At 29.1% G+C, this 241,443-nt stretch overlaps 69 protein-coding genes across 69 annotated transcripts; 39 read left to right on the top strand and 30 right to left on the bottom strand.

The window, feature by feature from the left end:
* Nucleotides 1-3,346: 3,346 nt before the first annotated feature.
* Nucleotides 3,347-5,218, bottom strand: GO595_002945 (uncharacterized protein; the record flags this gene model as incomplete). Its single annotated transcript, XM_067915910.1, has 1 exon — nucleotides 3,347-5,218. The coding sequence occupies one exon, from the start codon at nucleotides 5,216-5,218 to the stop codon at nucleotides 3,347-3,349; it is 1,872 nt and encodes a 623-aa protein (XP_067776746.1).
* A 617-nt stretch (nucleotides 5,219-5,835) lies between these two features.
* Nucleotides 5,836-6,654, top strand: GO595_002944 (uncharacterized protein; the record flags this gene model as incomplete). The annotated part of the gene is made up of 1 exon (XM_067915909.1): nucleotides 5,836-6,654. One exon carries the CDS (start codon nucleotides 5,836-5,838, stop codon nucleotides 6,652-6,654), a length of 819 nt encoding a protein of 272 aa, XP_067776745.1.
* Nucleotides 6,655-14,598: 7,944 nt separating this feature from the next.
* On the top strand, nucleotides 14,599-16,395 carry GO595_002943 (STE family protein kinase; the record flags this gene model as incomplete). Its single annotated transcript, XM_067915908.1, has 1 exon — nucleotides 14,599-16,395. The coding sequence occupies one exon, from the start codon at nucleotides 14,599-14,601 to the stop codon at nucleotides 16,393-16,395; it is 1,797 nt and encodes a 598-aa protein (XP_067776744.1).
* A 459-nt stretch (nucleotides 16,396-16,854) lies between these two features.
* Nucleotides 16,855-18,387, bottom strand: GO595_002942 (mini-chromosome maintenance complex-binding protein; the record flags this gene model as incomplete). Its single annotated transcript, XM_067915907.1, has 1 exon — nucleotides 16,855-18,387. The coding sequence occupies one exon, from the start codon at nucleotides 18,385-18,387 to the stop codon at nucleotides 16,855-16,857; it is 1,533 nt and encodes a 510-aa protein (XP_067776743.1).
* Nucleotides 18,388-18,451: 64 nt separating this feature from the next.
* GO595_002941 (putative 60S ribosomal protein L5) lies at nucleotides 18,452-19,294 on the bottom strand (the record flags this gene model as incomplete). The annotated part of the gene is made up of 1 exon (XM_067915906.1): nucleotides 18,452-19,294. One exon carries the CDS (start codon nucleotides 19,292-19,294, stop codon nucleotides 18,452-18,454), a length of 843 nt encoding a protein of 280 aa, XP_067776742.1.
* Nucleotides 19,295-25,682: 6,388 nt separating this feature from the next.
* GO595_002940 (E3 ubiquitin-protein ligase listerin) lies at nucleotides 25,683-26,975 on the bottom strand (the record flags this gene model as incomplete). Its single annotated transcript, XM_067915905.1, has 1 exon — nucleotides 25,683-26,975. The coding sequence occupies one exon, from the start codon at nucleotides 26,973-26,975 to the stop codon at nucleotides 25,683-25,685; it is 1,293 nt and encodes a 430-aa protein (XP_067776741.1).
* A 3,476-nt stretch (nucleotides 26,976-30,451) lies between these two features.
* Nucleotides 30,452-31,639, top strand: GO595_002939 (NAD(P)-dependent oxidoreductase; the record flags this gene model as incomplete). The annotated part of the gene is made up of 1 exon (XM_067915904.1): nucleotides 30,452-31,639. One exon carries the CDS (start codon nucleotides 30,452-30,454, stop codon nucleotides 31,637-31,639), a length of 1,188 nt encoding a protein of 395 aa, XP_067776740.1.
* Nucleotides 31,640-32,831: 1,192 nt separating this feature from the next.
* GO595_002938 (uncharacterized protein) lies at nucleotides 32,832-33,416 on the bottom strand (the record flags this gene model as incomplete). The annotated part of the gene is made up of 1 exon (XM_067915903.1): nucleotides 32,832-33,416. One exon carries the CDS (start codon nucleotides 33,414-33,416, stop codon nucleotides 32,832-32,834), a length of 585 nt encoding a protein of 194 aa, XP_067776739.1.
* Nucleotides 33,417-35,607: 2,191 nt separating this feature from the next.
* Nucleotides 35,608-36,198, top strand: GO595_002937 (flavodoxin family protein; the record flags this gene model as incomplete). Its single annotated transcript, XM_067915902.1, has 1 exon — nucleotides 35,608-36,198. One exon carries the CDS (start codon nucleotides 35,608-35,610, stop codon nucleotides 36,196-36,198), a length of 591 nt encoding a protein of 196 aa, XP_067776738.1.
* A 347-nt stretch (nucleotides 36,199-36,545) lies between these two features.
* Nucleotides 36,546-36,896, bottom strand: GO595_002936 (Multiprotein-bridging factor 1; the record flags this gene model as incomplete). Its single annotated transcript, XM_067915901.1, has 1 exon — nucleotides 36,546-36,896. The coding sequence occupies one exon, from the start codon at nucleotides 36,894-36,896 to the stop codon at nucleotides 36,546-36,548; it is 351 nt and encodes a 116-aa protein (XP_067776737.1).
* Nucleotides 36,897-40,309: 3,413 nt separating this feature from the next.
* GO595_002935 (uncharacterized protein) lies at nucleotides 40,310-40,672 on the top strand (the record flags this gene model as incomplete). The annotated part of the gene is made up of 1 exon (XM_067915899.1): nucleotides 40,310-40,672. The coding sequence occupies one exon, from the start codon at nucleotides 40,310-40,312 to the stop codon at nucleotides 40,670-40,672; it is 363 nt and encodes a 120-aa protein (XP_067776736.1).
* Nucleotides 40,673-40,787: 115 nt separating this feature from the next.
* On the bottom strand, nucleotides 40,788-41,942 carry GO595_002934 (Kelch motif family protein; the record flags this gene model as incomplete). Its single annotated transcript, XM_067915898.1, has 1 exon — nucleotides 40,788-41,942. One exon carries the CDS (start codon nucleotides 41,940-41,942, stop codon nucleotides 40,788-40,790), a length of 1,155 nt encoding a protein of 384 aa, XP_067776735.1.
* Nucleotides 41,943-42,055: 113 nt separating this feature from the next.
* On the top strand, nucleotides 42,056-43,117 carry GO595_002933 (putative serine/threonine-protein kinase WNK11; the record flags this gene model as incomplete). The annotated part of the gene is made up of 1 exon (XM_067915897.1): nucleotides 42,056-43,117. The coding sequence occupies one exon, from the start codon at nucleotides 42,056-42,058 to the stop codon at nucleotides 43,115-43,117; it is 1,062 nt and encodes a 353-aa protein (XP_067776734.1).
* Nucleotides 43,118-43,168: 51 nt separating this feature from the next.
* GO595_002932 (putative vacuolar ATP synthase subunit G (VMA-10)) lies at nucleotides 43,169-43,489 on the bottom strand (the record flags this gene model as incomplete). The annotated part of the gene is made up of 1 exon (XM_067915896.1): nucleotides 43,169-43,489. The coding sequence occupies one exon, from the start codon at nucleotides 43,487-43,489 to the stop codon at nucleotides 43,169-43,171; it is 321 nt and encodes a 106-aa protein (XP_067776733.1).
* Nucleotides 43,490-43,604: 115 nt separating this feature from the next.
* Nucleotides 43,605-43,985, top strand: GO595_002931 (uncharacterized protein; the record flags this gene model as incomplete). The annotated part of the gene is made up of 1 exon (XM_067915895.1): nucleotides 43,605-43,985. One exon carries the CDS (start codon nucleotides 43,605-43,607, stop codon nucleotides 43,983-43,985), a length of 381 nt encoding a protein of 126 aa, XP_067776732.1.
* Nucleotides 43,986-45,043: 1,058 nt separating this feature from the next.
* Nucleotides 45,044-45,628, bottom strand: GO595_002930 (ras-related protein R-Ras2; the record flags this gene model as incomplete). Its single annotated transcript, XM_067915894.1, has 1 exon — nucleotides 45,044-45,628. The coding sequence occupies one exon, from the start codon at nucleotides 45,626-45,628 to the stop codon at nucleotides 45,044-45,046; it is 585 nt and encodes a 194-aa protein (XP_067776731.1).
* An 8,148-nt stretch (nucleotides 45,629-53,776) lies between these two features.
* On the top strand, nucleotides 53,777-55,081 carry GO595_002929 (cytoplasmic dynein 1 intermediate chain; the record flags this gene model as incomplete). The annotated part of the gene is made up of 1 exon (XM_067915893.1): nucleotides 53,777-55,081. The coding sequence occupies one exon, from the start codon at nucleotides 53,777-53,779 to the stop codon at nucleotides 55,079-55,081; it is 1,305 nt and encodes a 434-aa protein (XP_067776730.1).
* A 5,051-nt stretch (nucleotides 55,082-60,132) lies between these two features.
* On the top strand, nucleotides 60,133-61,659 carry GO595_002928 (uncharacterized protein; the record flags this gene model as incomplete). Its single annotated transcript, XM_067915892.1, has 2 exons — nucleotides 60,133-60,241; nucleotides 60,344-61,659. 2 exons carry the CDS (start codon nucleotides 60,133-60,135, stop codon nucleotides 61,657-61,659), a joined length of 1,425 nt encoding a protein of 474 aa, XP_067776729.1.
* A 3,126-nt stretch (nucleotides 61,660-64,785) lies between these two features.
* On the top strand, nucleotides 64,786-65,166 carry GO595_002927 (Mob1/phocein family protein; the record flags this gene model as incomplete). Its single annotated transcript, XM_067915891.1, has 1 exon — nucleotides 64,786-65,166. The coding sequence occupies one exon, from the start codon at nucleotides 64,786-64,788 to the stop codon at nucleotides 65,164-65,166; it is 381 nt and encodes a 126-aa protein (XP_067776728.1).
* A 104-nt stretch (nucleotides 65,167-65,270) lies between these two features.
* Nucleotides 65,271-65,744, top strand: GO595_002926 (uncharacterized protein; the record flags this gene model as incomplete). The annotated part of the gene is made up of 1 exon (XM_067915890.1): nucleotides 65,271-65,744. The coding sequence occupies one exon, from the start codon at nucleotides 65,271-65,273 to the stop codon at nucleotides 65,742-65,744; it is 474 nt and encodes a 157-aa protein (XP_067776727.1).
* Nucleotides 65,745-65,968: 224 nt separating this feature from the next.
* On the top strand, nucleotides 65,969-68,383 carry GO595_002925 (uncharacterized protein; the record flags this gene model as incomplete). Its single annotated transcript, XM_067915888.1, has 1 exon — nucleotides 65,969-68,383. One exon carries the CDS (start codon nucleotides 65,969-65,971, stop codon nucleotides 68,381-68,383), a length of 2,415 nt encoding a protein of 804 aa, XP_067776726.1.
* Nucleotides 68,384-73,587: 5,204 nt separating this feature from the next.
* Nucleotides 73,588-74,370, top strand: GO595_002924 (Myb-like DNA-binding domain containing protein; the record flags this gene model as incomplete). The annotated part of the gene is made up of 1 exon (XM_067915887.1): nucleotides 73,588-74,370. The coding sequence occupies one exon, from the start codon at nucleotides 73,588-73,590 to the stop codon at nucleotides 74,368-74,370; it is 783 nt and encodes a 260-aa protein (XP_067776725.1).
* An 11,715-nt stretch (nucleotides 74,371-86,085) lies between these two features.
* On the top strand, nucleotides 86,086-86,805 carry GO595_002923 (60S ribosomal protein L7-2; the record flags this gene model as incomplete). The annotated part of the gene is made up of 1 exon (XM_067915886.1): nucleotides 86,086-86,805. The coding sequence occupies one exon, from the start codon at nucleotides 86,086-86,088 to the stop codon at nucleotides 86,803-86,805; it is 720 nt and encodes a 239-aa protein (XP_067776724.1).
* Nucleotides 86,806-87,278: 473 nt separating this feature from the next.
* GO595_002922 (V-type proton ATPase 16 kDa proteolipid subunit 2) lies at nucleotides 87,279-87,776 on the bottom strand (the record flags this gene model as incomplete). Its single annotated transcript, XM_067915885.1, has 1 exon — nucleotides 87,279-87,776. The coding sequence occupies one exon, from the start codon at nucleotides 87,774-87,776 to the stop codon at nucleotides 87,279-87,281; it is 498 nt and encodes a 165-aa protein (XP_067776723.1).
* A 297-nt stretch (nucleotides 87,777-88,073) lies between these two features.
* GO595_002921 (uncharacterized protein) lies at nucleotides 88,074-88,709 on the bottom strand (the record flags this gene model as incomplete). Its single annotated transcript, XM_067915884.1, has 1 exon — nucleotides 88,074-88,709. The coding sequence occupies one exon, from the start codon at nucleotides 88,707-88,709 to the stop codon at nucleotides 88,074-88,076; it is 636 nt and encodes a 211-aa protein (XP_067776722.1).
* Nucleotides 88,710-90,021: 1,312 nt separating this feature from the next.
* GO595_002920 (cytoplasmic heat shock protein 70) lies at nucleotides 90,022-91,965 on the bottom strand (the record flags this gene model as incomplete). Its single annotated transcript, XM_067915883.1, has 1 exon — nucleotides 90,022-91,965. The coding sequence occupies one exon, from the start codon at nucleotides 91,963-91,965 to the stop codon at nucleotides 90,022-90,024; it is 1,944 nt and encodes a 647-aa protein (XP_067776721.1).
* A 746-nt stretch (nucleotides 91,966-92,711) lies between these two features.
* On the top strand, nucleotides 92,712-94,652 carry GO595_002919 (luminal-binding protein; the record flags this gene model as incomplete). Its single annotated transcript, XM_067915882.1, has 1 exon — nucleotides 92,712-94,652. The coding sequence occupies one exon, from the start codon at nucleotides 92,712-92,714 to the stop codon at nucleotides 94,650-94,652; it is 1,941 nt and encodes a 646-aa protein (XP_067776720.1).
* A 1,952-nt stretch (nucleotides 94,653-96,604) lies between these two features.
* On the top strand, nucleotides 96,605-97,696 carry GO595_002918 (DENN domain-containing protein; the record flags this gene model as incomplete). The annotated part of the gene is made up of 1 exon (XM_067915881.1): nucleotides 96,605-97,696. The coding sequence occupies one exon, from the start codon at nucleotides 96,605-96,607 to the stop codon at nucleotides 97,694-97,696; it is 1,092 nt and encodes a 363-aa protein (XP_067776719.1).
* Nucleotides 97,697-97,894: 198 nt separating this feature from the next.
* Nucleotides 97,895-98,383, top strand: GO595_002917 (uncharacterized protein; the record flags this gene model as incomplete). Its single annotated transcript, XM_067915880.1, has 1 exon — nucleotides 97,895-98,383. The coding sequence occupies one exon, from the start codon at nucleotides 97,895-97,897 to the stop codon at nucleotides 98,381-98,383; it is 489 nt and encodes a 162-aa protein (XP_067776718.1).
* A 36-nt stretch (nucleotides 98,384-98,419) lies between these two features.
* GO595_002916 (40S ribosomal protein S12) lies at nucleotides 98,420-98,806 on the bottom strand (the record flags this gene model as incomplete). The annotated part of the gene is made up of 1 exon (XM_067915879.1): nucleotides 98,420-98,806. One exon carries the CDS (start codon nucleotides 98,804-98,806, stop codon nucleotides 98,420-98,422), a length of 387 nt encoding a protein of 128 aa, XP_067776717.1.
* Nucleotides 98,807-98,950: 144 nt separating this feature from the next.
* Nucleotides 98,951-99,541, top strand: GO595_002915 (uncharacterized protein; the record flags this gene model as incomplete). The annotated part of the gene is made up of 1 exon (XM_067915877.1): nucleotides 98,951-99,541. One exon carries the CDS (start codon nucleotides 98,951-98,953, stop codon nucleotides 99,539-99,541), a length of 591 nt encoding a protein of 196 aa, XP_067776716.1.
* A 478-nt stretch (nucleotides 99,542-100,019) lies between these two features.
* Nucleotides 100,020-100,523, top strand: GO595_002914 (uncharacterized protein; the record flags this gene model as incomplete). Its single annotated transcript, XM_067915876.1, has 1 exon — nucleotides 100,020-100,523. One exon carries the CDS (start codon nucleotides 100,020-100,022, stop codon nucleotides 100,521-100,523), a length of 504 nt encoding a protein of 167 aa, XP_067776715.1.
* Nucleotides 100,524-101,195: 672 nt separating this feature from the next.
* Nucleotides 101,196-102,749, bottom strand: GO595_002913 (NAD(P)-dependent oxidoreductase; the record flags this gene model as incomplete). The annotated part of the gene is made up of 1 exon (XM_067915875.1): nucleotides 101,196-102,749. The coding sequence occupies one exon, from the start codon at nucleotides 102,747-102,749 to the stop codon at nucleotides 101,196-101,198; it is 1,554 nt and encodes a 517-aa protein (XP_067776714.1).
* An 879-nt stretch (nucleotides 102,750-103,628) lies between these two features.
* GO595_002912 (CMGC family protein kinase) lies at nucleotides 103,629-104,729 on the bottom strand (the record flags this gene model as incomplete). Its single annotated transcript, XM_067915874.1, has 1 exon — nucleotides 103,629-104,729. One exon carries the CDS (start codon nucleotides 104,727-104,729, stop codon nucleotides 103,629-103,631), a length of 1,101 nt encoding a protein of 366 aa, XP_067776713.1.
* Nucleotides 104,730-108,198: 3,469 nt separating this feature from the next.
* On the top strand, nucleotides 108,199-108,771 carry GO595_002911 (ADP-ribosylation factor-like protein 5; the record flags this gene model as incomplete). The annotated part of the gene is made up of 1 exon (XM_067915873.1): nucleotides 108,199-108,771. One exon carries the CDS (start codon nucleotides 108,199-108,201, stop codon nucleotides 108,769-108,771), a length of 573 nt encoding a protein of 190 aa, XP_067776712.1.
* A 6,940-nt stretch (nucleotides 108,772-115,711) lies between these two features.
* GO595_002910 (uncharacterized protein) lies at nucleotides 115,712-116,119 on the top strand (the record flags this gene model as incomplete). Its single annotated transcript, XM_067915872.1, has 1 exon — nucleotides 115,712-116,119. The coding sequence occupies one exon, from the start codon at nucleotides 115,712-115,714 to the stop codon at nucleotides 116,117-116,119; it is 408 nt and encodes a 135-aa protein (XP_067776711.1).
* Nucleotides 116,120-116,259: 140 nt separating this feature from the next.
* GO595_002909 (uncharacterized protein) lies at nucleotides 116,260-119,365 on the bottom strand (the record flags this gene model as incomplete). Its single annotated transcript, XM_067915871.1, has 2 exons — nucleotides 116,260-117,858; nucleotides 118,571-119,365. The coding sequence occupies 2 exons, from the start codon at nucleotides 119,363-119,365 to the stop codon at nucleotides 116,260-116,262; spliced, it is 2,394 nt and encodes a 797-aa protein (XP_067776710.1).
* A 713-nt stretch (nucleotides 119,366-120,078) lies between these two features.
* Nucleotides 120,079-121,581, top strand: GO595_002908 (Endonuclease/Exonuclease/phosphatase family protein; the record flags this gene model as incomplete). The annotated part of the gene is made up of 1 exon (XM_067915870.1): nucleotides 120,079-121,581. The coding sequence occupies one exon, from the start codon at nucleotides 120,079-120,081 to the stop codon at nucleotides 121,579-121,581; it is 1,503 nt and encodes a 500-aa protein (XP_067776709.1).
* Nucleotides 121,582-126,064: 4,483 nt separating this feature from the next.
* On the top strand, nucleotides 126,065-126,748 carry GO595_002907 (haloacid dehalogenase-like hydrolase family protein; the record flags this gene model as incomplete). Its single annotated transcript, XM_067915869.1, has 1 exon — nucleotides 126,065-126,748. The coding sequence occupies one exon, from the start codon at nucleotides 126,065-126,067 to the stop codon at nucleotides 126,746-126,748; it is 684 nt and encodes a 227-aa protein (XP_067776708.1).
* Nucleotides 126,749-126,966: 218 nt separating this feature from the next.
* GO595_002906 (40S ribosomal protein S28) lies at nucleotides 126,967-127,167 on the top strand (the record flags this gene model as incomplete). The annotated part of the gene is made up of 1 exon (XM_067915868.1): nucleotides 126,967-127,167. One exon carries the CDS (start codon nucleotides 126,967-126,969, stop codon nucleotides 127,165-127,167), a length of 201 nt encoding a protein of 66 aa, XP_067776707.1.
* A 426-nt stretch (nucleotides 127,168-127,593) lies between these two features.
* On the top strand, nucleotides 127,594-127,899 carry GO595_002905 (histone H4-3; the record flags this gene model as incomplete). The annotated part of the gene is made up of 1 exon (XM_067915866.1): nucleotides 127,594-127,899. One exon carries the CDS (start codon nucleotides 127,594-127,596, stop codon nucleotides 127,897-127,899), a length of 306 nt encoding a protein of 101 aa, XP_067776706.1.
* A 5,615-nt stretch (nucleotides 127,900-133,514) lies between these two features.
* On the top strand, nucleotides 133,515-134,348 carry GO595_002904 (putative never in mitosis A-related kinase; the record flags this gene model as incomplete). The annotated part of the gene is made up of 1 exon (XM_067915865.1): nucleotides 133,515-134,348. One exon carries the CDS (start codon nucleotides 133,515-133,517, stop codon nucleotides 134,346-134,348), a length of 834 nt encoding a protein of 277 aa, XP_067776705.1.
* A 3,485-nt stretch (nucleotides 134,349-137,833) lies between these two features.
* Nucleotides 137,834-141,103, bottom strand: GO595_002903 (TPR-like protein; the record flags this gene model as incomplete). The annotated part of the gene is made up of 1 exon (XM_067915864.1): nucleotides 137,834-141,103. One exon carries the CDS (start codon nucleotides 141,101-141,103, stop codon nucleotides 137,834-137,836), a length of 3,270 nt encoding a protein of 1,089 aa, XP_067776704.1.
* Nucleotides 141,104-141,167: 64 nt separating this feature from the next.
* On the top strand, nucleotides 141,168-142,292 carry GO595_002902 (endoplasmic reticulum-Golgi intermediate compartment protein 3-like; the record flags this gene model as incomplete). The annotated part of the gene is made up of 1 exon (XM_067915863.1): nucleotides 141,168-142,292. One exon carries the CDS (start codon nucleotides 141,168-141,170, stop codon nucleotides 142,290-142,292), a length of 1,125 nt encoding a protein of 374 aa, XP_067776703.1.
* A 181-nt stretch (nucleotides 142,293-142,473) lies between these two features.
* On the bottom strand, nucleotides 142,474-142,965 carry GO595_002901 (uncharacterized protein; the record flags this gene model as incomplete). Its single annotated transcript, XM_067915862.1, has 1 exon — nucleotides 142,474-142,965. The coding sequence occupies one exon, from the start codon at nucleotides 142,963-142,965 to the stop codon at nucleotides 142,474-142,476; it is 492 nt and encodes a 163-aa protein (XP_067776702.1).
* Nucleotides 142,966-143,433: 468 nt separating this feature from the next.
* On the bottom strand, nucleotides 143,434-144,633 carry GO595_002900 (uncharacterized protein; the record flags this gene model as incomplete). The annotated part of the gene is made up of 1 exon (XM_067915861.1): nucleotides 143,434-144,633. The coding sequence occupies one exon, from the start codon at nucleotides 144,631-144,633 to the stop codon at nucleotides 143,434-143,436; it is 1,200 nt and encodes a 399-aa protein (XP_067776701.1).
* Nucleotides 144,634-144,900: 267 nt separating this feature from the next.
* Nucleotides 144,901-146,148, bottom strand: GO595_002899 (uncharacterized protein; the record flags this gene model as incomplete). The annotated part of the gene is made up of 1 exon (XM_067915860.1): nucleotides 144,901-146,148. The coding sequence occupies one exon, from the start codon at nucleotides 146,146-146,148 to the stop codon at nucleotides 144,901-144,903; it is 1,248 nt and encodes a 415-aa protein (XP_067776700.1).
* An 8,832-nt stretch (nucleotides 146,149-154,980) lies between these two features.
* Nucleotides 154,981-155,391, top strand: GO595_002898 (bifunctional bis(5'-adenosyl)-triphosphatase/adenylylsulfatase FHIT-like; the record flags this gene model as incomplete). Its single annotated transcript, XM_067915859.1, has 1 exon — nucleotides 154,981-155,391. One exon carries the CDS (start codon nucleotides 154,981-154,983, stop codon nucleotides 155,389-155,391), a length of 411 nt encoding a protein of 136 aa, XP_067776699.1.
* A 3,475-nt stretch (nucleotides 155,392-158,866) lies between these two features.
* On the bottom strand, nucleotides 158,867-160,150 carry GO595_002897 (tRNA (guanine(10)-N2)-methyltransferase-like; the record flags this gene model as incomplete). The annotated part of the gene is made up of 1 exon (XM_067915858.1): nucleotides 158,867-160,150. The coding sequence occupies one exon, from the start codon at nucleotides 160,148-160,150 to the stop codon at nucleotides 158,867-158,869; it is 1,284 nt and encodes a 427-aa protein (XP_067776698.1).
* Nucleotides 160,151-160,328: 178 nt separating this feature from the next.
* GO595_002896 (origin recognition complex subunit 2) lies at nucleotides 160,329-161,294 on the bottom strand (the record flags this gene model as incomplete). Its single annotated transcript, XM_067915857.1, has 1 exon — nucleotides 160,329-161,294. One exon carries the CDS (start codon nucleotides 161,292-161,294, stop codon nucleotides 160,329-160,331), a length of 966 nt encoding a protein of 321 aa, XP_067776697.1.
* Nucleotides 161,295-161,470: 176 nt separating this feature from the next.
* Nucleotides 161,471-162,874, top strand: GO595_002895 (leucine-rich repeat protein; the record flags this gene model as incomplete). Its single annotated transcript, XM_067915854.1, has 1 exon — nucleotides 161,471-162,874. The coding sequence occupies one exon, from the start codon at nucleotides 161,471-161,473 to the stop codon at nucleotides 162,872-162,874; it is 1,404 nt and encodes a 467-aa protein (XP_067776696.1).
* A 1,020-nt stretch (nucleotides 162,875-163,894) lies between these two features.
* GO595_002894 (S-layer protein) lies at nucleotides 163,895-167,989 on the top strand (the record flags this gene model as incomplete). Its single annotated transcript, XM_067915853.1, has 1 exon — nucleotides 163,895-167,989. The coding sequence occupies one exon, from the start codon at nucleotides 163,895-163,897 to the stop codon at nucleotides 167,987-167,989; it is 4,095 nt and encodes a 1,364-aa protein (XP_067776695.1).
* Nucleotides 167,990-168,328: 339 nt separating this feature from the next.
* GO595_002893 (calcium-translocating P-type ATPase, PMCA-type family protein) lies at nucleotides 168,329-173,336 on the top strand (the record flags this gene model as incomplete). Its single annotated transcript, XM_067915852.1, has 2 exons — nucleotides 168,329-169,813; nucleotides 170,514-173,336. The coding sequence occupies 2 exons, from the start codon at nucleotides 168,329-168,331 to the stop codon at nucleotides 173,334-173,336; spliced, it is 4,308 nt and encodes a 1,435-aa protein (XP_067776694.1).
* Nucleotides 173,337-177,255: 3,919 nt separating this feature from the next.
* GO595_002892 (uncharacterized protein) lies at nucleotides 177,256-177,927 on the bottom strand (the record flags this gene model as incomplete). Its single annotated transcript, XM_067915851.1, has 1 exon — nucleotides 177,256-177,927. One exon carries the CDS (start codon nucleotides 177,925-177,927, stop codon nucleotides 177,256-177,258), a length of 672 nt encoding a protein of 223 aa, XP_067776693.1.
* An 811-nt stretch (nucleotides 177,928-178,738) lies between these two features.
* GO595_002891 (uncharacterized protein) lies at nucleotides 178,739-179,584 on the bottom strand (the record flags this gene model as incomplete). The annotated part of the gene is made up of 1 exon (XM_067915850.1): nucleotides 178,739-179,584. One exon carries the CDS (start codon nucleotides 179,582-179,584, stop codon nucleotides 178,739-178,741), a length of 846 nt encoding a protein of 281 aa, XP_067776692.1.
* Nucleotides 179,585-180,754: 1,170 nt separating this feature from the next.
* GO595_002890 (STE family protein kinase) lies at nucleotides 180,755-182,011 on the top strand (the record flags this gene model as incomplete). Its single annotated transcript, XM_067915849.1, has 1 exon — nucleotides 180,755-182,011. The coding sequence occupies one exon, from the start codon at nucleotides 180,755-180,757 to the stop codon at nucleotides 182,009-182,011; it is 1,257 nt and encodes a 418-aa protein (XP_067776691.1).
* Nucleotides 182,012-182,240: 229 nt separating this feature from the next.
* On the bottom strand, nucleotides 182,241-183,155 carry GO595_002889 (Phosphatidylinositol transfer protein; the record flags this gene model as incomplete). The annotated part of the gene is made up of 1 exon (XM_067915848.1): nucleotides 182,241-183,155. One exon carries the CDS (start codon nucleotides 183,153-183,155, stop codon nucleotides 182,241-182,243), a length of 915 nt encoding a protein of 304 aa, XP_067776690.1.
* A 3,958-nt stretch (nucleotides 183,156-187,113) lies between these two features.
* On the top strand, nucleotides 187,114-189,228 carry GO595_002888 (uncharacterized protein; the record flags this gene model as incomplete). The annotated part of the gene is made up of 1 exon (XM_067915847.1): nucleotides 187,114-189,228. One exon carries the CDS (start codon nucleotides 187,114-187,116, stop codon nucleotides 189,226-189,228), a length of 2,115 nt encoding a protein of 704 aa, XP_067776689.1.
* Nucleotides 189,229-191,870: 2,642 nt separating this feature from the next.
* On the top strand, nucleotides 191,871-193,498 carry GO595_002887 (HEAT repeat-containing protein 1; the record flags this gene model as incomplete). Its single annotated transcript, XM_067915846.1, has 2 exons — nucleotides 191,871-193,337; nucleotides 193,475-193,498. The coding sequence occupies 2 exons, from the start codon at nucleotides 191,871-191,873 to the stop codon at nucleotides 193,496-193,498; spliced, it is 1,491 nt and encodes a 496-aa protein (XP_067776688.1).
* Nucleotides 193,499-195,857: 2,359 nt separating this feature from the next.
* GO595_002886 (HEAT repeat-containing protein 1) lies at nucleotides 195,858-196,847 on the top strand (the record flags this gene model as incomplete). The annotated part of the gene is made up of 1 exon (XM_067915845.1): nucleotides 195,858-196,847. One exon carries the CDS (start codon nucleotides 195,858-195,860, stop codon nucleotides 196,845-196,847), a length of 990 nt encoding a protein of 329 aa, XP_067776687.1.
* A 264-nt stretch (nucleotides 196,848-197,111) lies between these two features.
* GO595_002885 (60S ribosomal protein L19) lies at nucleotides 197,112-197,648 on the top strand (the record flags this gene model as incomplete). The annotated part of the gene is made up of 1 exon (XM_067915843.1): nucleotides 197,112-197,648. One exon carries the CDS (start codon nucleotides 197,112-197,114, stop codon nucleotides 197,646-197,648), a length of 537 nt encoding a protein of 178 aa, XP_067776686.1.
* Nucleotides 197,649-197,883: 235 nt separating this feature from the next.
* Nucleotides 197,884-198,192, bottom strand: GO595_002884 (dynein light chain roadblock-type 2; the record flags this gene model as incomplete). The annotated part of the gene is made up of 1 exon (XM_067915842.1): nucleotides 197,884-198,192. One exon carries the CDS (start codon nucleotides 198,190-198,192, stop codon nucleotides 197,884-197,886), a length of 309 nt encoding a protein of 102 aa, XP_067776685.1.
* A 108-nt stretch (nucleotides 198,193-198,300) lies between these two features.
* Nucleotides 198,301-199,845, top strand: GO595_002883 (cytoplasmic heat shock protein 70; the record flags this gene model as incomplete). Its single annotated transcript, XM_067915841.1, has 1 exon — nucleotides 198,301-199,845. One exon carries the CDS (start codon nucleotides 198,301-198,303, stop codon nucleotides 199,843-199,845), a length of 1,545 nt encoding a protein of 514 aa, XP_067776684.1.
* A 693-nt stretch (nucleotides 199,846-200,538) lies between these two features.
* Nucleotides 200,539-205,845, bottom strand: GO595_002882 (ankyrin repeat protein; the record flags this gene model as incomplete). The annotated part of the gene is made up of 2 exons (XM_067915840.1): nucleotides 200,539-203,187; nucleotides 204,712-205,845. The coding sequence occupies 2 exons, from the start codon at nucleotides 205,843-205,845 to the stop codon at nucleotides 200,539-200,541; spliced, it is 3,783 nt and encodes a 1,260-aa protein (XP_067776683.1).
* A 1,417-nt stretch (nucleotides 205,846-207,262) lies between these two features.
* Nucleotides 207,263-212,575, top strand: GO595_002881 (Kelch motif family protein; the record flags this gene model as incomplete). Its single annotated transcript, XM_067915839.1, has 2 exons — nucleotides 207,263-208,287; nucleotides 209,353-212,575. 2 exons carry the CDS (start codon nucleotides 207,263-207,265, stop codon nucleotides 212,573-212,575), a joined length of 4,248 nt encoding a protein of 1,415 aa, XP_067776682.1.
* Nucleotides 212,576-213,651: 1,076 nt separating this feature from the next.
* GO595_002880 (phosphate translocator protein) lies at nucleotides 213,652-214,221 on the bottom strand (the record flags this gene model as incomplete). Its single annotated transcript, XM_067915838.1, has 1 exon — nucleotides 213,652-214,221. One exon carries the CDS (start codon nucleotides 214,219-214,221, stop codon nucleotides 213,652-213,654), a length of 570 nt encoding a protein of 189 aa, XP_067776681.1.
* Nucleotides 214,222-217,116: 2,895 nt separating this feature from the next.
* Nucleotides 217,117-217,995, top strand: GO595_002879 (clusterin associated protein; the record flags this gene model as incomplete). The annotated part of the gene is made up of 1 exon (XM_067915837.1): nucleotides 217,117-217,995. One exon carries the CDS (start codon nucleotides 217,117-217,119, stop codon nucleotides 217,993-217,995), a length of 879 nt encoding a protein of 292 aa, XP_067776680.1.
* Nucleotides 217,996-218,038: 43 nt separating this feature from the next.
* On the bottom strand, nucleotides 218,039-218,455 carry GO595_002878 (uncharacterized protein; the record flags this gene model as incomplete). The annotated part of the gene is made up of 1 exon (XM_067915836.1): nucleotides 218,039-218,455. The coding sequence occupies one exon, from the start codon at nucleotides 218,453-218,455 to the stop codon at nucleotides 218,039-218,041; it is 417 nt and encodes a 138-aa protein (XP_067776679.1).
* A 6,213-nt stretch (nucleotides 218,456-224,668) lies between these two features.
* On the bottom strand, nucleotides 224,669-226,357 carry GO595_002877 (uncharacterized protein; the record flags this gene model as incomplete). The annotated part of the gene is made up of 1 exon (XM_067915835.1): nucleotides 224,669-226,357. One exon carries the CDS (start codon nucleotides 226,355-226,357, stop codon nucleotides 224,669-224,671), a length of 1,689 nt encoding a protein of 562 aa, XP_067776678.1.
* Nucleotides 226,358-241,443: the final 15,086 nt, after the last annotated feature.

Genomic DNA, 241,443 nt, shown 5'->3' with positions numbered 1-241,443 from the left:
TTAGATCGAGTAGACTTGTAGATTTGAGTTTTGCTCCTAGTGCTACTATATCATTTGCGGCTGAGGTGTGCAACAGTTTACCGTTGGATACTGTTGCTGCATCGGAATAAATTGTGGATATTGTTGATGCATTGGATATTGCATGTTCAGCATATTGTTATAAGTGTAATACGGTATCATTACTGGACATGGAATACGAATTAGGTAAATGGGTCCCGTGTTGGGATATTCAAAATCGGAAGCTGCTCCACTCGGTGAAGCTTGTGCGTCAGGTGATGGCGGCTTTTGATCTTTGTCTTGATTAGAATTTGTTTGCGGTATAGTCTCATCTTTTGTATCTGCTGCTGGTATTTGTGGTTTTTGGTCTTTGTCTTCACTTGAACTCGTTGTATGTGATGGTAATTTAGTGTCATCTTTTTTATCAGTTGTTGGACTTGGTTAAGAAGTTGATTTATCTTTGCCTTGGTTTGAACTTTGTGGGTTTGGTGGTTTTCCGTTATTCTCTTTGTTGTGCGTTTCATTTGCATTCTATGGAGGAGGTGCAGCTTTGATTGAATTCATAGATGAAACTCCGGATCCTGATTGAAATGAGTTATTAGGTGGGTTTGGTATGGGCTTTGTAGGAACAGCTATGTTAGGTGAATTGTTTGTGTGTCCACTGGACTTATTAGGACTGTTTCCCCAAGTGGGCTTGGATTTGAAACGTTCCAGGTGGGGCCAGCAGAAGATGTCCATTCTACACCAGGCCCATGAGAGTTATCAGATGAATTCCACTTGGAAGAACGATATGAGGATGTGTTTTCCCAGTTATTCATTTGAAGCGTGTTATTCTTATTCTGCTTATCTTGGCACAAATGAAAAATTTACCAAAAATGAATGACAGTTAGGACTTCATTGAATTTATTTTTGATCTACATTAAATTACACAACCATTATGCTTAATAAAAATTTGTCTTAGAAATAAAAATTATTTTTTTTTTCAAAATACTGATTTTAGTAGATAGATTCTAATATTTTCGCCCATAAAAGCTTAGCTTCAAGTTTTGCACCCAAATTTTCATTATTCTAGAAATGTTAATAGAGGAATTATATTTTTACATATAATTTCTATTGACATAAAAAGAATACCTATTTTGATGTAGAACTGCAGCTCTCTGAGTAATCATATTAGCAATTTCTTCGTATCCATTTTCACGTGCATAATCAAGAGCTGTTTTACATAATTTAAATAAATTCCCAAAATTTTTTTAAAAAACATTATCATATAAATAAACATTTAATATAACAAATGAATATCTAAAACATTAATATTAATATCATTTCTACCAAGAAGTAACTCAACTATTTCAGTAAGACCATTTTTAGCTGCAAAAATAAGTGCTGTTTTAAATTATTTAATAAAATTCCAAATAATAATTTGAATTATAAAATTAATAAATTATATTTCAAAGAAAACAAGCAAATATTTACTGCTAGCCAATGATCTTTACTTCTTGTAAAAAATTTAAAAGAATATAAAATATTATTAAGAAAATTCATATTTTTGAAATAAATATCAAGAAATATCAATAAATATTTTGAAAATTCACATTAATTCCTTTTATTTGAAGAAGGAATTTAGCTACATCAGTATGACCTTGATTAGTAGCAATCATAAGCGCTGAATTTAATAATCAAAAGAAACATTAATTATTATTTTAATACACCATATAATTTAAGCAAACATCATGTAAAATAAAGAATTGTCGCGATAATTAATATCAACATCAGTAAGTTCTAAAATTGTTTTAACAATTTCTATGTTTCCACCAGAGACTGCAAACATAAAAAGACTCCGAAATTATTTGAATGAATTTTCTAAATTTTAAATAAAATAAAAATTTTTAATATATACATAGAAAACGTACAAAAAACATCTATCTCTTTAATATCAAAATCTTGATCAATAAGTATTTTAAACAAATCAAGATGACCATTTTGACATACATTCATAAGAGGATTTATAAACAATACAAAAAAATTTGGAAAATTATGATGAAACATTTAAATATCTAATGAGTATAAAACAAAATATAGAAACCACCTCGAACATTTATATCTATTCCCTTATGTTCGCATAAATAGTTAAACAATTCAATATTTATAGATGCATTTTTTGAATAGAAGAAAAATCTTGAAAATTTTTCAATATCATGTCTAGAAATTTCATTTTCGTAAAGATAACGAAAAATATCATTTCGATAAAACTCAAAAGCTGTTTCATTTGCTCCAAGAAAACTTGAATTATTTTGTATACATAAATGAATAATTTCTTCATTTCCACCAACAACTGCAAATTTACCAGTATAATATAATGTTGCATTATTCATAAGTAAATATTTAAAACATTTAATTGATCCAAAAAATGCTGCATAATCAATTAATGAAACATTTTTTTGGTTAATAAATGAACATCTTTCATAAAATGATGGTTCAATTGTTTGATTAAAATTAAAGTTTGATTGTGATGATATTTCTTGAAGTTTTTCTAAATCATCATTTCGAATTATTTTTGCAATTTTTGATTGATTAATTCCTTCTTTTAAATATTTTTTATGAAGTTCCCAATCATTCTTTTTGAGCTCATCATAATTATCATTGAAATATTTATGTGATATAATATACCAGTCATTTCTTAAACTATCAAAAAATTTACTATCTAAAATACGATGTGCAAAATAATATGTTCTCTTCTTTTGGATTAAATCTGATAAGATATAATTTAAATCTATTAATTTCTCAAGAAGAAAATAAGTTTCTTGTGTATCTATTCCAAGAATAAAATGTGAAAATACTTTAATCAATTCATGATTAGCGCTTTTTTGCTCCGCATTTTCAATTTCTTCTATAAAATGAATATAAATATTAAAATCTTTCATTTGTGATAAAAATGCCGAATATACTATACGACTAAGAGCTGCATTAAAAAAATTTGAATAACTACTATCATAAATTTTCATCGCGGATTTAACAGATTCAATGACATTTTCTTCATTTAAATTCATTATAATTTTTTCAAGTGATAGTATTAAATTCGTCCACTCATTTTGTACTGGATGAGCATATTTTACTAACACCTCTGTGCGTGTTGGTGTTGGAGTTGGTTTGCTATTCCTGTTTCCCATCCAAAATTATGAAAACGATAGAAAAACGATGTTCACTTTTGAATATAAAATACATGACATAAAAATTTCAAATAATACAAATGACCGATATTAATTTAGAAGAATTTTTCAAATTTAAACAATTTTTAATGTATTAGATTTACAAAAATATGCATAATATCGATAACAAAAAGGTATTTTTATTAATTTTGTATAATTTTTACATCGTTTATCATATTTCCAATTTTTTCCAATGTTAAATTTCGTGGGTCCACTCTTACAATTAGCATTGGAGCCATTTCTCTTATACATGTCAACAATTTCAATTTTTCCTCTTTATTTTTACTATTACTGACAATTTCGTTTGCGATTTTTATTATTTCGTCCCATTTCCTCAAATACGCGGGACATCCGCCGTAATCGCTCAGCTTTAATCTCAATGGCTCATCATTCTCATCAACGAATATATCGAATTCGAACTCATCACTATGTCCATTTAGCTCAGTATCGACAACAGATACAAACTCAGTACCTTCGAACAAATCGATATCATCGAAAGTCGAAGCCTCAATCACATCGAATAACTTATCCTCATTTTTACACGCGATGATAAAACTCTCAGAATTCAACATAAACTTCATATGATCAGATAACGTTACATATGCTGATGAATTACCTACAAATGGTTCTTGTGGTGGGATATCAACATCACTTAAATCGAAATGATCAATCAAAAACAAAACACGTTCAAACCCAAAAGAATTAGATATTAACTTAGGTAACATTAAGACATTCGTAAGCCATATGGATAATGGAAAATGTTGTTTGATACAATTGTACAAATTCTCAGAAACCGTTTTGAGTTGTTGTGATGTTTTTCGGAAATCTTCCGATAAACTGAAGTTCTTTTGTAGAATTGGGAAATGTTGGACAGTCGGAAGTTGTTGGAAATACTGTATAAGGGTCTCGCAGAATGGTTTGAAGATGATTCGTTGCGATGTGATGCGTTCGAAGATCATTCGAACAAATCGCTTATACAATAAAATGGGATGCTGAATGACATCGCTTAGCTCAGCTATGTCAAAGCGCATGATAAAAGTGGTCTTATATTGACCGGTGGAAATTAAATATGATATCATTTTGTTGGACAAAAGTTGATGGAAAACTGATTTCCCACTTTCTGGTGGACCTACAATTGCAAGACGTGGAGAGGAATAGCAACCAGTTGAGGTAGTAAAGGTGGAAGATTTAATGATGTCAATCGCTTTTTGATCAAGCTCATTGGAGTGCGGTGGAATTTTTGTGTTTAGAATATGCTTGCTGGAAAGAAGTTTGGCTTCTTGCTGGGTTTGGAGAGATTGATATGAATATTCAAATTCAGTAACAAGAGGTGAAAAGTTCTCGCTGATGGCTTTCTGGATGGACTCAGAGGTCCTCATTGGTTCTGGTAAGTTCTTAACGAGGTTTTGAATATTTTCAAGATGGATTTTGTGTTGTTCCATTTTATAATTTTCTTCAGCTTCATTTTTTTGATCTTCTACTTCATTGTGAGATGAACTAGATTCATGATTTTGATGTTCATCTTCTTGATCTGCTATTGGATTTTTGATGATTTGAAGCTCATTACCTTCTGAAATGAATGACTGTATTGATTCATTTCGGCTAGTTTTTTGTGATGGTTGAGTAGGCTTTTCCTCTTCTGGAATAGGTTCAACTATTTGATGGTCACTTTCACTTTCTTCTTCATGTTGAAGTAGTTGTTGTAAATCATCGTCGTCATCAGCATCTTGGTTATTTGATGATAGATCTTTTTGTGAAATTGAAACAAAATCATCTTTAGGATCTTGAGAAGATGCATAAATAGTGCTTCCTGGGATTACCTCATTAATTGACGTGATTGGTTTACCATTTTCATTATAAATTACACGTAGAGGATGTGATTCTGAAAAGATAAGAAGTCGTGAAATCGTGTTCTTTAAAGATGCCATAGTTTTCGGTATTAGTGCTTTTTTACTTGGAGCATGAGGTTTATCTTTGTTTTTAACAATAACAAAGTTTTGAACTTGCGATTTCATTTTTGGCGTCAAAAGTAAACGTTTTTATTTTGTTGAATGTAATCAAAAGTGCCATATAATATCGGTTATGCGATAAATTTTGTTGCAGCTAAAATTAGCAGTTATAAGGATATAATAAAATAACTTTATTATGTTTGCACTCATGGCGATTCGCTATGAATAAGTGTAGTATCTGTTCTGAATCGCTTGACAGCGGTTCGCTCGGTACGTGCCGGGCGCCCTGTTCAAACGAATTTATTATTTCATCATTCAAGCACCGCTTGATGATGGTTGTTACCCTCCTTCTTGCACACCCAAGGAGTGGTGACGCATTTTAATTAATTTTCTGCTTATTGTTGAATGATTTCCTTTCTTAAAGAAATTCTTTCCTTACAACTAAATGGACACAGCATAATAAATGGCTGAATTTCATCATGAAGTGCTTTAAAATGGTGTAACCTTCAAATGATTGCATTATTAATTTAATCTCAATAGTGTCATGAAATACCTGTGTTTCATAGAATTGGTTTAGCATCAAGAAAATTCTAATAAAATACCACATTTTTTTAAACAGCAAATAGTTGGATCCAAAATAATTTTATTTTTTTGCCCTTTGGAAATTGTCCAAAAGTGCTAAAATGAATCTTCAACAGTATCAAGAACTTATAAAACAATCAATCGATGATAATCAAGCTATTGCTTCAAAAGCAGAAAAGCAACTCGACGATGTTAGGATTCGCACTCCTCAATTATATATCACTCTTATCATGCAAAACTTCAAAACAAACCCATTCCATGAAACTACTGCTTCATCATTCCTTCAGCTTAAGGCACTTTCAGAGAAAGTTGTTTTTGATATATCTAAAATAGGTGATAGTGCTTTTAAGAAAATGGTTCAAGACACATTATTTGAAACACTTCAAAGGCGTGATATCAACGAGAATGATTTATCTGTCCTTGCTTCAGTTATACCAGGTGTAGCTTCCAAATACCTATTTCGTGGTGAATGGAATGATTATGTACCAAAATTGATCAGCGCAGGTCGTGCTGCTGTGAACTTTGGCGCTCTCGTTGTTCTTGCCGGTAGCATTAGCCTCCGAATCATCCGTTTTGAGAATTATGCAGATGATATTTTATTTATCATGACAAGAGGATTCGAGAAGAAAGAGTTCCAACCACATGCCCTTGGCCTCCTTTTAGCTCTCGTCAACAATGTAGACAAGCCAGATAGTCTCAAACAATTTGCACCAAAAGTCAGTGAAGTCCTCAAGGAAACGCCTGTTTCGGACCTAAACTTGATGCTGAGCCGCATTAGTGAGTTTGTTAGTAAGAACAAAGGGTTCTTCTCCGAAACTAAGGGTCAACTCATCGACGCAATCGACTACGTCAACTCAAAACCAGGCGTTTTAGCTAGAGTCAAACGCATGGGAAATAACATAAAGGATATGCTCAAGTGAAACTGTTTTTTGCATAGATTGTTAATTTTGGTTTTATGAATCATTAATTAAAAAATCTATTTTCCATTTTATAGAAAAATTTCATTTTACAAAATTAAGTATTGGAATTTTTGTTAAAAAATAAATACCATGGAATGATATGAATCAGCTTATCTTAAATTTTCACCAAAAATACAAAACATTTTTTAATCATCAAATCTTCAAAAGAAATTTTGGACATCGGATTTCATAATATTATTTTTTATCAGTAGCAATATGATGGATGTAAAGATTGGAAATTATGCATTTTATGGATGTTCTATGACTGAAATTGATATTAAAGGAGTTGAATACATAGGGAAATTAGTATTTGATAATTGCACATAATAAACAACTATTAATATTGGTAGATAATTAACATATGAATTTTTTAGTTTTTATTTGTTTAATATGACTTTTTATCTGAACTTATTTTGATTAAATCGTATGAAAAAATCATTTTGGTTTTAATCTTATGTAACGAAATAGATTTTTGCGTAATAATGGAGTTGCAATAACAACTGCCTATGAAATAAAAAAAAATATCAATAAAATGTTATGATAAAATATGCATATATGTAATTTTTTATTTACTTACTTGGAACATCAAAGCTTGCACCTTTCTCAAGGAGTAGTTTGACTATTTCATCATAACCACTTCTTGCTGCTTTTTTAATTGCAGTGTCAAATAATTTTAATAAACTTCAAAAAAATTTTATAAATATAAAACAGATAATATAAACTTTAGTTAAATGAAATTAATATCTTTAGTATTGATATCAATTCCCTTTGTGTTAAGAAGTAATTTTACTATATCAATTGAACCTTGATTAGATGCAACCATAAGTGGTGTATAAAATATTTTGTTCAATTCCCAATTATTAATTTGAAAGACGAAATTATTGAATTATACACATAAAAACTCAATTAAATATCTGTAATATTTACATTAATTCCCTTTTTTGCAAGAAGTAATTCAACAATATCTGTATGATATTCAAATGTTGCATTGTAAAGTGCTGATTTAAATATTTTGAATAATTTTCAAATGTTATCTTGAAACATAAAAAATAAAAAAGCAAATAAAAAATTGAATTATCGAATATCATTCACATTGGGATTAATGTCTTTACGCTTAAGAAGTAATTCCACTACTTCTGTATAACCTTTTTTAGATGCGATTAATAATGCTTTTTCAAACAATTTAAATAATTTAGATCATACTTAATTTTTTTCTGTTCAAGGAGTAACGTAGCTATTTCTCTATAACCTTTTTCACATGCAATTATAAGTTCTTTTGCAAATGTTTTGATTAAATTACAAATAATTTTTTTAAGCTCCAAAATGAAGGAACAAATTCTTTTAAATGAATTTATTGAATATTTTTGTTATATAGATGAAGTTTCTTTTGTTCAAGAAGTAATTTCACTATTTCCTTATGACCATGCTCTACTGCAAATGTAATTGCTGACTCATATATTTGTAATAATCATGATGATATTCTTTAAAACATCAATTAATTGAAACAAAAATATTATAATTTAAAAAAATATTTTTAGTATTGATATCAATTCCTTTTTGTTCAAGAAGCAATTTAACTATTTCTGTTTCACCATTTTTGGATGCTATCATAAGAGCTGTATAATTTATATGGATTAATTTTTAAATATTATCTTTAAGCATAAAATTATTAAAATAAATATTAAATAAAACAAATAAATATTTTTAGCATTGATATCAATTCCTTTTTGCTCAAGAAGCAATTTAACTATTTCTATTTTACCATTTTTAGATGCTGTCATAAGAGCTGTTTTATATAATATTATGAAACTCCAAATATTATCCAATAATATCGAATAAAAATTCAAAACATTTTTGAAATTGATATCAATTCCTCCTTGTTCAAGCACATATTTAACAAGTTCAAGATTTCCTGATTTTGAACAAAAAATTAATAAATTTTTTGGAATTTTGTTGCTTGCAAGAAAATCCTTAACTAGGAATAAATTTCCTGTTTTTGCAGAATTATTAATAACATCATTATCAATATCTTTTCTTTTTTCTTCTAAATACAACAAAAGTTCAAAATTATCACTATGTATACATCTTATTATTAAATCATCAAGAAATTTTTTGGTAATAATAGGAGTTTCATCAGAATTCTCAGAATTATTTTTATTATATGTTAATTTCATAAAGATATTTAAAGACATCATTTTGATGAAATTTAATTGCTGCTTCATATGCACCTTCAAATGATGAATGATTTTGTTCTCATAAATGAATAATTTCTTCATTTCCACCTGCAACTGCGTGTTTTCCTGTATTATTTATATTTGCTCCATTCATAAGTAAATATTTAAAACATTTAACAGATCCAAAAAATGCTGCATAATCAATTAATGTAACATTTTTCTGATTAATAAAATCACATCTTTCATAAAGTGATGGTTTGATAGTCTGATTAAAATCAAAATCATTTTGTGATGATATTTCTTGAAGTTTTTCTATTTCATCGTTTCTAATTATTTTTGATATTTCATTTGGATTATGTCCTTCTTTAATATATTTTTTATGAAGTTCCCAAACATTTTTTACATGTTTTTCATAATTTTTCATAAAAGTTTCTTCGCTTTGATAATTTTTACTGAGCCCATTAATTTTATATCTTATATCAGTTTTAACATTATTTTTATAATAAGCAAAATGCTTAAATCTAGGAGGGTTAGTAATGTTTATATCTATTAAATTTTTTTCAATCATTTTCGCAATTAGATAATATGCTTCATGTGTTTGAATTTCAGAAATGTAGCTAATAAAAATATCGACAATTTCGGGATGTGTTTTATTTATTTCTTCTTCTTTTGTTTGAATTGCCTCTAAATATTTTAAGTAAATATCAAATAAATTATTTTGTGTAAAAAATGCATTGTAAATTAAATTACATATAATAAAATTAAATGAATATGGAAAATTAGGATCGTATACTTGTATTGTTTGGTGAACACATGAATCAAAATTATCAATAGTGAGATTAAATATTATTTGCTTAAGATTATTTAATAAATTCATGTTTTCATTTTTATTTTTGAGGCTTTTACATGTTATATTTAATGAATTTTTATTTTTTATTATGTTGATATTCTTCGTTTTTAATCAAATCAAGTTAAGTTAATGAAAACACAATGTACTCAAAGTTTGAACCTTAAAAGATTCGTGTAAGCGAAAAATTCCACAATGGGATTTTTATATAACTCGAAAATGTTAATAAATGTAGAGAATAAACCATATATCAAATATCTTTAAGTGAATTCATTCATCTATTTTTTGGATATTTTTGTTTTATGATTCCGAATATTTTTTACAAAAAGTTGTTACATAAAAAGTCGACTCAATCCCCTCATCACCACAAAGAAACATGTTGCTCCAACCTTTTGTCCATTTATATTGATATAACATAATTGTTTAAAGTGTAAATTATTCAACATATGCTTCTAAATTGAAGTTGCTGATGCAATAACATTAGATTCAATTTTTTTTTATGTTTTTATCATTACATTTCTTTATTGAAATGCATTATTTTAATGAATGACTTTATTCAATGATACTTCTGATTTTTATTGTGAAAAGTATATATTAATTTCATTTAAACTTTTTTCTTGTTTTTAAATTTTTTCAGTTCACATGTCACATTACCACATTGAAATTTGTTGTTGGTTAAATGGAAAATTTCTCTAATATGTATGAAAGAATTTTGATAAAACCTATATAAATACAAAATATTAATTATATTATATTTAATGGTACTTCAAATTTTAAAATTCCATTCTGGATTTTTTTGTAACAAATAGTTCAGTATGAAAAAAAGTAAATCATGATGTAAAATTTTATATGGAAACAATTCCGTTTTAACTTTAGTGTTATTTGATAGTAGATAAACCAAAATATTCAATAATAAAAATATTTCAATATTTTTTCGAAAAAATCAATAAATTATCAATTATAAATAAAACACAAAATGATAATTATTAAGGTGCCTCTATAACATAGAAAAAATTTGGCTTGATTGTATTAAGGATAAGGTATTTTTGGGAGGATTTTTGCAGCCCACTTTTTCAAGTACCCAAAATCAGTTGCTTTTGATCGTTTTACAACGAGGGCAATTAAACGTTTTTGATGGATCAAGAGTGCGGAATTACTTATCTGTACACTGATCCATGCGGCGCGTGCCTCGTTTTTAATAGACCCAATGGCCTTGATAAGACGTACGTTGTTTGGTTTGACAAAGTTCATGGATTTCCAATTTTTAATGGAATTAATGGATTTGATGTTTTTGAATCAGAAGAGGATGCTATTAAATTTATTCAGTCATCGAATGAGATCGTTCAAACATCTAAAGCAAAATATCTCATAGGTTCTTGTATTATTGGAAATAGGTGCATTATCCTATTAATTACGAATTGTGTTATTGCTGGAACAATATTAGGAAAACACAATATTTATACGGTTACAGATGGAACACGATTAAGTTTTACTCTTGAAGAATATAATTACTATCATTCAACAGATGTAGTCATAGATATATTTTCAAACTTCAAAATTATGCGCCGGCATTTCTTTTGTCCTACGTTTGATATTTCTTCATCTATTGGATTACCATTGAATTCAAACATGATTTGGAATAGATACCTTTCAATGCCATATAACAATTTTATTGTACCAAATTTTTGTGTGAGTCTTCTCCAAGGAGCAGTTAGCTCGTATCAATTTCAAACATTTTCACTATTTACAGTTGTTCGTCGAAGATGTACTGGAACTGGAATTCGATCACGAACGTCAGGTATAAGTTCCAATGGTGACATTGGTAACGAGACAGAAATCGAAATTATTGGCCAAATTGAAACCGACAAAGGATATGAAATTGCATCACACACAATGATTCGTGGAACCACTCCCACAAATTGTAATAATCTCCAACTTGCCACAGTTAAAAAATCGATTCCTGTATTCTGTGGCAGGCTTTTCAGTCAGCATCGCTTGGAATCGATAAATTTTTTCGACTTTTCGAACAAAGCCTCTGAAAAAACCGTCTACGATACACTCAAAGAATCTCTTGAAAACATATCACCATTTTTTGATGATCGTGTTAAGCTTGTTCAAATTGATTGGGTCTACTTAATGAAGTCCAGTGCAACCGATGCAATTTCCACACTATTTCAAGAATCGGAACCATTTATTAATAATTATGGATTAAATTTAATCTTTTACCGAAATGACAAAATCCAACTCCGAAAGTCAATGCAAACAGGGATGTGTTTATTTACATGTTCCACAGGTTGTGACAATAGTAATGTTGGAACTTTTTTCTATTCGCTTAAAGTTGTACAAAAAATATTACAAATGTTTCAACTTTTAGAAGCGGATCGAAAAATTCTTAAAGCAGAAGACATTCTAATCATACCGCAAGCGATTGTTGAATTTCTCTCCAAATCATTTTATTATTCAGGGAACATAATTTCCAAAATATATTGTCTAACCAAAAGTAATCAAAGTGAACAAATCATTAACTTCATATCGAGTGTTAATGGTGTCTTAAAGATGCGCAATACAGCTCTTAATTACAAACCCTCCAAAGATAACAAAGAAAAAGAAAAACGCTTTAGTAAATCACTTTCATATTTTTTAGGGGTTCGTCAATTACTTATTGACAAAACGTATAATTCATCCAAAGGTATAATGTTATTATCATATTTGCCGCACATTACAATTATATCGCCGAACACTTTAAACCCGTACATCTTCTCAACAACGCAAACAATATCTTCGTTAAACATCAACGATCAGCCAATTATAATATCGCTTTCAAGGCCATCGAAAATCACCGAAATTGTAATACGTTCGTTTCCTATTAATAGTAATAACTCACAGCCGTCAACACTATCGATATATGGCGGAATGTATCTAAATCGAATGTTTCCGATAATCGAAGACATTGCAATTGTTCGAACTTATCAAAACTCTTTACTTCGATTTCCCATTAATGAAGATTTATTATATTCACATGAAATCGAGCCAAATATATATGAAAACGTTCGATATTTATCTTTTACTTTCACAGCAATTAAGTCGCAGTTCTTTATTTCGAACATTTTCGTGTATGGAATACCGTCAAATAAATTAATAACTTTAAATGTTTCAAACAATATAAAAGCAAATGTAAAGAACCCAAAATATAACGAAAACGTTAACGACTTAAGTAACGTGTGTAAATGGGAATTAAGAAGACTTTCATCGTTCCAAACTTATACCGATTTTAAGATAGAAATGATTCGAAACGGTATAAACCCTTCGTTGGTGTCCGTTAACTCAGTTATAAACTTAACAAAAAATCAAATTAATGATCAAAACCACACGTGCACTTTTTGTGGGAAAAATAAGGCGGTTTTGAAATGCGGACTTTGTATGAAACCGTTCTGTCAAAAATGCGCCGATAGAAACGGTTTGTACGTTGTCCCTCAAATTAATAATTTGTTGTGTAAAAGTTGTTTCAGAATTAGAAATGAATTAATGACAAAAAGAAGTGACTTCAGAGAATTAAAAAATGCAATGATAAAATATTATTATCCATTTTTAGGAGTTGGACAAATCGAAGATTTCGGAAATATTTTCGCACCAAATAAAATCCTTTATCGGTTTTTATATGAATTACCAATTGGTAAAAATAGTGTCAGAGCAGAAGCTATGTTCAATCCATCAGACGATGTTTGGTGCCCTTCCGAAACATTTGTTCCTGTTTCAATTATATTCAAACAGTTCACAAACGTTTTTTCAATAGAAATTTCTTGCGAAAAGCCGTTGACGATAGAACTTAACGGGCGTTTTTATTCGTTCAAACCGCCTAAGACGATACAAACGGTTAATCTAAGCGGATCAAAACTTGATTTTACGATATGCGCTGAATCAATTCAAATCAAGGAGATTAACTTCTCTGGGAAAACATCTTACCCACCATCTAAAATCCCACCAATTGAGACCAATAATAACCTTCAATTGAAAGAAATCTTTTCAACTTCAAAAGAATATACATCATTAATATGCCATGAAATTTTGTTGCACAATACAACAGAGGTGTGTGGACTGATCTTGTTCTCCCTCGAAAAAGGATACTCGGTGATCATCGAATTGATGTCATCAGGTAAACAAAGTAAAATTTGGCCAATGCGACTCCCGCACCTTCAAGGCACTTGCCACCTGCTACTTCCAGAGGCGTGCAAGTGCAACAAGGTGAGAGTGTGGTACCAGACAAATGGCGATCGTTCATTTCAACTGCCAAAATCGGTTCAAGTTCTTTCATGCGTTTGATCTTATGCGGATATTTTGTTAATAAATAATTTTTTTTTATTCATTTTATTATAATTTTTCTTCGAATTCAAATATCGTTATCTGTTTTATAGGAGAACATTTTAAATGATATAAAATATTATATTTACAGTACACTTTACATCGCATATATCTGTTTAGAATTTGCAATAAAATATTTTTTTCTTTTTATGCATTATCAAAAAACTTGTTGAATTAATCTTTTCTATAAAAAATTTTAGAAATTACAAATGTTAGATTCAGTCTCATGAAAATAAATATTTAAAATTTCTATCAATTGAACATGAGTTAATTTGACTTTTCAATATAAAATACATTGGACTTTTTGGTGAAATTATTTCCTGAATATCAATGCCATATAAAAAAAATTAGCACTTTTCCACTATTTTTTGATAAATTACCCACAATTTTCAAGCACGTTAAGTTTTTTTATTCTTATCGTAAATTTTTGAATGAACAAAATTCAAAATTTAAGTGAATGTAAAATCCACAAAAAAAAATTGGGAGAACAATCGATAGGCCCAAAAGCCACATATTTAGTCAAAAATGAGAAAAAAAAGATCCACACATACGCCAAAAACTTCAGAATCAACCGAAATCAAACAGCATACTCATACCAGCAAAGAACTGAATTGGTCATTTGATGAAACTGTGGATCCTCAAACAATTTTTTCCAAAGTTAAATTGGTTGGAAAAGGTGGCTTCGGTATAGTTTCCAAAATCATTCATACCCCTTCTGGTAAGATTCTTGCTGGGAAACTTATTAATCCAGCTCTTGTTAATGAAAAATTCAAAACTGAAATCCAAAATATAATCAAACTCATCAAGAAAATAAATTCTCCTTACATAATGCATTACTATGGGTGCGTTTTATACGAAGGGTCTCTTATGATTTTGATGGAATATTGTGATAAGGGTTCATTTCGAGATATTCTTGACGCAAAAAAGCAAGTATTAAACGAAGACCAAATTTCTATTGTAATGCATGATTTGCTCAAAGGTCTCCAAATTATCCATAAAAAATGCCAGATTGTCCATCGAGATATCAAATCTGCAAACTTACTGTTAGCATCCTCCGGGAAAATATGTATCGCAGACTTTGGTCTTTCTAGTAGGTTTGAAACAACTGGAGCATGTGATACAAAAACAATTGTTGGAACACCATATTGGCTTGCACCAGAAGTCATTAGTGACACATCATATAGTTATTCTTCTGATATTTGGAGTGTTGGTATCACAGCTGTAGAGCTTGCTGAAGGTTCACCTCCATATGTCGAATTTTCACCAGAAAAGGCGATGATAGAAATAACTCTCAATGGCTTCCCAGGGTATCGTTTTCCTAATTTACACTCCCCAGAATTCTGTGATTTCGTTTCTCATTGTGTTCAATCAAATCCAAATGACAGATGGAACATCTCAGCACTACTCAACCATCCATTTATCAAACGGGCTAAGCGTCTCAATCGTATTAATACTCTTTCTGATATTCTTTCATTGCAAATTCCACAAAAAGAAATTAACGAAGAAATTGCTTTCGATGACACTTTCTCGGTAAACGTTTCAAATGAAAACGAAGAAATTATTAATGAAAACACATTTCTTAGTGATACATTTATTAGCCTAAGCTCAGATGATAACTCTGATGCTTCTAATCGGACTAATCTTTCAACTGCCAAATCATTTACATATGAAGATCATTTCAACAGTGATACCTTTGAAAGCGCCATTTTACATATGAGTAAGACATTCAACAGAAACACGTATGATTCTCTTGGTCCAATTAACTCGCCTTTTTCACAGATCTCCAAAAGCAGTGAAAATAGTACAGGGTCATACGGATTTATTAGCTCAGCTTCCGACACACCTATGTACGCTCCAAGCAATAGTTCCAACTCTGATAGTTTCCAATTTTATCAATCAGCTGATTCAACAAATGATTCATTTGGCCAATTTGAATCCATTTCTAACTTTGACACATCATTGTCTCCTTCAGTGATGCCACCTGCGCTTGATACAATCCAGTTAGACAACATTCCAAAAGTTCCTGATGAGATTGTTTCCAAAGTATCACGTGTAATGAGTTCAAAAATTCCATTTGTTCCACTTCGGTTCGGTACGAATAATACTGCAGAGACTACAGAGTTATATAAACATAAAGAAGCAACAAATGTGAATATAAATGCGCCGCAAAAGTCAAAAGTTTCGGTCCCGCTAATGTCTGTTATACTGATACTGTTTGTTTTTTTGGTGTTTAAGGAAAAAGGAGTGGCTGTGATTGCGTTATATAGTGTTATAGCGCATTTACTTCTGACATATGTTATGCAAAAGGAAAAAAAGAAATGATAGAATAACACAGACAACTATTTTTATTTGTAAAAACTATTTGAATTTTATTTTTAAAATAATTATTAGGAAAACATCACAAAAACTTGAAATTTTTAATGATTTTATTATTGACAAGAATGCGCATTCTTTGCTTTGTTTTGCTGCCCAAACTAAAAGAAATTGAGATGTTGTTCCAAAATTATTAAAAGGTTAGAGTTGAATATAAAAATGTCGGGGGTTGGGAAATTAGTTTATTTGGTTTTTAAAAACATTAGATCGAGTAAAATGTGGTACATATATTTTTAATTTTGAATAATGAATTAATATCAATCCAGCATACATAGGAAATACCATTAAATTGCATATTGATATGATTACAGACAAGAAATCACATTTAGTACCGATTTCAGTATTTAAAAAACAAGAAAAAAAATATTTACTTTATTATATATTAAAACAAATTTCTTTGTTATATTTTCAATTCGCTTTGAATTCCATTATTTTCATAAACAATTGCGCTGTTCTTTCCCAAACTTGCGGATTAAAATCGTTCACACCAATTGACATACTGTTTAACCTATTGATATTCATCAACAAATTGAGTTCGTCTTGAGTGACTTTAGCATTTGAACTCAACAACAATTGCATTTGCGATTTCACAAAATTTTCAGCTTCTTCCGATTTAATTCCGAACTCATTAAATCGAACATTTTCTATGTACGACCGAATTATATCCATTTCTACTTTATTAAGTTCGAATGAAAATGTTTTAATTTCTCCAATAGGTATTGAAATGTTTGTCTTTAGCAAAGATTTATGTGTTGAAAGTACCAATGTTGGAAATGAGACTTCTATTGTTTGTGTATATACTTCGAATAACATTGGGATATGTTGAAAATTAATCAGATCTTGAAGTATTTGAATATTACTTAAACCATTTTGATTCAAGTTCCCATCACTCATTTGTGTTTCGTCAATGATTAATCTTGTTTCGGTTACAGCTGAAAGTTGTGTTGTGTTGTATTCACTTCCATTCGCACCGGGACTTAACGGTTTCTGGTTAAGTGATTGACGGTTAATGTGAATGATGTTGATTGATGTGCAAACAAATGAAAGTAGTTGCGTAATTGCTGCCGCCGCCGCAGGGCTTACTCCAAACAGATTTAATGAGAATAGGCCAATTGGTTGTTGTGATTGAGGATCACGTGAGGAGACTCGACCAATGAGATAAAGTAAGAGTAATTCTGAAACAAAAGGTTCAAATATATTATTGAAAATTGAAATGATACGTGATCGAATATCAAGAAGCGTTGGACCTGGTGATGGTAAAGGTGGTGAAAAAAGTGATTTGACTGGGAATGCCGCAAATGCAACAAACGATGGAATGCTACTAATAAAGGCATCAGCACTTGTAGCACGCATTTCAGCGGCAAGGGGAAAGACATCATGCATTACGGCTATAAGATCAAATGGTATAGATGGCTTTTCGGGAATTTCAAATGCAAAACTAACAATTGCTTGAAAAGATTCTTCAAAAAGATCATCTGTTGAAACAACTTGATTCGAATCAATTGTGCAATGTGAAGAAGGTGATATTGGATCAGGTGATTCAATATCTCGAAGCCAATGTGTAAGACATGGAATTGAAGAAACTAAAATTTTTAATCGTTGGATCATATTACGTTCATCTCCAAGATCTGTTCCAGCCGGAAATTCGCCTGAAAATGTCCAAGGAGTATAATATTTGTTATTAAAGAATACTCTAAGAGGTAAATACTCTTCGTCATGATACATTAAAAACGAACATCTAAGTCTTATTAATGTGTTTGGTGGATATAGTTGTAGATGTCCTAATGTTGAAACTAATGGTATTTTTTCTAATAAACTTGGATCATTTGCTACTGCTTCGTTAATTGCATTATTTAAACCAAAATCAGGTTTTATATCAGATACATTTGCAAGATTCGATATGAAATCAATTGGATTCGTTATAAAAGAGTTTAAATCCATAAATTTAATAATAAACGGTAACAAAATGTAAACATTTGAAAAAGTAGTCAAAATGTAACTTTATTTAGTTACGTGGTGGAAGACCAGCAGCAGCAAGGCGCTCATTAAGGAGTCTCTTACGTTCTTCTGGTGAGAGTCTCTTTGCGTGTGGTTTCTTGAGTTGGTAATGTGTTGTTGCCTTTGGAGCTGGATCTGGGTTAGCGCGGATAGCTTTGTGAGCTTCTGTGTAGATCTTTTCAAGGTTTTCTGGTGCAATGCCTTCTTTGATGTAGCGAGAGAATTGTCTCTTGTAGGCATCTTCGTTTTCGGATTTAAGCTTCTTCATGTAATCAGCGATGTGACCACCGAGGATGAAGTACCTTTGCTTCTTTTCCTTTTCACCACCAGCAATACGTGTGTCGCTATGTGGAACAAATAATCCACCATCAACAGCACCTTTCATAACACCGAAAACACGTGCACCTGTGGTTGTACGACGAAGACCAACATCAAGGAGAACTTTGAATGGGCGGCGAGCATCTTCATCTTCTTCTTCTGGATTAACAGCTGTCTTGAAGATTTCATCAAGGCCAAGCTTCTTAAGAAGTCTACGAGCAACAAGTAAGCCTGTGCAATAGGCTGCTGGATAGTTAGCAAGACCAAGCTTGATTCCATACTTAACAAGTTCAGTTGATTGGGCTTGGGCCATTGTTACATCATGATCGAGTTCTGCATAAACAATTTGAGCGATGACCTTTGTGTTTGTGATACGAGCAACAAGACGATATTTCTTTGCGCCATACTTTGTCTTGTCTTGTTGGATCAAAGATGAACGTTGAACGTAATCAGTCTTGCATTCACGCCTCCTGCGGAATGGGGTTTGGTAACGTGAAAAGTAAGATGAGTTCTTGATGATCTTAGCAGACATTGGTCGAAAAGGTCGACCAAGCCGTAAATTCCTCTGAATTATTTTGATAAATATCAATAATGCCAAATAAAATGATTCAATTTATTAAGTCACATAATAATTTAAAAATCAGATTTATTCCTCAAAAATAAAAATGAATTCCAAAATGCTTGAATTGTGTACTTTCATATTATGATAGAAATTATGCTAGAAATTATGCTAGAAAATAACACAAAACAATTTTCTTATCATTCAGCAGATATTAAGTAATTATCTAATTTAATAACAATTTTTTTTTAAACATACAATTTTACTATATTGGCATCATATAAAAAAATTCATTTAGACAAAATGATGGCAAATTACAAAAAAAAAAAAAAAATCATATGAAATTATTCATGGTACTTTCTATGTTGCAAATTTCAATAAAAATCATCGACCTTAGCTGATTGATCTTTTACTAAATACAAAAAAAAAAACTTTTAAGCCAACTTGGCCACAGAGAAATTTTATAACCGCCTTTGTGAGTACGATGGTTTCTTTTCATTTCTGTTGGTACCAACACACAAAACCTCTGAAAATTGTGTGGTGAATTTTTTTGTTCACAGAATTCGTTTTACTTTTCAGAAAACTTTTCGCAACATGTCACTTTTGGGGAATGCGAACGAGCTACAAAACAATCCTTGATTCCCCGCCAGTTATACATAAGCTAAAGTTTCTAAGTCAGCCTTCAGAGAGTGAGTACGAGCCTACACAGGAAGAGATTGAAGAAATTAAAAATTATGTAAGCAACTCAATTTTTTCTGCTGATAAAAGAAACGAAGTATTATTCCAACAATCGATCCAAAGCATCATAAAAGCAATCGAGGATACTGATTCAAGAATTATACCATTTGTTTATACAAATGATTATGGAACATTTCTTATTAATTGTCTTCAAAATCTTAACGATCCTCTTTGTATTGCTTGTACATTAGATCTTATATTGAAGTTTTCTCTTTTTTTACCTGATATCTACAATTTTTTTTCACATAATGGAATGTTTCAAGCAGCACTTCATTTTATAACTTCTGGTGATTTCAACATTACCCTTTATTGTATCCAAGTTATAAACTGTTTTATGGAAACTGTTACATCATTACCTTTTGATCTTCATTCACTCATAAATTCATATCGTCAAATAGTCATGCTTTCACCAAAACATGAGCTGTATGTTTCTGAATCTATAGTCATGATCATCACATATATCGATTTCACTCATTATCTTCATCCTCTTCTCGATCTTCTCTATCAAATTTTGGATTCGCATCCAACGGAACAAACCGTCAAATATTCAATCACCTCATTGAATCTTTTGATGGGCTGTAACGACCGTTACTACGATGACATTTTATATCGCGGTTTGGATGATCCAATCAAAAAACTCGTTGGCCGTGAAGATCTCAATCATACCAACTCGGAGTTTATTGAGCCCTTGTTATCCTTTATTTCTAAAGTAGTCTTTTTAATCGATGGCCCAAAATCAGATATATTAATTAAAAAAATCGGGTATTTCGATGCCTTATATGCTTTGTTTCATAACCACAACATAGAAAAGGCCCGATCTCTTGTACTTGACATATTTATCCAAGTTATAGAGAAAGAATTAGATACCATCTATTTCAAAATATGTTATCGTTTAATTGAATATCTTGTTGAGAAAAACTTTATTTTGGAACTTTTTTCGATTTTTGAAGACTCAAATTTTGATATTAAGGTTAATATAATTAGATTCTTTAAAGTTATAATGAGTTCTAAACTACATAAAATGTACCAAAAGATGGTCGAAGAAGACCATTTGAATTATTTTGACGTTTGTGGATCATTTTGTGTATCTTGCATGGATCCTGAAATATTTAAATGGTTTCTGGAAACAATGATTAACATATGGGAAGTTGCTGAGCAACTCGATGAGGTTGGAATAATCAGTGAAAAGTCGGAGGAATTAAACGAACAAATTGCGGAATTCGTTCATAATAATAAAGAAGAAGAATTGATGAAACTGGCCGAAATGTACTTCAACCAAATTTCGAAAGATGAGGAGGAGGAAGCCGAATGATAGATAAATAAAAATAGACTAGAATCGTGTAAGTTATTTTTGCTGAAATACAATAATGTGTCAATTTCTAATATTTTTACGCGAATTGTTTACAATTCTTTTTAATGTAATGATGATTTCATATCATTTTTTTCTCATTTAAATTTTTCCAAAAGTTTAGGAAATTATTTTATGTGATAATTCAAAAGGAAATTATATCAAAAAAATATATACAGTCACTTTTATGTAATCGATTCAACTTTGCAGAATATTTTGGAGCATTTCATGTTTCTTCAAAAAATAATTAAAACAGCAAAAGGAAGTCATATAATTAAGAAAAATCATTTATTTTTAATTTTAATTGTGAATTTTTTTATAGTTTCAATTAATGCAAACGAAATCAACCTCAATGTTAAATATGAAAATAATCATGTTTTATTGAATTGGACAGGATTTCATTCAAGTCAAGATTTGATATATTCAGTTTCTTCGCAAAGAAATGGTTCGGATTGGAAATAAAACGTTTGATTTCAACACAACAAAAAGTATTAAAGTGCTTAATGTATATCCAAATACAGGCACTAAAGTCAATTTTGTGTATCATTCACAACCAACAGTAAGTGTTACACTTCCACTTTCTGCTATTCTTAAAGTTTGGGTTGAAGGAGGTTATTATATATATAATGGAACAAATTATAGTTTTGAAAGTTTTGGAATGAATTTTGATACGCAAGAAGAAATTATAAATGTTACAGCAATCTCAAATAGTGATTTTGAATCAATGAGTTTAGAAAGTATGATTAATTATGATATTATTGTTATTGGTATTATGGACAGTAATGGCGGACCTTATTGCCAACCGTATAATGAAATAGTTCAACGTGTTTCGCAATATATTGATCTTGGTTATGGTGTTTTGTTTGGTCATGATGTTGTTGGTTATTTTTATGGGAACACTTTTGGCTATGGAAAAATTGCAGACAAATTTGGAATTAAACTTGGAACAGAGCCATGTTCTGTTTCTGGTTATTGCTCTCCAGGCACATTTAGTTCAAGTTGGAGTCATTATTCTTATGAAATCAAAGTCACAAATCGTGGTTTAGTTACTAATTATCCGTACAACATTCCAAGTGGCGTTTTACCAATAAATTTAACATGCACAAATTCAAATGCAGCATTTGGTGATGTTTGGGCTGAACTCGGCGAATTTGCTATTGGATCTGATGGAAATTTTACAGAAGTTGAATCATATTCATGGGAACTTGACGGATATTCAGAGTTAAGATATGGAAATCCACATTATTATTTGACAACATATAAAAACACAGCGATGATTCAAACAGGACATATATTAGCAAGTGCAACATTATATGAGCGACAACTTCTTGTGAATACTATTTATTATTTATATCAACGAACGCCACTTCAATATTCATATGATAATTCATTAGAACCGCATAAACTAAATCCACCAAATATAACAAGAATCGAAGGTGAACGATCAGTTGAAATCAATACAGATAATAATTATGTAACAGAAATTATTAATTATAAAGTTAATGGTAAAACAATAAATGAAAATGCATCTTATACTTCACAAATAGTTCAATTTAATCTTACTACATATGTCAAAGAATATTATTATATTATTGATGAAAATGAAAGCACAAATATTACGAAAGATAGCACGAACGCTTACAAAACAACAAATGTAACAATATCAAATATTAAGGATGGCGATCTTTATGTCCATGTTGCATCAATCGATAACTATGGTACATTGAGTAATACATCGCATTTCTTTCTATCAAAGGAGCCATCAACACAAACATTCACTAAATCAAATTCATTTACAGAATCATATTCATTTAGTAAATCAGATACATTTAGAAAATCGAATACATTTAGTCAGTCAATGACATTGATAAATATAATAACGAATTCATTTCCATTATTTACATCATTATCGCATTCATTTATTGTTACATATACGAATTCATTTACGCAAACGATATTAACGAAAAGTTTTATAATAAATTCAATGATATTAACAAAAATTGAATCTACACATATTTATGCTAATACATTTTTAATTCATTATGAATATACGATTATTTTTTATTCGACATATATTAAATTTTATTCTGAATTTTATACTATTATTCAATATAAAGAAAAAGATAACCAACAAAATAATGAAACGAATATTATTGTTATAATTGTTATTTGTGTTGTTATTTTCATTCTTATAATTATAACAATTATTATAATTTTAATTCATAATATTCACAAAAATCGAAATAATAAATCTCTCGAAAAAGAAACAGATGATGTAATACAAACAGATGTTTTACAAGTTAATAATTTTTCAGTTGGATTGACTGCAGCTAATGCGGAAGAAGATCCATTTGCTAAAGATTTTGAAGATGATAAATATTTTAATCACATTTAATATTTGAAACTAATAAATAAATATGTACATACATATACATTTAATTATTCGTCAAAACAAAGAATCAACATAAGGTTTTGCAATATAACCAAATGCAATATGCGTTTATGAATATGATAAATAAACATTGGTTTAGTTTAAATATTTTATACATCTTCTTCAATATATTTTATAATGTGTCGTGTTATCCATCATATTAATATATATTATCAAAGTTCTGATTGGATTACATATTCAAAAGTGTTCTCATCCAAAAATAAATGTTTAATTTCAAGAAGGATAAAATTTATGTACCTATTTATATTATGTTTTGAAAATATGGAAATCAAATTTTAAATGAAGAAAAAACCATCAATTAAATACAAATGATATCATTCATCCATAACTAGTAAATCTATAAACATTTATAACCAGTAAATCAATATACATGTATAAATAGTAAATCAATATACATTTATAACCAGTAAATCAATATACATGTATAAATAGTAAATCAATATACATTTATAACTAGTAAATCAATATACATGTATAAATAGTAAATCAATATACATTTATAACCAGTAAATCAATATACATGTATAAATAGTAAATCAATATACATTTATAACCAGTAAATCAATATACATGTATAAATAGTAAATCAATATACATTTATAACCAGTAAATCAATATACATGTATAAATAGTAAATCAATATACATTTATAACTAGTAAATCAATATACATTTATAACCAGTAAATCAGTATACATGTATAAATAGTAAATCAATATACATTTATAACCAGTAAATCAATATACATTTATAACTAGTAAATCAATATACATGTATAAATAGTAAATCAATATACATTTATAACCAGTAAATCAATATACATGTATAAATAGTAAATCAATATACATTTATAACTAGTAAATCAATATACATTTATAACCAGTAAATCAGTATACATGTATAAATAGTAAATCAATATACATGTATAAATAGTAAATCAATATACATTTATAACCAGTAAATCAATATACATGTATAAATAGTAAATCAATATACATTTATAACCAGTAAATCAATATACATGTATAAATAGTAAATCAATATACATTTATAACTAGTAAATCAATATTCATGTATAAATAGTAAATCAATATACATTTATAACCAGTAAATCAATATACATGTATAAATAGTAAATCAATATACATTTATAACCAGTAAATCAATATACATGTATAAATAGTAAATCAATATACATTTATAACCAGTAAATCAATATACATGTATAAATAGTAAATCAATATACATTTATAACCAGTAAATCAATATACATTTATAACTAGTAAATCAATATACATGTATAAATAGTAAATCAATATACATTTATAACCAGTAAATCAATATACATGTATAAATAGTAAATCAATATACATTTATAACCAGTAAATCAATATACATGTATAAATAGTAAATCAATATACATTTATAACTAGTAAATCAATATACATGTATAAATAGTAAATCAATATACATTTATAACCAGTAAATCAATATACATGTATAAATAGTAAATCAATATACATTTATAACTAGTAAATCAATATACATGTATAAATAGTAAATCAATATACATTTATAACCAGTAAATCAATATACATGTATAAATAGTAAATCAATATACATTTATAACTAGTAAATCAATATACATGTATAAATAGTAAATTAAAAAACATTTATAACTAGTAAATCAATATTCATGTATAAATAGTAAATTAAAAAACATTTATAACCTGTAAAACTGATTATGGGCACAAATTCACTTCAGCTTAAAATGCAACGAATTCCATTTCACCGATCACAAAAGAAAAATTGAATAAAAAATTTTTACTTATTTCTCTTCTTCTCGTCCCAAGGCGACGCGCAGTAAGGGCACGTTGGCTTCATGCACTTCGAGAACCACTTCTGGAGACACTTTCCGTGGAACTTGTTTCCGCACGTTGGGCACGCGATGTTTGGCTTCTTCATTTCCTCGCTGAGGTACGAGTAGCATATTGTGCACGGCTCCGCGTCGCATAGTCTCTTTGTCACGAAGTTGTGCCACGTGATGATTCCTGCTTCGATTGTTTGGTGCTGAATAATCGCAATCGAAACGTTGTGTTCGCAATTCGAACTTTCGTCTCCGAATTCGCAATCCACTTTCACGTGACAAAACGGATAACGCTTTGGGAAACTAATCGCAAGCTTGACTGGTATCGATGCAGGCCCTTCATTATAAACGGCAGATATTGTTCGATTATTATTATCGATATTAATTGTCGTGTTTTCTAATTTCAAATTTCGAAGTGATTCGGATATGGAATGAAAAACTTTAAATGACTCAGACTTCTCCATTAATGAAAATAATGGTAATGTCTTAGAATTCGGTAACTTGGTACTCCATTTCATCGCAGTGGTGGGGAAGGCGGTTATCAAGTTCAAAAAGTCATCGCTCTCTATCGGCAATGACGATAGAAGCGGTTTGAGATCGATCGAAAAATCGTCAATGGCTTTTAAGCGTTTTTGATAAGGCATCGCCAAAAGCGCGCTCGTGATGAAGTACCACGACTTGACGTTGCTTAAGTTCAGCTTGTGGTCGAAACATGAGTCAACGATGGACCAAGCATTGAAGAATGAGATTAATGAGATGTATAAACGACTTAAAACAGGTGAGATTTCAGTTGTGAAATAATTAACAATTGAAATTGAGAATTCCATAAATTGATCAATAGTCATATACTTACCAATGTTAAATGCACCAATTAATTCTTTCTCAATAATTGGTGGAATTTCTTGGATATTATTTATTTGTTGTACTATTTTTAGTAAGATTTCATTTGATTGAAATGGAATATTTAATTCTGAAATCAATGAAAGTATTCGAATACAATAAAAGAAATACAAGACATTACTTGTTTCAATGTTGTTTTTAACTACATCAATAAACTCAGTAATATCATTAATTGTTGGTAAATAATGTTGTAAATAAACAATTGACTGTCGTAAAACAATTGACTGGTTATTTTCAATACTGAATGACGGCTTGACCGGAACTTTATGGTTCCATTCAAATTGGATCACTTTTGAAAGGTCGTCTTTTTCAATGCCGTCCGGCGGTTCTTTGTCAGACAATGCGAACATCACTTCACCATCGATTTTATCTTTGAAGTAATTAAAATTGATATTATTTGCAGCTAATAAACAAGATAATATTAACAATAATTTTTCCTTATGTGCCACATCAATTAATTCTTTATGTTTTGTCAAATAATTCCATAAATCTTTTGAAACAAAATTCCAATTAATATCATGTAAATATAAATAAACCAACAAAAATTTGCATTTCTTTTCGAGATAACAATTTAACATTTTACATAAATTTATCGGTTCCATATTATCGAAACCAATAATTTTCCAATATTCATAACAAAACAATGGCGAATCATTAAAAGATGTCTTAATTTCCATTGGATCTAATTCCGTAACTTCAACAAATTTTGCTGCTGAAGTTGCAAGTGATTTTGGGTCAGAACTATTTATAAGTTCTTCAATTCTTTTCGTTATATACGGAATTATATATTTATCTTCAGGATATAATATTGAAATTGCGTCGGAGAATATAATTGTATCTAATAATTTCTCGGAAGGTTTAATATATTCGAATAAAGAAGGATCGAATTGTCCATCTTCATTTAAATGTTTAATAATTAATTCATCAATCATTTGTAATAATTCGTTGTTATTATTCGGAAATATTTTAATGAAAATTGGTATCAATTGCATATTATCATTAAGTAATTCTTCAGTAATATTTAATAACTCGGGACATTGGAAACATTTATAATCGGAATTCCATTTGGTTAAAAGTAATGGAATACATTCAGGATATGTTTCGATGACATATATAACTTCATCAGAATGTATAAATAATAATAAAAATTCAACAAGTTTCGGAATCATTGTGACTTTTAATGGTATATTCGATAATGTTTTCCACGTTTGACGTATTGGTATACATCCTTGTTTATTTATAAGTTTAATAAGTGTTTCAGGCATTATACTTTGAAGTGACTTTAACCAAACGATTGTATGTTTATCATCAATTAAATTTAAGTATTCAATTACACGTAATTCATTTCCTTCTTTTAATATTTCATCAATGTTTTCATTATCTTTTAATGTTATATAATATTCAAGATTACATTGCGAATAGAAATGTGATGGCGGCGTTAATGAAATAGAATTCTTTAATAATTCGATTAAGAAATTTGTCGATATATTTGGCTCTGATTTAAAAATACAATCAAATAATTTGGAGGCAGTATTTAAATCTTTAAATAACGCAACTTTCGTTAATGATTTTTCGATAAATTCATTATCTTTAATTAAGATAAGTAATGAATTTAAATTGATTGTTTCGGGATCATAATATAATTCATATGATTTTAATAACGCATTTTGAATATCTTTGACTTCTATAAGCTTCTTTTGTATTAAAATCTTTGTTAAACTTATAAGTTTCGTTTGTGAAATGGGAGACGTATCGGCCGAAATAAACTGCACAATTTCGCGGGAGCCGTTTAGTTGGATCAAATCGCATTGAACACCAAAGCCGATAAGTGCATAAGCGGCGTTTCGCATTATTGGTGTTACCCTTGGTTCGAAGTGTCCATCCTTTAGTTTCATCCATTGAATCAATGGGATTTCACCAAAAGATGTATAGACATCTTTCGAGAAATGACAGGCAGCAAGTACATTCGTGGCTAAAACTAATGCGGCAGTACAAACACGTCCCCAATTATCATTTTTGTCTTTCTCAGAGAGTGACCATTCAGGCTTCTTTAATTCGTTGAATATGGATTTAAGTCGAAGCGAAATTTCTCGGCGCATTTTTGAGATAACCGAATTTCGCTTTTCTGTTGTGGGGAAAAATCCAACAAAAATGTCTTTGGCAAATTTAGAAACTTCAGTATCAGTGTCACATGAAAGAATTAAAAGTGGTGGGAAAACTAATGTCGACATTGAAACTAATGTGTCATTTGAATTTTCGATTTTTTTGATTCGAGTAAATACTTCATTAACTAATTTTAGAGAAAGAAGTCGGGTTTCTTGATAAAAATCAGTGACTTCTTGATCGAAAATCGAGCAAATTGGTTTTATCATTAAATAAAAAATGTGCTGATCTGATGTTTTTTGTACGGCTTTTATCATTCCAAGAAATGCATTTTTTCGTGTCGATAAATTATTATTAATGCTTAAATTTACAATCATTGACCGAATTGATTGATCTGGAATATTTAAAGCTAGAGCTGAAGCAGGTGGTAAAACATTTGTTTGATATGAAAACATATCAAATGCAGCTAGAGGGACATTTTTTGGTCTGAAAATTTTTGCTGCTTTGGATTTCATCAAAAAAGTGGATCGAAATTTTGCTCAGAATTGACATTGTCTGGCCATGTTTCCTTTCAAAATAACCGAAATTTATTATATTGAAAACCTTGACGAATAAACTATTGATTGTTTCACTCAAAATTTTGGTGAAATGAAAGGAAAATAAGCCTTTATTTAATGGCAAAAATGCAATCATTACTAAGCTTGACTTGCGATAAACAAACTAGGCATTTTATTTCTATCGTATTTTTTTCTTCAAATAAAAAATAACTGGTAATCAATTTTACTTATTTCTAATAACTTGTAAAATTTTTATCGACTCATAATTCTTTCATGTCACTTGGATATACACTTCAATTTCCCGAAGGTATAGTCTTTAATAATTAATTATAACAATTTTTTCAACGAAATATACCACCACATGAATATAAATGAAAAGTATTGTTTTACCATTCATTCTTTGCTCTAATTGAAATGTTCTTTTTAAAATTTAAAGCGACAAAAATAATTGGTGTATTAAAAATATTTTATTAGCTTCATGATACCTCAAATATACGAAAAACGTTTGAAAATTTTTATATCTTTTTTGAAAGGGAAAATGAGATTACATAATAAAGAATGAAAGATAATGGATTTGCTCCAAATGCATAAAGGAAATTAAATTGCATAGTTAAAATCTTTAGTAAAAATTGAAAATTTTGAATATTAATTTTATTTGTATGAATATTGTTTATAATAGTTATTAATATTTCATATCTTATTGTTAGTATATTGGTCTATCAATCTTCTTAATATAATAATATAATTAATTGAACTATTTTTTGTATTTGCATTATAAGTGTATATTTGTTAAATTTCCTAATAATTTTATTTGAAAATATATAATATAAATGTTTCTTTCATATCCTTTCATATTTATTTAGATTTAATTTTTGAAAAAGAAATTGATGTAGAAAAAAAAAACACTGTTTACAGTGTCTCACCGGTGATATACAATTTTCAGTCAATCGGTCTTCATATATCTGAAGGATTTCAGAGCATATCGTCAGCGCAGGGTGCACCGGTTGTTTTTCGATTGAAATTTGAAATAAAATTCTTGTTTTTCAGAACGTCTGAAACCTTAACCCCTTTCAAATAACCAATTTTGATATTCAGTTAATTTTTCCTTCATTTTATACAAAGTCATGCCAAGTAAAAAGGTATTTATATCTGGAGCTTCTGGTGTAATGGGTCATGCTTCCTTCGTCGAAATATATAACAAGAGAAAGGATTTTGATATAGTTTTATTGCTTCGTGACAAATTTAGAAATCATAATTTATTTTCATCATATGCAAATGATCCAAGAGTAACAATTATTTGGGGAGATTTAAAAAATTACAATGATGTTAAAAAAGCCATTGATGGTTGTAATTATATTTTACATATTGGAGGATTAGTTTCACCACGTGCTGATTTTCTTCCCAAAGAAACATTTTCAACGAATGTAACAGCAGCAGAAAATATAATTAAAGCAGTTAAAGAACAGCCTAATCCTGATGATATTAAAGTTGTTTATATCGGAACAGTTGCACAAACAGGAGATCGTAATGATCCAATTCATTGGGGAAGATGTGGTGATCCGATTAATATCTCTATTTATGATCATTATGGTGTATCTAAAGTTCAAGCAGAACAAATTTTTGCAGAATCAGGTTTAAAACATTGGGTTTCATTACGTCAATCAGGTATTTTACATCCCGGTCTTCTATATAATATTGGACCTATTGTTTTTCATATTGTTTTACGTGGTGTTCTTGAATGGGCAACTCTTGAAGATAGTGCAACACTTATGTGTAATGTTCTTGATGATTCAGTCCCAGAAACATTTTGGAGACGTTTTTATAATATTGGATCAGGAAAAGAATATAGAATGACGAATTATGAATTTGAAGAAAAAATTCTTTATTCACTTGGAATGGGTCATGATGCACCAAAGAAAATATTTGAACCAAATTGGTTTATAACACGTAATTTTCATGGTCAATGGTATTTAGATAGTGATGAATTAGAAAACATTTTACATTTTAGACATAATATTCCAATTAAAGAATTTTTTAATGATATCAAAAGAAAATCGCCATTATTATTTAGATTATCATTTCTTTTTGGAAACTTTATTGGAAAAGAATTTATGCGATTTATTGCAAATGATAAACGATTTGGAACACTTTCATGGATTAAAAATAAAGATGAAAAACGAATCAGTGCATTCTTTGGATCATATAAAGAATGGGAATCATTACCTAAAACATGGGATAAAACAGATCTTAGTCGACCATCAGAGAAAGCGATTGTTTTAAATCATGGTTATGATGAAACAAAACCAATTGATGAATTAAATATAAATGATATGAAAGAAGCAGCAAAAATTTAGAGGTGGTGAATGTTTATCAAATGAAATGAAATTAGGCGATTTATTTACAAAATTAAAATGGAAGTGTGCCTTTGGTCATATATTTGATATGACACCAAATATAATATTAAAAGGTGGTCATTGGTGCCCTGAATGTGATCCAATTCCATGGAACTATGATGAAATTGCTAAAGTTAATCCATTTTTTTTTTTTTTTTGGAATCCACTTCATAACAAAGAAGAAAATAATTATTATGATATGAATATTTATAAAGATTATGATGAGTTCAAACAAAAAAAGATATCAAATTCATTTCTTATTTTGATTGGAATCGTAATTTTCTTTTCTTTGACAATGCTATATTTTGTCTTAGCAAAAATTAAATAAATTTAATGAATAAAATTATCTATCCAAAAATATTTTGATTTAAAATTAATTTTAGTAATATGAAAATTTACAATTTTATTTTATCATAATATAAATGTTTTCTAAAATTCCTTTGGTGTTAATGTTTACTATAATAACCACATTTTAAATATAAAATGATTAAAAATTGAATTAGAAAAGGATAAACATTAAATCTGATCAATAATTTAATTATGTTTCATAGAATTTGATTAAATTCCTACTATATAGATTGGATAAAAATTTTGAATTTTTCCTTAAAAAAATCATTAATATTCTGGTTTAATTTGAATTAATTTTTTTTTATAAACACTTGTTTTTTGAAATTTTATCAACTTCTTTTTACAGTAATATGACATTTTTTTGGTCTCCGACAGTTAAAAGTGGATAATTTTTAATGACCGGTGGATAAAAATTAATGTCCTGGCAGAAAACGTTTAAAAAACGTTAAAAAGTGGTCAATTTTTAGCTTCCAATAGTCAAATTTTTGTGGCCGGCACTGTAACATGTTTGCTGGAACAGCTCTCGAAGTCCATCAATTGAATAATATTAAATTATTTATGAGATTCATTTGAAAAAATTATTCTTTTCACATTAAGCTGCTTCATTGTTAATTTTCTCTTTTGGAATAATTTAAAAAGTAAAAAATAATTTGTTTTGAACCTAAGAACGTTAAATATAAACTATTCAAATCAGTTAACCGATATTTAAAAATAATCAAAAGTTATAAGTACTTTATAATTATACGTTTTGCAACATTAAAATCAATATTTTTGGCAATTATTTTTTTTATTTGATTATTGGAAATCACCAGGATTCTTCATCAAATTCTTGAAAATCTGATTGATCTTGTTGGTCCTGTTGCTGATCTTGTTGGTGCTCCTGGTCCTGTTGATATTCTTCAACAACCGTGTTATTCTTTTGTACATTTAAACCATAATTTTCATGGTTGATATTAAGAAATTGCTCTATCTGAGAAATGCCAAAACTTTCTCCTTCAATACCTTCAAAAATCACATCATTGTTAGGTGGTGAGTTTAATGTGACATTATTTGAAAAAGAAAAGCCAGTTGTTGCTGAACTCCTTTCTTCATCAGCTTCATTTTGTGGTAGATTTAAGTTTTCTGTCTGCTTTTTGCTATCATTTGTTGATAGATGAAATGGTGTTGATATATCATACTTAGGCATTCCATCAATTTTGGGTGGAATTGAATTCAAATTGCAATCATTAAAATCTCTAGGTTCAAACTCAATCTGAGGAAGTGGATCAGGCTCTAAAGGATTTCGTTGAATATTGTTCGACTGTATCATAAGTCGACATTTTCTAACATTTTTGGAATAACCATCACTAAAGAAAAAATAACATGACCTCCCATCAGGGAAATTATACATAAACCAATGACGGGGGGAATAGTTCCTTTTATGTCTTCCCATTGGAACAAAAAATTTAGTGAAGTCAATCTTCAAAAGATTTATTCAAAATTGAATAAATCATTCATAACCGTATATAACTTTTCAAAATTGTATGATGGTTCTTTAACAACATCAAATAAGATTACTTTCATACTTTCTAAACTTCTGATTTTATATTTCGAGATATGAATTAAACAGAGGAAATAATCTGTAAATATATGATGTAATTCTTTTATCTTTGTTATTGATGATAGTATTTCAATTTTTTCTAATTATTTGTTTCGACGGTTAATTTACATCAACTTCACAAAATAACTATAGAAATTTTGTTTGCTTTTTGACAATTGGATTTTCAATGCCTATGTTAACATAAAATGTGCTTTTACCTCAATTTTCTGACTTATCTGAGTGCAGCCCTTTTTTTATTGTGTATGTTTCATCTCTTTATTCAAAATTTTTATGGAATTTATGGTGAATTAATTCCAGGAGCAAATTTGTTCCTCATGATATGGTGAATGACTTTAACACATCCAACCTCACCATAAACGGTCACCATAATAATAAAAACAAATTTATCTGATAATCGAAAAATTTATAAATGAATAAATTATGTTTAATTTCATTTATAACAAGAGGAAAATAAAATACTAAAATTATTTTAATTGAACACATTTTATTTATTGTTTGTTTATTCATGCATCGAATCTTAAGAACAAGGCTAGAAAACAATAGCACAGGAAATATTCCGTTGTACTTATGAGGCTATGATCTTAAATTGTTTGATGATAAAATGCCTTCTAATGTATTGTAGAAAAATAATAAAGTTTTTATAATTTTTTTTTTAAATTTAAATCCATCTTGTGCTTACAATATTTCAGAATTGCTAACCAAAGCAAGAAACATTCATTAGGATCAAATATTTTTATAAAAAAATTGAATTAGAAAAAATCTTTATTCCGATTTCGAATCTGCAAAAAATTCAAATAGCATTAATCGACTCCGAATCTATCAATTTTTACAGCAACCAGAACTGCTTTTTTTGTTTGGTATAATTTGATTTTGTGGAGCTGGATTATTGAATCTTTCCAAATAATGCGAAACAACATTTTCAAAAAGAGCATCAATACCATCCCCGTTGAGCGCACTCGTCTCATAATAACTCATACCTAATGAGGGATCTATATTCATCTGTTCCTGCAGTATCCCATAACGTTATGTTGATAGTTTGATCATCAATAATCATTTTTTTAGTAAAAATATCAGTAACAATAGTAGACTGAAACTGACCAAATTTCCCTTCAGTAAAGCGATATGTGATAGCGGTTTTACCGACTTTGGTATTGCCAATTAGAACAATTTTTGGATCCTCCACGATTAATTTTTTTGATCATTTAAAGCTCAGAAAATATTGAATTGAAAGTGATTTTCTGTAGTTTATGGATCTTTTGACATGATGATAAAATAATCGATTTCGATATTGATAAAAGAAGTTATGGTGTGAAAAAATTCTTTTGCAATATTAATTTTTTAACAGATTTTAATAGTTTTTGTTTTGATCACATAGTACTGTGTGATAACATTTGCATTTAATGAAAATTATGTATTTAAAAATTATTTCATTACAAAGATGTGGCATGCTAAAAATCAAATTATTGTTATACGAATTGGTAATTAAATTTTTAAATATAAACCTATTTCTATCATTATTATGACATCATTTTTAATTAGAATTTCTTATATCAAAATATTATAAAAATCCCTTCGCATAGGATTTTAGTTAAGAAAAGTCGTTAAGTAACTGTAAATATTTTACTACTTTTGAAACAAAAGTATGAAATGTGAAACATGATTTGAGAGAACAACGAGAAAACAAAATACATCGTATTCGCAGCTGACTTAGAATCAATATTTATCAAACTGTTTAATTAATTTGGTTTATAATACATAACATATTTTTTTGGGAAAACTTCCAATTATAATTATCGCACTAACTTCACCTTTGGTTTTTGTGTGGTTTACATAGTATTTTTTCAATAGATTACCACGACATTGAAAATTTGCGATCATGTGAACTTGTGATCATTCATCAAAAATGCTTTCTTCAGCATGCTCTCCCAGGTTTGCATCAAAAGTAATGTTGTTCAACACATCTGCACGAAATAGAAACACAATGAAATTGCTTGAAGCTGTGAAAAAAGGTGCTGAATCAAAAGGCGCAAATGTTGAAATGGTTGATCTTTTTAATTTGGGATTTAAAGGATGCGGTTCTTGCTTGCAGTGCAAGAAAATTGGAGCACCAGCTAAGTGCTACCAAAAAGATAATTTATCACCATATCTAGAAAAAATTCATGAATGCGATGGATTTGCCATCGGAACACCTGTGTATATGGGAAACTTCTCGTCCACGTTTTATGCTTTTCTTGAAAGACTAATATATAGTAATACTAGATATGAAATTGGTGAACGCCATTTGAAACTTAGTAAGAGAATTCCAACAGGGCTTCTTATTTCCCTTGGTGCCGATTTGGAAACATATAAAAATGTGTACACAAAAACACTTGGCCATAACGCAGATTTACTATCAAACGTTTTTGGTCCTTGCACAACTGTCGCTAACGTTAGTCAGGCTCTTGTTCCAGATGCAAAGCCATATGAAATGGGAATGTTCAATATGGATAAAATCCATAAGTGGGTAAAAGACCATGATCCAATAGTTCTTAAACAAGCATTTGATCTTGGCGTCAAGTTAGCAACAAAGTAAACAAGAAATAAAATTTTTAAAATCGTATGATAACCGTATGTTTTGAGTAGCCTTTATCACCTGATAAGGAAAAAGTGAGTACAAGAAATATATTGAACTATGGTGCCTAAAAAACTTGGAATCATTAAGTTTCCCCTAACATGTGAAATTTATTCATTATTCCATAAACTACACAAACTGATAAATTCTGTACGTATCGTATTTATCGTTTCTGCAAAGCATCTGTTGCGTTATGCAAATGAAGCAACATCCAATTTATAAAAAAACTTCAAAAACAAAAACAAAAATTTTTGCTTAATTGATGTTTTATTCGGCATTAAGATAAATTAAAAATTATCTTAAAAAATTCAACGGAGTTTTTCACCAAGGACTTGCTCAAACCTTTTGATCATCCTATTATCTGGAATAGCTGTGCCGTTTTCATAATCACGAACAACATCAATTTTTACACTCGCACGTAAGGCCAGATCTTTTTGTGTCCATCCCTTTTGGGTACGGAGGGTTTTCATTTTGTTAGCAAACTCAAATCCGACTGTTTTAACTTCGAAACATTCTGTGTTATTATCGATTTCATTCATTGCTCTAGCCTTAGCATTTGGGCGTGATATTTTTTGGCCAGCAGCCTTCTTTGCAGCAACAGAACCAGGAGCTGGGGCTGTCTTTTTGAAAGTTCTTGGGTCATAAAATTGGTCAGACATTAAAAAAAAGTGAATCGACAAAAAACAGTTTTTTGAGTCAAAAATTGTCCGAACAAAGCCTGTCAAACCTATGGTAAATTGAATGAAAATCTTGATGATTTGAATTGAAAGTGTTTTTACATAACCGTTTTATTCGCCCACCCTAAAAACAGATCACCAGGACTTAAAATGCAGGAATTGGATATGCTTTTGTCAATTAAGCAAATAATTTTCAGTTTGAATAAAGGAAATATTCCTCAAATAGCAAATTTAATAATAAACAAATTTGATGATAATTATCCATTATCATTTAATACAATTGTCAGCCATATTATGTTTACATTTTTTGTTTTAAAAATAGATTTTGATTGTGAAATATATATAAAATTTCTGAAAGAAATCAAATCTTTAGAAGAAAACAATTAAATATTTAATGCATTTGTAAATCTTCTTAGAAAGAATGGAAAAGAAGAATCAAATTTCATTCTTCAACACATGATTGAAAATGATTTACTTGATTCAAAAATTGTTCAATATTTAGATTTTCCATATTTTGTTCATTATATTCCAGAAGATGAATTAAAAAGAACCATATATGATGTTAGATATTATTTCTCTTATGATTATGATAAATTTTCAGCAAATAATTGGGAACTACATAAGAAATATATTAAAGAAGGACATAATCCAAATGAAATTGCAAAAATAATTCGAAATGATGATATCGAAAAACTTCAAGAAATATCATCACAAACAAATTTTGATTTTAATCAATACATTGAACCATCACTTTATGAAAGATGTTCATTTGTTAATAATAGTGCTGCATTAATCTATAACTCAAAAAATGTTACATTAATTGATTATGCAGCATTTTTTGGATCTGTAAAATGTTTTAAATATTTACTTATGAATGGTTCAGAATTAGAAAACACGGGTAAATATGCAATTGCAGGTGGAAATGAAGAAATCATTCATTTATGTGAACAAAATAATTCATCTTTTGAAGGTGCATATAAAGCAGCTATTAAATTCCATAAAAATGATCTCTTTAAATATATTTATGAAAATAAATTGGAAGAATTATATGAAAATTATCAAAATATAACATTTTATAATTTAAATGTTTGTACTTTGGTAGAGTTAGGAAAAATATGTATTTTATATGATAATTATGAAATTTTTTCATATTTACAAGATATAGGTATGAAAATTGATAAATTTTTGATTAACGTAACAGTAAAAATTGGAAATTTATATCTTGTGAAATATCTTCTTAAGAAAATGCAAATTCCAAAAAATATATTAATATTTGTAGTAGAATCTAAAAATATTGAAATTGTTAAATATGTTTTAGATCAAGAAGGAATTGATATTAATGCTAAAAATATTTATTTGTTTTATTTGATATCTATTTTAATAATTTTATATTTCAAAATAATATTTGGAAATTATTTAAAATATTTCAAACAGCACTTATTTTGGCATCTGAAAATGGATATACAGAAATAGTTAAATTACTTCTTGAACAAGAAGGAATTGATATTAATGCTAAAGATATTTATTTGTATTATTTAATATTTATTTTAATAATTTTATATTTCAAATTAATATTTGGAAATTATTTAAAATATTTCAAACAGCACTTATGTATGCATCTGAAAATGGATATACAGAAATAGTTAAATTACTTCTTGAGCAAGAAGGAATTGATATCAACACTAAAAATATTTTTTTTATTTTATTTAATGATTGTTTTAATGTTTTTTTTTGTTTGAATTTATTATTTGGGAATTATATAAAACACTTTATACTGCACTTATTTTAGCAATTTCTAATAGTAAATTAGAAATAGTTAAATTACTTATTGAACAAGAAGGAATTGATACTAATGGTTTTGATATTTATTTATTTCATTTAATATTTGTTTTGGTGGTTTTATATTACAAAATAATTTAGGGAAATTATAAAAATTATTTAAAACTATACTTATATTTTCATCTGAAAAAGGATATTTCGAAATCGCTAAATTGATCCTTAAAGAAAAAAGGTTTGATATTAATGCTAAAGATAATTCAATGCTTTTATTAAAATTTATTCTAATAATTTGATATTTCTAAATAATATTTGGAAATTATATAATACATATTATACAGCACTTATGTATGCATCTAATTGTGGTCATGCGGAAATAGTTAAATTACTTCTTGAATAAGAAGAAATTGATGTAAATGCGAAAGATATTTATTTGTTTTATTTAATTTTAATTTTAGTAATACGAAATTTTCTAATAAAATTTGGAATATGTTCAAAATATTTTCTACGGCACTTATGAATGCATCTGTAAATGGTTACATTGATATCGTAAAACTACTTCTAGAAAAAAAGAAATTGATATTAATGCCACAGATATTTCTTTAGTTAATATGATTTTTATTTTAATATCTTTATGTTTCATAATAAAACCTGAAAATTATGCAACTTATTTTGTACGGCAACTATGTATGCATCCTTCAAAGGTCATACAGAAATTGAACAATTACTTCACTCATTCGAAAAAAATAGGAATTTATTTAAAATCGATTAATAATAAACAAAATGTTTCTATAGAAACGCACTCATTTTATAAATATAATATAAACAAAATATATTTTAAGATGTAATTCACATTATTTTATGAAATATCCCATTCTTTATCTATCATTTATTCGATTGGGTTAAACTCGAAATGGTATAACAAAAAATTATTTAAGAACATTTTAATTTGCACAAACATTTTTTAGTCCGATTCTTCGATAACATCAATACTATCTTATCCACCCCACAAACGCCATTTAAATTACGAATGTTTCTCACTTCCATTGATCATAGATTCTTGCATAACGTAGATATGTCATTAAATCGAGACACAGAAGATACGAACAGTTTATACTGCAGTATTCATTTAAAGAGAGAACAAAATTGTTATACAACATCTTCGTTCTCTGATATATAAAGTTGGAAATTTCTTTTTAATGATCCAAATATGTATTTTGATGAGTTAGAACATTTAGTTTGTAAAAAAGTCGAACTAATTGACAATTATTGACTTCTTAGATATGTAAGGAAATTGAGAAGATGTTTATCGATGTTATGCAATCAGAGAATGAATCTATTCATCCATTATTATTAAAGAACATTAATGCACTTAAAGAAGATGTTGATGAATTTAAGAAATTATTCGAACAATATCGTAATGATCCTAATAATAAAGACGTTGTTGATAAACTTGAAAAAATTACTCAACGAATTCAACAAGAACAAGAATCATTTAAGAAAGGACTCGAATTTATACCACCGGAAGAAATCAAATCTTCATCATTATTAACTATGTTTGATAAACTTAAGCAATATAATATAATGAAGAAAAGGCTAAAGAAACGCCACAAATATTAATGAATTTAGCACAATATATTAATGAGAATTATAAAGATCCAGTTAAATCAATGTTATCTAATCTTGTTGGAGATATCTCAATGTTAATGAAATCAAATCCAACATTAGCACATTCACAATTAGAAACATTAATTAGTGCTATTAATGGTAATCCAGAAGAAATCTCATTACAAAAATTAGAAAAACTTAAAGATACATTAAAGAAGAATCCAAATAATAAAGAAGAAGTTCATGACTTATTACAACAAGCATTATTTGCGAACTTAGTACAAAAATTAATATCAGGTCAATCGAATCCATTAGATGATCCTGATTCAGAACAATCTAAATTACATAAATATGAATCAATCGAAAGATGGTAATGGTGAAGAAGTTAATGGCGATTTTGATTTAGCACAATTAATTGATCAACTTGAAGATAGTGGAAATATAAATAAAAAAAAATTTCTTATTTACATAAATATTTATTCTCTAAAATTAATTTTCTTGGTTTTGTTCGAAAGCCCAAATGAAATGAGAGAAGTCACAAAATACCCATTCGCCATTTAACAATGGTAATCGATCACATCCTCCGAACATTATTAATTTTCCTTTATATAAATTCATTGAGTGTCCACATCTTGGAGGAGGGTATTCTTCGCTTGATATAAACATTGAAGAAGTTATACATTTTTCTTTTTTCTTATTCATGTCGACAATAAACAAAGTATTATTACAACCGTTTTCCTCATTATCTGCGTTAACTGAATATCCGCCAAATATGTATACAAGTCCACTTTCTTTATCATAAACAGAAGTAAGGAAGCGCGAATTCAAGTTAAACTTGGGGATATAATTGGACGTAGCTAACGTCGTCCCGTCTTTGAGCGAAACCGCCATAAAACTGTTGTTGCCTTTTGAAGTACAACCGCCAATTACAAATAACATGTCATCGCGAACAAAACTACTGTGCGCGTATGTCGGAGGTAAGTTATTAGGCAACACAAGCCATTTAAATTTAATGGTGTCGAAGATAATTAATGAGTTAAGGGGAGTAGAACCATGAATTCCTCCAAAAACTACCATTTTGTCATTCCACATAGAGGCAGAATGTTGTGACCGTGAGGTACGTACTTCAGGTGGAGTGTTTTCCATGTTAAATTTGGACCATGTAAGTGTCATGACATCTAGAAAATAGATATCACAATCAACACCTGAGGGATACCCACCAACAACTATCATGTTGGGTTTGGAAAAAACAGCTGTATGATAGGCACGACCTAATGGAGGAGTTGAGAGTTCTTGTGATGAGTTAAGATGTATTTGTTTAGAATAGGCATCAATAACTTGAAGTTTTCGATTCTTAATAGTAACGAATCTGTTGACACTTGCATTATCCCAACAATTTTTTTGTAAATCAAAAATGGCAAGATCATTTAAAATATTTCCTGATGCATCATGTCCACCAAAAATAAATAACTTATCATTATCTGTAATTATTGATGAATGATGAGCTCTTTCATATGGTGGGGTTCCGTGAATTCCTTCGACATATTTTTTCCAAGAATAAGGTAAAGTTGGCGAGACATTATTATTGGTCTGTTCTCTTCTTGTAGTTTGGTTTGCAGGTGTACTGCTATTTTGCGGAATCATTCAGCCCTTTTTATGGTAATTTGTAAATAAAAATATAAACTGCTCAATTTCCTATCGTCAAAAGTACTTTACCGGTTTTAACGGCCCCTATACTTGGAAAAGTGGCAGATATAATGCACAACAATTTCAACAAAGAACCAAGAGACGTAATACGAGATCCTAACAATCGATATCGTCGTTGCGAAGTTATTGGTAGTGGGTCATATAAAATTGTATATCGTGCATATGATCAAGAAGAAGGTATTGAAGTTGCATGGAATGAAATTCGTCTTGACAGATTCTCCGAAGTCGAAACTAATCAAATATACAATGAGATTAAGCTCTTGGCCGATCTTTCACACCCTCGTATTTTACGACTTTTTGATGCATGGAATGATAAAAAACGTAATGTATTAGTTTTCATTACGGAATTCTTTACTAATGGCACCATCCGATCTTATGTCAATGATGTTGTACGTACACCCACACGATCAGTCATAGCCAAGTGGTGTAAACAAATTCTTGAAGGGCTTAATTATATGCATACACACAAACCACCCGTTATACATCGCGACCTCAAGTGTGACAATCTTTTTATTGATGCCAGTGAAGGTATTGTCAAGATTGGTGATTTTGGATTATCTAAAGCCATTCCAACAGGCGAAGCGGTATCCTGTTTAGGCACACCAGCATATACAGCCCCTGAAGTTTACACAGGCAAATATACGACGAAAGCCGACATATGGTCGTTTGGCTTATGCGTATTAGAAATGGTCACTGGGGAAACTCCGTATTCTGAATGCAGCAACATGGGCGCCATATACCTCAAAGTTAGTTCCGGCGGGTTACCAGTTGCATTATCAAAAGTTAATGATTCATTAATTGCCGATTTCATAACCCTCTGCTTATTACCAGCCGAAGTTCGCCCATCAGCGGCGCAGCTCTTAGAGCACTCACTGATCATCGAATTCGACCAACCCGCAGAGGAGTCGACGATCGACGACACTTATGATCAAGGCAAAGATGAGCCACTCAAAGTCGATTTCCCTGAGCCATTAGATAATCCGGAATATATGGCATTGTTAGCGCGCCATGCCGCCGAGATAGAGGAAATGAAGCGGCAGCAAAAGGCTGCAAGGATTCGAATGAGGCAAAAAATAAGAAGTCGAAATAGGAGAAATTTAACAATGTTTTAACGTAAAAATGAATAATAAACAAAAAAAAACTTGAAAAAATAGGAGTTGTGTTTATTGATCAGGGATTGTGACGACGCCTTTAACAAGTAAAGCACAAACTTCTTCAAGTTTGGAATCTAAATTTTTTTGGAATTCTTCTAACTCTTGCTTGGTTTCGGTCTCCATCTTAATGGTGGCTTCAGATATCTCTTTTTGGATCTTGGAATCGAGGTCTTGAAGTTTCTTTTCATAGCCTTCTGATATTTCTTTTATCTGAGTTTGTGCATCGGCTTGTGCTTGACGCATAATAGCATCGCGTTCGGCTCTGGCTTGCTGTATTATGTCTTTGGCTTTGCGTTCAGCTTCGAGAAGGGCTTGAACTTGTTGATCCATGTTTTGGTTTGTTGTTGAGAATGATAAGTTGACATAAAGTTTTTAATACATTTATTTGACATAATTATTTCATTTGAAAAAGTCATGAGACGGAAGTTTTTTTGACGATCAAAAAATGTCTGAGGAACAACTTCAAGAAGAAAATAAAAAAATTTTACAATTACTTGATACTTTACAAGAATACGCAAGAGCTATGTCTTCGCTTCAATCTTCAATCGTTGATGGTTATCTTGAAGAAGCACAAACAGCTAGAAGATCAACAGGAATTGTTTGTCCGGAATTATTAATAAGTCCATCACAAGAAACACGTCGACTTTTTACAACGCAATCAGAGGTAGGGACTAATCCAAATCATTATGTCGTTTTAGGAGTAACTGATACATGTTTAACAAATATTCAAACAGAGTTCGAAAAATGTCTTCACTACATCGTTAACATAGCTAAAATAAAGCTCCAGTTACGAGATCTTTGCCAAAATTTTGATGTTGATAATTAAACAATTGTTTTATTTTGAATTTATACTTATAAAATAAAAAAATAAACGAAACACACAATTAAAATAATTTATTTTCGCTTTTAGGAGAAAAAAAATAAGTTAATCAAATTTCAAATCTCTAACTTTAAAAAAATCTCAAAGCATCCCCACATTTTTAAATAACAACAACAATATATTTAAAATGTATTAAAAGAAATGCAATGAGCTCAAAAAATGCAACAATCTGGATTGATTTTTTGGTTCCTTTTGCAGCTGGGTATAACATAATTGACATAATAATGCTTATTACAGTTGCAATTGTTATGATTTTTGATATTGTTTGTGCTTTTCGAAGCTTTGACATGAAAATTTCAAATATAGAATGGAATGCAATTGAGGAAATAAAATAACATAAAGCGGTAATTTCCCATAATTTTACATTCTGATCATGTGATATAAAAGTTAATGTTGTAAGAGAAAATGTAGATAGAATTATAAAGAAAAAAGAAGTAAGTTGATAAAATCCTACATTAAGTTTGTTTTTAAAACTATTTAAAAAAAGGAAAAAATATATCTCAATGACACACATTGAAAATACACCCAATACATTACAAAATTTAATAAAATTATATGAAGTTGTATTCTGTAATAAAAATGATAATAATGGGATTTTTGTATCATCTATCTGATCAAAATTGTGCATTAACAAGGAATGTAAAACACCTGTTGAAGGAGCAATAAAAGCAATCCAAAATGCAATGGCTGGAATTTGTTTTGGAAAATTTCTCATTAATGAAACCGTTTACTTATTTTTTCATTTAAAATTCGAAATCTTCAATATGTAATCTAATTGATAGCTCAAAATTAGGAACTATATGTCTAAAAGAGTAAGGATGAATTAATTGAAAAACAAAAATTTCTAATTAAGAAATTTCACAAAATATATACTCAAACAAAATAATCTTGAAAGAATTCACAAGCACCAAAGTATATACTTCTCACCATAATATTATTATAAATAACAAAATTTATGGATAGATCTCATCTTAAGAATTTTACTGAGAGCTTGGATATCTTTATTAAAGAAGGACGCACCTTCTTCTTGGTGGTTCTGGTGGCTTGGAGGCATTTTTTTCTCTTTTGTTATAAATCATTTTGGCTATTTCAACAAATGCATTTTCGACATTCTGACCTGTGAGAGCTGATGTTTCAAAGAAAGATGCCTTCATGAACTGTGCAAATTCTTCCCCTTCTTTTGTTGAAACTTGACGTTGTTCCTTTAAGTCACATTTATTTCCGCATAGAACAATATTTTTTTCTCCCTCACCCTTGACCTGAACAATAGTGTCATAAAATTCCTCTATTTTTTCAAACGACATGACTTCATTAACTGCGTATACGAGCAAAAATCCATCAGATAAGTTAACATAGCGATCTACAAGCGCTTTAACATTATCTTGCCCAGCCGTATCAAATAAATGAAGCATTATTGTTCTATCATTTACCTTTACTGCCTTTTTATAATTATCTTCAATCGTTGGGTCATATTCTGTTTCAAAATATCCGTGTATAAATTGAATAAGCATACACGACTTCCCGACAGTACCCATACCAAAAACAGTAATTTTGTAGTCAAGTTGGGGATTTTGATTTTTTTGAGCCATCGCCCAAGTTTTAATATCGTAAAGCTTTGAATTGACTTTTAAATAAAAAGTGGTTTCTTGTCATTTTGTTGTAATGGCAATTTCAATACCTTTTAATCGTTTCATAAATTCCGTTCATTCAATTAACTTTAAAATTTAATGAAAAAAGCGCTCTTTGAATAGATCAATAAGTGACAAAATTTCATGCATAAATTATGCAAGGAATGGATCATTTCAAGAATAATAGGATAACCAAAAAAAATTTTAGGTCAAATCATATAATTATTTGCTTACTAAAAGTTTATTTATATAATATTAAATCCTTTTCATTTTTGGTATAGAAAATGATAAAAATAATACTTCAGTAATATTTTAATAGATAACCTTCTATTAAATAAAAACAGTGTGTAAACAAAAAAATTGAAATTTTAATCAGGTTTTTTTTATATCTTGGAAAATATATTAGCATTTCTATTGGATATCATTAATTTTTTTCAGGATTGGAATATGACAACCTCCGTGTATAAAAAGAAGAAATTTATATAAATTATTAATCATTCATTTTTATATCAAACGTTGGAAGCTTATAACTTGAATTAAATAATTTATTCATAAAGAGCAAATATATAAAAGAAGTGTAAGTTTAATCATCTTTTCTTTTATTATAGATGATATTGAATTGATTTTTTGATATTGTTGGAACACAATAATTTATTTTTAACAAAATATTTTTAATTTTACATGAATATGATTTGGATTTAATTTGTTTTTTGTATCTTTTAAACAAAAACAAAAATCATTAAATTTTTTTTATCGATTAAATCCATTGATCAGCATCATTCAATACGTTTTTTTCGATATTATCATCAACAACTTCTTGAATTGTTTTATCGTCACTTAATTTTTGTTTTTTATCTTTTGAATTTGTTGAAATATTTTGATTTTTCTTCCTGCGCACCAAAAATATTATAATACCAATGATCAAAATAACAGCAAAAACAGCGCCGCATATGATGCCAATTAATTCTCCTGTTTTGATTGTGTTATTTCGTTGATTTTCTGTGAGGAATAAAATGGTATAAAAGTCAGAATAAAATGTTATACTTGAAGTGTAATGAAAATTAACATATTTATAAATTATGGAATTTGTTGTTATATAAATATATAAAGAATTAATTAAAGAAAGAGATACAATGATTGATACTTCTGAATGTAGAGTAAGCGTTTGCGTGATCGTGAAATAAAATGTAAATATGATAGAATGTGTTACAGTTGCACCAAATGGAAATGAAGAAGTAAATGTTCGAGAATTTGTAAATGTATTCGAATTTGTGAATGAGTTCGATTGTGTGAATGTTAATGATATATTAAAAGTATTCGAATTTGAATAAGTATTTGATTGTGGAAATGTATTTGACTTATTATATGTATTCGAATTTGTATATGTGTTTGATTGTGTGAATGTATGCGATTGAGTATATGTATTCGAATTTGAATAAGTATTTGATTGCGTATATGTTTTTGAATCTGTGAGTGTATTTGTTGGAAACGGTGCGCATCCATCAATAATCATTCCTTTAGATACACTTAATCTGCCAAATGTTGTACTTGAATATGAATCCATTGTCATAACATATTTTGTGTTAATATTAGAAAATGATGTTGCTTGAATATTTGGTTCTGTTTTACCATAAAAATAAATGCATTGAAGATTGTTACATTCAGAAAATCCATTACTTTCAATACTTTCGATATTTTCACAAAGAAAAACTGTTCTTAATTTCGAACATAAATAAAATGAATAAATTCCAATAGTTATAACTGTATTTGGAATTTCAAATGTTTCAATTTCTTTCCCAATCGGATATGAGATAATTGTTATAATATTTTTATCATAAAGAATTCCATCATCATTATAATTACCAAATGCTGAATTAGATGATGCAAATTGAATATTTTGAAGTTTTGTACATGAACTAAATGGATTAGTTCCAATCGTTGTAACTGATGATGGAAGTGTGATATTAATTAATGAAATGCATCTTGAAAATGCAAAATCTTCAATAGTTTTTAATTTATCACCAAAAATAACTGTTTCTAAACTTGAACAATGTTGAAATGAATTCGGTCCAATCGTTATTATTGACAATAGTGTAATGTTTCGTAATGATTGACAATATTGAAATGCTGTATCTTCAATTGTTTCTAAATTTGTACCAATGTGAATCGTTGTTAATGATGTACAATTATGAAATGCTGATCGATCAATACTTGTAACTAAATCTGGAATTGTAATTTGTTTTAATGATGAACATCCTGAAAATGTAAATGTATCAATTGTTTTAATATTTTGACTAAGAATAATCTGTGTTAAATTTGAACATGAATAAAATGCATTTGAACCAATTGTTGTAACTGTGTCGCTCATTTCAACAGAAATTAATGTCTCTAAATTAGAAAATGCACTTGATGGAATTTCGTTAATAGGTGATGTAATGATAATATGCTTAATTGTATATTGTGAAACAAGTGAAAAATCTGTTGAATCTGTAATAGTCAGTGTTTGTGTATTAGAATTATATACTTCATAACTATGTTTAATAAATATTATTAAAATAACGAAATAAAATATATTTCGATGTTCACTTCGTTTTATAGATATTTTGATTGTTTTAAACATTTTTTGATTTTTTTGAATTTGAAACAGATAATAATGAAAAATATGAAAAATAATTGTATCAAAAAGAATTTTCTTATTTCGAAATAGAAAAATCATATAAAATGAAATTACTAAAATCAAAAAAATTAAAAAGTTGAATATTATTAAAACAATCTGATACAATTGAAATGATCTTGGGATAAGTTCATCAAATAAATCAAGAATATTTTTCGATTTATTTCGATAAATATGATCTGATTGAAAATCTTTTCCAACTATACTCCAACCAATGGCATCATACATAATGGATACTAAATGTGATTTTCTGATGAAATTATGCATTATTTATCTGATGATTCAAGAAAATTGGCAAAAATTTTTATATTCAACTGATTTGCCAGGCGATATTTGAGTCAAAGTCATTTTGTTGTCGAATATTAAACGGTTGTAATTTGTGCGAAAAACGGTTATAATCGACACGAGATATTTGGTTTTTTGTCAAAAAGTTGAAATTTATGCACCTTAAAAAGTGTGAACCTCTTGATCATCTGTATGTATATTATAATCATAAATTGACTTTTATATCAATAGCTATATAATGCATTCAAAAGATATCTAAAAATATCTTTAATTTATAATCTCTGGAAATTATTATCAAATTTCTTATGCATGAATTTTTTCCAATCGAGTATAAACATTTAATAGACAACCCAAAAAGAAATTTATCTGTATCAAAAAAGTTAATCAAAACAACCCAGAGAAAAAGTAATGGTGGATTGTTTGAAGCTCTGTTCTAATGTAAACTGATCGTGTGCATTCAAAAAGTGGGAAATTAAACAAAATGCTGAAAAAGTTATAAAACCATTTTTAATTTCGGATGGAAGTTGAATCTATCGTTAATGAATGGCATTCATTAAATGCAATAAAATTAAATAATTAAGTGTTGATTCAAAAATTAAAATTAAGTTTTATTAAGTTAAAAAATTAGTTCAGTAAGTGGAATGTGTGGACGGATTGTTACATAAAACAAATGTGCTCTCAATACTTTTCTTTTGTTGTTCTTTGTTTCAATTTTCTCTTCTTAATATGTTCTGCTCTTTCACTTACTCCATCTGATTCATCACTTTCGTTGTCATCATTTTTCATTTTTTGATTTTTCTTCAGCACTTCTTTCAATACATGTTACATCTTTTGTCGAATTCGAGTCCTTCGTCCTCTAGATTCTGTGGTTGTTTTATTATTCGTTGTACAATTTTCGTGGGTCATTTGAATCATGTACATCTCCATCATATCTATATATAACTCGATGTTATTATCATCGGAACTTTGCATTTCATCTTTTTTATCAGTTAAGCGTCTTGAATTCTAATTAACTTCTTGATTTGCGTTAAGTAAAAGTCTCTTGGGAAACATTTAGTAACTTTCTCTACGCAAAACATTGATATATACTGATCTATTAATTTATGGCCATTACTTTTAATTTTCCAATTATCATTTTACTAGAGTTAATTCCAATGTATTATCATATTGCCAAGTTGTGAAGATTCAATAAATTGCGGTAATCGAGAAATTAATGTTTTCTATAATTGGAACGCACTACGAAATACTTCTGATGTAGGATAAGTAGCATTGAAACATATCAAACAAAATTGTCTTCAGGATTAATATTTTCAATTTATACAATCAATTGTATCACTTTCAAAATTACTTGAATTTGATGCTATACCAACAGATATGTATGGTGTTAATGATTGTCCTAGTTGTATGAAATTATACATTCGGTGACGCTTCACGTGCTTTTGAACCATGTTCTTTTAATACTGCACAATTTCTGGTAAAAAACTAACCAACATTTCATCATAATTTTATGTGTTTGGTATAACATTAATATTTGATAACTTAATGCTGACATAATTGAACTTTTGTTGTAGCATTTAACTCATTAAGTAAATCAGTCGCGAAGGGTTTAGAAACTTTAGGAGAGATGGCGCAACTTCAATGTATTGCAATTAAACTAAACAAAAAAGTAATCTGAATTTCCCAGATTAATTGTTACAATCAAATTTGGGATTTGATCAACTGCAAAATTATCAACTCAAATTTAGATGGATATATTTTTGTAAAAAAACAATTATCTTTAAAAACTTTTTAAGCATTTTGTAAAAAGTTTTAATTTATTTTGACGTTCATTTCTTTTTTATAAAAAGCTACAAAAATCAAAATAATTTGTAGTTTTGCACTTACATTATTGATTATTTTTGGGACGTTGGATATTATTAGCTTGAAAAGAAGACATGATTATAATTTACTATGCCGCAGCAATTTTATAATTTTACAAACGGATTTTTATGATTTTAATGATTTTTGCAATAAATTGTATGAAGAATAATGTTTATAATTAAAATTAAACACATTCGACTGTTTTGAAGGTATTTCTATTTTAAATTTTGTTTTTATGAAGGTGGGCATAATAACCGGTATAAGAACTAAAAAGTGTAAGACGATTTTTAGTATGATTCTTTTGGCTTAAAATTGATTTAAAAATTATTTAGCATATTAAATCAAACAAAATCAATAATTTTGGTAGTTTAAATAAATATAATATAACTCAAGTATATTGAAAATTATATGTGTTGTAGATTTAGAAATACATCGTTAAAATAATGTTTAAGTTTTAATTTTAAAAAATGTAATAATTTATCAACTATCATAAAAAAATGATATTTTATAAAATATTGGAACCAAATGAAATTGTGATAAAGATTAATATGTTTAAGATCAAAAAATGCTGAGTAATTCGTATAAAAATGTGAAAGAAGAATTTGAGAGTACTCCAGAAATTTTTTATTTTTTGAATGAAAATTCATTATACTGTTCAAGAATTTCATTATCAGTGATATTTATCAAATAATTAAAAATTTTGAATTTTGAATAATATTAAACAGATTAATTTTGTATTTTTACATATTAATAATTTGATTATCTTCTTTGAAATCTTGTGCAAACGGATCTTCTTCAATATTCTTGTTAGACATCCCAATATAAAATCGGTCTGTTGTCGCGTTTTCTTCGTTATAATTATTATCATTTTCTGTTTCATTCGTTAAAATATTTTGTTTATGTTGATTTCGTTTAATAATAAATATAAGAACAATTATTATTATTAATATTATTACAATGACAACACAAATAATAACAATAATAATAATCATTTGTGTATCATTTGTTTGTGTTTGTTGTTCTTGTTGTTGAATAATTGTTAAAAAATTGGAATAATATGAAAAATAATATGAATAAATAATGAATGTATATTCATAATATAAAATATATGAAGAAATAAAACTTAATGAATTATTAATAATGAAAAGTGAAACAGTATATGCAATAGATTTACTAAAAGTAATTGTTTCTGTATAAAAGAATGAATAAGTCAAAACAAAAGAATGTGATAAAACTGCATTAAATGGAAATGAATCAGTAAATGTATTTGAATTTGTAAAAGAATTTGTTTTGGTATATGTATTTGATTGTGAAAATGTATTTGAATTTGTATATGTGTTTGATTGTGTGTATGTATGCGATTGAGTATATGTATTCGAATTTGAATATGTATTTGATTGCGTATATGTTTTTGAATCTGTGAGTGTATTTGTTGGAAATGGTGCACAGCCATCAATAATCGTTCCTTTAAATACACTTAATGTGCCAAATGTTGTACTTGAATATGAATCCATTGTCATAACATATTTTGCGTCAATATTAGAAAATGATGTTGCTTGAATATTTGGTTCTGTTTTACCATAAAAAATAAATGCATTGAAGATTGTTACATTCAGAAAAATCCATTACTTTCAATACTTTCGATATTTTCACAAAGAAAAACTGTTCTTAATTTCGAACATAAATAAAATGAATAAATTCCAATAGTTATAACTGTATTTGGAATTTCAAATGTTTCAATTTCTTTCCCAATCGGATATGAGATAATTGTTATAATATTTTTATCATAAAGAATTCCATCATCATTATAATTACCAAATGCTGAATTAGATGATGAAACTTGAATATTTTGAAGTTTTGTACATGAACTAAATGGATTAGTTCCAATCGTTGTAACTGATGATGGAAGTGTGATATTAATTAATGAAATGCATCTTGAAAATGCAAAATCTTCAATAGTTTTTAATTTATCACCAAAAATAACTGTTTCTAAACTTGAACAATGTTGAAATGAATTCGATCCAATCGTTATTATTGATAAAAGTGTAATGTTTCGTAATGATTGACAATATTGAAATGCTGTAACTTCAATTGTTTCTAAATTTGTACCAATGTGAATCGTTGATAATGATGTACATTCTTGAAATGCTGATTGACCAATAATTGTAACTAAATCTGGAATTGTAATTTGTTTTAATGATGAACATCCTAAAAATGTAAATGAATCAATTGTTTTAATATTTTGACTAAGAATAATCGTTGTTAAATTTGAACATTTATTGAATGCATATGTACCAATTGTTGTAACTGTGTCGCTCATTTCAACAGAAATTAATGTCTCTAAATTAGAAAATGCACTTGATGGAATTTGGTAAATAGGTGATTCGATGATAATATGTCTAATTGTATATTGTGAAACAAGTGAAAAATCTGTTGAATCTGCAATAGTCAGTGTTTGCGTATTAGAATTATATACTTCATAACTATGTTTAAAGAATATTATCAAAATAATGAAATAAAATATATTTCGATGTTCATTTCGTTTTAGAGTCATTATATTTTTTTGTTGAAAAGAAAAACAATAAAAAATTTTAAAAATATTTGAAATAATTTTCAAAAATAATTTCATATTTTGAAAAAGAAAATTTTTTAAAAATATAATTAATGCTATAAAACGTGAAACCAAAAAAATAAAAAAGTCTTGTTTCTTTGAAATATAATAATAAATTTGAAATGAACCTGGAATAAGTTCGTTAAATAAATCAAAAATATTTTTCAGTTTATTACGAAAAATATGAACCAATTGGATGTATTTATCAGTTACTTTAATTTTAATTTGATTTTCTTGTGTTTGAAATAGATAATAATTAACAACAACCACAATACATAAAATAACATTCAGGAAAAAATTCTTGTTTTGAGAAAAAATAATAATTAATGGTAAAGAATAATGAATTAACTGAATAAAAAAATTAAATTTCTTTGAAACATTATGAAATATATGATATGAATTAGTAATTATATTGTTAATTGAATCGAAAATATTTTACTTTTTATTTAGGAAAATATGATCTGATTGAAAATATTTTCTGATGATATTTTGAACATTGATGTATTTTATATCACCTATAGGTTAGAATTTCTTCAAAACATCTCTCATTACCAATGATCACTTTGGATAGAATTTTATATCAAACGAATTTTGTCCCATTTGAGAGAAGTCATATAAATTTTTGTATTACAAATTGAATACCTGCAAGCACAACATTGTCACATGACATGTCATAAAGATGGAGAAATTACAAAAACAACTTGAAGAACTCAAAAAAAAACGTGAAGAAATTGTAAAAAAGAGGAACGCGGAATGTGATGCAATAAAAGAACTTACAATTTCCCCAGAACCAAAAATTCTTGGAGATTCGACGAATCAAGATATTTCTAAAAAACAATTTTCTCTTGAGATCATTAACGAAGAAATAACAGTAGAGCCAAAAGTTATCCCAAAATATACAAAAGATATTCAAGTTGACATAATACCTGAGTCAAAACCACAAATCGAAGTCAAAGAAAAGCCCATAATTCACATTGAAATTGAAGAGTCCCCCACAAGCATAGTTGACATCGCTTACGAAGAAACTTCTGAACCCACACAAGTACCAATATACAAATCAAACAATTATTCAATATTTTGGTCGAAAACATTAGACAACAGATATTTTCCCACTTCTATTGATTGGTCTTTCCAACAATTTGCTGTCTCGCTTCGACAAGTTCCAAGTACCAAAGAAGGGTTAATTAACATTCATTCCTCATTTTCCCCAGACAAATTCCAGCAACTAAAGCTCTCATGCCAGCCCACAACAGTCAAGTTCCTCCCACGCTCTAGCGACGTCCTCATCGCTGGAAGTTCTTCTGGACGAATTTTCCTATTCGATAAACGTGCACAGGGCACCCCAATCATTGAAACTCCTCGTTATAATCCCAGCCATTATTCCCAAGTTATTTCCACACTCCCAACTGTCCAAAACCAATTTATTTCAGTGGCTTCTGACGGTACCATTTTTTGTTGGGATATTGATGCAATGACCAAACCAATTTTTGATGATCACATCTCAAATATCCAACCTACAGTAGCATGTATTAGTGATTCGCAGCTATTTATTGGCCTTGAAGATGGCCAAGTTCTTCAACGCTCAATTAACAAAGGATCTCAATCGACCAAAATTTTATCATTTGATGGTCCCATCACAGGTTTATCCTTTAAACACGGGACCAAGACGTCACGAAGCGCACTAGCAATCTCATCTATGGATTGTTCACTTTGCATCTGGTCAAATGAATCATCAGTTCGAACATTCGAAACAAATGGCGATGCATTTGTTGGCTGCGAATGGGTGCCAAATGCTAATGGCGTTATTGCCGGAATGCGCGGCGATGCTAAAGTTACATTGTATAATATGAATGAAGGCGAAAAAAGTTCATTTGCGCTACCAGCTGTGCCTGTTTGCGAAGAGTTCTCAAGCGACGGCGGAATATTCTGCGTTGGATGCACAGATGGAAGTTATCATTTGATCGGATTCCCACACGAGAATTGATATGTTATATATTTATTATATGTGTATATGAACAAGAAAATGATTTTTTATAAAAATTTAATTTATGAATTTTTTTTATTCTGTTTGAAGAGTTGTGACTTACAAAAATAAATTTTGTTTTGTCTTATGTTATTAGTTTTTCCTGAGAAATTTATTATTTTTTTATTTATATTATTTGGATTTATTCATTACTAATTGAAACGTTTTATGGGGAAATTGTGAGTGTTTCCTGAGTTAAATGATTTTGTTTGTTATCATTTTTTCTTTATAGAAATATTTATCTGGCATTGATAAAAATGTTTTCCAATTGGAGTTTAATCAATGATTATTGTTGAAAAAAGTATTATTGCAAAAAGCAGATTTTTTCGAAAATGATAATTAAATAATGTTAAATCTCTTGAGATTGTTAAAACTGAGCGCCTTTAAGAAAGACGTCATATTTGTGTGAGAAAATTATGGGAAAAGATAATATAGTTTGCAATAAATATTCATAAATAAAGTTTCGAAAAAAAAATTTTGTTATCGAATGAATACATTCGTCGTAGGCTTTGACTGTGATTAATTTTGAATTGGATTTTAATATTTAGGCGATGTAGAATAAAATATATTTGCCTGAAAATAATGTAGTAGTTCGATTTGTTCGTTCACATTATTTTCAATGGAATTACATGTATTTACCCCATTGAAAAGATGGCCAAGTTCTCACAAAATTATGTGTTATATTATATAGTGGGAGACACGTCGGTTGGACCCTTTTGTTTTCAAATAGCTATTTTTCAATATGTTTACATATATTTTCACAACTTTACATTCCTTTCTAAAGTTCAAAAAATATGTCTCATTGAAATCAAAATGGTTTCATTGAAAATCATTGAAAAAGTTAATATGGATCTCCATAAAGTCTAAAAATCGTTCGATATGGGGTGGAATTTACAATTCTCAGCGACTTTGGAATACTCATGACAATATCGTCTGCCATTGGAGGGCTTCCCAAACATCCTTTACAATTTTTACCAAATCATCAATGGTTTTGGGCTGAAGTGCTTCTACTCTGGTTTCCATAATTGCCCAGACTACTTAAATAATGTTCAAGTCTGGGCTATATTAAGGCCAATCTTTCAAAATATTTATCTCCAATTCATTTAAAACGCACATTGTTTCTTTAAAGATATGAGGACGAGCATTGTCCTGCATGAGTGTCCATTCGCCGATCTCGTACTTTTTATCTGCTTCTTCAATTAAATTAGGACCAAAAATTATTTGTTCAATATAATTCTCTGAGTTCAGTGTTCCTTCAATGATTACCAAGTCCGTTTTAAATTGATATCCAATGCCACCCCATATCATAATTTTTGGTGAATGCGATTTTTGATTCGATAAAACTTCATTGGTTATCTGAGTTTTGTCAACCCAAACCCAGCGTTTATTTCATCCCAAAATAAACCACGATTCATCAGTAAACACAGTTTTCAAAAAATTTGTATTATTTTCAATATGAAATTTTGTAAATTCATATCTTTTCTGAGCTGCAGCTGGTGTGATATATACAGATCGAATTGGTGGTCTGTAAATTAGACCATTTTCCCTTCTATGCCTATTCACAGTTCTACCTGAAATTTTCAATCCAAAATATTCATATAATTCATGAGCTAATTTTTCACCAGATATATGAGGATCTTCAATTGTTCTGCAGTGAATGTACACCGAATGAACATCTTTAATTTTTTTCTCATAAATTCTTTGCGTTGGCATTAGATTTGATAATGAATTATATATTGTATTTTTGGAAATATTCAAAACTTTTTGACTCAGGTTTATATTCCCACCCAGCGTAATGTAAACGTGTCTGATGTATGCGTATCTTTGCGCAATAGGAATAGATTTTGAAAAATCTTTCATTTGACCAATGCCGTTTATTAGTTTGTTTTATACAAACAGTGATTTTGTGAGATTCAACCGCAATGTCTTCCACTATAGAATTCCACCTTTCAATATATATATTTAATACCAAACATCACAATGTTGAAGAAGAGTGGAATCCAAACTGGAAGACCTCGTTTCCATATTCACGCCGAATATGTTTCCTATCATTGCAACGGGAACGTTGAATGGTACAAAATAAATAGGTATGGAAATTTAATCAAATTTAATCGTGTAATTCAATATATCAAATAGGTTTCTAGTTTAAAATACAAGAGAACGGTGTTTACGATGGAATATTCCGACTAATTAGTTCAAAAAGCTAAAAGTTGGAAATCGATTCGTATTCAAATTTTGAATAGCGTTTAAACGGTTTAATTAAAAAAACACAGCTCAACGATAAATTTTCGGAAGATTTCTGGAAAATTTTATCTGAAAATATTGAAGAACAAATATAAGAAATTACACAATATAAATCAAGAAAGGGGGTTTCAAATAAAATATAAGGTAAATGATGGGTCGTATTTTGTTAAACTATGTGTTGAGATGTCAAATGTTTTTCGGTAATTAGTTATTGAACAGAGTTTTGGCATAAAATAAATATATAAAAACAACTACATTAAAGAACAGGTATCACTTTCATATGTTACTGATTCAATTAAATACATTTTGAATCTAATGATTATAAAAAATATAAAAAAATAGACAACATTTAATACATTTTGTAGCCATATATGATATCAATTAAGAGACTTAAAAAGAATTCCATTTGGATCAAGTTTTTTTGGTGGATGAGAAATCACTGTTAATAATTGTTGTGACAAACTTTCCAACTTTCTTGATAAGTATTCTTCTTCTGTAGTTGGGAATTTTTTCATTTTGCTATTAAACCAAAGTGAAGCTTCCATTGCCATATATGTAAATAATGTATCTTCTCCATTATATTTTTTGACATTTTCCCAAATAAGATTTACATCATTTTTCCACTCATCAACAGATTTGTATAAATTTTTTGTAAGTTTTTTCTTAACTTCACTCAATGCCATTGGATTTTTAATAATTTCGAAATAATCTGAGCAACCATCTCTTTCAGGGTCAACCATTTGTACAAATGGACTGCAGATTGGCCATGCAATAAGTTTATTTGTGATTTCCAAGCATTTTGACTGCTGGAATTTAGAAATCATTGCTAAGAAGTTTCAAATATTGAATATATTTGTAAAATTATCAAAAATATTTTTGATAACTGGGGCATTGAATTTTTTATCGGTGTTTAAATAACGTTCTCAGTTTTGGCAAAGTTAGACTCAAAACCGCTGGGACAGCAGATACGAAAGAAATAACCAACAAAACATCGAATTTTTTTTAATTCTATTGACTACGTTCAATTTTTAATAAAAAGTTCGATGAGATGAAATTCAATAATGGCGACATTATTATAATGCGAAATTATAATAAAATTGATCTGCAAAAACAATTACAAGTAGCATTCAATGCTGGTGCTGCTTTTTGAACACGGGAAAATGCAAATATATCAAATGTATCGAAATCAATAGTATCAAAAATTTGACAAATAATGAAAAATGGGGATAAACGTAATTTTAATATTGATACATTATCTCAATTTAGATATCACTTTGTTCTTATGAATATCATTGAAAGCCCTAATATTACAAATATAGAAATATCATATCTCAGTCAACAATATGATTGTAAAATGTCTGAATCTACTGTTAGTAGAATTGCCAATTTTCTTGGTTTCAGGACAAGATATTAGCAACCATATAAAGAAACTATCAGACGAGCAGAAACAATATTGAATCAGTTTTGCTCAGGAGATCCCTCTAATTTTTTACTACTTATTACCTTGGGTTTTTTTTCGAGGAATCAATTATTTCTTATGAACCCTCTAGAAATAAAATTCGTGTTCATCCTTTACTAGATTTTGATAAGCAGTGTCATTAAAAAAAGGGGCACCCCATTAAAATTATGATTTTGGCCTGTGTCGGCCAGAATTTCAAGAGTAAATTAGTGAAAATTGATGGAAATTTGAATGCTGAAAAGTTCCAAAAACTGCTGGCAGAAAACCAAATATTTGAAAAACTCAATGACAGATTTGGTCCAAAATATTACATATTCCAGCAGAACGGGATTAGCTCGCACAAAGCAAAGTCTACAAAACTATTTCTAGATGGAAGGGCTATTTTACTTGCAGATGACTATAAATGGCCATCATCTTCACCAGATCTAAATGTAATTGAGATCCTAAAATCCAGGCTACAAACCCAAAAAATTAACAAATTACAGATGTTTATACTCATATTATAATACCACAATTTAATATGTACTTCATTTGAATTGGCTTTCATTAATAGGTTAAAATAATAAATAAATTCTACTACAAATCGTTCAATTCCTTTCTTTTCTTCAATTTTTTTTTGAAATGTAATTGTTTCCATCTTCGATGGATTTTTTGTATAATGAAATAAGTTTCTCTTTTCCGTTAAGGCTTTCGCCTTACAGGCTGATACAAGATTTGAGTCTGCATCAAAAGAATTTATCAGCAAATTAATAGTACTAATTGGAATATTGTCTAAAATCTCATATGCAGCAAGACAGAGATCTTCTGCATGGTTAAAATTAACCATTACCTCAAAAACTGTTAAAAAGGACACAGATGCCAAAACCATTTTATATTTAGAAAGGAAAATTAAGTTTCGACCATTGAACAAGCTAATTAATGATAACGAAATTTTTTATTAAAAAAATTTTTTTTTCTCATTCAAACCGTTGGATAATATTCAAACTTCATTCAGGCGGTTGGGACACTTTTGAATGCTTTTGAGTTCAATTTGAAAAAGTTTGTCCCGAGGTTATGAACTGAGCTTCAGTACAATAACCGAAAAAGTGAGAACGATACAGTTTAATAAACTAGTTAATACTAAACGGTTTCTAATGAAGTCCCAATAACTTAGATTGGGAATCAAAATATTCAAAGTAATTCATTCATTATGAAGGTAAAAAGGAATATTTTCAAAAATTCCTTAATAATTTTAGTTATATTAATAGCAGCGTTAAATTTCATTTCCATTAGTTCAAATCTACATGAAAAACTTATTCCAGAAATTTTAATGAATTTTGATCAACAATCTTCATTACTCACATTTCAAATTCCTGCAACTTTAGCCAATTCACCAGACCTTATTACCCTTCAACTCAAATCTGTGTTTGTTAATATTAGTGCCAACCCAACAAATTTTAATCACTCCATATCTCAAAGCTTCTTTATTTTTTCACTTATAATTCCTATCAGTTCCGTATATTGGGTATCTCTTTTTAAAGGTAAAAACGAAATCTTCCGAAGTTCTGAAACAATTATAGTTCGTAATCAACCATTTATTAATAATTATCCATACACGCAAATCTTCTGTGTTGGTGATTCATTCACTACTCGTTGGTGTCGTATTCGAAAGGCTTGTCTATTAAATGATAATTTAATCTTTTCATTTCCTTTCAACGTTACTTTTGAGGATGTCTTTATTATTGTTGGGCCTAAAGCACCACCACATGATGATCTTAAGCAACGTATTCATCCCGACAAGATCAAAATCCTTCGCCGTTTTCCTGATGTACCATTTGATGACATCACCACACAGTTAACAGCGCGCGTTGGTAACAATCAAATGATATGGCATAACATTATGGATTTTGTTGCTCCTACGTATTGGACAATGTCTTCTAACTTAGCAGGTCTTACGACTAATGAATGGGGAAGTCGAAACCCTTTATATGGTACGATTGATCGAAGTTGGCGGATAATGGAATATCATGAAACATATTCGTGGAAAATCGGAATTTTTTATATTAAGCTTTTAATTGATTTACCATTTGAATATTTACCCACATCAACAAAATGTTATGAACATATAAATATTGGGTTACGTAAAACAGTAATAGATCCAACACGTACAGTGATAAATGAATCAACGCCAATTCTTTGTTCTTATGAAATCGATCCTGAAGGTGTTAAAGGTTTACGCGAACATATGTTAAATGCAATTCATGTTAATGGTAGTCGAATGCCGAATATTCAAAGGCCGATTATAATGATTATACATCGAAGAGGAAATGATTTAAAACGGAAAATAATTAATATTGAGGACGTATTAAATGCGACGAAAGAACTTTGTCCACTTTGCGATGTACAAATTGTCGATTTTCAAAATCGGAATAAAGAAAAACAAGTTGAGTTCACACATAATGCATCATTATTAATTGGAATGCATGGAAGTGGCTTAACACATGGAGTGTGGTTAAATCCTTCGACACAAGAAATGCCAACAGGAATTTATGAACTGTTTCCTTATCGATATAATTGTCGAAATTGGTACCATCAAATGGCGGATATGGTGAAGATACAATACTTTGCATATTATACGAAATCAATTAACTTATCGAGATTTGATACGAAATTATCAAATAAAACAATCTCGAGATGTATAATGAATAAGAACAATTTGTGTTCAATCCCTCAATGTCATGATGTGATTCGAGATCAAAGCGCAATTATTGACATTGAAGAATACAAAAGGATAATCGAACCATATTTCAAACAGATTAATGAGTCAATGAAATTATATTTCAACCAAAAGATTTAAGTATTTTTATATAGAATATTATGTATCGAAATAAAATTTGTTTTTTTAATTGTTGGTAATTATTTTTATGAGATGATGAAAAACCGTTTAATTTTTGTGAAAAAACTGATAAAACGATAATCTGTGCCGATCAAGAATTTGAGTTTTGTATGTTAGCCGTTTAATATTTGAAAATATTTTGTGGGTAATTGTATAAGATGTTAACGTTTTCCGTATCAAATCTTGCTTTTGGATGTGTTGTTTCTCCAAGAAATTTATCATATTACCGTTTACATACGAATTAAAATCTCTATATTTTAAACAAGCAACTGATAAACACACCCAACTAGTTCGTATTTTTCGAAATAAACTTAAAAATATTTTTGATTTATTTAACGAAATTGGATATCAAATTTATTATATTCTAAAGAAACCTGACCTTTTCATTTTTTTGGTTTCACGTTTTATAGCATTGGTTATATTTTTTCTTTTTCAAAATATGAAATTATTTTTGAAGATTATTTCAAAAATTTTTGAAATTTTTTATTGTTTTTCTTTTCAACAAAAAAATATAATGACTCTAAAACGAAATGAACATCGAAATATATTTTATTTCATTATTTTGATAATATTCTTTAAACATAGTTATGAAGTATATAATTCTAATACGCAAACACTGACTATTGCAGATTCAACAGATTTTTCACTTGTTTCACAATATACAATTAGACATATTATCATCGAATCACCTATTTACCAAATTCCATCAAGTGCATTTTCTAATTTAGAGACATTAATTTCTGTTGAAATGAGCGACACAGTTACAACAATTGGTACATATGCATTCAATAAATGTTCAAATTTAACAACGATTATTCTTAGTCAAAATATTAAAACAATTGATTCATTTACATTTTTAGGATGTTCATCATTAAAACAAATTACAATTCCAGATTTAGTTACAATTATTGGTCAATCAGCATTTCAAGAATGTACATCATTATCAACGATTCACATTGGTACAAATTTAGAAACAATTGAAGTTACAGCATTTCAATATTGTCAATCATTACGAAACATTACACTTTTATCAATAATAACGATTGGATCGAATTCATTTCAACATTGTTCAAGTTTAGAAACAGTTATTTTTGGTGATAAATTAAAAACTATTGAAGATTTTGCATTTTCAAGATGCATTTCATTAATTAATATCACACTTCCATCATCAGTTACAACGATTGGAACTAATCCATTTAGTTCATGTACAAAACTTCAAAATATTCAAGTTTCATCATCTAATTCAGCATTTGGTAATTATAATGATGATGGAATTCTTTATGATAAAAATATTATAACAATTATCTCATATCCGATTGGGAAAGAAATTGAAACATTTGAAATTCCAAATACAGTTATAACTATTGGAATTTATTCATTTTATTTATGTTCGAAATTAAGAACAGTTTTTCTTTGTGAAAATATCGAAAGTATTGAAAGTAATGGATTTTCTGAATGTAACAATCTTCAATGCATTTATTTTTATGGTAAAACAGAACCAAATATTCAAGCAACATCATTTTCTAATATTGACGCAAAATATGTTATGACAATGGATTCATATTCAAGTACAACATTTGGCACATTAAGTGTATTTAAAGGAACGATTATTGATGGCTGTGCACCATTTCCAACAAATACACTCACAGATTCAAAAAACATATACGCAATCAAATACATATTCAAATTCGAATACATATACTCAATCGCATACATACACACAATCAAACACATATACAAATTCAAATACATTTTCACAATCAAATACATATACCAAAACAAATTCTTTTACAAATTCAAATACATTTACTGATTCATTTCCATTTAATGCAGTTTTATCACATTCTTTTGTTTTGACTTATTCATTCTTTTATACAGAAACAATTACTTTTAGTAAATCTATTGCATATACTGTTTCACTTTTTCATTATTAATAATTCATTAAGTTTTATTTCTTCATATATTTTATATTATGAATATACATTCATTATTTATTCATATTATTTTTTCATATTATTCCAATTTTTTAACAATTATTCAACAACAAGAACAACAAACACAAACAAATGATACACAAATGATTATTATTATTGTTATTATTTGTGTTGTCATTGTAATAATATTAATAATAATAATTGTTCTTATATTTATTATTAAACGAAATCAACATAAACAAAATATTTTAACGAATGAAACAGAAAATGATAATAATTATAACGAAGAAAACGCGACAACAGACCGATTTTATATTGGGATGTCTAACAAGAATATTGAAGAAGATCCGTTTGCACAAGATTTCAAAGAAGATAATCAAATTATTAATATGTAAAAATACAAAATTATCATTTCAGTAATTATTAATAAATGAGACATCATAAAAACGAATGTTTAGTAAACGTAATATTACGTGGCAAACATATCAGAAAATCTTATTTCTTATTTTTTTGATTTTTTTAGTTTGTTATTGAAATGTGATTCTTCAAGTTTACATGTATAAAGAATATCAAGTTTTAATTTTTCTCAGATAAGGATGCATAATCGAACACAAGATTTACTAATTAAATACTTTAGTGTTTTCTTTTAAAATAACAATTTGATTATATAAAAAATTATAACATCTTATAAATATTTTGAAACATACAATTAGAAAATTAATTAGAGCGAAGCCACTTGATTTTTAAAGATTTTTTCCCTTTGCTGAGTGATAAATCAATTATTTTTTGCAAAAAAACAGTTTAAGTTTTTTATCTTTTCAAAATTGAAACAAAACCGTTATTTTCTTCCATTTAAACCAAAAATAATTTCCAATGTTTTCTTTCTTGTTTGTTTACTTTTCTAATACTTAGTCGGAAAGATAAAGGAACATTTAGGCCAATAAAGAAAGTATCGAAACATCATAGAGCATATAAGCTCCAAGAAATCTCACATGCAACATTAGGAGCCGGAGATATTCGTGGCGCTGTCAAACTTCCCGCAGGAGAAAATTTAGATGACTGGCTTGCAGTGAGTGTTGTTGATTTTTTCAACGAACTGAATTGTCTTGTTGCTCCAGTAATTGGATATTGTACTCCAGAGAAGTGCCCTGAAATGACAGCAGGCCCAGGCTTCAAATATTACTGGCAAGACAATGAAAAGTACAAAAAACCAACAAGTCTTCCAGCTAGCGAATATATCACAAAAGTGATGATTTGGGTTGAAGGCCTTCTAAATGATGAAAGGATCTTCCCATCCGATCCGAATGCTCCATTCCCAAAGGATTTCCTTAAGACTGTACAAAATATATTCAAGAGACTTTTCAGAATTTATGCCCACCTTTACCACCATCACCGTGAAGATGTAATTGCGTGTGGCATTGAGGAGAATTTGAATTCATCGTTTAGGCATTTCATGTACTATACAAATGAATTCCAACTAATTCCTGATAATCAACTCGAACCTCTCCGAAGTATCATTGACCTTCTTAAGTAAAGGCGAATGAAGAATGTTACGCAAAGTAACCCACAATTTTTTTGGTAAATTTTTAGATCCGTTAATCAGACAATAACGATCAAAAAGCATTGAATATACAAAAAATGTCTGAATCAACTCAACACTCGCGAATTGCTCAATATATTCGTGAAATCATCGAAGTATGTAAAACTGATCAAAGCCGACTTGAAGTTGCTATTGCTAATTTTCAATCACTTGTTAATGCAATGAAAGCCTATGAAAGAGCACCTCGGTATTTCAATGATATATTAGAAGAGGCCGATTCTTTTATCCCTGCTGGACAAATGCCACATATTGTTAGTCAAGAAAAACGTCATGATGGAGATCCTTACAAATATCCAATTGTTGGCGAACTGGAAAAGATATTCAAGAGAAAACTTAAGCAGACAGAACTTCAAGCTCTTGCCACACAGTTATCTGGGAAAACAGGACTTCGACTTGAGCGTGAAACCAAAAGAAGCAAATCATTGCTCCTTCAATGGTTCAGTAACAATTGGACGACACTCCAGCCGAAGATATTTGAGTTTGGCTTTAATCAAATGCAATTCACAAAATAGATTTTCAATTATTTACAAAGTCAATCACCGAAATACAAAAGTGCGCAAAACACAAAATCACAAAACCCAAAACCCAAACCTTTGTTATAAAAAGATTATTTTTATCATATTTTTTTTAACAGTTAATCGATGACCGATGAATGTTACATTCAAATTTGTGTGGTCAAAATTTCGTTGATAGAATTCAAAAAACAGCTCTCTATCGTCCGGCACTTTTCTGTCAGATGTTTCTAGCCGTTCTATTTCTGGAGATTCAAGGCCTCAAGGAACGGTATGCTTGCGGAGCCAATCTCTACAGCTATTTATACGATCTCAGTGATTCAACTCAATTAGATCCAATCATTTATAATGATAACTTAAATGATTACAAATACACATTTAAACTTTGCGGAGAACTCCCACAAGAATCATTTCCTCAAGAACTCGAATATCAATATGGTGTCTCAGGCTTTCGTTGCAAAATTTCAAATCCTTCCGAATGTGAAGTAATTTCATATTATTCAACACAAGATTATGACTTCGTAACTTCAGAGACACACCCAGACGATGGTATTACAATGGTTCAAAAAGCACAAAATTACAATGAAGATGAAGACTTCAACATATTCGAATTAGTTCATGTCGTTAAATGCGATGCAACAAAAACAGATTTCAACGTCGAATCAGTTACCACCACTGACAACAACGGCGTGTTGACAATCTCGGTTCAATATTCCAACAAATATGGATGTTCAACAGGAAGAGGCAATATTCCTGACCCAGATCCGACAGTCGAAAGCGACTGTACGTATTCTGCAAATTCACAAGTTGTTTATCCATATGCAGTTGATATCGATCTCAGCAAATTCAAATATGCAATACCATATGGAATTCCTCACCAAGTGAACTCTTCATCATTTGTTCTTGTTAACCCTTGCGGCATCAGTAATTGTCCACCAGGTAAAACATGTGATTCTACAGATGCTTCAATTTGGATATGTACCAGCGATGACACATGTAAATCATTTGGAAGTGCACGTAAACACATTGGCATTGCAGAACGTACCGATAATACTGATGAAGGAATTATCGTATCATATGATCCTCATATAACTGAAAGTGGTCAAAGCATTGCTTCTAACATGCACGTCACTTGTGATTTTGAACTTCATCCTGAAACTACAACCAGCAGTATGATCCATATTAGCAAATTCGAAGTTGATAAAAACGGAGAAGGTTACATCGTTGCTACATCACCTGACTTATGTATGCAGCCATCGCCAACACCTAATCCAGCAGAATGTTCTGCAACATTCCCTTATGGAGGCGAACAAAAAACAATTGACATCAGAACTTTCAACAAATTAAACGGTATCTATCGTAACATAAAACTCAATCCAAGCGCAACCGGTTCTGAACACAATTTGTTCTTACAACCATGCGGCGGTTTGAACTGCCCCGGGGCCACATGCGATGATCCAAATGGTGCTACTGTGTGGCTATGTGCAGTCGATGGAGGACAACCAAGTGACTGTGATCCATATGGAGACTTCGCAGAAAAAATTACAGTTCTGACAAATGATGGAATTGAAAATGGTATTAAAATCCATTATATAAGTGAATCTGGACGACATAAGCTAAGTTCAGATTTGATTATAACTTGCGACTGGTTACAACCAAAGCAAAACTTACGAATTAACAAAAACGTCAATCTTATCAATTGGTCAAATTTGGAGATTACTGCATATGCAAATGAATTATGCGTAGGAGAGCCTCCTTGGTATCCACCAACACCAGTGCCAACAGTAATGCCATCACCAGCACCAGCACCAGGATATATTATACATAGAGAGAAGAATGGTCAATATGTAGAGTTTGACATGCGTGATATGTTCGAAGGAGCAAACAATGAGTACAACGTAACAATTAGAAGCGGAACCAAGTCAATTCAAGGCATTTTCAGTTATTACCCATTTTATCCAAAACGCTGTCCAACAAGTATCTGTGAAATCAGTGATACGGCAGATGCATGGATTTGTTTTATGGAGCATTGTTACCCAATAGCTAATCATCAATATAATATCGATTTGTTTTCAACAGAATTCATCGATTCTACTACGTATCTAATTGAAGGATATTCTAATTATCGAACCCAATTTACTATTAATTGTGATGATACTGCTACTAGTCTAATTCTTGATGATGAAATCTATTTAAGTGATAGTGGCTCATTCCATGTCGATGCTCGTGCATCATTTGCATGTCCTAAAGTAAATCCTTCAACATCTGCATCAACATCTGAATCAACACCAACACCAACAACAAGTTCAGGAACATCTACTAAGAGTCATACTATAACATATACTGCGACATATACATCTTCACCTACGATTGCACCAAAACCCACAGATAAAGTTAAGGTAAGTGGTGGATCAGTATTTTTGTTAATTGTATTTTTAATATTTGTATTATATTTATCTGTTGGTACTTTATTAGGATTTATATTAAAGGGTACAATAGCATTACCTAATGAAGAGTTTTGGAGTAGTGTTGGTGATGCGATTCTGACCACATTTAGAGCAATGATGTGCAGAAGACAAAACGAAGGATATGTAATGGCAGATGATCCGAACAGGGCCATGTATTATAGCTCTACATAAAAAATTTTTAAGTTTTTTGTTAAGGTTTTGATGTACAACATCAAATAATAACCGTAAAATTTACGGTTTTGTTTATGGAGTGACAAATGAATTCATTACAAGAATAACATATGAATTAGAACAGAATGTTTTAGTAATAAAAAAGATAATAAAAATCGTCTTTTCTTTTTTCTTTATTTTGAAGACTTATTTACAACGTTTTAATATATCCGTTGATTGAATTGTTAATGGTCACTCAAAACAAGAAGAAGAACATTCATAAACCAGTTGCTTCTTCAACTGATGTACAAATTCTTCTGTTTCAAAAACTGATTTTTGAAGTCGAGTTCGTGCTTGTATGTGCTTTTTAATTGTGGATGGAATTTTCTTCTTTCTTGTTTGCTTATGGTTTTGTTTTCTTTCTGATTTTGGAAGTTTTTCCTCAATGTTTTCCGAAATAATTTTTCTATCAGGTTTTGTATTATGTTTCTTATTATTACCTTTAATAATACATTCATTTGGGATTTGCTTTGGATTTTTGTTTGATTGTATTTTGTTGAATATTATTAAAGCTAATTTTTTTGCTGGGATCATATCAGATATATTAGTTTGGTCAGAGCAAGTATGTATGGTTTCTGAAAGGGCATGAATTCGTTTTTCTTCGTATCTTCTTTCAAGCTCAATGTATTCTTTTTCCAATTTAAATCGTTCATCAATTAGTGCTTGTTCAAAAATAGATTGTAAATCTTCACTAGCCAAATCATTTCCCAAATGCTTTATTAGCATTTCCCTTATTGTGTTTTTATATTCAAGATTGTATGAATTTCTTAGAGATTGCTCCTCTGAAATATGCCTTAATTTTTGCTTAGAAAGTTTTTTAACATGTTCTAATTTCATGTTATTTAACTCTTTTAGACAATCTTGAAGTTGTGTATGAGTTTCAAGCATGTTGATTTCCTAAACGTACATTTTACTTCATTGAACTGACAAATTATTATTTTCTTTTTGGAATGCTTTATGTATTACTTTTTTTTGTTCTTGTAGTAAGGTATTATTCGTCATCAGGAAATAGTTCTGTTACTTTAGTATGTCCAAATTTAGAAGCAATCATAAGTGCTGTTTGAAGAAATTTAAATAATTCTCAAATATTATATTAATATAAAAAATTATTGAAATAATTTTTAAAAAGATTAAATCAAAATCTTTGGCATTAATATCAATTCCTTTTTGTTCAAGAAGTAACTTCACAATTTCTATAGATCCTTTCTTTGCTACAAGCATAAGTGTTGTTTCAAATAATTTATAAAAATTTCAAATGTTATTTTGAAATATTAAATAATTAAAATAAATACTAAATAAAACAAATTGATATTTTTAGCATTAATATCAATTCCTTTATGTTCAAGTAGAATTTTAACTACTTCAATATAACCATTACAAGATGCCACCATAAGTGCTGAATAAAATAATTTAAATAATTTCCAAATATTGTTTTGAAATATCAAATTGTTAATATAAATTTCAAATAAAAAGTATGATTATCTTTAATATTAATATCAATTCCCTTGCGCTCAAGAAGGAATTTAACTATTTCTGTATAGCCATTTGCAGATGCTAAAATAAGTGCTGAATAAAATATTTTCAATAATCTCCAATTATTATTTTGAAATACCAAATTATTAAAATAAATATTAAATAAACCAAATAAACATCTTTAGCGTTAATATCAATTCCTTCTTGTTCAAGAAGTAATTTCACTATTTTTATGTGGCCTTTTTTAGATGCATACATAAGTGCTGTTCTAAGTAACTAAAATAATCTCCAATTATTATTTTGAGAAATACATATAAAATAGAACAAATAAATATCTTTAGCATTAATATCAATATCTTCTTGTTTAAGAAGGATTTTGAAAGTTTCTATATCATTTCTGTTAGATGCCAATATAAGAGCTGTTTGAAATATTTTAAGTAATTTCCAGATGTTATTTTGCAATATTATATTATCAAAACAAATCATTAATAAAACATATAAATATTTCGACCACCTACATCAATTCCTTTCTGTTCAAGAAGTAATTTGGATATATCCATATTACTTTTTTCATATGCTTGCATAAATGCTGTATAAAATAATTTAAATAATTTCCAAATATTATTTTGAATTATAAAATTATTAAAATAAATCTTAAATAAAACAAATAAATATTTTTAGCATTAATATCAATTCCTTCCTGTTCAAGAAGTAATTTAACGATTTCTGTATGACCATTATAAGATGCAATCATAAGTGCTGTTTCATATAATATAAATAATTTCCAAATATTATTTTAAAATATAAAATTATTAAAATAAATTTTAAATAAAACAAAAAAATATTTTTGGTATTAATATCAATTCCTTCTTGAATAAGTATTTTACCTGTTTCTATATTGCCGTATTTAAATGCCTGCATAAGTGCTGTCCAAAATAATTTGGATGGTTTCCAAATATTATTTTGAAATAAAAAATTATTATCATAAATATTGAATAAAACATTTAAATATCTTTAACATTAATATCAATTCCTTCTTGTTCAAGAAGTAATTTAACTATTTCTGTATGACCATTATAAGATGCTGAAATAAGTGCTGTTTGAAATAATTTAAATTATTTTCAAATATTATATTGAAATATCAAATTATTAAAATAAATATTGAATAAAACATTTAAATATCTTTTGCATTAATATCAATTCCTTCCTGTTCAAGAAGCAATTGAACTATTTTTGCATAACCTCTTGAAGATGCATACATAAGTGCTGTTTCATATAATTTAAATAATTACCAAATATTTTTATGAGATTTTAAATTATTAAAAAAAACATCAAATAAAACGAACGAATATCTTTAGCATTAATATCTATTCCTTTGTAATTAAGGAGTAAATTAACAAGTTCGATATTTTCTGATTCCGAAGAAAAAACTAAAATATTATTTGAAATTTGATGATCATGAAGAAAATGCTTTACAAGATATAAATTACCAATTCTTGCTGATTCGTTGATGATATCATCATTAATTTTCATTCCTTCATCAAGCAAATACGATAAAATTTCATAGTTATGATATAAAACACATTTCTTTCCTAATTCTTCTAAATTATTAAATTGTATAATTTTATTTTCATAAAGATATTTAAAGACATCATTTTTATGGAATTCAATAGCAGTTTCATACGCCTTTTTAAATTGAATGATTTTGTTCACATAAATGAATGATTTCTTCATTTCCACATGCAATTGCATATTTACCAGTCTTTCCTATGTCAGAACCATTCATAAGTAAATATTTAAAACATTTAATTGATCCAAAAAATGCTGCATAATCAATTAATGTAACATTCCAATTGTTAATAAATGAATATCTTTCATAAAGTGATGGTTTAATTGTTTGATTAAAATCAAAATTTGATTGCGATGATATTTCCTGAAGTTTTTCTATTTCATCATTTCGAATTATTTTCGAGATTTCATTCTGATTAACTCCTTCTTTAATTAACTTCTTATGAAGTTCCCAATTATTCTTTGATAGTTCGTCATAATTATTAATGATTTTTTTAGAAAAATGATAGTATCTTGAATTTTCAATTTCTTTATATGATATATAATGTGCAAACAATGGATAATTTATAGTTTTAATCATTTTTGGCTCGATTAAATTGTTTTCAATCATATCTTCAATAATATAATATGATCTTTGTGTATTTTTGCTCTGAAGAAAATGTAAGAACACATCAATAATCTTGGAATTGATATTTTTATTTTCCTCAAATTTTTCTATTTCGTTTAATAAACTTAAATATATACCAGAAGAATTCATTCTTGAAACAAATAATGAATACACTATTTGGCTAATAATTATATTAAAAGACAATGGATAAATATCGTCGAATTTATTAATTATTAAATTTGATGATTGAATAATATTATCTTTATTTAAACCATGAAATATTTGACTAATTGATAAAAGAGTCTCCCATTCTATTTTTGAATTTTGGTTTTCCATCCAAAAAGTGAATCACTTTTTAAGGTTGCACTCCAGTAAATTGAATGAAAAACGATTAAACAAATGATTTGTAAACGGTCACCGCCGAAAAAATATTGTTAATAAATCAATACACATTTATAATTTTAATTTGTTCACCCAAAAAATATTTATAACTTTTAATGCTCGTTGTTAAATACTAAATTATTTTAATTTTAATTTTTTTATGATAGATAATCAATTTCACTTAAAATTAAAAAATTGTATAATTTTTGAATTTAAACAAAACCTTAAATTTTATTATAGATTTATTCTGAATTATATAAAATTTTGCTATGCAACAATGCTCTAAGCACATCATAAATAAATTACATTGCCAAAAATTTTTGTTTAGGTCTTCATAATCGAAAAATATGAGAACAAATTTTTTATCTGAATCTCAGGGGGTTGGTAATCTGAATAAAAATTTTCATTTTATATATATATATTTAAAAAATAATATTGCCCATTTTTCTTTTTGGTTCAAAGATATTATTTGTTTGAAAAGTGTATTTTTATATCTAACTTAAAATCTCTTATAACTTCAAAACAAAAATAATGTATAATTAGGAATATCAAAATGAAATCTGGAGGTAAAAATGATATCATTTATTTACGCAAAAGTATTAATTGAAGAGAAATGATATCTTCAATTAAATTTATAAAAATAAAATTATTTTAGAAGAATTAAGAAAAAAATATATAAATGTTTTATTAAAAAATGTATAATTATTTTCTATACATGTACAAGTAGTAGTTTTAAATGTGATACAAATATTTTTATTTTTGGAAACTTTTGATTCAAAATTGTAAAACTAAAACAAAGAAAATATTTTTTTATCACTTAAGTTTTTTATTTTAGTTGAATTATTTTATAGTTGTAAAAGATATGTTTAAATGACAAAAACAACTTACAATTTGTTACATCTTGACACATTTTGGAGATGATTTAAATCTGGTTAGTTAAATCACCTTTAAAGATACAATCGGAAATTCAAGTTGATTTAGATATTGAAAGCAATGCATAGAATATAATAATTGAATTGATTTAAAATAATTAAAATTCAATAAGTAAAAGTTTTCTGTTATTAAATAAAACTTAAAAGTGCTTTACTTTAAAATTCATCACAAAATTTCACACCTATACAATATTCATTTTTTGATGAGAGGAGCTCATGTTTTAACAGATGTAGCAATGGGGTTTGTAGCTGATTCACAAACAAATTATACGGAACAAGAACTATCAGAACTTAGGTCTGCCTTTCTTCAAATGATAACGAAAAGAATTACACGTGATCATGCTAAGAAAGTTATTTTATCAATATGTAGATCAGAAGATCCATTCACAAGAATTTCAGATATATTAGACACAGAATTTCAACCACCTTTACCAAAGCCAGATGAACAAGAACAAAATATGGTTAGAAAGAAAACACGAACATGGAATTTTAATGAAGATAATAGACTTTATATGGGGGTTTGTTTATATGGATCTGATAATTGGAATGAAGTTGCGCCTTTTGTAGGGAATGGCAGACTTAGATCACAATGCTCTCAGCGATGGTTACGTGTTCTTGACCCGAAAATATCGAAATTAGCATGGACAATCGAAGAAGACTCAATATTGTTACAATATGTTAAAATATTCGGCGAGAAAAACTGGATGAAAGTCGCAAATCAAATGGGAACAAGAAGTGACGTTCAATGCAGATATAGGTATCAACAACTTCAAAAGGAATTATCAAGTTGTACAAATGGTAACCAATGGATAATCGGCAAAGAACAAAGATTAGAATCAAATCAAAATAATACTTCGATGACACCTCAACAGGAAAATGTGGGGCAACAAGAGGTGGCTATTCATCTAACTGAACAAACGCCATCACTGTCAAATTCTTTTGGATTCTTCCAACCAAATTCATTATTTGATGCAACTATATGGTAGTTGATATAAATATTAAGTGTAGAAAAATACAAGTAAAATCACTATTGATAAATTCTTGTGAATTGTTTGATAAAGAAGAATTTTTGAAGTAATATAATTATCATGTTCATTTGATAATTCGGTTTCAAACAAATGAAAATTCATTTGTCCGATTTCTTTAATGAATACAAAGCACTTGTTTCGATGATGATTTGCTATAATGTTTTAAGGAAATTGGGTAACAATTTTAATTGTATATAAAACTTTAATAATATGATGTATAAATAGAAATATTATGAGAGAATTTGTTTCAATTAATTGGCTTTGGAAAGAATGAATTTGTTGTAATTCGATTGACATAATGTATATATAGTGATTAATTTTATTTCTATATTATAATATTAAACTTTTATAATGCTAACAAATATTTTCTTTTTCCACATCTTCTTGGACATGGTGAATTAGATCTGACATTTCATGTACAAAACTATTATATCAGTAAAAATGACTTATTGTTACTATATCTAAATATTGAAGTATGGAAACCTTTGCTCCTTCCAAAATCATCTTTTCCATAAGATTATTTATCCTTAAAATTTTAGGGAGCTAACTATTTGTACCAAGTTAGCAAAATTTCATGAAATACATGAAATGAAACCAAGCAAAAATCACTTTGTTAATTAACAAAAATCACAAGAAAATCAACATTTGATGCATTATCTCAATTTTATTCATTAATCGAACAGAAGACATGGAACTTATTCTTGTCAGGAATAAAAAAGATCTTCCTGAAGAAGGATATCAATGTGATATGGATGAAATTAATGACTTTGCCAAGAAAATCAGCCAAATTTTATATCGAAACATCAGCAAAGACAGGTGAGAACATTGTCGAGATGTTCCGTAAAGTTGTTGAACTTGACGGATTAAGTTATGAACCCGAAACGACTGAATTTGTCGAAGTAAATGATGTGAAAAATTACCAAGGTGAGAAAAAGCAATGCTGCTGAGTAAAAGAAAAAAGTAAACCGGTGAGCCAATTTTATTGTAATTTGTTTACAATTTTCTCGTTATTTTATTAATACAAAATTCCTTGTTAGAAATAGATCCATACATCAAATATCACATCGATCAAATCACAAATTCTAACAAATTTTCTGTGATGACCTGTTGTTTTATAAAACTGAGCGTTGCTATTACTTGTGCTACTTTTTGTATCAATTCTAGGTGATTCTGGATCATATGCTGAACCAGATTCCATTAATTGTAAACGGTATTTATTGAACTATATGCAGACGTATAGATTATCATATTACCATATTATTGTTATGAAGAAATCTTTTGAAAATTGTTGAGTTGGAACTATTCTTTCCATGAAAAAAATGAGGAGAGTTCAAAATACTCTGTACCTCGCTATCGGTTCCAATGCCTATCGTATGACATTTTTTTTTGGTACTGACAATTGTATTTTCTCACAAATATTTCTGACAGAGTTTTGAACCATTTTTTTATTGATGGAACTTTCGAAATCATTAGAATCAATTGTCTTTAATCTCAACGAAAAAAATTTCGATCAATCAGTTCAAGCAACAATTAATTTGTTTGTAGATAGGCTGCCATATACATTTAACTATCTTGTTTCTAGACTCATCTATTCAGCTTTTGTTTCTCATTAGATCCATTATTAATAATTGGATTTCAAGATCTTTATCAATTATTTTGAGCTATTATTGGGGTATCTTTATCCACCAGAATAATTACATTAATTTCATGAGTATTTTACTTGTTTTTGCTGTTGAATGATCAAGTAGCACATAATAAAATACGGTCACAAACGTGCGCAAGACGAAAGACACACCTATTGGCCTAAGAAAATACTGACTTTGAGCATGCTTTACTTCTTTCTGTACCAGTTGGTACCCACCAACCAAACTGTCGCCAAAAAAAAAGAAAATTTATGCTCTTTGAGTGATGTTAATGATATTTCTTAAATTTTTTTATGAATTAATAATTTTGTTAAAGAATAGAATTGAACAGGATGAATTAATTTTTTATTTTTCCTTAGTTAGTGGTGTTTTGCGCGAGAAATTTGAGAATTTAAGAATTTGAATTATGTTTATGCATTTATAATAATTGATGAAATCTCTAATGAGATTTACATTAGAAAACTCTTAAAGCTGTTTGCGAAATAAATCATTTCTAATTAAAGATTGAATATTATTTTGTAATTATTGTTTTACAGATATTGTTTTCAATAACTCGTATCTTAATAATATAGAAATTACTTCATATAATTGGGAAATAATAATAGTTTCTTATTTCGTTTGTTTCATTTGTATCAAAAAAAGTCAATCAAAGAATTGGAAATAAAACCGGAGATAATCATATTTATAGTGTTAAATGCTTCCGTGAGGATATGGTCAGAGAAATTTTATATTTTAAGTGTTCACACAAATTGTTACAACAATTGTTAATTTAGAAGTCATTTTTATCTTGATCCAATACTTTGAAACAGAAAAAGAGAACTCTTTATGATTAAACATTAGCCATAATATATTTTAAATATTTATTCAAGATAATTATTTTTCATATAACAATTCCTTAGTATTTATTTGTTTTCTGTTTCTGAGGTCAGACGCATTTCAATCGCCTCTGTTCCAAATAACAAAACAATCAAAACATATATTTTATTTAGTTTCGACAAAGCAAAATTTAAAAAATGTTATAAAAATATAATTCAATACTCTTTATTTCCAAAATTGTTACCAATCATCTCCTTTTGCACACAGTCTATAAGTAGCACTGTTTTAGAATTCAGTGCTGGATTGAAATGTAAATCGATAAGAAACCAACAGGTTTATGATAACGTCTGTGCTCACTTTGATAGCTGCGTGTTTAACAAATGCGTATCAAGTGAATATGGAGGAGCAGTTAAAGCTTCTGATTCAAACATAACAATCCATAATTGTATTTTCAAAAACTGTTCATCTCTCTACGGCGGATCTCTTTATAGCAAGTTTTCATAGCCTTTTCCTCTTGAGTACTCTTAATCACTGGGAGTTTTGCTGAAAGATTTGGAGCAATATTTTCAGGATCACTAAAAGAAACATCATACACTTCAAGTATTTCTTATACAAACTTAACTCATTGTGAAGCCAAAACTTACAGTATGTTTCGAGTTCACAATGCCAATAATGAAATTTGTTATGATCAAAAATACTTATGCTCCTAATTTGGTGCAACTTGGGACTGATCTGAAAAATTTGTCTTGGTATAATATCATCACTGTCAATTTTATAATAATACATCTGGCTCTGAAGGATCAGTAATTACTTTCTTTTAATGGATGAATAGACCACATGTTGAAGATTGCTTCTTTTCAGGTTCCAATGGCAAATCATCAAGTGATATCTCTGTTTATAGCTCAGATTGCTTCAAAAAAATCCAAAATTGTGTTTTTGATAAACTTCAGAATGAGTCCATCGGCGAACGATACGAAGGAAATACAGTTTCTATACACACAGTATAGAATATCCAATATCTTATGATATCAATATAATCCGAATGATATATACATCTCTTCTGATTAGCAATAATAATTTTGATATATATTTGAGATTATTACAAGAAATTGAAAAATGTGAAGAAAATAATAAAATCAACACAAAAATAATAAATTTATTTTCTCAATTTCTACTTAAAAGAAACACACAAGAATCATTTCATTTACTTAATTACATGATTAAGTATAATTTACTTGAATCAAAAATCATCCAAAATATACATAAACCATTTTTTGTTCATATTAATCAAGATAAATAAGATGAATATAAATATTTATTTGATCAATAAAATATTGCTTATGAAGAACTTTCGAAGAATAATTTTGCACTTCATCAGCAATTAATTGAAGAAGGAGTTAATCCAAAAGAAATTGCTAAAATAATTCGAAATGATGAAATAGAAAAACTTCAAGAAATATCATCACAAACAAATTTTGATTTTAACCAAATAATTGAACCATCACTTTATGAAAGATGTGATTTTGTTAATCAAGAAAATGTTACATTAATTGATTCTGCAGCATTTTTTTCTGCAATAAAATGTTTTAAATATTTACTTATGAATGGTGCAAATATTAATAACACAGGTAAATATGCAATTGCTGGTGGAAATGAAGAAATTATTCATTTATGCGAACAAAATCATTCATCATTTGAAGATGCATATGAACATCAATTACGTTTCATCAAAATGAGATCTTTAAATATTTTTATGAAAATAAAATTGAAGATATTAATCAATTAAAAAAATTAGGAGAAAAATGCAATTCATATTTTAATTATGAAATTTTTACATATTTAGAAAAAGAAGGAATGAAAATTAATGAAAATATCATTAATGAGGCAGTAAAAATTGGAAATATTTTTCTTGTAAAATATTTCCTTAAAAATAATCAACTTCCAGAAGATATTTTAGTTTTTGCTTCATTTTCAGGAAATATTGAACTTGTTACATACATTTTAAAGCAAAAAGGAATTGATATTAATGCTAAAAATATTTATATGTTTTATTTAAAATTTATTTCAATAATTTCTAATTTCAATAAGAGATATTTTTTTTTCTTTAACTTTTATTCTTAATTACGATTATTAATCACCCATTCAAGTCTTTTTATCCATGCTTCAAACATCATTTGAAGCTCTTCAAAAGTGACACCTTCGAACATGCATATAATTTCATTTTGAATCTTCTTCTGAATTTATCTTCACACTCTTTAGGTTTTCCTTTGTCATTCCAAAGAACCAAAAATCGCATAGGCTTAGATGGGTGAGGAATTCTATTAAGTTTTTCTTCTTTCAGTTTTTGAGTAACAATTTGACCCATTATGAATGGGGAAGTTTCCATATGTACACTTATGTTTTTCAAATGTGGTTGCTTCTTGCGGCAAAAAAATAATACATTTAGATAATTTTTGATCTGCATCTAATTCAAATTGTGATAGATAATTAATTTTTTAGATGTGTAAACTTTTTAGAAAATGAATTTATGAGCAAATCATTTCTAGAATTTTTAGATTTGAGAATTTAATAATTTAACGATTTCTGTATTACCATATCTCGATGCCCACATAAGTGCTGTTTTAAATAATTTAAATAATTTCCAAATATTAATTTGAGATAGAAAATTATTAAAATAAATATTAAATAAAACAAATAAATATTTTTAGCATTAATATCAATTCCTTCTTGTTCAAGAAGTAATTTAACCACTTCTATATCATTATTACATGATGCATTCATAAGTGCTGTTTGAAATATTTTAAATAATTTCCAAATATTATTTTGAATTATAAAATTATTAAAATAAATTTTAAATAAAACAAATAAATATCTTTAGCATTAATATCAATTCCCTTTTGTTCAAGAAGTAATTTAACTATTTCTGTATGACCGTTCCAAGATGCTTTCATAAGTGCAGTCCAAAATAATTTAAATAATTTCCAAATATTATTTTGAAATATCAAATTATTAAAATAAATATCGTATAAAATAAATATATGTCTGAAACGTTAACATTAATTCTTTCTTGTTGAAGAAGTAAATTGATTATTTCGGTATAACTTTTTTTGAATGCTATATATAGAGGTGCCTCGAATAATTCGAATAATTTCCAAATATTATTTTGGAATATGAAACTATTGAAACAAATATGAAATAAAACAAATAAATACCTCTAACATTAATGTCAATATCTTTTTGCTCAAGAAGTAACTTAAATGTTTCAAAATTTTCATTTGAAATTGAATAAGTAAGTGCTGTATTAAATAATTTAAATAATTTCCAAATACTATTTTGGAATTTCATATATTATAAATAATATTATAAATAATGAATAAATATCTTTAGCATTAATGTTAATTCCTTTTTGTTCAAGAAGTAACTTAACCATTTCAAAATGTTTACTTGAAACTGCTAAAATAAGTGGTGTTTTAAATAACTTAATTAAATTCCAAATATTGTTTTTAAATTGTAAATTGTTGAAATATATATTAAATAAAATAAATAAACATCTTTAACATTAATATCAATTTTTTCTTGTTCAAGAAGTAATTTAACCATTTCGATGTGATTTTTTTCAGTTTCAAAATATAATATTGATTTAAATATTGAAAATAATTACCGAATATATATTTAAAATATCAATTTATTGTAGCCAACATAAAATAAACATAAACAATGTTTTTATAATTAATGTTTTCTTCTTTTATAAGAAGTATTTTAAATATTTCAGTTTGATCATTTCGAGATGCCAATAAAAGTGCGGTATCAAATATAACAATTAAATTCCAAATATCTTTTTTAAACCCAAAAATTATAATATCAATTTTGTATAATACATACGAATATCTTTTAGTTTAAAGTTAATTCCTTCTTGTTCTATAAGAAATTGAACAATTTCTATATAACCTTTTATAGTTGCTATCATTAAAGATGTTCTAAATAATTTAATAAAATTCCAAATATTATTCTAAAATATCAAAACATTAAAACATATTTTAATACAAACAAATTAATATTTTTAGCATTAATATCAATTCCTTCTTGTTTAATAAGATATTGAACAAGTTCAATATTTCCTGATTCTACTGCGAAAACTAAAATGTTTTTCGGAATTTGATTATGATCAAGAAAATATTCGACAAGATATAAATTACCTGTTTTCGCTGATACATTAATTATATATTCATCGAATTTGATTTCTTCTTCTAAAAATGAAAGAATTTCATAATTACCAATGTTAATACATTGATAAATTTGTTCTTGGAATTTAATATCAGTTAATGTTTGTGTGTTACTAATATAATATCCAAAGTTTTTAAATGGAATTTTGTTTGTAATTACATATGTTAATAAATGTTGTTGATTGTTTTGATCTAGTTTTTCGATTTTGTTTTCATAAATATATTTAAAGATATCATTTCGATGAAATTTAATTGCTATTTCATAAACATCGTTAAATGTCGAATGATTTTGTTCACATAAATATATAATTTCAAGATTTCCACCTGCGATTGCATATTTACCTGTGTTTTCAACTTTTGCATTATTCATTAATAAAAATTTAAAACATTGAATTGCTCCAAAAAATGCTGCAAAATCAATTAATGTAACATTTTCTTTGTTAATAAATGAATATCTTTCATAAAGTGATGGTTTAATAGTTTGATTATAATCAAAATCTTCTTGTGTTGATAATTCTTGAAGTTTCTCTATATCATCATTTCGAATGATTTTTGATATTTCGTTCGGATTAACTCCTTCTTTAACTAATTGCTTATGAAGTTCCCAATCATTCTTTGATAATTTTTCATAATTATTTGTAAATTCTTCATTTAATGAATTAGAATCGTTTTTCTTGTTTTCTTCTTCAGTTTTATAATGTGCAAAATAATTGGTATTAAAGTTTTTGGTAATATTTATATTAATTAATTCGTTTTCAATCATTTTTTCAATGATATAATATGTCTCTTGTGTATTAAATTCTGATATATAATTAGTAAAAATTTCAATAATTTTTGGATTGTTGTGAAGAATTGCTTCTTCTTGTGTTTGAATTTCTTGCAAAAAATTGAAATATGTTTGAATTGATTCTCTTTGAGATGAAAATGCTGAATATACTAAAACAATTATACAATAATTAAATGTGAAAGGAATATCTTTATCATATAAATTCATTGTTTTTGCAACAGAAATTTCAAAGTTTTTTTCTGTAAGATTAAATATAACCTGTTCTAAAGAAATCAACTTTTGCATATATATAGATTGGCTTTTAATTGATGTATTATTTGCTTCATTTTCTGATTCAAGTGTTTGTGTGCCTTCAGTCATCGAAATGTAACTTTTTTGATTTCAAATGAACGATATGTATCGTCATCCTGAAAGATCTTTTTTGAGCAGTTTACTTTTTTCATATTCTGATTTTGGTTTTATTTTTCTTCAAAATAAAATCAAATCCAAAGATATCAACAAAATTCCAGAGAACAAATTTAGTTGTAAAAGATAAAAACAGACAAATGTGTAAAATCTCTCAAGATAAAAATTCATCAAATTTCACAAAAACATCTGGAATAATGACAAGCAAAGCTAATTTAATTCTCACCGTAGTAGCTATTGGAACACTACTTATAGCTTTAATTATTTTTAGTAGGTTTGTTATAATGTATTGTCGAAGACTAAAAATTGAGAACGAAAGAGATAAAAACGTAAAGTCAGATAAGTACTCAAGAGTTTGGTCGCATATGAGATTATTTCTGTAATAATAAAAATCATTTATCATGAAGTTAGTTAAGTGGTTTAAATCTAAAAGGTAAAAATCAACTTGGCTCAATAATTTCCAGATCCGATATTTTGTTTGTTACTAACTTAGTAAGAATTCTTTTATTATTGCATTTAACTTATTTTCCATCATATCCAACAATCGAAAGAATTGGCGCTTGTTTTACTTATCTATAGATAAAGAAAACATTTGTTTTATTGTATACTCCGCGTTGGTTACGATTTTATCAAGTTGATAAAAAGGAAAAATTTCCGTTGTCACAATGAATACTGCAAGTAGTTTAGCGCTTATGAATGGAGCACAGATATTCGGTGCTTTTTCAAACGTGTTGTCACAGAAAAATGTTTTGTTTATTTGTTATCTTTTTTATACGTTTTGAATGTATGGAATTGTGGTCTTTTTCGCGAATAAAAATTTCGTTTTCGCTGTTACATAATTGCTGTGATATGTGATGGCGGGGCAGGAACTTTCAATCTTATACTTCAGTCTAATACTTACCCTAAAGATGTGCGTGGTTATATCTTGGGATTGTTGAGAGTTCCAACTTCTGCATGTGTTTCGATAATTTTGATGTTATTAAAAGATGCTGACGTGATAGTAATATTTAAGGTTGCAAATGTGTTCATTTCGTTGGTTACTTTACTGACATTGATTTTGTAGTTGATGAAAAGAAAAGAAGCAAAGAAACAAAAAAGCATTAGCAACTAATAAAAATTTAATCTTTTTAGTTTTACTTGAACAATTTATATATATTTTCCTACTGTGAATTCATTATTGCTTATAATAAACTCTTTATACAGAAATGAATAATGAAATCACATTAAAACTTTAAAAATTATTTCACTTTTATAATTCCATAATATTTCCAAAATCAGAAAACAACAAAATTTGTTCAATGCATTATTCAAATTTTTTTTTACAGATTCAAATAACAAAAATTTTTACTTATAGATCATCTATCGTTCGTCTATCGGTTTCTATCGTCATCTATCAATATATAAACTAAAAGGTGTACTCAATAGATTTCCATTAAACTTTAAGAGTAAATAATACAATGAGTAATTTTTAATTTTTTGTTGTTATGAATTTTTCATCATTTTTTTCACAAAAATTACATCAAATTATATGATGATCATACAATTAAATTTGATATAAAATATTCTATTTATCAAATTTTGATTCATATAATAATATTGATCAAATTTAATGCGTTAATAATAATATATGAAATAAATTTTTCATATTTTTAGTAATCGATGAGTTAATTAAACCTTTTTCAATCAACTTTCCGATAAGATAACCAGATTCTTGTGAGTTATTTTTCCAAAGGAATTGAGAAAAAATGTCAATTATTTTAACTTGATTTTTATTTACATCTCGTTCAATTAAATTCAAAAATTCAATAATTTTATTAATATTTTTCAGGCTTGTTACAAACAAAGTGTAAATGAAACGGCAGATGATTAAGTTGAATGAATACGTTCGTGAATTATCATAAAATTCTCGTAATGAAGAAACAGATGTATCAAGTTTGTTTGTATTTATGTTATAAATTATTTCTGTAAGTGCAATTAAGTCTGGAAAGGAATTTATCTTTGATGTGCTCATTCCAATGCAATTAATCTATAATATCAAGAAAGTAGGATGATCGCTATATACGATTATAATCCGATTATAAGTTATTGATATCATTTTACATGTTCAAGCGGTTCGAAGTCAAATTTGAATGAGTGGACGTATAAAAACCACTCAATCAGCTCGTATCGTTCTCAAAGACAATTTTAGAATAAAGCTTGCTCAAGAAACGGTTGTATTGAATCATAATCAGAAAAATAGAGAAATCAACATCATTACATAGAATGTCAGATAAATTGAAAAATGTAATATATTTGAAATTTGAAAGCACGTGAGTAAAATGAGATAAAAGGGATCGATAAATGCATCTCAAGTCAGTATTTCAAAGATAATTTGCAAATTGCATTTGTATAGATATTTATTCAATAAAATTGAACATTTTGTCAAAATAGGAAAATAAAAATAAATAAATAAATAAAATCATCAGATAAATTCAATGATCATAAATCGTTCTGTTCAGAAAAAAATATATAGTTTGTGCCAAGATATCTCTAGAATGGACTCATACAGAAACTATTTTATTAATTATAAATTATTAATCAGGTTAAATAAGTATATCATTAAGGCATTACGAAAATTATCATATCATTCATTTTTTCAATAAATTCATAAATTCAAGAAAATCAATATTTCATATAATTATTCGGAATAAATAACAAATCACGATTCTATGATAAATGATGTAAATAACGTATCTTTTCGATAAAGGGTAAAATTTTGATAATATTTACCATCATTCAAATTTGCTGCTATCGTTCAGCATAAACCATGCAAAAGTCGATTTTTGTCACTTTTTGGAATGAAAGAATAGATTTATCTCGTGCTAATTATGATATTATACTTAGATTTATATTAATCATAGATGCAACCATGTATATATATTATATTCATGATATCAAGATCGTAGGATGATCATTATATACGATGGGTGGAAATCCCAAGTCGAGTTTAATATATTGTATTAATATTCTTAACAAGTAACCCCAAAGTACAATCGTACTTGAATTAATTTTTATATTTCCAAATGATGCAAAATAATAAAAGATAATTAATAATTTCCATATGAAATTTTATATAAAATCTATTCAAAAAAAAATTTAGTATAATTATGATTTTATAATTTTATGATAGTTTATAAGACTTATTTGATATTTTTTCAATTTTAAATCACTAAATTAAATGATATTGTTATTTTGAATAACAATAATTTCAAAATTTAACAAAATCCAAAATATAATGAAGAAGAATTTAAAAATTAATATAGATATAAAAGCAAAACTAATAAATCCTAGGTGATAAATTTATAGTTTTTTCTCAACAAACCAAGGATCATTTAATTTAACTGCCATCATCATCATGTGATACCAATGGTAGATTAAATAAAGCATAGAAACTCAAGACACTTTTCGGATATGAATAACGTATTTTTTGGAATAGGGGGTAAAAATTTGATAATATTTACCATCATTCAAATTTGCTCCTATCGGTACTTATCGTTGCCTCTGTCGTTCAACATAAACCATGCAAAAGTCGATTTTGTCACTTTATAAGATAAAAAAAATGAGTTTATCTTGTGCTAATCATGATATTATTCTTAGATTTAAATTAATCAGAGATGCAACTATGTGTATTATATATCCATCATATCAAGATCGTAGGATGATAGCTATATTCGTTCGTACAAAATCGCAAGTCGAGTTTAATATGTGTTAAAACAGAAGGAAATTTAAACGGTTTCAGCGGTTTTGGTCCTTCCTTTTCATGTCGAAGCCATTGCCAGAAACACTCCGCAAGATCCAAGAACGCAAGGAAAAAGAATCCGCTGAATACATTAAGAAGCGCGATGTTCTTGCTCAAGAAGCTCAAGCTCGTGCTGAACGTATATTAGAACGTTCCAAGAAATATGCACAAGAACTCGTTGCTAACGAAAAGGCCATCATTGAAGCTAAGAATAAGGCCGCTGCAGAGGGTGCTTTCTATGTTCCAGCTGAAGCTAAGGTTGCTCTTGTTATCCGTATCCGTGGTCTTAATGGAATTGACCCAAGAACACGCAAGATCCTCCAACTCTTCCGCCTTCGCCAAAGACTCAACGCTGTTTTCATCCGCATTAACAAGGCAACCCTCGAGATGCTTAAGCGCGTAGAATCATATGTTGCATATGGATATCCATCACCTGAAGTAGTTCGCCAACTCATCTTCAAACGTGGCTTTGCTGCTGTCAATGGTCAACGTCTCCCACTCACATCTAATGATATCGTATACGCAACATTAGGAAAGTTCGGAATTGAATCAGTTGAAGATGTTGCCCACGAAATCTACACATGTGGTCCAAACTTCACCGTTGCTAACAGGTTCCTCTGGCCATTCCAACTTAACACACCAAAGGGCGGATTCCGTCAACCACGTCGCCACTACGTTGAGGGCGGAGACTATGGCAATCGCGAAAACCTCATCGATCAACTTGTTCTCAGAATGATCTAAACAAGTTTTTTGATCAATTTTATTTTTTTCAACTTCATTACTAACTGTCATCGCTAGTACCAAATACATTAGCCAAAAGCACCCTTTTTATGAGTTATATTTGGTCATCAGAATTTTTTCTGAATCATCAATATTACTTGTTCTTGATTTGTAACATATTTTTAGAAAAAAATCTTACATATGTAAAACTACGTTTGGTGCTTACATCGCTTTTTTTCTTATAAATTTCTAAATTAGTTACAAAATTATTGATAAATTAGAATGAGAAAAGTATCTAACAGTTGAAACGGTTCGGCATATTAAAATGTTGCATGTTTGAAAACTTGTTTCATTAAGATGATATTGAAAATATCCAAAGAAATCGATTTAAAAAATTCTTACTATGAGAAACGCTCGGTTGATTTGTAATATAAGAATTTTTACTCACATTTTTTGATCAAATAATTTTTGACATTATTTTTAGTAAATGATTCTCATGAACATGTGTAAGTTTTTGAGTTAAGAACAAGTGAAATGACCATGCCGTATATACCTAAAACTTCACCAAAGATGAGAACAAGCGTCATTCCAACGAATAGTCCTGGCTGTTTGGCGAAGGAGATTATTCCTATTTGCCCAGAAATTCCAATTGTGAGACCAGCTGCAAGCCCAGTGAATCCAACGCAAATTCCACCACTAAAATGTGCAAAAGCTTTGGCAATGTGGTAGCCTGTACTTACAATGCTATCAAGGACAACAATAGCAAAAACAAGCCCATAAATACCAATGATACCGGCCATAATGGGCGCAATCAATCCACGAACAATGACTGATTTGTTGATAAGTGATGCGCTGGCAAGACCAATCCCACATTTTGCAGTACCAATTGCACTCCCAGCACAAGCCAAAACAACGCCAATACAAATTCCTGCAAATCCAAAGAATGGTGTCCACGCAGGGCAAAAAGGATCATCAAGTGGAATAGAACTCATTTCCTGAATACAATCGTCAAGCCAAATATTGATTCAAAAAGTGAATGTGCAATGTCTTTGAAATCAACTAAAAAATTCTTCTTAAATAATAAATTTATGCATTAATAAATAAACATTTATCTATGATTTTAAGTGATGTGCATAAAAATGTAGGGGAAATATCTTGGAAATAATTTTTAACTTCGAAGTTACAATTATTGGAATGAAATTTAAACAATTTAACAGAAAAAGAATCTTCATAGAAGATTTTACCAATTCGTGCTTTATCAAATCAAAGTCAAGTAGAGCAATTTTGCCTTAGTTTTGATCTTCTGGCTCGTCCAACTTTAACGAAGCAACACGTGGCTTTCCAACTGGATTTTCCCATTTGCATTGTGATATTGATGATTCTGTTGATGTTTTCGTGAAATTATTTTTGGAGTGAGTAATTAATAAAACGTCGTGGTAATCAACATCTGCAAGTTGATCAGCTGGAACACTAAGTCTGGCTTCAGAATCTGTAAGTGGTACAAATCCATGTCTCACAAAATTTCCTTGTTTGTGGAAGAGTCCTCCATCAACAGCATTGATTCCTAAAAGTTTTGCAAAAGGGAACTTATAGACTTTCATAATATTATCAGTGACCCACGTTACTCCAATGATCTTTATCATTCCAGGAAAAGCAGAAGTAATTTTCAAAGCATTCCAAAGTTTATGTTCAAATCTACGATTGAGATTGTTTTTCCTTGCAAAATAGCTTTCTCGAAGTTCACTGAGGGATGTTTCTTGGGAATTCCATGAAGTTTCAGGCACAAAATGTAAAGTTACTGGGTTAATGCATTGTTCATGATAAAGAGCGTTAATTTCTGAATTCTCCAAGATTTGCTGAAGCGCAATTAAGTCACTTGCTAATTCCTCTTGTTCTCTAGTATTGACTTTCTTGTTGCTCTCCATGATTATAAAAATGCTAACGTCTTTCGGCGGGCTATTTGTTTGAAACAACCGTAAAAGTGTCGTCGATTTTGCTATAAATTTATAGGCATCCCTTCACAATATCCATTAAACGTTTCAGATACCTTTCTAACACACCTAAAGAATTCCATGTAGAGGTTGAGATCATGTTTTTAATTGTTTCCTTAAGGATCGGTGAAAAAACTTTTTTTGTTTGAGAGAAAACATTTTGTTTTGTATTTCTTATTTGCCTCAAAAGGACTCAACGATTTTGATATAAAATAAAACTTTCGTGATCTTCGAAAACTTTCTGTTTTAGAAGTTTTTGACTATTTTCCATTGGTACAGTCAATTCCGGACTTCCACATTGAAAAAAAAAGAGGATTGAACTCAATTATCCCCATCCTCCTAACAATTGAAAATTGAAAATTTACCTGATTAATTCAATTGATTGATTTACTATTATCTAATGTATCAAGAATCAACTAAAGTGCGTTGGACTGCAGAAGAAGATCGTCTGTTACGTGAAAGTGTAAATAAACATGGTGAAACTAATTGGAGATTAGTAGCTGAAGAACTTCCAAATAGAACGGGAAAGCAATGTAGAGAAAGATGGGTAAATCAAATAAGACCCAATATAAACAAGAGTAATTGGTGCTATCATGAAGATCTGATTCTTCTTAAGATGTCAATGATATATGGACATAAATGGTCATATATTGCAAAAAATTTGGTGGGAAGATCAGTCAACTCTGTAAAAAATAGATGGATGTGGATAAGGAGACATTTTGGTTACCATAGAACTTTATGTAATGCAATACAATTTACTGATTGTTTGTTGCATGCAAACTTTATTCCTATAAATATTTTTCTTCCAGTTATACATGGGATTGAGGAAGAATATAATTATCCATTAGAAGCAACCCAAAGTAACTTCTATCAAATGCCAACAAAAGTAATTTTTCCACAATTAGCAGACGAAAATTAATAAAACTGAGATATTATAAATATTTAACTTTTTACTTATTTAACTCAGTAATATATGAAAAAAGTTTCTACTTTTAATAATGATTTATTTATATGATCGATAATAGTATTCACATGAAAATAATTTAATAAACATTACATATAAAAAATCTTTTGTTAAAATGACAAAATAATTTCTCAGCTGGAACATTAAAAATGAATTCTTAATGTTTAAGTTTTGCATAACTTAAAAATTTGATAAAATGTAGTTAAAATTTATTGGTGAAATTCAAAGTTATTACCCGAAACGAATACAAATTCAAAAATTATTTAATTACATTTTATTCATTTAATCGACTTCTTCAACGCGTGGTCCTGATGAATGTCCACTATTTGCTGATGCACCATTTCCTCCTTGCATGTTCGCGCCTGGCATTCCGCCTTGTGCGCCGCCTGCTGCATGTTGGTAAGCAGCTTGCATAAGTGGCATTAACTTGCCTTCGAGTTCCTTCTGCTTAGCTTCGAATGTCGCGACGTCTGCGTCTTGGTTAGCGTCGATCCATGCGAGCGTGTCATTGATTTCTCTGTTGATTGTGTCCTTATCTGATTGTGATAATGCGTTCGCGAACTGCTCTTGATTTAATGAGTTGCGTACGCCGAAGCAGTATCCTTCGAGTGCGTTCTTCGCTTCGACTTTCTTACGTATTTCTTCATCTTGTGCTTTGTACTTCTCTGCGTATGCAACCATTTTATCAATATCTGCTTGTGAAAGACGTCCTTTCTCATTCTTAATCGTGATCTTCTTCACGTTACCTGTCGACTTATCTTGTGCAGAAACGTTCATAATACCATCTGCGTTAACATCGAATGTAACTTCAATTTGTGGTACGCCGCGTGGTGCTGGCGGAATACCTGTTAAATCAAATGTGCCAAGTAAGTTGTTGTCGCATGTTCGCGAACGTTCTCCTTCATAAACTTTGATTGTAACTGCGGGCTGATTATCTGAGAATGTCGTGAAGACATTTGACTTCTTCGCTGGAATTGTCGTGTTACGTGGAATGAGCACTGTCATCATTCCGCCAGCTGTTTCGATACCTAATGAAAGTGGTGCAACATCTAACAACAAAATATCTTTCACTGTATCTGATGTGTCGCCTTTGATAATTGCTGCTTGCACTGCTGCTCCATATGCAACTGCTTCATCCGGATCAACGCCACGGCATGGCTGCTTGCCATTGAAGAAGTCTTGCAACAATTGTTGAACACGTGGAATACGTGACGAACCTCCGACTAAAACTATATCGGTGACGTCTGACTTGGACATGTTCGCATCCCTTAATACTTGTGCAACTGGTGTCATCGTCGATCTGAATAATTCATCATTTAAATTCTCGAACATTGCACGTGAAATGTTATCCATAAAGTCGTGGCCTTCATATAATGAATCACAAACAATTGATGCGGATGTGGCTGTGGATAATGTTCGCTTAGCTCGTTCGCATGCTGTTCGTAATGTACGTAATGCACGTGGCGATTGTCTTAAATCACATTTGAACTTCTTTTGGAAACGATCTGCAAAGTAATTAACCATACGATTATCAAAGTCTTCGCCGCCAAGATGTGTATCACCTGCTGTGGCACGAACTTCGAACATGCCACCATCGATATCAAGTAATGAAACATCAAATGTACCACCACCAAGATCAAATATTAAAACATGACGCTCTTTATCGGATTTCTCGTTAAGACCAAATGCAATTGCGGCGGCTGTTGGCTCATTAATAATACGTAATACATTTAATCCTGCAATAACACCTGCATCTTTTGTGGCTTGACGTTGACCATCGTTGAAATAGGCTGGAACCGTAACAACAGCATCAGTAACTTTGTTTGAAAGTTGGCTTTCGGCGATTTCTTTCATTTTGCCTAAAACCATTGCTGAGATTTCTTCCGGATAAAATTGTTTTGTTTCACCTTTCCATTGGACTTGAATCCTTGGACGATCTGCTTCACCACGAACAACTTTGAATGGCCAATGTTGTATATCTTTTTGAACAACTGGATCACTAAATTTACGTCCAATCATACGCTTGGCATCAAATACTGTGTTTGTTGGATTCATAGCTGCTTGGTTCTTTGCAGCATCACCAACAAGTCTTTCGTCTTCTGTAAATGCAACATAAGATGGTGTTGTACGATTACCCATATCATTTGCAATAATATCAACACGATTGTGTCTGAAAACACCAACGCAACTGTATGTTGTACCTAAATCAATACCTATAGCTGACATAATAAAAAAATGATCTTATGAAGGCATTTTTTGGTTGAACATTTACTAATTCAATTTAAATATCCGACCATTTAAAGCATTGAAATATTAACGGTTTCCCAGGTGCCGATCCAATCAAAGTATTTTTATCGTGTTTACGGTCAGTGAACATAAGAAAAGTAGAAATATTACATTGAAATTTTTGTGTTTGTATCCGTTAAAATTATTTTTTTGAGTGTTTGAACGATAAAATGTAAAATACAACCGAATTGTTTCAAATTTATGGAGAAATAATCTTTTAAAAATTTTTTCGAAATACAAGATATACTTTTTAATAATTTTGGTCAAAAAATTTAGTAGTATTTATTGTTGAAATTACTCGCTTAACAAAAAATTATTTTATAAATATTATCGATTTGATTTTGTCAAAAATTATTCTATTTTACAATTATATTAAATGCTTATGTGTTAAGTAACTATTTTTGCATCATAAATAAGAATAAATTCAAAATTTCATATATTATCAATTGATATTTTCAAACCAGAAAAATGTTTGTTATGATCAAAAACATATTTATTTGATTTCATACATATTTGTGTGTATCTTTACATAAGAATAACAAAGTATTTTCATATAAAATATTAATCTTTTATGCTTTTCGAGTGATAATGTTTCAGTGGCAGTTTGGCCGGACAAAAGTGTCTAAACCTCAGGCCATTTAATTTGAATACTTTCCGGTTTTGACAATTTGGCTTCACATTAAAAGATGCTTCTTTATTTCTTAGCATTTCTCTCACTATGTGAAGAGGAAAAGACAGAAAAAATGGGAACAGTTATCGGTATCGATCTTGGTACAACATATTCATGTGTTGCCATTTACCAAAATGGCAAAGTCGACATTATCGCCAACGAACAAGGTTCCAGAATTACACCCTCCGTTGTTTCTTTCAGTGACACCGAGAGGTTAGTTGGAGACGCCGCCAAACATCAAATGACAATTAATCCAACCAACACAATTTTCTCAATCAAACGTTTAATGGGTCTTCGTTATTCCGACAAACAAACGCAAGACGAAATTAAGCGTCTTCCATACAAAGTCATCAATCAAGATAATCGTCCATATGTCGAAGTTCAATACAAAGGTGAAACCAAACATTTCTCACCAGAAGAAATCTCCGCCATGATTCTTGGCAAGATGAAACAAATTGCCGAAGATTATCTTGGTCGTCAAGTTAAGAATGCTGTCATTACCGTTCCAGCATACTTTAATGATGCTCAACGTAAGGCCACCATTGATGCAGGCGCCATTGCCGGCCTCAATGTTGTCCGTATTCTTAACGAACCAACAGCCGCCTCATTAGCATATGGTCTTAATAAGAAAGGCAACATGAAGATTCTTGTTTTCGATCTCGGAGGTGGTACATTCGATGTATCTCTTCTTTCTGTTGATGATGGTCTCTTTGAAGTTTTAGCCACAAATGGTGATACACATCTTGGTGGTGAAGACTTTGATCAACGTGTCATCGAATACCTTAAGAACCAATACATTAAGAAGACAGGCAAAGATCCCTCAAAGAATCGTAAGGCTATTGCCAAACTTAAGCGCGAAGCAGAAAAGGCTAAGCACGCATTATCATCATTACACCAAGTCACCATCGAAATCGAAAACTTCAATGATGGCGATGACTTCGTCGAAACACTTACACGTGCCAGATTCGAAGAACTTAACAATGACTTATTCCGCAAGACAATGGCACCAGTCCAAAACGTCCTTAAGGATTCCGGATTATCAAAGAGCGAAATCGATGATATTGTCTTAATTGGTGGTTCAACACGTATTCCAAAGATCCAACAAATGGTTCGTGATTTCTTCGATGGAAAAGAGCCTTCTAAGAACATTAACCCAGATGAAGCAGTCGCTCATGGCGCAGCTGTCCAAGCAGCAGTCTTAAGTGATGATGAAGATCCAGGACAAGTCATCTTACTTAACGTTAACCCATTGACATTAGGTATCGAAACAGTCGGTGGTGTTATGACATCTTTGATCCCACGTAACTCTCGTGTACCAACATCCAAGTCTAAGATCTTCACTACATATCAAGATAACCAAGAACAAGTTAAGATTCAAGTGTTCGAAGGTGAACGTCCAATGACAAAGGATAACCACCTTTTGGGTTCATTCGATTTAATGGGTATCAAACCGGCACCACGCGGAGTACCCCAAATTGAGGTTACATTCGAAATTGATTCTAATGGTATGTTGTTCGTATCAGCTGAAGATAAGGCTACTAAGGCTAAGGAATCAATCACAATCAACGCTCAAGAAGCAAGACTTTCTGAGGCACAAAGAGAAGAGGCTATCAAGAAGGCCGAAGAAATGAAAGAAGAAGATGAGAAGATTAGACAAGCTGTCGAATCTAAGAACAAATTAGAGAACTTGTTGTTCGGATTCAAGACACAGATGAATGACGAGAAAATGTCCGGCCAAATCTCAGAAGAAAACAAGGAAAAGGTTAACGAAATCATCTCAGAAGGCATCAGCTGGTTAGATGAACACCCAAGAGAAGAGAAGGAAGTGTACGAAGATAAGTATAAGGAAATCCAAGACAAGATTACAGAAATTGTTGGAGTAGCTCCTCAAGGTGGCAGCACTGGCGATGATCAAGATGCCGGTGACGATGATTCAATGGAACACGACGATCTTTAAATAAAAGTCAGATTAAATTTATAAATTCAGTATTACATTTGCCACTGCCACATTTGTGTATACCATTCAATAAGCAGTTAGCACAAAAACGATACCAAAACAAATTCGAGCTGATGGTCATCAAAAAGCTCCTTCTGAACTGTTTATATCGAAAACGGTTTGTATTCAATTTTCAATGTTCGTAGTTAACGTTCGAAATTATTCTTCACAAAAATGAAAAAATTGGTTTTAATGGCCATGGGAATATTTTATATATAATTTTCCGCCTTTGTGCTTTGGTCATAAGATATAATATATAGCTAATCATAATGCTATTTGAGTTTAAACAGATTGTTGACAAATTGAAAGTTATAAATTTACCTCCTCTCCCCGCATGTAACTAAGAGCTCTTCAAGGCTCCTAAGATTTGATCCGAGAAGAAATCAAAATCTTCTGTATCAATGTCATAATTACTACTTTTATCTTGAAAAACTGGATTATCCCTGGAAACATTTGCTGGTACTTCAACACTTGTTCCTGTTTGTGTAGAAGCGTTATGAAGTATTTTGAATTGGCGAAGTCAAATTTGTCGTACTCGTTGATATATTCTAAACGGATGGATTAATCTATTCATTCTGTATAAATTGCCTTTGGAATCCAATTGATCCCATTCTATGCCTTCCGGGCCTTCATAAGTTATATATTGGGCTTGAATATGAAACTTTGATCTTCCTGTTTTAATTATTTTTTTTACAATACTGAAGGCTTAGAGAAGGGTTTTTGTCAATGTTTTGAGGAGAAAGTTCGACTGCAGACACAGAAACTCATCAGAAAATCCAAAAAAAAGTGAAACATTGCCACGTGGTAAAATTGAAAGCATTCAAAAATAATTCAAAAAGCTACGATTTTTGAAAGATTAAAAATATAAATTCAATAGTTTATATGAGTTCACTCAGTTCAATTTTTTTTCCCTTGGTTCAAGGTTCAAAAGACACAGAAAATTGTTAAAAAATCATCCAGAAAACATCCGTGAGTGAACTCCCAGGTGAAATTCACTCATATGCTTCAAATTTCAGATTCTTTCATTTTTATACAAAAAATGAATCAACGAGCAAAAAACGATACAACCATAGCAAAGTTGATAGAATTGTACATCGATTTGTCTAAAATTAATGTATTAATTCGAATATTTCACATATGGGAAAGAAAATGGTCGTCACATTATTAAAAAAATGTTCTCAAACAAGTTTCAGAAATCATATTGCTTGAAATTAACAACTAACATTTTTTAATATTCATTTATATTTTTTGAAATGAATAGAGCTTGATCACTGTCATTTCTTGCAGGTATTGTAATCTAAATTTCTATTCACGTCCATAAATTTCAAAATGGAGAGATTGTTAATTTGAAAAAAACCAGAACAAGATATTTTAAACGGTTTCCTTTGCACAAAAATGATCGTTAATAAAATAAACCATACAATGATCGGAGCACGTTAAGAAAACTGTAAGCTCATGTGACACTTTTACATAAACCCATATTATTCCAATTTTTCGTATCTATATAAAAGTAAGTTTCAAATATCTGGTTATCACTACCCGGAGATTCTGAAATTCTTTCACCATCTTTATCAACAAAATTAAAAGATATTTTCCTTGTGTGAAATTTCACATTTCAGAAATGTTTGGGTGCAAATATTTTTGTTTCAGTGCGTTTTAATCGTTTGGTGGAGGTTTTTTTCAAAAATATGTCCAATGATATGCAACCAAGCGAGAAGGATACATACCTAAGGTTTTTTAAAGGTAAGGGGTTGCTTTTGGATAACTTTTCTGTTTGGTCTGTAAATCGTGATGGGAAAGAAAAAAATGTTTTATTAAATTTTCCAACAAATACAAAGCCAATAACAGGAACAGCTGACCACATCACACCCTCAAACGAAGACCTTCCAGATCTTAGTCAACCTTTTTTTCACATGGCTACTCTTAATCCTGAGTCAGGAATTGTTATCCTTTATTCAATCATATTCGAAACTAAAAATGACATACAGTTTCAAGGAACAGATCAGATGGTCCAAATCAAAGAGAATAACCTTATAATCTTAGCAATTCAATCGAAGTATTTTCATCCATATGTTTTTCAAAGCATTTTATTCCATCTTTTTAACAAGCTCCCATCCCTTAGGGTTGTCAATCTTTCTGAAGAACTTGATTTATATCTTCATCCTGATTATGAATGCACACCTACATCATCCACAGTCTCATTTGTACCTTACGACTTAAGTCCCGCCGCTGAGATTGGCCGATTCCATCAATTTATATTCAAGATTTTACGACCCATACAAATTCTTCATCTAATAATTCATCTTCTTTGTGGTACCCGAATATTTGTCACGTCCTCCTTTACCACGCAGCTATGCTTTGGCTGCTTCTCGCTCCTGTCCATCATTTACCCCCTCAATTGGCCCAGCGTATTCATCACTGCCCTTCCGCTCCACCTCATTGCCACCACAGGCGCGCCAGTTCCATTCATTATTGGGCTTCCTTTTAACCTTTTCCTAAGAGACGAGATGGAAGACGTCACGATCGATGCTATTCTTAATCTTGACTTTGCAAATCTTGCATTACCAGACGAGCCAGTGTTCGATCCAGACCTCTTAATGTTACTTCGCCAAGTCGATTCAAACCTTACTGAAGAATTAAACATGTTCAAATCGACGGAAATATTCCCAGCAAGAAGAATACAATTGATCTTGTGGCAATTCATCTACGCAATAATGATACTTGCTTCGGGCCAAAAAGAAGTACCACTATCGGATCCAAACCTGAAAATGAAAATCGCAAAAGGAATAAAAGCTTCTCAATCATCAAAAGATATATCGAAGTCATCGCTTGCAAGTTACATAGCAGATAGCCCTGTCGTGGGTGTGTTCATTGATAATATAATAGCTACGAATAACGAAGAAACAAGTGGAATTTTCCAAGAATTCGATAACATATTAAAGAGTCACGCGATGGAAAAATTGATGTTCACTGTCAAGGGAAGAAGAAGGAGTGTCGTGCGTTAGTATACTAATAAATTTATGTTATATGAATCATTGTTCAATCTTTTCCAGAAATGAAATTTGTATAAAGGGGTGCTCCAAATCAATTTTTGAATATAAATACGATGATTTTTCGACTCTATCGTTACAAAATTTTTGTTTAGTTTATGAAAAACTGATTATCAGATATTAAACGTTCTTTGATCCAAACGGAAACAGTTTATGAGCTTTAGAGATAGAAGAAGATTCTATCAAGAACAAGGAAGAACATACGGAGGACACATTTGGAATCGCTCTGACCGTGATTCCCCACCAAGAAGGGTTCCACAAGATAATTATTGGGATGAACGTTCAGATCGATATCGAGGGCGAACGCCAATATCTGAAATTCAACGCTCACATAGTCGTCCATATGATGATAGAAGATTTCAAGACAAACGATATATGGATAATTCAGATCCTATCTATGTATATAATAGAAATGATTCCGAAAAGTATCAAAGACATGAGCACACACGCTATCAATCAGAACCGCAAATACCAAAAGAAGAGCCAATATTTGAAGTCACAAGAAATGCTCGAGTTGAACAACCACAGCAAAGATCTCAACTCGAAGAAGCGAAACGCATTGTTGAAAAGCAACGAGAGCTTTATCCACCGATTGGGATATTTACAGCTCCTTTCCCTTCACTTGAGACAGCTTGGGATTGAATTTTTTTATATTAAATTGTGATGAAATTGATTTGTTTATTCTTGTTTTTCTTGTGGAACTGGATCGAATGCTTCTCTGAATGCTTCTACATCCGGTGTGATAACAGATCCATACTTCATAACAGCGCATGCACCGCATTTGATTTGACGACGAACTGTTCCATCATGACGGATTGAAGCAAGGCCAAGAGCTCTACCAAGAAGTTCCTTTTCTGGAACTGCAACTAATTTGACTTCATTCTTCTTAGCAAGTCCTGTGATAAGGGCCTTATAATCTTTGTTATCAGTATCATCAGCAAGGAAAACAAGCTTAGCCTTTCCTTTGATGATGGCTTTGACTGTGCAGTTGAAACCTTTGGCAACACGTCCAGAAAGGTTGATTTGACGGAGGCCATTTTCGATAACAGCGGTGTTTTCAGCCATTTGCAAAAAGGAAGGCCAAACCGTCTTTAATTCAACAGGTTTGTTTGATTGTTGATATCAACTTTTTGAATAAATAGCAGTTGTCGGTTATGGTCTTGTGGAAAACCGTTAATAATGATATCGGTTTTAAACGTTATTTCCATTATGAAAAAAGCGCCAAAACATGAAGAACCAATTGATAAACTTCTCCGCCAAATGAAAGAAAAAAGGAAAAAGGAAGAAGAAAAGGAGCTCGCTAAAACAAGAAGAGATAATTTAAAACAGCGAATTGATCGTATTAATCAAGAAAGAAGGGAAGTAATGAGAAAGTCAGAAACGGAACATTCTATACAGAAAGAACTTACTAAAGAAATTAATAAAGAAATTCAAATGGAAAAGAAAGCTGAAGCTCATCGAGAAGCTGAAACCTTAAAAAAGATCCGTTCAGAAAAGAAGGCAAGGCTTCAAGCCAAAGCTGCTGAACAAAAAGAAATTGATATAGAAGAAAAGAAGAAGAAAAAAGAACGTATTAAACTCGAGAAAGCTCAAAAAAAACAAAAACAGATCGAAATCAAAGAAAGAACAAAAAAGGAAAATGAGATGGTTAAGCACCGTCTTGAAGCAAAGAAAGAACTTGAGAGAAAGGAAAGGGAAATGGCAGAAAGAAAAGCGATTGTTGAAGAAAGGCACAGAGGTGTTTGGGATGATCCTAAAAACCTGGAAAAACTTGCAAAACTTTTAATAGATTCATACTAAAAATGTGTTTTAAAAATAATGTTGGAAATCAAATTATAATTTGAAAACTTATAAACCTGTCAAAATAACTAAACGTTCATCGAAGAGGTTAAATAAGATTTGATAAATCTTTGACGGTTATCAAAGAACTTACATACAATTTTGATAAGTTATAAACAGTTATGTATGATTCATTCAAATTTGAATAAATCTTTTGAAGATTGACACCACCAAAATCTTTGAGAGAATGGGAAGAGATCCAAAAGGGAAAAAACCCATAGAAAAAATAGTAAAGCTCATAATAGACGATAAAATCGAAGAAACTAGTACTGTTCCTCTTTCACGATACATGAAAAAGAAATTGAATAATACTAATGAAAATCAGAAAACACAAAACAAAAAAGATCAGATACAACATAGCTCAAGTTGCAGACATAAAGAAAATACGACAAATTCAACCGATATAAATATTCCTCAATCAAGTGGTTTTATCCAAACAATGCTTGAAAGAAATGATTACATTAGAAGTCCTTTAGAGCCTGATCCACTTTCTCAGATTGAGATTGAACCTAGTGATTTTAGTGATTACAATTTAAATTCAATACCATCCGAAATTGATGGAAAGCCTAAGTATGATATATCAACACCATTTCATCTATCAACAAATGATAATAAGAAGCAGACAGAAAACTTAAATCTACCACAAAATGAAGCCGATGAAGAAAGGAGTTCAGCAACAACTGGCTTTTCTTTTTCAAATAATGTCACATTAAACTCACCACCTAACAATGATGTGATTTTTGAAGGTATTGAAGGAGAAAGTTTTGGCATTTCTCAGATAGAGCAATTTCTTAATATCAACCATGAAAATTATGATTTAAATATACAAAAGAATAACACGGTTGTTGAAGAATATCAGCATGACCAGGAGCACCAACAAGATCAGCAACAGCACCAACAAGATCAATCAGATTTTCAAGAATTTGATGAAGAATTTTGGTGAATTCCAATAACCAAATAAAAAAACAATTGCCGAAAATATTGATTTTAATGTTGCAAAACGTATAATTATAAAGGACTTATAACTTTGGATTATTATTAAACATCAGCTAAATGATTTGAATAGTTTATATTTAAAGTTCTTGAATTCGAACCTAATTATTTTTTACTTTTTAAATTATTCCAAAAGAGAAAATTAACAATGAAGCAGCTTAATGTGAAAAGAAGAATTTTTTTAAATGAATCTCATAAATAATTTGATATTGTTCAATTGATGGACTTCGAGAGATGTGCCGGCAAACATGTTAAAAAGAAGTTGATAAAATTTCAAAAAACAAGTGTTTATGAAAAAAAATAAATTCAAATTAAACCAGAATATTAATAATTTTTTTAAGGAAAATTTTAAAATTCGAAATGTTTATCCAATCTATATAGTAGGAATTTAATTAAATTCTATCAAACATAATTTAATTTATAGATTAGATTTAATGTTAATCCTTTTCTAATTCAATTTTAATCAATTTATATTTAATATGTTGTTATTATAATAAACATTAACACCAAAGGAATTTTAGAAAACATTTATAATATGATAAAACAAAATTGTAAATTTTCATATTACTAAAATTAATTTTAAATCAAAATATTTTTGGATAGATAATTTTATTCATTAAATTTATTTAATTTTTGCTAAGACAAAATATAGCATTGTCAAAGAAAAGAAAATTACGATTCCAATCAAAATAAGAAATGAATTTGATATCTTTTTTTGTTTGAACTCATCATAATCTTTATAAATATTCATATCATAATAATTATTTTCTTCTTTGTTATGAAGTGGATTCCAAACTTGTGCAAAAAATGGATTAACTTTAGCAATTTCATCATAGTTCCATGGAATTGGATCACATTCAGGGCACCAATGACCACCTTTTAATATTATATTTGGTGTCATATCAAATATATGACCAAAGGCACACTTCCATTTTAATTTTGTAAATAAATCGCCTAATTTCATTTCATTTGATAAACATTCACCACCTCTAAATTTTGCTGCTTCTTTCATATCATTTATATTTAATTCATCAATTGGTTTTGTTTCATCATAACCATGATTTAAAACAATCGCTTTCTCTGATGGTCGACTAAGATCTGTTTTATCCCATGTTTTAGGTAATGATTCCCATTCTTTATATGATCCAAAGAATGCACTGATTCGTTTTTCATCTTTATTTTTAATCCATGAAAGTGTTCCAAATCGTTTATCATTTGCAATAAATCGCATAAACTCTTTTCCAATAAAGTTTCCAAAAAGAAATGATAATCTAAATAATAATGGCGATTTTCTTTTGATATCATTAAAATATTCTTTAATTGGAATATTATGTCTAAAATGTAAAATATTTTCTAATTCATCACTATCTAAATACCATTGACCATGAAAATTACGTGTTATAAACCAATTTGGTTCAAATATTTTCTTTGGTGCATCATGACCCATTCCAAGTGAATAAAGAATTTTTTCTTCAAATTCATAATTCGTCATTCTATATTCTTTTCCTGATCCAATATTATAAAAACGTCTCCAAAATGTTTCTGGGACTGAATCATCAAGAACATTACACATAAGTGTTGCACTATCTTCAAGAGTTGCCCATTCAAGAACACCACGTAAAACAATATGAAAAACAATAGGTCCAATATTATATAGAAGACCGGGATGTAAAATACCTGATTGACGTAATGAAACCCAATGTTTTAAACCTGATTCTGCAAAAATTCGTTCTGCTTGAACTTTAGATACACCATAATGATCATAAATAGAGATATTAATCGGATCACCACATCTTCCCCAATGAATTGGTTCATTACGATCTCCTGTTTGTGCAACTGTTCCGATATAAACAACTTTAATATCATCAGGATTAGGTTGTTCTTTAACTGCTTTAATTATATTTTCTGCTGCTGTTACATTTGTTGCAAATGTTTCTTTGGGAAGAAAATCAGCACGTGGTGAAACTAATCCTCCAATATGTAAAATATAATTACAACCATCAATGGCTTTTTTAACATCACTGTAATTCTTTAAATCTCCCCAAATAATTGTTACTCTTGGATCATTTGCATATGATGAAAATAAATTATGATTTCTAAATTTGTCACGAAGCAATAAAACTATATCAAAATCCTTTCTCTTGTTATATATTTCGACGAAGGAAGCATGACCCATTACACCAGAAGCTCCAGATATAAATACCTTTTTACTTGGCATGACTTTGTATAAAATGAAGGAAAAATTAACTGAATATCAAAATTGGTTATTTGAAAGGGGTTAAGGTTTCAGACGTTCTGAAAAACAAGAATTTTATTTCAAATTTCAATCGAAAAACAACCGGTGCACCCTGCGCTGACGATATGCTCTGAAATCCTTCAGATATATGAAGACCGATTGACTGAAAATTGTATATCACCGGTGAGACACTGTAAACAGTGTTTTTTTTTTCTACATCAATTTCTTTTTCAAAAATTAAATCTAAATAAATATGAAAGGATATAAAAAAACATTTATATTATATATTTTCAAATAAAAGTATTAGGAAATTTAACAAATATACACTTATAATGCAAAAACAAAAAATAGTTCAAATAATTATATTATTATATTAAGAATATTGATAGATCAATATACTAACAATAAGATATGAAATATTAAAAACTATTATAAACAATATTCATACAAATAAAATTAATATTCAAAATTTTCAATTTTTACTAAAGATTTTAACTATGCAATTTAATTTCCTTTATACATTTGGAGCAAATCCATTATCTTTCATTCTTTATTTTGTAATCTCATTTTCCCTTTAAAAAAAAATATAAAAATTTTCAAACGTTTTTCGTATATGATGTATGGAATTGGAATCATAATGAACAAATATCTATTTACAAATAAATAAAATATTTTATTACAAGTATTTTATATAACAAAATTCAGACAATAGCTTCCGCACATTTTATCATTAAAGGTTTGCATAACTTCAGACAACCTCATGCTAAAACCAAACAATTTATCAACCAAACATAATATACTCAAATAAATCTCATTTGATTACGAAATAGACATTTTGAAGAACTTGTGTTCCAACACATCAGCAATAGAATACCTTTCTTCTGGGTCAAAAACTAACATATGTGACACCAAGTCACACAATGCATCTATTACGTTTCGTATATTTGGGTTATCTCCATCAGGAACCGAAGCGAAAAATTCTTGAATTGACCAATCAAAAAATTTTGAGTGAAGAAGTTTCACACTTTCACTCGAACTTTGTGATGGGTGAGCTTGACAGAACTCATTTTCAGGGATAAGCTCGTCTTGCTCGTTGAAAAATTCGTTTCTCTGCGGCGACCGTTTGATCATTGAATTCGGAATTTTTTTGCCAATTCGTTTCTGCATCAGTTCGAGGAGATGTAGCTCATTTTGCCCGGGTAGGATAGGATTACCTTGAAGCATTTCTGCAATAAGACATCCCATTGACCAAACATCAGATTTGTTTGTAAACTCAAGCCCTAATACAATTTCAGGAGGACGGTAGTAGCGTGTAACACAATAATTGAGCTTGTTCTGTTCATATACGCGAGCATTACCAAAATCTGAGAGCTTGACTTCTTTGAAGGTAGAATCTGTGAATAATATGTTTTCTGGTTTGATGTCCAAATGTACAAAATTGATGGAATGGATGCTATTAAGAGCATGACAAATCTGTTTAGAGTATAATTGAACATGCTGAATTGGAAGTCCTGTGAATTTTCTGTGTTGGATTAACTCGTACATGTTGAATGAAAGAAGTTCGTAAAGAATACACTCGTGGCCACAATACTTAAGAGACCCGAACATTCGTATGACATAGCGTGATTCGGATTTGTTGAGGAGAGAAGAAATTTTTGACATTATGATTGCTTCATTCACAATAACTTTAGAGCATCGACTGTTACCAATTTTAAGTGCGAATTTTTTGCCATCGTATAAATTTATGACTTCATATACACACCCAAAAGATCCAGTACCTGCGCAAGAAAGAAATTTAAATTTGATTTTTGGTCCAAGATTATAAATCTCCCCTTCATAAACAATTAAATTTCCTTCGCAGTTGTCCCTACTTTGTTGTGAAATTGGCTTGTCTGGATGAGTAAGCGATTTCCCTCTCATGTCTTTTTTTCCATAGAAAGCTTGGACATGTGACGTGAAATGGCCCCATGAAAAAGTAACACAAATAAACATCAGAAAAATCTAACTTTGAAAAACCTCAATTGATCGTATATGACTGAAAAAGTGATATCACTTTCATAGTTCAATCGGTCATATAAAAATAAACTTTTTGAGATATTTATACCATTTTCATCTCTTATGTGAAAGTGAAAGCAAAATGTTTACTATTAACACATATTCAAACACAAGAAAGGAAAAATTATTCTCATTTTTAATGAATTTGTCGTTTACCAAAATTTTTATTTTTTTATTCATTAGGTTTTGGGTGCCCGACCTTTGAACATTCCCGTACCGGAACGAAATTCCTAAAATTTCTCATGTAGAAAATGTGAACGAATATTGAAATTTTGCTGAAATTGAATCAATTTTTCCAATGAATATTTTGTCAGATTTTGTTCATCGTAAATAATTCCTTTTTGTTTTTTAAGTAATTCCACAAGATCAAATTTATGTCTATTTGCAGCAATATCAATCGCAGTTAAACCTGAAAAACTTTTAACGTTTACATCAATTTCTTTATTTTGAAGTAATAAAAGAATTATTTTTGTATGATAGTTTGAACATGCAAACATTAAAGCAGTCATATTATAATGAGAATCTTTAATATTTATATTAACTTCTTTATTTTGTAATAACAATTTGACAATTTCTAAATTTCCATTCCAACAAGCATAAATTAATGCAGTAAAGCCATTATCATCTTTAAGATTTACATCGAATTTATAATTTTGCAATAAATAATTCACAATTATAGTGTTTCCTTTTTTGGATTGATCAATTAAATATGTTGGATAATATATTAAATTAATTTCTTTTCGTTTAATTAATAATTCACTTATTAATGTGTTTGCATAATAAATTGCTGTTTTTCCTTCATCATCTTTTATATTAATATCAATATCTTTTAGTTCAAGTAAAAACTTAACAATTTCTATGTTGGAATTTTTGGTTGCAATCATTAATGCTGTTTCACCATTATAATTTTTTTGATTAATGTTAAAGTTATTATTTGCAGTATATAATACCTTAAATATTTCAATGTCATTTGTCTTCATAAAGACATTATTACCTTCAAAATCATTTAAGTCTAAATTAATATTATTGTTTCTTAATAATAATTCAACAATTTCTATGTTGGAATTTTTGGTTGCAATCATTAATAATGTTTCACCTAAATTATTTCTTTCATTAATATTAATATTTTCATTATCTAATAATAATTTAACTATTTCATAATTATTATTTTGTATTGCTAGAATTATTGGTGATAAACCTTTTTGATCTTTTGAATTAACATCAATTTCAGGTCTTTGTAATAATAATTTACATATTTCATTATCATTATTCTTTGTTGCAATAATTAATGGTGTTGAACCCCTTTTATTTTTCGCATTAATATTAATTTCTTTTTGTTCAATAAGTAATTTAGATATTTCTTTATGCTCATTAGCAATTGCTTCAATTAATGCAGTTGATCCAGAATTTTCTTTCATATTAAGTTCAATATTTTTTTGTTTTATAAGAAATTCAACTATTTCATAATAACCTTTTTTACATGAAATGATTAATGGTGTAATCAAATCATCATCTTTTATATTTATATTAATATCTCCATTTGATAATATGTATGAAACTAATTCAACATTATTTGAGAAAATAGAAAGATAAAAATCCTCATTTGTTGTAGCTTTTCCTTCATTAAAGTATTTAAATAAGTAAAAGTTTCCTTTGGTTATTATCTTATTATTTAAAGTATCATTAAACGTTAGCCCTTCTTCTTGGAGATATGATAAAATTTCATAATTATAACTATTAATACAAAATCGATATAAATCAATATCGGTATATATTGTGAATGTAACATTTCTTTTTTGTTGTTCTTTTTCATTTTGAATATCGCCAAATAGAGATTTACGCGCATATTGTTGATTAAACATAGGCTGTCCTCCAAAATGATTAAAATTAAATTGTGGTTGATTACCAAACATTGGATTACCATGAAATGGTTGATTCATATGCCGACCAAACATGAAATTACCTTCTTCTTCTTCTTCATTATTTAGTTGAAGAGCTAAACCAAACTTCGGTTGACTTGATGAATCAGATTGGTTCTTAAACGTTGCTTTACTTGGATTAAATGTATCTAAACTAAAACTAAATGGATTTGATTTATCTGCTTTAGTATTTGCCCCAAATGTTTGTTGATTTGATGGTTGAGATTTATCATTTGAAATTCCAAATTTTATTTTCTTAAATAATTTAAAATTTGAACTTTCTGATATATCTTTTTGAAGATAACAAATATCATAGATATAATGAACTATATCATTACGATGATATTTTATTGCATCAGGCATTGCAACGCCAATGTCTGCATTAACTTTTTCACAATAATGAATTATTTCAATATTTCCGCCAGCAACAGCATAACGTAATGAGTTTGTATAATCAGATCCATTCAACATTAAATATTTGAAACATTCAATCGATCCAAAGAAAGCAGCATATTCAATCAAACTTAATTTGTTACAGAATCTCTCAAATAGATTTGATCTAATTGAATTAATGAAAGAATACTTTTCATATGCAAAAGAAATTTTCTTATTAAAATCAAATGATGATTGTGATGCAATTTTTTGAAGTTTTTCAACATCGTCAGATTGAATAGCTTTTGCGACTTCTGATGGATTAGTTCCTTCAAAAGCTAATTTTTTATGTTTTTCGAAGTTATTTGCAGAGAGTTCATCAAAGGTTAGGAAACCAAGCTGACTCATATTCCTCCCATACGCTCTGTAACCTGGGGATAAGTGCATAAAATATATTGAGTCTCGAGCTTTTACGAATTTAGGATCGATTAATTTTTGCTCAAGTAAATGGTATAGTATAAAATTGGCTTCATTTTCTGTAGAGTCAAGAAGGAATTCAGAGAATGCTTTGAAAAGTTGGGGATCCTTTTGGAGGATTTGTCTTTCTTTAGCTTCTATTGCCTTTAAATATTGTAAATATACATCAATGTCTTTCCTTTGAGATAAAAAAGATGCATAAATACATTCAAAAAGTATAACATTAAAAGAATGAAAATAACTTGCATCAAAAATTTCTATTGTTGATTTAACAATATCATCAATATTATCATTATTAAGATCAAATAAAATGTTGTGGATTGATTGGAGATATTTGATTTCAGACTTCGCTTCCATAATTATTAATAATTTTAAACGGCTGTTGAACGATGGAAATGGTTTGTTTTGTTTTGTGGTTCACATTTCCTTGAATTGAACCGTTGGCTGCAGATCCCAAAAGTGGCATAAAAATCCACAAATACCAATTTTACGTAATGTATACAAATAAAACAGAACGATACGAAATGCATTTTTCTATTTTGACCGTTAATTAGCAATCTTGTTGGATGGGTGGTCTCTTTTCTAAATTTTGGCGTTTCGCATTTGGTGATCCTCAAAGACGTTTCAAAATCACGATAATTGGTTTGGATAATGCTGGTAAAACTACAGCACTATATCGTTTACTCCAAGGTGTTGTAGTTAATACGCAACCAACAGTCGGATCAAATGTAGAAACAATTGAAAGGCAAAATGTTAAACTGCAGTGTTGGGATCTTGCTGGTCAAACTGCTTTTCGTCAAGGGTGGACAACATTTTTCAATGGAACAGATGCAATTTTATTTATTGTTGATTCAAGCGACAGAGCGCGGATTGGAGAAGCAAGGACAGAACTATTTCGTGTATTAGAAGATGAGTCAACAGGCAATTGTTGTATTCTAATCCTAGCTAATAAGCAAGACTTACCAAATTGTATGTCTTTAACGGATGTCATGGAAAGCCTTCAGTTGTCTGAAATCAAAGATCATGAATGGTCTATTCTTCCATCATGTTCATTAACAGGTCAAGGTCTTGAAGAAGCTGTTGAATGGTTTGTCACACATTTAGAAAGTAGTGGCAACAAAGCCGGAACATCAAAATGAAAAAGAACGATAAACAAAAATATTTGAAATTAAATAAAGTAATTTGATTTTTTTCTGAAACAAAGCTTTTTTCATTTTAATCACTAACATCTTTTTTGCATAAAATAAAAATGAAAAAAATCGATTAATTTATTGAATAAAATCTTAGATTTAGCTTGCATTTCTGAGTTGTTTGAACATCAAAGTAATGTCGTATTTCTTTGTGATGGATTCTTGGATAGAATTAATTTCGACATTTGGAATTTCGACTTTTGGAAAAACTCTCCATTCTTGTATTATGTCCGGATCCTGAGCTGGAGGCATATAGAAGTTATCGTTGTTAGCGTAAACTTGAAAATCAGCAGAAGGATCGAGATATTTCTCTTCAGTCATTTTTTTTTGGAATATGAAATGTGATGTGAAAAGTCGTCTCAAACGTTTAGATTATCAAAATAATTTTTACATTCAATTATGGATTCACCACGAAGCATAAATTCACCGCAAACACCATCTAAATCAATAACAAGAAATTTTATTTCTCTTCAGAAAATAGATTTTCCTGATGATGAACCAAAAAGAATTCGTTTACCAAAAACTATGAAACAGCTCCTTTCAATAGCAACTGATGTGCTTGAACTTGCACGCCCTGCTAAACAAATATTTGACACAAATCATAATAAGATTACTGATATTTCAAATATCCAACCTAATTCCATACTTCTTGTTTCATGTTGTTCTCCACCAGTCAAAGAGGAAGACAAACCAAAATATAAAACTCGTGTTCCAAAACCAAAAGCCGAAACGCCAATTGTTCATCAACAGCAATCAAAACCAATTCATGAAGATGCAATAGAACATCAAATGATAGCTTCTTCTCCATATACAGTTCGTGAGAACATGCGTAACTCACTTCTTTCTTTATATGATTCTCTTACAATCGATCAAAAGTCTAAATTATCATTTTCGGATTCTCTTCAACAATTATCGAATCAAACCAAGCAGCATCTTTTAGAAGATGATCTTATATCCAAACACATTAGTCCCACATCAGTTCTTACCGGTACTGATATTCATAATCAAGTGGTCCAATATTTCTTAAATCTTACCAAAGGACTTTCACCTAAAGACTATAAATTTGTTATTACGGGTCCAACCAAGTCTGGTAAGAGCACGCTTTTATACACATCAGTTACATTATTTCATCAGCGGTTACTTTTATCCAACTTAACTAAACGTTATTTAATAGTATCAATTAATTGGGAAATGGAACAACTATACTTTGATGATATTCGTAACATCTATAAAATGTTTATAGGCAACACAATTAACTCATTGAAAAACGAATATTTTAATTTTTCAAATTCGTTTGATTCATTATTACAATGGTTCCAATCTTTATTAATAATTCCTGGATTTCCATCATTACCTTCATCAGTCTTAAAGCAAGAAAACTTTCCTAAGAATTCGATTTTAGAGATTGGCCGAACATTTCATGAGACATGGAATGACAAGAAAGGATTAAAAGATTTCCTTGAACATGTTATACGATTTCCAATCAATATGTCAAATGCATTTGGTTATGAATCTGCTGTTTATGTATTCGATCATTTCGATTGTGCAGAGTTTACTATTGTTAAAACAGAACATTTCCCAAAATATAAAAAACAAATAAAATTCACAGAAATGATTTATAACATAATGAAAAATGTTCCGTTCTTCGTCGCATCGAAAGATGACACAGAGTTTTATAATGTGTTCGAAATTTTGGAAAACTTTAAACAATTAATGACTGAAAGATTAATAACTGTTGAAGATGAAAAAGAAATAGTTGTTAATGAATCAGATTTTTCTATTAATATTAATATGTGTAATGGTTGCCCTGCTTATTGTGTTATGTTCCAAAAAATTTTGGATAAAATTAATGAGTTAAATGAGAAATGTGTAATTAAAAGTAAATTTAGTGGATTTAGATCATTAATAGATGAGGAACGTAATCAAATAGTAAAAAATGAATTCTTGAGATTGTGTTTGTTATTGGAAAATATAAACGATGATTTGGATAAAGAAAAGATTGCGCAGTTAGAAGAAACTAAAAATGTTTCTTTTAAAATTTATTAATTAAATAAACATTGATATGAAATAATTATAAATATACAGTGATAAATAAAAATGTTTAAAAACAAAATAAAATACTTTTAGGTTATTGTTTTTATTAATTTTCTTATATAGATTTTATAAAAATGTATTGTTTTAAAACTTAAGCTATAAAATAATTACTTTTATTAGATATTGCCAAGAGATATATTTTATTGATTCTTGGGAAAAAACTTTAAAATATGTGTTTTTTTTGTAAACACTTTCAAATTGAACAATTAATTGTTGCCATGCAGAATTAAATAAAATTTATCAAAATGTCAAGAAATGAAAATAATATTTCTACTCACACATTAACATAAAAGGTCATCTGAAATCACATGGAATATTTTTTTGTTATGTTTTTAAAAGAAATGAAAAGAGTCATTTTTATATAAAGACAACTTTTTGTGATTACAACAGAAGCCGTTCCGATAGGTTGGCCACTTTTATAAAACGTCTACTTTTTCTTTCATGCATGTTTACCATATTTATAGGCTTTTGGTTGGCAACGAAAGCATCTAGTTTATTATTTCCAACAAATCTAATATTAATATATTAATTTGTATTTGCTTATGATTTATTAAATGCATTATGTTCAAAAAATAGATAATTCACCCTTGTATTCAAATAAATTAATATTTCGTCAACGATTCGAATGATTACAGCATGCTGTAAAACTTATAAAATAAGGTTAAATGATAAAAAAAGATTTTAAATTTGCTGATGATGTCCCCATCATTACAAATTGAGGTTCCTTCGATTTATAATAAAAAGTGGTGTATGAGACACAACATTTTTACTGCGTAAAATTTGGATCCACATTCAAATTTCTGAATACTATTTAATGTTTGAATATGGCATACTATTTTTGTTTGATCTCATTCAATATTTTCAAATCAAAGTTTTCTGGTAATTAAGTAGTTGGGGCACCTTGTTTGGCAACGTTTTGAGTGAGTGTTTCAAGTCCCCTCTCATTCAAACTTGAAAAGCTAATGCATGGCATAGAAACACATCACTAATGAAAAGCAATGATATACAAACAGGACGTCCGCGATTTCATATTCCAGCACACTCCATTATATACAAAGACGATAACAGAATTGAGCGATATCCACTCGATATGAAAGGAAATTTAATAAAAAAAAATCAATCAAAAAAAACTAACAAAAAAAAAGAAAAAGGAAACAAAGTCAACCAAGGTGACGCTAGTGGGGATTTAAATCAATCTTCGACAGAAAATGAATTAAATAAAGAAAAAAAACAAGAAGAACATCATTTTATATTCCATAAAGATTTCTTCGATAATATCGAATCAGAATCATTTGGTTATGAAGATATGCTTGATTTCCGATTCTTGGATACTACAGATGAAGAAACAATTGATCAAAAATTTGATAATGTGTATTCTCCATTAGATTCAAATAATGATGTTTATAAAAAGAGGTAGAATAATTTTTATCTAAGGGTATTTTTTATTTCTAAAATGCTATGGAAAGCTGGAAATCACCTAAATAAGTCAATGAAAATAAATTGATTTTAATTCTATTATAAATCTTTCTATTTGCATTAATATTTTTTATATATTTTTTATAGAAAATAGTAATATACATATGAGTTATATATGTTTTGATACAGCATATTCCACATATTGAAATTTTGGTGATCAGATTGAAATCAATGAGGTCATTTTTTTTAATTCGATATTGAATTAATTTACGTCAACTTTGTGAGTGTTGTTGACAAATTATTCAAAACTTTTGAATAGTTACGACACAATTATTTCAATTCATAAAAAGCGACAAAATTTTTATTACAATTGATAATATCATTCATCATTTAAATAAATAGCATTATAAAGAAGTTGAGCATTTTCAGATAGTTCTTTATCTTCGCCATCCATTAGTTCATAAAGTAAACTATCTCCATTTAATTGGTCGAACATTTCTCTTAGTTTTTTTTTGTCGTCCACTTCAAACATTCTTTTCAAAGTGTCCAAAATTTTTATCGAAATGTTTTTCTTAGCGTTTTGTGATATCTCCAAAATCTTTTCCAAAACGTCTATATTTAACAACTCAATAATTTCCTTTTTATAGTTACATGCGATTACTATTAGCAATTGTGTTACTTTTGTTTGCACCTTGAAATTTCCATTTAAAATATATTTATTTATTAAGTCCATATATTTCTTTTCTAACAAAGTTTCGGCAAATTCATGTTTTGTCATTATGATATTAATTAAAGCATTTGTTGATTCTGCGATTAAATCGACATCATCGATTTGGAATATATAAAGAATTGGATTAAAGAAATCATTTATAACTTCATATGGTAAATCGATATCAGAACAGAAAATTCCGGTGGTAAATATGCAGATTTGAAAGAGCAGATTGATATCTTTAGAGGATTTTCGTTCGTAATCGCCAATGCGCGCGTAATCGCCAATGCGTACACCAATAGGAATATCAGAAAAGAAAATCTCATTAATTGTCGGGTCTTTTTCTAACAAACAACAACAACCATATATAACTAAATAAAGATATTTAGGATTTTCAGTAGAAATGCACAGATTAAATAAAGTCAAAAATGGTTGACTCGGATCTAAAGCAATGCCATTGGTACAAAATTCGCCAAAGAGTTGGGAATTATATGTTTCCCGATTGGTACAATTGATTAGAAATTCATTATATGAATCAATGAGATTAGGATCTTTAAATGTCCCTTTTTCACAGAAAAGCATAAGAAGATGGGAACCAAGCATTTCAAAAATGTCACTCCCATTGCGGGACATAAGTTTTTGGGTGACATTATGAACAATGCCAGTGGAATATATAAGTGTCGTATAAAATGGTGACCGAGCCATTACGTTTTTACATATGTTCACAACGCTTTTAATTATACTATTGTCTTCGGTTTGTGCCATGTAATTAATACTATCAAGAAAACCTTGTTGAAGCATTGGAATAAGTAAATTGGTGGGTGACTTTGATAAATCTTCCAGAATTGGTACCACCTGATTTATAATTGGAGAATTAATTAAGTTAAGAATTTGTACAAAAATACTGGAATTTAATAAAATTTGAACTGTTCCATGTGAAGCAACTTGCGCAAGTTTTCCAATAGAAATGCATTGATTAGATATGAGTGTTAAGTCATCTGTATTTAATAATTCTTGAATTTGTGGAACTTGTTCCTCAAATTCATGACAGATTCTTTCAACATCAAGAACTTCAGTTGGGTTTTCATCTGGTTCATCAAGTTTTTTAAAGTTCTTTTTCCTGATGATCTTTTTGTATGATATGTCCATTCTTCTTGAGGAAAACTAAACGGTTTCCACATGAAGCCAAAGCGAAATTCTGTCAAAAAATTTCCTAGATTTGGCATATATTATATTGAATATTTATTTTATTGGTCATATTAAATTATATTTTTTAGCCAATTTTAAAATTAATACTTTCATATCATGAATATATTAAATCCAGGATTGAGATTTTCAATGTTGCAGCAGGAAAAGTAATTATAGTGGATTAAGTAATCGAACAATTAAATTAATGAGAGATGAAGGACATGAAAGAAGTACTGGAGAAAACCAGGAGCCATGGATAAAGTAGTGGAAAAGCAATTGGAAGAAGAAGGAACACAAAGAAAAATTCTTCCACAGGATAATTAAAAAACCAATGGTGATTAAATATTAAAATAGTGATTTTCGATTTTCTTCTTGCCCACAACTCCATATTTTGACGGACATTTATAACGATCAGAAGATAACCGTTCATCACATGATATTTTGTCAATACATAGGCAAAATATCGAGCCCAAATTCAAGGAGAGAAATCATCTAAAATCATCACGTAAAACAATTAAAAAGAAATAGCATTCACTCTCAAATGTTTTTTAATTTTAGATGAGATCTAATTTTTTTTAAAGATGGTTTCATAAATAATATTTATTCATATATTTTCAATTTGGCTTTCTCAGGACATATATATAGTGGTGGGTATCTTGATGTTGTGGATGTGGAATTTCTATGGATTTTATAAACATCAGGTTTGTTGATTTGCAACTTGTTAATTCTTTTCTTGAAGAAGGATTTCCAAAAGAAATATCAATATAATAGGAGCCAGGCTTAAGGATTCGATAAATTTCATTAAGTGTTCTTGTGATAAGTTGACTAGAATCATTATTACAATATATTGCATCAATCGTTCCTTTATCAATAACAAAATCAAATTGGTTGTCTTCAAAAACATTCATGTTAGTGCAGTCCAAAACTTCCCATCGCAATTGTTTCGTTTCCTTATATTTTTCTTTCATTTGTGAAATCACATTTTCTGAAATATCAGTACTTAAAATTGATTCAAATCCAGAACTGAGCATGTCATAAGACATTGGCGAGTTTCCGCAGCCTATATTCAATGCTTTACCATGAGTTATAAATTCTTGTATATAAGGAGAAATCGTGTTCCATGATTGAAACCATTCATATTGCTCAGTTGATTCTTCATATCTTTCATCCCAATATTCTTTATCCCCATAGTTTTCGGAAAAAAAAGATTTTATAAGATTTGAAACAATTGATTCAATTGTCACTGTGTATTTGGGATCAGATTCTCCCATTAAAAAGCATTGATCATCATCTTCTTCTTCAGGAGAAAGCATTTTGGCAAGTTCTAAAATTGTCAAAAGTGTTTCTGTATCGTCAACAAATTTTGCCTAAATACGTATTTTGCCAAAAATATTTTCTACAAAAACTTTTTGATAATAACGATATTCAGATTTGAATTCAAATTTCAAATAAACTTAAATTCTTCTCATTTCACTTACTATCATGCCCCCAAAGTCGAAAAGGATTAAAAAAGCAACATTCATACCTCCCGGCACATCCAAAGTTTATGAATACCACCGTAACAAAGAAGGGAAAGAGGAAGGTAAAATTTATCTCAATGGTGAACTCTTACAATTCGAAAGATGTTCTGGTAAAAAGTCCAAACACAACAAGGCAAGCACAATTCCACATGCAAAATATGAGATCGAACAACAGGTGCAAAATCAACAACCAAATGACGAACTCCTATCACCTAGTTGGGATCACCTAGTAGACCTTGATTTGGACTTTGCTCAATCACCTCAACCAGACGATGTTACACCAATGTTTACATCAAGCCAATCACAAAGCAACGAACAGAATGATGAAGCATACGATGAGTTGGATATGTTTTTTTACACCTATGATTAGTAAATCAATTTTTTTTTTTATATTAGATGTGAATTTAAATATTTGCTTTAAACAAATGAATCAGTTGGCATTATTGATGAAACAATTTTTTTATACAAAAGGACATAAGAATTTCTTTTAAAATTAATATTTATAATTAATTACTTTGCATTTAGCATATACAATAAGTCGTCAATGAACAGCCATTCGTATCCATTTTTCTCCTTATTTTTCATCAAAACTTTTTTATTATCGACAGTAAACTCTAGAATCTTTTTGAGCCCCAGCAGATACTCATTCATTTGTGGCATCTCAACGTCGCCCATAGGTTCGATTGCTCTATTCATGAAGTAGTCGAAGAAGTCGGTCATTTGGCCGACGTTTGCGTTGATAGTGTATTGCGACATCTCCGTGTTTTTCCCTGTTTCTTTTGTGATTTTACTGACGACATTATCGAGAACTGTCTTTATGAGGTACATTGCAGGCGATGGAGCTTCTTTCGATTGTCGTGCTTCGATGTGCGGTATGAAATACCATTTGAAGAATATTTGCGATGGGAAATTATATTTATCTTTTCCAGAGCGCTCGGATAAGATCATTAGGTACTTAAGGAGCTCATGGATACACCGCGGGAAGCGTGGCGCATATGATAAGATGGCATCCCAAAAATCAATCATCATTTGATTGATGAAATTTGGTTCAACAACTGATGTGGAATCAAGCGCTCCAAACATGGATTGAAGCTGCGTGATATGTACATCGACTAAAGAATCAATCGTGACCTTGAAAAAATGATGAAAAAGTTTGACTGGAAATGAATCAATAATTTGGGTCTGGGGATGAAACGCAAAGAAATTGGCAGCTGACTTAAGAAGAAAGATATGGCGGTCCATAAATATGGAAACATTCGCGAGATATGGAATGATTGATGACATATTATTATTGCTCAAACTGGTGTTAAAAATGTTATGCAAATATATGCCGTTGTAGTTGTAGAACATTTTGCCAATGAAAATGCAGTCTTTGATGGGATAGTTTTTGATAATGTCACACGAAATATAGATGAGTTGGAGATAATGAAGATGGGAAAGCTCTAATGGCTTGCCCTGATGATCTAATAAGGAATACGGAGTGGAATTTTTCTCAGAATCAGTAAAAATTGTTGATTGTTTGGATAATGATAATTTGCCTTTCTTGAATGTACCATCTTTTTGGAGTAATGTAACATCACCAAATGTATTGACAAAGAAAACACTGTTTGTTTTGACGCCTTTGGGCTTGCATTGACAAAGAAATATTTGATTATGATTTTGAATTTGGGGATTAAGTTTCGAGTAGAAAAAGTTGAGAACCTTTTGACTCTTTTTATTGCTGATAAATGGAAGTGCCAAAAGTGAACTAACGTAAAGACTTATTGCTTTAAGATAATATTGTTCCCATGGTGAAAGAAATTGAGTTGGTTCAATGGTAGCAGCTCTATATAAGTTTTTCATAGCATCTACGAGATCTGTTTGAGCAAATGAGTCATAAAATTTTGGTGAATTTTTTGGAAAAGAAGGATCTAAAATGAGTATCTTTTGTTTAGCACAATGGAGTGAAAATGACTCCTTTAAGTAGTTCACAAAGTCATTTGGGTCATTGTAATTTTTTGTAATGAATCTATGAATATCAGAATAATCAACTTCTGTTGGAAGCTGACATTTGAAATCAAATTCTGGTTGAGAGTATTCACTTGATCCATTAATAATTTGTTGTGCTGACTGTGCGAAATAAGAGGACTTTTCCATTCTTCTTATGAAATCGGTTCACAGTCGATTTTGCCGATACCGTTCATTCAAATGGGATTTGTCTATACAAAAAAACACAAATTCAATACTCGATTGAGAGCTTTACGCATTGGTTTTCTGCCACTTTTGAAAACAACAAGACTACATGTTAATAGATAAAAAACACATGATTTTTTATGAGAAATAAAAAAAATTCTTACATCATACTTTTTTATTATACAAAAACATTTTTTCAAATTTGTGTATTTTCATTTTCTTTTCTTAACGCTTTTTCTTCTTTATATTTATAATAAGCGTTTATGTTTTCATCTGTTATTATTCCTTCTCTCTTAGCCCAATCCAATAACAATGGGAATATTTCATCAGACTTTAAAAACAATCTAGCTTTATTTCTTACTTCTAAAATCTTTTTTATGTTATCTCCATTTAATAAGATAGGATCGATTGGAATATAATTTTCGATTTTATGTAGCTGTGATAAAAAGTTTAATACCCAATTTAATTCTTTTTCAGTTTGTCCTCTAAACTCAGGACATGGCAACTCGATGACTCTTCTTATAAACTTTTCTTTATATGCCCATTTTTTAATTTGTACCGCAATACCATACTCAACCTCATTTTTATATTTATTACTTGCATTAAGCATTTTTATTTCATTAATCTTTTTTATTGTGTTTCTTCGTACTTTTAAATCAACACCATCTCGATAAAGTGCCATTGCAGCAATTGATGTAAGAACAACATCACCTGCTGCATATATATGTGTCGAATCATTAATAGTTAATGGATAATATATTCGAAGTTTACTACGAATGTAATGAATAAGTCCAAAGTTTCGATTTTTTAATGGTTCCATATAATAATACGCATTAACAGATAAAGGACAATATGAACATGTGTCTTGCACTGCTTTAAGAAGTGATTTAGTTGGCTTATGTATAAAAAAACTGGTTTCGTATTCATTGAGATAACGAGTTTGTGAATCATAAATTTGGCATTTGTCAATTCGGATGTTTTCATCTTCCATAAATGTATAATCACTAGTAAGATCATAAAAATAAAGATTGACATTAGGACGATTAAAAATGGATGTGATAAGTGTAGAAATAATTGGATCTGTAGGCCAATAAGCAATGATCCCAAGTCCAAAAGAAAAAATTAAAGTTCGTGGATCATAAGTAAATTCAGCAAATTGAATAGATGCAAGACGTGGGCCCCAAGGTTTACCTTCGGATGGACGTGATGCACATTCAGTATCAATTGCTATATAGGTTTGACGTGTTTGACGAATCATTAGTTGCGAGTATTCCTTGAGGAATTCAATGTCAGCTGTGTTATTTGGTCGAATGATTTTAAATTGTGATTGATTTATTGGGCATACAATTTTATCTGGCATTTCTGGGAAATGTGGTAAAGCAACTTCTTTGGGTCCTTCTGGTGTTGATATCGTATAAATAGTTCCATTGCTTTTATCAAACATGGAAAATTTGATAAAGCAAGTTTTGAATAGCTTCTAAAATGCTTTGCTGAAAAGGAATCGAATGAAAAAAAAAGGATAAATTTGATTACCAACCATATGTTTGCTAAAGAAAAATCCAAGCTATAACAAATTCAAACAAGAGAATGAGTCTTAATGGTAAAAAATAAATATTTCCTACAAATTTCAAAAATCTATTTTTTTTGCTTCGATACTTTTTCTTATCAAACACCCATAAGTAAGTTCATCATTTTATCACTGTGATGATACTATAATCATATATGAGTTATAAAAAGTTCGATTTTTATTTTTTTTGGTGCATGAAACGGTTTTTATAGAAATAATTTTTTTTTATGCAACAAGCGATTCTATCAACAAAAAATTGGATTACAGCTAATGCTTCTTTGCTTCCAAATGGGACCAATGTTAAATTATCTGTTAGGATTGCAGATGATTCCATTACAAAATCGTTTGTTGTAATTGAAGAAGCATCGACATATTGTTGTTTTATACCAATATCAGCTGATGTGCGGTCAGCGTATTCCCTTAAAGACATGAAATTAATTCTAAAATTTTTATCATATGACAACATTCAAATAGAGTTCAAAATTTTTAATATTGACGAATTAGAACTACTAGTTTCACATTTTGGCAAATCGTCCATTTATATTAATGATACTGTTGATAAATATATTGAAGAAAATTCATCATATCTTATGAAGTTTAAGCCCAACCAAAAATATTCTGATTTATTTGATTCTGACATCGGAGAGTCCACTTTTAAGTCACCAATTACAGTTGATAAATCCTATTATGAAATATGGAAAAAACATATTATTGATAAAAACGAACAATTTTACTATAAATCCACAACCTTACGCGTTCATTTTCTTACCTGGAATGTCGGCAGTCGCGAACCCAATTCTGAAGTTCTTTCAGATTTATCTCGAATATTTCGTGCGCCTGCTTCACAAGCCGACATCGTAGTTGTTGCCTTAGAAGAAATAGACATGTCATTTAAGTCCGTTGTTACTGGTAATAGTAGTAATTCTGACAAATGGGCCGATCACATCAAACAAGCGCAGTCAATGTCCGATACGGAAGGCTTTGATATCATTGCGCATCAATCCATGGGCGGTGTATTTTGCTGTGCGTTAGTCCGTAAAGGCATTTCATCACAAATTCATGATCATCAAATTGTTACCAAGAAATTAGGTGCTAATGGAATGTTAGCGAACAAAGCCGTAGTCTTCTTCCGATGGACCATTGGTAGCGCCACGTTTGTCACCATTTGTTGTCATTTAGCAGCGCATGATCAAAATTGGGAACAACGTAATTCGCAATGGCATGAAATCATCGAAGATATGAAAGATGTTGACTATATCATCTTTATGGGTGATTTAAATTATCGCATTGTTACAACGTATGAGAAATGCATTGAGTATATTCAACGCGGAAAACTTTCCGATTTAAGTGATATGGATCAATTACATACCACGCAAAAGACGGACGAAATCATTCGAAGCTTTAAAGAGCCGCCATTGTTATTTAACCCGACATTTAAATATGACATAGGGAAAGATATCTATGATACATCGCCGAAACATCGCGTGCCTTCATGGACTGATCGGATTTTGGTACGTACTGGTAATAAAAGATTAAAAATCGGACTCGAAGATGCGCTTGAAATCGAAACTGATATGGCGCAACATTTTTTAGGGGAATCGAAGTTATTATTAACTGATCGAAATAACTTAGTTCTACCCGAATGTTATAATTATCCGATTGAACCTCATTGTATATGTTATCATTCACTTAAATGCGCTTTTAGTGATCATAGACCTGTACACGCTGCATATAAATTCGTAGTGCCATTGATTGATAATGAAAGATTAGATTTATTAAATGAAATAATTGACGCTAAATATAATGAACATTTAATGTTTTCGATGCCAAAATTAGGTTTCGAAGATAATTTAAATGTAATCGTAGGAAATGAAAAACAAAAAATTAATTTAGTTAATAATTCTTTGGTTTGGGTAAAATGGTCAATAAAAGATAAAATTGGAAATCCTGAACCTAATGAAGGAATATTAATCGCTGGCGCTAAAGTTGTTGTAGAATTTAAATTCGACGAACCTGTACAAAATGATGAAAAGGTAATCGTAAATGTGGAAAATGGAAAACAATTGGAAATTATTGTGAAAGGAATAAATTAAAATATTTTTGTTGTTGATTTAGGAAGAAGGAAAAAATTAGAAAAAAAAATTTTTTTATTATAAAAAAATTGTATTGTTAAATTTTAATGATACATTAGAGTAGTTATAAAAAAATACTTTAATAAAACTATTTATGAAAAATTAATTTTGTTTTAACTGATTCTTTATTATTATTTTCATTTGATGCCAATTTCTTTTTTGAAATATATTTAATAGAATCAATCATTTCTTTTCTTATTATGACACCATTTTATTGAAATAGTATGGTATTAATAAAAATTTATGAACCAACAATCTTTTTATAATATAAATAAATTGATCAATAATCTTCATAATGAATGTGAAAAATCAACACAAAATTATCAAGAATGTCTTCGATTAGTGAAAAATTTCGGAAATTTTCTTAATACAATTAAAGATATTGATGAATCAAAAGATCAACAACATTGGTCGATTGCTATATCAATACTTACACAGAGAAAGAAGTCCCACTAATTTTACAAATTGTTAACATTCAAGTTTATACCGCACTAACTATAAAATTAAAGATTTACATAATCAATATCCACAGGCAAGTAATATATATAAAAACATTGATAAATAATTAGTTCTTCATCAAGTATTTCTTTCTTTAAAAATACTAAATAATTCATATAAAGTATGATGATTCATAATAATCAATTTTTATATAAAATTTAGAATACTAAAATTAAATCAAATCAATTTTTACATAAAAAGTTCATTTGTCCAGGAAGCTTTAGTTGATATATACGGCGACAACATAACTTCAGCGAAATTTCTTGCTTGATTTACCATTGATGCACAATATATAAAATGATGTGATTCTTTATTAGATTTCTGGTTTTGTATATCATATAATTTCAATGCTTTTATAGTTATTGAATTATATTGATAAATACCTAAGTTTCCTGCTAATATTATAAAGAAATGAGCAGCAATTATAGGGCCATCACCAAAAGTTTCTAGTGGATAAGGCAACGCCAAATTATCCGATAATTGTATAATATTTGGCGAACATAACATAAATTCAAGGATCGGCCATAATGCCGAAAAAGATCTACAATTAACCATATTGATAGGATCGAACTCATCTTCATTAAACATATTTTTATATTTCTCAATATGAATATTAAAGATTGAAACGATTGATGATATAATTGAAGAATTACAATTATTTTGTTTCATTTCTATTTCAATCAGATATAACATTGTTATTAAATTCCCGATATTTCTTAAAGCATTAAATAATTGACCAATTTGAGGATGCTTAACATCTTTATAAGCATCAAATATATAAGATAAATAATTATCAATATTATCAACTAATTTAATATGTACATTTCTAAGACATGTAGAAACATCTTTAAATAATTCAATGACTTTAATAATTTCTTGATCAATTCTCCCTAATATATTCACTATAAATGAAACTATTTCTCCATCATCTAATAATTCTATTAATGAAGAAAAATGTATTGTACCAATATAAGTTGTATCATCCGAATGAATTTTAACATATTCATAGGCCCAATCATCTTTTGTTGGAGGAATTAACATTAAATCTTTTGTAGGAACAAACATTCGTAAAGTTACACTAAATTTCATATGTTGCGGATATATAACATCAATGATTTTATTTGTTAAATTTGTACCAGGATAATTCGGCATAGCAGAACGAGCTTTAGCCCATAAAACGCAAAAGTCATCAAGTAATAAATCATTACATTTCAATAAGTAATGTGTTGATTTAATAACTTTTAAAAGATGTAGAACATAAGGAATCATACGGAAGTCATTTAATATTGATATAAGTCGCGATAATTCTTTTTCGATAGTTTCATTCAGTTTATGTGTAGTAATGATATTAAAGTCAACAGAAGAACCAAGTAATTGTAAACTCTTCTGTTTAACTACAGCTGAATAACGAATTGGTGTTACTGTTATTTCGCCGATATGTTCTTCAGGTAGTTCAAATGAAGCAGCAGTCTTACGACAGAACTTAAAAAATGTATGCGCAAATGTGAATGATATCATATCAACGCATAGTGATACTTCCGCTTCGATTTCCTTATATAAATATTGCGACTTAAACATATTAATCGCTAAATATGCTGCGTCATTATATATCTCAAATGGGAAAAATACACAGTCATGTAACGAAGGTGTATCTATGGAACTTAAAACATGTTCCGCTAAGATAAATGGTAATGATGAACGAACTGGAAATTGGATAATGTTATGACGTTTCCCTTCGATATCTAAAGCAGTCTCACGAAACCATAACGAACCTAAATTTGATGACTCGCGAATATATTGCGAATACTTTAATAAAATATGGAAATTTTCAGTTTCATCAAGAAATGAAGAAAAATTCAATAAAAATGACTTATAATGCGCTTTGAGTTTCTTCTTTTCATAAAACGGACTTTCAGGTGACATTAAAAGAGAAATTTGTTCACGTAATACTTCGAGTTGATGCACCGACGGAGGAATACTCGTTGAGTTACTCGGAGTGAATTTCTTTTCGTTGGTGTTTGACGGTGAAGTATTACCAAATCTTCCAAAGATATTTCGAATTGATGTTATGATTTGAATTACATCATTGTCATTTTTTTTCTTTGCGATTGATAATACTTCTCCTAATGTAATATGTATAAAGTTTTGGATATAATTACCAATATATTTATAAATGTAATTCATAATGATTGGTTCAGCTTGAATTGCTGAACTTGAAAGTACTTTAATTTCCCCAATTATTTCTATTAGAGCATCGAGATCACTTTTACTATAATTTAAGCGTACTTGACAATCATAGAGAGATACATCTGGATTATCTGTGATTGCTTGACAATTTGACTTAAAAGCAAATTGCGTCATAATTGCATTCGACATTTCACTAATATAAGATAATATATCATATAACATTTTTAAATTATCAATTGACTCATTACGTAAAATTCGTGTAATATTTGGTAAATGTAATCTATACATTTCTTTGTATTGTAACGCTTTTTTCTTAAGAAGAAATTGATCTCGTGCTGCTTTGAGTTTTTCTTTATCGTCAAGGATTATGATTCCTTTAGGTAACACAAAATCTTCAATATAAGTAAAGATTGAAGATGTTTGAAAATGATTTTCTCCACATAATGGAATAAGAGGATGTTCTGAAATAATTGAATAAATATGAATCATATTATCTTTAAATGTTAACTTTTTTTGTCCAATAATTACAAGTGAAGATAACATTGATATAACAAGTGATTGCTTTTGTTTTGCTAATATTGATTTATTATATTTGGTAACACAATAATCTAAAAACTTAATGAAAAATTGAACTGGTACATCTCCTCCATTTGATTTAAAATATTTTTGTAAATTCATTAAAAGATGATGTGGTGTTGCAAGGAAAAGAGGAAGCATTACATTTTTCTCTTTTTCTGCAACACTTAAATTTTTTTGTCTTCTAAATAATGATAAATCATTTGTTAAACCAACTTTAACTAATTTTAATTGTTCTAAATTTAAAATTATATCAAATAATTCAACAAGCTTTTGGAAAAACAAATCTGGTATTTGTTTAGTCATATTTATAATTGAATTTTGTAGATATTGAGATACATCTTCTAATGCTTCTTTCATATTACACATTTTTTCAAATCTCGATTGAAATAAATTTACAAACAATCGCATAATCTCATCTCGTTTTTTCTCATCTTTTTCTACTTCTTTTAAATGATTTTCTTGATTATAGATAGCTCTTGAAACACTTCGATAACTATAAAGAAATGGAATTAATTCACTTATTTTATCTATAAGTTGTTGAAGAAATTCTATCGAAGAAAAATCATTCGCATTTAACAATTCTCCTTCTGGAACATCTTTACGTTTAAATGAAGGATCTTCTGGAAATGTAATTTGTGTATCAGATGCAATAACAACAGGATCAGTTGAGTTTAATGTTTTCTCAAATAAAGAGATTGGGCTTTCCATTTATATGGATTAAAGCCGATTGATCTTTATGGAGCAAATAAAATTTTTATGCAGTAAAGACGATAAATCATGAGCATAGATTTGCTCAAGAACCTCATTGCAATAAGCAAATATATTTATAAATATTATCTGAATAAATTTCTTTAAATTAAAAACCAATTTTTAGACAAATTATGATAAAAACCAAACAAAAGATGATTTATGAAGAATTGGAGATAATAACAATAATAATTTGTAATGAAAATTAATATTTAAAAAAGAAGGAATTGTTGTCATTAAAAAAGATTAAAATAAAAGAAATTTCCATTATCAAATTAATGATACTTCAAAAACATTTTTGAAAACTTTGCAGTAAGAATCATTTAGACAAAAAACAAAATATGATTGATGAATTTAATTATTTGGTTGGCTTATTACATTACTTTCTACCCACATAACAAATTGAACGTTTAAATGGAACCAAAAGCTGCATATGACCAAAGCAGGAAAAGTTTGGCCACATCAAATTAAAGCTGTTATTTTCGATAACGACGGTGTAATCCTTGATACACTGCCTCTATATTATAAGGCTTTAGAATCTTTTGTTCCTCCACCATATGATCCAAAAATATTAGATCTAACAAATGGTAGATCTGATCTTGATGTTGCTGCAATATATGTAAATCATTATCATTTGGATATGACACCACAAGAATTTGTACAAAGGAGATCTGTAATTTTAAAAGGTCTTTTTCCAAATGCAAAGTTAATTCACGGAGTTGAAAGAATTATTCGAACAATTCATGATAAAGGCATCCCACTTGCTGTTGCCACAAGCTCAATGAGAGAACTCCATGAAGTCAAAATTTCAAATCATAAAGATATTTATTCTTTATTCAATACAATGATTTGTGGAAATGAAGTTACAAAAGCAAAGCCTTCTCCAGAGATATTTCAAACAGCAAGCAAGAAATTAGGTGATTTTAATCCCGAAAATGTTCTTGTTTTTGAGGATGCATTCAACGGAATCAAAGCTGCAAATGAAGCAGGGATGGCAACTTGCTTCCTCCACAAGCCATTTGAAAACAATGAAGAGGAGTATGCAAAGCGAGGAGTAAATCCTGCATATCAAATAAGTTCGTTTGACGAATTTGATTTTGACAAGTATATATGGTAGAGATAGAAAGTTTCAGAAATAACAATTACAAATCATAAATAAATTCTTCATATAACTCTTTTTCATTCGCTTGAGAAAAAGGTTATGTTTGTGATATTTTTTTGTATTTAAAACAATTCGGTTTTGCATTTAAAAGCCCATTAAACAGATATTTTTCTTGCTTTGTTTTATAAACGACCGTTTATTAATGGCGGTTTTGACATGGCCTGTCCTTTTCAATGGAAGAAGTCCAAGTCAAGTTAGCTGTTGTCAAGGATATAATTGGACGTACAGGTAGCCGTGGTGGTGTTACACAAGTTAAGGTCGAATTCCTTGATGAGTCACAGCGTTCTCTTATCCGTAATGTCAAAGGTCCAGTCAGGAAGGGTGATATCCTTTCTCTCCTCGAAACAGAACGTGAAGCTCGTCGTCTCCGATAAATAAATTGCTACAATTAACAGCGATTTTGTTGGTTTGAGATTACATTTTAATATTTTTGATTAATTCTTTTCTTCGAAGCTTCAAAATGGGTTTAATAGAAAACACCCAATTTTTTGGTTTCACGCTGTTTTGTATGAACTGAAAATAGGTACTTGTTTGCGTATTTGCTTTTGACACATTTAATTTAAATTATTGTTTAAGGTCATGAATGTTTATAAATCAATACTTTAGCGCCATACATGACAACAATTTTGGTTGTAAATGATATTTATAAAGGAATATAAAGAAAACTTTTTTGATTCGAAACCCAGGTATTTAACGGTCATTCTAAAGTTTAATATCAAAAAAAATGGTACTAAAACGGCATTTTATCATTGATTTTTCGGCGGTATTTTTTTGGCGCTCAAATACTTCATTTATTTTTAATGTCAGGTCGTGGAAAAGGTGGTAAAGGTCTCGGTAAGGGAGGTGCTAAGCGTCACAGGAAGGTTATGCGTGAAAACATTCAAGGTATCACAAAGCCAGCTATCAGAAGATTAGCTCGTCGTGGTGGTGTCAAACGTATTAGTGGTGATATTTATGAAGAAATTCGTGGTGTTCTTCGTCACTTCCTTGAAAATGTTATTCGTGATTCAGTTACATACACAGAGCATGCAAGAAGGAAGACAGTTACAGCAATGGATGTTGTTTATGCCCTCAAGCGCCAAGGTAGAACTCTTTATGGTTTCTAAATGATGTAAATTTGAAATATTTTACTTTTTGAACAAATAAATTAATTAAGTTAATTGATTACAAATATAAACATTAAACCATGTTTTCATGAAAGCTCTTATCCCAAGAACTTCGTTAATTCCCTTTAATTTAAAATAACATTTGCACCCATTTCTCTGGTGGTTATGATCGTTAATTTCATTTGTTGCATTGGTATTTAACTATAAGCACATGATTCAATATGTACCAAGATACGAATTATTATAAATTGTTATAATAAGAAAAAAATTAGGCCTTCTCGTTTATTCATTATTTCTAGATTGATCGAAGTCATCTTCAAATGGATCATCTTCGCTAATATGGAACAATGGATTTTGATATTGTATTGATTGCTCATTAGCGACAATATTACCTGGAGTTTCCATTGTATCAACAATTTCGTTAGCTTGGTTACAACGCTTCATGATTATAGTTGCAATTACAATTGAAGTAATTACAATAATTCCTAAAAGACTCAAAATAGTGTAAAAAAGTTTCTTATTTGCTTTATCTTCTTGTTGAGAACTATCAGGAAGTACAAATTTTCCATTGTTTTCTTGAGAAATTTGCCTACTTTTATCATTCGCTGAATATTCGCTTGAATGAGGAGATTCTTGATGTTTTGTAATATTTTCAATAGCTTTTAACTTATTATTTAAAGTCACATTTTCTTCTTTCGCTATTTTAGTGATATTATTTTGTTTACTTAATACTGGGTTTGATTCTTGTTTTGTTGTTTTAGTGATATTATTTTGTTTACGTAATACAGGATTTGATTCTTGTTTTGCTATGTAAGTGGTGTTTACTTGATTATTTAGAGTTAAATTTGATTTCTTTGTTATTTTATGAACATTTAATTGATTGTTTAATGTTGACTTTAAGTCTTGTTTTGTTGTTTCGGAAATGTTTGGTGAACCATGCGTTTTATTTGATATTTTTATTGAGTTTATAGATTTAGAATATACTTTTTGTTGTTTTAATACTTTATCTTTGTTTGAATTTGGTTTGTTTTGCTTCTTTAATAGTTTATTATTTGATGTAGAATATGCTTCTTGTTTTTTCATTATTACTGGATTTTTTGTTTTTTCTGATTTCTTGTTTTGATTATCATTTACTTTCCCTTTGAACAATTCCTTTTTATTTTCATTATTATAATTTTTTTGACAAATTTTCCATTTGTTGGTAATATTAAATGATTTTGTTGTTCCGATGTTTCCTGCATGATCATAAGGTGCAACATGTAAGTTCAAGTTGCAATACTTTTCGAAAATATTAATTATATTTGTTAATGTTTTATTACATGTAATAGAATTTTTTGTTGTGATTTTAAACGATTGAAATTTATTAAATAAATAATAATGGCCTGCAAGGTTTGTTTTTACTCTGATAGACACCTTATTTGATTTATTCACCACTATATTTGTTGAAATATTGATTGCTTCAACTTTGAATTGATATCTTGTAGCAAAATCATGACTTTTTAAATAAATAAGATTTTTTTCATAATTAGGCATTAATTGATGAATTGCTGGTGGATTTATATCTTGTGTTTCATGAATAGTTAGTGAACTTCTTGTGGTTCTTTGTTTAAGATAATAGATTGTATTTGCAATAAGCTTTCTTTCGTCTTCGGTTGAATCACAATTGCTATGTCCTGTTTGAATCATAGCTGCATTGTTATATGATGATAGATAGAAATTATATAATAACTTTCTGGAACCAATAATTGTGTATTCAGGAACTCTCCAATCTCCATAAAATGACATCCATATATTCCCAAATGTAGCACTATTAATATGAGCTTCTGGTATGGTTAAATTATCGTTAATATCTCCAATTTTCCATGGGTAATTTGTGAGAAGACCTTTTTTCTCAATTTTAATCTTATCAGATTTAAAATCACTTGGTAATAAAACATTAGTTTCTATTCCAAACTTTGAACTTATAGATGCTAATCCAAGAGGTTTCCTTCTGTAATCATAAAAATGAGTTGAAAGAGTATCATGTCCTGCTAAAACACCAAAACCTTCATCAATGTATTTGCTAACCACGTTTTGTGCTGTTTCAGTTGTTATTGACACACAAGCATTGGCATCCCATGTTCCAAATACGGTTACATCATAATTAAAAATAGCATTTGGGTTTTCTTCAAATTCATCTATCGACATTAATGTAACGAAAATTAATTGCTTTTTTGTTTTCGGATCAATTCCATATGGATCGAACTTTTTTTCAACACCTTTGTCTATAATCGTTCCCCCTTCCATCCATATTTTTAAAGATGCTGATTTTGGTAATATAACTTGATTGTTATCTTTAGCAAATTTAAAAATTACATTGTAGGTTTTATATTTATCACCTATTTTTAAACATTTCTTGCATTCAGAAGGGTATACATTTAATACATTTACTTTATCTCCTTCTGCAAAGACACTTGTGCTTTTCCATATATTATCACTACCACAATGCATAACACGATAAATAATATCTTTACTTCCAAGGTCTGTCCACCATAAATATGTTCCTCCTGCACCATTTGATGCATTGAGATCTTCACGAGCATAAAGTCTTATGCTTGTACAAAACGTAGTCATGATTGAAAGCATTTTTATAAATGAACACAAGATAGAATTCTGTTTATTTTATATTAACTTTCATTTTTCCTTGAGTTTATTTCATTTTATAAAAAAATTAAAAAATTGATAGTTCTTCTCTCAATACTTGAAAACCCATTAACAAAGTTAGTTACTTTTTGGGAAATCATATTGAATTTTCAACTGATTATATCAAATATATTCGTTCGCGTTTATTTTCACCAAATTTCGGATTGTATAAGGCTTAAAAATTTAATAACCTTGAAAGTGAAATCAATTAAAATGGATATAAAAATACTAAAAAATGAGAAAAGAAGTAAAGGTAATATAACATTCAAATTTTTTTTTATTGAGCCTAAGTATAATAATGAATCACTTTTGTTTACACTTATTATAAAATAAAACTCAAAATTAATCCCCACTCCAAAAATTGATTACAGTTTGTATATCTTAATAAAATCAACTATAACTTGATATATGAGTTGATAGTAAGTTTCTTTTTGGGTAGTCTGTGAAATGGCTGTGCTTGAATGAAAAAATTTCATGCATAAAAATGATAATTGATAATAATTTTTCAAAATTAAATTTTATAGAAAAAACATATCCGTTATATGCGCACTATATAGCTATTCATAAAGAAGTTAATTAATTATTATAATACAAAAAAATGAACGAGAAATTTACACTTTTCACCAAAAATTTATTGAATCAATCAGCAGATGATAATATCTTGGTGAACAAATTTTTTTGATAAATTAAAAATTTTTATCGGAAATTCTGATTTAAGTAATCTTGAATTTTTTTGAAAATATAATATTTATATGATAAGTATATTGTTGCTAACACTGTTATTTTTTTTCACAGACGATACATAATTATAGAAACCGTTTATTTGGATTCCATAGGGAGGCCCGAATCCGTTAAAATCATTGGAAATTTTCGAAAATACCAGCCGCTGGCATATTCGTCAGATTCGAAATTATTCAAATTTTACAAATAAAATATTCAATTTTTCAACATCAAATTGATAATATAGTTGGCCGACCAGAAACGAAAAATAACCGCCTGAATACCAGAAATGATCGTATTTCATTGAAAAAGCCGTTCTGTCGAAACACCAACTTTTTCAATGTACGAAAAATAACCGTTATTGGTGACCGTTATGCTCTGGAAATAAGATTCTCCGATAATTCAAAAAATTGCAAGTTATAAAAATTTTTTTTTTCGGCACCAAGCGTCATGCGCTCAGATAATCAAATCAATTTTGGTTTTATTGGACAAGTTGATAGAAGATCACTCATATTAACATATATTTATGGATCTTACCCAAGCGAATATGTGCCAAATTTTGATAGTTATACATATACAAAATATAAAGATAAAAAGTATAGAGTAGAATTGTCCTACGAGTTTGATGTTGATTTTAAAAAATTGGCGTTTCTATTTTGTCGAGAATCAGACGTTTTAGTTCTTTGTTTTTCAATCTTTTCACTTCAATCATTAAAATATATCCAAAATTTGTACTTAGAAGAACTTGGAAAGGACTTTTCCAATAAACATTATATTTTAGTTGGTTTGAAAGATGAAGATAATTCATTCAATTATCGAAAAACAACAGATAATATAATTCCAAAATTTAAAATAGAAGAGGTGAAAAATGTTATTGGAGCAAGTGCTTATATAGAATGCTCAGCAAAAAATAATGAACATGTAAAAGATATCATTATAGCAGGAATCGAAGCTATTTTATCAGACAAAAGTACCCCACCTCAATGTGAAGAACATTCTGAATCTAAATGCAAAACTCATTAAATGGTTTCAGCAAACGATAGAAAATTCAATGAGTGTTTTTTGCCTGAAAATTCTATCGTTGTATCCAATAAAAATTAAAAAATTTTGTACCACAAATAAATTTTATTGCTGTTATTATTGTGAATGGTTGGAAGCTCCATACTGCGTGGTCTTGTTTTGTGTTTAGATTGTCTGTGTCATTCACATGGCTGTTAAATTTTGAATGGTATTGATTTTTTACTGCTTAGAAAAAGTAAACGTATTTCTTTGTGTTACTATTTAAAAGTAAATTTATTCATTTAAACAGATTTAGCTCATGATTTCACCAGTGGAATGGCACAGAAGAACCCCAAATTCAAAAAGAAAAATCACGCCAAGGCCAAGCATGTCTCCTGTTAAAGAACCAACGATACAATATTTTTCAAAACAAATTAGTAATAATAATCCATCACCAAAAATTACCATAAAAAAATCAGACTTATTGCCACGTGATCCAACAGCGCCAATAGCAAGGCAATTTGGTGATGTCGTTAAAAAATCTGCTTCTTACTTATTAAAATCTATTGGTATCAAAAAAAAAGATCTTCGTCCTTACTTAGACAGAGCATATCAATCTTTTTTTATTTCGTTTGATACTTGGATGAGAGGCACAGCGAAAACATCCCTAAGAAAGGTAAATGAAAAAGAGCCATATCTTGATTTATTAAAAGCCAGACTTGAAGAAAGCGAGAACAAAATGGGTCCTCTGATGGTTGAATTTAGGAGATGGAAGCGTGCAAAGCCAAAAGATATATTTCCAAATATTCCATTTTTTAACGAGAATATTGATGAAAACCCAACTCAAAATGTATTTAATCACACAGAAATTATAGATGAAATGATACAGTACCTTGACGCAATATCTGTATCATGCCAAAGAAAAAAAGTAAATTTGGATCAAATTCAAGATATTTGTGATCAAATTGGGGAAGAACTAAGAACAAACATCGAAATTAACTTCCCAAAGCAATTAAACTTATGCATACAATTATGTAGATTATCAGCATAGAAGAAATAGTTTCATAAAAATATAATTGTTATTAAACATTGATCTTTTTGTAATAAAATATTTATTTTATATACTTAGCTGAGTTTTCTCTGAGAAAAAACTAAAAAAAAAAATCGTTTGAAATCCATTAGAAGCCGTTTAAAATGGACGTTTAACATTTTAAATGGAAGGATACAAAATCATCAAACCTTTAAGCAATAAGGGATCATGTCACACTTTCCAGGTACAAAGGTTACGTGATAACTCAATCTTTGTAATGAAGAAGATTAATTATGTTGGTCTTTCTAAATCTGAAAAAATAAGAATTGTTGAAACTGTCAATACCTTAACACAAATCAGGTTTCCTGGTATCATCAGGTATCACAATTGTGTTGTTGATCATGATCAAGGTACATTAAATCTTATTGTTGATTATTGTCCAAATGGTACCCTTCGATCCTTCATATCTAATGCAGCCGAAACAAAGAAACCAATTCCTGAAGATAAGATATGGGATATTGTTTCTAGTATTGCTCTTTCATTGTATGAATGCCATTACCACAAATCTCATCCAATTGCTCATGGTTCTCTTACATCACGTCATGTCTTCTTTGATTCAGAAAATAATGTTAAGATTGCTGATTTTTCACTTAGTAACTGTCAAGAAGTTGATAAAGCTAAAGATCTTACAGATTTGGGAATAATAATTTATGAAATGGCTACACTTTCAAACTTTGAAGAAACACGTCATATCAGCCAAACGAAAATTCGTATGCTTAGTGAAGGTCTTCGAGAGATCATTAACAATCTTCTTTCTTCTCATTCATCAAAATTTTCACTCTTAAATGTTCTTGAGTTTCCTGAAATCGCGCTCAAAATCCTTGAAAAGAAAATCAAAATAGAAAAAGCTATATATGAACAAGAGAAAGCTAAATATGAACTACTGGAACAAAGAGTTAAAAAGATGGAACAAAACAATATTTCTCCTACTGAAAAACTCAAAGAAATTGTTGAATAAAATGTTAATGGAATAACCTTTTAGAAGAGTAATTAAGTTTTTAAAATAAATAGTATACAATAACTATCATATCGATAATTTAAAGTTAATGGTTTATTGGAAAATAATTTAACCAATATTTTAAAAATATATTTATTTCAAGTAATTTATAGCATTTGTAATAAAACAAAGTAAAAAAAAATAAGGCATTAAGAGTTTATGATGATGATGAATAGGATTGTTTCTTCTTCTTTGATCGAACAACAAAGAATATGACCAACCCAACAATAATTAAAACTACTACCGGTATACAAATACCTAATGCAATTGCAAGAGTATTGCTATTGTTATCATCACTTGGAACTTTACATTCTGTATCATATGTAATTGAATAATAACCGAATTTGTTACTTTGATAAGAAGGAAGTACAATAACAGAAATATCTGGGAAAACAAAATAAAAATCGTATTCGATTGTTGGCTCTGTTTCTCCATAATAATAAATGCAATAAAGGGAACATAACGTAAATGCATCATATTCTATTTTGGCAACATTCTTTCCTATTTTAATTGTATTTAAGTTTGAACAATTATAAAATGCATTTTGGCAAATAGTTGTAACTGAATCAGGAATTTCGATACTTATTAATGAAGCGCATTGACTAAATGAATATCTACCAATTGTAACAACACTTCCAAAGTTTACTGTTTCTAATTGCAAACATGAATAAAATGTATATTCTTCTATTGTTTTAACTAAATTTGGAATTTCAATGTTTTTAATGGAACCACAATAAAAGGCATATTTAGATATTGTTTCTGTCTTTTCATTAAAATCAACTGTTTCCAAGAAAGAACAATAAGCAAAAGCATATTCTCCAATTTCAATGACTGAATTTGCAATAGTAACTATAGTGTTTTCATTTCCTGATGGGTAATATACAATGGATGTAATATCTTTATTATAAAGAATTCCATCATCACTAACACTTGAATAATATTTGTTATTATTCGATACTTTAATGGATTTAAAACTTTTACAAATATAAAATGATTGTGTTTCAATTATCATAACATTATCTCCAATGTTAACTGTTTCAAGAACAGAACATTTATAAAATGAATAATTTTCAATGTTCGTAACTGAATTTGGTATATTATATATCGTATTTTCATTCTTTGATGGATACCAAATAATTGTGGTTATGTTTTTATTATAAAGAATTCCATCATCATTAAAATTCGAATAATAATTATTTTCATTCGATACTTTAATTGATTTAAGATTTGTACAACCAATAAAAGTATTAATTCCAATTGAGTTAACATTGCTTCCAATATTAACTGTTTCTAAATTAATACATTCATAAAATGCTTCATTTCCAATTGTAACAACACCCTCTCCATTACTTACAAATTGTAGTAAATAACAATAAGAAAATGCAGAATCACCGATTGTAGTAACTGAATTTGGAATAGTGATATCCTTTAATACTTCACACAAATAGAATGCTGAATTTCCAATTGCATTAACATTATTTCCTAAAGAAACAGATTCCAATTTTTTACATTCAGAAAATGTGTAATTACCAGTTTTGGTAACTGAGTTTGGAATTACAATACTTTGTAATGAATCACAATTCGAAAATGCATAATCATTAATTGTTTCAACTTTATTTCCTAATGAAATTGATTCCAACGAAGTACAAAAATAAAACACATATCCACCAATTGTAATAACTGAATTTGGTATTTCAATTCTTTGTAATGCATTACAATAATAAAATGCATAATCATCTATTATATTAACATTATTACCAAAATTCACTTTCTCTAATCTTCCACAACTAGAAAATGCATATCTTCCAATTGTTGCAACATTATTTCCTATATTAACAGATTGTAGTGAATAACAATAAGAAAAGACATTACTATCGATTGTTTCAACTGAATCAGGAATTATAATATTTTGTAAGGAATAACAGTTATCAAATGCCCTATAACATATTGTAACAACATTACCTAAATTCAATGTTTCTAATTTCGAACAATCTAAAAACGTACATTGTTCAATCGTTCGAATTAATTTTGGAATTTCAATATTTTTTAATAAAGAACAATTGTAAAATGCATTTTCACCAATTTCTGTAATACTATCTGTAAATTGAACTGTTTCCAATAAAGAATAAGCAAATCCATAATTCTCAATTCTAATAACAGAACTTGGAATACTATATTCTGTATTTGTTTTTTTGGGTGGATAAAATATAATTGATGTTCTGCTTTTATTATAAAGAATTCCATCACCATTTAAATTTGAAAAATATTTATTATCACTTGATATTGTGATGGATTTAATATTTGGGCAATCACGAAATGTTGAAATTCCAAATATAGTTTCTTCCCCTTTAATATCAACTGTTTCTAAATATATACAGTTAGAAAAAACAAAATCCCTAAATTGAATTGAATGAGGAATTTCAATATTTTGGAAAGAACAACGAGAAAATGCATTACTTCCAATCGTTTCAATAGAATCCACAAATGTGAATGATTTTAATGAAGTACATCCGGAAAATACCCGATCTTCAATATTTTTAACAGAATGCCCAAGATTAACTGTAGTTAAATTTGCACATTCCTCAAAAGCACAAGTCCAAATTGTGGTAACACCATCGCCAATGTTAACTGTTTCTAATGCAGAACATCTATAAAATGCATCCATTTCAATAGTAACAACGGAATTTGAAATATCAACAGTTTTTAAACGAGGCCATTCGATAAAAGCGCGATAAGGAATTATAGTTACATTACCACCGATAATAACATGAATTGTTTCACTTTGATATTGTGAGTCAAATTCACTTGAGCTAGTTATTTCAAGCGTTCCTTCTGAGAATTTTTCATGAGTATCTTTAAAAAGAAGAGCTAAAGATATGGAAATAAAGAGAATATTCATCTTCATTTATTTATGACTTGACAATTGAATTAACACCCAAATTCTAATAAACGGTTATTAAATTCACCCAAATTTTCGGCAATTTTTGAATGATAAATGGGTAAATTTCAGGTTATACTGTGACGGTTTTTCATCTGGGTTAAAGTTGTTTTCACTTAGCATGTCCTAAATTGAATGCGTTTAAACGACGATGTTTGTATGGCCATACGTGACTGTCAAAAAGTCGGTCATTAAAAATTTTATCGTTTACAAAAGTGAACTCTGCACCACTTTTTGAATAGTAGAATTTTGTTCACAAAAGTTAATTAACGTGCTGGTGGCTGTAATGTCCTCTTCACACAAGGAAAAACAAATGCAAGAATAGAAAATAATATATAAAATTTAAATTTATCAAGGATTTTTATCGGAGAAGGAGAAGAAATTATCGATTCTGCACATTTTGGTAATTTATACATTAATAAAAATTTAAAGATATAAAACTTTGCATAATTCCCCAATAAAAAATATTTGAATTAGTTTTAAAATCAATTCAATAATCTAATATTTATTAAACATTAAAATTTCGTTGTTTTTGTATTAGCAAATTCTTTGCCAATGGTATTATCGATGGACACAACACGCAAAGCTTTTGTAACTCGACTTTTGCTTCATCAAATTTTGTACATTTCACTAGAAATATTACAAGGAGCGTTAATGTTTCCTTCGAAGGTGATTGCTTAAACAATGCTCTTGCTTTTGTTAGTGCAAAATCATTTGTTTCATCATCATCATTTTCAACTTTACAATTCAACATTTCATACAAAAACAATCTAATTGCCTGATCTGAAGACGGGAATCTTTTTATTGTTGCCTTTGCTGCACCATATCTTGTATTTGCTCTTAATTGATTCAGGAAGAAATATAAAGGGTCCTTTTCAATAAACGGCGACTCGACGGTTTTCGACTTTTCCGTAAACGACAGAATTATCCTATCGATCGGCTTTGCCAGAAAAAGCGCGTCACTTTTCACTTTATTTAACACTTCAATTGCTTCATCGTTTTTCTTCATTGCATGTAAACATAAAGCGTAAGCGATTTGATTATATATATCATCTTTTTCAGCGAATAACTTCGCGGCGTCTTCATACGAGTTATTTTTATACAAATCGAATTCTTTAAATTCATTTAATGAATAATTACCAATCAACAAAATCTTATTTTTGATTTCTTCATTATCATCGACGAATTTTAATGCGTTTTCATAATCGCCAATTGCTTCATAAGCTTGACAAATATCATTTCTATTTCTAGATATTAAAGCGAAGTTTAAAGCTTCAAGTAAATGATTTGATCTTAAACAAAGTGATGGAAGAATTTCTAAAATATTTTTTGTACATCCGAATTCAAATGCTATTAACGCAGCGTCAAATTTGCTTACGTCGTCACTTTTCTTAGTAAGTAATTCCCAAACATCTGGATCATAAGGGTTATATTGTCTTGCCATATTTGTTGATTGTTTAAATAATTCTTCATCATTAATTAGATTTGCAATAGCTGCACAACATCCAAATGAACGTGATGCTTCAATATCAGTCGAAAGTTTGGAAGATACACATAAACAATGTCGTGCAAATGGATATCGATTATTTAAAGCAAATGAAATCCCCAAATTCATCCATAACAATGAATTTGTTGGAAATGTTTTAATAACTCGACGTAATATATTTAATGCATCTTCAGGTTTGTTTAATAAGTAAAGTGAATGTGATAAATCTATAAAACTTTCGGCTCGTAAATCAAGTTCAACTCTTTTCTTATATAAGTTAAATGAATTTAATGAATATTTTGCGTCGTTTTTAAGATCAAAACATTCGACATAAAAATCGCCACAAATTTTTAAGACGGAACTTAATGAATTCCATTTCTGAGCAAATTTTTCAACTATATTTTCTATATTATTAATTAACTTATTACATGTTTCAAGTCGACCAAATCGTTTAAACCTTCGAATTAATATAATAATTTGTTGTAAATAAGTATAAAATGGTAATGGATTTGTTTCGATCTCAAAATATTCGGATGTAAATTCTTTGATTTCAATTGTTCTTCCTAAAAATGTGGAAACTTGGTTTTCTAATGATTTATCAGGTTTCCCAATCTTCCGTAATTCTTCAGTGACTTCTTTCGCAGCCATTATTCTCCCTAATATAATATAAGAATAACCTAATGAGCTCCAAGCTTCATAACAATTCGGATTATATCTTAATGTAATTTGGAATTGTTGAACAGCATTTTCATGTTGTTTAAGTCTTTGTTGTATTAAACCAGATCGAAAATGACTCCATTCAGTGTCAACTCTTTCGCATATTTCTAATGCTTTTTCGAGTTCATTTTTTCCGATGAATTCTTTACTAATTAATTCGCACGCTTCAATATCAGTTGATCCTAATTCGATGGCTTTTTGCATTAAAAATTTATACTTTTCAATGTCCTTCTTAATTGTAAGTTGATATTTCCCAAACATTATATAGATATTCGGATTATTTTTATCATTTTTCAAAGCATTTATAAAAATACTTTCACATTTATCGCCAAGTTCATTTCGAAGTTCATATGCACATTCGGCTTTAATTCCATAAAGTTTCGGTTCATCTGGTAATTGTAATATTGTCTTAAGTCTATTTATATCATTATCAGATTTATATAATTGTAATTCAATTACTGCCTTTTCATACGTTGGAATTTCTGCGTTATTATCATTGTTAAGAATTTCGGCTGCTTCTTTAACACGTTGATGTCGTACTAAGATTTCTAATAACATTGATTGCCCAAGTTTTGTATCAAGTTGTTGGATTTGTTTTATTGTTGATATTGATCCATCAATGTCATTAAGTTCTTCTTTTGCTTGAGATAATAATATTAATAATTTTTTCGATTGTGGAAATTTAGTAAGGGATTCATGAATATATTGAATTCGTTGTTTTGGATCTGTAATATGTTCACATATATATATTCGACCTGATAAAAATGATGGTATTAAACTAATCTCCGATTTAAGTTTGGAGATATTTCCTTCTTTGGCTGCTTGAAGAAAATCACGAAAACGTGGTGAACCTGTTTGAAAATGTTTAAGAGCTGAACCAATAGGATCATCTCCTAATAATGTTTCAACATAAAGACGGTCGGGGTGCCCCTCGGGGAGGGTTAACGATAGAGGAATTGCTTTGAATGGATCAGATTCGTCAAGATACAAATGAATGAGAGTGGAACATGCTTCAGGATCAGATTGTGCAGCTAGAGTAAGAATTTCAATACGGAAATCTAACGTTTCTGGAGTTTCAGGAATATATGTGGATATTGGTAATTTTATGCCATCGGGTGTGGAACGAACAAAATGAATAAATTCATTTGTAATAAGGTCATCATCAAATTGTTTGAGAAATGGCGCAATTGCTAGAACGATTGATTTATCATGCTTTGAATTTTGCATGGCATTTTGAATAGTTGCCTTTAAATCTTTGGATGTGCCACCTTTACTATCTATTTGAATAAAAAGTTTCCATGCAAGTGGATCTTCTGGTTTTAATCTAATAGCACTTTGAATAGTGGTACGTGCTTCGGTCCATTTTGATTGCTTAAGTGCCAAACCAGCTTTTAAAATAGCAACTTCAAATTGATGATAATGTAATCTAAAACTTGGGGGTGAAATTCTTGAAATTGTTCGATTTGCTTCTTCGTATTGTTGAGATGCTATCAATTTTTGAGCCTCCTTAATCCCAAGGTCAATCATTTTTTTATCCTTAGCTTCTTGTTCAGCTAATGGTGATTTAGGAGGCATGATGAGTGCTTTTTATAGGACACCCCAAACATTCAACCACATAATTAAACGGTCTTCGTTCCTTATGTTAACGAAATTCGATTTTTTTCCAAAGTATACAGATTCAGACGTAAAAGTTAAGACATTTGGAGGAGCAGTTCTATCGATATTAACAATTTGTGCAATGACAATTTTATTTTGGCATGAGTTTTTACAATTATTTATTCCACGTCTCCATGATGAAATTGTTGTTGATACATCACGCGTAGGAATTTACAGAACAATGGCAGTAACATTTAATATGACAATTTATTCACCTTGTAATCATTTTATACCAATCGCATATGATTCAGATGGAAATCGACAAATTAATGTCCACAATGAAATTCGCAAACAAACTATTGATGAGAATGGTTATGCTACAGGAAGTAAAGAATGGATCAGCATCAAAAAACATAATGTCAAAAATCGTAATAACACACCAACACGTCCACAAACTTGTGGTAGTTGTTATGGTGCAGGTACTAAAGGTCAATGTTGTCAAACATGTGATGATGTCATTGATGCATTTAAAGCCAAAGGATGGGACCTCTCATCAATGGATAAGTGGCAACAATGCATTGATGAAGGTTATGTTAATTTTGGAAAAGAAAGTTGTCTTATCTCAGGAATGATTAAGTTACCTCGCGTTCGGGGCACCCTTCTTTTTACAACCGTTGATGATGCGAAACCTGCAGGGAAAAAGCTTCGTGATATCTCACATGTTTCTCGCTCATTGAACCTTTCTCATACTATTCATTATTTTGAAATCGGTGCCAATGTTCCAGGGATGAAACATCCACTTGACTCGCTTACTTTTATACAAAAACAAAAAGGAAGAATGAGTTATAAGTACAGATTAAATGTGGTTCCAACTAAATGGATATCCACCAGAATGTTTGAAGTGAATACGTATAAGTTCACACCTGTATTCGTTCAAAAGAATATCACAGAAACAATGACAAGAGATGTTCCAGGAATTTATTTCCAGTTTGATATAGCTCCTTTCTCTGTTGTGTCAACAGAAACAACATATTCATTGTGGCAATTGATTAAATCTATATGCGCAATTGTGGGCGGTGCATTTGCTTGTGCATCGCTTGCTGATCAATTTTTGTTTAGAGCTCTCACAACAATGGAAGGAAAACGAAGAATTGGTAAAGATTTATAACTTTTTGGATATTTTTATAAAATGTTTTCAATACAAAACTGTGTAAAATAAGTAATATATATAATAATAATAATTTTTCATTAAGTTTTAAAATAATGAGTTTAATAACAACAAAAAAACAATCATTTTCAACTATTTGTATATAATCAAAAAGCAAATTGCTCTTTGAATTATCTTTGCATTACTTACTTTTTCTTCTTGCAATTTTTGAGCTAGATTGAGAAACTTCAATGTTCTTTTCAATAAACTGTCCAGGTATTATAAGTCCAGATGGTATTTGGCAGTTGTTTCTATCCATAATTTCTTTAAATGCTCTTATTCCTTTTGGATCCTTGGAAAATTCCTGAGAGTATATTGATGATATTCTTACATTTTTAAGTTCATTTTCCTTTTCAATCATCAATGTTGTGTTTTCTTTAATTGAAAGAAGTTCAGAGTTTAGCTTTTGAGCTAAATTCTTAATTTCAGTTGATTGCTTCTTCATTAATACTTTTTTGTTGTTGTCGAAATCAATATCTGTCTTTGCAAGTCTTGACTCTAGATCAGTTTCTCCAATGACATAAGCTAAATCACGGAGACGCTTGGCCTCTTGGAAGTTTCCAGACATTCCTGCTCCTTTAGATTGTAAAATAAGTTCATCTTTTTTGGGAATTGCTCTTTGCGTTTCATGCATTTTAGCAACTGCATACTTTTTCATCAATTCGAATAATTCTTGCTTATGCTTCTCTTTTAATTCTTCAAATGATGTATTTATCTTTCTACGTGAATTGATTTCATTCATTATTGATTGTGATTTTAATTTCTCTATATTTTGTTCTGAGTTATAAATAATACTTTCAAGTTTGTCTGTAAGCATATCAATGTTAATTTTAGTAATTTTATTTTTTCTTTGATTTTTAATCATTCTTTCAATTTTTTCTGCTTTTTCAAAATCCAAATTTTCAACAGCATTCTTTTGCATAGCGCGAAGCCTTAATGATCGTTTTAATTTGTCATTATCTTGATTATTTGTATTTTTTGCTTTCATTTTTTTCTTTCATTTAAACGTACCTTTCATATCACATTTCATCATTTATCAAAACAGTAAAAATTTAAAATCTGTTAAATTTTAACAATTTACTCAAGCTTAATGATTTAATAATTACAAAGAAACCAGAAGCTTTGATATCAATGTGTGCCATTGTATTGCTTCTTGGTGCGTTTTGAATGAAATAGCATATTCTGCGCCCTTCTTTGTATCAAATTTGATAACATTTTCCTTGTCCATTTCCTTTTTTCCAGGTGGAAGCACAACCGCGTTCATTATTTCTGTCATGTGTACTGCAGTTCCATCATGTAATTGTGCTTTATTATCAGTCCACATTAATATATTTGCCTCTTCAATAAGAACAAGTTCATAACTCTTCCAAGATGTCTTCCTTCCTTTCTTTGATAGAACTTTAGCATTAGCTCTATACACAGAATAAACTTTAGGCTTTTCTTTCGACTTTTTGATTCGAGCGGTTATCTCATCAATATTTGAATTCATTCTGATCTCAATTAAATTGAGAAGCTGTGGTCGCATTTCTTCTGAAATTCGTTTGATTTCACCGACTTGAGGAGAAAGAGCTTTCACGCAATCAAGTAGAAATTGTGCAGGCTTAGACATTGTAGGATCGACGCTATTAGAAAGTTCAAGGAGTTGCTTAGAATGACGCATTAATGCTTGAATAAGGCGTGGACGAGTGATTAAATCTTTGATGATAATTACCCACATAGAAATGAAAAAGAATACAATTTCTATTTCAGGTGATTCGATAGGAGCAGTTAAACGCTGGTAATATGAAGCATCACATGTTAATATGATTTGTTCTATTTCATCAAATTTCTTGAATAAAATGGGAATCATTGTGGTGTATGGTGCAAAGCCAATTGCGCAATGATCGCAAATAGCAAGTAATATATCAAGGTTCATCTTGAAGCCATTTTGTATTTTCTGTTCAATTGCATCAATAAATGGATACATATGAGGTCTAAAAAAGTGGTCTGGTGAAGTAGTGTGAAGGAAAGAATGCGTTATATCATAAGATATTTTGATTAATAAGACAAGTGTTTCTTGTGTTAAAGTTGAAGAAAGAAATATAGCATTTGTGAGTGCCATGATTATAGAAGAGATTGTTCCCCAATTAGGTTCATTAGTATGGCAATGAGTTAAGATTAAAAAATGGATTTCTTGGATGTTAGAAATAATAATTTCTGGATGTAAAATTGAAGTTGTGATTAAAAACTTTGCACTACGGTCACGAACATCTTGGTCATTTGAACAAATAAAGCCAAGAAATTGTTTTAGATTAGAAGACATTTAATGAATTTAATTAAAAAAGTTCCCGAAGAAAAATCAAAAAAACACCTTCGACGGGACTCGAACCCGCAACCCCAGGATTAAAAGTCCTATGCTCTAACCGTTGAGCTACGGAGGTCTTCGATAAATATAATTCAGAATATCTTGTGTATTATAATAAAGATTTGGTTAATAATAACTTTTTTTTATTTTATTATATTCCAAAGAAAAATTTTGTTTATACTTAATAAAATCATCAATAAATTAAAATAATTTATATTTTTTTATTTAAAATTCTTTCACAACTTTTTCTTGGAAGTTCTTCATTGCATTGTATGCTTCTTTATATTTAGTGTCAGCAGGAATTTGTGTCAAGAAGTAATGTATTGATTGTTTGAATACTTCTGCAGTTTCGCGTGTCATAATATTTGGTTGGAATCTAAACGTGTTACAGATGATATTCTTATTTGGAGACACTTTAGAGTAAGAAAAGAATCCGATTGAAGCGCCTGCTTGTGATGGGTCAATGCCAAAGCTATCATCCAAGTCAGGAATTGACATGATTTCGAGATCGACAATTGGATGCTTGAATTTAACAGGTCCTAAGTTGGACAAAATCGAATGCATCTTATATGGATCTGAAATATATGGATAATGTTCAACTCCGTAAAATATTCCATCGTTCATTAAACCTGTTAATGACTTACGAAACATTTTATAGATATCAGATATCGTTGAATTTTCTTTCTGCATCGCATATATACTTGGCCCCGAGACGCAATTTCCGAAATTCCATCCTACTCGTGATGGATCAATGAATCGACGAAGATCAAAAATAATTGGAAGAGCAAGTGGAGCGTCTGGACGATTGCCATATGCGTTTAATGTGAGTGAAATTGCTGTGCTAAGTGCTTCTGTAAGTGATTTTGGACGTTTTGCTTTGGAAACGTAACATTGAAGCTTTTCTGCAGGAATTCTGTCATCCATTGGGAAAGGCTTGATGTGTTTAGGAGCAAGATGTGGATCAGACATATTAATGATGTAATGCGAACATTGATTATATGGATAAAGTTTAGGTTTGACCCTTTCAGCTTGTTCAAGTTCAGGCTTGAAGGCATCGTGTGTTGGAATTGGGAAATCTGGTTCTTTGATATTGTCATCTAGTGCATGATTTATAGCATCAATTAAGAAACCAGAGTCAGAAAGTGCATGAGATGAATTAACAACAATGATATGATCGTTGGCAGCAATTGTAGCAAGACGTTCGGTGATTTTTGGCATATGATTTTTAGCAATCCATTCGCATGCTGTTCTGCAGTCCTGAATATAATTTGGCAATTTTTGTACTGTAGCATCTGTTGTACGTATATATTTTTCATCTTCAACTTTTGTCCTTAAGCCAACAAAGATTTTCCTAAAATTACTTAATGTCTTTCCAACATATTTTGGATCTGTAAACTTGATTGCTAAGTTCATCCATTCTGGAAACAAAGGATGAGCGAAAGCCTTTTCAATTCCTGCAAGTGGTCTTAACATTGTCGACTCAGATAAAAAATGACCAACAAAATCCGATAAAATTTCAATATGTCACAAACGTAAACTTCCAAAGAATGCTTTCAAAATTGAAATCTTAAAAGCTTTACGAGCTTTAAAGTTAATTGAAATTTTGTTAACTTATTCAATTTGTTGGCCAGTTGCTGAAACAGAATAGTGCATAATTTATAAATTTTCGCTAACAATGAAAACTATCAATGCTAACTTAAACTACAATAAATTCCTAGTATATTGTTTGATTAATCATTGATAAGAATGAAATCATTCATAAAAAACAATTTGATATTTTAATTAAAGATTAGCTTTTGATAAAGAGTTTACAGAGAATTCACATACACAAGAAAATGTTCAATGATTTTGTAAAAAACATACAAAAATTAAAGAATGACATCAATATTTATTCAAAATTTAGTTCAAGTATTTTTCTATATTCTGTAATAAGCAACGCGGACATTGCGAAGGTATAACAGGCAACAAAAACGACTTAAAAATCTCATCGCCACCGTTAATTCTTTTCTCATCCAATTTCTTCTTTAAAATTGTTGAATTTTGCATCATTTCGTTTGCGTTTAAGATATGGCCACAGTTAAATACGTATAACTTTCCATCTTTCAGTCTTAATGAAGGTACCACTGTTGAATGTGGTGCATTTTGTAATAAGTTTAATGACAAATTGTCAATTTTCGTAACGTTTTCATTTTTAGTCACATTTAATTTTGGTAAAATGTTCAACAACTGAATTTTCGATAATTTCTTTAAGTCATTTGGATATTTCACAAATGAAATTCTTGAAAATTCGGATTTTAATATATTTTCATCGTTAATAATTTTTTCGTCATTTTGTACTATCAATGAATGCATTACTTCAGAAGCAGCTTCGATTGGTAATTCATTTAATATTGGAACTAATGCTTTAATACCATTTGAAGTTTGAAGTAATTCCCATTGATTAAATAGAGCTAAGACAAAAGCTCGAAATGGCTCTTTATCAAACAAATTCATTAAATATTCTTTCGGATATTGTTGTGAAAGTATTTTCATATCATAAAACGAAGGACTTTCATTTGATTTGATTGGAGTTTCAAGTAATTTCATTGGTGTTGAAGCAGATCCGACAATAACATATTCGTTATTATGTTTAATTATTTGTAAAACATTTCCAATTCTTTGTGAATATTTTAATGTTTTTTCTTCTTCGTATTGATTAATAATTAAAATATATCCAGAGCCAATAATGTAAACTTCATTTGTTCCATTTTGACAAAATTCGATTTCGAAATTTACATTTTTCATTTTGATTTTATTATCTTTGATAATAGCAAATTGATTTCTGGATAAAATTGTTATTAATATGTTGTATGTCGATGATATTGAATGAATAAATTGTTTTAACAAATTGACTTTTGTGATATCTTTATGATCTGTTAATGAAATAGAATAAAGTTCACCATATTCATCAAGCGCATAAAGAATATCATTACAAATTGTTATGTCAACATATTGTCCCATTATATATTTACCATCTTCAAAGAAAATACCTCCGGAAATAGATAAAAATATTATAATTTTATCGTTCGTTATCATTTTAATTGTCGGATATATATGAGAAAGTTCAATTAAATCAATTCGTGGAAGTTCTGTTTTATATACTTTTAATATATTATCAGTTAAATATAACGTTTTACCTTTTAATGCTATTGATGTAACTTCAATACTTATATCTTTACATATTGAATTATTAATATATAATTTGTTCTCATAAACATAAATTGGTGTTTCATTAAAATATAAAAGTTGTATACATATTTCATTAATACCAATTTCTTCTTCATTTATATCTAACATTAATTTATATTGCTGTAATAATGTTTTATACTTAGAAGAAAATGAGAAAATTGGTTTTGTAGGAAAATCAAGTTTCGAGGCACTTTTTAGTAAACCAATCGAATCGTCTTCAATTTCGAAATAATTATTATAACGAAACAATAATGAATTAGGTATAGATTTAAGGACATGTGAATCTTTCTTTTTTAATGCTTCGACAAAACCTGATTTAGAATATTTTATTGGTGATAATAAAAAGTCATCTTTTTTAAATATTTTCTTGACTTCAATATTAAAGTTATAAAAAATCGAATATTTAATTAGAACTCGATTAATTAACAATGATAACAATTGTTGATAAATTGATGATGTAGAAAATGAATGAAATGTTAAATGTAATGAAAGTCGATCATAACCTTCTTGAAGAAATCTCATGAATGAATCTTTCAAATTACATTCTTTTTGTTCCATAATTACAAATGCATCATTATAATTATGACTCTTAATATATTCACTTATTATATATTGAAATAGAAATGAAATATTTAAACCAAGTCCTTTTCCAATAAATAAAGCGTTGCTAATGTTGTGATCAAGAACTTTTTGTATAAAGATACTATCAATATTTTCTTTGACACTTATGAAAAGTATTGAATTCGTTGAAAATAAAATCACTTTATCGGCTTCTGAATCAACAATTTGAATACTTTTACCGTTCTCCATCAAAAGTTTTGTCTCTTGTTCGTTCGATATCAGAAATCGAACATAGATTTTGTTTTGTGAACAATAAAATATAAAATGCTTTGTAATTGCATATGATTCAATGTCTTTGGAATTCATCTTGAAATTTGTGATTTCTTTAATTTGTAAATCAGAATCATAAAATTTCATAGTCTGTTGTAGAAATGATAATTCCCAATCGCTTTTGGTATATGAATATTGACAGTGAAAAGGTTTATGTGGATCATATTCGATTTCAAGTGAATTTATTATTTGAGTTATTTCATTGTTTTGCGAAAATGAATGTTGAATTTGATAAACATTGTTTTTGGTAAATGCTATGATATTAAGACAATCTCTTGTGGATTTATGCGTTGTATATATGATGTCAGATAAGTCAAAGAAATGTGGTGTATAACTTTTGGAATTTATTGTATAAATATGATACCCGGATTTTTCAATAAAAACAAGATTCGAAGAGGTTTTAGTGTTCCACCAAAATACTTCTGTAACTGCAAATGGCAATTGAAACTTGAGACTATAGGTTTCTTTACGTGATTTCTTTTGGGTGACTCCAAAAACTGAAAGTGGAAATTCTGAACTATCATTGATCCCTTTTATTTCACTGAGAGATGCAAAATCTAAAAACTTAGAAATAGGGATGACAGAACAATTTGATTTATTGTCAACACAAACAATATGATTTAATTGAGGAGATAACGATATTAATTTCAAATTAGACATTTTTGGATTTATTTTACAAACAATTGGTGAATGTAATGTCTTTGATTGAGCAATTAAATATATTTGATTTGTAATCATAATTGTTGCAGTTAAAACAACACCATTGTTTTCTTTACTGTCGCCGCTAATAAAACATTCTTCTGTGTCCTGCGCATCGATTAAATTTTGTATGTTTAATATTTCCTCCATTTTATCGATTTTCCAACCGCTATTTTGTAAAGTTTACGATAAACAAAGCTTAACAGGCTCTGTCCCTCATTTTTAATCTTTAATATATTATTGCGTGATTATTATTTTAAAAAAAATATATATCGACTTATCGGTGCGTGTTCGGTGGGACAACTTCTCATCAAGCTCGAAGTGAATTGAATGATCGAATTGCATCGTACCAATTGGGAATTGTCTAGTTTATTCATCATCAAGTAGCACTTTTGTGTTTATTGAATGAATTGTGATGTGAAAAGTGTAACATTATTGAAATTTTTCTCCACGTCTAAATGCGATTATTTTAAAATGTAACCTTACTTGTTGAAAATATTATCCTAAAATTTTAAGTTTCACTCAAAACCATTTTCGATAGAGAATATTGCTTTTAGATGAAAAATAGACCCTCTTGAAATAAAATCATTTAAAGTGAATTTTTTTTCTAAGTCCTAGTATATTACGAAATTTAATGAACAAACGAAATAATGTCTCATAAAACTAATTTTTCTTTTTAATAGAAAACATAGATACCACAAAAATGTTGGATGAACTTTTATTGATAATCTAAAATTATTTCCTTCTCCTGGATTTAGGCTTCTCATCTTTGAATAAAGGTACAATATCTTTAAATTCCATTTTCCTTGCAACCATTAAAGCAGTATCAACTAATTAAAATACACTCCAATTATTAACATGAAATTCTAAATAATTTATTAAAACTTTGTTTTAAACAATTAAATATTTTTGATATTTATATTAATATCTTTTTGTTCAAGTAATAATTTCACTACTTCAATGTTATCGCGATGACATGCAGCAATAAGTGCTGTATGAAATAAATTAAATCAATTCCAAATATTATAAAGAAACAGTATATTTCATAATCAAACATTAAATGAGATGAATAAAAATCTTTTGCATTAATATCAATACCTTTTTTCTCAAGAAGTAATTTTACAACTTCAGTGTTTCCATTTTCTGCTGCTGATATTAGTGCTGTTTCAAATAAATTTAACAAACTCCAAAAATTATTTTTTAACACCATATTTACATAACAAACAAGACAAAAAGGAAAATAACATTTTTAGCATTAACTTCAATTTTTCTTTGTTCCAAAAGTAATTTAACAATTTCGGAATGACCATTTTCTGATGCATACATTAAAGCAGTAACAAATATCTATGGTAAACGTTGAATACAAAAAAGAAACAAAAATTTGATAAAATAAATATTAAATGCAGTTAAGAAATATCTTTAATATTTACGTTAATTTTATCTTGAGAAAGAAGCAATTTAACAATTTCAACATAACCATTACAAGATGCATTTATAAGTGCAGAAGAATATTTTATAAAAAAACTTTAAACATTAATTATAAATATCAAAAAATCAAAAGAAATTTGATGTAAAATTAAATAATACTTTGTGCATTAACATTTACTCCATATTGCTCAAGAATATATTTAACTAATTCGATATTTCCTGATTTTGCTGAATGAACCAAAATATCATTAGGCATTTTATTTTCTTCCTGGAAATACTTCATTAAATATATATTTCCTGTTTCTGCAATTTCATTAAATATGGAATCATTAATTTCCATTTTATTTTCTTGTAAAAATGTTAAAATTTCATAATTATTAAATGAAATACATTTCTCTCCTAATTTTTCTAAGTTTTTGATTTCAATAATTTTATTTTCATAAAGATATTTAAAGACATCATTTCGATGGAATTGAATTGCTGTTTCATATGCATATTCAAATGATGAATGATTTTGTTCACATAAATGAATAATTTCTTCATTTCCACCTGCAATTGCATATTTACCTGTATTTTCTAATTTTGCATTATTCATAAGTAAATATTTAAAACATTTAATAGATCCAAAAAATGCTGCATAATCAATTAATGTAACATTTTCTTGATTAATAAATGAACACCTTTCATATATTGATGGCTTAATTCTTTGATTAAAATCAAATCCTTCTTGAGAAGAAATTTCTTGAAGTTTTTCTATTTCGTCATTTCGAATTATTTTTAAAATTTCATTAGGATTAACTCCTTCTTCAATGTATTTCTTATGAAGTTCCCATTCATTATTTCGGAGTTCTGCCATTTTATCAAGGAATTCGTTCCAATAATAGAAATTTAATAAGTGATTAATTTCGGATTCAGTATGAAATTGCACAAAATAAAAATTTCGTCGTAATTTTGGAAGTTGTAGAATATCTCGATTGATCAAGTTTTGCTCAAACATTTCTTTAATAATATAATCAGATTCTTTATTCCCTTGAAGAATAAGAAGGTTACAGAAAATTTCAAAAATTCCATAATTCATTTTCTCGGCTTCATCTGTATTTTCAAAGAGTGATTTTAAATATTGAAGATATGCATTAATAGGTTTTCTTTGTGAATAATATGCTGAGTAAACGAGATTACAAAGAGTATAACCAAAGGATATGGGTAAAGTATTATCAAATAAATCCTTTGTTTTTTGAATTGATTCTTCAATATTTTCTTCATTTAAATTCCATACAGCATCATGTAGAATCTTTAAGAGTTCCATAAGTTTTGCACCAGTTTGTTCATTTGATCTTGCTTCCATGAAAAAATTATTCACAAACATTTTCACATCACAAATTTTTTTGATAAGTTTACATTATAGCACTTTTTTACCAATGAAGTGACTTGAAACCCTTCAAAGTTCCCAATTGAAATTACTATTTGAATTGATATTAATCGTATATGATTATCTGCCAATTAAGCATTCAAAATATTTTTCAATACTTTACAAAAAGTTCTTGATATCAAAAAATAATTATTTCTCACATGCAAATATGTGCTTAAATTGAGGTATATGAGCTATATTGATTGCAGTAAGAATTACTAAGTTTATTCAAAAATAAAAAATTAATTTTTTATCTCAAGTTCTGAAAATAAAAATTACTAAAATGACATGTAAGAATCAGTCTGTTATTAAATTCGAAAACACTTTTGATAGCTATGTATATTACGATTAAATTTTGAACATATAATGAATATAAAAAAATAAATAATATGTTTTGACTAACATAGATTTTTTTTAATGAAGAACATAAATATATAAATCATTAACATATTTAATGAAATTACAAATTTATATATTTTATATTTTATTCATTTAAAACTCGTAAAAATACTAAAAATAGATATAATAAATATTTTATTGACCAAATTCTCTTGAAGCCATTTGTGAAAGGTTTTGTACGAATTCATTATCCTGAATCAACAACTTTAAGAACCACGAAAACGACTTTTGTATATTTTTAAACAGCGGCTGCACGTCGACTCTTTGCAAACTGTTTGAAATTTGCATCAAGCTGACGATTCCGGACAAAATTTCTCCGCTATCTTCGAACAATATTGCGAGAGAGAACAACTGATCAGGCGTTGTCTTAAATCCATTTGAGTTCAATAGTTCGTCAGTTGTGATGATTTCTTTTACGACCATATTTAACAATTGCATCTTTTGACCTGTTTGTGATCTCATAGAATTCTTTAAAATTGTTTGCAAGTGATGAATTTCATTTGCTATGACTTGAATTATGTTTGGCAAATTATGATTATTTAAGAAATTCCAAGAAATCTTTTTGTACAGATTAACCAACTTCTTAATCGAGGGTGTATATTGTGGTGTATTATCCATAATAGCATATAATATTGGTACTTCAAATAAGTCCTTTGGAAGTTTTAACTTGTTTGAAATTTCAATTGATCGTTGGTACGATGCGTAAACTATTGAAGGTTGAATGGACTTGTCAATTTTCAATACACGAGCTAACGGATAATGTATTGAATAATAAACGTTCTGAAACAAAATGGAGTCTGTGATTTGGACGAAGTCATTCATTGATTGTTCGATATTAGATAGCTTAATGACTTCTTCCAATTGGTTTTTCTTATGTTTCAAGATCAATATTTCTCTATTTAATGCAAAATAAGTGAATTCTTTCGAAGCCGAAATTTGCGTTTTCTTCGCATTCGGATTGATGTAATATAACAAAGTAAATGGATCAACAGAAGAAGAATCAGCGACTTCTTTCATATGACACCAGATACTGTTAAAGTGCAAATTTTCAGGTGCAGGTATTGTATCATTATTAGCAACTTTACCAAAATATATTGGGATGGAAATCATGATGTTGTTGGCCTCAAACAATGGTATATCTTTTATTAATGTTGTCCCAAGTTTATCTTCTTCTTTCGTTTCACTTAACAACATCGCAATTAATGAAGTGGGTATCCATATCGGTAGCCCGTCATTAAACGAGACTTGGGTAATAGGAACCGTTTTACTTAATAAAAATTCGGGTGTATCAAAAGATTTTCGAATCATAGATAAAACTTCATCTGATTCGCCTTTGTCAAAATTAATGTTTTTGAATATCTTTTGGATGTCAGTCACTATGTCGGTCCCAGAGAATAAGAATTGATGGGTCAAAAGTGAGGATTGAAGAATTTGATTAATTAAAAATCGATATCCGATTTTGGGATTATGTGAAATAAGTTCAGATAATAATAGAATATGAACTTTGAGAGTGGATGACGCGATTTTAATGGATTGACAAAGCATATTAAGAGTTGTAGATTGACGTTTGGAAAGTGATTGATCAAGTAATGAGCTCCAAAGAAGATCATGAAAATGATAGGCACCAGCAAAGAAAGCAGAAGAAAATGGAATAGTGACTTTTTGATCATATTTAGAGAGTTCAAATAATTTCTTTAAAAACTCATAAGCAAGTTCACAAGATTGAGTGTCAATAAAATAATTATAGATAATAGGGAATGCATGAAATGCAAGATATGTAATTCTTGATGATTGTTTTGATATTAATCTAAAGATTATCATTGCAAATTGTTGTGGATTCTTAAATAATGCAGTATAATAAGTTCTAATGTGGAAAATTTTGCTAAGAAAAACTTTGCTTTTTGGATCAGTTTCAAGTTCAGCAAAAGTTAGTTGAACATTTTTTGAAGTTCGATGTTGGTAAAAATAATAATTTAAGTCCATAACCCTTGATGCATTTTTGTATAATTGCTTGTATATTTGGAAAATGTTTTGTTTTGATGACTTTATTGTTTCACCAATTTCTAAAAGAGTGTTATCACGTAACGATAAGTATTCCTCATAAAGTTCTTTTATTTTTGGATCTTTTTTAGTAGGGTCATCTTCATCTACTGACACTTCCTGTTGTGAATTTTCTTCTGACATTGGAAATGACAAATAAACGGCCATGATAAAGTGGGAGAACGTTTATTATATAAAAAGTGACATCATAAATGAGTGAGAAATTTGGTCCATTTACTATTCCAGAAAATCATATCATCAAAAAAACAAAGCTTTCTTATGTTTTTACGGATTTAAGACCAGCTATTGATGGTCATATTTTGGTTTCGCCACTTCGTTCAGTACAATTTTTTGAAGAATTGACACAAGAAGAAAAGATAGATTTAACAAACCTTGCAAACATTTCAGGTCATATTATGAAGAAACATTTAGGTGTTCCTGAATTATCTATAACTATTCAAAATGGTCCAATTGCAGGTCAAACTGTTCCACATGTCCATATGCATATCATTCCTCGCACCATTCCAGCTAAGTGGCTTAAGTCACCAAATCTTGATCCAGATGTTCAAGCTCAACTTACCGAAAAATATAAGAAATTTTTCGAAGAAGAAGGTCAACTGTGATTAACGCACACATTTTTCATTAAAGTTTTTTTTGGTTTTAAAGATAAAACAAAATATCAATAAATTTAATAATAATAATAATAACTATTTTACATTAAAATGATTTTTTTGGCGACAACGCCTGAACCTTTTCTTCATCTGACAGTTCTTCCATAACAATTGGCCTTATATAGGGGCATTCAAAATTTGAAGATGCGCCCATAAACCAAACTGTAAATGAAGAAATATACCAACCATCATCAAAGAACAAATTTGTTGGTGCATCACAAGAAGTTACCTTATAATATATATTTGATTTTTGTCCTGAATTAGAGAATTCGAATTCGAACGCATCAAACTCATCGATCTTATTGAAATTCAGGCCGATAGTTTTTGCTTCTGAATTATAAGTAGCCGTTAACTTATGCATTTCAGCGGTATAAAAAGTGCCGCAATTTAAATACTTTATACCGAATTCGTTTTTCTTTATGAAAGGTGAAAACTTTGGCATTTCGATTTTAATTGGATTTCCTATTAAAGCCAAATTTGTAATTGAAATATTATCACCGAATATTCTTAAGTTCATAATTTCACCCACGAATTTAATTGGTAAAGTTGAATAAGGAGGATAAAACCTTAAAAAAGAAGGTTTAACATCATCAATTTCGATAAATATTTGGGATTTTGTTCTAATCGAAATGAAATTAATTTCTGATTTTTGGTTAATAGCGATTGATAAAGGGATTAATGTTTCGAATGGATTCCATTCTATTTCATTTTTTGGGTCCAAAATTACTTCTGCTAAAACATTGTCTTTACCAATTGGCGGCTCATAAAGGAATTTATAGTTTGAATTTGATCCTAAAATTGAACTTGATTTCCCTATGAAAGGATATAACTTCATAGTCATTCTCTTTTTTAAGTTATCGAATGAATTTTCTTGTTTTTGTATCACTTTCCGATTGATAGAACATCGATCACAAAACGTCGCTTGGATAATCGACTCATTAAATATCTCTTTAATTTCGTTTGGATTACTACATTTGGTACAATACGTATGTCCACACATTGAACATCTAAAAGTCGCATTCAATTTCTCGCAATTAAAACATTTTTGTCGATTAGTTAATGGCGGATAATTAAATTCACATAAATAACTAACTGACGCTTGATAAGGATTTAATGATCGATTGATCATTATGTCATAGAATTTCTTAATTGGCATTAGTAATGATAATCTCTTTTCTTCCCAATTCATTATGTTTTCAAAATCGAGTTCTTCATTAAATGTAATATTTGCGTTTTCTTTAATATGGAATTGTTTTGGTAAGACAAGTTTTTCAGGTTTAGCTGGAATTCCATATACAAATATGTTTTGGATTGATACTATTTCAGATCTAGACTTAAAATAAAAGCGTAAATATCGAATGGGTTCATAATCATTTAAGTTAATTTCAGGATTATATATATATGTCTTAGGTTTTAATATCGTGTATTTGATTATTTCAGATGAATCATTCGTCTGTGGTAATGATAAGTCTTCTGCAATCGGAAACATTCGGTTTAAATACATGCCTCCATAAATAGAGACTGATGAAGGATACGAATTTTTGGATTCAAACTGAAACCGTTTAAATATGATTTCGGTTATGTGCGACGGTTTTGACATGCATAATGTGACTTCATCGACGTTAACGTTCAACAGTGATGAAGTTTCTCTAAAACTAAAAATTGTTCGATCGAAATGTGGTGGATCGATAACAAAAGCATAAGGAAACAATGAAATACAATTTGATACATTTTCTTTTAAATGATCATTTGTAAAGTTACAAAATAATTTCATTATCCGCCGAATTTTTCCCATAAGAAAAGAATCATTTCGTTGATTGATTATGTTAATAATATCATTTTGAGATATTAATGACTTTGAAAAAAATCGTCGAATATCATTCATTTGAATTGATGGTGTACCAAAGCAACAGTTTGAAATTATATTACTACTAATCAGAAAAGAGTTTCCAATAAAAGTATTTAAGCTTTTTGTTTCTGCTAATTTAATATTCAGATTTGAAAACATCTTTAAAACACAAATAATGGTGAAATAAAAAGAAGCGGAGTTGCTTCGATCGATTCCAGTTGGACATGAAAAGAGAAAAACGCCTCGTTGATGATTAAGAATTGTTTTTGTTCCATTTTCTTTCCATATTATGTCAGTAAACCCAAAATTTTCTAATTCTGTGTCAATCGAATTCTTGAAGACTTCAAAAGCCATTTTAATATCTTTTGAAAAAAATTGATCCCAATCAAACATTTGTAAATCAACATTAAAGCCTTGTGAAACATAATGAATTAGTTTTTCTAATGACTTAGATATTTTAGATTCAGGATGATGTTCATCTACATGACTTAAATCGATAAGTAAAACATTGGAAACATTGAATTTGTCTGTGATACGTTTAAAAAATACGACACTTTTTTCTTCGTGCGTTGTTATCGGCGTCGTTGAACGCAAAATTGAATGAGAAACCGTTTTGAAGTGACCGTTATGCTTTGTTTCTAAAATTATATCAACTTCAGATTCATTTCCAATAGAACCTTCATCTTGGATACCAGACAAATTTGCTGCAAATGAACATCTACGTTTTGTTATGATAAATAAATGTTGATCGGAATTAAGTTCAAAAGAATCAAAACTCCCTTGAAGTAATTGAATACACGCAGGTATGTTACGAAGTGCAAATCCCTTTGAATGATTTCGGTTCCAAACCATGGAAATATCTGAGGGTTGACCAAAAATTCCAGTGATATCAAATGTTGGACAGAAAAAATGATTGTCTTGAATAGGAAATGAAACAAAGTTAGAAATGTCTTCTTGAAGCATTAGATCTCTTTGGGTTTTTCTGTAAAATAGATGATATTTATAATGTTGAACTTTTGTAATTTGGTAAACTGGATGTTCCCCTAAAATAACCCCAACTTCTTTTACTTGAGTTACTAATGAAATTATGCATTCTGCTCCAAAAAGCACAATTCCAATTAAATATAAGGCATCATCTTGTCTTTTGATTTTAAATTGAGATGAAACCCAATCCATAGCAGACTCTTTATCAGTAAATGTATCATATTCAGGATATCCATAATTAATTGGTGTTCCATAAATTTGATCTAGCCATACAATATAAGTAGCTGAACTTTTGAATGGAGTAACAATCATACAAATTCCAGAACTTTCAAGGTCAAGCAAAATCACAGAAGGATTTTGCATTTATGCTATAGGATCCTCTTTGAAAAACGTTTACGATATTATCGGCGTCAAATTCCGATAGAAAGGGTATTTTTGTTTAGTGTGAAATAAACGTGCTATTTATTCAATTTTGAAATCATCACAAATGCAAAAAATTACATTTAAAATGAATTGGATTTGCTGCTTCATGAAGAAAAGCAATGAAAAAAATTTAACAAAGAAATATTTTTACTAATAATTTAGTATTTGTTATTAATCTTTCCTTTCACTTAGCTTCTTTTTAAGTTCCCTTGCAAACTTTCTTTTCTCTTTTCTGTTATTGCCTCTGTTTCCTTCTGCCTTTTGGAAAACAAGATCCCTCACATGTAAGAACGACGCATTATAAGCATTAAATTCTACTTTTGCATCAATTTCAGCAATCTTTTGATAAGTCAATAAATGTCGACAATATCTACTCATTAACGATTGTTGACAATTTGATATCAGTTTTAACGCAGGATGCTTTGGTAAGTCTTTTTCTGTATCTAAATTATATGCACATGGTAACCAAAAAACTAATCTTCCTCCAACTTTCAATGCCTTTGCTGCAAATTCATACAATTTTAACAAAAGAGGTAAAAGTGGTGACGTTCCATCAGCAATACATTTCTCTCTAATCCCATATGGTGGATCAGTTACAATCGCATCCAAAACAGGGCGCCCCTCGAAGCCGTAAACTCCGCTCAAAAAGTCGCACTTTGCGATGCCAAGGAATCGCTCAGTTAATCCGTACTGTTGGAAGTTAGCATAGACAGAAGAAGTGGATGACTGTGACATTGAAGGCATGTCAAAGTCAGCACCTAAAACATATGAACCTAAAGATGCGCATGCAACTAAAAGAGAACCTGATCCACAGAAAGGGTCAAATGCAAATGTTCCTGGACCGCATAAGCCTTGCGATGCAGAATATAAAGCCACAGCAGATTCCATTGATGTTTTGTTGATAAATTTACGGGTTTTAAGTGTAAATTTATCTGGAAACTTGGAATTACCATCACTTATAAAAAGTGAGAGGTAGAGACGTATAGGGTTGAGTTCGCCGCATTCTTCAAAGTCAAGAATTAAGAGAATAGTTGTGTCCGGGTTTTTGAGATTTGCTTTTGATGTTATTTTTAAAGATTTGGCTGCTTTTGTTATATAGTCTCTTCTCATTTCATTTGTTATCTTTCTACCATGAGTAATTACACGGAATGAAAATGTGCCTTTGTTAATATCATGATTTACATTTGATGCCATTTCTAATAATTCATCAAGAGTTTCAGCCTCAGCCATAAGCCTAGAAACATGTTCGACGACTGTTGATCTCTGAGCAATTTTTCTTGCATCTTCATCTGATGGTAAAAAGCATGTAATAAAATTGCGTTCAGGATTTTTCCCTATTTGGAAATCAGGATTTTCAAATTCCAAAGGAATATTAAAATATTGAGCAGATGCTATTAAATCAGATATGATAAAATTTGGATGTCTTTTTGGTGTATAAAACCCATATTTTTGCATTTTGGAAATTGGGACACCCCATTTTTTACTGGCCGAATTTTGATTCAAATATTAAAAAGCGCTTTTGAAAGAGAAGTAAAATGTTTTTTATTTCCTCTTTGCAAATAAAATGTGTTTAAATAATTTATGAAGAAAAAAAATTATTAATTAAATATTCTTTATTTAACAAATGAGATTTTTAAGATGATTCTTCTTCTAATTTTGATAACAAATTTTGAAGTTGAACATTATTTAATGGTATAGTGAAGAACTCACTTCCTTTTTTATCAGTGATAAGTCTGTGATCCAAAAACTCGTTAATTTGCATCTTGAATGCAGTGTGAAGTTTTACACAAAGTTCTGATGTTGCTTTTTCGCACCATTCATTCTGCGTTAATCCTTCTCCTGTTTTTATTTGATGCTTTAATAAAACTTTGAAAATACCATTTGCAACATTCGTAAGCGTTTTAAGAACACCGACGTATCGTTCAATTGAATCATTTGATGCGGCGGTTTTTTGTGACTTGGAAAATCCGATTTCTTGTACATAAGGACGCTCTGTTTTAACCTGTATAGGATAAAATCTGAGGTCTGACATTAGAGATAAAGAGAGAAGAGGAACTCTGTCGATTGTTGCAATAATATGGAAGTATTCCGAGTTTGCTGCATCAGGTAAAAATGATTTTGGATCTGAAACTTCAGAAAGAATTGATGAATCAAGTGAATGTATAATGAGTGTTGCAGTGGTGTTGTTTGTTCTTAAAAATTCTTCAAGATCATTAAATGAATGAGAACCAATTTGAGCAAAATCGCATAAAGAATTTAATGCTGATTGTAAAAGCCTTGGCTGATCACTGAACCCATCAATTTCAACAACAAATCCAAACTTATTAAGGAAATTTGTTGCAAAATGATGCATTAATTCTATTTTAGACCCAAGTCCATAAAACAACAAAGAAAACCTTGTTAATATATGATACCATTGAGGATAAAGTGGTATAAATTCTGTTGGGTCGAAGTTATTTAATTCGACAGATACAGCAATTCTGTCAAATGCACCTGAAATTTGACTAATTTCTTCCACATCTTTTGCGGATGACTTAGAAAGACTTTGAGCAAAATATATTTCATAATCACGTGGGTCTGGGAGAAGATCGATATCCATCGAAACAATAACGGTTTCGGCATATCATATTTTTAGTCAAATAATTGACATAAATAAAAATTATCAAAATTGATGATGATCACTTTTCACACAAATTTTTGTGTCGTACAAAGAACGTCAGTTGATAACCGTCGTTTTTGTGTGTTATCGTTTCTATTTTATTAAAAAAGTTTTAAATGCTTCTTTTCTTCATCGGGCGCTGCTTTTGTGATTATATATTAACAGGCACCTCGCTGATGGTAATAAATGAGGATACTATTTTACCAGATGATGTTAAAGATTTCAAGGATACAATTGAAGATTTACAAATATCAGATGGCGTTTTGCAAATTTCATCAAATGCATTCAGTGAGTTCAGCAAACTAAAAACTGTTTTTATTGAAGATGGTGTAGCTTTAATTGGTACTAATGCATTCCAAAAATGTCTTTTGTTAGAAGAAGTAACACTTCCAGATACCATTGACACCATTCAAAGCCGGCTTTTCTTTGGTTGCACAGGATTAAAAACTTTTGAATTCGGTGCAAAAATTACAACCATAAATGATTATGCTTTTTATAATTGTAATCAATTAAATCACATTGAATTACCAGAAGCACTCGAGATAATTGGCGAACGTGCATTTGAAGAATGTCAATCATTAGATTCAATCTCTTTTGGAAATAATGTCACTTCAATTGGCAATTATGCTTTTTGCAACTGCGCACGTCTCAAGACAATTTCCTTTTCCAACTCTGTTCGTAAAATTGGTTCGAACGTTTTCCAAAAATGCATTGGTATTACATCAGTTGTAATTCCAAGCACCATCGAATCCATTGGAACTTACACCTTCTGTGGTTGTGATAGCCTTAACACTGTTGAAATTGGTACTGGTATTACATCTATTTCAGATTATTTATTCTTCCAATGCGGATCACTTGAAACAATCACATATGGTAACGATGTAACTTTTATTGGTCATTCCTCATTCTCACAGTGTACTTCATTAGAGACTTTTGAGGTAAAAGATTCAGTTCAAACAATTGATACATCTGCATTCCAATCATGTTACTCACTCACCACCATACGCATTGGTAAAGGCGTTACTTCCATTGGTGCATCAGCCTTTGCTAGTTGCACTGAGTTATACTGCGTATACTTTACAGGAAATATTGATCCAACTGATAGTGATAACATATTCTACAGCACAAACGTTGAAAATGTATATGTTACTAACAGTTATGACGCCCAAACCTTCGCTGGAGTTGAAGTTATTGTTGGAACATATGAAGAATGTCTTCACGATGAACCTGCACCAGTCGTAAGCTCATCAGCAGAAGAAGCAAGTTCACAAGTAACAAGTGAAGTCACCAGTGAAGTCACAGGTGAAACAACAACACAGGAAAGCTCTTCCTCGGAAACAAGCCAAGAACCACAAAAAAGCAATGCTGGAGTAATCGCAGCAGTTATTATTGTGTTTGTGATTGTAGCTGTATTGGCCATCTTCTTATACACAAAGATGAACTGCAAGATGCCAACTAACGAACCAAGAATTCGCCCATTGGATGAAATTGATGATTCAATGTACGAAGAAATTAAATGATTTAATCAAATAAATAAGAAAAGTAACATAGTATAATATTAGGTTTTAATAATTCATATTAAAATGGTAAACACTAAACACCAAAATGATATTTTCCTATTTCTGATAAATTAATTTTTTATGTGATTTCTGGTCATCTAACATCTACGAATGCTTGATAGATGGATGAAAAATAATGGTTCACATCGTTTGTATAGGATGCATGACGCTTAAGCCCTAAGGTGATTTATGGATAGCATTTGAATTTTTGTTGGGAATCTATAACAAATCGATAAAAAAAGACTAGTATCGAAAATTGATCAATTAACACAAGGCCAAACCTCTTTATTTGATTCGGATTCTAATATTATTTTTTTAAAAGATTATATGAAAATTATTTCAAATATTTGAAACATCAAGAGAAGGCTATACTACAATTTTTCAAGTACTTATTAAACATAAAGGAAATGATACCAATTTTTATGAAAATGATGTTTTTTTGTTCCATTTGTTGAATATAATTTCGTAAAAATATGCGCATCAAGTATTATTATAGAAACTAAATTTATATACCATTGCACAGAATGAATATGAAGATAAAATATTTTATCGTTAAATTAAGTTTTAAATCTATATATGTTTCACAAATAATATTTAGCCAAGTTTCACTTGGGAGCATAGATCTAGAATCTCAGATGAATGCTTATAAAACAAAGCTCACAAAAAGTTACTTTTTCTCATCTGATCTTTAACGCTGTTCGTTGTTCCAGCGTCGAAAAACCGTAAAATGAACGCAAATTCAATAATGTAATATAATTTTATATGAAAAAGTTTTTTCGATTCAAATTTTCAAAACGAATTGATCGAAATAATGGTCGGTTCCGGAACCTCTGTCAAAACTTGTTATCAAATATTTGTATGCAATCATCGAAGAATTCGAAAGTTTATTTACTTTTAGAACAGCTTTTTATAAAAAATAAATATTTATCACAAATTTTTCTCAGAAAACAAATAATTGAATGCATAACGTTCACTTCAAAAATGCTCTTTCTGTTGATTTGCACTGCTTATCAAAGAGAACAATGCACGCCTGCATCAACGCTATTGACAGTAACGAAGGATAATTATTCTAATTATATCGGAAAAGGCAGACCTGTTTATTTTCGATTCCAAAATGAAGGTTGCATTTATGCAAAAACTTCACAAGATAATTGGGAAGAAGCTGCCACAATTTATCCTTATGTTCAATTTATCAGTATTATGTGTATAGCGAATGCAGAAGTTTGCTCACAATATGAAATTAAAGGATCACCATCACATATTTTATTCTCTGCTACGGGAGAAAAACTTATTCATGAAGGAAATGCTGCAGAATTTTCACAATCAGCTTCAGCATTTGGTCAACGAATTAAAGAAAATTTAGGCTATTATCCATTAGATACAGCACCTATGGAACAACTCATTCCTTCATCAACAGATTCATTTTATATGAACCACGAATATCCAATTTTTATCACTTATGATTCCACATGTGAAGAAGATAATAATTTCATAGCAGAATGGCTTCGTGTTTCTAGTGAAGAACTATTCCCAGATACAGTTGATTATGGTTTTGGCCGACTTGATTGTTCACAATATCCAGAAGAATGTTCACGTTGGGGTCCATCAATTCCCTCTGCAACCATTTACATGCAAAGCAAAGGCGCCAGTAGCACCATTGAAGGTACCGAAGACCTTGCCAAGCGAGTTCAAGCTCGAGTTGATTTTCTTCAGACAATCCAAGAAGAAATTCCGACTCCATATCCAGTTCCATCATCCACGCCAACACCAGCGCCTACTGCACCAGCTGTTCAAGAAACCATTCGAGTACCCAGATTACAAAGTCGCTCAATTTCTGATATCAAAAAACTTTATACCGATTCTATGACGAACAAACTGACCTCCGATGTCACCAATTACGATGGTACCACCAGTGTTGAAGAATGTGCCATATATACACATTTAGAAGAAGACATTACAAATGCAATTGGGGCCGTCAATTTCTATCGACAACTTGTTGGCTTATCCACAGATATCCAAAACGATGCAACGATGAATTCGTTATGTGATGAAACAGCTCGTACGATGTCACGACATGGAAGTATAGCACATACCATAGTCACATTTCCATGTGGAGGTGAAGAAGATAAACTTAAATATGTTGCAGCAAATAGTTTAATAACTATGGGCTTTGAGTCCAGTTTTGAAGGAATCCGTAACTTTATATCTGATCAAGGTGATAATAACTTAGGTATCTTAAGTCATAGACGCTGGTTATTTTATCCATATCTTAAAGAAGTTGGAATTGGTTTTTATCCTACGACTAAAGTCGATAAAGGTTCATATGTATTATCATATCCACCAATTACAATATTACAATATCGAAAGTCAGATGATCAAACAATTAGTATGACACCATACGACGAAAATAACTTCACGTCATGGCCTTCAGCAGGGCCATTTCCAGTTAATGAAATACCTGAGTCATGGTCGATTTATCATCCAATCTTTAATGAAGAAACAACGACTGTTGATCAAATTATAGTACATATTACACGAGATGATAATTCTCTTTTAGATTATGTTAGTTTGAATATTAACAAAGGTAATTATGGATTACCTGGAATACTTACAATACAACTTACACAAAAATCAATTGATAAATGTGTAGTTGGACATACGATTAATGTTCAAGTTTATGTAATTCGAAATGATCGGAAAGTTTTATTTGATTATTCATTTGAATTATTTGATCTTGAACAACAAGAAGAAATTTGTATATATCAAACAGACTCAAGTAAATGTACAGGAACCAAATATTCAGCGACTGAATTTATCAATTACAAGACAACTAATGAAAACACTAGAGCTTATGTTAAGATTGCAGAACCAATTACATTAACATCAGAACTTCGTCTTGATTATACAAACAATATTATTTTACAAGGGAATACTATCACAGGTAATATTATAATTGGCGTTGGTACTACAGTTGATTTCTTTCATCCAGAAAATTCTAATATTACAATCGAAGTAACAAATAATGACGAAAATCCATATCAATTTAACTCGGGTAAATTATTAACTAATATTCAACCGAAGTCATTAACTATTAATGTCCTTAAAGTAACATCCGAACCAATACAAGTTCGAGGCATTGTTTATCAAGGTCCAATAATTAGTTCCACATTTACACATAAATATATCAAAAATGGAGATTATAAATATTATTTTAATACCATCTTTAATGAAGATCAATTAAAAGTTACATGTGTACCAATTATTCAAACAGCAATATTTGTTGTAAATGGTGCTACGACACCTTATAATATGGAAAAAGAATTTATTACATTATCATATCTTTCGGATTTAAAGGAATACACATTAAAGAAAGATAAACTTAAAGTTTATGTTTCAACTTCAAATGATGAAAAGAATTATATTAAAGCCGAATATTTCCCATCAGGTTCATATGATTGTGAAATATATACAACAGGAGCAACGATATTTTATTATTCATTATCAATCAACTTTAAGTTTAAATCACTTAAAGTCGAAGGTGTTGAAACTATTCCATCCACATATACATATTGGAATCCGACATTTTTTATAACTGATAATATACATAGCAATAGTTTAACTACATATAAATTCCAGTCTGTTTACTTCGGTCATTTTAATTATGATAGTTCAAAAATTATAATACCTTCGCCGGGTCTTAAAGGGGATGAAACAGCATTTTCGAAATTCCAAAACTCGAATTCATATAAAGTGTTCACTGAATCAGATTATACATCCGGTACATTTATTATGACATCGCAAAAAATCCAAACTGCGCCAAATCCAATCTTAAGAACTAAAGGTACATCATCATCATATTCATTTTATATGGACGATGGACTTTCATCCACAATCAAATTAACTATAATTGAACCAGAAGAAGGAACGGAAACTATACCTATTAAGTTCTTATATGACGATGAGGATACATATGATAGAAATCCCATATTATTTAACAATTATAAGGAAATTACACTCGAATGTAATTATTTATATTATTCATTGGCGTCGTTCTTTAATGTAACAAAAGTTAAAATAATTCCAATTCCTCATAAATCTTTAGGTTTGGGAGTATTCGATAGTTTCAAAATCGCTGGTATAGATGTCACTACTTCGACATGTGATATTTCATCAGATTCCAATTTTTCATGCTCTTATAATAAAATTAATATATATACAGAATCAACACTTGACGCAGTTAATACGAAAGGTTTAGATGTAACTATTGATGAAGTAGAAAATACAATGAATGGATTGATAATTACAAAGACTTTAACTTTGACTGGTTCAAATGTTACATTAAATAATTGCGATGTACAATCAACAACAGATGTAAAAATTACGCGTAATGTATATTGGCCACTAATTAAAATTATCGATGGAACTTTTGTGCCAAAGTCATTCACATATGACTTGAATATAGATAGCGCTACTTTAACAAGTGATGATGAAGGTGAAACACATGCAATCATTACCGGATTAAGCGCAGAAAACATCGAAACGATAATGTCATCAATGCAAACAACTAATTCAGGTAACTATAAATTAATTGCATCTAAAGATAAAACAACTATTTATGTGACATCTAAAGATACAACAATAGACTCAAATATACCTGAGTCAGCACCAGTGGAAGATGAAGAAATCACTGTTAACCCAATACCACAGCCACCTACTACACCTACAGCTCAACCAGAGCCTGAACAAAGTCAACACACTTCAGAAGTTGATAAAAGTGTTATCGAAGGAGATGAAGATGAATCTCACCCAGAGGGAAGTGAAGTGAAAAGTGACGTTGCAAGTGAGGTGAAAAGTGACGTTGCAAGTGATGTAAACAGTGAAGGAACTAATAGCGGCGTAGATGATGGCAAAGAAGGATCTTCACTCTCTGACGGTGCAATTGCAGGAATTGTTATTGCAGTGATTGTTGTCGTCGCTGTTGGCGTTGGATCAGTTTTGTATTTCGCTGTTTTTAAGAAGAATAGAAAGAACTTTAGTTCGTCCGAATCTGTTGATGATGCAAAAATTGAAGACTAAAACTGAATTGTATTATTTTGTTAAATCAGCGATTAAAAGTGACGCACTCGAATTTTTGAATAGTTTACTTTGCGATAATTATTGTTTTCGTAACTGAACATTTGCATTGTATTTACAGCTTTTAAACGTTATAAAGGGCTTTAACTAAAGTATTTGTAAATGTTTTTTGAGTAATGACAATAAAATTATTAATTCAAATGATTTGTGTTATCGTACTTCCGCGGCAAACCGTAGATAATCATCTATAAACCATTCATTTCTAACTGTTTCACAAATTGAATGCGCCGGAAAGTGATGTGATGTGACTTATCGCTCTCAAATTTTAGGCCATTCATTTGAATGCTTAGCAGCGTTTCATCACTGAGAGCATCACTTGTGCGTAACATCTCTAAGCAATGCATAACCGGGACAAAGTGGTCACCTGAGAAAGAACCTCATAAACTTCCAGATCCCAGCACGATTATCCGTGAAGATGAAATCATGAAAGCTATTGTGGAAACTAATGACCGTGCCAAGGATATTGGCTACGTTCGTGAAATCCTTGCCAAAGCCAAGGATTGTGCCACACTTAAAGATGTACCTGCATCAAATAAAGAGTTCATGCTTGGGCTTACTATTCCTGAAGCTGCAACACTTCTTAACATCTCATCGGACAACCACGTTGCTCTTGATGAGTTATATCAAACAGCCTTCGACATTAAGAATCACATATATGGAAACCGTATAGTTCTCTTTGCCCCACTTTATGTTGCCAACTATTGCAATTGCTCATGTACATATTGTGGTTATCGTGGAAGCAACACTTCAATCGAACGTAGCAAACTTACAAACGAAGAAGTCAAAGAAGAAGTTCGTTTTCTTGAGCGAATGGGGCACAAGCGCATTCTGATGCTTACAGGCGAGTCACCAGAGTACACATTTGATCAATTCCTTAGCGCTGTCAAAGCTGCATCTGAAACCAAGACAGGTAAATCGGGCGAAATCCGTCGTATTAACGTCGAAATCCCAACGCTTTCTGTCTCTGACATGCGACGTCTTAAATCATTAGGTTGTGTAGGAACATATACAGTTTTCCAAGAAACATATCATCGCGAATCCTTCAAGAAATATCATCCATTCGGACCAAAGAGTGACTACGATTATCGTATCACGTGTATGGATCGCGCACAACTCGGTGGTATTGACGATGTCGGAATTGGCGCTTTATTCGGTCTCTACGATCATCGATTTGAAGTTCTCGCAATGCTTCAGCACTCACAACACTTGGATAAAACTTATGGAACTGGTCCACACACAATATCATTCCCACGTATTCGTCCAGCTACAGGTACACCATTATCAGAGAATCCACCGCACGTTGTTAGTGACGAAGACTTCAAGAAGATCATTGCAGTAACACGTTGCGCTGTTCCATACACTGGAATGATCATCTCAACACGCGAAAACAAGGAAATGCGCGACCAACTTTTGAAGATCGGTATCTCGCAAATCAGCGCAGCTTCAAGTACCGAAGTTGGTTCTTATAACGACAAAGGTGACGATGGATCTAAGGGACAATTTAACATTTACGATCATAGATCTATGGATGAAATTGTTAGGAGCCTTATGGAAGATGGATATGTACCAAGTTGGTGCACTGCTTGCTATAGATTAGGTAGAACTGGTGAGGCATTCATGAAATGGGCAAAGACTGGTGAAATCCATAAGCACTGCCATCCAAACGCATTGCAAACATTGGCAGAGTATTTGATCGATTATGCAAAGCCGGAAACAAAGAAGATCGGATGGAAGCTGATAGAAAAAGAAATAAACAAAATAGAAGACGTCAAAAGAAGAGAAGAAACGAAGAAGAGAATAGAGAGAATCAAAAATGGTGAAAGAGACCTTTACTTTTGAAGAATAATAAAACTTCAATAAAGTAATAACTTTGAATCTGTAAATGAGATATAATCATGAGTGAATTTCACCCAACAAATGACGTTGGATTTATTGAAATTTGAATGGCCTTAACAATTTTTGAGAAGCAGATGAACGTTGCTGTTGTAAATAAAAAAATTTGACAATGTGACGTGAAGTCACCGACGGCTTTAGTTGAATAGTAACGGTCTTAGAATGACGTCACTTTTACATGTTCAAACGTTCGTTAAGTCATGATAATAAATTATTCAATGTTGTTCTTGCATGAAATAAGCCCAAACTAACCGGTTATTATTATTTGGTGTTGGTGTTATTTGAAAAATTGTTTTGCACTTTTAGTGATCGATTTTTGTTTCATGATCATGTTAAGTTATTGAGATATTTTTATTCCTGATTTCAAAAACATCTTTTTGTTGAAACTCCTTTGCTTTCTCAATAATGTAACGTTAATTGAATTCGTGTCAGAAAATTTCTTTTTTGAACTTTTTCTGTTTAACCTCAGTATCCTATCGTTTAACCATGTGAAGAAAACATTTGCATGAAAAGCATTACAATCGACCACCTCGCTGATTTCTTCGAGCGTGGGAATGCTTCTGAGTTAGCTGAGTTTGGTGGCATCGAAGGTCTTGTTAATGAATTTCAGACAGATCTTCACAACGGAATTTCGGCTACAGAAGAAGCTTCAGGGTATAAAGAAAGGAAAGAAAAGTGGGGTGTAAATATTATACCAGATCCACCCACTCGTTCATGGTGTGGATTTTTCCTTTATACATTCAAAGATTTAATGTTGAAAATTCTTGTAATCATTTCCCTTATTTCAATTGTACTTACAGCCATATTTAGTTATGATCAAGGTTGGGTTCATTTTATTGATCCTGTTGCCATTCTTTTATGTTCTTTAATTGTCAGTTGTGTTACAGCACAAATTAACTATACGCAACAGAAAGCATTTATAGGAGTAAGTCGTCTAAAGAATGAATTTCTTGTTAATGTCATTCGATCCGGCGAAGAAAAACAAATTTTATCAACAGAAATTTTAGTTGGAGATATATTATCCCTTAAAAACGGAGATGCGATTCCAGTTGATGGTATCTATATCTCAGGACATGCCTTCTATGTTGATAATTCCCAAACCACTGGTGAAAGTGTTCCAATTCGTGTTAATGAACAAAATCCAGTTGTGTTTTCGGGCACAGCTGTAGACTCTGGTGATGCCATGATCTTAGTATGTGCAGTTGGAAAGAATTCACAAAGTGGAATTACTATGTTGAAACTTAATGAGATTAGTTCTGCTGGTGAGAAGACACCATTAGAGAAGAAACTTGATGACGTTGCAGTTAAGATCACTTACATGGGACTTGTTGGTGCTATTTTAACATTTGTTGTATTGTTGATCTTATGGATTCGAAACATTGTTGGTAAGAAATGGGAACGTAAATTCCTTACGTCATTAATGGATAATTTAATGGTATCATTTACTATATTCATTGGAGCTGTTCCAGAAGGTTTACCATTAGCTGTAGTTATTTCATTAGGATTTTCTATGAAGAAGATGATGCGTGATAATAACTTCGTACGTAATATGTCTGCATGTGAAACTATGGGTGGTGCAACAACAATTTGTTCGGATAAAACAGGTACACTTACACAGAACAAGATGACTGTTGTTAAGTTTTATATGGATGGCCAAGACTTCGATGATAATCCAGCTAATGGTATACCGAAAGAAGTCATGAATTTAATGGCTGATTCGATTGCATGTAATACTAATGCTTACATGACTGTTAAGCCAGGAGATACCAAACCTTCATATGTCGGCAAAAGTACCGAATGTGCATTATTACAAATGATTACAGAAGCAGGTTATGACTATAAAGAAATTCGAGAATTACATCCAACAGCAGTATTACATGACTTTAATTCTACACGTAAGAGAATGTCATCAGTAGTACCACATGATAATGGATATAGAGTATATGCTAAAGGTGCACCAGAAATATTAATTAAGAAATGTACACATTATATTAATTTATCAAATGAAATTAAGGAATTAGATGAAGTTACATCAGAAGATATCATTCAACGTGTTAATGAATTTGCAGATGATCAATTACGTACAATGTTAATTACATATGGTGAATTAGAAGGCACTGAATTCGATGATGATTGGAATGATCCAGCTAATGTTGAATGTAATTTAATTGTTATAGGTGTTTGTGGTATTCGAGATCCATTAAGACCAGAAGTACCACATGCTATCGAACAATGTAAACAAGCTGGTGTTTTAGTTCGTATGGTTACAGGTGATAATATTAACACAGCTGTATCTATTGCAAGACAATGTGGTATCTTAACAGAAGATGGACATGCAATGCTTGGAAAAGAATTCTCGTCAATGTCAAAGGTACAATTAATTGATCGATTACCTAAGTTACAAGTATTAGCACGTTCTTCCCCACTTGATAAGTATCGATTAGTATCATTATTAATGGAATGTGGTGAAGTTGTTGCTGTTACAGGTGATGGCTCAAATGATTCTACTGCGTCACGTAAAGCTAATGTTGGATTAGCTATGGGACAATGTGGTACAGAGTTAGCTAAGATGGCCTCTGATATAGTTATATTAGATGATAACTTTAATAGTATTGTCTCTGCATTAAAATGGGGGCGATGTATCTATGATAATGTCCGAAGTTTCTTACAATTCCAATTAACAGTTAATGTTTGTGCATTAATTATCTCATTTGTCGGCTCATGTATATTACAAGGGTCACCATTTAGAGCTATCCAACTTTTATGGGTTTCATTAATTATGGACTCTATTGGAGCTTTAGCATTAGCTACTAAAGGTCCAATCGAATCATTATTAGATCGACCACCCTATGGAGAAAGTGGTGCATTAATATCACGCTTAATGTATCGTAACATCATTGTCCATGCATTATGGCAAACAGGTTTATGTTTACTTGTGCTATTTGGTGCTGAGAAGTTCTTCGAATTAGATACATCGAATGACAAAGCACAAAGCACATTCTTATGGAACACATTTGTCTTTTGCCAAGTGTTTAACTTATTGAACTCACGCGTAACTGATCAATCGCAATCATTCTTCGAAGGATTCTTCTCTAACCCATACTTCTGGGGTTTGTTCGTGCTAATTGTTGTCGTGCAGGTCATTTTGGTGGAATTCGGTGGTGACGTCTTCGGTTGCATCGGATTGGGTTGGAAACAATGGCTGTACTCAGTCGGATTCGCATTGACTGAACTAATCGTAGGAGCGATCTTGAGATTGATACCAATACACGATGACACAAGCGAAAGATTAATCGTAAATAGAGAAAAGAAGAGAGAAATAATGAGAAGAAGATACACAGGTATGACGCCGTCTATGATGTGGAGCTCCAGACGTACCAGACGATATACCGGATAAGAAGGATAATAAGAAGAAAGGAAAAGATAAAGGAAAAAATGACGAAATAGTATATACATAAGCAGTTACTTATTTATTCTTAAACATTATTTATATGGAACTTCTGTTGATTTGATATGTGAATGGCGTTGAAGTTGTGGCGAATGTGATTCATGTTTTGGCTCAAGAGATTCCATTCGTTATAATTGTTTCGTTAGGAATATGTCGTGGATAATCTTGTGAGAAACACAATAAATGTAAATTGACGTTTGAGCTCAAGGATTGAATCAAAAGGAAGGTTTAAGGCATCTAGGCATGCCATATATGATTTTTTGCTTACCAGCAAAAAGAGATTTAATATATCGAACTCAACAAAAAAACATATGGGAAGATCAAATTTATTGATAATTCTTCATCGTCGAAAAAATGAACATATTTCTATTACAGGGTACTACTGAATGTCACTTTTCCTCAAGCATAACAAATGTTTTGTGGGTTTAGTGACAAGCTATAAGTGATTTTAATTTTTTTTGTCAACACATTATCGAGAAAATGAGTATAATTTCACTAAAAGTGCGAACTTTATCAAGAAATTCAATTAAATTAACAGATTTTTAGCTCATTTCAAGCAAAAAGTTAAGTATTGATAAGTTTTCAAGACATACATAAATTATACATGGAACCACCAAATTTTGTAGGAAAAAATCCAGTTCAAGAATTTCATGATAAAATGGGAATACTTTTATATATTAAAGATATAATATTAGATGTAAATAAAGGAAATATTGTTCAATCTGCAAAATCAATCATTAACAAATTTGATAATACTTATCCAATATTTTTTAATACATTTATATTGCAAATAATATACACAATTGTCATCACAAGAATGAATGAATTTGATATTTATATTATTTTTCTCAAAGAAATTGAAATATTAGAAAAAAACAACAAAAAATTCAATGAATCATTCATTTTTGATATATTTACACGTTTTCTTATGAACAAACACAAACAAGAATCACATTATCTTCTTGAAGAATTGGTTGTAAATAATTTGCTTAATCCAGCAATTGTTCGAAACACAAATGATGTATATTTTGTACATTATATGTCAAAAAAAGATTTTAAGAAATTGGACTATAGTTATTTCAAGAAGAAATTCAAGACAAACTATGTAGAACTTTCAAAAAATGGTTTTGAACTTCATAAGAAATTAATTAGAGAAGGAGTTAATCCAAATCTAATTGCTAAAATAATTCGAAATGATGAAATAGAAAAACTTCAAGAAATATCATCACAAACAAATTTTGATTTTAACCAAATAATTGAACCATCACTTTATGAAAGATGTGATTTTGTTAATCAAGAAAATGTTACATTAATTGATTATGCAGCGTTTTTCGGATCAATTAAATGTTTTAAATATTTACTTATAAATGGTGCAAATGTAAGTAGCACAGGTAAATATGCAATTGCAGGTGGAAATATTGAAATTGTTCATTTGTGTGAGCAAAATCATTCAACATTTGAAAAACCATATAAAACAGCAATTGAATTCCATCAAAATGATATCTTTCATTATCTTTATGAAAACAAAAACGAAGAAATTGATTCTTTAGAATATTTAGGAAAGATATGTATTTTATATTATAATTATGAAATTTTTATGTTTTTACTTGAAAAAGGAATGAAAATTGATGATGAAATTATTAATGCATCAGCAACAATAGAAAATATATATCTTACAAAATATTTTCTTGAAACTCATCGAATTACAGAAAATATTTTAGCTTATTCCGGAAATATTGAATATGTTAAATATATTTTAGAGCAAGAAGGAATTGATATTAATGCTAAAAATATTTATTTGTTTTATTTAGAATTTATTTTAATAATTTGATATTTCAAAATAATATTTGGAAATTATTTAAATTATTTAATACAGCACTTATAGAAGCATCTTGGAAAGGTTATATAGAAATAGTTAAATTACTTCTTGAACAAAAAGGAATTGATATTAATGCTAAAAATATTTATTTGTTTTATTTGATATTTATTTTAATAATTTCCTATTTCAAAATAATATTTGGAATTTATATAAATTATTTTATACAGCATTAATAATGGCATCTTTCAGTAGTAATACAGAAATAGTGAAATTGTTTCTTGAACAAAAAGGAATTGATATTAATGATAGAGATATTAATTTTATTAGCTTGATATTTATTATAAGAATTAGATGTTTCAAAATAATATTTAAGAATTATTTGAATTATTTTGGACTGCACTTATGCATGCATCTTCAAATGGTAATACAGAAATAGTTAAATTACTTCTTGAACAAAAAGAAATTGATTTAAATATTCAAGATATTTATGTGTTTTATTTTATATTTATTTTAATAATTTGAGATTCCAAATTAATATTTGGAAATTACTTAGATTATTTAAGACAGCATTTATAATTGCATCTTCAAATGGTCATACAGAAATAGTTAAATTACTTCTTGAACAAGAAGGAATTGATATTAATGCTAAAGATATTTATTTGTTTTATTCAAAATTTATTTTAATAATTTGATATTTCAAAATAATATTTGGAAATTATTTAAATTATTTAATACAGCACTCATTTTAGCAACTGAAAAAGGTAAAATAAAAATAGTTAAATTACTTCTTGAACAAAAAGGAATTGATATTAATGCTGAAGATATTAATTTATTTTACTTAATATTGATTTTAATATTTTAAAAATTCAAAACAATATTTGGAAATTATTTAAAATATTTAGAACAGCACTTAAAATCGCATTTGAAAATGGCCACAAGGAAATCGTTAAATTACTTCTTGAACAAAAAGGAATTGACACTAATGTCAAAAACTTTTATATAGGTTCGCAATAATGTTTTATACTTAAGATAAATTCCTATATGGGAAAATAAATTGGAAAAAAAATCAATAGCTTAATTATGATGATTTAATGTTATTTTTTAATAAAAGGAGCCAAAATACAATTTTTATTAGATAAGATTTTTATTGTGATGTAAAACAAAGTGTTCAATACGTTGCAAATGCTACCCTAAAGGTGCTAACAATGTTTCTTGGTTCCACGCATAAAAAAACTATCAGCGCGCTTAATTATGATGATTTAATTTTTTTATCACAAATTTTAATACATATGGATTTGTATCATTGTATATTTATGTAATCAGATTCATAATAGTCAAATAAAAAAACTATTCGTATCATAGGCAAAACCTCTTGGTTCTTTCTCATTGGTACCAGTGTATGAGTTAATACAATCATACTTTAGGTTGTGCGCTGGACGAAGTTGATGGTGGCCATTAATTAAATTGCTTTAAGCTCAGCATACAAACTTGATTTAAGAAAACTATCAAAATTTAGATCCAATTATAAATAGTTTAAATGATTCATTATATTGACAATTTAAAAAAATCTATATGCAATAGAAACACAGCTAGTTTCTATTATAATTCTCGATAACATGCAAATGAAGCATCTTCTTTGATATCAGATTTGAGAAGACATATCCCACTTCCACCACATTAATATTTTCTGATAAATCTACTTAAATTTAATAAAATATTATCCAGATCGGTGTTGAAGAAATGAAATTTTTATATTTTCATTCATGGAATAAATTAATTGAATTTGGTGACTCAATTGATCCAATCGGGTTTGAGTGAGACAGCTAAAAATAAAATATTTTCCCTATCAAGTAAATTTTGCATTATTTTATAATGAAAATTCCAATTATATTAATTATTAAAAATAAATAATAATCCTTTTCATCAAAAATAAAAAATTGATACATTTTATCGTATGCAAGAAAAAATCATCACTGTAAATCGATGTAAAGAAATCTATAAATTGCATTAATAATATAAATATTTTATTTATATATGAAATTGATACTATTATTGAGCAAGATTTAGTAGTTTTGTAGCTAACTCAGCTGCTTCCTCGTCTTCACAATCTAGAAACTGTTTTAACGTATCTTCGCCACCATTTTCCATTATTTCATCCATTAAGTTCAATGTTCCACACTCCTCAAATTCCATATTTACGAGTGATTTCAGAAGATCTAAAATTGTATCAGTCAAATCTGCGTCATATCCAAAGTCTAAAAATTCCATGAGCATGCCCACCAATTTTTTATTTGTTAATTCTTTGAGAAAATTTCTCGACACGATTCTTAACAATCTCAAAAGACATTTCAAATACATTCTTTTTCTTTCGAACGAAGAATCTGATATCTTCTTCATTAAGTTATCAGCAAGATAATGATGTTTTTCTTGTTGAACCCAATCAGGTTCATCTTTTAATATCTTTTTTATTATGAGCGTCGCTCCGAAGCTAACTTTTTCGAAGGAGCTACCTATGAGATCAATAAAACGTGGGACAAGATCTTCAACAACTTCAAAATTGACTTTAATTAACTTATAGAAGATAGCTACAAGAAGCTTTAAAAGCTCTTCGCAACTAACATTTTTAACCATTTCAATTAATGTTTGATAAAGAGGGGATTCTTGGGCATAGTCGATGAAACCATTTGAAGAAAGTGCACAATAAACAAGACTAAGACACATCTTTGTGTCTTCCGAAGTGTACTCATTAAAAATTGTTAAAATTGGTTCGTAGAGGAAACTAACATCGCATTGAGTGTTTTTAACTAACATGGTATCAAAGAGAAGATAAATTGGTTTGCGAATTGATTCATTGGCTCCGAATAGTTCGCTAATAAAAGTAATATTTTGAGTAATAAATTCACAAATTGTTGGGAGTGTATCTGGAAATATAATTAAAATATTACGGATAATGTATAAAACAGTTTGTTGATATGGAACCTTGTCATCATCGTCTGTTTCGATGTTGAAAAAACAGTCAAAGAGATTGCTAAATAAATCTAAGTTAAGTAAATCTTGAATGTAATTTTTTGAATTTAAGGATGAAATTTTCATAACAATATTTAAAAAGAATTTCGCGTATATTTTATTGCTAATATTTTGAACAATTATTTGATCAAATCCTGATGTATGAAAATCAGGCCTATATTCGAAATTTTGATATAATAATGCTTTTGCTAATTCTTGTAGTTTACATTTTACTTCTTTGATTTGATGTTCCTCATTCCAAAAATCAGTTAATTCTTGAAAAGTACATGAAAATTTATGTTTTTGATTAGCATTACTGCTAGTTATTTTGAGAATGCCAATATCTGAATTTATTTCTTCTAAAAAAGATTGTCCAGCAGGATAAACTTGATTTGTTTTGTATTCCAATTAAAAAAAATAACAAACCGACATTAAATGGCCGGCCAACAGTTTCAAAACAAACCGATCATTTTTATATGAAAAATTTTGGGAATAAACGTTCGCAGAAAAAGAAAAAAAAATTTTTTTATTCATCAGAATCATCAGAATCATCAGAATCATGGAAATCTGCATCATCAAAAACACCAGAGACTTTGACTCCACATGGGCCATCAACAAAGAGAGCAACACCGCTATCTTTTTGCACAATAAAATCAAGTTCTTTTCCTTTAAGATTTTTTGGAGAAAAACAAGCAATTGGTATTTTTTTGCTGTTCTCAGCACTTCCATCTTTTGTTATTACATACAAAGTTACATTCTTTTGGATAGTCTTATCGAGAATCTTTGCATACATCAAAAAAGCAACTTTGTCCTCTTTCCCTTCAAATGATAGTGAAGCTGTTGTGTTTGGTAGTACAAGAAGTTCGAATGGTGTTTGTTCGGTTTTTATTGTTGTTTCGTCTCCAGAAAGATCATTAATTAGATCATCCATTTCTTTCTGTCTTTTGCTTTTCAATTCTTCACTTTCTTCTTCCTCCTCTTCAGATTCAAAAAATTTATTGTTATTTGGTACCATGAAACCAGAAAGAAGAATATCATGATCACTTGAGTTAGTCAACTCAACAATATCCATTGGAGAAAATGTAATTTCGGTTGTTATTTGTTCGTTCGTTTTTGGTATTAATGAACATATTTCTATTTCTTTACATGAAAAATGCGATTCATCATTATCTTCTGGTGTGGCATCACCATCAGAAGGACCCAAAATGGCTGATTTGATTTTTGCTGTGAGGATTGCCGGTTGCTCTAATTGGGAATCATTAATTTTTGATAATTTTGCTGAAGTTACAGTCAGAACCATATCGTCATCATAATCGAGGAATACTGTCTGATTGTTAGGAATTTCTTGTTCCCATATTTTTCTGTTTTCCATTTTCCTAGATTTTGGTCTAAACGGCCAACAACGATAAAATCATTAGGTCTGGAAAAAGGTGTGTAAAAACTTGTTTAAAATGGTGTATACATCTCGACAGAAGGCTTATATTTTGAGTTTGGAGTAATGTTAGTGTTGTGAGGTCTCAAAACTCAATTACTTTTGCATTAATATCACTTCCTTCTTCTTCATTTATCTATTCCTGTACGACCATTTTCTGATGCAATAATAAGTGCTGTATTAAATAATTAAAATAATTTCCATATATTATTTTGAAATATCAAATTGTTAACATTAATATTGTATACAAGTATAATTTCATTGTGTATATTTCGTTTTCTTTCTAATATTTTGGTATTAACAAAACAAAAATAAGCCAAAACCATATACACACATTATTTTAAAACTTTTATTTTCATTTTAGAGTTATAACTCATCATCTGAATGCATTTCGAATGCAAACAAATTCAACACCAAAAACAAAGCGCTGGCACAACTCTAACGTGTGGGTGCTATGGAATAAACTGAATAGGAAGTTAAAACTAAATTTATTAGCCTGTAACGAAAAAATGAAACAGTTGTTTATTTATGAATAACCCGACCAAGTGGAGTGCACTGAGGCGGCCTATGAGAATTAGTGGGCCAACAAACCCAAAATGATCTATAGATGTTTTTCTTTTGCTCTGATAACATTTCATTTTTGTTGGCTAAAAATTGAGGATTTGGATATTATTGTTGATGTGAATACTTTGTAAGGATGATAAAACGGATTTTTGATTTCATAACAGTGAGTGGATTGATTTCACAAGATGGTTTCACATTGTTCATAATTTTTATTGAAATTTAAGATGAGGAATTAGATTTTTACCAAATGAAATCAAGCTTTAACATGTGTTATATAACTGTATCTGAATTTAAGAGTTCATAAAAAACATTTGATGAGATCTAAAATTTATTATCTTTTAATTATGCACAGATATACAATTTCCGAAACCAAACGAAATATAAAGCAAATGCTTATTAAGTCACAGGAATGAAACAAAACCCAATACGAACAATATTAAGTGATTTCAACGGTTGAAAGAACGACAAATTATAACTGCAAAAATTGAATGAAAATATTTATGACATCTCATAACCACCCAGTTTCTTAACTTCTAAATTAGTCAAATGAGCTTGAACACGTTTCCGCTCGACATTTCCCAATATCAAATCCTCGACATAATTGGGTGTGGTGCTACGTCTAGTGTTTACAAGGCCAAGTACTTGGGGAATGGCAAAATTATTTCTATCAAGAAAATCGATCTTGAAATCAACGAAATTGAAATCGATGTATTACGTCGTGAAGTTGCGTTTTGGTCCACCAGTAACAATCCCGGTATTGTAGATTACTATGGCTCATTTATTAATGGATCAATTCTCTACATTTTAATGGAATATTGCGCAGGTGGCTCTGTGCTTGACATTATGAAGTCTTCTTTTCCAGAAGGATTTAAAGATGAAGTACAAATTGCAACGATTCTAAAAGGTATCTTAGAAGCATTAGCATATGTCCACTCTAATAAGCAAGTTCATCGCGATATTAAACCTGGTAATGTTTTAATATGCGAAGATGGCTCTATTAAAATCGGAGATTTTGGAGTTGCAGCAAGTCTCCTTGAACAAGGCAAAAAACGCGCGAGATATACAGTCATTGGAACGCCATGTTATATGGCTCCTGAAGTATTTGGCGAAATAGGCTATACAGAGAAAGCTGATATATGGTCATTAGGTATTTCATCTATAGAACTTGCGACTGGTGTTGCGCCATATTCAAATCTTCCGCCCTTACGTATTACCAAACAAATTATCAATGCGCCACCACCAAAACTTCCATCTGAAGGTTTTACTCCTGAATTTCAAGAATTTGTACGAAAATGTTTAAACCATTCAACTGAAAGTAGACCTTCAGCAGAAGAATTGTTGAAACATCCATTTATAGCTAAAGCCCAATCAAAGCAATATATCATTGATACGATTTTATCTAAAGTCCCTCCATTAGAACAACGTGCAGCAAATAATAAACTTTTGCAAATGGAAAATACCCCAAAGAAAGTTCCACCACTTTCACCGACACAACCAAAATGGAATTATGGAGTTGAAGAAAAGAATCAACAACCAGTAGAAAAGATGGGAAGATTTAGAATAAGAAGAGGTTCACACGAAACTACTCCACCTCAAAATAATGAGTTACAACATCAATCTCAATCAAACGAACCTTCTCAATTACAAAATCAATGTTCTGACAAAAATAATGGAAATGATGAATTAAGGAAAAGAGTAGAAGATTTGGAAAAGAAGGTGGACGTGTTAGCTAAAGAAAACGAGCAATTTAAGAAACAGATAAGAGCTTTATTAACTACAATACAGCAATTAAGTAAAAAGTGATCGATTGTGATATAATATTTTAACAGTAATACATGAAATCACACAAATAGAAAATGGTGAGAAAAAATAAATATTATTTTCTCAATATTTGATTAAGTTTCTAAGTAAATCACTGTTTAACTTATGGTTGGCAATATCAGTATAATATAAAATTAATGAATTCCTTTATACTAAAGTATTTATAATTTCTTTTATTATGAAAATAAATAATCTTTATCGTTAATTTTATTTAGCTGGAATCAGAAGAAGACTCTTCTTCTTGTGGAGGAATTTGAATGCCTTCTGGCGGTTTGTCAGGGATTTCCACATCTTCTTTATCGTCATCGCGTTCGAAATTGATGTTGCGCGATTCCTCAATGATTTGGTTCTCAAATGCTCTTACATCATCTATGGTCATAGGATACCACTTGTCGGCTAATCTCATTAATTGACGATGAGTATCAAGGAAGAGATTATGATAGAAAGTGTTCATGGCAAACTTCTCTGTTATGGTTTGAAGGCCTTTCCAGTGGAACATGAATTTAACAACTTTGATTGCAATCATCATTTCACCATCATAACATGTTGACCATAATGGAGGTTTTTCTTCATTGGCTTTAGCTTTCTTAGGGCTTCCCTGAAGTGGAGTTGAAATCCCTGCTTCTGGACATACGAATCCATGAAGATCATATTCCTTTTTATCTGGTTTTGGTTTGCTGTCAAGGATATCAAGATATACAATCTTGCGCTTTTTGAGTTCCTTCTTGCTCAGATTAAGAGCATTTTCTGGTATCTTTCCATTCTTTTCATATGGAAAATGTTGTGATTCAATTTCCATAAGAAAGTCATCTCCCATACCAGGAACTGAGTACTCTGTGTGGTAGTGTGGGTATGAATTCCATGATTTTTCATGGCAATGACAATACTTATCAGGAAGTGCCCAACGGATAAAACCAGGAATTCTTGACTTGAAGTGCATGATTTTATATGTATATTGTCCAGATTCATTTTCATTTTGGAAGGGCTCATTTGTGATGGTTTCAATGCCTTCACCTTGGACTTGTGCTGTTTCTTCCTTTGATCTTTGCGCTGTCATGTACAAATTTCCAATTTTATATTGTGTGACTGAAGTCGGGAGTATGATTCTGAACTCGTATATCTTCATTGTGAGCTGTTTCAAAAATTTGTATTGAAAAAAATCAACTTTTTCAGTTTTACTTTTGCCATTTAAGAACTTTACCACTTAGTTTTTCATACATTTATCGTATAAGTAAAGTATTTAAAACAACACGACCACCCGGTGGCAAACGGTTTTTTTTTCTATGAGCACTATGAAATTCTAACCTCAATTTTGTATGATGTACAGGAAGAAAAAAGATTTCGATTCATTTTTTTTGAAAATATTGTAAATTTTAAATCTAGAATCGGAACCAAAGGTCATCTTATGGACTTTTTAATTTTTTTTATGTGAAAAAACATTATATTGATGACAATAATCGAACTTTTCCATCGATTTTTGAGAAGTTTACAAACCGCTTACAAAATATGTTTTTTTGACATTTTTCATGCCAAATGGTAATGTCTTCTGGCTCCATCGATTTTTGAATGATAAATTCAGGACGATAGGAAACGATCCCACTTTTTTATAGAAATGCTTATTTTTTTTTCTTCAATTTGATTTTCATTCAAAATATGAATGACACCTATTATAAATGAAACATGAAAATGAAAAACGGTTTGGCAAAATACAGTCCGATTAAAAAACATTAAAAAAGTGATGTGTTTCACAATCATTAATTGAATACTTTATGGATGTGTAAACTATTCATTGACATGAACTATTGGATCGATCAAATTTGTATTAATATAATTCTAATACAAATCAAATTTCATGAAATAATAATATTGTATTTAAACAAAGCGGATTCATAATAAGTTTATTTCAATAAAAAAATATATTCTTTTTTATCATATCGATGAATTAAATCACAAATAATATATTATTTGAATTATATCTGTATTTATCTTTTCTGATGCTACCATATGCACTGTTTTACATGTTTATAAATAATTCCAAATGTTTATATGAAATATCAAATTTTTAAAACTAATCAATATCCATATCATTAATATTAATGTTCAAGGAGTAATTTAACTATTTCTGTATGATCATTATTAGATGCTAAGGTAAGTGCTGTATTAAACTATATAAAAATTTCCTTATATTGTTCGAAAATACCAAATGATTAAAATAAATACAAATAAAACAAATAAATATCTTTAGTATTAATATCATATTATTTTTGTTCCATAATGACCAACCTGAGTTATTGGTTTTCTTTCCGTTGGTTGAGCTCATGATTTTGATTATATTTTGCTTAATTGAATTTCTTTTGAGAATCAAAAAGGTATTCACCGAGGCGTTGAGGACAAAATAGGTTTATGCTAAAAAGAAAATAGGTGGGGTATTCTCACATTATTTCTTCAGTTTTTTTCTGCCATTATTTGGTCGTTAACCAAAAACAAAGAGATTATTCTTAAATAAGGTTCTTGTTAGCTGTCGACCTTTGAACAGGTATACATATTTTATTGATTTTTATCTGAGTTATAAAAAGTAAGACATTTATAACTATTACAAATCATAAAACAGAAGGATGGTCAAATTTATTTACTTGAAACATTTTCTACAAACCCTTTAAAATAAGAAAAATTAATACGTTTATATTTTTCGTGTACAAAGGTGCTTAATAAAAATAAAGAAGGTCATTATTTTTTGGATCACCTCATGTAGAAATCTTGTTTTTTGAGAAGTTTTTTGAACAAAGAAATTTAAATATGTTTAAGAAGTAAGTTAACTATTTCTGATTTATGTGCTAATATAAGTGCTGTATCAAATAATTTAAATAATTTCCAAATATTTCATTGAAAACTTAAATCACTAAAATCAATATTAAATAATACGATTTAATATCTTTAGCATTAACATCAACACCTTCTTGTTCAAGAAGTAATTTAACTATTTCTGTATAACCATATGAAGATGCAAACATAAGTACTGTCCAAAATAATTTAAATAATTTCCAAATATTATTTTGAAATATTCAATTATTTAAATTTATTTTATCTTTAGCATTAATGTCAATTTCTTCTTGTTCAAGAAGTAATTTAACTATCTCTACGTAGCTATGGAAAGATCCCCACATAAGAGCTGTTTCAAATAATATATGTAGTTTCCACATATTATTATGAAATATCATACTAATAAAATAAATTTTAAATGAAATAAATAAATATATTCTGCATTAATATCAATTCCTTCTTGTTCAAGAAGTAATTTAACTACTTCTATATTACCATATCTAGATGCTTCAATAAGCGCTGTTTCAAATAATTTGTATAATTTCCAAATATTATTTTGAAACATAAAATTATTAATACAAATATCAAATAAAATAAATAAATATCTTTAACATTAAAATTAATTCCTTGTTTAAGAAAGAATTTTATCAAATACGTATGGAATTATCCTCAGTTGCCCAAAAAAAAGCAAATTTAAAAAATTGTATGAAATTTTAAATAAATATTTTATATATCTAATTCTATAATCTAACATCTTCGATATCAATTTTAATTCTCTTTTGTATGAAGAACCATTTTACTACAATAGGGTTTCCATTTTCAATAAGCTCAAGAAAAAGTTCTTTATTAATAAAACTTCCATCAAAAAATATACATATAAAAGGAAGGTTATTCAAGCTGATTGATGCATTTTGAAGAGAATGGTTTGTTTTTTCCAAACCTTCTTTTTCTAAAAAAGACAAAATTTCATAATTGATGAACTTTAAACATTGAATACCTAATTTAGTTTAAATATTTTTATTATTAATCTTTTTTCTTTCTTCAATTTTCCCAAGTTTCTTTTCATAAAAGTAATAAAAAATATCGTTTCGATGATATTGAATTGCTGTTTTTAATGCTTTTCCAAACAACGTGTTATTTTGTTCGCATAAATGAATGATGAAAATTTAAAACATTGAATTGATCCAAAAAATGCGCAATAATCAATAATTGATATATTTTCTTTTTGGTTATAAAGAAAAGAATAATTTTCGCATTGTGATTTATCAATTATTTGATTATAATCAAAATCATTTTGTGATGAAATTTCTTGTAATTCCTCAATTTTATCATTTTGAAGAACTTCTAATAAATGTGTTTCTTCTTTGATTTTTTTATTTATTTTTTTATTTATGTCTTCATTAATATTTGGAGGGATCATTTCTCGTTCGATCATTTCCTTAAGAAAACATAAAGATTCATATGTATTTATTTGATAAAGATATGTAGTTAATACCTTAAGTAACTTAATAAAATTCAAATTTTAATTATTTGTTATTAAATCTAAAAATGAAATATATTATAATTTTACATCTTTATTTCGTGTAAAGTAAGACATATATATAAATTGAGAAATATAAAATTCATAAAGTAAAGGAAAACTTGGTTCAACTTCTAATATTTTTGAAACTTGTATAGCAATGGTCTCGATGTTGTTTTGGTTTTATTCTAGAAATAAATTTTCAATTGTAACTACTTCATCTGGAACAATGTGTAAAGGAGGTGTTGAACTTGAAATTTCCATTGAAACTGATTTTTAAATTATTCAAAAATGACCGAGCACTTTTGTTTATTTGGATTAACTTCAAACATTATGTTTTAATCCATCGTGGATTTTTACAAAAATATTTCATATAGAAAAACATCTCATGAGATGAATAAAATTAGAGATTATGTATTAAACAAAAGAATTTGATGAGTGATAAAATACATCTAATGTGTAATTTATAATTATACATGGCAAACACTTAACAACTTTATACTTATCAATTTCTTCAAGTTATAAAATAAGTGTTTTACTTATAACATTGGCAATTCGATCAAATTTAAAAAATTTGGAAAACTTTATAACTTCAACATCATTACCATGGATTGTTACATTAAATAAACGAATATTAACTGATCTTTCTTAATATTAAGTATTAATACACCAAACATTAAAATCAGTTTTCTTCTTCATTCCAAATTTCAATGCTTTATATAACCACCTTCAAAATTTAAAGCAAATGTTTGGGCACGCTTGTGAAGAGCCTATTTCACTAATAACACCACATCCATGCAACCTCCAAGTCGCAATTTACACATCAAAGCAAAGTCTTACTATTCTTGACATTATGAAAAATCGTTCAATTCGTAATTTTTCAGTTTCCGGCTATCTCCCAAAAGAAGTACAAAACTCTGGTAAGCCTGCGATAGGTATGTTTTTTATTGACGATATTTCATGCCGCGCTTATCAATCCGTTTTAAAGTCAACATTTCAACAACTTCCATCAAATAACTATTTAGCAATATTATACCCACGTGGTTTTTTAACCTGGGGCCATACATTTAATAATCCAACATGGAATCCATTTGAATTTGTTGCCACATGTGCTGCCCAAGCACCTGACTCACTTATCGTTGGTGATAATTCACATACTCTTTATTCAGTTTCATTGGTAAATGGGACCACTCGAGTATTTGCTAATACTTCTGGTACCCCATCATCATTATTTATAACACGTTTCGAAGGTGATCACTTTGGTGTTCTATCATTATCATCATCAGGGATGGCAGAATTCTTTTCTTCGTCAGGTAATCTTTCGACCAAGTTACAAATAGATAATGGCAAAAGCATTTCATTTGACATATTCACCAGTTCTCTTTTCTTAGTTGATGACAAACGCACAGTTGATTCATATTTAATATCACCCACAAAAATAGACAAGACAGGTGAATGTAGTTTTGCAGGGGTAACAGCCGGCGACACCAAGCCTACCAACTACAACATCCAACAGATCACTTCCTGTATGTTACCAATTGCTTACAAGCCCTTATTTTTTGCCATCTGCGACTCATCGTCACTTTTGATCGGCGGCTCCACAAAAGTTGTACAAAAAGTGACGTCGTTTCCGATCATGCACATAAAACGACTCAATTGTACATCATTAAAATGTCATCCGACAGACCCAACGTTACTGTTTCTAACTTCTGACAACAATTTAATTGTCTTAGATATCTTTGCACATTTACCACAAATTATTCCATCATTACCGATACCTGATTTTATCCAAAAATCGAATCAACCAGATGGAATTTATAACATTTCTCACAACAATTATTTCATTTGTGTCATGAATCACTCATCACAAACATATACAATATATGACAAGAAAACACATAAAATCATTGCGACGAATCAAGCGCTAAATGTTGTGTTAGGGCCAAATAAGAAATACGCACATTTCATACAACAAACGTCACGAAAACATAAAGAATTAACATTAAAATATTACATACAAATATTCGATGAAACTACACTCGGTAAGGCTATACATATAATACCTCCCGAAGATACTCCATATCCTTTACGTTTGGTGACGTTCGATGATTACTTCGCGTTGATTTGTGGCCATTCGAAATTAGATACGTCTTTTAACCTTCAATCGCAAGGACATACGAAGGCTTTTGTTTATAGTTGGAACACATTAGAAAATATTAACTTAAATATTGAAGACGCATTTCTAATCGCTTCGTCTTCGCCTTTGATAGCTTTGGCTTCTGCAAATGGTTATGTAGTATATGATACAAGTAATGGTAATATGGAAGAAAAATGTCGTCGGCAAAAAAGAGTTTTCGATTTTAAGTTCTTCGATGGAAGACTTTATCTTTTGACGACTGACGGACTTGAAATAGATAATTTCAAATCAATCGAATTGGTCTCAAGTCGTTTCTCACATATCCCAACGAAAGAAAAAAACGCACCGTCAATACCTGTGAACGCTTTGGCAATTAAAGAGGTTTCATCAACGTTTGTTACCGTTGTTGAAACTAATGGTGTCGAAACTACTGTGGGTATTCCTGAAGAAGAAATAGATGATAATGGAATCCCTTTGATTGTAAGTATCGCATTGTCGAAAAGCCCAATCGAAGCGGCAGGTTCAACATATCAAACTGCTTCCGAGAAAGAAAAGAAACAAATGATGTTGATGATGATGGGATCTTTGGGTTGGGATGCTGTGGAACCAGTGCTGTCTTGCTCGGAATTGGCTGTCGCTGAATATGCTATGGGTAACGGTGATGGCGATTACCAAAAGGCGTTTAGGGAATTCTTGAAAACAGAGCTCGAGATCGATGAATAAAGCTGACTACTGATGAGTGAACTTTGATGTGATTTCATCGGCCGATGTATTGAATTTTCAATACAACGATAAAGGTTTTGTTAGAAGTCCAAAGTCGTCTTTTGACCAAATGAATGAATGGATTGAAGAAGTATTAATAATTAAATTGAAACTATATGAGAACTTTTAAGTTTTGTTGACGATTTTAAAGTTTAGGGAAATATATTGATCTTTTTTAATATGATAAAATGACAAAAAAGCTGAATGATGTGATTTTTTTTAACATGCTTGCTAACGTAAGGCTTGATGTGATATCAATTTTATTCATTTTTATATATAGATGTTATGAAATGTTGGTATTGATTTTATGCAAAAATTGAAATTTGACATTTTTGTTGATGAAGAGCGATATATGTATTATAACATTCTTTTAATTATTTGCAAAGTATGAGAAAATCGCAGTTTTTAAAAAATGCCAAAATTTCCTAAGAAATGTCAACAGTGATGACCATTTTATTCAAAAATGTCAAGTGAAGACCAGACAACACAACCCAAGGAATTTTTAAACTTAGTCAAAAAATTTAAGTTTTCTCGAATCCTAAATTCAATTCCACAAACAAAAAGCGTTTTCATACTGGGTACCATAGATGAAAAGGATGCTATTATGTTATTGGAAAAAACTCATTTCGATACAAATGATAATGCTTTTAAGTAAAGTAAAGACGGAGATAATACAAGTGAAGCTGAATTTTCATATATTAAATCGATAGAAGATTTGAAAGTAAATGACTCAAATGATATTTATCATTGGGGTTTAGCTACCCTAAAGCAAGACATGGAACATAATCCCACTGCTAAGATAACTTTGATATATCCTGCCAAAGACAGTCACATTGAAAAATATGGAAAACAAAAGTCCCACTTCATTAAAGAGACACCGGAAGTTTATCATGAAATTGTTGAACCTTATATTAAAGAGATGTGCTCAGAAAGAAGTTTAAAATGGGTCCACAACATCTTATATGAAGGAGCCGAATCTGATCATGTGATTTACAAAGAATACGATCCAAATGATTTATACAACAGTTTCGTTATATTGCCAGATATGAAATGGAATGGTACTGATTTAGATTCCATGTATTTAATTACCATAGTATATCGAAATGACATTCATTCATTACGTGATTTGAAACCAAAGGATCAACCATGGTTAAAAATGTTGATGAGAAAGATTAAAACTGTTATATCCACTAAATATTCGGTTCGTCCTGATGAATTAAGAATATATATTCATTATCAGCCATCGTATTATCACTTCCATATTCATATCATGAATATATTAAATCCAGGATTGGGATTTTCAATTGCAACAGGAAAAGCAATTTTACTGGATGAAGTAATCGAACAATTAAATTATATAGGAAATGAAGGATATGAAAGTAGTACTCTATATTATGCACTTGGAGAGAACCACGAGCTATGGAAAAGAGGCTTGGATAAAGTGGTAGAAAAGCAATTGGAAGAAGATGAAGGAACACTACTAAATATTCCTCCACAGGATAAATAAAAAACCAATGGTAAATATTTAAATTAGTGATTTTGACTTCTTCAAGCCAATAATAAGGATAATGTTTTAATAAAGTTCAGGAAAGAATGAAATTAATCAAAAATTTAGGTAATAATGCTATTGATTAATATGGTTTTATTAATAAAGTTACAATTTTTTTTTTTTAATTTATTTCCTTTCGTTTAATTTAATTAAATCAGATTTAGCAAAAGTTTTTATGTTTTGCAAGTAATACGAATATTTAAAAATTGAAAATGTATCTATTAACAACTTGCTTAATTATTGAATGCTTATCTGTGATACCACAAAAAATTTTTTGGAATGAATATGTATTGAATTGATTTAATTGTGTAACTTCTGACCGTTTATTACAGTAATGTGAACAGATACCTTTTATGATATCAATAGCTATGCCTAGTGATGATATTAATACAATAAACACAGGAGATAAAAATTTGGATAATTTATCAACCTGTTTGAAATTCCTTATTGAGCTTGAGAAAACGATAACGTTTGTGATTTTTTTCTTTATAGAACGTTTTGAGGACGTTTAAAGACGTTAAACAATCACACCTATATAAACCTAACAATTCTGGTCTCATCTTTTGAAAATTCAAAAAATATATGCAGCATTAAAATATTATTATCTTATTATAAATTTGAATTTTATATTTGAAAATGAATTTTTAACATTAATAATTCATATGAAATATATTTTCAAACTTAAAAGAAATCTTATAAGAAGAAAGCTATTGGCATCGCTGTATTTTTAACGGTTTACATATAGGATTTTGCTTAAAAATTTTTTCTTTTGATTTTTTTTTTCTATTAGAATTTATTTGTTTAATAAAAAAATTCATACAAGAATGTTTTCGTATTTAAGATGTTTGCTCTAAAATTAATAGATTAAAAAATTATTTACAAAATTAATAGTTAATTTTTTTTATAAAATCGAACTTTAATATCAATATATATTATAAATGTTTCAGCGTATTGGTTATTTGTGTTTATTTTTGCTTAATTAGCGAGTTTAGAGAAGCTGAGTCAAGATTTTGGTTCAGTACATGACCAACGGTTTTTCTGTTGGTCTTTAAAAATGTCTTCAGCATTAGACCGTCAGTTAATTGAATATCAATCAAGACCTAAGGATGAGTCTGGTGCTCGCAAAACAAAGCAATCATTAATTTTCGATCCAAAAGAAGCATCTTTTATTGATTCAGATACATTTTACCAAATTGGTTATCAAGGATTTGTTAAATTGCAAGAAAAGGAACCAAGGCTAAGCGAATTTGAAAATTCTATTTTTTCATATGCAAATTCACAAATTGATCCTTTGTTTTTAACAGCAAGTGAAAATCAACAGATATTTGATGAAATTGAGAACTTACTTTACTTAATTTCAGATTACATATTACTTCCAGAAACAGTTCAGATTCTTGAATATTTAATTCAACACTTTGCTGTTAATAGATTATGCCCATCTATTTTAATTTTAACAATCCTTCCTTACCTTGAAACTTCATTTTTTACAAGAGTTCTTCAAACAATTCCATTTAAAGCATTACCACATGAATTCAAAATATTAAGACCTTTTGGTTCAGTTGCATTGTCCAAGAAACCAATGTCACGTAAAATACTTAAAGATTGGATTAATAGTCGACCAGTTCTCTTTCAATGGATTGTTGGATCAGCAAATAAATTTGCCATCACTCATCCCCGAGGCACGTTTGCCTCTTTTGTAGGCGTTTTATTTACAGAGTTAGCCTTAGAAACAACCAATGACATTATAATACGATCAATTATAGATTCATGTAAATCATCACTTAATTCTGAAGACCCAGCTTTAGCCCCTTACACACTTATGGCTGTTTGTTCTGTCAATGAGAAACAACAACTGAATCAACAAATCTTGAAAACATTTTCGCAATTAATACATCAAAACATTGATTTACTTCATAACCACTTTAATTCAATGTTTTTAGCGGCCGTTTATTTTTCAGAGCATTCCGATACGCCGCCATCGGTTGGATTTATTAGTGCGCTTGGTCATCATCTTCAAGAACTTGATCAACTTTCTAAGAAATATGAATTACGAAAATTTGTTGAGAGTTGTATCAAAACAATTTCCTCCAATTTAACAAATGACGATTTAATTCGTTCACTTATTGCAATATTAGAAACTTCATTTTTTGATGAGACATCAACATTATTAATGTTAAATATCTCACAAAATTATAATGAAACAGAATATTCACAAGAACTTATTCAATCAATTGTTTCACATTATCCAACATCTGTTACAACTGAAGTACTTGAAGCATTAAATAAATCGAATGTTAAAATTGATCCATCTCAAATATCACCACATAATTTAATTAATCAACTTTCTAATCCTGAAAACTTAGCATCATTATATTCTAATCCAGAGTTACCATATGAAATAGCTTCTAAACAAGTAGTTAATTCATTAGTAATTTCACAAAATCATAATCAAACTGATGCAATTATACCAATTCTTCAATATTTCGAAGGAAGAGCACCTGAAAACTTATTGAAATATTTGGTTGATAATATATTTATTGATGATAGTGATTTTTCAATTAAATTAAATAAAGCATTAAATCAGTATGGAAATGGAATCGCTCCATTTTTTAATGGGATTCCTTCAACTAATTCGGAAATTATTAATTTCTTTGTTAGCCAAGAAGAATTACCGAATATTGATTCATTTCCATTTGCTGTAATTAACTCAATTAAAAATAATGATACTACTGTATTATTAAATTATTTACCAATTCGAAAGATGAGATTTAATAAAGTTATGTCAATAATAGAACAGTTAAATGAAACAAAAGATATACCATTTAATACAACTGAAGCACAATCAGCATTAATTTTATATTTAATAAATGAATATTCTTTAAATAATGAATTACCAATTGAAACAGTACAAAAAATCTTTGATTTTCCATCATTAAAATGTATAGCATTTATTATTAAGAACATAAAGAACAAAGCAATAATTCGAGAAGCATTTGAACGAACTACAGATCAACAAAAACGAATTCGAACAAATATATTAAATTATTTCCAAGTAATTGCACCTAAAGTCGAAAACATATTTGAAATATTACCAATTACTTATATATCATTAACATATTTAGAACATATTGATCAAGCAATTTTAATACTTAGATCAATACCATTAAAGAACAAAGAATTAAAATATATATTAACAACTATTTTAAGACAATCACAATATTTCAAATCAGATGAAAGATTATTACAAACAGTTTTTAAATCGATATCAAATAATCCTAAAAGTCGTGAATTACTTGATAACATTTGGTCGAATATTATCACATCAAAAGGTTGTTTAAGGTTTTGGAATTTAACACATGATCAAGGAGTAATTAATGTATTACCTAATTTTATAAATGATGATGAAACACCACAAATATTATATGAATTCTTAAAAGAATATCCTGAAAATGAACAACTTAAAGAATTGGCGTTAAATTCAATGAATTCTAGTATACTTAAAGCAGTTATACCATTTTTATCTATTGATAAAATAACAACTATATTACCACCAGTATGTTTATATCCGAAGTTTTATTCACAATCATTTACTGAATTCTTTTTAAGTCAATCATTTGATGCAAATATATTAAAGCCTATTTTCCAATCAAAAGATAAAATTATTTTAATTCAAACAATGGAATTAGAACCACCAAAGATATTTAAAGAGAGTTTTAATAAAATGAAATCAAAAGCATTAATATTACCAACAAATTTAATATTAGAATTAATACCTTTATCTCATCAAATTACAAATATCGAAAAATTATTACCAGAATTCTTTGAAATCCTTAAAACTAAAAAATCACAAAATTTAATATTCCCATGTTTAACACTTTGTTTAGAGAATTCATCAAAATATTTATTAGATAATTTTGATGTAATATTATCATCTTTATCTGATTCTACATCACCACATATTCATTCATCAGCATTAAGACTTATTCAAGAATTAGCAACAATATCACCTGAAGTTGTTGCTAAACATTCACAAAAATTATTTACTACATTATCAACGTCAACATTATTTATAGATGATACAGCCAACTTAAACAAAATTAAACAATTATTATCATCAATATTACCAATTTTATCTAAAACTAATACAATTGATGAATTATTAGATTTCTTTTCATCGAATATTAATAATTTTTCATTAGATCGAGCATCACAAATAATGTTACATAGTATTAATTCATTAGGTAATGATTCATATAAAATATTTCAATCATTATTAAGATATAAACAAAATGATTTTTCATTATTATTAATTGAACAATTATCACCACAACAAATCTTACAAATATTAATTAAATTACTTGAAACTGATACTGATTGTATTGATTTCATATTAGAAATACAATTACCACCATTATCAACACAATTATTAAAATTATTCCAATTATTATCTAAGAAAATTGATGTTCAAGGTTTCATACAAAAGACTTGGGATTCATTTAGTATCACCGATTTCATTAAATTATTAATTGAATTTATACCATCTGATATCGATATATATCCAATATTTCATCAACGAATTACTAATGAACCTTCATCATTATATATTAAATTATTACCAGTCCTTCAAAAAGAAATTAAAGAATATAAATCATTAGAAAAGAACTTATTAATGTTATCAGAAATTACAAATTGTATTGATCAATCAGATTCATCTAAATTAATAAGTGTCATTAAAGTAATATTAGATGGAGTTAATACAAATTATTATACAATTCCTAATCAAGTTCAAGCGTTATGTTTCTTTGCTACTTCGATTGAACGATTTAATTTAGTTTTATATGAAGTATTTCCAAAAGTTATCATATTTGCTTCAAGTTTATATTCATTTATAGTTAGTGAATCAATCGAAAAACTTTTATCATCTACAACAGCATCAATTTGTTTATTATTAAAGACATCACCAAACTTTTGTATTCAACAATTACCACAAATTTGGACTGATTTGTTATCACCATTTGTGTTAAACACTGATTTATATCAAATGGTTAAAGATTCATTTGAAGCAATTACTACAACAACAGATATTAATGCATTACTTATGCCATTTATCAGAGCGTTTTCAAATAATAAACAAAATCCAAATTCAATAATATTATTATTTAAAGCATTCCAAAATAATATTATTCATACAAACAAAGATGATTTCGAAGATAATCATCAAAGCATTTGTAAGTTCTTCTTATTAGCATTTAATACAAGTTATGAAGATTGGGATATAATGATACAATTCCAAGATGCAATTATCTCTGCATTTTGTACATTCTTAACACAATTAAATGAAAGTTTACTTACAGATAACTTAAATAAGTTTACAGAATTCTTCGAAAAAATTATGGATCATAATCAAGAGGATTATATTACTAATAGATTATTCTTTGTACGTACTGAAAATGCTATTTTACAAGGATTACAAAAATCAATTTCGAAGTTTTATGGATCAATATTACCTATAATTTTACCATTCTTAAATGAAACAAATGATTCTCTATTTAATGAAAGACAACTTACAATAGAATGTTTACAATTAATACAAATTATGGCACAATATGCTGATGACGATTTCTTTGATGCTGATAGATTTAATAGTGTATTAAATGCGATTATCATACATGCTAATAAAGTTGTAACAAATGTAGACGAATATATTAAATTGATCATATTAAGTATAGCACCTGCTTTCACTGCTTTAATGGATACAACGAAAGATGAAATGTTATGGAGAAGTGCAAATCTTCAATTAATAGAAATGATGAAAAATGATGACTCGAGAATTAAAATTGGCGCTATGAAAATAGTAGATGAAGAATTTAAAGTAATCGGTGGTGAATTAACTGGTTTGTTACCAGAGTTGGTTCCTTATTTGGCTGAATGCGCTGAATATGCTAAAGGTGACGTTGATGTGATCGCTAGAGAAACAATACAAAGCATAGAAAATAGTATTGGTGAGCCAATAAATACATACTTTACATAAATAAAATTAAATTTAATTTAAATCTGATTACATAACTAAATGCGCATAAAATATTTTTCGGTAAAGTGTTGTAACTTGAAGATTTATCATTGCTTAATGGAGAATTTTTACATAACATTTCTCATAATTTTAAATGTAATTGACAAGGTCTGTCTGTAGCAAAAAACGATTAAAACTTGTTTACTAAAAGACGTTTAAGGGATTTGTAGCGGTTATAATATCTTTTTCAATTCGAAAAACGGCTTTTAATGGCCTTTGACAAAGATGTCCAGCTTAAAGCTCCAAAAAAGATTAGCTGCTTCTGTTCTTAATTGCGGTGTCGGCCGTGTTTGGATGGATGAAACTGAAATATCTACGATTGCAATGGCTAACTCTAGACAGCAAATCAGAAAATTAGTTGGTGATGGAATTATTGTTCGTCGACCTGTTGCAATGCATTCAAGTGCACGCCACACAAAACGTGTTCTTGCTAAACGCCTTGGTCGTCATAGGGGTTACGGTAAGCGCCGTGGTACACGTAATGCACGCCTTAATTCAAAGTGGCAATGGATCCGCCGTATCCGCGTTCTCCGCCGCACACTCAGGGATTTCAAGCAGAAGAAAGAAATCGATTCACATCTTTATCGCAAATTATATCTTAAGGCTAAAGGTAACGAATTTCGTAACAAACGCGTTTTGATGGAGCACATTCATACTCTTAAAGTTGAAAATGAACGAGAAAAGAACCTTCAACAACAAATTGCTGCTCGTCGTGCTCGTAGTCGCAGAATGAGAGAAAAAAAAGCTGCTGCAGCTAAGTAAATTTTTTTTTATTTTTCATTGTACTTTCCAAACTATTTCATCAATTAGATATTTGTAAATACAGTTGCTTTGTTTTTTTCCCTCTTTACTTTATTGAAAAATCTGTTTAAACCCTTATAAGACACTTAAAACTCTTTCTTTCTGATAGAATTAATAAAGAATTTTTGTCATGGCAAATGGAATTGAAAACTAATGACGGGAACATTTATTTAGTTGAAGACAAAAAGCAGTACCACTAGTTTGCTTCCTCAGAAGCATCTTGTACAACAATCAAAATCGCATCAACTTTGGTATCTGGGATAATAATAATTTCTTCTTTATTTGACCGAATACGAATTGTATCAATAGGGGTTCCATCCATGAGTGGTTCAACAGAACTCCTTGTTTTCCTGAAAAATTCTGATACAAGAGAAGCATAATGAATTGATTCAGCTTCTTTAAATGTCGTCCGAATAGGTAGGCCACATGAATTGATAACCATTGTACCAATTACACCAGGTTGGTTTCCAAGTCCTTTCATGATTATATCAAGTTCTGCGCTCATCTTGATATAAAATATACGTTAATAAGAAAACGTGCTCTTTCCAAGTAAACGGTCACGAGCGCACGTTAAAATTATTATGCCTGAAACGGCATTTTTAATCACATTTTTATGAAAAGACCAAAAGAAAAATTAGTATTAGGCATCGATCTTGGAACTACATATAGTAGTGTTGGAGTATTCAAAAATAGGCAAGTTGAAGTTATTGGTGATTATGTATCTAAAAAATCAATTCCATCATTTGTAACATTTACAAATGAAGAAATTTTATGTGGGACCGTAGCAAAACATGAAGCACTAAATAATGAAAATGCTTTTGTATATGATTCTAAACGTATGATTGGACGTAAATATTCAGATAAAGTTGTTCAAGAAGGCATAAAAGTATGGCCATTCAAAGTTATTCGTGGGTGTGGAAACATACCAAAAATACAAGTTCGATACAATAAATACAAGAAAAATTGTTTACCAGAAGAAATTTCAGCTATAATTCTTAAAGAACTCAAAAACACTGCAGGAGAGTATTATTCGACCAATATCGAAGAAGCAGTCATTACTGTTCCAGCAGATTTCAATAACAACCAACGTGCATTAACTCGTAAAGCAGGTGAACTTGCTGGCCTTAAAGTGTTAAGAATTGTTGATGAACCCACTGCTGCAGCCATTGCATATGGAATGAATGAAAACATTGATACCAAGAAAACAATTCTAGTATTCGATTTTGGAGGTGGTACCCTTGATGTTTCTCTTATTGAAGCCACTAAAAGTCAGTCTATTACTGATGAAAAAATACTTGGATGTCAAGTTATTGCAACTGCAGGTGATCAAAACCTTGGTGGTCAAGACTTTGACAATAATCTTATTCACCATTTTGCGCGAATATTCAAGGATAAATACAATTGTGACTTTCTTCAAGATCAACGAGCCAAACTTATCATGAAAGACAAATGTGAGAGTGCCAAAATATCTCTTTCATGTGGGCTTGAAACAACTATTTGGGTTCCATCACTTTATAATGGCAAAGACTTCTCTTGCAAAATTTCTCGTTCCGATTTCGAAAAGATAAATTCAATGCTTTTTGATCGTATTCTCGATCCGATCAAACAAATTTTAGATGATAAGCAACTTTCCAAGAAATCAATTGATGAATATATCTTAGTCGGAGGGTCATCAAACATTCCATGCGTTCAAAAAATTCTCAAAGAATTTTTTGATGGTAAAGATCCAGCACAATTTCAGAGATCTAATGTTAGCATGGAATATGCCGTAGTTCATGGAGCAGCTATTATAGCTAATAACATGGGCAATGTGACTATAAATTCTGTTATATCACATTCATTAGGTGTCGAATTGCATGGAGGGAAAATGGAAACATTAATAAAAAAGAATGAAAAAATACCCGCAATGAAAGAAGATCTTTATACCACTGCTACGAATTATCAAGACAAAGTCGAAATTAAAATATTTTCGGGTGAAAAAGAAATGGTAAATCAAAACACTTATATCGGATCAGTTTCATTGAGAGGAATTTTTAGAGGAGTAAGCGGAGAACCACAAATAAAAATATTGTTCAAGGTAGATGAAGAAGGTATATTAAAGGTTTACACAAAAGATACAAAAACGGGCGCAGAGAAAAGATGTAACTTTGAAATATAGATTTAATTAATTATTTTTTTTTTTTTTTATTTTATTTTAAAAGTTTCAGTATCATTTAAATCTGTGGATACTTATAAATGTTTTTCATATCCTGTAAGAGTAAAATTAAAATGTTTGGTGCAAAACTTATTTAAACTATTTGTTATTTATTCATTGAAAACTACTGGTTAAATGTATATAATACTGTAAAATTTTACAATAGTTATTACAATATGTTGTTAATAGAGTTCATAATTTTATATACTTACAGCAAAATCATCTTTTTTATAATCTTTTGCAAAAATCTTCTTCAATATTTGAAAATTTTTTTCATTAGCTTTTTGGTCAAAATTATAATATATATTTTTTTCACTCTCTTCGAAGTTTATTACTTTATATTGGAACACATATTCATAAAATGACTCTAAAATGTATTTTTTAAATGCTCTCAAGCTAATAGTCATCAATTAAAAAATTTGCCATTGAAAATGATAAATTCAAATACATCTCAGCATTCATTTTAAAATATATATATAATTCATAATATCAATAACATAACAAAATTTGATATGTCAATATTTTCATGACATTCGTCATTTTCATAAATTTTAAATCATTCAAATAGCAGCATCACAAAATGAGTGTTATTCATTACGTTGCGTGCGAATACTTTACATTGAGACAAATTGTTATTATGAACTTTTTACTTTTTTACTAGTTCAGCAGGAGATCAATGATTTCTTGCTTGACGGCATCTAAATCGTCATATCCATATTCCTTGCAAGCCAAATCTATTGGCATTTTCTTCGCATTATTTAAAGCATTTTTGTTTGCGCCGTGTTGCAACAACATTTTAACAGCCTCAGGTCTTCCGTATTTAGAAGCCCAATGCAATGGCGTGTTACCTGCTTTATCAGCAAAGTTAATATTGATATTTTTATCTTTAAGCAAGTAATTAATGATTGGCAATTGGTTATGTTGACATGCAATATGAAGTGGATTATGTCCATTTTTATTGCCGAGATTTACATCCATTCCACATTTTCCTACAAGATATTTAACTATTAGAAGTTGCCCATTTAATACGGCCACGTTTAATAAAGTGTTTCCTTGACTATTCCGAAGTGTTTTGATATTCGCCTTCTTTTTTTCAACTGAATATTGTACACTTGTAATTTTTCCTTTTTCTATTGCTTTGAATATATCATTTTCAAAATCTCTCGGTCGTTCTAAGACAGGTTCAAAAGCATCAGAATTAAACATTTTTTGGAAATATTGATTAACATTTGGTGAAGAATATGCAAGTGTTAATAAATCTTTACCATCGGAATTTATTGTTGATGTATCAAATTTAGCTTTTTCGATAAGATATTTAACACTATTCAGATCATCTTTTTCAATAGCTTTAAATATATCAGGTTCGAAGTTTTCTGGTGGTAATTCGATCTTAAATAAGTTGCACATATATTGTATAATGTCTTTGTTGTTTGATTCAAGTGCTACAATTAATGGTGTTTCATTTGTTTTATTATTACATTTGTCTGTATAAACTTCTGCTTTTTCAACTAAATATTTTACAATTGAAAGATGCTTGTGTCTTATTGCCAAAATTAATGGTGTATCTCCGTCCATACCACAAAAATCTGGATCTGACTTTCTAACCTCAACAAGAAATTGTACACTTGGAAGATCTCCTATTTTTATAGCTTTGTAAATATTTGACACAAATTTTTCTGGTGGTAAATCATAACCTAATAAATCAGCAAGATACTTAATAACATCATTATGATTATTTTTATATTCTTCAAAGATAGAATTTTCGCCATATCTATTGGTTAATTGTGGATCAAATTTAGCTTTCTCAATAAAATATTTAACACTATTAATGTTATTATTTTCAATAGCTTTAAATATATCAGGTTCGAAGTTTTCTGGTGGTAATTCGATCTTAAATAAGTTGCACATATATTGTATAATGTCTTTGTTGTTTGATTCAAGTGCTACAATTAATGGTGTTTCATTTGTTTTATTATTCTTTTGTTCGATATCAGCTTTAGCCTTTTCTATTAAATATTGTACAACTGAAAATTGTTTATTTCGTAATGCTACTATTAATAGTGTATCTCCATCTCTATTAATTTTATTTGGATTAACTTTTCTCTTTTCAATATGATATTGTACACTTGTAAGATCTCCACTTTTTATAGCTTTAAAAATATTTGGTATTAAGTTTGGTGGTGGTAAAGGAGATCCTGTTACTTCGGCAAGATATTTAATTACATCTTCGTGTTTACCTTTACATGCATATAATAAAGCATTTTGGCCGTTGATATTCTTTTCTTTTGTATTAACATTTGCTTTTTCGACAAGATATTTAACTATTGTCAAAAGACCTTCTCGACCTGCCCAATGAAGTATTGTTATACGTTTTTTATTAAGCTTTGGAAGGTCAATTGTTTTAATGTCAATTGGTGTGATGAGATTTAATAGATAAAGTACAATATCTGCTGAATTATATTCCCATGCATATAAAAGTGGAATCTTTCCATTAAAATTCTTTCGTTCATGATCAACATGAAGCTTTTCAATAAGATATTTTGCAATTTCAAGCTTGTTAGTTTCACATGAAACATGTAGTGGTGTATCACCTAATGAATCTGTCGTTTCTTTGTTTACTTTTTGTTCTTCAATCAAATATTGGACAACTGGAAGTTGACCAAATCTAATTGCAGTTGCTAATGGCGTTTCAGATGTTGTTTCCGATTTAGCTTCTTTATATACACCAAATTCTTCAATAAGGAATTTAACACTTTCAAGATCTCCTGTTGCGGCTGCTTTATGAATTCGAGGTTCAAATTTTTGTGGAGGAAGTTTTATATTCATTTTCTTTGAAAGATATTGTACAATTTTCATATGATTTGAATTGGCTGCAACTACTATGGGAGTTTCACCTGAAACGTTCACAAGTTTTGGATTTGCTTCGGCTTTCTCAATGAGATATTCAACAAGTAAAATATCACCAGAGGAACATGCTATATGTAAAATAGTATTTCCCTTTAAATCTCTGGTATCTGGATCAACGCCAAGTCTTTCTATATGAAACTGAACACTGCGTAAGTCATAGTTGGATATAGCAGTGTATAAATCTTTTTCGAAATCAAATGGTTTTGAATATACTGGAGGGAAATGCTCGCTTGACATGCTTTGAACACTGGTTAAGGTTGCTGATGTTCTAATAAATAAATTTCCAAGTGCAACGATGCATTCTTTGAAATCGTAGAGTTTGTCTTCAAGAATATCATTTGAATTAATTGTCCTTCCCAAATAGTTATCGATTTTCCCAAGCGCTTCTTCTTTTTGTTCCTGAGTTCCAACAAATAATTGCTGAAAAAGAGAGTTCATTTTCCAAAAAAATGGATGTTGAATTCAATTTTTGTTTGTTGGCAAATTAACTGATAGGTTTTGAATAGTTTACAAATATTTTCAAACAAACATGTGAATTCACATAATGGATGCAAAATTTTCAAATCATTATTTAAACTAGGGTTGTGCATCAATTTTTATCGATAAGGGCCACCTTATCGATAAAAATCGATTACGATCATTTTATTAGCCGATTTTTGACAAATCGGAGGATAATTAAAATATTTTATTGATTTTTTTTTTTTCGATAAAAAAACGTTTATTTCGATGAAAATTGGTTCTCACCGGTTTTATTGATAAATGTGTAATGAAAAAACACTTTTGAATATCGAATTTTTGAAGTGTATTTTATCGGCCAGAACCGTTAATTTATCTATAAAATCTGAGATCGAACAGTATTGATATTTATCGTTTTTTATCGACAAACGGTATCATCGATTTTTATCGATTCTCGACCATATTTAAACATCGTTTGCTACATCATAATGATGATCACACAAAAAAATTAACATTTATTTAAATTAGAAATATTTATTACATTATTTAATGAAATATTTGTTGAATTATTTGCTTTTGTTCGACTGACAGCATATCAAACAGATTTAATTTTGCCGACAAATTACCGAACAATTGGAACTCATCTATTTTATCCGATGGCATATTGAAGGGTATTATTAGTGGAGGGAATTCCGCCGGTTCTTTATCATTATTTAATTGATGCGCAGTTTTCATTTTATCGACCATATTCATATTATTTTCTATTTTTCGTTCGCATAAAGCAGGCAACAAATTAACTGCTGTCAAATAAGCATCTGTTCGACCACATTCAGCACATTTTAACAAGAACAAAAATCCCATTTTCATTTCTTTATAAGTTTGTAAAGTCAAAGGATTACTTCTTTGTATTATAATATCTATCACGACGCTTGGGATTTTACTAAAAATCAAATTAATATCAATGTTTGGTATTAATAAACAAGAAGTAATAGCTATAACGCATGAAGAATAAAGAGAAATAGCGGATGGATCATTAATTGATGTAATAGCTTCGAAGATGAAAGGAATAAATTCAAGTGCAGGTTGCCCTATAGCTTGTATCAAAGAAGAAATGATTAATATTATATATGAATATTTATCATAATCCATTTCATTAGATATATATTGTAAAAATGATTTAATTGTATTAATTGTTAATAAAATAATTTCATTATTACTTACAAATACATTCGATAAAATTATTGGACACATTAAATAACAAATACTTTGCATTGAGCTCATTAATATTTCATCCGACAGAATAATTTGTAATGTTTCAACATAACAATTCATCATTGTATTTGTTATATTATCGATTTTAATATTAAAAACTGAAATCAACAAAAATATATCATCATGAACTTCATTATTAGGAAATGATTTAAATAATGTTATACATGAAGGTAATATATTTTCAGATAATTCTACAAGTATTTGTGCATCATCAGGAATAGCATTAATTATTTCGAAGATAGAATATAACATTGATGACGCATTTTTATAATTATTCTCAATGAGACTTTGATTACATATAGTTAATAATCCGGAAATAGTATCATTAATAAATGGATAAACTGCTGGTCCTCCAATTTGTATTAATGCTTCAACAGATGTCGATAAATATTTATATCGAATAGTATTCGCTAACATTAAAAGTTTCGGTATAATTTGTACTATTGGTAATTCGATTCTTGTGTCACATTCAATGATTGATTTACGCAATAACTTAGATGCAGAACATAATATTATTGGTTCATCACTTTGTAATATACATTTCGCTGCTAATGTACAACCTTCTTTAGGATCAAGATATGGAAGTATAGAACTCATAAACATTAAAAGCGATGTGATAACAAATGATGGATGTTGATCAACTTTAAGTGTTTCACAGCCTAAAACTTGTACTACATCAGGTTCGATCATTGGACCAAGATTAGTCATTGTTGCCTTAACATATTTAGTCATTAAATAAATACGTCCTTCGAAATCAAATGGATCAACAGTTGGCGAAAGTAAAAAATCATATAAATAATCAAGAATTGCATCGTTGGTAAGAATTACACCGATAAATGATGCAATAGAATTACGAATAGTTCGAACTTCATTACAAGTATAACTATAATTAAACGCTAAAAATTGTAGTGGTGATGATTCAATGTCATATAAGTCATCGGGCGCTAAACGTGCTATTGGAATTATGAATTTTAAGAAATCGGGCGTAACAAAGTCAGTTGGTCCAATTTTATGTTTCACATATTGATATAAGATATATAATGTCGAGCTAAGAAGAACACGATCGGTTTCAAAGCTAAAGAGTTTGATTAATGACTCAATAAGATGAGGTGAAATATCACATTTAAAGTGTTGGGAATAGTTTATGCGGATTTCAGACTCATCAGGTGTGATTGGAGGATAAAATAAGGTGCAAAGTGTAATGAATAATTTAATGATATTTCGTTTAAGAATAAGGAAATTGGGGTCGGGAACACCACTAACTGTAAGCTGTGCAATGAGGAATTGAAGTAATTGATCAAAATAAGGACAAACAAGAGTTCCACTCATTTTCTTTATAAAATTACGAAGAGCTTTTGTAATATGTATTAAGATTTGTGGCTGCGGATTACCATTTGATACAATCTGTATGAAATGCTGTACAAAACTATAATTTAATTGTTCAATATTTTGAAGGATTTCATCAGGAATTGTTCTTGAACATGCTTTAGACCAGAATACTGTAATGCGAAGAATGGTATCAAGATCATCATTTGATGTAATTTGTGAATTGTATAAATTATTAAGATTTTGTGCAAATAAAAAGTTCAAAGGAAATGATCGAATTATGATAAAACGAAAACATTCAATAATGTGCTTTCTTGAACTTGGTTCTAGCATGAATAAAACATTAATTAATTGATTTGAAATTTCGTTTTGTTGTTCTTGATTCCAATAAAATGTTTGTATTGTATCATCAAATGTTACCCAATGATTTCTAATTAAATGTAATATGAATAATTGTATTATTTCCACGAGTTTAGGTTGATATTGTTTGGAATGAATTGCTTGGATAAGTTGGAAAATAAACACTGGATTTTCAGATGCTACCGCAATTGCTTGATTTGCGCTTTCTCTTTCGGCTTCGTTGTTGCTGTTTAATAATAAAAATACGCTAAAATCCATTCCCTTGGGTCTTCGGCCAAAAGTTTGTCAACACTCAATTTTGTTGACAACGAAAAAAGACTTGGAATAAGTCCCTCTGTTACAAACTGATTAAGCTATGTTTAGAAGTTACATGTTATTTACTATTATAAAGTAAGACATCTGGTTGTTTATTATATTTCTCAAATGAAAATTAATTATAAATAAATGATAAAATTATTGTTATGCCTTTATTATCAGTGCTGCAATAAATTTATAAATTATAAATTTACATAGTTAAATTTATTGTCATAAATAAATCATTCTTTGAAATAATGTATTTGACTAGGAGAAAATGCTTCACATGTATATGAAGACTTAAACTAACGTTTGACTTTTCAGCCAAGAATCACTCTATAAGTTTTTGATTTAAATCAAGTGACCTAGCACAAAGTTAGTCATTATGAGGAACGTTTACACTAAGTTAATTCAAACAAACTAAGTAAATTTACAACTTCATCAAAGGATGCAGAAAGCTCAAATATTCAATAAATGTACCGAATTTTCATGGCCAAATGTTCAAATAATTGATAGTATAAAAGGTACTCTATATTTTAGATATACACCTTTCGCTGCATCTTTAATCATAATTGAAGATGACTCAAATTTGTCAACACTTGAAAATCCAGAAAACTACATATCTGATATCTTTAAAGAGCCACACCGTGTTGTTGGAAAAGACCATATCCTTGATTTATTCTATTACTCAGAATATTCGATAATTGATTCAAAGGACTCAACAAAAATCTGTTTTATAGATACTGTCCAAGAATTTGGAATAAACATGCTTGTAAAAAACAAAGAAGTTGCGCAAAACATCAATGATACTCTTGGGAAATTTTTAACAATTGAATCACCAGGCCTTCCTGGATGTTACAGTATCACACGATACCACCCTCCATTTGGGTCAATTCCAAAGAAGAATCAACGTCTTAGTTTCACAGCAATTTCTAATTTTTCACCAGAAGTATTCAATGCGATTACTTTATTCCAACAAAGTATTGCGCCAGCAAGTATAACTATCACTCCAATACCTGGTGGAGACCCTGTTTTATCCAATAGAGAGTCTCTAATCGAAAGTGTATTCAATGATCATTCAATTCCACTTGAACACGTTCTCGACTCATGGCTTCGTCTTCTTTATCTTCCACCATCAGCTAACTTTGGTGGCCATTATCTCTCCAGTTATCTTCGAATTAAATCTCAATGGAATAATTTAAGTGATTCTCAACTTAGTCGTAGTAATGTACAGAGAACTACCATTGAATCCATCACTGATCTCCTCTTTCTTAAAGCCCTTCCACGTGAAATATGTAGTGGATCTGGAGATTTTATCCGCAATTTTGCGTTTTGTGTTTTAATGTCTTTTTCCCAAATTGACTTCAAATACAAAGCTCAAGTGTCCTATTTCTTTGATATTCTTGTTGTTATTCTTTATGTTATGTCACCACATAAATTATCAAATAATGAAATATCTCTTAAAAACGGAAATAAGGTTTCCCAAGAAACAGCAGAAGCTATTGCCTTTTGGCTTCTCTTGAATATCTCCATTTCTTCTGAACATTTTCGCATCTTAAGTAACGGCACGGGTAAACCAGTCAATTGTTATTCGCTTATTAACAGCTGCTTGATGAAGACGAGCCAAGTTTTCTTGCAAGTATTAATGGCTTTTAACGATGTTAATGAGGCTTCTGATAGTATTTGTTCACTTTTTACTGATGTAATGATATGTGAAGAATCTGTATCATTATGGACAGCAGCAATTTGTAGTGGAAGTATGCATGAGTTTATGATATGTTTCTTTGTGGTGTGTATTTTGTTTAGGTTTAAGAGTTTGGCCGAAGTTAGTGACTTCAATGTGGATTGGAAAGAAATGGTGAAAAAATCCGTTGCAACAAAGAAAATGCCATTTCTAATAAAGGCAGCAACGAACTTAATGAGGCTTACAAGCAGAATCAACTGTCAGGAATAAATAAATATTTGTCGTTTGAAATTAAATAAAATCTTTTTGACACTGTAACAATATAAAACTTAAATACATGCAAAAATACACAATGATTCTTTACATTTTTAAAAAAAATATAATTGATTGATTTTGAAATCCTTTTATTGTTATATAAAAAAAATATATAAATAAAATAAATCATTCTAAAGTTAATAATTTCTATTTAATGTTATGTTTTACTATGCTTATTTGTTGCAAATTTTTTGTTTGGTCAGAAGAAAATTTTGTGATATGATACGATAGGCCATTGAATTTTCATCTCAGAATTATCGGAAACTTTTTTTTCTTGCAAGAAATTCTCATTATATCTCATTAAACATCCAGTTTTTTTCTTTAACTAATCAGAAAAAGCACAAAAAATTTATTTTTTTTATTTAATGAAATGATTATTATCAATTTATAACATATTTATTTGCTTAAAACATAAAACATTTCTTCTTTATCCACTTTATACATAAAATTCTATTACCAAATGAACCATTAACATATTCATTATGCATAAATTGAATTTCCCTTCACAAATATTTAATATGTTATACATTTTTATTCATATAAACACCGAAAATTGATAAAAAAGAGAGATAAAAACCATAAACATTATTTCTGGGTGGTTCATAACCGCTCCCATTGAAAATTGTGTCAATTTTGAGGTGTTTACTTGTCCAAACGATAAGTGATTTTTTACTCCAATAATAGTTCACTTTTTGAATTAATTATTCGCTTTGGATGTCTGTATGTGCCATTAGGAATACTGATGCCAACCAATTTTTCGATTCTAAAGCTCTAGAGAACAAAAAATTGTCCGATCTGACATCATTACTTAAAATAAAGACGAATGAGAAAGTCGCAGTAAATTCCCCACATTTCAGAGTTCTACTTAATGACTCATCAATGCCACTCAAAGAATATCCTCAACTTGTTATGCAAAAAACTAACAAATACCCACCGCCTCCGTGGCACTTATATATATCCGAAAATGACATTCCAGATATTACTATCTATTTTTCAATACAAACACAAGTTAAAACGACGTTCCCTAAGATGGGGGTTTCATTCGACCATAAGGAATTAGATAACATTCATGTGTCAGATATCTTATCTCGTTGCATATCTACTTTTGGATATGAATGTTCGAACCAATACATAACTGTTGATGACAAAAAAGTAGATATCAAAGCCCCAGGACAAGATCTTATCAAAAGTGCTATGGATACAGATGTGACATTCAATTGCACTGTCGGGGAATCAGCCATCAAAAAGATCAATCATAGGAACTACGCGAGTACTGAGATCATATCATCGGAAGAAGCTTATATTAGTGATCTTACAGAACTTATCGATTATTGGACACCAGCAATTCGTGAATCCAAACTCTTTGATGAGCAACAACTTAAGACATTATTCCGTGATATCCCAACCATTCGAAATACACATACAGTATTTCTTAATAGTCTTAAAACAGAAGTTACATTTGCAACAGAGTTTGGCTGGAAGTTCTTAAACTTTGTACAATTCTTTAAACTTTCAGCTACGTTTGTATCACAATTCAAATCAGTCGATGAAATGTTACATGAAAAATCTAAAAACCGTAGCTTTGACACCAAATTCAAAGAAATTGAGGCAAACCTCCCCGCCGGTAATGGTCGCGACTTTTTGAATTACTACGTTACTCCTGTCCAACGTTATCCACGTTATACAATTTTGATGCGTGAAGTCGATAAGGCGACGCCGTTATTTCATCCCGATAAGCCATATTTAGCCGCCGCAATGGTTGCTGTTGAAAAAGTTAACAATGAAATCAATTTCAGTGCTAAGCGAATGAAACAACTTGAGCTTATGGACAACTTACAAAGTTCATTTGGTGGGTCTATTACAATTAATCAACCAGGTCGAGAAGTATTATCTATTGAGAAAGTCCGAATTATTAAGCCCAAGTCATCATCCGGTAAAATCATATTATTTAATGACATAATAATTGTCGCATCGATTAATTCACGGAAACAATTACAATTATTAATTAATATTAAAAATGATAAATTCCGATTCTCTAATAATCGGCCAACTCCAGAATCATTTATGATCATCTATGAAGATAAAGAATATGTAATTCAATTCGAAGATTATGATGAGAAATTACAATGGATGGAAGAATATCAAAAGACACGAAATGTCTATTTCTCTAATATCAAAACGAATCATCCATATGTCTTATGGCAAGATATCGAAGTCAGTGAATCTATACCAGCGCTAATGAATCATGACGGATGTGCAATGAATGGTTCAGTCTTCTTCTTTGGTGGATTAAATGTATCAATGTCACGAATTAATACATTCATTCGATATAACTTTAATGCAAATACTTGGTCAATAGCTACAACACCATTACAGCCACGTGATTCACATACTGTTACATCGTTAAATGGTAAGGCTTATATATGTTTTGGTCATTCTAAGAAAGAGTTCTTTAATGATTGTTGCGTATTCGATGAGTCACAAGGAGGTTGGCAAACATTACAATTAAATGGACAAACACCTATAGGTAGAATAGGACATTCATGTGTAGCATATCAAAACAAGTTAATATTTTTCGGCGGAAAAGATAAAAATGAAGAATTACTGAATGATATATCATCATTAGATATTAAGACATTAGAATATAAACAAGTGAAATGTAATGGTGATACACCTTCGCCTCGAATGTATCATTCAGCTGTTGTTATTAATAATAATATGATTATTATTGGTGGTCGATCGGAGAAATCTTTATGTAATGATATATATTCATTAGATTTAGAGAAAATGTCATGGAAAAAGATTCCATTAGAAATAGGTGAAAGAATGTATCATAAGACTATAGCGCATGGTGAATTCTTAATAATCATTGGTGGAATGAGTAACAAAGATGATGATGAATTCGAAGTAATAGATACTAAAAGTTGGCAATTAATTAAAGTCAAACAATTCGGTAATATACCATTCGGTATTTCACGATTCGCTTGTGTAGATATCGATCCTAAACATACAATAATATTCGGTGGTACTGATTCCGCTACTCGTACACCTATAGCCTCTACGTATATGATTGATCTTTCTCATGTACCTTTAAGTCTAAATGATAATATTACTATTAAGAAACGTAAGAAAGATTCAATCAAACCGAATTCAATTCCGATTGAACATAATGTCATTGAAGAACATATTAATGAAGAACAAAAGAATAATAACAGTAATAATAACCCTAATGAATCTAAATCATTCTTCGAGAAAATCTTCACAAGGAAATCTAAGACTATGATTGGTAACGCTCCTTCCCAAAATGAACTTCAACAAGTTCAACAACCGATTGAACCTCAACCTAAAGTCGAACGACGTACTTCTCCTTCTAAATCACGTCAAACTCGACAACCTTCATTACCAATACCACAAGGAAGAGGTCAATTAAATTCTACTCCTATACCATCAATGAATAGTACATCTCTTCAAAAGCAATCAAGTAGTGTAATAGTACCAGGTGCTGGAGGTGTACAAGAATCCGACATCAAGAAAGTCAAGCAAAGGATGGAAGTCAAGCACGCGCGCTCGCAAACGCTCGTGCACCAGAGCGCGAAGTCGATAACATCGCCGCAATCGAAGATTTATGTTGATGCGATATTTGATGCGAAAAAGATGTATTCAATTTTGAATATCGACGCTAGCAAAATGATACCGTTAGAGGAGGTTGCGACCAGAAGAAAATTGAAACGTTTATGGACGGCTTGTTTAGAAAATCAAGAACTTGAAAAAGAAATAGAATGGTATAATATGATTTTATCAAATAAGGGCATTTTACCCAAGGATACAATGTTGATCTTAAAGATTTTCGATGACGCGAATCAAACAACTAAAATTAGAAATATTACGGCTGAAGATTCAGCAGATAAAATTAGAGAAATAGTTTTGGGCGAAATTAAAAGAGATGCGGTGTTGTACTTAAATACGGGTCAAACTAAAAAGAAAGAATTAAGCCAACAAAGTCTACAGGAGGCACATAGAAGTATTTTGATGAATACTGCTCCACACGATTTACACGCAATTATTATTGTGGCTCTGTAAAAGAACTTACATAATTTTTGGTAAACGTGAATTGATTTATCCTTTTTATGTTTTTACATAATATTTATAAGGTGAGTTAACTTGTGTTTTTATTTCAGTTGAGAAAAGTGATGTTCGAAATATTTAATCACCTTAAAATCTAAGCTTTTTCATAGTCAAAAATTAATTTATCTTTCACATGTTTACGATTCATTTTATTACACAAACCTTAAATTTTTTGTGCATTGCTTGGTATTAATAATTCAATTCCTCCTTCAGTTATTCTCTTCTTTAACTTGTTAACAATACCATCTTATCAGTGCATTATTTTAAATATTTCCCAAAAGAAGAAAAAAATAAAAAAATAAGATTGAATTGAAAAGTGTTTGTTGCTTCTGGTATCGGTTTTCGGGGTGTCCCTCTACCCAGTTCTTTTGGCTCTAACGTTCCCCAAATTCCTTTTCATTTAAGTTTAGGGAATTACAAAACAGATAATGTATCTTCGACGATGTCAGCAATAACGCCTTTATCAATGTTAACAATATATATTGTTAATGCTATAAATGCTGTTTCCGGAACAGGATACAAAAATGTTCGATTAACAATTTATTTTATGTTTGGTATTTTGGTGTTAGTTTGTTGCACTTACGTTAGAAAGCTTAGAGATGTGTTTCATTTAGCATGGTTACAACCACAGCAATGCTTTGTTGTGTTTATGTTTTCTATGCCTCTTTTCTTGGTTACTCAATTGTAAAACTTATTGAGTAAGCATCGTCTCAACTGGTTTGAATTAATCATTCACTCTGACCAAAAGAACACATTTAAATCTTTGGTAAATAGCAATATTTATGATATTGTTATAAACAACTTTAAGTGGATTTCTAATATCCAAAATAGTGATAATAATAAACAACTTCATATGGATTACTAATTTTAAAGAATATTCATTTGCAAACAATTTTGATCACTTCCGAGCTTTTCATAATACTAACTGCCGAAGATACAAAACATTTGTGGAACTTCAGTCTAACTGTCTAACGAAGTCTAAGGGCTCTTCTAAGGAATAATTTATGAAAGCTTTATTCATATCGACATATTCACAAATCTTCTTTGAACTCTGCGTTATTTTCTTCCTCCATGAAGATATCATCCAGAACCGGCTCTGGCTTTGGGTTTGACAATAGGTGTTCTTCTTCTTCTGCGACTTTATTCTTGTTCTTCATCTCGAAAATTGTATACAATATCACACCGACCATTGAAACGAGAAGTCCGCCGATCTTCTTCATTTGTCTGTAGCGCGGTTCGTCTTTTACGGGGAACATGATAAGTCCGAACGTGAAGATGAGCATCGTTTTGACATGGCCGACAACTTGATACGTAACTGGTCCGGCCTTACCGATGAGAGAAGCACCGACAACGTTGCACCCTGTCGCAATAACACCTGTCAGAAGAATAAGAACGATTTCAATGGTTTGGAAGTGGTGATCTTGAATTCGTTCTCGACCTGTGGTTTCAATAAGGAATGCCGCAATAGCACAGATGACAAACTGCTGAATCCCGGAAACATAATTAAGTTGGGCGCCATTGATATTATATTCATTTTGGACAACAGAAGATTGAGATTGATTAATGGTGGTGGAAATAACAGCCCCAAGAGCTACAAACATGCCGGCTATACTGAACTGAACATCGTTGACTGTGAATAAAGAAACACCAACAAGAAGAATTAATAATGAAAAAAGTGAATTTGCTGGCGTGCTCTTTTTAAGGAAAAAGTACTTGTACGCAACTGTGCACGGTATGGTGCATAATTTTGAAAGCTGATAAAAGCCAATGGAATTAACACGAAGATTAAAATTCATTGATACAATGGAAAGTACTGAAAGAAACCCAAGGTACCAACATTTGCTTTTTGGAATTTGTACATCTGGATCGAACATATGCATTTTTCCCATAACGTAACAACCAATATATGTCATGGCAAAATGATAGCTTGTCATTGTTGTTGGAAAACCAAAATCATAAGTTTCCATTACTTTTTTGTTTATCATGATTAGTGCTGTTGATAATACAATTGAGCCAACAATGAGTAAAGAGAGCAACGCCATTTGTGTGGAAAAATGGCGGTTGTCTATGGTGACGTTGTATACCCATCAAAAACACCGACTTTTTGAAAAAAATCAAAAAGGCCACTCCCAAAAAATTGAGTGAGTTTGGTCTGTTTGACCACCAATTGTCGAACAAATATTCAAATTTTTAACAATGATGTGAATTTGCAGGGGTTAATTGTAATAATGACAAAGTGAAACCAGAGGAGTGTTTGCGAATTAAAACTCCCACAAAATTTTGAACTGTATGTAAGGCGCTTAATGAAGCCCATATTTTATAAAATATACTGATTTTTTTCGAAAATAAAACAGAAATACCTTTTTCAAAAATTAATTAATAACTAAGATATGCTATAAAAAATATAACTACTCATGTATATTATAATTTTATAAAAAAAATTTATAATTATATGAAAAATCGATCCGAGCATGTCCTATTCAGCTCCTTGAAGTACTATTAAATAGAATATAATTGGTATTTTGTACTTATATGGGTTTAATCCAAACTCTTTTATCCATTTTCGAGAAATTTTTCATTTAAATTGCTAAAGCAATTTAAAATGCCATTGAACATTACATAACGGTTATTGTAGTAACGTTTTTCGTAGCTGAGAAATAAACGGTCTCTATTATGATATCCGTTTGGAAAGATGCAAAAGTTCCTGTCGAATATAATGCACCAGAATTTCGTTTCCAAAATTGGGGAAAAGTAGGAATGTTAGCACGCACACTGCAAACATTCAGGCTTGTTATTGTTATAGTAATTTCACTTCTTTTTGTTGTTGTTTCATATTATATTGCACCAAAAACGTTACCTGTTCAGGAAACACCAATTGTTTCTCTACCAAAACACTTTTTGGTAGTTGGACACACAACAGATTCTAGGCAATTATATGATGCAATTTCTTTCCTCTATTCAAATTTCCCTCAATTCACCACGGAACGCATAAAATTACCCTCACAAGGAGGCTCTATATCATCATTTATCAAAGACAAGAAATATTTAGAAATTTATATCTCACTTCCAAAAGATACAACAGGTGTTTCCCTTAGGCATCTCCATGTTTTAATTCCTATCCACATATCATTTCCAATATATAACTATTCTAGTTCACATAATCTCCTTCGTTTCCAATTTTTCAATAGTAATAATTTTGATAAAGTTGAATTTTTCGGTTCAATGGATCTCCATAAACTTCGTGAGTTTAATGACCAAGATCAATTCCAATGGAATTCTACTCAACAACTTCTCGAGAACTCATTTCCATTTGACGGAACAAACCCGTTCAATCTCGAACAAATTATTGAAACGTTTGATTCATCACCATTTTCATTAAGTGTTAAACAAATATCTAAGTCTATTTCTACTGAAGGAAATGGGATTTCGCTCCATTTCACATTGCGAATTCCCGAAGTATTTATCGAAGTTAGTGCTCCGTTTTGGAATATATTCAAAGAGACATATGTACAAGTGTTTTACTGGTTCTGGTTGTGCTATTTCGTATGGAAGCTGTTCATTAAAATTGCGTTCAAATATGGAATTGTCGCTGCTTCATATCGGAGACTGTTGGAACCAAACAAACCTCATTTCGATTAATATGTATTATGTAAATATTTTATGTTTTTTGATGTTTAATATGTATCAAATTAGAACTAAAATAAAAAGGCCCTTTACCAAAATATAAGAAATGATGTTTTGAAAATTGTATTTGTAATTCAAATTGCTGTCTTTAAGATTTTTTTAATTGATACGACAAGAAAATAAAACTATTCTGATAATATTAATTTATTTTGGAAGCAAGGGAAATATTACATTTCCATCTTCTGTCACAACAATTGGTGGTTATGCATTTAGATATTGTTCAAAACTTAAATGTATTTATTATTATTATGGTGAAAAAGAACCATCTTCAGGATTTCCGTTTTTGCCAGAAAGTGAATAAACATATAAATGCGTTTATGCGATAATCATTGATGAATTTAGATCGATTATTATGTCTGAAATTGTGTTAGTAAATATTTTACCATTAATAAGTTAACCCAAACTTAAGTTTGAACTGTAAAATAATTCTATCCTCCAATCCTAACTTTTAGCGTATGAAATTAAACTGTTTCCTTGTGGACAATTGGTTAAGTACTTAACAACTTGTTCTGTTCTTTTTGCTATTTGATATCAAATAATTATTAAAAGTATTTAAATCTTTGTTTTTTGAGATATAAGTTAAAGAAAAAATAATTAAAGCATAATAAAATTAATTTATGAAGCAAAATTAACTTTTTATATTCTGATGGTTTATTTCTTTAATTTTTTGAATTGCAATTCAAAAAAAAATACGTTGTAAAAAGAAAAAAATGAGTTACCACGAAGTTCAGCAATTTGTACAAATAATGCGTGTTTTAGGATATCCAAACCCAATAGGTGTTGACTCATTTGACACACCCAACTTTTCTTTAATGGCTAATCTTCTTCAATGGCTTGCATCACTGTATGATCCCGATTTAGTTATCATTTCGGATATTTCCAATGAAAACGGTCGTGTTGAATTTGTCAAAAGTATTGTTCAACAAATGGCTGTTCGCTCAGGCATTCGTCTGAATCCCAAGAAGTTATATTCATCTGATCGATTTGCAGTTCGTGAACTACTTAAAATATCCGCTCCCATTTACTCTAGCATAACCTCCAAACATGATTCTTTCCAACAAAACACCAAGCAAGAACAACCACCATCCATTCGAAAGATCTCTCAACTTTCGTCCACGATTCCCAAACACTCAGTGGAACTTTATGACCAACTTGAGAAAGAACTTATGATACGTGATAACAGAACTAAAATTCTTTCCACAATGCCACCGCTTGAAGAGGTCGAGAAAAGTGTCATTTCATCTGTTGAATCTGCGTCAAATCGACTTGAAACACTTACTAAAGAACTTGAACGCCTTAGCAGCGACGAAGATTCCCTTCGATCCAAAATAAAGAAACGAAAATATGAACTTGATCGACAATCGAAACGACTGGTTTCAGTGATAACAATTCGACCAGCATATATGGACGAGTATGAAGCACTTGAGCAGGAGTTACAAGAACTCTTCAAACTACATTTCCAACATTATCGAAATGTTGACTACTTCGAACACGAGCTCCAAAAAGCGGCCGAAAAACAGAAAATGCGAAAAGAAAAGAACGAAAAAGAAATCGGAAAAATTAAAAAGAAAATGAGACAGAGTTTGGCATCAAGTATTGAACAATCAATTAAGATAGGAGCACTGCCTCAGACAGACGGAAACGACTTTAAATTCGGAAATGCTGATGATGACACTGACGATAGTTTTTAATAAATATAATATGGAATTAATGCTTTACTAATTATTGAAATCTTTATTTGCTACCTTTGGCTTTCCTGATTTGCTCAATTATTTGTACTAAACATGGCGTTTTGTCATATCCACGAATTGACATTTCTTGTTCAAGATAAGTTCGATCCACAAATTCTGATGGGTTTTGACTTTCATATCTAAAAACTGTTGGCGCAAACTTTAACCCAATAGATTCTAAATAATCCATTACTAAGTAATACTCAAAATAGTCATTGAGGTTTTCTTGATTAAATTGAATTCCTGGGAAAGATTCTGGTGGTTTGCTTGTTGGATCTTGAATATAATTTGCTGCTGATTGAGCATATTTCTGAGCTTGAGCCAAAGCTTTTGCTTTAACACCTTTTTCTTCAATAAGCTTTTCAACTGCTTCGATTGTTTCTTGCTGAGCTTCGAATACAGGACCACTAAGTAATTCCATGACGGAAATTGTTAAGCTAAAATCTAATTCTAAACGTTTGTATTTAATAACGTTCTTTGAAGTGAAAAGTGCTATATGTGGAACCCGTTTAAAATCTTGAGTCCGGCGGTTATTATATGAAAATGGGGGATACTTAACGCACTTTCCCGATAAACCACATAATATTGACTTAAACATCTTTTTTAAAAAAATTTAGATCTTTTTTAGCTATTTAAATAGCTATGCGAAAACGCAAAATAGATTCAAGTAAAAAAGAAAAATATATCACCAAAACATAGAAATAGAATTATTTTCTGAACTTGAACAAATCATAATGAATATGACAGAAGATAATATAAAATTGTCGACAAAACGTACAATAAAAATATTTGATCAATTTTGTCCTGATTTTTCAAAAAATTATGAAGAGCTCTCAAAGAATGTTGGGAGCTTCATAAGCAATTCATTGAAGAAGGACACAATCCAAATGAAATTGCAAAAACCATTCGAAATGATGAAATAGAAAAACTTCAAGAAATATCATCACAACCAAAATTTAATTTTAATCAAATAATTGAACCATCACTTTATGAAAGATGTTCATTTATTAATGTAAAAAATGTCACACTAATTGATTATGCAGCATTTTTTTCATCTGTTAAATGTTTTAAATATTTACTTATGAATGGAGCAAAATTAGATAAAACAGGTAAATATGCTGTTGCAGGTGGAAATGAAGAAATAATTCATTTATGTGAACAAAATGGTTCATCATTTATAGGGCTTATGAAATAGCAATCAAATATCATCGAAATGATATTTTTCTTTATCTTTATGAAAATAAAATTGAAAATTTGTGTGAGGAACATGATACAAAATGGTATAGAGATTATTTGAAACAGCACTTGATTTAGCATTTTCAAAAGCTAATAAAAAAATTGTCAAGTTATTTAGAAAGAAAAATGTGTAAATAAACCACATACAAAAAGTAAAAGGAGGCAGCGGCATAATACTTCCAGAAAAGATCAAAATGGAAATTTCGAAAAAATATTTCAAGATTTCCGATTAGGAACTCCAGAAAATTGAAAAAAGCACTTTCTCTTGTAAACCCGTTAAAACTGCAAAAAATTGACTAAAATGTTAACCACCGAAAATCGTTCAATTCAAACAAAATTTGAATGTGTGGTCCTCAAAAAATGTAAAGCACGATACGATTCAAAACACAAAGACTGGAAATGATTTCTCTTTTGCTATCTCTTTGCATTCTTAAATTTGATTTTGACATTTCAAAAGATTCTCCATATGGACGATTTGGTCCTCATGGATTCCGAAAAAATTCTACAATCCATGCAATATTTTCTTTTCCTGAAAATCCAGAACTTAATGAAACTATTGTTATTTCCATGGGGTTTTCATCCATTTTTTCAGAGTTTTTGTCATGTTTTTATGATTTGTATGATATTAACAAAAGTACTCTTTCATATCAAATAATTACAGACCAAACAACCAGTAATTACCTTCTATTTGCTTATTGCTCTACCTACCTAAATGAGAAAGTTCACATTCACCTTGATTTTCCTGATTGCAGATCTGATTATCAACAAGATTGGCTAATTTATTCTACTGTAGCATGCCTTGGTTCTTTAATTTTTAGCATTCCCTTAATAATGTGGATCAGGAAACATACCAAAGCCCACACCTTGAAATACGCTACACCACTTATTATTTCAGCTATTCAATTTATTGTATTTCTCATTTTAGAAGTTCTTGCTCATTTTAATGTGATTTATATGGATGTTGATCATCAATTTATTAGTGCATCTGTTTTTTATACATTATTCATCATTTTCATCAATTACTTTATGATAGAACCTTACTTCAACGATTTTAATATCATTATTAAAGTTTATTTTCTTGGTATATATCCCATTGCAGTCATTGCTAGTTTTCTTGTTTGTGGAATGTCAAATAATGTTTATGTGGAACTATTTGTTTTCTTAGCTACACTTATAATAATATGTATAATAAATACTATAATTGCTTTTAAAAAATTCGATAAAGAGAAAAGAAAAACTGTAAATGAACTCTTTTCATTTGCGTTAATTCCATTCATTGCTCTAATTTTGAGAGTGTACTCATTAGTAAAGGATTTCTTGGCATTACGACGTACACTTTTCTATCAATATATAGCATTTATATTGTATCAGATATTTACTGCACTTATATCATATTTCACCGCAATGGCAATAACACTAATGAATAACTACAAAGACCAACAATTGTTGGATGATAACCCTCTCATAAGTCAAGATAATGCAACAAAATAAAATATAAAATTTTCAACTATTTTTAAATATATTGTCCAAAATGTTGTTTTTCGTTGGATTTATTTTACATGTGTTGATACGAATATGTTTTGAGCTGATAAAATGTTTATAGGCAAAATTTTTATAATAATGTTGGAACATTTTGGTTCACTCACTCCAGGTATACCTAAATAATGAAATGCAGAGACTATTCCTAAGTAGATCGTTTTCCTAAAAATAAAAAAGTTTGTTGTTCCTTTTTGTTAATTCTTCTATGATATAATCAAAAATTTAATAAAAAAAAGTACAAATTTTGGAGGCTTATAGCTGACAAAAAAAATCTATTCGAACTGAAAACATAGTGTTTTTATCACTACTCTTCTTCTTTGTTTCATGAAACAAAGCTAGCTATATCCAGTGCAATGCCTCCTTAAAATTACTTTTGAATTAATATTTGGTCATACGGTTTTTTGGGAACAGGTTCAATATCGTTCAGCCACTTTTCTGAGGAGGATTCTGTACCATTCAAAATTGAGATAACGCAAATTTTTTTTCAAAGTATTTAATTGAAATCTCTCGTTGAATTTTTAAATAGTTTATCAAGTTTATCAGCAAAGCTACCTCCCGCAGATTCTTTGCATGAAGCCTGGGCTTCTCCAACAAATTCAGGAGACCAATGAAATTGAGGGTGAAAGCACAATATTTCTTACAGCATATGTGCAAAGAATTGATTCAAAAGGAAATGCTGAAGATAGAGTTATTGTTTGTTCGCTTTATTACATTTATATCTTCAAAAACCGAACATTCCCGTTTCATAAAGGCTATAAGTTATCGCAAAAAATACGATATGACCATATTATTTCAATTCGTTCTTCAAGCCCAGATTCTTTTGAAATTCACACCAGCAACTCAGATTATGTTTTTTCTGCATCTGGTGCTGATGGTATATTAGCCACAATTGTCCAACATTTAATGACAATTATTCCAAAAATGGAATTACCATATTTTTCGATTCCATCAAGTATTCTTCTAGGTGTTGGTACTATTCACGAAGCAATGTGCAATCGAATTAAATTTGTTTCACATACAACATCTAGATCTCCACCACCTGATTTATACAAGCTTGTTGATAAAGTATGCAGGAATGCTCTTAAGAGTCATAGTCCTAAGAGCAAAATTCTTAAATTAGAGATATTTAAAGATCATCATTTTTTTTTAGATTTAATTCTCGATGCCTTAAATGTATTTCCACTCTTTGAGCGCATTATTATACCCAAGCCAACAGCGCCCAGCCAAACCTATTGGGGGTTACTTGCAGATTTTATCATTAAGAATTATACGATAACCACGATTGAAACATTTGAGCCTATTTCAGCCAATTTCCAACAGTTTGTTGATGCGCTATGTACATCGCCGCAAACTCGTATCCAAAACTTAGGTTTTTATAACAGTTGTTTTGGGCCTAATTTTTCCACTTCGATTAACAACATATTAAATCGCATTCGTATAAAGAGTTTATTTATATCTAATGGCCTTAACTTAAAAGGGTATCAAACATTAGTTACATTTTTTCATTCCAACATTGGATTCCAATCTTTAACGACATTATCTTTAAGTGAATCGAAATTTATCCAATTCCAACAAATCATTACATTATTACCCAATCTTAAGATATTATATTTAATTAAATGTTCGTTAGACTTAACCAAAGTATTTGAAGTTTTATCTAATAATCCAAACATATTATTACATGAATTACGATTATCAGGAAATCGTTTTTTATCTCCAATCAAAACGGACATTATATTACCGAAACATTTAAGTTCATTATATTTAGATGGAGTTGAATTTACATCGAATATCATGAAGAAGATCTTTATTTCTATTTCTAATCATACAAACACTAAAGGGTTTTCATTATCATTACGTAATGCTATGCAAGCTCCATCACAATGGGAAGAGTTTGAATTGTTTTTATATTCATATAATAATCATAACATTATAAAACTTTCATATGATTGGAATCCTATTCGAAAAGGGTTTATTGAATTTATAAAGAATTCGGAGAGTTTAATGTTTTTATCATTACATGGATGTTTATTTAATGAATCTCCATATTTAAATGAATTAAGTGATGCAATTGCACAAAACAAATCGATAAAGAACTTAAGTATTTCAGGTGATAAGAATCATACTTTATCTGATTCATTTAATATAATATTTAATGGGATAATACGTAATAAATCAATTAAATTACTTGACATAACACATAATAATATCGGAAATTTATTATCGAATTATATATTAAAGTTATTTAGCTCGAATAATAATATACGTGAATTATATTTCGATGATAATTATTTCTTAAATTTTAATAAATTAAAAATTATGTTACAAGAAATCCAAAAGATTTCGATATGTATTAAGTTACATCTTCCGCGAATAGACTTAATGCGAATGAAACAATTAAATTGTATTAATGATTCTGATATAAATGAAATTAATACAATAATTAATAATTGTAATTCTTATAACAACATTACAATAAATAATAATAAAAATAAAAATAAAAATGATGTGAATAATGATAAAAATAATTCACAAAGTTCCGCAAATATTAATATGGAAAACTCTTCAGTACTTTCTTCGTCATCTGTGTTCGGTTCATTAAATAATAATAATAACATTGATAACTTCTTGTTGCCATTTCCTTTTAATGATGAAAATATTAATAACGAACTAAAAGGAAACATAAAACATTTGATGGAAAAATATATTTCGGACGAAAAATGGTTAAACAATTACGAAAAGGTACAAGTGACTGATTTCTCGGCTGTCTTCGGAAATATGATGAAACAATATAACGTAAATAATATAATAGAAAACATTAAAAGAAAAGAAATGTTACAAAAAGATATATAAAAAGTTGTAAATGTTAATAAAAATTTATAGAAAATGGAAATGTTTTTTTGGATTAATTAAAATATATATAAATGTATTTCGAATAGTTTTTGGATAATATATAAATTGTTCAAGAAGTTGTTTAACTATTTCTGTATGACTATTTAAAAATGAATGCATAAGTGCTGTTTCAAATATTTTAAATAATTTCCAAATATTATTTTGAAATATAAAATCATTAAAATAAATATTAAATATAATAAATAATTATCTTTAGCATTAACATCAATTCCTTATTGTTCAAGAAGTTGTTTAACTGTTTCTATATGACCATTTAAAGATAAACACATAAGTGCTGTAAAAAATAATTTAATTAGTTTGTAGTGCTGTTTTCAGTCAGAATTTAGTGCTTTCGTTTCCGTGATGCTAATCACGGTGAAGAACTTTAATCAATGATAACGAAATATATTCAAATCTAGATGAATTTTATTTATTTATAGTTTCAAAAATCAATTGAAATAACATTTATGAAAAGATGATCAATGTTTCATAAGTTATGCTAAAATAATCGCTCATTCAAAGTAAGTGACAAATAAATTTGATTACTCGAATGTTTTATTCTAGACTTTCTTTTTTTACAGAGAAATAAACTCAACAGCATAAAGCAATCAATATTACTGATTTAAAAGTTAAAGTTATCTTTACAAAATATAAAAAAAAAAAAAAAAAATCTTAATAAAAAATCCTTAAATTTGTTTTTTGTTATTACTTAATGATGTCATTTTTTAGTCTAAACATTTGATGTTTTGTGTCTCAAACTAAAAATGATTAATCAAAAACTCTTCAATCTTGATAAAATAAAAAAGTGTATATTCACAATATATTAAATGTATATTGATATAAAATCAAAATATCTTATTGAAAATTTGATTTATTGGCAAACCAATAAGTGCTAAATTCTGAAGTTATTTGAAGAAATTAGAAATTCGTTTTAGAAAAGTAGTTGGTGGTTCCTCCTTACTTCTATTTATCGACCTTTTTTTTTAGCGGCAGCTATTGAATCGAGTGTAAAAGCATGCTGTAGAGCTCCTGAAGCCATGTTAAACAAAACATTCCATTTTTCTTGGAATTCATTTTCATCGTATTCATCATTGGAGTCCATAATTCTTTGTTTCATTAAATCCAAATCATTTTGTAATTGTCCATCGCCTTTAGTTCCAACTGTTTTTGCTTGTATTGCTTCTTCAAGTAATTTGTACTTTTCGATAAATTGTTGATATGTCGAAATATTTCCTATTTCGTTTAACGCATCTAAATCTTTTTTTTTTTTTTTTTCTTGTTTCTGTTTTACATCTGGCGCATTAATTAAATATGTTTCGTTAGGACAACTTCTGCTATATGGTGCGCCTACTGATAAATTAACTTCATTACTTTTATTGTTAATTAAATATGTGGTAACATGTTTAAATTTGATTTTGTTTGCTTTCATTTTTTCATCTCCTGCTTGTACAGTTTCGAAAGGAACTTCTCCATCAGTAACAATGATTAAATGATCATGATAATTTTCACCTGCAGTAACTACTATATCTGCAATAAGATCTGAATATGTTCCTTCATTACCATATTTATTATTCATAAAATCTTCCATTTGACTTCTTGTTTTTTCTTGAAGATGTTCTAAATTTGACCATATAAATATTTTATCGCCTGGTTTATATTCATTTTCGATAATTTTTCGGAGTTCTGAATGATAAAATATATTTCCGCGAACAGATCCAGAACAATCGATTGCAAATAATCGATGTTTTATTATATCAGAAAATCCATTCCATTTGATACCCTCGTGAACTGTATAAATAACTGCTTTTGGACGCCAATATTTAGGTTTAATATTTTTATCTCTGGAATGTACTTCAGGTCTTGCAGTCCATCCAGCAATATTTTGTATGTATTTAAATGTTCCATCTTTATTCATCTTAGTAAAACATTTTGTAAATCCACAATCAATTATAATATCGCCATAATCACATGTTACATGACTTGGATAAAATAATGAACTTATTCCACCAGATGAATCTCTAGAAAATGGAATAAATGGGCTCATCTTACTTTCATCTTGAACATATGAAATTGTAATTCCTTCAAATATTTTACCAAGATTATGAGCTAATGGAAATCTTTGAATTTCTTTAAATACTTTTGGATTTCGATTAAATGATTGTGGCTTTGATAATCCCCCTGTTTCATCACCAAATAATATTTTTCCTCCTTTATGTTCACCGCCAATTCTTAATTCGGAACATTTATCTTCTAATTCTTTAAAGCGTGCTTTCTGAAGGAATAAATTTACTTGATAATGAAGTGGATCTCCTTCAGCCCAAAAGACAATTGAACCGCCATTTTGCCAATACAAAATTAATACATCAATAAATTGTCCAACTAAATTTGGATCTGCATGTGGATTATTTTGTTGTGGTAAAATTGGATATGGCGGCCCACATATTACCCATGTAGCATAATAATCACAGAAACCTTGTGTAGTTTGTTTCGTTAATTCTTGTATTGCATCATAATAATTTAATACAACTTTGATTTCAATACCAAAATATTCTACTGCTGTTTTAATACATTCAGTTTGACCATCCTTCGGCTCAAATATGTATTTAGGATTTACATATTTTTTCTCTTTTCCGCTTAATTCATTTGACCATAACATTACAATTAATATTTTTTGTCCTTCCAATAAATTTTTTGTATACATTTCGGTGTTCGGTCCTGTTGGATTTATAAATCCTTTTTCTGCATTTCCAACATCTTTTTCTTCATTATAAAAATCAGAAAATGCATCAAGTGTTGGTATGATATCATGAAGTTCTTTTTTAAGTTCTGAAAACGGTGATAAATTATTTTGATTTCGTATTAAATCTTCAATTATTTTATGCATTTCCATTTGATTAGGTTCAGAACCATGAATAAGACGTATTTCATCAAGTTTATCTAATGAATCATCACTAAAAAGTGATGCAATTGTTCTTAATAAAGACAATGGATTTGGTGAATAAACAACTTGAGAAAATAAGTTTTCAATTCCTTTTGGATATATTCCAACACCTATACCAATTGTATTAATACCATATTGAACACATAAATTAACTTCTTCAATAATTAATTTTCGTTCATTTTGTTGATATAATCCATCTGTAATGATAAATAATAAACTTGAATGATCTGTAGATTGTAATCTTTTTAAATCAAATGCTGTATGAATAGCTGATGCTAAATCGATATTAGTTTTAGGATTTTTTAAAATTGAAAATAAAGATTCCCAAAGTGGTGATTTTATATTTAATGCTTCAAATGTATTAATACCTGAACATAAAATGTTTGGTGCTGGTGATCCTGCAATAATTAAATTGAAACATGGTAAATCAATATTTGTTAATATTGATAAAAGATTTCGAATTGTTTGTATAGTATGAGCTTCAGAAAGTTCATTAAAACATGAAATAGATGGATCAATAATAATGGTTACATCATAATTACGTTTTAATCCTCCTTTTTCTACTAAATATATTAAAGGATCTGGAACAGGATTTAATATATTTAATATTAATGCTGTAATATCAAAATCAGTACCTGTCGATGATAATACTGATTGTGATGCTTTATTTGGTTTAAACACGGTTTCTAATGATGAATTATGAATTCTTTTGATTTCTATAAAATCATGAAGAAATGTTTCAAATTCTTTTTTATCATTCATCTTTGATATTGAAATAATTTTGTTAGTTTTGTTTCGATAATGTGACATTTCTAATTGATTAACGTGATTATTAACGGTATTTAAAACATTTGTTCTTCCCGAATAAATACCTTCTAATTTAGTAAAATCTACATTTTTTAAAAGACTTTCAAAATGATTTATATCTTTTAATTCTGGTATATCTTCTGGTATTTCTGCAAGTGTAATTTCTTTATACTTAGGAGGTAATTGTTGACTTTCTTTACGTTCCATAACATCAGCAAACATGTTCAATAATGAATTATCAATTTCTTCATTAAATTCGGCTTGTATTGGTGTTACTATGATTAGTGATTGTGCTTTATATTCTTTCGTTTCGTTTTCAAAGTTATGCCATTTTTCTTCAATAAATTCTAAGTTTTCTCCTTTGAGTTGTTTCGATTTAATAAAAATAAATCCATATGAAAAATTAGGATTTGATAATAACTTCGCCCATACTTTTGTCCGAACAAGATTTTCATCAATACCATCAGTAAATGTGAAAAATGCTACATTTGGTCTTGTTTCAAGAATTGATTTTGGAATAGAATCTATAGCAAATTGAACGGAATTAATTAAATTAGTTCGATATCGTTTAATTAAGATACAATCTAAAATTCTTTGTAATATAATATATGAATGATTTTCTTCAAATGATTTAATAACACATTTAAATCTTTCGTCTGCAATTAAAATTACTGAATATGGAATTTCCATTGAAGAAAGTGCACATGTTAATGCACAAATAATTAACATATTAAATATTTTATTTTCATCTGATATAAATGAACTACAATCAACTAAAATATTTGCACATATATTCGAATATGGAATTGTACAATCTGATGCTACTTTAACGAATAAAGAACTTAAATAATAACTTTGTTGAATAAGATCTTTTATAGTATAATTATTTGATTTCGGTATTAATAATTCATTTCTTATATTATATCCATTTGATTTCTGAATTACATTATCTTCTTCATTCTCCATACTTTTCATACGATTAATTACCCTTTCAATTCCATCCATTTCAGTAAATTGTGAAGTAATTCCATCAAATTGTTCAGTTTCTATTCCACCTTTTGTGGTTTTTTGATTATCATAGATATAAAAATCTTTTCCTGAATCATTATTTTCATTATTTTCGTTTATATCTTCAGATTCTTTTTCTTTATTTATTACATTTTGATTCTCATTTATAATATTTTTATAATTAATTTCACTAAATTTTTGAATATTTTGTTGTTCATATACAATTGAATTATCATTTTCTTTCTTTTCCTGAATATCAAGTAATTTACTTTCAAATTTACTTTCTGTTCGTGTTTTCGTTTCAGTAACAAATAATTCATTTGAATTAAATATATTAATAGCTTTCGTATCATATTTCTGTTTTTCGGTATTTTCCCAATTTCTTTGTTCAATGAAAATTGGTTTCTTTTGAGGTAATTGAATGAATTCTTTTGATATTCTTCTTGACGCTTTAATTACTTTTCGCGGTAAATTAATTTGACTAAAGTCAACACCTGCTCGACTTAATTTACTCGTAGTTAATTCAAATGATTCACTAAAATCATTTATATAAGGTGATAAAAATGAGTGATCTTTTAATGGAAGTTCGCGATATATTTGTGTTAATTTTGAAAAATATTCTTGTGTTGATTTAAGATCCACCGTCTTCGAAGACATCTTTAAGTTTCTAATATGAATAGGAAGGACTTTTGCACCTTGAGTACATGTTTGATAAAATTGTATTAAAGAAGAAATCGTTTCATTATTTGAATCTTCTGGTATTGAAATTTTTGGTAATTCAATTTGAAGTTCATTAGAATCAATTGATGTGTCTTGATTTATTATTATTGGCTTTATAATATCTCGTTCATCGAAATTATCCTTTTTCTCAGGTTTCTTAAATTCAGTAAGAAGGTAACATTTCGATCTTGAATCTTCAGTTGGAATTTGTGTTAATAACTGTTTCTTTTCATTATAATCACGTTCTATATACACATTTCTATTGTAAATGATTGTATCGCTATTATTTATGGCACTTTGTTTGATTTCAAAATACTCATTACGAAGTTTTTGCATTTCTTCTTTAATTTGTTCATTTGATGGTGCTTGATATAACATAAAGTTTCTTTTTTCTAAACTTTCGTATCTTTCTTTAAAAATCTTATAAAATTTAAATATATAATTACATGCATATACTTTTAAGATTAAATCTTTTTTCTGAATTCCTTTTGGAATTGAAAACATATTCTGATTTTGTAACATTTCTTGAAGTTCATTTGGTAATATTTTGATTAAGTTATATATATTATACATTTTCTTTCTAGTTTTCAGAATTAACATAAAAATGAAATTTGAAAAATCTCTTTTTCTTAATTGAACATTCTTCAAATCAGTGTATTTTTTAACAGCAAATTGACTTTTTATCTTTGTTAATATTTCAGTTGCTTTTTCAATGTTTTCATTCTTTGGTTCTAATTCATCCAAATCTTGATCAATTTCAGGATAAATTGTAAATGCAGGGAACCATTGTTCTTTCTTATCAAAACCGATTATAGGAAAATAATCATGATTGAATCTTTTGTATTGTGGATCATTATTTTTTTCATAGGAACCTTCTTTACATCCATGAACATAAGTGATTTCTCCCTTAGAAACGTTAATTATATCATCATTGTAGGAAATCTTTGGATTTGTTTCTAACTCAAAACCAAAAGGTGTAATTAAACAAGATACTTTAGTGAGATCTAGTTGGTTATTTATTGTTATTTTTTCCCATTTTTCTTCATAAAATGCTAAAATAGGAAATCTTTTCATTATATCTTCATCTAATTTTTTGTTGTAAGGTATAATGTTCTTTGTATTTCTTGAATCTTTAGAGTAGAGAACACTTTTTGGTGCTTCTTGGAATTTTACGTATATCATTTTTTTCATGTTACGTGATTCTATCATAATATAATATTTACAATTTGAATTAGAATTAACATTGTTTAGATTTTGTGGATCTATTTTTATTATTATGTCAAAATCAAATTTTTGTTGAATAAATATTTCTGGGATTACGGGAATGTTGGTGCCATATGGTAAATTACAATCAAAATTCCCATTTTGCTTTCCAATCCAAAGTTTACTTAAAATTCTGCAACGTAATTGAAATTCTTTAACTTCTTCAGAATAATATAAGATCAATTCTTTATCAGCAAACTTCTTGTTTGAAAAATCATAAATTTCGAATTTGAAATCAAATGGAACCAGCAATAAATCCATATGAATACAAATCTCTAAATTTGCTGAAAATTTCAAATAAAAATTACAATGGAATCGAGACATTTTAGATGCTGAAGGAAGCTTAATCGTTACTTGATCTTCATTTGGTTCTATTTGTGGTTTATCAGATGTATTACCTTCGAGACTTTCTATATTTGTTTCATAATTCATTTTTTCTTCAAGATAATAATTTTTGAATTTAAATGTAATCGTTGAATTTGTTAAAGCTTCTTGACAACATAATTGATATCTTCCATCTTTATATGATAAATCATATTCTTCACATTTAATAAGTAATGATAATGGAACAAGAATAAAATTAAATTTACATGGAAGAATTAATTCATTATATGTTTGCGATGTAAAATGAATTTCAGTTTGAATTTCGATTTCTGTTTTATCATTGTTTATAAGTGAAGGAAATGGTACTGGAAGATGAACGACTTCTCCTCGTTTAATATTATAATTAGCGTTGAAAATATCTGAATATTCTTCTTGATTAGTTATAACATTAATTGAAAATGATTTATCAATAAATGAAATAAAATTAATGAAAATTTTTTCTTCATACAATGATGGTATTATTGGGCCAATTGGACAATTAAGCGACTTAAAACAACAGATAATTTTATTATTCGAAGAAACACTTAAAATGGGAATAGAAAAGAAGTTAGAATCAGCAATATTTCGAAATGATGGAATATTTTTCTCTGATATTAATGATGGAAATGGAATATTATAAAGAATAGAAAACATTTTCGGTAATTTATTTTGATAAACATCATTCCAATATTTTTCAACATCATTGATAATATTTATAAAATTATCAATATAACCAAGAAATTGATCTAATGTTTCGTTAAGTTTGCTAATTTCAGTCTGGATTTCAGCTTTATAATTTGACGAATCTAAAATGATGACATTTGAATTTTGGAGTGCTTTTATAGATTTATACAATTCTCTTGGAATAGCTAAAATAGTTTCGTTCAAATTTTCTAAATTTTCAAAAGCATTAAATAAATCTTTTATAGATCTCATTTTTTGTTTAAATTCTACGAGAAGTTTTGTAAATTCACAGCAATTGTAAGAACCTATAAAAATTTGGGGGTCAAATTGTTTGAAAGATTCATTAGGAAAGAATTCCTCATAATTAATATTTTCAGCAATTGGATAATATTCTGATGGGATATCTAACAGATCAGTGTGACATGGAATAGTCTTAATTAATGTTTTTTTATTTGAAGAACTTTTATCAAATAATTTATTGTATCCTTTAATTGCTTGATATGCTTTATCTATGTTTGTTTGTAATATTTTATCGTCTGGCATATTAAATAATTTCTCATAACTTGATACCTTTTTTTTTAATTCTTTGATTTTTTTATTTCTTTCATTTTCATAGTGTTCTTTCTTTATATTATTCAATGCTTCAGCAATAGTCTGAGTAAAACTTTCAACAAATTTAGGGAAATCACTTTTTTGCACTTCAAGAAATTCTAATAGTTTAATTGATGGTTCTTTAGTTTTAATCTCCTTAAATTTATTTATTGTATTTATCTTAATTTTTTCTTTAACATATTTATTTGGATCGATTATAAATTTTAATGTTTCATTTTTAGAATTCGTTTTTGAATTAATAATATCATTAATATTATTATCAAAAGTCAAATTTACAATTTCATTAATAAACTCTTTAATTATGTTATGTTTTTGTTGATTTAAAACTTCATTTAATTTGATATTATCTTCTGATAAAGAACGCCATAAACTATAAAGTAATCCTATATCTTGATCAATAAATTCATGAGGTACTGCTGATAGCAAAAGATTTAGCCATTTAGTTCCAATTTCCTGATTATTTAATCTTTCTTTTATTTTTTTTAATATTGATTTATGTAATTCTTCACTAATGATTTTGTTTGTTGTTGTTGGATTGTTGAAATCTAAAGAAATTATATTAATTGGAGAGATAAGTCTTAAAACAAAAATCCAAAATGGCATTTTATTTTTTTGTGATTTAATTTTGTTAATTTGAGATGAATAAAGCTTTTGAAGTTGTTTTGCACATTTTTGATTTCTGCATAACCAATAAATTAATGATGGATTCTTATTAATATATTCTTTATTCTTCATCCAATTATCTTCAAGAAATATAATATCAGGAAACTCAAGTTGATATTCTTGAATGTTATCAAATCTTTCTGCAATTTCAAACATATATAAAATGGATGAAAGAAGTTCTTGTTCTGAGTCTTTTCTGTCTGCTACTTTTTCTCGAATTGATTCTTTAAATTCGAAAATATCATTTGGTGCTTGGAAGTTAAAATCATATAAATTACGATATATTGATTTAGCAACCTCGATAGCACATTTGGAAAATTTCCTGAAATTTTGATGGCGAATGAATTTTAATGAATCAATTATTTCGTTTTTATTACAATTTTGTATAAATAAACCATTTTGTACTTCATTTTCATTGATGAAGTTAATAAACATAAAAATAAGATCCATAGGTTTAAATTTTGGTAAAATAATTTCAAAGTTAATTTCAGTTTTTCTTCCAATGTCATGAGCCCATTTAATTTCACCTTCTGTGACTTCGTTTCTATTTGCAAGATCATTTAATATTTTATCAAGCTTAAGGATTTCTGAGTCTACATTATCTTGATGCATTTTATATAGAAATGCAGCATTTAATGTAGAGCTTATTATATCAAAATCAGTATCTTTCATATTTCCATTGGAATTTGGATTATTGAATATGCAACTAATTAAATATTTATGAACAGATTCCATTTCTGGAAATTCATTTAAATCCATTATTGTTTCAAATATATTGGAATTATTTACATCAATAATTTCCATAAATTTCCTGTGGATTTTAGAATACCATACAATATTTTCATAAATTTTCATTTGCCTTGTGTTTGTTCCATTTGTTGATCCTAATGGTGTATATGTTGGCCATTCAATAGAATGAAAGTTAAGTGATTCACCATGTTTAATATATTCTAAAAGTTTGTTTACCATTCGTTCACATAATTTATAATATTTCTCTGTTATATTTTGATCAGAAACATTAATAAGTCTTGTAATTATTTGATCTTTTATTGATTTGATTTCTCGATTTTGAATTTCAATATCTTTAAGCTTTTCACTAAGACTTTCAATATTACTTCTAATTAATTTTTTTTCATCATCTTTACAAAATTGAATAATCAATTCTTTTAATGGAATCTTTGATTTTTCTAAAAGTTGTATATAATCATTTGGATTCCAAAATGTTTTATCAACATTGTTAATAATCTTTATCTCGTTTTCGATTTGTGAAATTTCATTTTTTGCATCTGTTTCATTCATAATTTGTCTATGTTCATAAAAATTAATTTTAATTCTCCATAAAATTGAATTTGGACTTCCAAATGAAATAAGTGATTTTGTAAAGTCAATTATTTTATTTAAATTTTCATACGTTTCGATTTTACTTAATATTATTGAAAGATCATTAAGTATTTCTGATTCAAGTGGGTGAAGATATTTTATCAATTTTTGTATATCTTCTGATGAAAATGTATAAATCAAAGTCCATAATTTACTTATCATTGGTGTTTGTTGATGTTTTTTAAAATACAAATTGAATAATAATGATAAACTTCCAAATTGATTCTTTCGAGGATTTTCTGCTCCACTTTTGATATATTTATTTGCTGATTCTTTAATATTATCCTCATTCATTCTAAGTTGATTTAAACTAAATTCTTTGCATAACATATATGTTGCTTGATTTAATTTTTCATAAAGATCTGATCCAATATTATTATTATTATTTATGAGTGATATATATTTTTTACCATAATTGATTTTTGTTTGTGGTGAAAGCAATAAAGAATTCTCTTCATTAAATACAAAAATTGGGTTAATTTTATTTTTTAAATTCTTATAATTAAATTTATATGTTTTTCCTTTAATTTCGATTGAAAAATGTATCTTTTTTTCATGTAATATTCTGATTAATGGTAACCAATAGCAAATATATTGAAAAGATGTAGAAATAAACTTATTGTATGGGAAAATACTTTCAATTGTAGGTATTAATTTCTTATTCTTCTTTAAATTAGAAATAAATTTATCAAATGTTTCAAGTTTTTGTTCATTTGCCATCTCATCAATAATATTAATAATATTAAACATACCTTTTCTAATTAATTCAAATGGAATATATTTCGTGAAATATGAATCTTCTTCAACAAGTTTTGTTAATAAATGAAATCTTAAAATTGGTTTTTGAATACTTTCATATGAAAGTAAATCTTCATCTTGAAGTTTATAATTTGAAATGGTTTGAACCCTGATTTGCTTGAATCCTTCCATTATTTCTTCAAATATTTTGTAAATTATATTAATTAGATAAAACTTTCCACAATATAATTTGGTTTCATCTTTTCTAATTTGTTTCTTATTGATAAAATTATTTATCATTTCTATTGTTTTCTTTATGTGTTTTTGAATTGATTCAATATCATTTATTTGAATAAATTTACAATTTTTAACAAAATTATTAAATAAGAAATTATCAAATGGTGTTTTGTTTCGAATATACATTTGAATTTGGCGGATAAATTCAAGAATTTCTTTACAACGCTCTTTTAAATTTGATGAATCTATAGATTTAATTAAATTTTGTGATGGATTATTTGCAAAATAATCTATTAAATCATTTTGAAATTGTAGTCTTTTATCTCCTTGATCAATAAGAGAATTACAATAAATTTTTATTGATTTACAAATCGGAAGATAAATATCTCTAATATAATTTTCTTTATTTTCTTTTTGTTGTTGAATGAAATTTAATATAATATATTTTAATGTTCTACCTGTAAATGTAATATCTCCTGCAAATAAATCACGATTATTATCACTTACATGTTTTGCAAATGAATGCATAAGTGCCATTCTTGCTCCAATTTGAATAGAAAGTTCTGGATATAAATTTTTAACTAAAGAACCATATAAAATTTGTGCTGAATATTCTTCTCTTGAATCAATTTGTGGAAGTGTAAATGAAACACATTTATTTAAGAAAGATTGATCAATCATTTTATTTTCATTCGTTGATGTTGGATTATAGATTATAATTAAACGAAAATCTTTATGAATTGGCTTTGAATTAGGTTTTCCATTCTTTGTGAAATAATAATCTTGTCCACATTCATATAGATTAAGTTCTGGATCATCACCACATAAAGAAGAAATTTTTTCTGCGATAACAGTTGGTGCAGATTCTATTCCATCAATTAAAATTATTTCGCCATTTTGAATAGCTTTAACAATAGTAGAATCAACATGATGAAATCTATTTGCTGGTTGAATAACATTTTTAATATCTCTTACTGCTGTTTGAATAAAGTTTTGCTTATATTCATCAAAATCTTTTAATGAATTTTTTTTAATTAATTCAAGAAGATCTTTGAAAATTTTTGGTGTCCAATATTTAGGATTTTCATTAATGTTTTCCTCAATATATTCTTTAAATTGATCAAATTCAGAAAGTTTCGCAATTGTTTGTTTTAATAAATGAATATCCTCCCTTGTTAAAGAATTATCAAGAATAGATTGACCTATTAATGCAGAAATTCCTGTGTCAGCATTCATTTGATATACATTTAATTTCCTTCCAATCATTTTAGTAAATAATCGAACAATATGTGATTTACCTGATGCAGTATTTCCTTGTATAACACATGCACGATTTGTAAGATAAGAAAATGCTAAAAATAATAAACAATGTTTTTGTGCTAATGTAAGACTTTTAATATTTGCTTGAATTTCTTCTTGATTAATATTCTTTGTTTCTATTGGAATTTTAATCACATGCTTATTATCTCCTGTTAAACAAATTATTAATTCATTTGAATCATATTTAAAAACAGGATTAAATTTCATATCTTTCATTTGAAGTGATGTTAAAACTTGTTGAATATCTTCTTCTTGTGTAAAACGATATGCAAATATCATTTGTGATATAATTATTTTTTTAAAACATTTATATGTAATATTCCTAAATAAAATATATTTTGATATATCATTCAATGTTAAGTTTTGATTTAAATTAAATTTATTACATATGCGATTCGTTTTCAAAAAATATTCATAGAATTTAGATGCTTCATTACAAAATTGATATGTTGAAAATTGTTTCGCAATAATATTAGAAATATCTTCTTTTGTTGGATTGAAAACAATATGATAAATCGATGAAATAATAAGTGATGAAGGTAATCTATAACGATTAGAAAATCCGTTTTGTGGATCAAAAATAGCTATAAGATTCATTTCTCCTTTATCGATAGTTGTGCCATTTGGTAATAAAACATGTTTCTGATTCGTATCAAAAATATTTACCATTAATTCTAATACTGCTGGTGATGCATTATTTATATTATGAAATACTATAATAATTTTTGTTTCATTTGATTTTATAGCTTTAACAAGTTTGGTTTCAATCATATTAACATGAATTTTGTTTTCGTTATCTCTATTAATAGTTATTCTTCCTAATAAATCATCAACTTTTGTAGATTGTGAAATAATTATATTAACAACTTCATAACCTAAACTATTTCCAATATAATTAATCGCTGTTTCTTTACCTTGACCTGGTTGGCCTTCAAATATGACTGGAATATGTGTAAATATCCCTAACTGTAAAACATCAAGCATTTCTGTAAATTTGCCGGTAAATTCAATATTTCGATTGTTCGTACTTTTAATAAATAATCCTGTAATTTTCGATTTTAATCCTTGATATCCATTCTCTTCGCATAAAATAAATGGATTTTCATTAAAATCTTCTAATAATTCTGGTAATTTTATCTTTAATTTAAATAATTCGAAAAGTTTTTCCCTTTGTTTTTGATGCTCTAGTAAACCTGAACATAAACGATAAATAATCAATCCAAGATTAATTGATACTTTAGAAGAATTTGTTTCATGAGGAAATTTATTTAACATTTCTATAGCTTTAAGCATTTGAGGAAATGTAAATTGCTTTTGGAATTTTTCTTCAAATTCAGTAGAAATGTCTTGTATAAAATCAATTTCTAGATCACTACATTTTAATTTATTGATTCTTATGTAATTTTTAAGAACTGATTTTTGTTCTTTCTGTTGATATTCTGGAACTGAAATAACTGTAAAACGTGATAATACTGCTTCTGAGAGTTTAACTGGGGAATTCGCTGGACATGTAGCAATAATTCGAAAACTTTGATTAAAATCTGTTATTTCTTTGTTTTTTTTACTCGTAAATGTGTTGTGAATATCTTCATTTAATGTTAAATTATGATTCCCTGATAATAATTCGTTAAATCTTTCTAAAACAATTGTTGGAAGATTAGATAAATTTTTTAATATTAGTGATTTCCTTTCAAGGATTGCTGTTAAAAATAATCCTGGTCTAAATTCAAGTGTAATGTTTGAAATAACACAATTGTTTTCCTTTTCTTTTGCAAAAAGCTTTTTAATTAAATGATTAACTGCATATTTAAATGATTTTGGTATAATATTCATTATATCTTTTATAAGATCTGTAATATCTTTTTCTTTAAGTGTTTTATTTAATAATTTATTTTTAAGTTCTTGATATTTATTTATTTGACATATTTTACATATATTTTCTAAATAAAATAATCTTGATTCAATATCTGTAAAGAAGCTGGATGATCCAAGTAATTGTGATATTGTTGTTTCTTGATTTAATGTAATTACTTTGGCTTCCATTAAAAATTGTTGTGCTAAAAATGTCTTAAATCCTGAATTACCCATTAATAATATTGGCTCTGTTATATCAGATAATAATAATTTAAAAGCACAATTTAATAAAGATTTATGCTTTTTAGTTAAACTTTCGGTTTTCATTTTTGAAGGAAATACTTCAAATGAAATTCCCGTATTTCCTTTCATAATAAATGATTCTCCATTTATTTTAGTTATTGTAGGTTTTGATATATAACAATTCTTTAATTCTTGACGCTTATCTTTAATTGAAAATTCGCCAACAATCAAGTTTAATATATCATCTATTATTTTATCTATTTCAATATCACTAACTGGTGATAATGTATAAAATAAAATATGATGATAAAATGTTAAATTTTGATAATAATTTTCTGGATTCATATCTTGTCGATGAATACGAATAAATAATTTAGTAATATCACGAAGTGACCATTGTGGGATAATATTTTGTTTTAATTTATTTAATTCAATCATATATTCACCAATACGTTTTGCATTTTCTTCATTAATTAATGTAGGTTTCGCATCTTTATAACAACTATTTAAGATTTCAACACAAATATTTGAAATATCTTCCTTTTCTTGTTTTGGATATGTAAAATATCTAAATCTAGATGAAATAGAATCTGGAATTGCATTGCGACCAATAGTACCAAGTTCATTTTGACATGCAATAAAGAAGAATTCTTCATTAAAAGGTATAGATTCTCCAACTCCTGATATAAATATTCTCTTTCCTTTACTTGGTTCAAGAGCTGGTGCTAGTGATTTCATACATTCTGATGAGGATAAATTCATTTCATCTGCAATAAATGTTAAACCTTCCATCATTGATAAAGTTAATGGTCCATCATAAAAATAAACTTTCCCTTTTTTAATTGTAGTTGTACCATAAAAATGACTTGGCTTAGTCCCTGAATGAAATGAATGCATTTGAAATCCATTTTCTCTTTCGGATTTAATTGGACGAATTTTAGAAAATGCTCTTGCAGCTGATGTTTTACCTGCACCTGTAGGACCTGAAACACATACAGGTAAACCAATAAGTGATGCTGCATATATTTTCGCTATAAATTCACTAAGAGGTTTAGAATTTTTAAAAAAGAACTGATTATCATCAGATTCTTTTAATTCATGAATTAAATATTCTCTAATGGTTTCATTGAGTTGAAAATCTTCTGTTCGATTTAACATTTGAACTGAAAATTTGATGATTTCTTCGGGGCTAACAAATTCTTTTGGAATTGTTTTTGAATATTTTGATACAGCTTTGCATAAAAAAGCAAGTTGTGAAATATTCATTTTATTTTGTGAAAAATACTCATATGTAAGATTAACAATTTCATCTGATGGTTCATATTCTTGAGATTTTATAGTTGATGAATCGTGTTGAGGTTCATCTTCATTAACATTTGATTCATTTAAATCTTGTGTTGAAATTTCACTTTCTTCTTCATTATATTCATATTCACTATCATAACTTCCATTGTTTTCATCATCAGAATTTTCAGAAGATTTATTACTTGAAGTTTGAGAATTTTCTTCATTTTCTTTATTTTCATTGTTTTGATTTGAAATAATAATCTGATATAATTGATTTTCATCCTGATTATTTTCATTATCGTCTTGTTGTTTATTGCGATTATAACTGTTCATTAAAATTTTAATTAATTCTTTTTGTTCTTGTTCTGTTAATCCTTCTAATTGATCTTCAAGTACAATTACATCAAATCTATTAAGAAAAGCTGGTGAAATTAAATGAATTTTTTCTATATCACATGTACATATTAATTTAAAGTTTGGATTAATTAAAATTTGACTTTCTTGTGGATTTTCTGGTATATAAAATATTTTATCCTTTCCATCATATTTTTGATCAAGAAGACTATTTAAACGTTCTGTAACTGTAGCTGGTGCTTCATCAATAGAATCAAGAATAGCACAATTTCCATTTTTAATAGCTTCCGTTAAAAATCCTGGTTTCCATGTGATTAATTCTTGATCTGCATCTGCGTTCTCAATTGGCTTTTGTTTACCAATTAAATCAGAACATTTTGTTTCGTCTGTACAAACACAGAAAAATTCTTTGGTGTTATTTTGTTTTTTATTGTCTTTTGTATCATAATATTCTGAAACCCATCGTGCTAATTGCGTTTTACCACATCCTTCTCTTCCAGTTAAAATTACATGTCGATGATTTTTAAATGAAAACATTATTGATTTTAATGTAGTACTTAATGTTTTATTATGAAAACATTGTGGAAAATCTGGTGGATATTCAAATTTTTTAATACTATTTGATCTTAATGAATTATATCCGTTAAGTTTTGTTTCAAGTTTTTGTCTAATATTTTTTTGATATCTTGCTCCGTATATTGTCATAATAGAATCATGTATATTTTCATCATCTGCAATCGCTCGAATTGTAGCTGCAATTTCGCGAATAGTAAAACATTGAATGTCCTTCAAAACTTCTCCTTCTTTTTGCCATGTCATATGAAAATCAACAAGTTGTTGAATAATATATTCCGAGTTAACGTTTAAATTAAATCTTTTCGCTAATCCTTGACCTATTTTCAATAATTCATCTTTTGTAAATGATGGAAAATTAATAATTTGAAATCGTGATAAAAATTTTATTCCTAAATCTTGTCTTTTGTTCGCAAATAATCCTTTATTAGGATTTTGTGTTGCAATAAGTCGAAATTCTGAATGCATTTTTATCTCTTTTAGTGGCATTCCTGAAATTTCAACACTTATAACACCACTATCAAGTGCTTCTTCAATACATTGTAATACTGAAGGTGATGCTAAATTAATTTCATCTAATAATAAACATTTACCTTCTGAAAATGCTTGTAAAAATGGTCCTGCTTTGACCGTAATCCCTGACCATGAATTGGGTTCACCAACATATCTCCCTAATAAATCACTTGTTTTAGTTT

Source organism: Histomonas meleagridis, assembly GCF_020186115.1.
Source record: "Histomonas meleagridis strain 2922-C6/04-10x chromosome Unknown contig_20, whole genome shotgun sequence".
Classification (NCBI taxonomy): Eukaryota; Parabasalia; order Tritrichomonadida; family Dientamoebidae; genus Histomonas; species Histomonas meleagridis.
The sequence above is the reverse complement of the archived record's forward strand: the minus strand, read 5'-3'. Positions and strand labels throughout refer to the sequence as shown.